The sequence below is a fragment of the Dermacentor variabilis genome, chromosome 10 (assembly GCF_050947875.1).
Source record: "Dermacentor variabilis isolate Ectoservices chromosome 10, ASM5094787v1, whole genome shotgun sequence".
Taxonomy (NCBI): domain Eukaryota; kingdom Metazoa; phylum Arthropoda; class Arachnida; order Ixodida; family Ixodidae; genus Dermacentor; species Dermacentor variabilis.
Window position 1 is genome coordinate 115,323,221 of NC_134577.1, and position 215,458 is coordinate 115,538,678.

The window sequence follows — 215,458 nt, forward strand, 5'->3', positions numbered from 1 at the left end:
ACAAGGTGCCTCGTGTGTCAATGAGCATCCTTTATGAATGCGAATATTTTCGTCATTGCGTCAGCTTTGAAGACTTGACAGAATCTTTAATCTTGGTGCAATAGAAAACACCTTGACACAAAACGAATGCCGGCTTTAAACTTCCACACTGAGAGCTAGGCGAGTTAGTGCAGAGGGCACGGCACCTGGCCAACGAACAAGATGCCTAAGCCACCGCTACTGCTTTTGCAGGTATTGCCGTGGATTTTCACCGCCACAGCAACGAACAACGGACTACTGGCTTTCTTCCGAGTACCTCGTGGCAATGACACCGTGGACTGCACTATCTTTGATCACCGTTCCGCAAGTGTGACGTCATCACTCGACACCGTACTTAAGGAGCCTCGATGCGACATCTGCTTCAGAGGGCACGGCACCTAGCTGACGAACAAAATGCCTAAGCTACCGCTACTGCTTTTGCAGGCAAGTGCTGTGGACAATATAGTTATTTATCGTAGCGACAACCGCTTTTTGATAGTCTTGCCGTGCCCTCGCAAGTGTCGTGACATTTTGTATGACTGCTAGTCAACGTTTCTCTTGCTGCTTACGGCGAGAGATGTTGAGGAGAATCCCGAACCCAAGATAAACGAAATGCTAGAAGAAATTATTCGGAATCAGACTGCATTCGCTCGTAAGGTGGATAACATTAAAAGTGAAATTGTCACACTGAGCGCAAAGACAGACAGGATACAGAGCCTCTTTGATGCAGTTGATACAATGAACAGCAATATTGGTAATTTAGAAAGTATAGTTCAAGAACAGGCTGCAAAGATAGTCGATTACGCGAACAGAAGCCGGCGTAATAATTTGTTAAGTCTTTGGCGTCACTGAAACGGGGACAGACTGTGGTGTAGAAACCGAGTCAAAACTAAAAGAACTTGTTCTGGAGAATATATTTCAAAAAACTATGGGTGTACAGGTTCATACAGTTGAGCGAATTCATCGCCTTGGTGAACCCCAACCAACAAAATATAGACCAGTTATTCTTAAGTTTTACGATATCAGAGAAAAGGAAAGCTTGATGAAAAAAGTTGCAAAACGAAAGTTTGGCGTATTAGCTCTGACTATGCCAAAGAAACATTAGATGGAGTTCGGTGTTCATTGGTGTTCGGAGTTCATTAGAGTTCGGTGCTTCCAATTGGACATGGAAGCACCGAACGAGCACGGATGCTGATCAATTTTTTTCTGATCGCACAGATCGTGTTGTCGAGGACCGGATTCGTTGACGCGGGGTCTGAGCATGCGCTGCATCAGGCCTATCTACTGCTACCTCCGGCTGTCTGCCCTGCTGGCTTCATCGGACAAAACAAGTCGCAGGAAGCTGTACCACGTGCACTGCACTGGGACCACCTGACCAGCACGGTGACGTCGACGGAGACATCGTGGCACCTGGATAAAAGCAGCAGCCTTTTCGACGTTCCCTTCAGTGGATTTGGAAGCACCGAACGAGCACGGATGCTGCTCAATTTTTTTCTGATCGCGCAGATCGTGCTGTCCAGGACCGGATTCGTCGACGCAGGGTCTGAGCATGCGCTGCATCAGGCCTATCTACTGCTGTCTGCCCTGCTGGCTTCATCGGACGAAACAAGTCCCAGGAAGCTGTACAACGTGCGCTGCACTGGGACCACCTGACCAGCACGGTGACGTCGACGGAGACATCGTAGCACCTGGATAAAAGCGGCAGCCTTTTCGACGTTCCCGTCAAGTGACGTATAAGCGCCGAATGAGCACGGATGCTGATCAATTTTTTTCTGATCGCACAGGTTAGTGACAAGCATTTAGTCTCTTCAGTTAGAGACAAACGACGTAACGTTAACGGTGATCCCAAGTCCACAATGCTGTGTTGCTATTTTGCAGGATTGTTTTAATGTTGTCCACTTAATGCTCCTAGCATCCGGGCACGTTGAACAACATCCAGGCCCTGACTCTGATTCAGATGAATGTTCGCAGCGGGAACTAATGAAACGCATTCTAAGAGAACAAAAGGGAACGAACAAAACACTGAAACAACCGTCTTCAAATATCAAGCACGTGGAGACAATAGTTGCAGATTTGCAAGAAAGAATTACAGTTATTGAGAATGAAAGGAGATTATGAAAAGAATGCGAAGACAAGATAGTACACTGCGAGGAATCTTGTAAATCTACCATGACGCAAGTAGAATTTCTGGCATCGAAAGTCGATGATTTAGAAAATAGAGGTAGGCGGAATAACCTAATAATTTATGGATTAAGAGAAAGCTCTGATGTAGATGTTAAAACACTTGAAGAAGTGCGAGACGGTATATTTAAGATCCTAGGAATAGAAATTAGCTCAATACAACGAGTTCACAGAATCGGTACAAAGTAAAGCCAAAGGGCACGCCCCGTTATTATCAGGCTATTCAACTTCGCTGAGAAAAACAAAGTATTATCAAGCTGCTTCCAAGCTGAAAAACACCCAGATTTCAATATCCGAAGATTTCTGAAAGAATGCCATAATGTAGCACGCGACACACGTGCTACATTATGGCGTTCTGCAGTAAGTGACAAGGCGAAAGGGGCAAAGGTATCTCTGGCATTCGATAAACTACAAATAAATGGCAGAACCTTTATATGGAATGTGTGAGGACCGAAGAATTGAACTATCTAAACCGATAAATTCTGCACACGCTGGCCCTGCAGCTCGCGATGGCACGTGACAACAACGTACGAAATGTATCAGAGTGTTATCACTGTGTGCGCGCAGTGTAGTCAATAAGTTCAGCCTACTTGAAAGCATAGTTGCAGCCCATCAACCGCACGTTATAGTCATCACGGAAACCTGGCTTCACGAAAGCGTCCAGGATTCCGAAGTGTTTCCACCTTCTTACCGGCTCATACGTAAAGACGGAGAATCGCGGGGGGGGGGGGGGGGGGGGGAGGTGTAGCTGTCGCAATTAATTCTAACATAAAATTCACAGTTTTAAACAGCATACCTGACCATGAAAGCGTATGGTGTAAACTCACATTTAATGGAAAAAGCATATTTCTGGGTGGCGTATACCGGCTTCCAAATGCGCCCCCTGAATACCTAGACGTCATGCGCGATTACATTGCACAACACACTAATTCACGTTCCAATATTATCATCACAGGTGATTTCAACTTACCAGGAATCAATTGGTCTAATCTTTCGCACAACAGCTCTGACGCAAAAAGTGCTGAATCGCTATTGTTTATGTCATTTACCTTCTCTCTAGACCAGCTAGTTTCCGAACCGACTAGAATAGCTGGTCCGTCATGTTCTGCGCTTGATCTGATGTTCGTAAGCCGTCTATTTCAAAATAACACGTTAAACGTTCAAAATCACATTTCGGACCGTAAAATTATTGTATTCTCCAGCCCAATTTTAGGAATCTGTGAACGCGTTAAGCCATCGATTGCTGTTATCAGGGATTACTCAAGAGCGGATGACAATGCTATCTCAGAATATTTAAACGCCTGCCTTCTGCAGTTTTCATTACTTCATGACGTAAATGAATTATGGTTATGTTTTAAGCATATTGTACACTTTCGTGAAGAAAAGTACATTCCCTCCAGAAAGAAACGAGTGAACAGAGAACATCCTTGGGTATCGCGCGAAATAATACATTTTAAACGAAAAATTAAAAGGAAGCACAGAAAGAAAACCACACGTGACCTTCAAGATCTCGTACGCTTACTACAAGATAAGATCTACATGTCCAAGGAGCGTTTTTTCACTGTTACTCTGCCTTCTTACATGACGAATAAACCACAAAAATTCTGGCGCTACCTATCGAGGGAGCGGCACACCGTATCGCAGATTACTGTTTCCAACGAGACGGTTGTTCAGCCTGACGTCATAGCAAGCAAATTTAATGAATTTTTTTCAATCTGTATTTAACAGAACTACCTTTAACGGTCCCTCTCCACGGTATCAGTTCGAGAATCCAATGCCTGAAATAGATATCGACCAACAAGAAATTTTTCGACTCTTACAAAAACTGGATGTAAGGAAACCCTGGGGCCCTGATCTTATATCAAATGCATTTTTGCAAAAACATACAGTTTGGACGTCAAAATACTTATACGTAATTGACAGGCGATCTTTGCAAACTTCAGTGATACCTGACGACTGGCGAAGGGCCAAAGTAATACCTGTTCACAAATCTGGCTCTAAACTCGACGTAAGTAATTATAGACCTCTTTCATTAACATGTGCATCCAGTAAATTGTTCGAACATATTATTTATAAGGCCATAATATTGCACTTAGAGAATAATAACCTACTATACAGCCGGCAACATGGATTCCGTTCAGGTCTAAGTACTATTACTCAGTTAGCTGAGTTAACCCATAATGTAGCTACTGCAATAAATAACAGAAACGAAATAGATGCCATTTTCTTAGATTTCTCAAAGGCCTTTGATGTTGTTCCTCATCTGGATCTTATTACTGAACTAATTGCCATTGGTGTACACGAGAAAACAGCATCATGGATCAAGAACTATCTCGAAAACAGAAAGCAATGCGTAGCTGTGAATGATATTATGTCTGATTACATCAACGTTTTTTTCTGGTGTTCCACAAGGCTCGGTTCTTGCGCCCCTCCTATTTATGATCTACATCAATGATATTCGTTCATACGTTCAGCCGCCTATTCAAATGCGCCTATTCGCAGATGATTGCGTAGTGTGCACAACAGTGAATACCAGAGAGGATCAGGTAAGACTAAATGATTCGTTAGCTGCTATACAAAATTGAATGCATCATATACAAACTGAATGCATCAAAAACTACCAGTATCTCCTTCACACACCAGAAAAATGCGCTTCAGTTTACATACACAATAAACAATATACCACTAAGAAAATACAAGGAGGTCACATATCTCGGGGTCACTCTTACAACGAAATTAAATTGGGGAAACTCGTATAAATAACATATTTGACAAGGCCCTAGGTAAACTACATTTCTTGAGAAGAAAACTTAGAAACACACCTCCTAGTGTTAAATTAAATGCGTACAGAACCTTCAGTAGAACCGCTTTAAAGTTTGCCGACATTATTTGGGCCCCGCACCAGAAGTATTTAACCGAGAAACTAGAACGCATACAGAACTTGGCATTGAGATTTATATATTCACAATATTCACTATTCATATCAAACGAGCATTACGAACTTGCGCGTCAAGGCTAACGTTCAATCACTGGCTCAACGTAGAATGATTTTCAGATTATCATTTCTATACTTACTTTATCACGGCTCCTATCGAATGCCACAAAGAACATACATTCAAGCGCCATTCAGACATTCTGCCCGAACCAACCATGATAAATCAATACGACACCATCCCAGCCATAATAACGCTCACAAGTACTCTTTATTCCCACACGCCATTTCCCATTGGAACATACTACCCTCTAGAGCCGTAAATTACCCATCTGCGAACGAATTTATTGACAGTATTGAGAATCTGGAATTCGAATGGTGATATTACCTGTATTTCATATGCAGCCTCTGTAGATGCATTCTTATGGTAAACGCTGTTTCTCCTGCTTCCCGGACGGCTCATTTAAACAGAGTGTATATATTTATTGAGTATGTACATTTTTGTGCGTGCTAATACTCTTTGTTTTGGATACACTAGTTTCACTTTATTCTTTTTTTGTACTGTATTCCATGCTGTAACCACTCCTGCATGGGCCCGACGAGGGCCTGCAGTACTGTAAAATAATAAAAATAAAAAATAAAATAATATATATACGCAGAAAACTATGGGAAAGCGCAGCCGCAGACAGGGCCAAGAAAGCAAAGGTCCTGCTCGTTCATGATAAGCTTCGCATAAACAATAATACATACTTTTGGGATCACAACCGCAATGAACGCTGCCTGCTGTCTAAAAGCTTAGGGCGTAGGGCTGATAACAGAACACAGCGCAGGTCAGATCGGCCAAGCGGCACTGATGATCCTGATACCATAGGCAACACCTCGGGCTCATCATCAGATATAGCTATGCATTTTAAAACGCGCGAAGTATTGTAAATAAGACTACGCAGTTAGAATATCTGCTCATTTTACAAAGCCCACATGTTGTGGTAATGACAGAAACGTGGTTGCATAAAAATATATCTCACGACTGTATTGTTCCTCCCGGCTATACAATGTTTAGGAAAGACAGGGACACATGTGGTAGGGGCCTTTGTATCATAGTAAAAAAACTCTGTATCTGCTGTATTGATTGATTGCGATTCTGCTGAAACGGTTTGGTGCAAGATTACATTTCATGGTATTGCCTACATCATTGGAGCAGTGTATCGCGCACCATCTGCCTCGCCTGGGTTGCTGGAAGACCTAAACACTTTCTTACGTGCAAATGTCAAAGCAGACGCGAGATTAATAATGACCGGCGATTTTCATCTTCATCACATAGATTGGCAAAACCCATGTACTGCTGTCTCCGATTCATCTAGAGTAGAGAAGCTGTTGGAACTTATGTTCATATATAATCTAAATCGAATTATACAAGAAGACACACGAGTAACAGCCACATCGCGGTCATTGTTGGATCTGGTGTTTGTGTCAGATAAAATAGGTGCTTATACTGTTCACGTTGCGAATGGTATCTCTGACCACAAGATGATTATTGTTACGATCACAGTGGGAACAAGTGTTTGTTTCAGGCCTTACATCCCTGGGCGCATTAACGATTATGGACGCGCGGATGATGTTTCCATCCTTGACTACCTGGATTCTGACTGGACTACCAGGCGTTTGCTGACTTTGAAATTGATTTCCATACTAAAACAGTAGAAGAGTTGTGGCAGAACTTTAAGGTAATTGTGCAACACTGCGAGGACACCTATATCCCTAAACGCGTAAAGACAAAGCACCGAAGCCCCTGGATAACCAGGAACATAATTCATATGAATATAAAAATACAAAGGCTACGTAAAGCAAAAATAAATCTATTCAGGTTTCGCGACTTCGAGCTGAGTTGAAGCAAGCCCTGCACCATTCTAAAAAAAATTTCTTCAATGACACGCTTAGCAGCTTCCTCATAGCATCACCGCAAAAGTTTTGGCGATACTTCACTGATAGAAAGGAAGAGATTCAGGAAATCAGGGAAGATCAAGTTCTGATCAACAAAAAAGATATTGTAGAACACTTTAATCACTTCTTTCAGTCCGTGTTCACCACGAACGATGATGACGTCGATGTTAGTTCAGAAAGCACAGAGCCTAGCCAAATGGATGACATCATAAATACACAGGAGGGCGTATTTCAGCAGCTATTGAATTTAGATGCAAAAAAGCGTATGGACCAGATGACATAGCGACCCAGTTTCTTCAAAGATATGCTGAATGGGCGTCGCGTTACTTGAAACTTATATTTCAAAAATCATCGCAAACTCATTCTGTACCCCAAGATTGGAATTCTGTACCCAAAGATTGGAATAGTTATTCCGGTGTTTAAAGGCGGCAGTCGAACAATAGTGAATAATTACCGGCCTATATCTCTTACATCCATTTCTTGTAAACTTTTGGAACACATAATAGCTAAGCATATCATTCGCCATTTCGAAAATAATTCTTTACTTTACCCATACCAATATGGATTCAGAACAGGCCTTTCCACTACCACACAACTCGTAGAGACAATTCATGATTTCGCAATGGCGATTGGTGCGAGAGAGCAGATTGACGTAATCGCCATAGATTATGCCAAGGCTTTCCACAAGGTGCCACACAAAAAGCTGATTTACAAACTGGAAATAACCGCCCTCATGCCACTATAATAAAATGGATTAAAGCATAGTTAACGAATCGCAACCAGGTGGTCAGAATGGATGGTTATGTCTCCGGCTCACTGGCAGTACTCTCAGGTGTCCCGCAGGGATCTGTCCTGGGACCGCTTTTGTTTTTGGTGTATATTAATAGCATTTCTGCTCTGATGGAACTAGATGTACATCCTAAACTGTTCGCGGATGACTGTTTATGTTATTCTACAGGACGAAACACGGCAGACCAACTTAAACTTAATAACTGTCTGAAGGCGTTAAGCGGATGGTGCAACAAATGGAGCATGGAAATAAATTATTCTAAATCAACATGTACGCATATTACCACACAAAAAGCGGGCCGTCTTTTGTTTCCATATACTATTGGTGACAAGTGTCTGATGAATACTAGTCAGTTTAAATACCTGGGAATAACGATAACAGAAAGCTTATCGTGGAGCATACACATAAATAATCTTTGTTCAAAAGCATACGGGAGGTTATTTTTCTTGCGAAAAGAATTGGAGGGTGCTACATGCGATGTACGACTCGCCGCTTACAAAACTTTTGTAAGGCCACTCTTGAGTACGCGTCAGAGGCATGGAGCCCTCACCAAAGTTATTTGAAGGAACAACTAGAGAAAATTCAGAGGTACGCGGTGCGCTTTATATGCTCCCGATATCGGACTGATTCAGTCACAGAAATGTTCCGTTTTTCTAAACTGGATCTGCTAGAAACGTGTAGACAAGAAAATCGATTGAAATTATTATTCCAAATACTCCAAGGCCAAATAAATATTAGGAAGGAAACATACACACTGGCACCTGGCAGACGGAGCTCCTGAACCAACCATAATCGATCTATCCAAGCTTATACCACTCACACTAATAAATTCAGGTACTCCTTCTTCCCCAACGTGATTGAAATGTGGAACAATTACCGATGTGTGTAGTGGAACATACTGATCTGTCCCAATTCAAACAAACTCTGGATGACTATCTGTGGGAGTGCGCTGCTTGATTCCGATGTATTCTGTGTTTGTGATTATTGCACATGTTCTTTTCTTTTATATTTTTTCATAACCCTCTCTGTAAGGACCCTCGCAAGGGGGTTGACAGTATTGTTAAATAAATAAATAAATAAATTTTCGAAAGACTAGAAACAGTGCACAAAGTAGGAAGGACAGTGCAAATGCAACAGGTGCACTGACTTGCAACTGAATTTTTTATTCGGGTATGCATACAAGAACAATACGCACACATCAGGCAATGTGAAAAAAACAAGCAAATGAAGCGCAGGTTATTAATCATGAGTGACATTGCTAGAAATGCTAGAAAACACAATCATGAGTGACGTCGTGAGTGAATTCCATAAACTGCGACATGGTGCTAAATCTATGCAAAAGCCATGTTGAAACTCATATTGGCGTTATGTGATTCAATGAAGTCAACCATATGCTCATAAACTATCTATTCTAACATTATACTTGAATAAAGTGCTAAGAAGATAAATCTATATATAGCTACAAATGCCTTAGTTACCAGATTTGAAAAGAGAGAGGACTTTTGTTTGTTTCTAAGATGAGGAAACAATATCTTTTGGGAGAGAATGCTGATAATTAACACCGATACTGAGGAGTCCATTGGGAATAATATAATGTATCAAAATGCATTATGAATTACGTCAGGCTTTAGAACTGATGGTAGCGCTAAAAAGGACGAACAAACGGTGAAAAGACGACACGACGTCGACGTCGTGTCGTCTTTTCACCGTGTGTTCGTCCTTTTTAGCGCTACCATCAGTTTTAAAGAATGCATCACCAACTAGCCCAGCGCCAAGTTTTATTGAATTAGGTCAGGGACTCCATATTTCTTAAATTTGCAGACATACTTCTATATTTTAACAATATTATTAAGGCACACAACCTAAAGAAACGCCACCATCTTAGTATTTCCATAGGAAATGATACCCTAGGGCTGAAAAAAATGTACCAGTAAGGCTCTACCACATGTGTCTGATCCGTGTTGATTGCTTCAAGTCCAGCTAAGTCGCAAGCGCCCACTGGGGCCGAACACGCTTCTTTGAAAGTAAGCTGTTTAGCTCACGGAGCGACACGGATCATTATGAATAGAAGGCGGATGACTCCCAAGTGATAAAATGTCATACTTTAGGCGAAGTTAAGAACCTCAGTGGCTGCTTATTAGAAGGCAGTCATTCTTCGGAAGCACACACACACAAATGATGCTAAAGTGCGGTATTTGGAATGTATTGCGACATCCAATATTTTACGATATTTTTCGAAACCTGTTATTTTCTCTGGCCTTAAAAACAATTGTGGTTATAGGAAGCGGACGGCGCGGTAACTGTCGTTCTCCTTTAGGAGCACACCTCAACAGCGCCGCGGGCGAAGCAGTAGGGAAAGAGAGAAGTGCCGTAGGGAACGGCTTCGGAATAGTTTCGACCACCTGGGGATATTTCACGTTCGTGAAATATGCACAAATATGCAAATGCCCAAATATGCAAATATGCACAAATATTCAAAATGATATGCACAGCCCACAGATGCGTTTTGCCTATATTGAAACGTTGCCGCCGCAGTCGGGTTCGAACCCGGGTACTCCGGTTTTGTACTCGAGCACCTTAGCCACTGAGCCACTGCAGCGGGACGGCGTTGAACAGCATTTTCTTAACCTGTAAAAAAAATTTGCTGGAAGCGCTGCGCTTAAAAACTCCCGATCTAACGAACGATTCCAGCCTATTGAGCTTACTTTGGCGAATAGTTCGCGTCGCGTTAAGTGAATATCTATTTTTCATTACAGCAAACCACTTATGTAGCAATCACTGAAAGAATCCACAAAAAATATGGCGTAGTGATAAAAAGCTTAGCGACAGCACTCCATCAATTTATTACAACAATGTGCGAAAATATGAAAATGCTATAGGAAAATGTTATAAAAATTTTATAATTTTGATAGTGCGCACCACCTCTATGCACACTATCAAAACTGTGATGTCACTGCAAGTTGACTGCAGCACACGTTTTGCTTACGCGGCCGTTGACTTCCTTTTTTTTTCAAGCTGACGCAGGTGAATGCGTAACCTCGTTCGGGCATACGTAGAGATGAGAAGCTTCTGAACAGTTGCATTGTTCACTTGGCCAGCATTCACGTTGAACTTAACCATTTTGCTCAAGTACGTCACAACAGTGTGTAAAGGAGATTGTACAGTAAGAAGGCCTTCGGTCTACTCCGTGATCCCCTTGAATAGTTCCTCGCACGACTTTAGAATACTCATTACTTGAGCACTGGGGTAATGCAGGTTGTCGCCGTTCCGGATGTATTCTTTCAGACTTGTCAAGTAAGAATGCTAACCGTCTGTCGAACATAGCAGAGCAGCTTTGCACTGCTCGCAATTGCTTATTTTTTTTTATTTTTTTGATAATACCTTTCACGAGAAATCCGGCAATATGAAAGAGGGTGCTACATTCTGTAGATGTCAGCTCTTCAATGAAGAGTATCTCAGAGTCATTGATTTCAGATGAGCCTGGTTCAGCTAGCTCACGCTTGCCATGTGTCAGTAGATAAACCAGATACTCCGAATCATCAAAAGCATAGCTGGTTGTCTTCGGCGTGTGCAAAAATTGGCTAATGCACACTAGTTTGAAAGCACATTTCATGTCCAATGCATCTGGAACCGGCTTCTTCAGGCGAACAACAGAGAAAAGGTTTTCCAGGCAATATTGTAGTATTCTGCTAGTGAGAAAGAAAGCGTAACCTTCAGAGCTCAAAAGAATGTCCTGGAATTGAAGTACAGCAGTAGCGGTAATTAGAAGGCCTGCCTGTGATGGCTTCCACTGCGAGGTGCTGTCCATATCCATGCCTTGAAAAGTATTGATAGCCAGCTTGAGAGTACAGACAGCTTCATAATGCTTCTCAATGTCTTGAAGACTAAGAGAAATGGAGGGTCGACGCGATGACATCAGAGTATACAACTTTGATACAAGTTCTAAAAACCATGCTGTGGTTTGGGCTTCTTGCTGCAGTATTTTCTTCTTTCACCAAGTACCGGATTGCAGCGGGGGTCTCTCTGAAAAACTGCACTGCAAGTCCCACTTTCATCTTTATGAAATGTCCCGAGGAAACATGTGCTTCGGAAAGCTTCGGCGCGAGCTTCAGCTCCCTTTCTTTGTCGAACTCTAGGGCAGCACGTACGTACGTGCTCTAGTTTCACATCCTGTGAAGGCAGGTTGTGCTCGCTAACGTTTGCATCAATTAATGTCAACATGATAGAGTTTAGATGCTCACCCTTGATATTCTTGAGCACACGGGCAGCGTCTGCATTGAAAGCTAACTCCATTTCATTGAATGATGGATTTGTTATAGAGCACGCAGTCTTGGAGTTCTGATGGCAGGAAAACCCGAGATCGCGCCACATCGCTCGGTTTGATGCGCCCATATCCGACGTTACTACTCGGACTCTTAGCGAAATATCTGCACACAGGCGGACAATTTCGAGAACGCAGTCGTTGAGAGTACTGCCGTCGACGTGGCTCCCAGTAAAATTGTATGCGATCACCTGTTTCCATCGGCTGTTCAGGCCTCCTACCATGAACGCCAGTGCATGACCAGAGGGATTATCTGGCTTAGGTGGAGGCGTCACACCTACCAACACACTGTCTTCCGCATGGTCAAGCTGAAACCTTTGCGCTATCTCAATTTCGTCAAGGAACAAAACAGTCTCTTTCAATATCTTCCATGCCTTGCGCTTTGATCCTGAGGAGTTCAACAACATCATTCACAATTCCCGGCGAGAATTTCAAACCCTGGAGGCGACGACTAAATGTTCTATCTGTCGGCAGTGGATAGCCAAGCTGTATCAGAGCTCTGTAGCTAAACTTTCCGCCAGCAAATTTCAGTTGCAGCCTCTGTTTAATTGTCTGCGGTGACCACGTAGAACCTTGATTGCCGCTTCTCGAAAGTGCCTGCACTTCATTAGGAATTTTATTCAGTTTTCGAAGGTTTCTATTTTACTTTCTAGTTTTCGCACCTTCTTTTTTAGGGACTGAATAGTCACGTTAGCTAGCCTTCTTGTGAACTTGAAGCTGCATGTAGCGTTGTCTTGCATCGTCTAGTTGTTTTTTTAACTCGGCACAAGAGCTGGAGGAAGAATGTAGATTGCATACTTGCTCTTGTTGTGTTTGCGACTCATTGCAGACTGCCTCCTGATCGCAGTTCGTGCTGTCTTGTGCACTGCCAGAGTGGACTGGCAAAGAACCTATATGAGATGCTGAAGACACCTCAAAAGCTGAAGAAACTTCCGGTTCTCCTTGTGGCTCCACTGTGATGGGTGCAGATGCTAGAACATGTGTGCTTCTTTCCTTCGGCTCCTTTCGGGGGTGAACCAAAGCTGCACAATAAACAGGAAATGAATATTTAGAGCTTAATGGACTCAGTCAAAGGCATCGACAGATGACACTATAATTTCCCAGTTGCGTGAACGGCAAGGCAATTTCAAGTAAAGAATTGTAAGGTAGAGAAGTATGCGCGCTTACAGTCCTCAATTGCGCCAGTATACTAACAGATCAGCAATAGTGATATGTATTGCAAAAGTAATCACTACTGAAAAATATGGCACAACTTACGTCGGAACGAAAAGATGGTTGGCACAGCGTTTCCTTCCAGCAGCTTTTGTCCGTCCGCGCGGTTGTTTTCGAAGCAGCTGTCCACAAAATGGGCCTGCGCACAAAATAAATAGTAATATTAACAGTCGAGTAATCACTGCACAAGGAAATAAATCCGTCCCCTGGCATTACATTTAATTTACACAAGGCCACGTGATACTTGAGGGGTTTTCAAGCGTTTCACTTTTCTGCTGTTCAATTTTTGTCGGCTTTTGGTGGCAAATGTTTTTTCTTTAAATCGGTAAGTAAACACGTACATATGCCCTGAACAATGCCAAGTTCCCTGCCTTCACGCTGCCGCGATAAAGGAATTAGGCGCAGTTCTGCCAAGCCACTGCTTTTGTTGGAGAAGGGTGAAATAAGCCCTGTCAAATTGTTCGCCAAGTGCGAGCAAAGTGGTATGAGGCGTAAAATATTAGAATGCAGAGCTGCACCCAACTTCTAGGCCGGCCCGCCATGGTGAAGGGGCATTTGCTGTGCAGGAAAGTTGGTTTTCGGAATTTTGCAAATGGTGTACGAAACAATCACTGGTCTAGTATTAGAACTACTAAACACCAGAAAGGAAGTAAAAATCAACAGCTCGAGATATTTCGATGTCATTATATGGGTACTCAACAAATGAAATCTTAAACTTCAATAATTTGTCGTGCAGCCTTCGCGCCTTTACTTATTCTTTTCCAGAACTTCGGATAAAAGCTCGGTGTAACGATCTCTGACGCGTTCGCTTTCATCAGTAATCAGTTACATAGAAATTTGAAGCCTTAGGCAAACATATTACGAGCGGCAGAGGGCTAGAGCATAAAGGTCTGGGCACCACTGCAACGCACGCATGTATTGTGTTCTGTTCAGATCAAGGTCCTTTATTCCTTGCAACTTAGCCTCTTTACACTAAATATGCGATTCATGACCACAACTGCGCGTCCTGACGTGCACGATGGCTAAGCATTTTAAACACAATGCATGGTGCCGTGGTATATGCTGGCATAAACCATCGTACCGAGTATCATGCGCGAAATAGAAATGAATTCCTACAATAACTCTAACGCCGTTTTTAGCACACACGTTGGGTATTATTTTAAAGCAGTACACTTTCATGGTAGGGTCCAATCTATGGAGTCTGTGGCGATTATCCGGATTTTCGCAGTGTTTTTATGTCGATTTTCGGATGACACTAGAGAGAAGGCAGTTGGCGTCCGCTCGTGAGAAAGGAATTGCAGGCAGTGACTCTGGTTCTTCGAGTGCTTCGGCATCGGCCAGTTCGTTGCCGTGTATACCACAGTGACTGGGAATCCACTGAAATGTGATGTGGTGTTTGCGCAGTACTTGGCAGCAGAGGCGGCGGGCAGAGCAGTGGCTAAAAATCTACTTACATTCACAGGTTTCGGTGACCCTTGAAGCCATCTGTAGACCGGCAGCCGTGGACTGTGGAACTCGTTCAGGACCCGGACTGTGGCTGGCTGAGTGCATCTGCACCGACTATGCAGCGAAAGACGCACAGCCTACTTTCGGGACCACGTGTGGCTGACGTCAGTTGCTGGACCCGACAAAACAACGCTCCGATCGCCTTTTCGAACACTTGGCAGCAGAGGCGGCGGGCAGAGCAGTGGCTAAAAATCTGCTCACATTCACAGGTTTGGGTGACCCTTGAAGCCATCTGTAGACCGGCAGCCGTGAACTGTGGAACTCGTTCAGGACCCGGACTGTGGCTGGCTGAGTGCATCTGCACCGACTATGCAGCGAAAGACGCACAGCCTACTTTCGGGACCACGTGTGGCTGACGTCAGCTGCTGGACCCGATAAAACAACGCTCCGATCGCCTTTTCGAACACTTGGCAGCAGAGGCGGTGGGCAGAGCAGTGGCTAAAAATCTACTTACATTCACAGGTTTGGGTGACCCTTGAAGCCATCTGTAGACCGGCAGCCGTGAACTGTGGAACTCGTTCAGGACCCGGACTGTAGCTGGCTGAGTGCATCTGCACCGACTATGCAGCGAAAGACGCACAGCCTACTTTCGGGACCACGTGTGGTTGACGTCAGCTGCTGGACCCGATAAAACAACGCTCCAAACGCCTTTTCTAACACTTGGCAGCAGAGGCGGCGGGCAGAGCAGTGGCTGAAAATCTACTTACATTCACAGGTTTGGGTGACCCTTGAAGCCATCTGTAGACCGGCAGCCGTGGACTGTGGAACTCGTTCAGGACCCGGACTGTGGCTGGCTGAGTGCATCTGCACCGACTATGCAGCGAAAGACGCACAGCCTACTTTCGGGACCACGTGTGGCTGACGTCAGCTGCTGGACCCGATAAAACAACGCTCCGATCGCCTTTTCGAACGCTTGGCAGCAGAGGCGGCGGGCAGAGCAGTGGCTAAAAATCTACTTACATTCACAGGTTTGGGTGACCCTTGAAGCCATCTGTAGACCGGCAGCCGTGGACTGTGGAACTCGTTCAGGACCCGGACTGTGGCTGGCTGAGTGCATCTGCACCGACTACTGCAGCGAAAGACGCACAGCCTACTTTCGGGACCACGTGTGGCTGACGTCAGCTGCTGGACCCGATAAAACAACGCTCCGATCGCCTTTTCGAACACTTGGCAGCAGAGGCGGCGGGCAGAGCAGTGGCTAAAAATCTACTTATACTTATATCTACTTATATGATGTGCTTTGTGTATTTCTTCCCATACTTTTACATGACCATTTGAAATCTGTAAATATTTTTTTTCACTCAAATGTATTTTCTGTCTCTTGTTTCTGCCAAGTAATGGGGCAAGCACCCAGTCAAGCTGCAGCTTAGCAGCTTTTTGTGCTTGTCCTAGCATTCTTCTGTTTGTACAAAAGAAATGCTGAAATAAGTTGACTTGACTTGGTGGTCGTTTTCTTGCGCTAAAGTTTAGATCTCGGCAGCTTGAAGAGCCAACGCTCTGTAAGCGCTTTCTTTCAACACCATTCTAAGTAGTTGCGGAGCCGATTTTGCGTGACTGAAGACTGTCCATATTTGAGGAGGCTGTCGCGAAATATATCGAACGCCCTCTCTGATTGCTACTAGTTCCGTAGATGTTGTAGTAGTCTTGTTACCCAGACGAAACCTTCGAATGACTTGATGCGCAGGAACGGCGAAAGCCGCATCAGACCCATAGGACGAGACCGATCCGTCTGTATACACATTCACCGTAGAGTCATATTCTTTCGACATATATTCAAGTGTTGAATGTCTGAGGCCGACGGTAGGCATTCGCGATTTTTTAGAAATTCTGGGAATAGATAGACGTACCCGTAAGGCACGTTCACACCGAAGGCGGAGCGGACAAGCGGATCCGGCCAAGCGGCCGCGGATTTTCCGTTTTGCGGAAATTGGCCGGATCGCGCCGGGACCAATTTTTTCCGCGCGGACAAGTTGGCCGCTTTGGCCGCAGCCAATCAGAGCCCGGCACTGAGGAAGCGCTGGTGAACGAATGTAAACGAATGTGTTTCTCTGGGATTTTCGCTTATGTTCTTGAAAAGCGTCAAAACGGCAAGTTGGGCCAGTTGGTTGGGATTCAGAAGGTTTGTTACAGCGCAACACAAGACAAGGACAAAAGAGGGTATACAACGACAACACGGCGCCGTGTCGTCGCTTTATACCTTTCTTTGTCCTTGTCTTGTGCTGTAACAAATCTTGAAAAGCGACTACACAAGGGGCGAGTAAAATGCCAACGATCTCGTCTTCTTCGTCTCAGCTCATCATTTTGCAGAAGTAGATAGCGGAAGGGAGCGCGCCAACCCACGACGAAAAAAATATCGAAAGTGCGCGCACAAACCCAAAGTGCCGCGAGATGGCGGCACGTCCCCGAAATTGCTAAAGAAATTGCGAGATGCTCCGCCTTCGCTGCGACGCGGGCCGCCAGGCAAGCCGTCCGGTCTGAACAGGCGCGCGCGCTCACCGCCTCGCCGATGCAAGCGATTGAGCGAACGGAGCGAACAGCGGCGCTGCGCTGCGAAGCTTTTCGCGAGGTTTCGTTTCACATGCATTGCCGCCGCGCGTTTTCCGCCGCAGCGAATAGCAGTGCTGCTGGCAAAAAGCACGGGACGGGAAGCCAGTTTCGGTAGTTTGTGACTACCAACATAAGCATTGCTTTGTCCCTGCCTCTCAAATTTTTATTTTATGAATACATATCTTGCGCTTAGCAATTTATTTTTATTTATTTATTTATTTATTGGTACCTCAAATACCCCATTTGGGGTTTTACATGAGGGGTGGGCATATTTACATAATATTTTCAATAAATGCCTTGAACGATGAATGAGTGGAGTGGTGCACCGCTTCAGAAGGTAGATGATTCCAGTCTTTCGCTGTTTGAATGAAGAAAGAGTTAAGATGAGCGGAGGTGCGAGCTGGAGGGGGATAAACAGCCTTTGAATGGCCATGACGGGATGAAGTGCGATGCGCAGGCGTGATGTCGGTCTGATGAAGTAGTGAGTGATAAAATTTGTAAAAGAGGCACAGTCTTGCTGTTTTGCGGCGCTGCTCGAGGGTTGGAAGTTTCAGAGATGATTTAAGTTTAGTAACGCTAGTGTGGTAAGAGTAGTCAGAATGAATGAACCTTGCTGCACGATTCTGTATGGATTCTAGTGCTGTTGCCAGGTTAGATTGGTGTGGGACCCATACTGAGCATGCGTATTCTAGTTTGGGTCGAACGATTGTTAAGTATGCGAGTAGTTTTACTGAGTGCGGGACAAGACGTAGATTACGGCGCAGGTAGCTTAGTACACGATTGGCATCATTGCTAATGTTGCAAATGTGTGAGGACCAACTGAGGTTATTGGACAAGTTAACGCCTAGGTATTTATATGAAGTCACAGCACATATTTCCGAACCGGCGATAGTGTAATTAGCTGACATAAATGATTGGCGACGATGGAAAGTAAGTAGTGATGTTTTTTTGACGTTGAGGGACATTAGCCAATTGTTACACCAAGTTTCAATGACGTTAAGGTCGGACTGGAGGGCGCGAGAATCAGCGTCGTTAGTAATAGGACGATAGATTACACAGTCATCGGCAAATAAACAAATTTTGGAAGAACAGCCTATAGGTAAGTCGTTAATGTATATTAAGAAGAGTAGTGGTCCCAGGACTGTGCCTTGTGGCAGGCCAGAGATAACGGGTGATAAGGTAGACGAGCATTGGTTAGCGTAAACGAACTGTTGACGGTTAGTGAGAAAGTTGCGTATCCATTGGAGAACACGAGGGTTAAGATTAAGACATGATAGTTTTAGAAAGAGCCGTTCATGAGGAACCTTGTCGAAAGCTTTTTGGAAATCTAGAAAGAGGGCGTCTATGGGTATGTTTTGATCAAGATGCGAGCTGATGTCATTAACGAATAGGGCTAGTTGAGTCTCGCAGGACATGCCTTTCTGAAAACCGTGTTGATTTGGATTAAAGAAATTAGCGGATGTTAGGAAGTTTACAATATGAGAATAAATTATATGCTCCATTAGTTTAGAACAAACACTGATGAGGGAAATTGGACGGTAATTGTGGCACGATGATGATGATCCTTTTTTTGGTACTGGAATTATCTTACCTATTTTCCAGTCTTGCGGCACCACTCCAGATGATAATGATTGCTGAAAGATATGACACAAAAATACACTAGAGATGTGCGCGGTGTTCTTAAGCATTTTGGAATTGATGCCGTCGATGCCGGCTGAGGATGTTAATTTGAGGGACTCAATTAGCTTGGTGATACCATGTGCATCGATTGTTATGTCAGGCATCGTTGGGTTGTTGAGGTAAGGACAGTCTGGGAGGTCAGTGTTAGGTTCAGAAGTGAACACGGAAGAGAAGACAGAGTTTAGTACTTCAGATGCTTTATGGTCTGGAACACGGTTATTATCGGTATCATATAATAGTAATGGTTTACGGTTATTTGGGTTAATGTATTTCCAGAATTGTTTGGGATTGTTTTGCAGCATGTTAGGGAGTGTAGTTGAGTAGAAGGTTCGTTTAGCTGTTGCGGCTAAGGAATCAAACTCCTTTTCAGTGACGTAATATTTTTCCCAGGCCGGAGCGGTATTGGAACGCTTGGCTTTACGAAAGAATCTTTTCTTTTTATTCTTTAGTCGTTTTAATGTGTTGTTGAACCATGGGGACGAAGGTCGCTCTGTTAAAATGATGTTTGGTATGTAAGTCGTAGTGAGTTCGATCATTTTATTTTTAAAAAGCGTCCAGTTGGCGTCTACTGTGCGCTTCGGGAAATCTATAATGAACCAGTTGTAAAACTCTGTTAGTGCATTGTTGATGCTGATGTAATCACCTTTATCGTAGAGTGTTATTTTCTTTTTTGATTTTTTGCAATGAGGTAGCTGCCAGGATAATTCTGCATGTAGTACCGAGTGATCACTTAGTTCTGGTAGATGTGTTATAGAAGAAACACTGTCGGGATGGGATGTTAAGATAAGGTCGAGTATGTTAGAGCACTGTTCGTTTTTCCGCGTTGGGGTAGACACTAGCTGCGTCAAACCAAAGGTGAGGCATGTGTTAAGAAAATTACATTCAAGGTTATTTTTAGACAGTGTTATGGCTGGTTCGGACCATGTTATATCAGGAAAGTTAGTCACCTAAGAGGAGTAGTTGCGCATGATTAAATGACTTCGTAACAGTTTGCAGTGCCTCGTGGAAGTGAATAGTGAAGGAAGCATCTGCATCGGGGGGTCGATAGCATACACCGATAATAGTTTGTAGGTATGAAGAACTGCACAATACGAATAAGATTTCTAGAGGTGAAGTGATATTGATAATGGAGCAACAAAGGCTGCGATGGGCAGCTATCAGAACACCTCCTCCGCGTTTGCCTACACGATCCCGCCTAAATATGTCAAAATCAGGAAGGAAAGAATTAAGCTCTGTGTTATCGACGGTAGAATTCAGCCACGTTTCTGTTAGTACAAGAAGCTTACAATCAGCAGAATCGATAAGGCTACAGAGTGCTTCGCGTTTGGGCAATAAGCTTCTACCCACGAAACACAGAACCTCTTAAAAACTTCTTGAAACGGCTACAAACGGCTATAGACGTCTTGGTCTATGATAAGACTGAAAATAGAATTTCTTCTAAACATAACCTCAGCACTTGGAATATGCTAGTATATATTCTATCTGCGGCAAAACCCACTACTGGTGTCACTAGAGTCTGTTTTGGTAAACGTATTCAGAATGTCTAACTCAAGAACTTTTCTAGATCTTTTTGTCTAAAAGTGCATAAAATGCCAAACGACGTGTTAAATGTGCGGTTACCGTCGGCCGTCGGCGTTAGAGAATAAAAGACGCCACAGACAAATCGAACTCGTTGGAAGCAACATAAGTTAATTGGCTTTAATATTAAGTAATTTCACACCAGAACTTCAACAATCAAGGGCGTGTTATTGTTTTCCATACGGGGCGCGCACACGACGCCTGGAAACCATTCTATGCTCGCGCAGCAGGTATTTACAGCAGCAGGAGCGAAACGCCGGTGTTGCACAGCGGTGTCACAGAGCCACCGCGCTGCGATCACTTCGGAGGCACAATCCAAATTTGTCGGACATCTCATTCTGTGCTGGACACACTGGGAGGCAGGAAGTTTGAAAAAACGGCCATTGCCGCCCGCTATGTCTCGGTCGTGGGTTCGTTATCCAGTTGTGCGTCATTCTAAGCCGTTCTGTACATTTCTACTGGATATTAACTGGAGTCATTTAGCTGTGCTGATGCTCTGTGCCGTGTGTTTTGCATCAGTGCTTCGTGACATCGGCTATATTGCGTGTTTTCGCCGACGGCTTACTACCACAATGGCGGGATCTGCGTTCGCCGCCTTCGTGTCTCGGTGCGTCTTTGTACGTCGCACGTTCGGATAACACTTTTTCCGGTAAGTTAAATACATTGCGCTTCGTTTTTTGTCAACAATGTGAATATATTTAGGTGTTACTCGCGACAATTCTTGATATATGGGCTCTTCTGTCCTGCGAGTTTTCGTCATTAGTTTTATACGAGGGTTCTGCTTGTGTTCAGCCGTTCAGCATTACCGCGCTCCACGACTTCCGCAACAACAGTCAGAACTTTGCCCTGCTTGTTAGCCTGTGGTTAACGTAGCACGAGCCAGCCGAAAGGAGTGCATTCGAAGACGACGCGCTGTCTGTAATGCTGAACCAGACTGAACTCGCCCTATTTTGTGTCCTTTTGTTCTTAGGTGTGCGCGCGTGTGTGTCAGTGACTATGCAGTTTGTAGCGTTCCCACTTTAGAGCAAAACAAAAAATATAACTGCAGTGTTTACATCATCTATACAATTCCAAATTAAATCGTCTGCTGATGTACAAATTTCACTTGTGTTTTGTTCTAAATAAGCAGCAAAACCTTTAAACTAGTAGGTGCTTCATCTGGGAGTGAAATCACGACAGCTTGGCATTTATTAATGAATGACTGTGACCGGGTCACCTTATTTCTAATTGCAAATTTGCCTTTCAACTGACTTTATGCTATCTTATTTTGTCCCTTTCACTCTATAGACGGCTGGACATCCTCCTTGTACCTTGGCACTAGCTGGATGACGGGACCTCATCATTATCAGTGTAAGCCAATGTACTGTACGCCCTCTGGTCCTCCCAGTGCTTTTTATATGGGTTAAGGCCAGGGAGCGCTTCGTGGTAAAATAGCTAGTTGGTGTCTCACAAACGGCCATTTTTTTGCACTGGTCCATTATAAGCTGCCACTTTTATAACCAATTTCTCAGTGCGAGTGTGCATGCACAGTTCTACTAATAATTAGTTTCCCTAAGCCTTACAAAATTTACCTGTGGGTAGTCATTGCTATGTAAGAACTCACAAATTAACTCTGCTGTGTCATAGAAGTATTCCATACATGAGTAAAAATTTTCTACAACAGTGTACATTACACCTTGCTTCCCTATGCACATATGTATTCAAGCCAGTATTTGATTAGTTTGGTATTCTAAATGTTTTCTGTGTGATTTAGTTTCTTTACAGGAGCTTACTGTACAGCATCAGCAAGCAGTCTAAATTAAGATTTATGTGTGCTGTAAAAGGTGTGCTTTGCCGCTAGAATTGATAAAACATAGGCCAAGGCTTCCATACAAGGACAAACTTCAATTTCGCTCTACCACCATCAGCACTTGGCTGGCGCTTGCAAAATGAATCACATCAAGTAGCTTGTGCCAGACTGTTTTTAACCTTATTGTGAGGAGATCACAAAGTGATCTGTGGAGGTGCCTGCGTCTGAGATATAGATTGCACTGCAACATATGTGCGTGCAGAACAGGCATGATGCTGAGGGTTCCAGCAGTTTCAGAGGTGCTTTTAAAATTTTGTCATAACTGCAATTTTACCTGTGCTGTTTTTTATCACCTATTTCAATAATATCATTGGAGGTGTTATCAGAATTTATCAATCTATTTGCCCTGGCCCATTAGCCTGCCACATTTGCCTTTTCACTAGGTGGGCAATTATTCTGCATGGACCATTACTTGAATACACCTTTTTGTGTGCAGTGGCTTCTCAGTTGCAAGTCAGCATAGATGCTCAGAATTACCTGAGGCTATAGATACACTGATGAATTTGCCACCTGTACGAATCACTTTGCACTTTCTCACGCAAACAGCATGCTAACACTTCCAAGTCAGTGGGCAATGTTATTGTTTGATCACATCATGAGATACTTTCAACTTTGTATGACGCATCATCCAAGGTGTTGCGTCATTTGTGTGAGGTATTGCCCGAAGCCAATTAGGGTCACATGAAAATATATCAACAAAGTGATTGATCCAGCTAGGAGTGTTGCTTTGGAACACTACTTTATCACCAGTCCTCCTTTGCATGCTACCTGCTTACTCTGTACTGTGTCATGTTTAAGTTTGAAGGAAAGGCAGCAGCTAGGCAGTGCAAAATGCCAAACTTGCTTTTAGTTCAACACTATAAAACGCTATTTAACTTTTTAATTAAGTTAGTACATCATTTACCTGCAGAGTGAATTACTGTTTTAAACTGATTATATTTTGCAGGAAGCTTCTCAGACTTGTTTGACAGGTTGATAAGTGGCTTTTTAGCCACAAAACACCATACAATAAATTAAAGGCTGACTTTGACTCTGCTATGCAACTTAATGACTATATGCCAGGAACAAGGTCTCTGAGTTGTGGTGCTGGCTAACACTCCCAGCGTTCGACTAGGACACATAAATACCCAAGAAAGTGGATGGGAAAACGACGCCGCTGTAGCTCAATTGGTAGAGCATAGCACGCGAAATGCGAAGGTTGTGGGTTCAGTTCCCACCTGCGGCAAGGTGTTTTTTCATCCACTTTAATTTCCATTAATTTATCGTTTCTTTAATTTAATTTATTAAGCACAAGTAATTTCCCCTATGTTGTCCTTGGTGTCAGTGTTTGTTGGCTTCTTATAATAGGAAATATACTAGTCATTTTAAACATCATCGCATACATACCTTACGATACCTGTAATTTAAGAGAAATGAGTGCTTAAATTTATTTTTAATGTGAGCCAAACTTCTTACTTAGCACATATTGCTAATTGAAGTTCCAATTTCAACATTCCCATTTCTTCCCTTGCCCTTTTTTTCCTGTTCTGTGCAGGTATTGCTTTCCTATGTCTACAAGAACCGTCACAGGTGGCCTGTGACAGCAAGCTTTTGTGGGCAGCCAGTTGCTCTCCTACGAAGGCTGGCCTACTCGGGCAGCGGCGGCAATCATCTTCAAGATTTATCCATGATCACCTTTGCTGCTATTTGTCACTCTTGTTAATTACACTTTCTGCATCTTTCCTAATTTATTAGGTAATAAAGTATGAGTATGTGACATGGTGCGAAGTTGATGCCTTGCTGCATTTTCACTTGCAATCACCTTTTATGCATGAAAAGCTCATCATACAGTTTATGAAAAAAAATAACAGCATATTATGATTTATCTTTCAGTTCTTGTAACATGCAACATACAAGGAATTCACTAATGGATGGTATGCTGAAGAACTCGCCATTATTTCTGCGTGATGCTGTGCAAGCATGTGGCGCTATCTTACAAGAGGCACCCAGAAAGTAAGTTACAATTTACTTTTAAATGAAGCATGGACATCAGAAAAAATATATTTATATTGCTAGTTAGAGTGGTTCGCAGAGTGTTTTTCCAGATGTGTACTATCCTTTATTTCTTAACTCATTGCAGCACAGTGTTCTGTTCCGTATACTGGTGTAAGGCTATTGTGCCCCCTGTAGCTGAAACAAGGATGTAATTTTTGCCTGAACTGCAGCGTCACTGACAAAATTTTTCTTTGCTAGAAACTATTTCAATTTGGTGGAGACCCAGCGGGGCGAAGTTTTGTCAATAAAGATGCGTTTCACGCAGAGATGTTCTTGTTTAGGTCAATGAGTCAACATTGGAAGTATATCAGCATACAATACAGATCTTGTTTTATTTGCAAAATAATTCTGACAGGTGGCATTCAATTGATTGGTCTAATTAAAAAGCACAAATTGACCAATGAGGCTGTACTACACTATTCCCATGGTTCACATCTGGAAAAACTACCTCTTCATCACTCTATCCGACAATATAAACTTTTTTTTCTGATGTCTATGCCTCGTTTAAAATAAATTGTAACTGTGGGCAAACGTCGTGTTACTGTAACAGCTGCCGCAAAAATTTGAGGGAATTTCTAATAAAAGTCGTCAGTTGTTCTTGTCAAGCTGTCCATTAGCCAACTTTTAGCGTAACGTTAGCAGGGCTTACTGAAGTACTTCTAGACGTCCATGGCTACAAAATGTCTTGATCAAGACAGCTACTAGGCTTTTGAATAAGCTGTTCAAGACATCTTTTAGACATCAAATAGCTGCTTGCGTGTTTCGTGGGTAATGTTAGTATAAACGAATGATACAGGGATGCTATATGGTTTTGCGATAGTGCGTGATGGTAGCTATGAAGTTGATATAACTCTGTTTGTAGTGAATTAACAATTCGTTGAAAAGCTCTCGGGGCATGTTGCCCGTACCCCGTGTAGCAAGTAAATAAACATCGTCCTATGCGCAGGCTTTCCCGCACTAGTCCTCCACAGGTCACGTGTCGAAGCGGGCCGTTCGGAAGCGGTGCTGCCGCTCTGCCGCTGCGATGAAATTACAACTTGCTCGAACCTCGCCGCTCCCGCCGCTAGTGCCGCCGCCGCCGCTCAAAACAGATTTCTGCGGCGCGGCGGCAGGGTTCGCGAGCATTTTCGCTTGCATGTGAAACAGTTAGACGCTCCGCTTTCGGTGTGAATGTGCCTGTAGTTTGGACATTACCCATGGGGGCATACGTGGAAGGTCAGCATGCAGGGGCAAAGTATGATGGTATGGCAGGTTCTTGGCATTTAGTTGCTCTTGGAAAAGCGGAGTCTGGCCGTATGTCAGGAAGTGTTGATAAGGGGTGGCGTCCATGACGGCACAGCAGGCGCAGGAATACTCGAAGAAGTCCGTATCGCAGACAGACAGGTAAAGCGGTGACGCGAGCCTCCTCAATTGTTCTGGAGGTTGAGGTGCAACGTGGGACACCGAGACATGTTTTCAGCATCTGTACCTGGGAACTTTCCAGCGTACGCAACAGGCTCATACTTGATAAAACTGGCAGGCTATACCGAATGTAACCGACGTAGAGAGCCTGGTACAGCCGGAGTAGCGAATGCTCAGGTGGACCCCACTTCCTACCGGCCAGAAAGCGAAAAACTTGAGCGAGCCCACTTATTTTTTTCTTTAACCTTGCCACATGCTTCGACCTTGAAACACCGCGGTCAATGGCAACGCCGAGGTATCTGTGGCGGGTCACATATGGGATGACATTGCCATTGATCATAATTGGATAATAACACATAAGCTTCCGTGTGAACGCTATCGCAGCGCAATTATGTGGGGCCAGTTGCAGTCCTTGGCACTGCAAGTACTGAGACGTTAAAGAAGCAGGTCGCTGCAATTTTGCGCAAATTTGTGGTCGCGTGACTGCGGACGCCCATATGCATATGTCGTCTGCGTAGGTACTGATGCGTAGTGTATCGGGAATTATTTCCGCAAGGCCAATAAGGGCAACATTGAAAATAGTCGGTATGAGCACTCCTCCTTGAGGCACTCCACGGACTACAATGTGTCTTCTCGTTTTGCCATCATTCGTGGACATGAAGGCTATGCGACCATCTAGGTAATTTTCAATCCACATGTAGAGATTGCCACCGATGCCCAAATTACTGAGAACATCAAGAATGGCTCTGTTCAGTACATTGTCATAGGCTCCTTTTATGTCTAAAAAAACTGCTCCCACGAGTCGGTGTCGCCATTTTTCGTGTTCGATCGTGGATACGAGATCAATGACCCCGTCTATTGCAGACCGTCCACGTCTAAATCCGATCATAATTTCAGGATAAAGCTAATTATTTTCCATTAACCATTCTAATCTAGTGAGCACCATCCGTTCCATCACCTTACCGACACAGCTAGCTAAAGCTGCTGGCCGGTAAGATGACATTTCGTAAGGCGATTTTCCTGGCTTTAGGAGGGCCACCAAACTGCTGGTTTTCCACTGCTTCGGGACTGTACTGGATGACCACGTGGCGTTATAGTACGACAGCAGGACTTTCCGACCTTCCACACCAAGGTGGCACAGGGCAGTATATGAAATACCGTCCGGTCCAGGTACAGAAGGTCGTCTCGAAGCAGCAAATGCAACTTCCAATTCCGGCATCGTGAAAGGAAGGCCAAGACGAGCATCTTTAGAAGGTGGTACGGGTCGATCCAATGTTGGACATGTTGGGGACCACCTCGTCACGACAGCGACTGCTGCGTCTGCTGCAGTGGCGTAGCTAGGTCGTCTGGCACCCGGGGCCCATAGGTCTTCTGTCACCCCCCCCCTTTATGTAGTCGACGAAGGCGAGGATATCGACAATTTCCGGGTTTCAGCACCAGTACAGCCGCCTTGGATACCGTGCACGTTCCCCGGGTCCCCCTCTCCTTCGCTTTCTTTCCCAGAGATCGCGAATGCAGCAAATATACACGCTGTTTTTCCTGCGCCAAATAACACAGGGTGCTGCACTGATAACGTGTGATAAGCCCATGTGCACATCTGTCAGACTGTAAGGCTTGGCAGCCAATACAAATGCGGCATTGTGGAAAATATGACTCACGTCACAAGTAACAAAAAATATCTTTATAATAAATTTTTAATTACCAATTTTAGCGGCAATATTGCATTTGCAAAATTAAAGCCCGACATTCATATCTCGCCCAACAACAACTTCACAAAAATCGTCGTAGGTACTATGGCACGCAGTATTTTGTCTGTGGGCAGCCCTGAACGAAAACAAAAATTAAATTGTCAGTGACGCTGATTTCCCAACCCTATTAGTAAACGCTACCTGCCTCCCCGCTGCGCGGGCGCCAATGCTATAACAATTACGAGTTCTCTTCATTCTGATCAATAAAGCCTCGTTTTCATTTGCTGCTATACGGACAAACGTGATTATCTGAGCTGCGGTACCACCGCAAGATTGGGAACAGAATAGAGCACGCTTCGCGTCGATTCTTGGCGTTACCACAAAAAAAAGAAAAGGCCGCGATGAAGCCCGTGCCAGCGAAAGCTTGCACTACTGTTGGTCTGCACTCGCAGTGGAGAGGATTAAGGGATCAACGTCACTGATCCACTATTTTATATTTCTTTCGCTACTGCCATATACTGGGCGCCGCCTGCAGTGCCAAAATACTGTAGGTTGTAGCACCCAAAACGATTTTGTTTAAGAAGTTTTTGTTGAGTTAATAATATGATTTTGAGTCCTCAATTCTCGAATTGAAGTGCTTCCTCTATAAGAACTAATTACGGGATTTTAAGGATATGATTATTACTTATCTGCCATATTTTTCGCGCTACCGAGTTCCTAGTAATCACAAAAAGACATAACTTCATAGAATCTCGATCGGGAAATATCCTTACAAAATTCACCTTTTTTTTAATAAAATTCTCTACAGCTGATACAGACACTGTACTTGTGACATGACGGCACACAACAACAGTTTTCTGAAACTTTCGAGGGTAAGAAGGAAAGCGTGAAACATAACGGCAGGTTTCGCAGCTACTTCTCGGAGCGAGCGGGAGAGGGGAAGAAAAGCGAGCCGGACATCGCGGCGGGCCCGCGACTACAGCCTGACGAGTCATACGCCGCCAAACTCTTCAGCCGAACCGAGTCTGAAGACGATCCAGAGAATCCCATTGGCGACTTTTAACGGCCCCACTTATGTAAGTCGCTCTCAACGAACGCTTCGCCGTAAACGCGAGCACCCTGGTTGAACGCCCTCTTGCTGCTGTCTTTGTTCGTCTTCGCTGCGCGCTCTGAACGGAAGAGGGACCCAAGAGCCCCAACGCCTCACTGTATGCTTAGCGGCTCCTGCTGCCAGCATGAACGCACAACACGAGCGCACCCCACATGAAACGTTCCGCTAAGGCGAGTAGTTGAGCGACCATTTCGCGAATCAAATTTTTTAGCCCGCACATTCGTGCAATTATTTCGTGGGGTGTTGACAGAGCTGTAGCCGACAATTCTGCGGCGCAACGCATCGGGTGCATGAGCTCGGGCTACGGGATACCGGAGCATTCTTTGCAATTTGCGCCCAGTCAAGCCGGCGGAAAGAGGGGTGTCGTCAGGCGTATATGACACCCCCCCCCCCCCCCACTGGCCCCTTGCACCCGGGGCCCACGGCCCCCCGGCCCCCCCTGTTGCTACGCCACTGGTTAGAGTTACTGTATATGCTACCTGCGGTAGCACATACAGTAACTCTACCACTGGTCTGCTGCGTCTGCCCTCTACTGGCCGAGTTCCAGCATATAAGCAAGCATCGTTGGCGCTGCCTCTCACTTTTGGCAGCAGCGGTTGCGGTCGCGAGCAAGTTGCTAATCTACTTTTACCACAGGTCGGTCTTTTTTTTTTTCCTCCTTTACTTTCCAACCTCATTTTTTCTCTGTGTATACCGCTGCCGCTGCTGCCAAACTGCGTGCTGTATACACAATGCCGAGTTGGCAAAAGAAATGGACGCTTTACGCGCTGAGGTTGCTGTGATGCGTGAAAGCCTTAACATGTTCAATGAACTTTTCGAGACGGTTAAGAAGCAGCATACCGATCTTGCTATTGAAAACAAGGCTCTGAAAGATGAAAATGGCCACCTGGCACGCAGGGTTTCTGAACTGGAACAGTACTCCCGACTCAATAACGTAGAAATAAAAGGTGTCCCTGCAACTAAAGGTGAAAGCTGTATTGCGGTTGTTCAGTCTATGGGTGATGCTATAGGATGCAAAATCGCTCCTGAGGATGTCGATACTGCACATCGTGTACCATCCAAAAAAGAAACAAATATTATTGCCCGCTTTTGCTCCCGAGAAAAAAAGACTGAGTTCGTGAAAAAGGCACGCAAGGCTCGCTTGACCACTGCGACCCTTGGGTTTCCACAAAAGGAACAGAAGCCCTTATATGTCAATGAACATCTCACGCAAGAAAGAAAGCGATTGTTCGCACCAGCTCTCGAACTGAAAAAAGCAAAAGGCTGGAAACACCTCTGGACAGACCACTGCGTAATCAAGGTGCGAAAGACAGATGACAGCCGTGTCTACCGTATCTCTAGTGCGGGTGATCTTGGTGTTTTCACCTAGCTTACTAGTGTTTGCGGCTGCGTATCCTAAACCTGCACAAGAATGTTCTTTTGTCAGGATCTTAAAAAAATATTTCAGTGATGAAACTCCCAAGTTATCGCTGATACATTTTAATGTTCGTAGTCTACGAAAAAACTATGACAGCCTCTTAGCATTTCTTTCTATAATTAATCACAACTTCTCTTTTATCTGCTTATCTGAGACATGGTTATCACTGGACGATAGAAATTTATATGCGCTACCAGATTACAATGCAGAGTACTGCTATCGTGCTATGCCACGTGGCGGCGGATCTGCCATATTTATTAGGTCATCATTGCCATACAAACGCCGCAATGATCTTGCCTTTTCTAAATTACTCTGCGAGTCTATATGGTTAGAATTTGATCAGAGTGTTTTTTCAGTTGATGGCCGGAACACAGTGTTAGCGTGCATTTATCGTTCACCATCATCGTCATACTCTGAGTTTTGTCTGCAGTTTGAAAAGTTGTTGCACACTGTTGCGAACGAAAACAAAAATGTCATTATCTGTGGAGACATCAACATAAACATTATCGACCCTAATATTCCATCATGTTCTGATTATCTCGGGTGCTTTCTTAGCTACGGCCTTGCTTCTTTAATTACTTCTCCAACTAGATGTGACATGACAGGATCTAATACGTTAATTGATCACATATTAACCAACTTTACTGCAGATTATACAGCAGGAGTCATCGAGCACAGCATAACCGACCACTACCCTATATTTTTGACTTCAGGTACAGAAAATTCTAAATCGATTGAAAAGAAAGAGAAAGTACATTTTGACTCTCAAAAATTTATCTCTATGATACAGTCAAATGACTGGACCGCCGTACTCTGTGAATCTTGCGCTGAAGAGGCTTATCAGTTGTTCTTGGCTGAAGTTACACGCTGTATTCATGAATGCACTACTACATCTATCATAACTCGTTTTTTCAGTTCCCCTCGAAAACCTTGGGTCACGAGAGCGCTACTTCGATGTATCTTGAAGAAAAATTGGCTCCACAAAAGGGTAATTTGTGAGCCATTTAACTGTGAACTTAAATCTCGTTTCAAAACATATTCTAACACACTTGCAGCCACACTTAAATGTGCCAAACGAGATTACTTTCAGAAGAAAATTTTGTATAATGGGAATAACACGAGGCGCAACTGGCAGGTCATCAACGAATTCCTAAATAATAAATGTCATGAGAATTTACCAAAAATAAAAACTGAGACACAAACATACTGCCACCCTGGTGATATCGCGAATGCCTTCAGCGAGTATTTTAGTAGTACTTGCGATTCTCTAACAGATCCCCCATTACCGACATTACCTCGTCATCTTCATTGATTCTATTTGCGACCTACGAATGCAAAGGAAGTTCTTCATGCTATATCTTCGCTTAGATCTACAGGACCTGGCCTGGACTCTGTTCATCCATCTCGTATCAAGTTAGTTTCTAATGAACTGTCTCCTATCATAGCAGATATTGTTAACAAAATGTTTAAAGCAGGCACATTTCCCAGTTCTCTGAAAGTTGGTAAAATAACACCTGTTTACAAAAAAGGCAATCGTGAACTTCTGAACAACTACAGGCCTATTTGTATTCTTTCATTTTTCAGTAAAATAATTGAACGACTAGTTCATACACGCTTATCATCCTATCTAGAAAAATTTAATCTACTATCACCTAAACAGTATGGCTTTCGGCAGGGTTACTCAACTGAACTTGCGCTTCTAACTTTCACCGATAAAGTCAAGAAAGCAATCGACAAAGGCTTGCTGGTTGGAAGTGTATGTATAGATTTAACAAAAGCTTTTGACACCATTAATCACAAAATTCTAATACATAAACTCGAATCTTACGGCATAACTGGCCCGCCACTTCAGTTTATTTCTAGCTACTTAACCAATCGTACCCAAGTTGTTCAGATTGACGGCAAACTCTCATCTAAGAACATATGTCAAGGCGTTCCTCAGGGCTCGATCCTTGGTCCGCTGCTGTTTCTACTATTTATTAATGACCTGCCTAATGTTCTGACCACTACCGACTGTATATTATATGCAGACGACACGACTATTTTTACTTACGCTAATAATGTCGACGAGCTTCAGCGAAACATTAACGTTGATCTGCATAACGTAACTTCCTGGTGCAGAAAGAACATGTTGCGCATCAATCCGCTAAAAACGGTTTTTATGGTTTTTCATTCCTTCCCGACACCAATTTCGAAATCTATACCTGTGTGTCTCGACAACAACTTAATACCAATATCTGATAGCGCGAAGTTCCTTGTCGTAGTTTTAGACAAGCATCTAAAATTCACTCTCCATGCGCAGTCACTTGTCCGTAAGATTTCTTTTGGAATACGCGCCATAATCAAAACCCGCTCATATTTTCAGCCGCACATTATCCATTCCCTTTATCATGCACACATTCACAGCCATTTATCTTACTGCGTATCAGCCTGGGGAAACACATACCTCGTTCACCTCAGCCAACTTCAACGCCTGCAGAATCAGGCGCTTCGTCTCATGACTTTCAGCCATTTTCTATCCAATTCTACGCCACTTTATTGCCGTTTAAACATTCATCCCCTTCACCAGCTTTTTCAGTTCAAGTTAACAATCGTGACCTATAAGTTATTTCGCAATATTGCACATATAGATGGCTTTGTTGCTGAAACGTTTGTAAATACTAACACTACTAGGTTCTCTGAACTCGATAATCGTGTTTTACCTAAAGTGCGCACAAACTATGGTAAGTTCACTACCACATTTGCGGGAATAAAACTGTGGAATTCAATTCCACATACCATTAAATCATCCCCCACAGAGCATATATTCAAGAACCAAGTCAAGAAATATTTTATGCAGCAACTCTCTTCATCCTAACAACTGACTTTTGTGATTGTAATAATATTTCACTTGGCTATTGTACTATGTTATATTACTCCTATTTTTATTGCGTTGTAAATTTGCATTACTTGTTCACTACAGAAGTTTTCTTCGCAATTTTTGTCTTACTAAACAGCTTTATATTCTTGTTTTTTCACACTGTTCCTTATTTTTATGAAATTGTTTGTAAAGTCACCGTAACCAATGCTTGATCTGTATCTTGTTTTTTTTTTGTTCATGTATGGGAGTCCCCCTGACAGTTTCTAACTTTGGGACTCCCTGTGTAGTGCTAATTCTGTATACAATTCTTTGTAAAACTCGCATCGCTGATGAATAAACTTGAAACTAAACTTGAAATATCGGTACGGGTGACTCTCTTATAGAAGTCTTCGGCAACCTGCACTTCCGTCAGAGATTGGTGAAGTGCTAGAGCACGGAAAGGATGTTTTTGCTGAGGAGGGGCACGAAGGCTTCGTACTATCTGCCAGATCCTAGAAAGTGTCTTTCGAGGATGCAGAGACGAACAGAAGGTCCTCCACCGCACCGTTGTTTTCCCATTTTCCGAAGGTGACGCCGTATTTTTCGTTGAACTCGTCGACATAAGACAAGGTCTAATGACGATTGAGTTCTCCTAACCTTCTTTTCCAATCCACGATGGATCGCGCGGAGCCGTTCATATTCAATATCAATCGCCGTTCTGGATGTAGGTGCGCTGATAAACTTAGTTGTCTTCTGCACTGACGATACAATAATGTTTTCTATATCAGTTGAAGTGATGTCTCCGCAATACTCTCCGACACATGTAGAGAATTTGGACCAATCAGTGCCGCGTACAGCAGATGTAGTTGATTGCAGAAACCATTTCATCTGCACATATGTTGGCATATGATCGTTCCCATGTGTTTCTATGTACAAGCACCAGCTGACTGAGGGCAGGAGGCTCTGAGATACGATAGTGAGGTCTAGGCAACTTCCGTAGGTAGTGCCGCGGATGTAAGTTGGAGACCCATCGTTGATGACAGTCACACCTTCAGTGTCTGTGAAGTCCATCAAGTTCCTACCCCGACAGTTCATTGCGGCCCTTCCCCAATAAGGATGATGAGGATTGAAGTCTCCAATAACAACATGAGGACCTGGAAAACCTTGTAACACAGTGGATAGGTAGGAGAGGTGAAGTCTTTGTCTAGGAGGTATGTAGGCGCCGATAATCGAAAACACATGTAGCTTATGTTTTAATGTCACACACACATATTCATTGCTGTCATATGGAGTGATCGTGTGCCGAAGAAACGTCATGCCACTGCGTATACACATTAACACTTTGCTCTTGTGTCCATCTTCACGTGACCAGAACGGCCGCATGTCTGACTTTAGGCAACGGGTTTTGAAATATGCGGCGATATATTTTGTAATTTCCGCACAATGTCGATGGAAGTCCGTTGCATCGGATTTGAACACAGATTTGCAGCAAAGATTTTGTGGGAAGCTGCAAAAATGAATTCAGTTAACACGCATATCGTATGTTCCGACGATTTTTCCGGCGGCACATACGATGCCTTTTCCGATTCCCTGCTCCGCGTCACTTATATGGCTAAGCAAACGTTGCCCTTTCACCGCATTGCAGCCATAAAAATAATCGTCAAGCGCACCGATCTCCTTAAAGGCCAATAGAAGCGTGTACATCGTCCTTCGAATAAAACGCCCCCCCCCCCACACACACACAGACACGCACACTCACACACAGGCACACATCGCGCTGCCGATTTTTTAGCATTAAAATAGTTATTGGGTGTTTTGTGTCTATATCTTATTTCGTGTGCGTGAGTATGTTTAGTGTACATTTCGCTTTGAGAATGGTTAGAGTGTCCTTTCGCGCCACGTGCTTCAACACGTACGGCCGGGTGGGACGCTGAGTGTTTGCAGGCTTTAAATGGTAGCTTGTAGGTGGCAAGACTAATAATTGTTAGTGGTTTTACGGTGTGTTTTTGGTCGGAAAGTGAGAGCGTGGCCGCCTGGTTGAGCGGGTGCGAAAGCGTGTCATACCTTGGGTCTCCGCGGGATTGATTGCTTTTAAAACAGTGGTGAGAGTTGCTTTGCGGCATATTGAGGATTTGGATCCTGTGCGTATCGGTTTTTTGCTAAAGGGCACGTGTCTGCATTATTATAGTATTATAATGTTTGCATTAGAAAAAGCCGTGAAATACATGGCAAGAAAGCCGAGAAAGCAGGCAGTGCGCGGGGGGTCCCTCAAGGCAGATGAGGGGACAGATGAGAATGGAAAGGGAACCTAGTCAACCGGCACACACTGTGATGTCGATACTAGGCTGCAGAAAATGGAGGCTTTCCAGGAGGAGCTGGTCAAACAGGTTGAAGAGATCAAAAATGAGCTAAATAGGGACGTGATGCACGGAATGTAGTTGAAAAAAACTTGAAGCAGCTGAGGAAAAGCTGAACAGGACCTCCATGGTGAACGAGAATGGTCGTGACAATGGAACGCCGTCTCCCGACGTGACAGGAGAGGGAGGGCCAGCAAAGTACGCGGAATGCGTGCAACGTGGTAAAGGGTTAGCTGGAAAGAGCGACACCTACATAAGGCCGCCTCGCGAAAAAATCAGGAGCACAGGAGACAATGTCCGTTGTCGAGTTCGAATCACGCGGAAAAGGACAAAGGGAAGCAGGGAGAGGTAGGTGGGAGAGAGTGAAATGGTGATTATCGCCGGGGACTCAAACCTGGATAGGTGCGCAGAAGCAATTGCGGAGGGGGAGAAAGGCGATAAACGAGTTGCGCTAGGGACATTTCCAGGCCGGACACTGGGTTCTGTCATGGAGCGAGCAAAAGAAAAGCTCGCTGAAAATGCCCACGTGCGCAACCTTGTCATGGTAGCAGGTAGGCTAAATGACGTCCTAAACAGGAAAGGGACAGGACTAGCCCAGCGCTTGGCGAAGGGCGTGGACGACTTGCGTGAGCTATCCCCTCAGGTGCAGATCGTGGTGTGCACGGTGCCGGAGGTGCCTGTACGTGACAGTCCCATACAGAGCCGTAGTGGCTGCTAATGAGGCGATATGGAAAATGAGCCTAGAGAAGGGTTGCGAGGTTGTCGAAGTAAACAGGGAAGTGAGAAGGTGTGGTGGTTTTCAACGAGACGGGATCCACTTCAATTACAGGCTGGCACGAGAAGTGGGCTGGCGACTTGGTGGTCGTGCTATTGCTTTTCAGGGGGCCCACGGGCGCTCAGGAGGCCAGAGTAGGTAGTAATGAAGAAGGTCCCCTAGGGGAACCTCAGAATAGCATCGCCGTCAATAACAGAAAAAGGAGGAACGCAATAAAGAGAACTCGCCATGTAATAGGCTACATAAACATACAGGGCGGCAGAAGAAAGGAAAAGTGGGCAAGCAGTTAAATAGAGAACAAATAGGGGGTCTATGCGGTTACTGAAACGCACCTTAGAGACTCGGAAGAGTCGCCAGTGATTGAAAATTATGTTTGGGAAGGTTGCAACAGAACCAAGCCGGAAAGAAAAGGAGGGGGAGTCGGAATGCTCATCCATCAGGGAGCCAAATGGACAAGAGTAAATTCGATATGTAAAGAGCACCTTTGGTTATCAGGTACAATGAGTGGGGAAAAAACTTGGCTGGGCGTTACGTATTTGTGGATCGAAAATAATTGCACGGAGAATAAAGAGTTCGTGTAATGCATAAGTGCTGATATCAAGTATTTCGGGAATGATGCTGAAATTATCCTATTAGGTGACATGAATGCCCACACACAGGATTTAGATGGCTATACCGACAACAACAAGAAGTCAATGCTAGACCTTTGTGAGTAACATAACCTCGTTATCGTGAATACAGGGCCTAAGTGTGAAGGGCAGATCACGTAGGAAGTGGGAAATCTGCAATCAACCATTGATTACTGTCTGATGACAGAAGGAATTCATGATAAGTTGGGAGAAATGGTCATTGATGAGGAAGGGTATAGCAGCATAGGGAGTGACCATAAACGCATCATTTTGATAATGGGATACGTAGTTGGGAAAGAAAGCAAGGAGTGCACAATGGACAGTCCGAATTTGAACGCTGAACAAATAACAAATATAGTCACTAGAGCCGAGAAAGAACTTGGCAAATGGCCAAGTAAAGAGTGGAAATACGGTGAGCTTCTAAGTGTAATAATGACAGAAATAGGGAAAGTGAAACAACTTCGTTGGAAAGGAAAAAAGAAACCGAAACGCTGGTGGAACTGGGAGATACGAGAAGCGATCGCCGAACGACAGAGAGCATTCCGAGAGCACAGGCAAGCAAAGAAGGCGCAGTTGCCGCAGGAGGAAGTAGCCAGTAAATGGGAAATTATACCAGGAGAAAAAGGCTCTGGTTCAAATACAAGTGCAAGCCAAGATAAAAGGTGAGAGTGAACGTTGGTTGGTCAGAAATACCTGAGAAAAAGAAGGCCGCACCTAGAATATTATGTAACCACATAAAATTATTAGGCAGGAAGTCAACAACAATACAACAACATATCCTAGACGAAGATGAAAACAGACTGGAAGGAGAAGCGGCAATAAATTACATCCAAAAAATAACAACCGAATTTTTCCAAGGCAATGACGAAGTTGTATTTGAAAGAAAAAGCATGAAAGAGACCCAGTAGCAAAAGGAGTTGGTACTGACAAATTTCAACTGGAAGAAAGCCGAAGAGAAAATTCCTAAGCGCACAGCCACAGGGCTAGACGAGCTTCTCGTTAGACTGAGTAACGAACTAGGACCAAAAAGTAAGGAAGCTCTGGTGAAAGCAGTGGAAGAAACATTAACAGACAAATGAATACCAGGCAGTTGGCGACAAAGTTGATTGAATTTAATTTATAAAGGTAAGGGGGAGAAAGATAGAATTCTCCCGTATAGACCGTTGACCATTACATCAGTAATATACAGGCTAGCAATGCAGGCAATCAAATTAAAGTTTCAAGCATGGGCAGAGAATCATGGCATTTTGGGAGTGCTTCAGCATGGCTTCAGAATAGGTAGGAGTTTAGATGATAACTTATTTGGTCTTACTCACTGTATTGAAATATCAAAAGTAGAAAGCAGACCATTTTATGTGGCCTTTTTAGACATTACAGGAGCCCATGATAACTCAAAGGGAAGCTCATTACTTTTCGGAGCGAGATCGGGATGCCTTTGGAGACACACCACTAAAGCGAGATATAAGAAGGAAGAAGAAGACTGTGTTTCCTGGGGTAATTATAGCTAGGGAAACGATGGAGCATGTTTTATTAGATTGTGAAGACGTCTTCCCAGCAGTCGATTTAGGCACCACTGCCCTCCTTAAAGCCCTTGGGTTCAGCGAGAGTATTGGAAAAGTAAACATGTCGGCAGTAGAGGTTAGTAAGAGGCGAGTGGAAGATTGGGGGAAGAAAAGTAGGGAAACTACAAAAAACGGAGACGTACGAAAGCAATGTTCGCAATAGGGGATCAGAAAATTTGGTTGTGGGAGTTCATAGTGTTTTTTTTTTTTCTTATTTAACCTAGGTACGACATTAAGCAGTATAGTAGCAAGAGCTTGGTGGCGCAACCCACCGCCCCGTTCCAAAGGGGACGCTCATAACATCCATCCTACCACCGATGAACTGCCATGTTTTGAACGCATGGCTTCCTATGGAATCTTCGCTACCAGGTATATTTACCTTGGCCGTGTATCCATGGCTATTCGCTTGGGAGCGCTTGAGCAGCGGCCCGCGATTGCGTATCTATTTCGTATTTTGGATGCTTAGCGCACTTTGATTGACAGATGCGTGACGTGATCATAATTTGCGGTGCCGGCCCGCTGTCTCTGACAGCCTCTCACGCAAGCAAAATTTTGACCAATCAGATGAGGCCAAGTGAACCAGTTCCCTTCCGAACCGTCATAAGATTCGGCCCTAAGATGAAACCTGAACTTGGCGTGCGGACGTAGAGGGCGTTGTGTTGACGATGATAGTGATCTAAAGAAAGGAAAGACGCTTGAGCGCAACGCGCCAGCCCGTACTAGAGTAAAATTTGAGAAAAATTGAGGAGGAAAGCGCGCGCGCGGAGAAGAGTGCGCTGCTTTCCTAAATATTAACACGTGTACTTATCTTTATCGGGCGACCACGTTTCACCACTTAACAAATGTTATTATACAGCGCGGGACGCGCCTGCATGTATCCGAAGTTTCTGGAAAGTTATCGATGCTTATATCCGCTGTCTGTTGTCGCCAAACCTTGTGTTATCTGATTTCATCGCCTGACGCGAATGGTGTAGATCTTTGTGGAAGGCACGCGGGTTCCAGTGATTAGTCTGGAACTTTCGACGACTGTTGTATAAAAGCCGACGCGCTTGACCCGCTGATCAGATTTTCGACGATCGCCGAGTGTGTTCGCCGCTACCGTTGTTCTTTGAGTGTAGCCTGTTTTTAAGGGCACGAGTTCGCCCAAACGAACGCTCGTTTCGTTAATCACAGTTTTGCTGCCTTCTTAACCCTCACTACCACGTGACAGTGTAGTAGTCGAGCGGGAATGGCTAGGGTGCCTCGATGTAGCGCGCGCCTTTCGGTGCTGTCGGGCATGCGAGTTTACAAAGGGGCATGCAGTAGGCTTCGGTTGTGTCTCTTGCTACAAATTAGCAACCAGTTGACGTTGAGTTGAGGCTCCTTAAAGAAACACTTTATTAGGCTGACTTGCGCCTACTAAGAACTGCACAACTTCGCGGCGGCGATAGCAGCAAACGTGCTCGGCTGTCATCGATGAACAGCACACTAAGAAAAGTTTACACCCTTTGGAGTGTCTATTTGCCACACAACGATAATCGTCATCTGTCTTGCCCGCGTTTCCTTTCTTGAAAACGATGCGCTCTTTACTTTCCTGTCGGGAATGCTACGTCATGCTGATAACGCGCATGCCGTTCGTTACTGGAAGGTACCGGGCTCGCCGCGTTAAAGAAGGGAAATGCGGACAAGACAGATGACGATTATAGTTGTGTGGCAAATATACACCCGAGAGGGTGCAACTGTTTTTAGAGTGAGGATGCCCGCCGCTCTCGGCCGAGCTCAATTTAAAGCCGGTAAAGAAACTTCGAGATAACATGCTAAAGACAACGACAAAATTCTGGAACCCGATGTAGTCGCTCGTGGCTCAGATCAATCGAGATAAATCTGGTCGCATCTCGCGTCACAGAAAAACTGATGATGCGGCGTGCCGGTCGCTTTAAGAATGATCAAAGAAACAAATGCAAACTTCGCGGCATTATTCTAACCACCCAATGCTGGTACCTAAAAGCGTACAGGTGCATACTTTTCTCCATTCCTTATCCCGTGGAAAGCGAAAACAGCGCATGCCTTTCGTTGTCGAGCCGGCACACAGCAGTACACAACACCCTGGCATGCTGGTTTTTGCGACTGAACACAGTTCAATCGCCCAGCATCTGGCGCATAACACAGCAGCTTCGCAAACTCCACAACAACGCTGCTTTATAAATGCTTGAAGGAACGGGCGCAGCAAACGACTCGCCCCAATATGGCGACTGCGGAGCAAAACGGAGGCGCGACGCAGGCCAAAAGGTAGTCACCCGCCTGTACGGCGGCGCGTTACATCGTGGTGCCCTATAGGACTGACGGAAGTGGGGCAGGATCATAACATGGAAGGTAGGGAGTCGACACTCGACAATAGATTATGCCTTAATGTCCCATAGTATGTACGATAGATTAGGAGCCATGATTATAAATGAACAGGGCTCCAGAAGTGTAGGTAGCGACCACAAACGTATCAAGTTGAGTTTTAAGAGGGAAACTAAAGCACGAACGAGGCGTGAGGAACAGCCAGATGGGATTTTTTACTCAGAAGAGCAAGTGGAAATAGCGGCCAAACAAATTGAAGAGGAAATATCAGAGGGTACTGAAATTGATTGGACTTAGCCAAACTTAATGAGACTATTTGAGCATGAGCTAGGTAAGGTGCGAGACAAGGCAAGGGATACGAAAACTCAAGAGCTGGGGGGATGAAGAGGTTAAGAAGGCCATAAAGAAAGTCGGGAAGCCTCCAGGGAACACAGGTATTCCAAAAGTAAGGGAGAACCTGAAGCAGAAGTAGAGAGAAAATGGGTACACTACATAAAATGCAGAAGGGAAGCATCATATTTGATCAACGAGAAAATCAAGACAAAAGGGTCCCAATGGCTGTCAGAAGTAAGCAATAAAAATATAAACAGGCAGCTAGGAAATTCTGGCAACATCTGAACTCCTTGGGTAATAGGACAAGCCTAGAGCAGAGGTATATAGTAACAGCTCAAGGTACTCGGTTAGAAGGAGAGGAGGCAATAGAGCATATAGGAACCATGATGAGGGGAAAATTTACAGAACAGAGAAATGGTACATGCAGTATGTCAGAGAGGGATAGCCCGGTCAATCCACTGCTTTCGCTTGGACAAAGAGAGTGGGAAAGGGCCGAGAAAAAGGTAACAAGTAGCACATCGGCAGGCCCGGATGGTATTCCAATTATGTTAATAAAGAAATTGGGCCCGAAATCTAGGGAAGCATTAAGGGAGGTGGTGAGCAAAATGCTAATGGATGGTAAAGTACCTGCCGAATGCAGGCTAAGTAAGATTAGAATGATATATAAGGGAAAGGGGGACAAAGCTGACATAAATAACTACCGGCCTATATATCAGTGGCGTCAGTGGTTTACAGGGTGGTTATGCAGATTATAAAGGACAGATTGCAGGCATTAGTAGAGGACGAGGGTGTGCTTGGAGAGCTACAGAATTGGTTCCGGAAGCATAGGAGGCTGGAAGACAATTTGTTCTCACTGACACAGTTCATTGAAATAGCTGAAAAGGAACACAGACCCCTATGGCTGGCTTTTCTTTGTATATCAAGGGAACCTATGACATTGTACTTTAAGAGGGCTTCTGGAAAGTTTAGGAGTGCAAAATGGAGTAACCAATTTCTTAAAAGATATCTATAAATGTAAATGGGTGATTATTGGAAAAGCAGGTTTCGGAGCCTGTAATGATTCGGCGGGGGCTTAGGCAAAGGTGTCTATTGCTACCTCTGTTGTTTATGCTGTATCTACAAGGATTAGAAGCCAAAATACAGCAAAGCGGACTCGGCTTCAACCTATCATCTTTCAAACAAGGAAAATTGATTGAACAGGCGCATTACCAGGACTGATGTATGCGGATGATATTGTATTAATGGCTGACAATACAGAAGATCTGCAGGGATTGATGTACATATGTGGTACAGGAGACAGATTAGGCTTGAAGTTTAGCAAAGAAAAATCAGCAGTCATTATTTTTAATGATGACATTTGCGACGAGCATGAGATAAAGGATGCCACGCTTGAGACGAGGTACAAGTATCTTGAGGTGTGGATAAATAATGGAATTGAGTACCTGACGGAGTACGAAAAATATGTAACGACGAAAGGTAACAGAAGTGCAGCGATTATGAAGAGTAGGGCACTGTGGAACTACAACAGGTACGAGGTAGTACGAGGGATATGGAAGGGGGTAATGGTTCCCGGCCTGACTTTTGCCAATGCAGTTCTATGTATGAGAGCACAGACCCGGGCACAGTTGGACACTAGGCAACGTGGTGTGGGTAGGCTCGCTCTGGGAGCACATGGCAATACACCAAATCTTGGGGTGCAGGGGGATCTGGGATGGTCTTCTTTCGAGGGCAGAGAGGCTAGTAGCAAGATAGCATTTGAGGAGCGATTGAGAAAAATGGGGGAAATGCGGTGGGCTAGGAATGTTTTCAGTTACTTATACACGAGGAATGTTGCCACAAGGTTGAGGAAGCAAACTAGAAAATTGTCAAGCAAATACTTGGGAACCAGTGGTGGGACAGGTAAGGAATCATCCGCTAAGAAAAATGTTGAGGAGACTGAGAAGGGTATGTGGAAAACAGAGATGCAAACCAAATCAGCATTAGAGACATACAGGACGTTTAAGCAAGAAATAGCCAAAGAAAATATTTACGGTAACTATAAGGGAAGCTCACTGTTATTTGAGGCCAGGACAGGTGTACTGCACAATAAAACCTACCGAGCCAGATACTAGGAGATATACTTGTTGTGCGGGGCGTGTCGTAAACAGCTTCACCCTGCAGTTGAATGTAACGGGGAACTATTCAAAGCTTTAGGTTTTAAAGACAGTGAAAGTAAAATAGACTTTGAACAGGTAGAAATACCTAAACGAAGGCTATCTGATTGGTGGATAACAACAACGCAAAAGTAAAGGAGTAAATACATAGGTATGCGTGCATATAGTACCATTCAAGGCTAGGTGGCGCGCACCGCCGCCGCCTGATCTCTATAGAGTTTCCTACGAAAATTTTTGTAGGAAACTCTATGCTAGGTAGGACCTAGATCTAGATCTAGGACCCGACCTAGGTAGGACATTAGGCAGTATAATAGCAAGAGCTTGATGGCGCAACCCACCGCCCCGTTCTAAAGGGGACGCTCATAACATCTACCCACATATTCATCCGCTTCAAAGGGTTGAGCCGTATTCATCCATCCACGCATCTATCTAGGTGCTGCCATCTCTGGGAAGTCAGACACACTGACAGAACCGTAGATCCCCGACCTGCAACGGCTGTACTCATCCGTGGGTGTACTGCTCAAAAACGTTGACCGTCTCGGGGGCCTACCACCACACCATAGCCTCCTTATGACCACACACACAACAACGGGTGTATTACATACCACGCGCTCAGTGTGGGCGGTTAGAGAGGCCGAGATGTGTTTGACTCTGTAGTGTTGACGCTCGTGCGAGCAATCCCTGTGCTTAGGGTGCAATCGCATCGTGCTTTTAGAAAGGTCGATCGCTCTCGTTAACTGCAGGATCGTCACCGGAGTACCGGAGCCAGCACTTTGTCATCTGAATGCACAATGGGACCGTAACCTGACTCGACAGCCATCACCTCGCAAAGCCAGGTAACTTGCGATTTCCTGATGCAGAATCGCATTCAAACGTCAGTAGCGCTATTCACGTTGAGGCATTCGATTCTCCGTCTTGTGCCTTGTTCACCGAAATAATCAGATCGTACGTAACTTAGGTGCGGTCTTCGTAAACAACCGTGTTTTTCTTGTTGGCGACAGCGCCATAGAATAAACAGCGCATGCACGGCACGCACTGACGAGATAAGGGAGCGATCATTTTCACGGGTTATGTCAGTTTTCGACTACATTTTAACGTGTATTCAGGACATAAATTGGATATGTAAACTGAGTTTTTTTTTTTTTTTTCGCTTGTGAGCAACCGTTAAAAAACGGGGACCTCGAATCATCGTGAAGTGGCATTTCGTGTTCGTTTACGTTTCCCGTCTACCGGCATCTGTGCGCAGCGATACAGAACCGTAATCACGTCGTAGTCGGGAGCGTTTGTATTTCGGCAGTGCGGACCGGGACAGTGAAATTGCAATCGATGCGCAGAACACAGTGTATACCATTAATCGCGGCTAACCAAATGCTTCTGTGGTGGGCTTTTACTCGCGTCTTTCTTACGGATCGAATTACCATTCCGAAAGTTGCGTTCCGCACTTCGTGAGTCGCCAAGGGCACGACGTATTCTAGACACTACTTACAAGGAACTCGGGGTAGCATGTTCATTCACCTGTGATGCACGCAACTGTGACTGCATCACAGGTGAATGAACATTCCGTGCTTTACGCACGGAATGTAGGCGAGCGCGCCTAGGCCCATTGCTAATTTAGAAGCAATCCAGAGGCTACGCATGACGACGAAGCCTGCGTTTGTCGAAAATTGTCACGCCGGGTCGTGACAATTTCTGTGTCTGAAGCGGGCGTTCTCTCGCGAGTGCAGCAACAAGAGCGGCTGACTGCCAGCTGGCTTATAGACTTCTATGTGACGAATTACATTAATTAATTACCTGTAATCAAATACATTTTGATAATTGTAATTTAATGATTACTTTGTTTACTCGTGCTATGGGAAGTGCGGGCCCAGGACCTCAGACGTGCCAGCGGGGTACAATACACATAAAAAAAAATACTTCATGACAACATACGGAGCACAAGCATACACGTAGACTTACAAATGACACAGGCAAGTGGCCTAAATGTCACAGTCAACGAACAAAGTGACTATTTATTTATTTACAATACTGCCAGTCTCTACTGAGACCATAGCAGGGGGGCACTATATATATGTACAGATACAAAAAATGTGTAACACATATGTAACAAGAAATGTGTAACAACCTGCACTTTGCTCATAGGCCATTTACACTACATAATATATACACCAAATACAAGTACATGCTAATCTTCATGATAGAATAAAATAGCATTTTAAACTTTCTATGCTGCGTACACGACTGTATACACAAGGAGGGCACAGGTACATGCTGGTTTGCATTATCAAATAATACCACTAGCAATTTCTACATGCTAACAGATTTTATCAATTTTTAATTCAAACTCAGACAGTGACTCAGCGTTAGTGGTGAGAGGCGCTAACGTATTCCATTCACGGATGGCAACTGAAAAAAAGGAATGTCTAAACACGTTGTTACATTTAACTCCACTAAAGCATTTGTATGTTTGTGCCTGGTAGGTCGTCTTTGTAAATAAGAAATATAATTTGAATTGAAATAATTATGCAGGAGTTGGTAAAGAAATTTTAAATGTGCCTGTTTCACTCATGCTTCTAACGTAAGGAGCCCAGAAATAGCTAGAAGGTTAGTAGGAGAGTCTTCATGTTTAAATTTATTTTGGATGAATCGAATGGCCTTCCTTTGTACTGTTTCTATTTTCTTTGTGTTGGTCTGGGTATGAGGAAACCATGCAGTTGATTAAGGGAAAATGAAACATCCAACCATTTGTAGCAGTTGCTACACCGGAAGTAAATAAGGTAATGTGACTAACCCGGGAGTCCAGGTTTGAGTCTCGAACCAGGACGAATTTCTCTCCAACTGTGAGACTTTTCATTCGAGGAGGAACCCATATGGGTTTCCGTTGTAGCAATGCTACGAATGGGCGGATGTCTGATTTTCCCATAATCAATTACTTCTCTCCATGTTGCGAGTTTCCGCAGAACTATTACCTCAAACCATACAGTGTTTCGATATTCGAGGATCGGCCTAACGAATGTTTTGTACATTAAGAGTTTTGTTGACAAGAGAGCAAGTTGAAGTGATCTGCGAAGAAAACATAATTTTTGCATAGCAGATGAAGTAACGTGGTCAATATGCCAGTCCCACGTTAGGTCTAACATTACTGTTAAGCCTAGATATTTATGTTTCTGTACTTTAGTCAAAGCTGTGCCATTTATAGTGTAGCAAAAGTCTGAAGGTTCTTTTTTACATTGATTGTCATCTGCCAGTCTGAGCACCAAGTAATAATAGCACGAAAGCACTCTTCACTAATAGCACTAATAGCACTAAGGAATTTGTTAAGGAAGTAGTGATCTTGATCGTTTTTAATTTCTCTATTAATGATACGGTCATCAGTGAATAACTTTATTTTAGTCTATATCAGTAGTTATATTGTCACACGGTAGTGACAGGGAATAAAGCTAAACGGTGAATGTCGAAACTAGTATTTTATTGGGTGAACTTGTGCCCACAAAGGCAAATTACACATAAAGCACAATGATATCGGCGAACACAGTCAGTGATTGTCAGAAATCTTATCAGCAGGTCAAACGTGTCGGCTTTTTATACATGAGTCATTGAATGTTCCAGAGTAATCACTGGGACCCGCGTGTCTTCCACAAAGTTGTATGCCATTCGCGTCACACATACATGAAATCATATTACACAAGGTTTGGCGACAGACAGCGGATGGAACCATTGATAACATTCCAGAAACTTCCGGTACATGTAGGCGCGTACGGTGCTGTGCAATAGCATTTGTTAGGCGCTGAAACATGGTCTTCTGATAAAGGTGAACAAGTACACGTGTCATTACCCCCCTCTGAAAAACATCATCCCAATGCTACAAACATAAAAAAGTGGAACACAGAAGGACACTTATTAAACAAAGCTAACAAAACAACGAAAAGAAACAGTCCAAAAAAAGTCTAAAGGTCAGCTCATTCATTAGCGTTCGTTAGTTCATTAGCGTTCGTAGAACGGCTTGAGTCGCATAACGGGGACTTTTTCAGGTCATGAGCGGCGCCGATGTGATAGCGAAATGCCGTCTGGTATGACCTCATAGTCGAGTGCGCCAATGCGTCGGATGATCTTGTGGGGTCCGAAATAGCAGCATAAAAGCTTCTCGCTAAATCCTCATCGGTGAATTGCGGCCCAAACCCAAACATGGTCGCTGGACTGGTACTCGACGTAGCTTCGTCGAAGGTTGTAGTGTGCGCGGGTGGTTGAGCTGTCGGGCTTCTTCGGCACGCTGGAAATACATGGTGACATCAAGATTCTCTTCGTCGCACCCGTGCAGCAGCATGGCGTCGAGAGTAGCCGTCGCATTCCTGCCATAAACCAGCTTGAACAGCGTGATCTGTGTTGTTTCTTGCACCACCGTGTTGTAAGTGAAGGTTATGTACGCCAGAACGGCATCTTGGGTCTTTTGCTCGACGCCGACGCACATTGGTGGCATGTTGGCGAGGGTCTCATTCTGGCGTTTCGTGAAGCCATTCGTCTGCGGGTGGTAGGCAGTTGTCCTCCTGTGGCTTGTCTGGCTGGGTAAGTCCGGTCATGAACGGTAATTCTTGTGGTGCACATTCCAGTCGGCGTTATTAAGTGTCCTCCAGTGGTCCCTATTTGAGGGTCTTCCTATGCAGTATTAACCTTCAACTGGGCGGTGATGGGTCCACTCATGACCGAGTAGTCAGCTCTTGTGTCCACTAAGGCGGTGACTGTGTGGCCGTCGAGAAGCACGTCGAGATCGGTGGTTCTTTATCTTGTGTTCCAGTTAGGTCTTGGTGTCGGATCGCAGCTATGTCTTGTTGAACTGAAGTTGGAATGTTGCATCGCCAGGTTGTCTCTCTTCGGCGTATTCTTGACTTTCAGGCTTCGTCGGGATGGCGTCGTCTCGTTGATATGTCGTCGAAAAAGTCTTCTCGGCGTCTTTGTCGGCGGCGGAGGATCTTTGTCAGTTCTACGAACAGCAACCGCCATTGGTTGCTGCCTTTAGTTTTCCGGGTATGGGGCTGACAGACCAGCCCCAGGTTGGGCCAGTGTACGGACGGTGCCTGGTGACGGCGAACGGGACGGTTGTCGAGGGCTTCACTGTGTGGCAGCGAGATAGTTGGCGATGTCACATGGGCGTTCACGCTGCCGTGGGCGCGGTGCGTTGATGGCAAATCCTCACAGTCCCATCTCGCGGTAAGAGCATCGACGGTAGATGTGCCCAGCTTCTCCACAGTAATAGCAAAGCGGACGGTGGTCAGGGGCGCGTCAAACATCAGTCTTCCTTTGATTGCTGCGTGGGGCGATACGTTCGCGTGCTGGCGGCAATGGTGGGTGACAGAACTCTGGTGTCACTGGGCCCTGCCGTGGGCGCGGAGGGGGGACGTGACAGCAAGCTACAGCTGCGTACGTGATATCTTGCGGCTGTGGCTTCGGCAATTCAGGGGCTACTTGGAGTTGTTGTTGGAGCTTCTCACGTACGACATTGGCAATCGAAGCCACTTGGGGCTGTGATGAAGGGAACAGCTTCTGTAGCTCCTCCCACATGACCGCTCTTATACTTTCATGCAGGTCGTTGGTGGCAAGTGACTCAACTCCGGCATAGTTTGTTGAGATCGTGCGGGGGTTGAATGGCCGGTTCTGCATTTCCAGTGTCTTCTCTAGGCTGGTGGCCTCACAAAGAAACTCGTCAACGCTGTGGGGAGCACCCGCCTCCATTTCCTCCCGCGTACCCGCGTCGTCCTGTTCGCACGTGGCTGACGGGTCGGGCCGGCGTAGGCAAGGGAGAGAGGCACTACGCGCCCTCCCTTTCTCCGTCGCTCTTGTGACGCGCGAACCCCTCTCCCCCCCACGCGGTTCACGGGAAAAGGAAACGTGTCCGGCGGGCGAGGAGGACTTCCCCTCGCAAAAAGGTAAAAAGGCATAAAAGCGCGCCACCGGGGGAGACGCGCTCTCTTGGGACGCCGACACCTTGGACCGCCTGCACGACAGCAGCTGCCGCTTCCCGTGAGTAACCTCGTGTTTGACCCACCCAGACAACGAGGCAAGCCTATTTACTACTATTACTGAGAGGACGTCCCTCTGCGAGTGTTCGCTGTTGCTAATAGCAATAAACGTTGTTACCGTTGACACCACTGGTTGCCTTATTCGTCCGAACCCGGCGTAGCCGCGATTCCCGCGCTACGGGTTGGGAGTACCACGAAGCGACTGCGTGGAGCTAGATCCGGAGCTCGCCTTCAGCCCTAGCCGCACACAGAGTGGAACTCCCACAACGCTGATTGGTTGGCTTCGTACCATTCCGGCGAGACGTTCCTCCTTCACAGCATGCATCAGTAGGCGCACTTTCTTCTCCTTTGACATTTCCGGGTCGGCGTAGCGGAATAGGTGGCTCATTTCTTCTGTAAAGATGGCAACATTCTCGTTTGGTAGCTGCACTCGGGCTTCCAATAGAACCTCGGCCCTTTCCTTCCAGACAATGCTCATGAAGGTCCGCAGGAAGTTACTTCGTAACAGCTCCCACATTGTAAGGGTTGACTCCCGGTTCTCAAGCCACGTCCTCGTGGCATCTTCCAAGGAGAAGTACATGTGGCACATCTTGTCCTCAGAAGTCCAGTTGTTGAAAACAGAGATCCTTTCGAAAGTCTCCAGTCAGTTTTCTGGATCCTCCAACGAAGCTTCTGAGAAGGTAGACAACTCTCTAGGCTGTTGAAGCACGATGTGGGACGCTGGTGCTGGTATTGTGGTTGTTGACTTGGTAACGATCTTCCTGGTCGTCTCAGACAAACATCCGTGCTCCGGGGTTAGTCCTTTCAGCCTGGGGCTAGCTCGCTGGTCCTTGGCGACGGCGGCGTTGTCTTCGTGGTTCGGACTTGGATCACGGCTTTGCGGGGGCGCTCGGTACATGAACGCACTAGCACCTCCACCAGATGTCACGTGGCAGTGACAGTGAATAAAGCAAAATGCTGAATGGCAAAACTAGTGTCTTATTGGGCGAACTTGTGCTCACAAAGGCGAGTTACACTTAAAGCACAGTGATAGCAGCGAACACAGTCTGTGATTGTCGGAAATCTGATCAGCGGGTCAAACACATCTGCTCTTCAGTTCTATGCCATTCGTTCTACGCCATTCGTGTCATTCGTGTCATTCGCATACATGAAATCAGATTACACAAGGTTCGGCGAAAGACAGCGGATGAAACCATTGATAACATTCCAGAAACTTCCGATACATATAGGCGCGTCCGGTGCTGTGCGATAACATTTGTTAGGCGGTGAAACGTGTTCACTCAATAAAGATGAACAAGTACATGTGTCAATATCATTAATATACACGAGAAACATCAAGGGCCCGAGCATGGAACCCTGGAGCACTCCTGACGTAACTAGTACTGTATCTGATGCAATGTGTTTGAATATAACAAACTGAGACCTATTAAACAAAAACCCACAAACCCAAGCAACAATTTCTCCAGCTGCGATAACATTTTTAGTTTAGTTATTAGCTTGGTGTGACAAACACAGTCAAATGCTTTAGAATAATCAAGTAGGATTATGTCGGTTTGGCTGTGATTGTTAATACTTAATGCAAGATTGTGGATGACTTCGGTTAACTGTGTTACGGTCGATAGACTTCCGCGAAAACCGTGCTGATTTGGGGACATAATGCCCTCATCTAAAAAAAAGGAAGAGTTAAATGTTTTTAAATTATATGTTCAAGTAGTTTGCATGCTGTGCTCGTTAATGATATTGGTCTGAAATTTGATTCCTTGGATTTATCTCCCAATTTGTAGGTCGGAATAATTTGAGTTATTTTCCAATCATTGGGTAGTTTTGATGTCGAGAGGAATTTACAGAAAATAAGGCCAAGGTATCTGCTGCACCACATTTTAAGAAATTGGTTGGGTATATTGTCCGGGCCATATGCTTTTTTAATGTCTAGGACAAGCAGAAGATTAAGAACACCAGCATCTGTGATAACGAGTGGGTTGATGGTAGAAACAGTCTGTGGAGCTATGTCCGGCATGACGCCGTTATCTTTTGTGAAGACCGAACGAAAGAATTGGTTATGTCTATTGTCTTTTTCATTTGACAAGAGCTGAATTGTGAGTGTTTTTTCGGCGAAAGTGGTTCCAGAATCTATGTGGGTTGTTTTTTATGAAGCTGGCGAGCACAGTGTTAAAGTAATGGTATTTTGCTTCTTTGGATCTCTGTTTCATGTTTTTTGCAGCAAGCGCTAACCTAGGGGTGTTAGATGGGTTATTGCCTGTTCCTTTGCTAACTTTTCGTAACCTTTTGAGATGCCATTTTGCGTGTATTACTTCCCAAGTTATCCACGGGCTATTTTTAAATGTTTTTCTTTCTTTTCTTCAATTTAACAGGAATAAAATTTGTTACACAGTATGACACTATGTCTTTAGAACGCAACTAGACAACATTTATATCAGTCAAAAGATCAGAAGTCAGTGCCGAAAACTCTTGGAATTTGTGAGCTGAATAGGTTTGTATGTGGGCGTCGTCTGCTTTGTCGAAATTAATTATAGTTTGGGCTGCAGTTTGTACGGATATTTTGTAGTCTAGAAGTAAGATGCACATCAGAATGTTGTTTTTATTCTCATTCATTTATTGCTCCATTTTGTTATGCTTCTTTATTTCCTGTCATTCTTTTCATCATCCCAGATGAAAACACATTTGATAATGAACACATTGTTGTGCGCCAAAGACACTCTGTGTTTATTTTAGCCGTTTTGCTTAGCACTGTTTCAGATTTTTTATTTTTTTTTCTGGTCTCTCTAAGTATTAGTGAAAAATCTTTCACTATCAAGAGCTCTGAGTTCTTTAGGTTGAAGCCATTTTTCAGTATGGCACTTTTATCTCTTGCGTCTAGTAGCTTAAATATGACTGGCCTCGTCTTGTTTGGTCCTCCTCTTCCTAAGCGATGTACGCGCTCAATGGCCACAGGTTTGCGTTCAAGGATTTTTGTGATTATTCCCTCGTGTACAGCCTCTTCTAATGCTTCGCTTGTTTCTTCTTTTATTTTTGGTAGACCACAACCAATTAGATTTGACCTCCTGCTGCAGTTTTCTGGGTCATCTATTCTTGCTTCAAGACTCTTAATTACCTTTTCATACAAGCTATTTCTGTATGGCATGCGCTGACTTCAGCTTCTAGTTTCCTAATGTCGTCGAGCTTGCTATCTATATCCACTAGTCGCTTTTCTTTGATATCATTAATGTCTGAAGCAATTTCGGTAAGTTGTTTGGCTATTTCCTCGAGTTGAGGACAGGGGTTGCTTTCATTATCTCCACCAATCAACACTACCCTCTTAAAATGTGTCATGCACGACTCACACACAGCTCTCTAATGCCATGGGCACAGCAACACCACCAGGTAACGGTTACTTGAGCAGATGCATTTTCCAAACTGGTTTCTCACCTGCAAAATGTAGATGGACAGGCAATTTGTGAACCGCATGTCAACGGTGCCACCATGCCCAGTGACAGGAGTTTCCTTGTAGAACGCATGTATAGCCGTGGATGGTGCAGACGCTGGGTGGCGCTCTACAGCAGATGGGTAGGCACATGTGCCGGTAAGCTGATGCAGCTGCTAGTGGAAGATCCGTGTTGGCAGCATCGGCACGGGGTCGTTTCTTGCATGCCGGTCCAGTGCAGTCGGAACAGTCCCGGTAGTTCCGAGGTGCACATCTCCTACGCCGAGCAGCAGGCCGAAGAGGAACTGCAAAATGTAGAAGAACGGGCACTTTGTTAACCGTATGTCGATGGTTCCACCATGCCCGGTCAACAGTGCAACATTAAAGATGTCCGTCATCTGAAGTGTTTTCTACACGGCACAACATGGTCCTAGACCTATGTGCAATGCATGCGAAGTTGTCAACCACTCCCTCATGCTGTTGCAATGAACACAGGTGCTGAGCAGTATGTGAGGACTTGCAAGTATGCGCATCGCAGGTGCTTGCAGTGGAAACTTCTTGCAGGGTGCCAACAGAAGTGTGGGACCTTTGCGTCCTCCTTGTGAGCCTGGTGGTGCCCACCCAGCACACGGGGTTCGAAGCCCCAAGTGCGCAATTGAAGATGGTGATAACCACCTGAGCAACTTCTTCCCTTCAGCTCTTCAGTACACATCACTAACCATACCGTAACTGAGTTGTGACTACTCGGTAATGCTCACTATAACTCAATTACTTCTTTCCAGTAAGTGATTACATGTAACCACTTAATTTATTGACAAGACAAGCTGTAACAGGCGATGCAGCTTTGAGAACCTGAATTTGGCATAAACTAAGAGAACGCCTTTGGCCGCCAGGAATCAGGCCGTCATTGGAATCTGAACCTGGCAACGTTTAACGTTAGAACGCTATCTAGTGAGGCGAGTCTAGCAGTGTTATTGGAGGAATTAGAGGGTACTAAATGGGATATAATAGGGCTCAGTGAGGTTAGGAGGACAAAAGAAGCATATACAGTGCCAAAAAGCGGGCATGTACTGTGTTACCGGGGCTTAGCGGAGAGACAAGAACTAGGAGTCGGATTCCTGATTAATAAGGAAATAGCTGGTAACATACAGGAATTCTATAGCATTAACGAGAGGGTGGCAGGTCTTGTTCTGAAACTTAATAAGAGGTACAAATTGAAGGTGGTACAAGTCTATGCCCCTACATGCAGTCATGATGACCAGGAAGTCGAAAGCTTAATGAAGACGTGGAATCGGCGATGGGTAAAGTCAAAACAAAATACACTATACTGATGGGCGACTTCAATGCCAGGGTAGGCAAGAAGCAGGCTGGAGACAAGTCAGTGGGGGAATATGGCATAGGCTCTAGGAATAGCAGAGGAGAATTATTAGTAGAGTTTGCAGAACAGAATAATATGCGGATAATGAACACCTTCTTCCGCAAGCGGGTTAGTCGAAAGTGGACATGGAGGAGCCCGAATGGTGAGACTAGAAATGAAATCGACTTCATACTCTGCGCGAACCCTGGCATCATACAAGATGTAGACGTGCTCGGCAAGGTACGCTGCAGTGACCATAGGATGGTAAGAACTCGAATTAGCCTAGACTTGAGGAGGGAACAGAAGAAACTGGTACACAAGAAGCCAATCAATGAGTTAGCGGTAAGAGGGAAACTAGAGGAATTCCGGATCAAGCTACAGAACAGGTATTCGGCTTTAACTCAGGAAGAGGACCTTAGTGTTGAAGCAATGAACGACTATCTCATGGGCATCATTAAGGAGTGCGCAATAGAAGTCGGTGGTAACGCCGTTAGACAGGAAACCAGTAAGCTATCGCAGGAGACGAAAGATCTGATCAAGAAACGCCAATGTATGAAAGCCTCTAACCCTACAGCTAGAATAGAACTGGCAGAACTTTCTAAGTTAATCAACAAGCGTAAGACAGCGGACATCAGGAACTATAATATGGATAGAATTGAACAGGCTCTCAGGAACGGAGGAAGCCTAAAAACAGTGAAGAAGAAACTAGGAATAGGCAAGAATCAGATGTGTGCGTTAAGAGACAAAGCCGGCAATATTGTTACTAATATGGATGAGATAGTTCAAGTGATGAGATAGTTCAAGTGGCTGAGGAGTTCTATAGAGATTTATACAGTACCAGTGGCACCCACGACGATAGTGGAAGAGAGAATAGCCTAGAGGAATTCGAAATCCCACAGGTAACGCCAGAAGAAGTAAAGAAAGCCTTAGGAGCTATGCAAAGGGGGAAGGCAGCTGGGGAGGATCAGGTAACAGCATATTTGTTGAAGGATGGTGGTCAGATTGTTCTAGAGAAACTGGCAACCCTGTATACGCAATGCCTCATAACCTCGAGCGTACCGGAATCTTGGAAGAACGCTAACATAATCCTAATCCATAAGAAAGGGGACGCCAAAAACTTGAAAAATTATAGACCGATCAGCTTACTGTCCGTTGCCTACAAAGTATTTACTAAGGTAATCGCAAATAGAATCAGGAACACCTTAGACTTCTGTCAACCAAAGGACCAGGCAGGATTCCGTAAAGGCTACTCAACAATAGACCATATTCACACTATCAATCAAGTGATAGAGAAATGTGCAGAATATAACCAACCCTTATATATAGCTTTCATTGATTACGAGAAAGCGTTTGATTCAGTCGAAACCTCAGCAGTCATGGAGGCATTACGGAATCAGGGTATAGATGAGCCATATGTAAAGATACTGGAAGATATCTATAGCGGCTCCACAGCCACCGTAGTCCTCCACAAAGAAAGCAACAAAATCCCTATAAAGAAAGGCGTCAGACAGGGAGATACGATATCTCCAATGCTATTCACAGCATGTTTACAGGAGGTATTCAGAGGCCTGGAGTGGGAAGAATTGGGGATAAAAGTTGATGGAGAATACCTTAGCAACTTACGATTCGCTGATGATATTGCCTTGCTTAGTAACTCAGGAGACCAATTGCAATGCATGCTCACTGACCTGGAGAGGCAAAGCAGAAGGGTGGGTCTGAAAATTAATCTGCAGAAAACTAAAGTATTGTTTAACAGCCTCGGAAGAGAACAGCAGTTTACGATAGGTAGCGAAGCACTGGAAGTGGTAAGGGAATACATCTACTTAGGGCAGGTAGTGACCACGGATCCGGATCATGAGACTGAAATAACCAGAAGAATAAGAATGGGCTGGGGTGCGTTTGGCAGGCATTCTCAAATCATGAACAGCAGGTTGCCACTATCCCTCAAAAGGAAAGTGTATAACAGCTGTGTGTTACCAGTACTCACATATGGGGCAGAAACCTGGAGGCTTAAGAAAAGGGTTCTGCTGAAATTGAGGACGACGCAACGAGCTATGGAAAGAAGAATGATGGGTGTGACGTTAAGGGATAAGAAAAGAGCAGATTGGGTGAGGCAACAAACGCGGGTAACGACATCTTAGTTGAAATCAAGAAAAAGAAATGGGCATGGGCCGGACATGTAATGAGGAGGGAAGATAACCGATGGTCACTAAGGGTTACTGACTGGATTCCAAGGGAAGGGATGCGTAGCAGGGGGCGGCAGAAAGTTAGGTGGGCGGATGACATTAAGACGTTTGCAGGGACAACATGGCCACAATTAGTACATGACCGGGGTAGTTGGAGAAGTATGGGAGAGGCCTTTGCCCTGCAGTGGGCGTAACTAGGCTGATGATGATGATGATGATGATGATGATGATGAAGAGAACGCCTGAGATCGTGCCACACAGCACCCTGGCAACTGCTCATGTTCCAACAGGCAAACCAGGGGGCTCAATATATCTTTCCTCGTTGAACCGGTGCTGGTATTTCTATATAGCAAAGGCCACTTAGAATGTTAATGCCAGGAAATCGCATATGGACAATTGTCAGTTTTTCATTGGCCTTACAAATAGCTTCTTCTCCAAGTCCCAGCAACAATGAAGCGCTGCGCTTCACAGAGGACCGAGAGGCTGAGTAATTGCAATCTTGTGCTCAAGATTCTTATATGTTACAACACTGCCCTACACCCAGTGCACATCACAAGCTAACTGGCTAACCTCCCTATCGTTCCCTCTATTTTCCCTCCTCAAGCGAGTTTTCAATGTCACTGCTGACGTCTTCAGAACTAAAACGTAGTATGATGACCGCCAAAACTTCTTAAAACAAATTGTTAATGTAGATAGTTGACTTTTTTTGTTAACGTTCGAAATGTGCTCATTTTTGGTTTTAACGTTTAATTTGAGGATGCAGTTGTCTTCACGTATACTGTGACACGTAATATTATAACCAGATCACTGGTGTTTTGAATGGATGTAAAGCAGTAATAATTGCTGAGCCACTTTTTGAGAATTTTGATGGGAAACTTCAAGAAACGTTAATGAACGTAATGATTTACTATTTTTTTTTTATTACTTCTGACGACAAAATAAAATCTGAAAAACACAAAATATGCATCTGGCTTCTAGTTCTCAACTTTTGTAAGTCAGATCACCGGAAAAAAAATTATTATGAAGATTTCGTCGGTGTCAATACTAGCCATAGGGATGCCCATGCTATGTGGGAAAGCAGTAGCTTTGCAAATGTGCAAGTAGGTAAATTGCTTTTGTACAGGGAGCATTTCTTTTTACTCATTGCAGCATGCACTTTGTTCATCCTTTTGCTGGATTCTTTAGGCTCGCAACGCAATGACTTTTAGGTCAGATAGCATGCTGAACCTCCCCGTACTTTATTATTGCGTTCAATCAACTTTTCTGTGCAAGCAATGTGGTCTGTATGCGTTCAACTAGTGGTGGAGCCTCCACGTTCTTTGTTTAGTTCCAGTACAGTGTGGTACAATAATGATGTAGTGTACTGTAAAGGAGTGTTGCACAATATTGTACACCAATGAATAAGGGCACTTGCAAAGGCAGTGTTTAAAATGTAGGAGATTAGACTGCTTGTCAAGCTTCGGTTGAAGGTCGGTCTGAAATTGACTGAGTGCTCTTACGCGAGTGAAAACCCACACGACGGGAAGGATTGCTCGTAATAATTTGTGCACACACTGTCGAAACGCTGATGAGTCCAACTCATGATTTGAAAAATAAAATTGCGCCTGATATCAGTCAAACGCAATTATCTAAATAACACGGAACTCATCAGCATCTACTATTTTCTGAGACATTGTTAAACTAGCCTAGGCATGGGATTGAAAAATTGGACAACCTGGGAGAAGCGTCTGTGCCTTCGCAGCTGCTGTCATTCGAAGATTATGTTGCCAAGTCGACCAAAGCACAGATTTTGCGTTGTTATATTGAAGCGCTAAGAGCACTGGAGGCTAGCTTCGACGATATCTCCGTTCAAAGTTTTATTTTTACAGGCTCCCTAATCTGCCGGAAATAGCCAAATCTAACAAATAGTTAAGTTCAGTCGGCACTTCAGGCACTGCATGACACTGCTAGTAGAATTCCAACGAAAATTTTTAACAGCACATAGAAAAAACTTTAGTTAAGATTGGTTGATTTATATAGTCATGGTAACAAAAGAGTCGAGCCACATATGAAGGGCTGCAGAGGATGCACTGAAAGTGCCAGGCCAGCTCTTCTGTTTACTGTATCAATGCAATATTAATAAAAATCTAAAGAAAGGAACTTGGACATAATTGATTATTTTGAGTTATTCCTCAATCGCTTTTGTGGGGCAATAATTGGTAACTGTAATAAATTACATAATTGAATTAAATAATTGTAATTGTTATCAGTTACTTTTTTTCTGTAATGTGTACATCTGCTTATAAGTATGAAACTAAATGCATGAGATTGCTTGTCATCATCACAGAAATGAATGTTACATTGCATTGGCGCAAAAACAAGTTCGATATCGCTAAAGTAGGCCAGCTGCCTAAATGATGTCATCATATTGTTTAAGGCTGTGAACCTGTCACAAAAAGAACTTCCATTTTCTGTATAAGGGCCCCGCGTTTCACAGAAAAAAGCCTTTGCGAGAAGTCCACGGTTCATGCAATCTTGGATGATATACTGAATAAAAATTTCAACTTTGATCTTGCCCCAATAAACCACCTAATCACTAGTGCAGATAAAGCATTTCAACCTAATATTTTATAACATACTAACTGATGACAGTGTTATGCACTTGTTGATAATGTGCCATTCTGCCTCTTTCACGCTTTACGTCATGTCGCAAACCTTTAAGATATGGCAAGATGTTGCATCAAAACAACGGCATAGAAGAAACGAAATGGACACATCTCATGGTTATAAATAAATAGCACACACAAAAAACACAGTCACAAGAAAGTAAAGAAATAAAGTCTAAATATGCATGCATTTATTCAGGCACCTTCATCGCTAATTATGTAGAATACATCAAGAAAACAGACCATGCACGAATCAGGACTATCATTTCAGAGGTTACTGTAAGTGCACAACTGGATAAGCTACCTCACTACTATGCAAGGTGGTAAGTGGATGTTTAAGGATGTGTGATTATTCAAAACTTTCAAATAATGAATTGATTATCCTATTCAATTTTGTCCTCAAATTGAAAAGTCACTATCTGAAAATCAGAATATCTTCTCATAGTTTTCAAACACTTTGCATTGTCGGCTGCATGCATTTGAACATCAAATTCAAGCAAGAACCTAATAAATTTTAATCCAACCGCAGTAGACGTAATGTACTAGAGCACACTGCATCACTCAGACAGATGCGCTTTTCTGGGCACAATCGCTTGCTATAAAATGTTGTTTAAACATGCCATTTGGCAGTGGGTATTGTTTGGTATTATTTATAGATGCAGCACCTGTGTCTTCATATGAGATCAAGCACCAAATATGTTTTATTGCAGCATACTTTAACAATAGTGGCACCATCTGCTATGGCCCTTAGAACTAGAGAAAAAGTGCTTTTTTTTTTCCACTCTGCCATCGTAGCAGACGGCACATATTTATGATTTGGTCATGAAGGTATAGAGCGGTATTAATTGGTCGAGAAGGCTGCCATTCTTAACTTTATATGATAAGCATTTGATTGTGTAAGCCATGTAAAATTAGTTGCAAAACTAGAAGCTACAATCGCGGACGGTCAGATTACTGCATGGATTAAGACCTTCTTATCGCATCGAACACAGCACGTTATTGTAGATAGCACCCCTTCCAGGTCTGTAGCAGTCACCTCCGGTGTTCCCCAAGGGTCAGTACTGGGCCCATTGCTATTTTTGATCTTTATCAACGACATTGCTGCTAACATTGAATGTGACATTAAGATCTTCGCGGATGATTGTATTATTTATAAAGAAATCGTCAGTTACGCAGACCACTTATTATTAAACAGAGCACTCGGTTTGGTGTCCAATTGGTGTAAAGAATGGCAAATGTCAATTAACACCAGTAAATCTGTATGCATGTCCTTTACAACAAAAAAGAAGCCTTCGGAATTTACTTACGCCTTCGGTGGCTCTGCCTGAATGAAGTAAATAACCACAAATACCTAAGTTTGACATTCTCTTTTGACCTTTCATAGAACTTTCATATTGATAATATTACCTCAGTCGCATTACGCAAGCTTTTTTTTCTTAGACGATGTTTACGCCTTGCGCCGAAGCACACCGGACTACTAGCCTACACAACTTTTGTTCACCCTATCTTAGAATACGCTAACATCGTCTGGTTCCCGCACACATCAACTAACATATCAAAACTTGAAAAGGTGCAAAGAAAAGCTGTGAGGTTCATTTTTAACAAATACAGGCCCTATGACTCCCCAACAAATCTCTTAGCTAACACAGGTTTTAATACACTATCTGTTAGGGCCAGAGAAGCCTGCTTAAAATTCATCTACCAACTAATGCATGGCAGTTATAAGATAGACCGAGCTAAGTACATTACTTTGTCTACATCACGTCTATCGCGAAAAAATCATCCATTTACACTAAACCAGTACAGTGTTCGGAACGACACATTCAAGTTTTCACTTTTCCCACGTGCAATCAAAGAATGGAATCTCCTCCACTCAGACATAGTTTCCTCTCCGTCACTTTCATCATTTATCAACCTACTAGACACATTCAACTGAGAAGATGCCACTTAATGCATCCACATATATTAAACTGCAATACTTACTTCTGCACGTGGAATGTCTGCATTTAAAACCCCAAACTGCCCGCTTCTGCGCGGTTATGTTATCTCTATAGCTTCTGCAATCTTACATGGCTCATTTATCGCTAATTTTTATATAAATTCTAGCAATACTGTATTGTTATACCAACTATATTGTTATATTGTTATGGCCATATTGTTGTACCAACCAAAAGTATTGTACTTCCCATCGTCATTGGTGATTTCTACAGTAGTTAAGGAAGCTTTTTCTCTTTCTTTCTTTTACTGTACCATGTATAATCACCTGTTTGTTTCTTTTTGTAAAACTGTGCCCCCCTGCTTTGATCTCGCTGAGACTAGCAGTATTGCAAATAAATAAATAATAAATAATGCATGACCACGAATACCCCAGAAAGCCCCGAGCTTGCAAGCAAACTGCTTATTTAATTGTTCCTTATGGTCCTTTGGTGCTTTTAATAAAGCTTGCCTTATAATGTGCATTGTAATGACAAACATTCTAATGTTTTAATGCAAGAGCTTTAAGGGCCCTGTGTTGCAGAAAATCCCGTGTCAGCATCGCCACCGTTGTCCGTTAGGGAAAAAAAAAACATCTTGAACCATGCAAGCCCTCCTTGTGGCACATAGATGTTACAACCTACGCACAACCTATAGACATGATAGCATCGGATTGTAATTTGAATGTACAAGAAAACATAATCCTGTTACGCAGAAAGTCAAACACAAGCGCCTTTTTCAGTTGCCATTTGAGGTCTGTCCTAGTAGGAACAGTGCACCCTGCTCAGTTCCTTGCAACACCATCCAGATGGTGCTTGCATCTGCGTCAGCCCCGGCCGTAGGAGGGGTAAAAAAAGAACCAGAAAGCTTGCCATCATGCATAGCATTTGCCACCGGCGTTTCCAGGAACACATTACAATTACATAAGAAGCAGTTGCCAGGAAGCGCGAGAAGCAGTCAGGGATCTTTGAATGCTATCGCATTCCAATCCTAAAGGGCCCCTCACCAGGTCTGGCCATTTTGAGCTGACATGTGCAGAGCCTACAATGCGTGATAATGATCGTGTCTGCAAAGTATTACATCCCTATGCGCCATGGAACGATCTGAAATTTGAAACCGAACACCGGTCTCAGCACCGTGCTCCAAGCTGAAGGATGACGTACACGTGTTAGTGCGCATATGTACATGTGTTTGTGCTGTGACGTCACTTGTGACACGTTGCTTCGAGAATTATTCAAGGCAACATCTGTTATTTGTGTAAAATGCTGCTTGAATAGACAAATTAAAGCTTAGAGAAATAACAAAACACGCAAACTGAATGTCTGCGTATTTTTGTTTTACTTCGCACCGCAGCAAGAGAAATGCACTTCTGCTTCGTCTACTTGTTCCCATGCTGTGCAGTCACACGTGCAGACACCGAAACTGTGTCATTTTCTACCATGTTCCAGCGCGGGATCATACTCTGGGATCCGCTTGTGTCTGCCTCAGTATTCGTGTAGCACTGACTTGTGCCGCTAGTCAGTCGTCCTCATGCACAGCGCACAAAATCGTGTGCTCAGCAAAACAAGACAATTGCAACAGCTCATGCACGGCGCCGTCAGCGGAAGTGCGCTGCACCGCAGAAAAGCGAGGAGAAAAAACAAAGATGAAGGCGGGGCCACGACATATGCGTCATGCAATCCTCGAAGTACGGTATGGGAGAATGCAGGGAAGGAATTTCGCTTGCGGAGGCTAGATGGGACAAGTGGAGAAAGTGTCTCGCTTGACAGTGTAGCTCACTTTCTGAAATCATGGGTCTGCGGCACTGAAGTATTTCTATCTCTGCTATTAATAAACGGGTTTGAAAGATTTTTGAGGCAGAGCGCTCTCTAGTGGAGCTGTAACAACTTCCAGCATGTAACCAAAATTTGCTATGGGACCTGGCGAGGGGCCCCTTAAAGGGACTCTAAAAGCAAATAATAGGCCAATGTGGATTGTTTAAATACCATTCCAGAAACGTTGAAACGCTTGCTTCGTGCCAAGAAAATATTTAGTTAATGGGAAAATTTCATCTGAAGGGTCTAATTACCTTTATTGCAATACAAATGGCAGTTGGAAGGGGGAGGGGTGTCATATGTCTCAAGACCCCTCTCTTTCCACTGGCTTGACTGGGCATGAATGATAAAGTATGCTCCGGTAACCAGCAGCGCAAGCTCATGTACCAGATGTGTAATATCGCAGAATTGTCGGCTGTCGCTTTATCAATATGCTACGTAATAATTGAACGAATGTGTGGGCTAAAAAATTGAATTCGCTAAGTGGTGCTTGCCTTAGCAGAATGTTTCATGTGCTCTGCGGTCATGCGTTGCTAAACACACAGTCTATCTAGCGATGTGGCTTTTGGGTCCCTCTTCGGTTCAATAAGTAAGTACATTATTTACAGTAAGCGATTTACAAAGCTCACTGCAGGGGCAAGGGCTAAAGGCAATCAAGCCTGACAAAGGCCCCTGTCCCTCTGCAGTTCGTGATAGTTCACATGCTTTGAATTCAGCACAATCAAAAAAGGATTTTAATGCATTAGTTTCAGGAAAATGGCCAACTAGTAACGTGCAAGAGTACACATACCAAATCACACATAAATAAAATAAGTTCGCATAACATATTTAACACATAACACATAACAGTTTGCATAACAGTGCAGGTCCACAGTGAATTTTGTGATTTCCAACTTGAATAATCTGGTTCTTGCTGATAGTGGCTGAAGTACCACGGGTGGGACGGAACCAATGTGGTATGCTTCCTGCTCTGACATGTTGCCTGTCACTGACGACGGAGTTGTTGACTGGCTCTCGTTGGCTGTCTGACTCCTGAGAGCTCTCTTGATCTTTGTTTTGAGGGAGCAGATCTTCTCGGCATATGCAGCACAAGCTTCTAATTCTGTGTCCAATTCTTGAAGATCTACCTTCTTTTCGATGCACTTGTTAACAGATTTCAACTCATCTGCTTATTCAAGGAGAAGGTCGAGGTGTTCCTCAAGCTCACCAACTTGGATGGTTGGTGATTGCAGTAGGTCGCTGGCCGCTGCGATGATTTTCTCAATTGCTTGTCGCAGGGCGGCCTGCTTCTTCTGTAGTCGTTCCATCACATTTTCGATGTCAACAGGTGAAGTGCTCCCAGGTTTCAGCACCAAAAATGTGAATGAATGCTCGCGCCGCTGGGCTGACTCTAATTGCTGTCACTCTTGGACGACTGCGCTAACTTTTGCTGCGGGTTAACTAAGCTGGACGGCGTCGGCCGTGCACGCAGGAGCCTCGAAGGAAAGAACTTCACTCGTTGGGATCTGTTTCGAGACTGCTTTATTTACAAAAGACAGATTGAAGGGAGGAGAAAGGAAAGAGAGAAGAAACACAAAGTTCTCTGTTGGCTGCACCGACACCTTCGTCCCTGTCAGAGGCGCCGGCGCCTTGCACTCAGCAGGCGGTTCACTGAAAAGCCGGTGGAACGGATCAGGTTGCGGGTAGAGGCGCCGGCCGAGACGCTAGCAGAGGGGCGCCCTCGTCTGTTCACTGGCTCCCCTCTCTCTTGCATCGTCGGGCCCCCAACCACGGGTACAACAATGTATCACAGTCATTTGCGACTTTCAACAACATGAGAGGGTATCATAGCCCACAACAGATGGGACCACTCCCAATTTCGTACTTTTGTCATTTTCTTGCTTACAGAAGTTCTGTTCTCACTACAAATGATGAATTCGTTATACCAGAAGCTTAATCTTTTAATCAAGTTCAGTGTAATACTTTTCTTTAGTGCCTGTTTAAAGACAGCCACCTTACATATACCATCATTTGTTTGCAGCTTTAGAATTTTCGCACAATCGGTTTAAGTTCACCAGCATGCCAGGCGATGAGAAGGTTAGACAGCTTATTGCAGGTCTGAACTGCAGGTTAGCACTCATCCTGAATATGAAACAATCATCGGATAAACAAAAGTGACGTGTACTATTGGTGATCTTCTAAAAACCGTGTAGCGCATTGGAATGAGAGTTTTCCCATCTACCAAGCACAAGCATTCAGTAATCTTTAATGTCTGCACTTGAACTGCCGTATAGACTCATGTATGGGCTACACCCGTGAAGGGCCGCATCCCCAACTTGGCAGCCCAAAATTTGGGGAGAACAGTTTCCATCGGAGAAGCAGTCGCGTTGGGTGTCCCAATGCCACGCGTGTGCATCGTTGAATTTTCCCATGCTGCGCACTTCTCTGTGCCCCTACTAGATAACGAGAGCAGTGCGTTGAACTCTGATGCAATGGTATATTCGGGGATCAGCGGTGCACACTAGATGCCGTCTGCACTGACACCATTTTGACCGAAAGGTTCGGTTCCCTGTAAGAGCCGCACATCGTCAAAATTGCAAAAAATAAGTGTGGCCCTTACACTACTTTATATGGTATGTGCCGCAGAAGCACCGCTCTATTATGTCAAGCTAAAGTGATAGATTAGTGCTTGGGAATCTCTAAGGCGCCGGATATTATCTTGAACAGAGCCTTAGTAATCGAGAAATAGAGATAAATGCAGTGCACGACTCGAGACTCCCCCGGGGCCTTCAAGTACTTGCCCAATGACAAAGGCACTCTTATGAATTCTGCCACCAGTACTTCAACATCCGTTATAAAAACATCATTGCATTGCATTATGGGATGAAAGAAAATGCTACTTGTCCAGTTCTATTTCATTTTAAAAAAATAACTGATTGACATTGTGGGATCCTTACCTCCGTACTCTTGGGACAAAGGAACGACAACACAGTAGTGCAAACAATCACAAGGGCATTTATTGCACCTTTCATAGATCAGTGCCTGCTAGCCGAGTTGCTATCCACAAAACATGCTGATAGGCGCGCAACAAATCTAGAAGTCCGACTCACCGCGACCGGATAGCGAGCGAGTGTGTTCGCCCATGCTGGATCCCAATGCCTGGTCGTTCGCACGTGCGGACACGCGAGCGGTGTCGCGTTCGAAGGAGGCCACGCGAGACGGTCTCGCAGAAGTATGGGTCGGCGCGCGCGCGGGACCTCCGCGGCGTTCGCCGACCCGCAGCCAAAGAGAAACAGCTTTCTCCTCTTCTCGCCCAAGTAACCCCGCTGGTAGGCGGCGTTAGCAGCGCCACACTCGCGCCATCTCTCGTACTGCGCTTCAACCACGCCGACTGCCACGGGCCCCAGGCCACGCGGCGAAGCCGCATTGCAGGAGACAGCAGCTATGCGGGAAAACAACATATCAGGGGACGCGTGAGAGTCGCGCATCCCCACATCCCCCCAACCTTAAATCACTACATATTCCGGCGAAACATGTACCACGGTCTAACATCAACGCGTGCTTCGCGAACACGGTAGTACATGCAACAGTGGCCGCGCTGAGGAAATGTCCACACGCTGTCCATAGCATGCGAGCTGACATTGTCCTTGGGTACACTGCTGGCGTCGGCCGGTCACAGCAGCAGCTTTGCAGACTCGATGGCGCGATTCCAGGCCAGGACTCCGGAAACGACGACGCAGTAGTCGGTATGAGCAAGCGTTGCTTGCGCCGACGTGCCCTTCTGGCAAGAGCCGCCGCAGCTGTTGGTGACCGCCGGCTCTTTTGTCCGCCGCCGAGGGTTGTGAGCTGGATACAGGAGGCCGTCGAAGTCGCTGCGCCGCACCGGCCACAGCATCACCATTGCCCGGGGTGGCTCGATCCTAGTCCGGGGCAGCAGCGCAGACGATGTGCAGGTGACAGCAAACCAGGCGTGGCTCCACTCACGCTGCGTACACTCAACACACTCGGCAAACACTAAAGTAGTGCAAGGGAGAGGAAGTCTGCATGCGCATCGCCCACATGGTAGGATGTTTAACTCGCCTAGCAAAAGATCAGGCAGCTACTCAGATGCTAAGTTCATGTGAGGGAAGCTCGCTTCCTTAAGTCGAACGAGTAATTTCAATTCGTGCAAGACTAAATAGAATGAGGGAAGCAAATTGCAACACCTCAACGCCATGGTCCACCAGGTTGTGTCCCTCCACGTGCGACAGGCAGCTTCGTAAAGCCTTAGGCCTAAAGCGTTGCTACCCTGATAACAACCGGCATCCAAAAACAACAACCAAAATGAGCGCAAAACAGGCAGCCGCGAGGAGACATCAGCTCTATTAGGTGGTCCTACCCGCTCGGTGCACACATCATGCGAGTTGACGGCGCCCACCGTCCCAGACGGTGTCGGAGCGCCCGGTGCCAGGCCGCAATACTAGTCAGCCCGTAGTGGCACCCATGGCCCGCGGCCACCCGGCTCCCAGAGCCGCGACTTCATTAGAGTCAAAGAGATAGAAGAAGCTATTTACATATGAAATTCGGACCGCCCACGAGGCTTCCGTACTCACTCGCTTCAGGCTTGCCAATGCTCCGCGGGCGCTAAGCCTCGCTCTCCCAGGATGCAGACCACGTGGCTCTCGTACCGACGAATGTCATTAAAAAAAACACTTGCGAAAAGGCTTAGCATGTTGACATGTTCAAACACACTACAGGCACTGTCGCCTCGCTCAAGAAAGCATGCGGCCAACGCTAGCGATCAAAATTCACGCTAGCCACACGCTTCGGTTCAAACAAAGGTCTCGAACGAAGCAAAACTGTTAAATCTATCGTCCGATGCCCCAAGAGGTCTACGTTGGGCAGCCAGATGTGGGATCCTCACCCCCGTACTCTTGGGACAAAGGAACGACAACACAGTAGTGCAAACAATCACAAGGGCATTTATTGCACCTTTCATAGATCAGTGCCTGCTAGCCGAGTTGCTATCCACAAAACATGCTGATAGGCGCGCAACAAATCTAGAAGTCCGACTCACCGCGACCGGATAGCGAGCGAGTGTGTTCGCCCATGCTGGATCCCAATGCCTGGTCGTTCGCACGTGCGGACACGCGAGCGGTGTCGCGTTCGAAGGAGGCCACGCGAGACGGTCTCGCAGAAGTATGGGTCGGCGCGCGCGCGGGACCTCCGCGGCGTTCGCCGACCCGCAGCCAAAGAGAAACAGCTTTCTCCTCTTCTCGCCCAAGTAACCCCGCTGGTAGGCGGCGTTAGCAGCGCCACACTCGCGCCATCTCTCGTACTGCGCTTCAACCACGCCGACTGCCACGGGCCCCAGGCCACGCGGCGAAGCCGCATTGCAGGAGACAGCAGCTATGCGGGAAAACAACATATCAGGGGACGCGTGAGAGTCGCGCATCCCCACATCCCCCCAACCTTAAATCACTACATATTCCGGCGAAACATGTACCACGGTCTAACATCAACGCGTGCTTCGCGAACACGGTAGTACATGCAACAGTGGCCGCGCTGAGGAAATGTCCACACGCTGTCCATAGCATGCGAGCTGACATTGTCCTTGGGTACACTGCTGGCGTCGGCCGGTCACAGCAGCAGCTTTGCAGACTCGATGGCGCGATTCCAGGCCAGGACTCCGGAAACGACGACGCAGTAGTCGGTATGAGCAAGCGTTGCTTGCGCCGACGTGCCCTTCTGGCAAGAGCCGCCGCAGCTGTTGGTGACCGCCGGCTCTTTTGTCCGCCGCCGAGGGTTGTGAGCTGGATACAGGAGGCCGTCGAAGTCGCTGCGCCGCACCGGCCACAGCATCACCATTGCCCGGGGTGGCTCGATCCTAGTCCGGGGCAGCAGCGCAGACGATGTGCAGGTGACAGCAAACCAGGCGTGGCTCCACTCACGCTGCGTACACTCAACACACTCGGCAAACACTAAAGTAGTGCAAGGGAGAGGAAGTCTGCATGCGCATCGCCCACATGGTAGGATGTTTAACTCGCCTAGCAAAAGATCAGGCAGCTACTCAGATGCTAAGTTCATGTGAGGGAAGCTCGCTTCCTTAAGTCGAACGAGTAATTTCAATTCGTGCAAGACTAAATAGAATGAGGGAAGCAAATTGCAACACCTCAACGCCATGGTCCACCAGGTTGTGTCCCTCCACGTGCGACAGGCAGCTTCGTAAAGCCTTAGGCCTAAAGCGTTGCTACCCTGATAACAACCGGCATCCAAAAACAACAACCAAAATGAGCGCAAAACAGGCAGCCGCGAGGAGACATCAGCTCTATTAGGTGGTCCTACCCGCTCGGTGCACACATCATGCGAGTTGACGGCGCCCACCGTCCCAGACGGTGTCGGAGCGCCCGGTGCCAGGCCGCAATACTAGTCAGCCCGTAGTGGCACCCATGGCCCGCGGCCACCCGGCTCCCAGAGCCGCGACTTCATTAGAGTCAAAGAGATAGAAGAAGCTATTTACATATGAAATTCGGACCGCCCACGAGGCTTCCGTACTCACTCGCTTCAGGCTTGCCAATGCTCCGCGGGCGCTAAGCCTCGCTCTCCCAGGATGCAGACCACGTGGCTCTCGTACCGACGAATGTCATTAAAAAAAACACTTGCGAAAAGGCTTAGCATGTTGACATGTTCAAACACACTACAGGCACTGTCGCCTCGCTCAAGAAAGCATGCTGCCAACGCTAGCGATCAAAATTCACGCTAGCCACACGCTTCGGTTCAAACAAAGGTCTCGAACGAAGCAAAACTGTTAAATCTATCGTCCGATGCCCCAAGAGGTCTACGTTGGGCAGCCAGATGTGGGATCCTCACCCCCGTACTCTTGGGACAAAGGAACGACAACACAGTAGTGCAAACAATCACAAGGGCATTTATTGCACCTTCCATAGATCAATGCCTGCTAGCCGAGTTGCTATCCACAAAACATGCCGATGGGCGTGCGACAAATTTAGAAGTCCGACTCACCATGACCGGATAACGAGCGAATATGTTCGCCCCATGCTGGATCCCAACGCCTGGTCGTTCACGCGTACGGTCACGCGAACGGTGGCGCGTTCGAAGGCGCCCATATGAGACGGTCTCGCAGAAATATGGATCGGCGCACGCGCGGGACGTCCGCGGCGTTCGCCGACCCGCAGCCAAAGACAAACAGCTTTCTCCTCCTCTCGCCCAAGTAACACCGCCAGTAGGCGACGTTAGCGGCGCCACACTCGCGCCATCTCTCGTACTGCGCTTCAACCACGCCGACTGCCGCGGGCCCCAGGCCACGCGGCGAAGCCGCAATGCGGGTGACGAGAGCTATGCGGGAAAACAACATATCAGGGGACGCGTGAGAGTCGCGCATCCCCACAACGTTGCCCTTGACAACGACACAGACAGTCGAGAGGTTCCGTTTTCGCTCGACTCTGTCATGTGCTGCGCTGATTTTGCTGGCTCGCAAAACTTGATCAAACTGCAAGTAGCAGAGAATTCAACTTCCATGTGATGTCGTAGGATGCCTGAACAGTCCCTACCACTGCAGCAGCGAATCCACCACTCTGTTGTGGCTTGGTTTCTCCATGGCCAGCTGCTTGCATTTTCACTCAGAACACCGTACGTCTGTCTGTCGAGCGCCATTTTACTCACCAGTGTTCGAGAAGCGCAATGATGGCATATGCAACGTCGCCACACCCCGGTTGCGTGGTGGGAGATTTGAATTGCGATAGAAGTATTTGGGCCCTACAGGTGCAATTTTCTTGCAAGCTAAGTCTTTTCTTGGCACGAAACAAGCGTTGTGAGATTTCTGTAATGGTATTTAAACAGTCCACACCGAGTTGGTTTGGCCTTTAACGTATTCGCTGCCAAAGTCGGCAAATCAACGGGCATATGTGCAGTGGCAATGTTGCCGAAGCCAGCGAATCGCTGGGCTGCCGACTTTAGGATTTCCTGAAGCTGTTAATAGACGGCAGCACTTATAACCTTATCTGAAGATGCTTAAATATATTACCGATAGATGGCAGTACTGAGCTGTGTCATTTGAACGCACTTATTTATGTTTTTCTTCCTTCTTCTTTCTTTTCTTTTTTTGTCATGGTGTCTGGCGGCAGAAGGAATGGCGGCGTCTAGTGGGCGGCATGCTCTCTCCGAGCATGACATATTGGATATCCTCTTTGATAGCGACAGCGATGAGCAGCCTCAAGGCAATGCCAGGTGTGTAAGGCTAAAGGAAAAAAAAGTGAAAGCCACTGGGAATGCGAAAAGTGTGGTGCTGCTCTTCACATGCCTAAGTGCTTCAAGATTTTTCACATGGTAAAACGCCTGTGACTTGAAAAAACTTAAGAGAGTTAAGTGTGAATATTTCTCAAATGTCAATGAACGTATCTTGATAAGTGTCCTGCAAATATTTTGCTTAGGCGCTCGTGACGCTTTTGGTGAAAAAATGCACGGTACGGATGGCCTGCATGCGCAGACGGCGGGCGGCTGCGAATGGGTTAATGTCCCTGTAAAGGGTTACTGACATGATATTTTCAACTATTTATTTTTCTGGCACTAAGGGAAAGTCCTTGACCTCTACGCCCTAAAAGAATGCTGGCAGCCTGAAAGCACCCTATTTTCCCAGGAGGTTGCTGTTTCATGACATCACAGTGCAGAATGGGCTCACGTAGGAGCAGGAGACTGCGACGTTTTGACCCTCTCTCTGTATTGCTTGGTCTTCTCCTATGCTGCTACTCATTGACAGCGCTAATGTAGCAGCATAGTAGGCGACCAAGAAAGCCAGTGCGAGTCTCAAAACGTCCCGATGTCCTCCTCTCACGTGACCACCTTCCGCATGACATCACGACACAGTAGAAGTGAAACCGAAACTGGTTGTAGAAAGGCCATTATATTGAATTATTTTGGGCGCTAAGAGGTTCACAAGTGTTTTTTCTGGGGTTTAGAGGTCCTAGACCTTCATGTAATGCAAAAAAAGAATGAGTGCTCAAAATTAACGTGGCAGTACTCCTATGATTGCTGCTCAGCAGACTGGAAGTCGTGCTTTGCCGTGGAAGTGGCTACTGATGATAGTTTTTGTGTGCATCATCACCCTCTCACCTGTATGCCACTTTATCTGTGCCTTTGGTGCTCTAAGTTCAGTTCACAAGAACTGGACCTTTTCCGTGCATTTCAGCTTATGCAGGGTGCCAAATGCATGGCCTTTGTGATTATAGCATAATACGCTGTTTTATCAACTGAGAACCACAAACTCAGCACATTTGGAAGTTTGTTGCAGGTCGAAGAATGTTTAGTAAAGATATAAATGCTTGTTTGTCATGTATTGACTTCTTTTAATAGGGTGGGCAACTATTTATTTATTTACATTGGCAAAAAGTACATACAAATAAAGATACAGACGCAGGAAAAATAAGAGATCGCAAAAGTTGAACGTCAACGGCAGACTTGAAATTTTCTTGTTCCATAATATAGGCAGTGGTGGTGGGCAGGTGGTTCCAGGCATGACATAGTCTCTGGAATAAATGAGTTATACCCCTGTTACACAGAAAGCCTTAACTGTGGTTAAGCTCACTCTGGTTACAGCTGACCACGGTTACTGCTAGCTGCATGTCTGATGTAAATGTAGTTAGTCACATTGCCACAATTACCACAAACTGAGCTTTGCAACCTGTTTCCCTTTGCTAATGGAGAACCAAGCAAGATGGTGGAAGCCATGGCAGTTGTAAGCACAACACCATCATCTGAACTGCTTAGCCAAAAGTGCTTCACTGGCCAAGCTTGATGACATGGGCATTATTAATGCATGTTTGCGAAGATCGCCTCAGCTCATTGCATTACAACACGTGGAATTCTTGACAATTCTTAAAAGAAATTTCAAAGTGGATGCCAAGCTGCCACATGTTGAAGCTCCCCACAACATGAAAACAGCTCAGTTCTGCAGAAACCACACACCACTGAAATTTCACCCTACCCACACAATAACACTTGAATGAAGCAGAGACTGCTCCTACTGGTCCCACCAAGCCAGGTATGAAAGGCTGATTTTGAATTCCACCTTGTGGAGAATACACAGCTTACAACAATTTCATTCTATTATTCGTTGAACAGGTAGCTGATTCTTGCACAAGTTTACAACTTAAGATGTTATTTTGTTATAAGTAGCTAAGTTTGTACAAAATATTTGTTGATATGATTACCACGTCATTATGTTGCTTCCCTTAACTGTGCCCACATAGCAACAGCAAACTGACTGCTGAGCCTGTGGTTAATTTTGCCAACTGCGGCTAAGGCTGTCCATCTGACAGGTGTGTAAGAGCTGGTTAGTTCTGGAATTTGGGAAACATTCATATGGTGATTGACAATGTCAAGTTTGACGGCACATGCCCATCTCGTTAGGAAAAGTAATTTTAGTGTAATCTTTTTTAGTTTTAACTGGCCAAGAAAATAAAATGACTTTTTGTCATCCATATGGGCACCTTGTTTTCACTCTTCCTTGTGAACAAGGAAGGATCACAGATGCCTAACCTCTTATTAAATGTTTTATTATTTTGACCAAAAGTGACCTTGCTTTGCTTTTTAAACTTCACGCTATTGAAAACCTTTCTGAAGCATTTTCAACCAATTTGCTTCATGTTTTAAGTGTAAAAACGCTGCAGCACTGTTGGCTGAAGTCAGTGTCGTCCTTGCTTTTTGAATTGCTTTTTGAATCGTCACTTTCAATAGAAGTAGCAATGAGAAGACTTATCATCAGCCTCTTTGCTCGAAAAACAAAACTCTGGTGCATCGCTTTCACTCTCATTTTCACTGTCAGAGTCAAGAAGTGGCGTTCCTTTGTATGTTAAATTTAGGCCCATGTTAACTCTTTCCCTACCTTGGAAAAAATAGGTGTTTTTTGTAGGTCACGCCAGATTTGTTTAAACTACTGCACTCAATATTTGATGTAATACATAAACAAAAAGCAGAATGAACGCATTTTTCATGCATAAAAATTTTATTAATGAGATGTATGTTATAAAAAGACATAAATTGCCAAAATCAAGATTGTAAGATAAAATTGAACAAAATTTGTAAAGACACGCTTGTATCTACTCAGAAAAATGTCTAACAAAAATTAGGAGATACTCAAAATGTATTACCGTCTCTGAAAAAATTAAAATTTTTTATTGAACTGGTATTCCGCTATAAAAGTTTAACTGCAAGCACTACAGTTGGGTGTGCCGGGCTGCGGCCATGGGTGTTCCGGGCTGGCTTGCATCGTCCTCTCTCTCTCAGACTCAAGGTTCGACGAGTGGGCAGCATCCTGAGATCTATCTATAAAATCACACGCAGATGCAGCGGAATCACAACATCTGCGATCTTTCGAAGAGCGCACTCCACTCCTGGAGGCGACCATTTTTACATTCTACTTTGACAATCGTGAAACTTCAGAGTGCATTAAAAAATTACTGCCTGGCATGAAAAAATCTAACTGTTTAGAAAACAAAAATATAGTTCTCCTCCTTCATGTATAAAGGTGCAGTGTGTCCGTGAGTGGTGCAAAATGTCTCGAAAGCGGCGTTTCTACCTATTGTTAGCGGGCTAATTATGCCCAATGTGTGCGGTGTGGAAAGAATTAACGAAGCCCCTGGTAAAAATTTGTCCAGAGCTCTCCACTAGAGCCTCCCTCATGACCCACTGTACAGCTTCGGGACGGTGAGCCCTGTAATTTAATACCATAGATGTTCTCCTACAATGAGCATTCATAAAGTTCGTAGTACCAGGACCATAAATTTAGAGCACACGTACATGATAAGCACCAAGTAAGCGTACATCTTTAGTTCTAACAGAACATAAGAAATTCTATTTTATGTGCTGCGGAACACTGCTAGGGCATCAAAACACAATGGGCAACGGCCACCGGGAGAGTTAGTTGAAACACGGGCAGCTATCTGCTTTCTGCATTACAAGGAACACAAGTTTGAAAAAATTAATGCCGATCTGGTTGCAGTGCATGGTGGCTGTGTGTGGTGATGGTAACGGTACACCACTACTAGATCGGCCTGAGTCTTTTTGGGCTTGTGTTCCTTGAAATGTGGAAAGCACATTGCTGCCCATGTTTCAATCAACTCTCCCAATGGATGCGGCCCATTTTATTTTGATGCCCTAATGGTATTCTGCGGTACATAATACAATTTTTTTATATTCCACTAAAGCCTGAGAGACATGCGCTTGTTTTGATTCTTATCACGTACGCGTGCTTCAAATTTGTGGTACCAATAGCACAAACTTTGTGAATGCCCCTCGTATGTTTCTGCCTCATCTGAATACTATATTCATTGGCTTCCATTACACTAAGGGAGCCAGCTTTTAGGGTAGAGGGTAATGTGGAGACCACTTTTTGATAGGGTCGCTGAAAATTATTATTTGGGATTTTGTCAAGCTAGTGTAGCACAAATAAAATAGTCTCAAAGAAAACAAGACGAGACACCAGTAGCACTCGTGGTGTCTGGTCTTGTCTTCTTTGTGATTGTTTTATTTCTAATGCAGCGGCTTCACTGAGTATTGGATTTAATTTATTTCTCCTTGCGTATACACATATTAAATACAGAAAGGAGGATCCTTAGCTAAAGACTAGTTATAGATCCAACATAAACCTAAAATGAGAAAACAGTAATTCAGGACACTGCAGTCTGCATTATTAACCCCTTTGCAGTCCGAAACTTTTACCCACTTTCCGACTGTCCTGGTCCGAAACTATTTTACGAGTTCCTGGCGCTGCAAAGAAAATCACTAACTGTGAAAGAAAAACTCATAGGATATTTATTTTTTCTCTTGCATTCTGTAGGCAACTCTTTTACCGATATTTGAGCACCATGTTGTACCGCTCGAAGCATTCTCCTGGGTGCAGGCCAGGGTTGTTACTACAGGTTTTGCAGAAAAGCACAGTTTCACTCCTGCCTCCGTTTGTCTTTCGGTCGCTACAAACAGAACAGGCGTTGCTGCTTCAGCCTGGGAGCTTGTAGATGAAATGGCTCCTCCCACCTAGCCTTTCCTCGCTCTCCTTTCGTGCAGGCGGGCCCCGCTTTTTGGCTCTAGCACTCGTGTCACCCAACCAGCTGTTGGGTGAGGTTGCAGCGGTACTGCAGGTGTTGCTGCTCTTTCTCGCCATGACTCTGCAGCTGTGTGCGCCTCAAAATAAAATTATTAACAACGGAAACCTCTAGAAGCCAGGAAAAAAAAGCTTTCACCACCATTTTGTGCTGTCTCCATCACAGTCATTGTCTTCGTCGCTCGCTTCTGTCGAATCACTGTCATTGCTATCTGATGGAGGCACACAATTCTCTTCCTCACTGAAGTCATCGTTGCTTTCACTAAATGCACCACCGTAAAACGCACGTAGTGACAAAGTGGCCACGCTTCTCAGTGAACTGCACGCATGTGTGGTTCTGCACACAAGTGAGAATGCTCTGTGATCCAGAAACCATGCTGAACATTGTGCTGCACCCTAGTGCAAAAAGAAGTAAACTTCAACAAACAAAGTTCACTTACCCCTGGGGAGATCACGCATCATGTATACAAAGAATGCGTGCGAATCGCACGGAGAAAAACTGCGAAATTTAACCCCCAAGCACCCTTGTCGGGCGGTTCCCGAAAGCGACAGCAGACCGCTACGGCCGTGTTGCGTTGTCGGGCCCTGCCCAACAACGGACCACAAAGGGTTAAAGACAGGAAAAATAAAAGAAAAACAAATAAAATCCAGTCAATGTAACATAAACATTACACACTTTGCAACAGTTTTGAGCTATAGGTAACAAAATGATTCCTATTGACGTATGTAAACAGCACTTATAGAAGGCACACAACACATTGCAAATTTGTAACGATATAGGAACATATAAAGAGCGCATGTGTGATTATAGTAGTATTGTAGAGGTCTAGGATGGACTAGCTCAAGAACAAGTTATTTTGAGATAATGATTTGAGTGTGTGGCTACTGGTCGTAAACGCCGTGCTTTCATTTTGGTACATGATTGGCAACTTCCTCACTCAACTTTGCAGCCGGCATGTAAATAAAAGCCGAAGCTGAGCCGACGACGAGACAGGAGTCCACTAGGGCATTTGCTGGCACGCCCTTTATGCACGCGGCTTCCTCACTGGATTCGGACGGCTTTGAGGGTGTCCAGAGCAGCAGCAGCCGAACACCCCTTCTGCGGACCAGGGCTCTGAGTGATCAGGTGAGGAACATGACTCAGCAGTATGTGACTGCCAGTTGATTAGTTGCCACTATTCTAACATTTAAAGGGGAGGACAGCACATCCCAATCCAAGCAGTGATGGTACAACCAGAAAGCTGATTTGATGCACTGGCAAATGCTTTTGGAGCAGTGCCCATTGTGCAGTTCCATTCAGTATGAGCTGCAACACTGGCGCCCGTGATTGAAGAGGCCCTAAGACTACACAGTGGTTCTTACATAAAAAATATTGATTTTGTAAGTACCACTAATCAGAACTGTGTGTAGTTCTGCAACATTTCATATGTTGGCATCACAGTGCTGTTTTAAAGACGAGACATTCATTTGAGGGATCTCCAGCCGTTTGTGTGCAGTCGCGAGTAAGAGCGAAGCACGAGAGAGAAAATCTGGGGGCTTTTGCTCCTTGAATATATGACTCTACCTAGGCACTACGGAGGAGGGAGGTTTCTTAGCGCGTGTTGTAGGTGTTTGTCTCTAGGCGTGCCAGCATTGCGGAGTGCCGTCGAGTTTGTTTACGCTCGGACACTGGCTGCCGGTGCGGTAAAATAGGTGAAGCAGCGGGCACTGACACCTGATTTGGCGACCGCTGTGACGGACAGACTGTCTTGCACCTGAGGCGCTTGTGCTAAGTCAGTCGTGGCGGATCATACCTTTCTCGCGCCTTACGGCAATGTACCTTGTAAATAACATCACAGATGTTTCTGTGGGAGCAGTAGTGACTGTAGTAAAGCCCGGGCCGCATATATTGCAAATCTGGAAGGCAGAGTGCCTTAGCAATCGCGGTTGAACAGAAGTGGCTGAAAGGCCACCAGTGACGATGACTGACCCAGCACCGGCACCACAGGCGCGAGAAGTCTGTCCTACATACCTTCAGACGCGGAGTACTGACTGTTGCAGAAGTCACGGCGCGGTTGTGCTGGACTTAGCGTCACAAGTTGGTGGCTGGACATAACTATATTTATTCAATCGTGTTTTTTACTAATTGTAGCAACGTGTCATTATTTCACATTATTGGCAATGCCTCCAGGACACCAAAGCTAGAACCCGGACTGGTCCTTGGGTAGGGGCTCGCCGAGGCCTGTGCTTGCCAGGGGTGTATAAGATGCGGACAGCCAATATTTTATGCGAACACCTTCTGGAACGCTTCGGCCTCTGGGGCTTCAACACACGGGCTGCCCTGCTTCCAGCTTTTATCACCCAGCTACCCCTTGGGTGCCCTAAAGATACTATGCCGCCTGCTTTACTATAACCTCAGGTGCTCTCCTGAGGCCTCCGTTTGCCAGTTACACGTGCTCTCCTGGAGCAGTGCTTGTAAAAAATCCAATCGATCGTCGCAATGAAAAAAGCAACCCACGACTTATACAACACCAGTCAGAACCTTGCCCCTTCAAACACAGCAGTCACAAGAGGGGGTGTCTCTGCCCACTGCCGCACCGCGCGGGCGGCCAGCGGCAGAGCGTAAACAAACTCGACCGCACTCCGCAATGCCGGCATGTCTAGGGGACAAATGCATACAACAACCTCCTCCATAGTGCCTAGGCAGAGCCATATATTCATGAAGCAAAAGCCCCCAGATTTTCTTCCTCGCACCTGCTCTTACTTGCGCCTACGCACAAACGATTGGCTATCCCTCAAATGAACGTCTTGTGTTCTAGAGCCCCTTCAACCACGTTCACCAGTGTTGCAGCTCATATAGAATGCAACTGTACATACAGGACATGGCCTCGAAATTAAATAGAATACAGTAAAACCTTGTTAAATTGTACTCGCTTAAACAGTAGTCTCGTTTTAAAAGTAGTACAGCGAAACCTCGTTAAACCGTAGTTGGCCGGAGCTTGGAAAAAATACGTACTAAACAGTAGTACTGTTTAACCGAAATAGCATGAGATCGCCCACTTACTTGTCTAAAACGGAACTCAGAGAGAGTGCGATGAAAGGGGAAAAAGCATGCAGTATTTATTCACTTTGCACGACAAAAATGTTATTTTCGTTTGATGCCACGGCGGCCTAGCACGACAACAGCGGCCTCAAACTTACTGAAGCTGCATGCCAGCTTTTCAGCCAGCACCCTCTTCTTGGCAAACACTTGCATGGCAGATTCCTCGTTGGCGTTACGTATTCTCCGTGCACGTGTGCAGTAGTGCTGCAGAAGTCCCGGGATGCCTTTTTCATTGCCGGGTGCTAGAGTTTGGAATACTTTACGTTTGGAATTGGGTTACGTTATCATGCACCGTTCTCGTCACGACGATTGGATTCATGAGGCTGACGTAACGCGCAGCTTATGCTACTGGCCGGCTTGAATCGCCCGTGCCGTCGCATTTCGTGTTTTCCTCATCACTGTTGCTAGTTGACACATCGGCAACAACAAAGGCAACGATGGTGAAAAGTCGAACCTCGTCGCCGACATGTCTTCACGGTCGTAGCAGCGCTGCCGAGCAACTTCTTTGCATTCCAAATGCCACACACCATAGTCAACAGCAGATCCCTGTCGCGTGCCAGCGCCGTCTTCTTCGCATCACGTTCGATAGCACGGACAATGTCTAATTTTTCTTCTATGCTGAGCACCCGGCATCGTTTTTATCTGAGCTTCGGCATAACAGGAGTCCTCGCTTGCACGATGCCATAACGCTCTCTGGCACGGCGTCGAAATGATGTTGATGTTGATGTGGCTTTATGCGCAAACGCACAGGGCGCTTGGAGGCCGTTGTTCAGATCTCTGAGGCTTGTTGTTCTGCCGGGCTGCCCGATGGAGGTGACGCACCGCCGTGTTTTCGTGACGAAAAATTGAAATGCTACGTTTTAACCGATGCATACGCAATAAGCTGGTACGGTTTATGCGGATACAAAACACATTATGTTCAATGGCCGCTGAGTCGGGGATTTGACCTTACCACTTTTAAAACAAAACTACTGTTTAAGCGGGTACGGTTCAAGGAGGTTTTACTATAAAGTCAGATCTCCAACTCAGCGGCCATTGAACATAATGTGTTTTGTATATGCATAAACCGTACCAGCTTATTGCGTACGTATCGGTTAACACGTAGTGTTTCCACTTTTCGTCGCGCAAACACAGCGATGCATCGTCTCCATCGGGTGACACGGCAGAAGAACACGCCTCAGAGATCAGAACAATCTCCAAGCGTCCTGTGCGTTTGCGCATGAAGCTACATCATCGACATCAACATCGTTTCAGCACGGTGCCAGAGAGCCAGGCGTAGCACACTCTCAAGTTCTACAAATGGCTACAGAGGGTGAAAAAATCGACCACGCCCCGCTGCTAATATAACCAGCACATTAGAAACACTTAGGGATGCCTTCTTTAGTTCCAATATCTCCCGCTAGAGGCACCATAATAAGCACAATTTTATCTTACAAACTTTCTCCTGCAATTATCGAAGCATTTTTATTACTTAAATAAAGAGCACAAAGTTATCATTTCTAATTAGATATTGTACTCTTTATTAGTGAGCTTATTGTTTTTTGTCATTATAAACGTAAATATCGTTCAGCATCATCGATCTTTCACGTGACCTCTGGCCTGGATTTTAAATTTTAAGGTATTTTTGAGTGTGCGGCGGCACGGATTCAGTCATTCGTACACTTAGGCTGGTTGCTTCTTTGTGTCTAAAACTAGTTTATTTTGCTTCGATGTCTCGCATTATTTAACATGGGGTGAAGTGACGTGTTTGCAAGCGGACTTGTAAGCCCAAAAGCTAGGTTTCGGTCTTGAGCCATTCGGAACACGTCTGCATCGAAACAAGAGCTGGATTCTGCTGCGGCTGACAACGGCAATAACGGTGAGTCGTTTAACACTGCTACTTGAATCGTTATATAATACTAGTCTCATTAACTTGCAGGTGGAGACAAGTTAACGAACTAGATTCTGCATTACATATGGGTAATCAGAACTCTCCGTTGCTGTTTCCTAAATAAACCTTCAGTTGCGAGGCCATCGTTATACACACACAATCGGGGGGAAAAAAGAGAGCGATATCGGAACGCGCGTCACATTTTTCATTTTATTGTAGCCGTGGCCATAGGTGACTGGGTAGCCTTATCACTACATCTATAAACTTTTTTCAAGTCCACTGGCAACTTCTTTTGTCCACAAAACCGAATAATGCTTTGGTAAGTGAAGTGAAAGTACAGAATTTAATGTATTAAACAGTACAAGCATGATAACTCAATATTTATTTAACATGCTGCTTGAGCACCCTAGAACAGACAGTGTACATTTGCATGTGTTCTGTAGTCTCAAACCACTACAATGTATATGTCACACGTCTTTACATTTCATATTGCAAAATTGTGCTTTTTCAATTTATGATGCAGTAAAAAATTGTTCCAGACATGCAGTAATGAGGACGGCACCAGTATAAAGCAAACATTCCATGCACTAAATAGAAGCGCTGCCTGCTACAACACGGCCATTTTGTGAACTTTGGCCGCTACTACAAGGTAAACAGCATCTGGTTCAGAAATAGATATGCTTGATATATGCTGTATTGGCTTGCTGGTCTTGAGATACATGTCATTTGTTTACAGCAGATATGAATGTTTGTTCATATTTATGGCTCAGTATAATTGGTTCGAACATAAAAGAAAACACTACATGAGTTTGGCTAATCTCTGCTGTATCTCATGTGTTACTGTTCTGCCCCAACAGAGTCTGTGCCAAGCACATCTTGATCATCACTGGAGCCCCCATCTACACCAACAGGAAGGGGCTGGAGCCGAATTTGCAAGGCTTATACACCACGAACAAAGAAGCACGTGCAGAAGAATCTGAATGAGATATCAAATCTGCAAAGGACTGTGTCAAGACTGAAAAGAGCTTCAGCCACCAATCCACCCGCACGGACATTTGGCCAAGTCATCCAGGTAACTCAAAAAGGACTTTCCAGAAATTCTTCGTCTTCAGAATTTGAAGCTACTTTGTGGGAGACGCCGCTCCCTTAACTGCGGCGATGGATGTGGAGTCACCTGGAGGGGTTCCCGGTCCTTCTACGTCAACAGCGGCCGTACTGAGAAAGCGGTCTAGTCGCCCGAGTGACACCGACAGCGAGGACACTGTGATCTACTCAGGGACCAGTGATGAAACCTTGGATGACAGTGACTTTGTGCCCGTAGCGAAGCACAAAGCAAAGCGAAGACTCATCAGGACACCTCCTTCCACAAGTAAGGCAACTGTGATCCCGATGCAAAAGCCATCAGACCTCACAATTTTATTTGTGCCTGTGGCTGCTAGCGACAATCTAAATCGAATCAACCGCCAAGCCACATCTGTGTCTCCCGAGGCACTTGTTCCAGGTCAGATCAAAGATGTAAGGATCAACGCCCGTAAGAACATCCTTGCTATAGATGTCACAAACCGCAGCGCACTAGACATTCTGAGCAACGTTAAGGTGCTGGATAACATTAACGTACGCTGCTATAAACAAGGCGATCATGACTCTACGGCTGGCATTGTGTATGACGTGGGTAATTCCATAAGTGATACTGACCTGCATATACTCATCAAGCCGGCGACAGAGGGAATTGCCATATTGCAAGCTCGTCGCCTGGGAAACTCGCAGTGTGTCAAGTTACATTCAAAGGAGACAGCCTACCGTCCCACGTCAAGGTCGGTCACTTCCGACACATTGTTTGGCCTTTTGTGCCAAAGCCACTTCAGTGCACGAAGTGTCAAAGGATTGGGCACGTTAGTACGGTTTGCACACTCCGGTGGCTCGAGGCGCAATTCAAATACTGGATGCCCTGAATCTGGTACTGTCCGGTCTTGAGAAGCACCATGGCTGCTCCTCTACATTCGTTCCTTAAAGAGGTCAAGGAAGCATCTGTCTTCTAATGGAATGTCAGAGGCATTAAATGCCGCATTTCGGACTTTCATCCGTTTATTTTTAAGAACAAATTTCCAATAATCGCCATTTGTGAACCAAACTTTGCGAGCGCCATCCGCCTATCAGGATATGAAGCTTTCATGTCTGCCAGCTGTAGCGACTGCAGCAAAGTCATTGTTTATATCAGATGCGATTTCACGTATGTTTTACACCGAGTGGCACCTGATGACGACAATCAGTACGTATGTTTGACTATAAGATGCATGAACGTCGCGCTCGTAGGTGCCTACATTTCACCTTCGAGTCGATTTGACAACGCAAGACTAGGTGCAATTTTAACATCGACACCTGGACCATGGGTTATTACCGGCGACTTCAATGCGCATCATCCGCTATGGGGAAGCTTAAAGATGGACTGTCGAGGAAGACGTGTACTATCCTTCGCGTCAGACCATGAGCTCTGCTGCCTAAATGATGGCAGTCCTACTTTTCTGTGGGGATTGGCATACAGCAGCTGCCTGGACTTAACTTTTGTTTCAAGATGCCTCAGTGCCAGTGGGCCTCTTCGATTTTCGGAGTTCTGGCAGCCCGCTGGCAGCTAGATGGCAGCCAGTTCCGGTTCTGACAGGAAGTCACATGGGCTGGGACCCCAAGACAACCCGAACCTGCCCGAAGTTTGCAAATTCGAACGCCGGTAGAGCTGGCCAAATGTAAACATGCTACCAGCATGGCAGCGCCCATAGAGGCCGGCGCGCGCTCGGCGTAGTCGGCCCATTTATGCGTTGCCAGCTTGAAAATATATTGTTGCATTCAGGGATACGATCACTTTCGCGCGATTTCACGCGACTCGGCGCAGGACGCGTACTCGGCCAATCTCGCTTGCGCAGCGTAACAGATGGCCTCCGACGCGGCGGATGAGAAGATGCGAAATCGTGATTGTATACTCGAAAGCGATAGCTGGAGGATCCCTGCTCGCAGCGATCACGTCGACCACCGGCGACATTTGATGAGTTGGCGTTGTGTCATAACAAGACATGAAAAAGCAGGTTATCGGGTACGTCTAGCTCATACGCATAAAATTTCGCGTCGACCTGCTTGGGCTTCGATTTCGTAAAGTTTGTTGTGGCTGATGGTACTTCTCATTTAAGGAGCTGGGGACGCGGCTGGCGCATGAAAATGCACGTCGCCTGTGACGAGCGAAACGTTTCACACGAAAAACAACATTGGTCGCAATCATGAGAGCAATAAATTAAGCCAATGTACGTGTGTCTAAATGTACCGAGCTAGTGCAATCAGTGTATTCTTAGATCAACGGCCTGCAGTTCGAACACATATCGGTTTCGAGCTGCCACAGCATACGACGGAGAGACGGAGCAAACACGGGCTAGCTGCAAGGCCTTCGCTAACTGCAGAGAAAGGAGATATACATACGCGAGATATGTGAAAAGGAACGCCACCAGAGAAATACGAACCCAAAATGTACCGCAATGTGTGAGTGAGCGTCTACAACTTGCCTGGAACACGATGCAGATAACATGCACGCATGAGAGCGCGGCGCGCTGTTCACCGCCGCGAAGAAGCAATCAGCTGGGGACACGCACACAAAAGCTTCAAACGGTTCACCACGGCTCGTATCACACCGCTTCGCGATGCGGAAAGGTGCGTTAGTACCTAAAAAACGCTAGAAGTAAGGAAATCCGAAGATGACCGTAGGCGGTTGGCTGAGCGAGGTAAATTTAAGTCCTCAAGCACCCGCGTTGCAATCCGTGAAGTCCCCGTAAAGATGGCGGCGAGCGCCCATCGCCTCTTTTAGTCGTCTGCTAGCCAGAGAACTTCCAGAGAGCAGCCAGACCAAAATCGTCCTGGCAGGTTCTGGCAGCCCGCGGGTAGCCAGAACCGTCCAGCGCGAGCAAAACGAACGCCCGGCGGAAGTGCGTAGCGCGGTGGGCGGAGCAACCCGAGAAAAACGAAGACGCTCTGGCTGGCTCTGGCAGCCCGCGGGTAGCCAGAAGTGGAAAATCGAAGAAGCCCAGTGTGAAATGGTTCACGGACAACGAAACTCACGGTAGTGACCACGTTCCAACATATATTAAAATCGACGGCATACGCAAGTCACACTCTACTACAATTCTTCATCACATCGACTGGCCTAAATACACGTTGCTCATGGAGAAGAATTGCCAAGAGATCCAGGACTGTCTACCTGAAAACATCGAGAAGCTAATTAACACCACTGCTCAAGAAGCCACAAGATCTTTTAGGCCTATTCCTAAATTTTCTGAATTCGAAGCAGAATTCGAGCGGCTTTGAGCAATCCACCGTCGCGCAGAACGAAGGTACAGGCGCACCAAGTCCATCTACGACCTAAGGGAGGCGAGACGCATACAGAAGAAGATCCAGCGTCGGATCACAACTCCCTGCACTCTCTAAGATGGAAAACCTTCTGTGCTTCCCTTGATCCACATAAACCCCTGTCACATATATGGAGAACAGTGTGTGGTCTTCGAACATCACCGCAACAACACCACCCCTTCAAATGCCTGGCTCTCTACCAAGGTCGCAGAGAGATCGATGTAGCGGAGGACTTCTGTTCCAAGGTTGCTGGTCTACCGCCATCGTTCGCTACACGGGATCCCCATGTTGTTCCAATCTCTCGGGATTCTCGTGTGGACAATCTGTTTTCCATCGAGGAGTTGCAGGCGGCGTTGGCAGCGTGCAGACGTTCCTCATCGCCTGGGCCTGATGGGGTGACATACGCAGCTCTTGGAAATCTTGGTCAGACAGCCCGGCATGCACTTCTAGACGTGTACAATAATTCAAGTTGGAAGGAGTAGTTCCTGCTGCATTGAAGTTCAGCCGCCTTGTGCCTCTGCTCAAACCAGGTAAATCACCCTTAGACATGGCGTCTTATCATCCCATTGCTCTGGCCAGTTGTCTAGGAAAGGTGATGGAGAGGATGGTGCTGACGCATCTAGAGCGGTATCTAGAACACTACAAGTTATGCCCTGATGCTATGGCAAGCTTTCGACGCAGACGCTCTTCTGTAGACAACGTCATAGATCTTGTCTCGTCTGTTAAGCATGAAAAAAACCTCAGGAGGCTGTCAGCGGTGATGTTCCTGGATGTTAAAGGTGCTTATGACAATGTAACCCGTCAAGCCATCCTGGACGCCTTGGGCGATGTCGGCCTAGGTGGCCTTGTTTTTCGGTGGATATGCAGCTTCTTGAAGGACAGGTCATTCTTTGTGCAAACAGAGGATGGTGCGTCATCACAACACAACACCAACTGTGGCGTACCACACGGCGGAGTCTTGAGCCCCACTCTATTTAACCTCGTGCTCATCGACCTGGTTCATACCCTTCCGCAATCCATCCATGTGTCGATTTATGCAGACAATATATGCATTTGGTCATCAGGAGCGACGCGTCCCCAGGTGCGCGCCAGACTTCAAAAAGCGGCCACACTAACATCAAGTTATCTTCGAGCACGAGGTCTGGAGGTGTCCTCCGAGAAGTGCTCTATAGTCGCTTTCACGCGCAATGCAATGAAACCGTACGTTATCAGAATTAATGGACAGCCAGTTGCCTACGAGAAGACGCACCGCTTTCTAGGAGTGATACATAATAGATCGAGACCTTTCCTGGAGTCCTCATATCTCCTACCTAAAAAGGAAATTAGTCATAACCCACGTGCTCAGATTTCTTGCGGGAAAGTCATGGGGTGTGTCTGTGAGTGTGATGCTCCAACTTTATAACGCACTGTTTCTCGGTCTCCTGTGCTATAGCTTACCTGTACTGGGTGGGACCGGTAAGACCAACCTCCGTACCCTCCAGCCTGTACAAGCTCACGCGCTGCGAATTTGCCTTGGTCTTCCCAGATGTGCATCTACGGCAGCAACAATAACCATCGCGCATGACCACCCCATCAATATGTATCTTCAAGTCGACACTTTAAGGATGCACATCAGGCACTTCGCCCGACTTCCATCGCATCATCTCGCCTCCCTTCCTGGCGTTCGACCTTGTTCAGCGTTTAGCAAGATTACTGCCGCCAACCGTGGAACTTTACCGTCAAACTTCACGCCTGCAGTACGACCATCTCTACTGCTGTGGTGCCTCCATCCACTCCAGGCTCTTCTTGTTATTCCCAGTATCAAAAAGAAAACAGAAATGTCAACTGTTACCCTCAAACAAACCGTGCTTTCAGTGCTACATGACAAACACAGAGGACGCATCCACGTTTGCACGAACTGTTCTGTCTCCTCTAAAAGTTCAGCTGGAGCCGTGGTGATTCCTGCAGAGTCTGTCACCCTCAAGTTCAAGACATCTCACATTACATCATCAACGGCTGCAGAACTCGCAGCTATCCGTGCTGCTCTGGAGCTTATTGTTCTCAAATCATCAGATTCGTGGTCCATCTTATGTGACTCAAAGGCAGCTCTCTAGTGTCTGATGTCCCCTTTCAACCACGGACCAAATGTGCAACTAGTCGCAGACATCCGACTACTCCACCATCATGCAATCAACAAGGGACACAACATCATCTACCAGTGGATACCGGGTCACTGCGGTATTTCAGGATATGACAGTGCAATGGCGCTGCCCGGTCGGCCCACGATGGTGCCCAGATTTACCCATACCGCTGTCAAGAACAGATGCAGCCACAAGTCTTCGCTCCCTCGCCTGCGAGCTTACGCAGAATCTGTGGAACACCAGTGAATTCACGAATGCATGTCTCCACAGATTGGATCCATGTCTGCAACTGCACCTACCACCAGGGTTACCACGAGCGGAAGCAACACTTCTGTGCCGCCTGTGGCTCAGCGTGGCATTCACGAACTCCTATTCATTCCACATTGGAATGGCCGACAGCCCTACTTGTGACACCTGCGACTCTGAGGAGACGATTGATCACCTCCTTTGTGACTGTCCCCGTTACAAAGTGCCAAGAAAAGTGCTCGTGACCGTGCTTGAAAAACTGGACAATCACCCCTTTACAGAGGAGAAAGCTCTAGGACACTGGTCCAGACGGGCTTCGGCACTCAAAACCTTAAGGGCTTTGCTGAAGTTTTTAAGGACATGCAAATTGTGCGACCGCCTTTGAATGTTGTAGCGCATAGTATCGCGTTACTGTGTGATTTTTCTGGTTTCCACTTTTTGTTTTTTCAACTTCTTTCTCCTTTTATTCCCTTTACCCCTTTCCCTAGCACAGGGTAGCCAGCTGGTACTTACACTGGCTAACCTCCCTGTCTTTCCTCCCCTTCGTCTCCTCCTTCTCCTTCCTTCAGATGCACCTGCAACTTCGACCAAGCACAGGCAACGCTGGCCAAAAGAGTTCCGTCAGTTCGCCCGTAATCAGCTTCCTGGCTATGTCAATTCAATTTGTGCCTAATGTAATTTCTTTTTCTAAAAATGCAAGATTTTTCATTGCCCATTCTCGTTGGAGATCATTCATCCTCATCCAAAGATAAAGGTCAGCCGATTCTTTTCTCATGCTTAATACCAGTCACTGTCTAGTAGCGTAACATATCTGTAGCAGGATCTTCTAGTGTATGTTGTCATGCGCAAGCTCTCCCCTGGAATAGCTGATCAGCATCGGCATGTGCCTTGCAATACCCTGCGCACCGTGTGCTATGCACCATTTTACTTTTCTTAATGTTTTTAGCCTTCAATGCTTGCAGAGCAGAGTGGCTTCTTTCTTGAATGCAAGCTTTCTCATTTTTCATATTCCTAGTCTAGCTGATGATTGCTGTTTTTTCCTTGATAGCCTGGGCCTTTGCGCAAGCTACACTGAAGTGACTGATTGCAGAAGTTGGTTTTGCTGCCCCACTTGGTTGTGGTCACTGTGTTACGTTTCTCGGATGTGGGGGCCTGGTCACTTGCGTTGGGAAGCAGTCTCTCGAGGTAAGCATTTGCCCCTGCAGTCCGCATAGTGACATAGGCTCCCAGTATACACGTACCATAACTGGTGCTCCCCGTTCGTTCTTTCCTGCTGCAGCCATGGGCAAATTGTGCTTGTGGCCTACCTTGGCCATGATTTGCTCAGAACGGAGACCAACATATATGCTTACATGGTTCGAAGTGTATGAAGTTGATAGCCACATGTGTGGAAAGGCCTGCAAGAGTGGCTGCCGAAGGTGATGCCCACGGAACCAGTTTGTCCATATTGAGACAAAGTGGGGCACCAAGTATGAGCCACACATTGGTGGCCCCCGAAAGAAAAGAAACATGCAGCTTGGAAAGGAGTTAACGTAAAATACCAGGTATCCATGTCGCTATGTTGGTTGCGGCAGCAGATTCCTGCGTCACCCAATTGCTCCGCAATGCGAGTTGCTCATCTTTAATGGCGACTGTCGCTGCAAACAGCTGGGACACTCTGTCCAATTTGCTTGCGCCGCTGGTTGTCGCTTGTTACCAGACCACCATGTGTGATGACGACGGTGAGCCGTTTACAAGCTCGCGTCAATAAATCCAGCATATCTTGACATGCAAATTTTATTTCTGCTCTTGCATGAGAATGTACACTGCTTCTCTTCTGCCAATAAAGTTGCACATTCTGTTCACTCACATGTGGCTTGTTTGTATGGGCGTCAGTAGAGGCTGTTTGGTCTCCTGGCAATTAGAACGCACCAGCTATGCAGCAGCCAAGGCATTGAAGTATGCCGCATAGCCGACAAGGCAAGCACGGCACGTACCAGCGCACGCTACCGGTATAAAGCGCCCATATTGGATTTTGCTCTAAAAAAAACACACACACGCACACACACTTCCGCTTTCTGATTGAGCAGCGCCATCTGGCGTCCGCCTATGCAAGTACCATGCGCTGCCGCTGCTTATTTTTGTACCACTGCGGAACGTACAGTTTCCCTTCTCTAAAGTTAGTTCTTTATTCTATGATGAAAAAGCGTTGTGGCGTCGTGCAAACAAGAACTCACATCATGCCAAAGCTCGGATAAAAAAAGACACCAGATGCTCAGCATACAAAAAAAAAATAGACATTGTTCGTGCTATCAAACGGGACACAAAGAAGTCAGTGCTGGCACGCAACAGGGATCTACTGTTGACTATGGTGTGAAGCATTTCGAATGCGAATAAGTTGCTCGGCAGCGCTGCTGCGACCGCGAAGAGATGTCAGCTACGAGGTTCGACTTTTCGCCATAATTGCCTCTGTTGTTGCCAAAGGGTCCACTAGCGACAGTGATGAGGACGACACGGAAAGCGACAGCACGGGCGATTCAAGCCCGACAGTGGCAGAAGCTGCATGTTACGTCAGCCTCATGAATGCAATCGTTGCGCGACGAGAACAGCACCTCACGATTAAAAAGGCGCCCCGCGACTTCAGCAGTGCTACCGCTCGCGTGCACGGAGAACATGCAATGCCAAAAAGGAATCTGCCATGTGTGTGTTTGCCGAGAAGAGGGGGCTGGCCGAAAAGCCGGCTCGCAGTTTCAGTAAGTTTGAGGCCGCTGTAGTCGCTGCTAGGTCGCCGCGGCATCAAATTAAAATAACACTTTTGTCGCGCGAAGTGAATAAATACTGCATGTCTTTTTCCCCTTTCATCGCACTCCTTTTGAGTTCCATTGTTGACAGGTAAGTGGGCAATCTCATCCTATTTCGGTTAAGCATTACTACCGTTTAGTACATACTTTTTCCGAGCTCTGGCCAACTAGGATTTAACGAGGTTTCATTGTAGTCAATTAGTATGCTGGTGGCACTGGCTTTATGCACATCAGTGAGAGGCATTTGGAAGAAAGATTAACTAACCATCTTTACTTTTAACAAGTGGGCACCATCTGTTATATTGCACCGGGACGCCCGCCTTGGTGCTGCCTCAGAGCGAACAAAGTTGCCTGCTGTCTGCAGTGAGTGGTGTGTTGGGCGTATCAGTCTGGAGAGTGCAAGGCATGGCTTATTTACGAAGGCAGCACAATGTGGCTACAAAAGAGAGAGGTTCTACTACTAAAGAGAGGTTCTACTACTGGCGCTTTTTAAAGCGAAGCTTTCTTTGTCTGTTCCTTCAACTTTCATGCTGCTGCTGCTGCTGCCTTCGCCACCACCGCGTGACAGCTCTAATTAACCATGACTCCTCTCAGAAGCATTGTAGAAACTGCAGCGCTTCCCTTTCTACTAACATGAGAGACCAGAGGGGACGCAGATAGAACTGGAGAGAGAAGAGGAGGAGAAGAGGCAGTTCCCATACAAGAGAGAGGGGAGGTGACGTGAGAAGGCAAGGAAACCCCAATACTATATGACATCAGTTGCGGAGACAAAGGATAAGCTTAAGTTCAAGTTACGGTACGGTACATTGCTGCTATTTCTTGAAAGTAAACGCCATGCAAATATGTCAAGCGGGCAACTTATGCAGGGTGCGCAGAAGCAGAGCCGCATTAATTAAAACGCACCGCAGAGTTCAAGAGGCATTACAGAAGTGGTCGACCGTCAAAGCAACACTTATATGCCCGCCGCAATAGCTTTCCGGCTATGACATTGCTAGAGGCCGTGGATTTGATCCCAGTCGCCGCAGCCGCATTTCGACGGGGGCGAAATGGAGAACGCACATGCACTTAGATTTTGGGTCACGTTAAAGGACATCACAGTGTCAAAATTAATCCGGAGTCCGCCACTATGTCGTGCCTCATAATCCGAGTGTGGTTTTGGCACGTACAGCCCCATAACCCAATTGAAGTTTAATTCTTCTGCCACAATGTGATGTGCCATGCGAGGCAATGACAACGCTGAACCCTATGAGGTTATAAAGTATGGCGCACAACAACGCCTCAAGCAAACACCTCTCCCTGCGTGTTCTGTGTACTACGCAAACAAACAGCAGTGGTGCACGCAAGGTAACGTTTAACATCAACTCGCCACTCTTCATGTTAGCGTAAACGTTCAAGAAATTAAGCTTTAGCTGTCAGCATCACCACTAATTATCGTCAATCAAAGCATCCGGCATGGAAAGCTTCGCTTACATCAATTCCAACAGTGTGTGGAATCTGCATATTTTTTCCCTTATTTTTCTAACTTTTTTCAGTATTCGCAGCCTATGAGGTGGAGTATTATGTAAGTGGGGTTAGAAAAGGCTAAGCATAATGAAAACGAGCAGGAGTAGTTCGTTGCATAAAATTTAGCATTACGAAATCAAATGTTATACAATAGTTAGCAGTAGAAGTCACAATTTGCTTATACGTTGTTATATTGCAGTAAATCAGCTGTGTCAATGAACCTGCAATGGTTGCAGTGGAGTAGTACATGTCATACATGAACAAATGTATCAAGGAAATTGCGGACCATGGCCTACTCATTTGTATGCATATACCACGATGCGTACAATATGCATACAATACATGAGCATTAGGATAAATACCCGCCGCAGTGGCTTAGCAACTATGGTGTTACGCCGCTAAGCACGAGGTTGTGGGATCTGACCCAGGCCACAATGGCCACATTCTGATGAGGCAAAATGCAAAAAATGCCTGTGTCCCATGCTTTGGGTACACGTTAAAGATCCCCTGGTGGTCAAACTTAATCTGTAGGCCCTCACTATGGCATGCCTCATAATCACATCTTTTTTTTTTTTTTTACTTACGTAAAACCTCACAATCCAATGCATTAGGTTAAATGGACTGCTTGCTTTATGTGCAAAAGTCGCAAGATTAAATCACAATTCGAAATTTACTACACAGTATTCGTACATCCTTACACTAAACTAACTTTCATTTCTCTGTGTGTGCCTTCGTTGAAACTTTACGCTTACGCTTGCTCGAAACACAGCAGTCGGTGCACCAAAAGCAGATTTTTCCTGCTCCAATGGCTGCTCCAAAATGCTGGAGAGCATTCCCACCACCAGGCCCGTAACCGGGAGGAAAGTTAAGGGGTCCTGAAACTCCTTGAAATTATTGCTGCGGCGACATACTGCTCAGTACAGCTTACACATGCTATGTCATTACAGGTACATACATGTAAATATACAGTACTATATGTATTATATGCTATATATATGCTATATATGCTATATATATACAGTACTATATGCTGTCGTATGTCAGCAGTGTGCTTGATTCACATGCAAGAATAAGTGAATAGAAATGTTTGGAGATGGTCACTGTTGCCCCGCAAAACCCTTCCCAAAAATACTGCTGATGCTGTTTGGAATTGTGTTGGAAGATCATCACAATATGCAATAGCTTGTAGCAGGTAGGATGAAACAAAGTGTTTATCTTGCGTGTTTGATTTGGGTTGAGTGAAATAAAGCAGAACTTACCTCGCAGACGACCTGCTTGATGGACACAGGGGAGCTGGACGTTGCAATGCCGGACAAGAAGGCATCCGCGGGGGCACTGCGACGTGTGGACTGGCTGCACTTCGTGCGCACACTGCATCTAGAGCTGTTCTTGTTTGTGTACGCCGTGTCATACTCCATGCGGCTCGTCATGACCCAGGACCTGCTGCTGACCAAAGCCTGTCTGCAGCGGTACAGCATCAATGCCACAGCATGCCGCAACCTCTCCTGGAATAAGACTATCAAGGACGATGTCACACGGTGCGTGTGGCTTCCTTATGGAACATGAAATGATGCTCATAGCTACAGCCCATTTCGCAATTGAAGGCTATACTGCAAAGGTTTTTTTCACTGTTTGAATTCTTGATAAAAAAAGGGTGTGTTACATATAAAAGAAACATATTGATATGCATATGTAATTTAATAGTCACAACCATATGAAGCCAACAGGTAATGATAGCCTAAGACAGCATAACAGAAGTAATTTGCACTTTTAATGGAAGTGTAGAACTGATAAATTGAAGGGGTTAAGAGACAGTAAGAGAATGGTGTAGATCAGAGAGCAAACGGGCATAGCTGATACTCTAATCGGCATTAAGAGAAAGAAATGGAGCTGGGCAGGTCATGTTATGTGTAGGTTAGATAACAACCGTTAGGATCACAGAATGGGTTCCAAGAGAAGGGAAACGCAGTTGAGGATGGCAAAAGACTAGGTGGGGTGATGAGATTAAAAAGTTTTCAGGCGCAAGTTGGAATTGGTTGGTGCAGCACAGCGGTAATTGGAGATCGGGGGGAGAGGCCTTCTTCCTGCAGTGGACTTAAAATAGGCTGATGATGATGATGATAATGATCCACTCATCAGGTTTGGTGAAGAAACACCTTCTGGGGATAGCATGTGCTGCTGTGAACGTCTCAGCCAAATTTTGCAGTTGTTTGCGGCACGTGGAGCTCACAAGCAGAGCATTAAGTTACATATTTCTCAAACACTTGTTTCAAACAAAGCTTTCTCCTCATTGCCTCAAAGCTGCTGGCGGCTTGCTTATGTCATTATATGCAAGATTCCAATAGATGGCTGCCATTGGTTGATAGCTGACATTAGTCAAGACGGGTGTTTCGATCAGTCTGCTCCTTCGTACTGTTACTGTGTATTTATGGGCACAGTTTAATGAGCAGACTAAAGTAAGCGAAAATCTGCTTTCGAATTTCTGTAAGAATTATGTACCTCCAAAAGAAGCCGACTATCACGTCTGTTCACACTCGGTCGCAGCCGCCAGTGTAGGAATTAAACTTTTGCTGCCCTGTTTACTGGTGTTTTAGCCATTGGGTCTTGCTAATTTCAATGAGTTTTAAACACTCAACTAGCCTCAAACTATCCGAAACTTGAGGTCGGACCACACGTACACTTGCCAGCTCATGCACAATCCTGGCTGCTTCTGGCTAAACGTGTTGGCAATAATTGCTTCATATTGAACTATTGACGCTTCAAAATACGTAATTGTATGTGGCTATTGGTATGATCAGTCTAGCTGGTGTAGAACAAAGCCTGTCTGCACTATGGAGCATGGCCGCACTCTGCGAGCACGCACTTCGGCCCTGTTGCGCACAAAGCAGACATTGCGCATACGCACACTAAAGTTGCAGGCAGCTCCGATCTGCTACGTAGCATTGATACCACTGCCACCGTGGGGTGCCACGATAAGTCTGCTTGCTGAGCTCACTGCGGCTCGCTGAGGACAACCGCATTTGGCATGTTGTAGGTGCCAAAATTGGAAATGGGGGCAGCTATGGGAACATTCAAAATCAAATTTGAACCGTGCACCCCTGTGACATTCAGTAGGCAGAGAATTGTGGGCATGGCCTACTCCACCATAGCCTTCGCAGTGCAAGGCATTAAAGAAGGAAGGGGGGCTCCGCGAAGTGGATCACAGGCGATCTTTGACCAGCAATAATTCTGCTTCTGCTAAATGCACTGAAGTACTTCTTACTGCAAAATATTTCTGAAATAGCCTAATTTAACTTCAAATACATTTCTTGACTTTGATAAAAACTGTTTCAGAGCCCCTCTAAAGCGAAATGAAAGTCGACGAAAAAATAACTAGCCGCTGGTAGAAGCCAAACCCACAACCTCTGCATTATGCATATGTTGCACTACCAGTTGTGCTACGGCAATTCCTGTTCCCACATCTACTTTCTTGGGTAATTATATGAGTGCAAGAACTAACTTTAGGAACAGATATGTCTTTTATTTTTTCATAGTGAAAACACTGAATATGGCAAATTAGTCCTGTGGAAGCCCGCAAGGTGGAGGAATGTTCATGAAAGGGAAATATTATCGTCCATCCAACTATAGCATGAAGCTACAAAAGAAGCCCACATGGGATTCTCATAAAGAAGACCTCACAGTTGAAAAAAGTTGACCTGGTACGTGATTCAAACGTGGGACCAATGCCCCTCCGGTGTGGATCTACCATCTGAGCTAACCAGGAGGCTCATAGATTGTTGAGAACGGGGGAATTAATGAATGACTTGAAGCACTGGGACATTGACTATGGCACATCAGTTCTGCAGCAGTCTTGTTTGCATTTCACAATTGCTGGTTCTCATTAGTCAGCTTCTGCGCAGTAGAACCGTGTTATGAAGTGAAGTGTACGCAATATATTGCGGTAGGGCCACTGTCATGGGACACCATACATGTCCTTTAATTATACACACACGCATGGGCCGTTCCTGGTCACACTACGAGTGCTGAGGCATCTAATAACTGCACTGGCAGCCACTCAAACTGTTTCTGACTTTGTGCTGTGGTGATTTGCACCCTTCCTTACGGTTATATTTTCCCGCTGATACATTTTTTTCTCCCACAGTCCCTTTAAAAACGTATCAACGGGGTTCTACTGTAGCTACTGTCGAGAACATCTTTGCCAGGCATAGCATTCCAACCTTAGTGCTTAGGGACAATGGTTCTCGCATGACCTGCACAGCCTTTCAGAACTTCACAAAAGAGTATGGATTCATGGATGCCACCAGCAGCCCCTGCTTTCCGCAGTATAATAACGAACAAGAGTGCATGGTCTGTACATTCAAGGACTTGCTGCGGAAAGCCTCAGACCAGTACCTGGCACTGCTGGCATACTGAAGCACCCCTGGGAAGTCTGGTTACATTCCCGCACAACTTCTCAGGGGTTGCTTACTTCGAACCTGCGTTGCTTTTCCCAAGCCGGTATAAATCCAGATTGGTCGCAAGTTGAAGACTTCAAGGACTCTGACACAGCTAAAAGGCATCGACAGGCGCAGGATTTTTACAGATTCCACTGCTACAGTGAAATGCACTTTTCACTGTAGTAGTGACAGATGGCTCAACTACTCTGTTGCAGAAAAAAAAATCTTTAATTGTGTCATCTTGGCTTTACTGTGAACAAAACAGGCAATTAATGCTCATACACAGGGCGATAAACTGAAATCAAGAGTGTGATGGAATCAATCCCATTGGGTCGAGATGGAACATGATGAAATAAAACACCGACCAGAAAAGATTTAGTAAAGTTAATGTTTCAGCTCTCACACAGGGACCTTGTTCACAGTCTTGTTTTATTCCATCAGGATATTAAACTGAGCCCACAGCTAAACGCTTGCCCTGTGCGAAATTTTAGCGGAGAGCAACCAGCTGTTTAGCTGAATGAGCCGCGTACACCTGGTGCCCGTGTTTATGCAACACTCCTGCTGCATTTTTATGTGCATTGTCATAGTGTGCTTGCAGAAGTGTGTGCAGCAAGTGCAATGCATTATAACTGACAGTGGAGCAAAGGTAGAGCGCAGTACAGCGTGCAACATGAGCCTGAAAGAAAACTGTCAGTGTTTGTCAGTCCCAAAGCAAGTCACATAGTATTTGAATGCTAGGCTTGAAATGCATGGTTGTGGGTTCAATACTGAGTTTACAGGCGCAGACGTTTTTAGAGTGTAGCTCTTAGGCACCCGTTCCTGCATTTCGTGTCAGTGTCCCTCGGCGTCACGGTGAATGAGCAGAGGATGAAAGAGGTGAGCGCAGAGCGCAACAGGAGATAAAAGATGGCAATAGCGAAGAGAATGCGAGGAGGGTGCAGCAGAACCATGAGGCGGAAAGCAGAGGAGGAGGGTATGGCAAAAGCGTGAAAGGAAAAGCATAGTGCCGCACGAGACGGGTTCTGCTGCATCAACCACTATGAGATGGCACCAGAGTAGCATGCCATTCTCTGTTCACCGATGGCTTGCAGCGAGCGCATCCACCGATGCCATATGTATATGGAAACGAAGTGCTGCACGAGTAGCGGTCTGTCTACAACGGCTGCTGTGAATCGCACCCATGCGTGAGCCATGCGCTGCTTCTCGCGATCTCCAAATAAGCGAGGTGGTCGCACCACACTTGACTCCGTTTGCAATGTGCCGAACAACACAGGTTGTCCGCACCAGCCAAGATATCGCAAAATGAAAACATGTATAGAAGTATGAATTCTGCATTAGGGAGTATCGTGGTTTTGTGATTTTTTTTCTTTGTTGCATTGCGTCACAACTGAAACAAAGTGTGACAAATGAACTACTAGAATGTTTGGTACATGTGTGGGCCATGTTCTCAATGTGTTGTCTCTTTTTGATGCCATTAAAGATAAAGTACAAGGTTCATTTAATTTGCCTGCAACACTGTGAACCATTTAGTGGTGGGACACAAGAAGGTAAGAAATTGTGAAGCTTGACCTCAGGAGTGCAGCACAGCATGACATACAAGACGAATGCAGAGGCACATACGCGGTGCAGACATTCGCCTAATATACACTGTCTGTCAGTTTGAGAGGTCCCAAACCGGTATAGTCGGCTTCCAAGGCGTAAAACACACCCTTTGTTGCATAGACACAGCAGACACATGTAAGCAAGGTTTCAACAGCACTTATGTCAGCGTGCTGCATTATCTGCTACTCTGCTGCTTTGCATCTGCATGTCTGCACCAAGTTGGCACTGTCAGTAGGGAGGGTGCGAGAAAATTGTGAACCAACCCTACACTTCTGAATCTTTTGAAATCAATAGCGGGGTTCAGTGGGTGCTTTTGTTACACCACTGAAATTAATGACAGGGTGCAGCACTCTGGTTCAAGTGGTGCAGGCAAATCAAACAGACCCATAGTTTGGCCCCTAACTGCAGTGAAGGTGGTGCCAGCAAACCGTTAGTTGCTTTAGGTCATCCGAGTAGACATTGTCTGAAGCTTTTGAGCTCTTTCTGACCTTTCTTGCAGGTATGCTAACGTGCACAATTTGGCCCTGTTCCTCATTCAATTTGTGCCAGCCGGCCTTCTCTCCATCTTCGTCAGCCCCTGGAGTGACCGTTATGGCCACAAGATACCGCTGCTCATTGCCACGGCCGGTGGCATCCTGCAGGACCTAACCACACTCTTCACTGTGATATCCATCAGCACGCCGCTGTACGCCACTGTCCTCTGTGCGATCCCCAATGGTTTTAGCGGTGGCCTTGTGTCTGTGTGTGCTTCTGTCTACAGCAATGGCACGCGGACAGCCTCAGCTGAACTAAAAACAGTGCGTTTCGCTTGCATCATGACAGCGCTGACGCTGGGTTTTCAGCTGGGATTGTTTGTCGGCGGCCAGGTGTTTCGCGCAGCGGGAGGCAACTACGCGGCAATCTACATGACGTCTGCCATCTTGCTGGCGTTCATGTTTGTGTGGATTGGTTGGACAGTGCCGTTCAGTAGCCAGCTTCACCGGACGAGCAGACGGGAGCTTCTGCGAGACTTGATGCGACTAGACAACTTGCGCGAGGGCAGCCGCGCAGTGTTTCGGCCACGGCCGGGCTTCAACCGGGCCAAGCTGCTCCTGCTCATGATCTCCATCTGGTTCATTCTCTTCAACAGCGAGAGTGAGTGCCTTCAAAGCCTTCATTTGAGTAATCGATTTCATGAGACCCACCACACAACATTTAATATAATGTGCCAATGATAAAAATTGCTACAGTGGACTTCTGTTTACCGTATTTACTCGCATAATGATCGCACTCTCTTGTAAAAAAAATTGACACCAATTCAGGGGTGTGATCATTACGCGGGGTAAATTTTCCACGAAAAGGAACATTTTCTTTTTTCATCCCGCATTTGCTGCGGGATGACAAGCAGGCAGCTGCCGCTCTCAGTGCGGGACACCAAAACAAAAATGGCAGCCGGCAGAGCAAGCCAAACACACCGAACGCGATTATTTTTCTTCTCGTGAGTACATTAAGCGCATTGAAACAGTTTCGTCCCTATCAGTAATGAATAATATTGTTAAAATCGGCAAGTTTGCAACAACAACGTAGCTATATCCACTTTGAGGGGACAGAAACAGAGATGGGTGCGCTTAGCTGCCAGTGACATAGAAACACATGGTGGGCATGCTGTGGAAACTGCGGCATTTGTCTTCACTGCTATCCTAACACGGCACGTTTCTGCTAAAGGTGGGCAAATATCTTAGCTGTGTTACAAGCGTCGGTGGATGAATAGGGTACACTTCCAACGTATCAGTGTAAACGTGGCCACTATCGTTGCCGCTCACGATTTGTTGCGTGCCCACGAGTGCAGACAAGAAGAATCTAGAGGCACCCTTTATGTTGTTATTGTTGCCCAAAACCATTATGAAGCCTACAAATAATAAAGCCGAGGCAAGTTTGGTTGTAGCTTCTTTTTCATGGAAGTGCAAAAAGTGATGAAAGGAATGAAATGGGGCATCTGCTTAAGAATGTTGGGTGCATGCAGACCTCTTGGTATGTCTCCAGTTGTTCGCGTAGCATTCGACAGATGGTAAGCGTGATCATCATTAGTTAGACTTGGCACACAAGATATCACTGCGACAAGTTCAGGGTGTGATCATTACACGAGAAAGAAAGAAAACCGAATTTTGACGACAAAATTCAGGGGTGTGATCATTATGCGAGTAAATACGGTATTCTCGAGCCAGTTCAATTTTTCAGTCAATCTGATCCTGACCAAATTTCCTTGCCACCACATCTGTAGATCTGTACATACATCTGTACAGGCGAAAATTCATTATTTCAATCCTTGAATTGGTACTTGCCATGTAAATTGAACTTGACTTACAGAAACCCATGTGCTTGACCTATATCGTGATTTCATTCGTTATCTGAAAGTGAGAGCGTTTATCTTCCTAATGTTGGGGGGAGAGTAAATGCATGAAAGATGCTACAGTCAAATCTCAATAATTCTAACTCAAAGGAGCCCGAAAATATGTTCGAACTAAAAGAAGGACTTGTTTTAAAAGTATTTGTGCCCCATAGCACGATGCATGAACAGTGCAAGCCATGAAATATCACAACGCTCAAGCACACAGCGAGCGAGGACCATGCCAATGGTTGCTGCCTGATAACAGCAGAAAACAAAAACTTCGAAGAGCTGACTAAGCTGGCGCCAGGCTGGCAGTGCTGGCAGCACCGGCGTGGAGGCGCGCACGCACGGAGACCGTCGAAGATGAGGGAGTTATGAGGGAGCTGAGAGGGAGGGCCAGGGGAGCGTAGGTAGTTGCGAGCAAGGGCGAGAGGAAAGCGGATTGCCACCTATTGCCACTGAAGCAGCAGAGTTGCCAAGGCCAAAACTGGGCCACTGCTATTGCTTCCCTCTGCGTGCTCACATGTTTTTCAAGCGAAGCTTGTATTGGGTCACAAGTTTCAGTGCTGATGTAGTCATGCAAAAAAACCCAGTTGCTCCCAGAGCAGAGCAGCTGCGGGAAAGGACGGTTTCATGAGTTGAGAGCTGTGCTGGTGCCATAGCATGAGTCATTAACGGCATAGGCGCACACTTACACCATGCGTACAACCAATCAGAGCCATTTCGCTTCCGCCAGAGAGGGAAAGGACAGGAAAGGGTATCACATGCACTGTGCCAGCTTCGTTTTCGTTCAGTCTCGGAAAACACATGGGACAGCCACACATTGTGCTTTCCCCCAAGGAACGGGCAGCCTTTGACGAGCAGTGGTGAGAACTCGCCTGTGAAAGTGCTCGCCGTTGTGGGGTTCTCACCCATGCTCTTGGGATAATAGAACGACAACACAGTAGTGCAAACAATCACTACGGCATTTATTGCATCTTTCATAGACTAATGCCTGCTAGCTGAGTTGCTATCCACAAAACATGCCGATGGGCATGTTTGTGGATAGATCGCAGAAGTCCGACTCACCGCGACCGGATAATGAGCGAATATGTTCTCCCCATGCTGGACACCAACGCCTGGTCGTTTGCGCGTATGGTCACGTGAACAGTAGCACATTCGAATGATTGTGTTCGTCTATTCTGGGGTAAGCGTCGTGAGACAGTTTCGCAGAAGCATGGATCGGTGTACGCGCAGAACGATCGCGCTGTTTGCCGACCCCGAGCCAAAGAGGAAGAGCCTTCACCTTTTTGCGCCCAAGTAACCCTGCCGTTAGGTGGTGTTAGCAGAGCAACACTCGCGCCATCTCTTGTACTACCCTGCAAACATACAGACCATCTTAGTAAAGCCACGCAGTGAAGCTGGATTACAGGAGGCGGGAACTATGTGAGAAAACAACATATCAGGGAACATGTGAGAGTCGCGCATCCCCACATTCCCCCAACCTTAAATCACTACATCTTCCGGCGAACCATGTCACACGGTCTAACATCAACACATGATTCGCGAATAAGGTAGTACAAGCAACAGTGGCCACGCCGAGGAAATGTCCACACGCTGTCCATAATATGCGAGCCGACATTGGCCTTGGATACACCGCTAGCAACCGCTAGTCACAGCAGCAGCTCTGCAGACTCGATGGCACGATTCCAGGCCAGGACTCCGTAAACAGCGACGCAGTAGTCGGTACGAGCAAGCATCGCTCGCGCCGACGCGCCCTGCTGGCGAGAGCCGCAGTAGCTGGGCCTCTTCAATTTTCGGAGTTCTGGCAGCCCGCTGGGAGCCAGATGGCAGCCAGCTAGTTCCGGTCCTGATAGGAAGTCACCTGGGCTGGGATCCCAAGACAACCCGAACCTGCCTGATGTTTGTAAAATCGAACGCCGGACAGATGGCCAAATTTAAACATGCTACCAGCACGGCAGCGCCCGGCGAGGCTGGCGCGCGCTCGGCGTAGTCGGCCCATTTATGCGTTGCCAGCTTGAAAATATATAGTTGCATTCAGGGATACGATCACTCTCGCGCGACTCGGCGCAGGACGTGCACTGGGCCAACTTCACCTTTTGCAGCGCAACAGATGGCCTCCGATCGATGCGTCTGATGACAAGACGCGGAATCGTGCATGATTGTATACTCGAAAGTGATAGCCCGAGGATCCTTGCTCGCAGCGATCACGTTGCCCACTGGCGACATTGATGAGTTGGCGTTGTGTCATAACTTCACAAGACATGAAAAAGCAGGATATCGGGTACATCTCATACGCATAAAATTTCGTGCCGACCTGCTTGAGCTAGCTTCGATTTCAGAAAGTTTGTTGTGGCTGGTGGTGCTTCTCATTTTGACTCTAAGGAGCTGGGGACGCGGCTGGCGCATGAAAATGCATGCCGCCTGTGACCAGCGAAACGTTTTACACGAAAAACAACATTGGTCGCGATCATGAGAGCATTAAGCCAATGTGCATGTGTCTAATGTACGTGCGCCTATTACTCAATCAGTGCATTCTTAGATCAAGGCCTGCAGTTCGAACACATATCGGTTTCAAGCTGCCACCCAAGCATACAATGGAGAGAGGGAGCGATCATGGGCTAGCTGCAAAGCCTTCACTAACTGCAGAAAAAGGAGATATCTTCGCATACATATGCGAAATATATGAAAAGGAACGCCACCAGAGAAAGACGAACCCAAAATGTACCGCAATGTGTGAATGAGCATCTAGGACTTGCGTGGAACACGATGCAGATAACATTCACGCATGAGAGCGCGGCACGCTGATCACCGCTGCGAAGAAGCCTTCAGGGGACACGCACACATACACACACAAAAGCCTCAAACGGTTCACCACTGCTCGTATCACACCGCTTCGCAATGCGGAACGGAGCGTTAGCACATAGAAAGATAATGCTAGAAGTAAGGAAATCCGAAGATGACCGTAGACAGTTGGCTGAGCGGGGTAAATTTAAGTCGTGAAGCGCCCGCGTTGCAATCCGTGAAGTTCTTGCAAAGATGGCGGTGAGTGCCCATCGCCTATTCGTCGTCTGCTAGCCAGAGAACTTCCAGAGAGCAGCTAGACCAAAATCGTCCTGGCAGGTTCTAGCAGCCCGCGGGTAGCCAGAACCATCCAGCCCGAGCAAAACGAACGCCCGGTGGAAGTGCGTGGCGCAGTGGGTGAAGCAACCCGAGAAGAATGAAGACACTCTGGCTGGCTCTGGCAAACTGCGGGTAGCCAGTAGTGGGAAATCGAAGAAGCCCGCTGTTGGTGACTGCCGGCTCTTTTCTCTGTCACCGAGGGTTGCGAGCTGGATACAGGCGGCCACTGAAGTTGTTGCGCCGAACTGGCCACAGCATCACCATTGCCCGGGGTGGCTCGATCGTAGTCTGGGGCAGCAGCACAGACGATGTGCTGGTGACAGGAAACCAGGGGTGACTCCACTGACGCTTTTGGCAAACACTAATGTAGTGCAAGGGAGAGGAATTCTGCATGCACATCGCCCACGTGGTACGATGTTCAACTCGGCTAGCAAAAGATTGGGCGGCTACTCAGATGCTAAGTTCACATGAACGAAGCTTGCTTCCTTGAGTTGAACGAGTAATTTCAATTCTTGCAAAGCTAACTAGAATGAGGGAAGCAAAGTGCAACTCCTCAGCGCCACGATCCAGCAGGTTGTCCCCCTTGAGCCGCGAAGAGACGTCAGCTCTGTTAGGTGGTCCTACCCCGCTCTGTGCACACAGCATCTGAGTTGAAGGTGGCCACCGTCCCAGGCTTTGTCGGAGCACCCAGTGCCAGGCCGCAATACCAGTCATTCCGTAGCGGCACCTGTGGCCTGCTGCCACCCGCCTCCCAGAGCCACGACTTCATCAGAGTCAAAGAGATGGAAGAATCCCTCATACTACCCTGCAAGCATATCGACCGCCGCAGTAAAGCCACGCGGTGAAGCCAGATTACAGGAGACAGGAGCTATGCAAGAAAACAACATATCAGGGGACGCTTGAGAGTAGTGCATCCGCACATTGTCAGTGTGCCAATCCAACTGTTAAGGGCTAAATATTGTCCGACATAGCGTGAGTGCGTGCACATGTTACGTCACGTTGGCGAGAACAGCGCCTATAGTTTAACCGATGGTTAGACACACTGGCACAGCTAACATAAACGGACGCTGCCAGCACGCTCCAACGCAGCCGGCATCGAGCAACGCTTGCCTGCGTGCCGATAAACCCCAACTATACACGCACCTTTAGAGCTGCTCGAGCCCAGGCAGTCTGACAGCGACGAGGAAAAGATTCCGAGCTGAGGGAGCAGGCGGCCGAAGTACTGGCACCGTTACCTGTGGGTTACTTAACCGTGACGAAGGTCAGGTGCACACAGGACAAGCTTCGCTTTCCCCCATTTTCCGGTAGGGGAAGGGTTTTTCCTTCGTCTGCTGACTGATCAGCACTGTGTTTACCTTCTTCATCCTGCATTCTTAACACGAGTCATATCTTATCAAAAAGGTGAAGTCCTTGCCGCTAATCGTTATTATGTTGATGGGCTCCCTTCTGTGGTGTTGCCGCATTCAAAAGACAAGGAGAATGAGGTACTGGGTGTCGCCTTCGCGTCCTTGTACTCGGGGTTTGTCGTGTCGTACAAAATCGGATATGACACACTGTCTCCAACAACCTTTTTATTGGGACGTCTCAATTTAGACGCGTCATTTTAAAAAAACAAGCGTAAGCGAGACCAACCAAAACAAGCGCAAGCGAGATCTTACACGAGCAGACGGCAGCATGGAACAAGTGGACTGGCTGAGCCAGACGCGCATATGAACAGAGTGGTCGGGCACGTCCGCATGATACCAGTTTCCCGTGTGTACACCACTGTAGGCGCTACTCTTATTGGTATCCTGTCCTTGTAGCTCGCTTGCCGCCGCCGTGAGCAACCAACAATTGGCCCAGGACCGATCCCTCCCACTGCACGCATTTTGCCGCTAGTGTGGCCAGGGCACTATAGTGCGATGCAGAAATGGCAACCTTGCCATTTAAGAGAGAGTGAAATTTCCCCAACATGTTTTTTTTTCTTTCTTTTTCACATGCGACGTTGAGGTGTTTCCCCTAAGCTCTTCCTATATGGCAGGGTCAAAGCAATGCGGCGCAGAGGCGCCACCACGTAATTTAGCGCGCTGCTGAGAGCTTTGTTGGGGCATGGTATGTTTGAATTAGACGTTGCAAATGCTTGTGCTTTCGAATTACTGGGCGTTTTTGCCCATCAGAATGCATTTAACTTTGACGGGACCACAGCATCAGTTCGAATAAACCCGAAGTTTGAATTAAGCGTCTTCGAATTAGCGGGATTCGAGTGTAGATCTCCCACCGAAAATGCTGGCTGATTTCTGACCTACCTTTGGCACATCATCGAGCGAAAGCACATCACGATGAATGATTACCTATTTACTCACTTGTGATGCCCACCTTTTTCTCAGAAAAAAAGGGTCCGAAGATGGCTGCACATTACATTTGTATACAAAACCAAAGCTACATTTATGGCACTTGCAATAGCCTATCGTTAGATCCAGTGTCATCACCACTGCCATCACACAGCGACAACGGAACAAGTTTTTGTTAAGTTTGAAGTTCGGTGACGAGGAAATGTGCCGCTTTTCTAATGAAAGCTCATTCAAAAAAGAAATTATTTTATGTGAAAAGCTAAACTCCTCCCCCCCCCCCCCCCCCCCGCTTTCCCACGGAACAGAAAGTGTCAGGAGGTTGGCTCCGAAACGACATGGATGAAAGGAAAAGCTTGAAAGTGAAAGCAAGGTGAGGACTAGTGGCCGTCCTAATGGGGACAGTGCAAACGGGGGGGGGGGGGGGGGGGCAGCGTCATGTCACTGCACCTTGAACTTCAATTTATCCAGTTGCCCTGCAACTACTGTCATGTCTATATCAGCAGCATTTCTTTGCCTTCTCACGTCACCTTTCCCAAGTTCTAGTGCAAAGCTTCGTTCCTGTATATTCAAAACTAGAATAATATAGCATGCCCACAATGGCAAAAGCGCAAATGAGCAACTTGCAAAATAGTGCCCACCCTCTCCATACGTAACCTTGGCCGTACCACTCACTAGAAGATGTGGCTGGAAAACATCCGGCATCTCCACTGCTACCTTGGCTGCAACAAGTCTGGCCTGCTAACGAGAAGACACACGATAGTGCGCTGTCTTGTTTTTGTATGGCCCCGTCTTTAGCGCTGTTCATTTTTACAAGTCATGTACCAGTTAGGTCATCGACATATGTTATATAAATGCATCAATTGAATGAAATTTTAGTTGTTCTTTTAATGTCATTATTTTTAAAAATAGCATAAGGATGATAGCATAATTTGAAGCAATATGACTGCAAAACGTACATCCTCGTTAAAGCATCCTTGTCCGGGGAGTGCTGTAAGAGTTTGTCTTTACGTGGCGTACAACCACCATGTGTGTGTGTGTGTGTGTGTGTGTGTGTGTGTGTGTGTGTGTGTGTGTGTGTGTGTGTGTGTGTGTGTGTGTGTGTGTGTGTGTGTGTGTATATGTGTGTGTATATATATATATACACACACACAGTCTAAGCTCGGTATATCGAACAGCGCTGTAATCGCGGAATAGTTCGATATAGCCAGAGTTCAATATATAAGGTCATGTAAAAAATGTGTCAAAAGCTTCTGCAAATCAATTAGTAAACCAAGGGTGCGACCAGAGATCGTTGTTCGGAGTGCGTGTTCGGTTGCGCTGCACGCAGTTAGGCTCAGCGGCGGCGACCTTGTCCGCCGCGCAAAGTCGGCGTAGCCTAGGCCAATCGCACATGGCGCAACCGAACGCACGCTTTGAACAATATTCCTCGATTGTGCCCCAATCATGGTGCAGTAAATACTCACTTGAAGCTCACACAAAGTATTTATTTGGCTGAAAGTACTGCAGCAGTGTAGCCTGCTTCTTATTGGCAGCCGCGTGCTTAAACACGGAAACTTCAACATAGTCTAAACTATCCACAAGCGATAGGCCGGTGCCCTCTATCGTGCCACAGTACGCTTGGGAGGGCCAAAGCAGCTACAGCCCCAGTTGAAGTTGGGAGCGGGGCAACATCAGCGCTTGCGGGATCAACCTCAGCAGCGTCCTTGTTTGGCCGCTACTTCTGATGCGATCTCCATGTCCGTCAATCGAAGCATTTTCAAACACTGTCAATAACAAAGTGGCCTCTGCCAAGGCATCTATGAGTGAGCCCAGTGAGCGCGCTCTGTCACGCGTCTTTGTGGATGCAAACCGCCAGTCCTCGCGAGGCGTGGCAGGCGCAGAGCACTGCACCGAGAAGGAGTCAGTGCAGCAAATGCAATGCATCATTGACGTTGTCAAGCTAGCCCAGCTGCCGTGTGCGCATGCCGCTACATTCAAGTGGCGCCCTCGGCGCTATCGATGTGTGCAGTGCACAGCAGTCGGGAACGCCCATCGCAACACCGCTATCATCGAGGGTGTTGTGTGAAAGCTCACTGCCTGTCCACCGAGCACATGTGGTCTGGGGTGGCGGAGCTTGATATACAGTCGAACCCACATATAACGATATCAGTTTTCACAATATATCGGTTATAACAATGAGAAGCTGCTGCACTGTCGACTTTTCTATGTTTTCCATTGTGAAATAACCCGCCCAGTGCCGCATTATCATCTATAACGATGGAGTCTGGCTGCTGGGCGTCTGAGCTGAAAGGTAGCGAAAGACTACCTTGAAAATTCGAGCTGCTGCATGATGGGCCGCTGCTTCAACAGCCACCACGCGCCCATTTTCCAGCCGTCCCTGCGCGGCTCTCTCCCGTCGCCCTTCAAACCCTCGGAACAAGAATGGGCTGCGCCCATAGCTCTACGTCGCCCTGCCCTCCGAAACACAAATGCACCACGCCAACTATGCCGCTCGCAGATTGATCGCGTGATCGCTGGCTCCTTGGTTTGCACAGCTCTACGAACAGCTTAATCGCTTGCGTTCTTCTTTGTTGGTTGCATCAAAGTCATTCCTGGCCACACGGTTTCTCAGCTTCGCTTGACTCGCCGCTGCAATGGAAGATAGCTGATCCGCCCGCTAATCATCGGCAATGCACGACTTTGCCAGTGAAAAGAAAGCACACAGCTATAGATTTGCAAACCGAGTGCTTCTAACCGATGCGATGATTGTCGTGAATGTGTTTGCATCAGATAGCGACGGCAACGGCGACAGTGATGACACGTGTGGGGTTCTCACACCTGTGCTCTTGGGACAAAAGAACGACAACACAGTAGTGCAAAAAATCACAAGGGCCTTTATTGCACCTTTCATAGATCAGTGCCTGCTAGCCGATTTGCTATCCACAAAACATGCCTATGGGCACGCGACAAATCTAGAAGTCCGACTCACCGCGACCGGATAGCGAGCGAATATGTTCGCCCCATGCTCGATCCAAGCTGGTCGTTCGCGCGTACGGTCGCGCGAACGGTGACGCGTTCCAAGGCGGCCACGCGAGACGGTATCGTAGAAGCATGGATCGGCGCCCGCGCGGGACGTCCGCTGCGCTCGCCGGTCCGCCGGGAAAGAGCAAGCGCCTTGTCTCTCGGTGCCCGCTGTCGGCAGCGTTAGCAGCGCAACACTCGCGCCCTCTCTCGTACTGCGCCTCAACCACTCCGACCGCCGCGGGCGCCAGGCCACGCGGCGAAGCCGGATTACAGGAGACGCGCCGTGCGGGAAAAACATCAGGGGACGCGCGAGAGTCGCGCATCCCCACACACGGTAGGGCAGGCTGCCTCAACGTTGTCCGTACAGGAGGCCCTGCAGATAATCATTTTTTGCGGGGAGGTGTCGACGGCAGCACAGTCACGGTAGGGAGAGTGGTTTGATGGAGCCGCGCCGCCGGGTTTTCCCACCACCGCGAGGGAAAGCCAACTTCTGGGGCCACTTTTCTGTCGCTTGACATTCGATATGTCAGGAGTCGCCGCTATTTTTGTTTGATGCAAGTGTAACTTTTGCTATATATATTTATTGTAACTATACCGTGTTCAGAAATTGTTCGATGTCAGGAATAATTCGATGTAAACGGGTTTGATATAGTTGGGTTAAGGGGGTTCGACTGTATCCATTTTATGTCCGGCCCTGTTCAAAATACAAAATTAAAAATGCATGCAATTTCCAGGTGATATAAAGAGTGTTCGATATATCAAGGTTTGACTCTGTGTGTGTGTGTGTGTGTGTGTGTGTGTGTGTGTGTGTGTGTGTGTGTGTGTGTGTGTGTGTGTGTGTGTGTGTGTGTGTGTGTGTGTGTGTGTGTGTGTGTGCGCTACACATGCTACCTGAAGGCATCAATGCTGCTGGATTGGAGACCCTTGTTATGTAATAAACGAGAAGAAAGGGTATTTTTATTAGTCGTCATAAGAAGCCAACAAACACTGACATCAAGGACAACATAGGGGAGATTACTTGTACCTAGTGATTCAATTTAAGAAATGATAAATTAAGGGAAAATAGAAGTGGATGAAAAAACAACTGGCCAGAGGTGGAATACAAACCCATGTCTTCGCATTATGCATGCGATGTTCTTACCAATTGAGCTACTGTGGCACGCCGTTTTCTCATCCACATTTTAGATGGAACGCTCAGGCTTCTTATGATTAATAAAAATCGGGCCCCTCAGTTCTCTTTGCTCTCGTGTATATGTGTGTGTGTTTGTGTTTGTGTGTGTGTGCTTGCGTGCGTTCATGTGTGTGTGTGTATATAATAGAGAGAGAGTGTGAAGGAGGGGGAGGAGTGGTAGTTGTCGGCTGAGGACCTTCCCGCCTCCGAAAGAAATTTTAGGCCATGCCACTGAAGACCATAGAACCTCTGGTCTTGCCGTGTCCTTTGAGATGCTGCACTTTCAGGCAAGGAAGATTGCACACAAAAAAGGCATCTCTGTTGCAAGATTCAAAGCAAGCAGAGGGTGGGTGACACGCTTCATGAGACACCATCACCTGTCTCTGAGACGAAGGACGACTCTCTGCCAACGTTTGCTCAACGACTACAAAGAAAAAGCGGTTGCTTTTTACTGTTTCGGGATTGGACTGCATAAGGTCAATAACTGTAATGTCTCAGATTGAGGACACTGGTGAAACACCGCTGACATTTCACGTACCACCCAACGCCACTATGTGCAAAAAAGCTGCTTTGTCTGTCTCGGTAAGAACAATGGGCTATGAGGAATGGTGTTACACTGTAATGCTTGCGGTGACTGCTGATGGGCGAAAACATTCACCCTTCGTCATTTTCAAGCAAATGACATTGCCAAAGGTAAATATTCGAGGACAGAGCCACACTGAAAATCGATGGATGAATGAAGCAACTGGGTCGACACTGGGGAAGACGACCAGGCATTCTGCTGCTACTGCCATCGCTCTCGGTGCTTGACATCTTCAAAGAACGTCCCATTGACAGCATGAAAGTAAAGCAGAGGCACATAAAGACAAACTTGGCTGTTATTTTGCACAGCCTATCATCAGTTCTGCCGCCCTTGGATGTGTCGTTGAACAAGACCTTTAAAGACTATATATGCAAACTGTATGTGGAATACATAGTCGACAGAGAACATGGCCTCACTCCCATTGGAAGCATAAAGAGACTTCCTCTGGAGCCAGTATGCAACTGTATAGTGACAGCGTGGGGCATGGTCTTTGCCAACATTGTAATCCAAGGGCTGTCAAATGCACTTGATGGAACTGAGGAATTGCAGTAAGGTTGCAGTAATTGCACTAAGTAATAGACTAATGAAGTATTTGCATTAAGTAATTACTTCAGTAATTACAGTAAGTAGTATACCATTTTGGGATGACGGTAGTGAGAGCGGCAGCGACGATTACAGTTCAGAGTTTGATTCCTCCAACAGCGACTCTGACTAGACAGAGAGTGAGGCATAAAATAAAGACCTTTAATTTTGGGTGTGATACTTACTTTAATCTTTTAGGTATGTACTGTGTTTACCTTACTTACCTGTACTGTACTTACCTACATTATTATTATGACTAGCAAATACCTAAAATTTGTAAGCACATTTTATTGGCACTTGTCGTCACTTGCTGCCACTTTCGATCAGCCTATTTTTCAATTAGAATCAAGTAAACGCGATATTTTGAGTGCCATTACCTTAGTAGATGTTATTTTGACGTGTTAGCAAAACTATTGCACAATTCGCACACACCCTATTTTAAGCCCTAAAATAAGGAAGAAAAGCATGCAAATACGGTAAATGAGCTTTTCAAGTAAAATAAATATTTATTTCGTCTTTTACTATATGAACTGTTATTCCATCTTCTCCTGCCACTTTTCCTCAAGATGTATTACTTATCCTTCCTTTTAATGGCCTTAATTGCACAGGTTTCTTATTAGAGCAGAATGGTCAAGTTGTTTATTGCCTACACAAATTATCAATGTATGTAACATTGTTCTTGCATCCAAGAGGGAGACCTCCGCATTCCTACCTCTCAATTCACATGCCAGGCTTGTTTGCTTGCAACACACACATGTAAATTACTGATTAATATCTTCGTCTGTAAGCTCCTTGAATGCAGTCAGAATTCCTGACAGTGGACCATTGTTATACAGCAAATGTCCAATTTTATTGAAACAACATAGCATCCAAAAAATATTAGTCCATCTTAACTTATACAGTAAAACCTCGTTAAGTCAACCCTTGTTAATTAAGAAAGCCTTATAGTTTGGACTTATCCTCTGGTCCCTGCAGGCGTATGGATTATCTGATGGCATCAGATTCAATTAAGACATGTTTGTCCACACACCAATTAATTTGGACAACCCTCAGATCGCAGCCAGTGCCGCAAATGTGTGATGCCAAATAGCAGAAGCGGTACTAGCAAACATACGAAATGAAGCAGCGCAGTCCTCATCACAATAGTCATCAGCAGAAATTGTGCGGGAACAACAGGACTGACCACTTTGTGCCTGTTCGGGCCTTCACAGTCTTTATTCTTCACAGAGTTTATTTATTACTGTCCCTTTAAGAAACTTGCGTGTGCGGTGGTGCCACATTTCCCGCTACTTGGTATTGTAGGAAACTGCACAATCTGTGCAAACTGGTGGGCGTGTAGCCTTGAGGGCCTGCCATGCCACAGGGCATGTTTTCCCCTTCCCATTTGTCGTCTCCTTGCCTCATGTGCAGCGGCACGCAACATCAATTACTTCTACACGGAGACGCGCTTCGACTGGAGCCCCGTCAAGTTCTCCAACGTGACTGCCTTCTTCGGCCTGGTGCAGCTGTTGGCCACGGCCGTGTGCGTGGTCGTGCTCAGCCGCCTGCTGCAGGTCCGGGACCTGGTGCTTGCTTGCCTGGGAGTGGTGGCCTTCGCCCTGCAGAATGCCGTCAAAGGTGTCTCCACGCAAGAGTGGATGTACTATCTCAGTGAGTGGCCTTTGTTTCTTTTGAGGTGTACAGGATAACTTCTTGGGCTAGTTTGGATGACGCTTGGTGAAGCCAGTGTAGTGTAAATAAAGCAGACCGGACACCATGTGGGCTACACTTACACCACATTTATTATGCTCCCCTGGACCACAAGAAAGCATACAATAATTCACGCGTGTATAGAGGTTCACCATGTCAAAGAAAAAGAATTCAACAACCATGTCTTCCTTCCGATTAGACACACAGCTAATACAATTCCTGCTGCTTTTCTTAATATTGTAGCGTCGCGCGTCTGCACTCTGCTGCGTCGTGATGTGTATGCGCGCGAGTTGACGAGCTTCCTCGGCGTGTTGAGTAAGTTGCTCGGCGTCGGAAGTAAGTGATGCGTCGGTGTCGTGCGGGAGCATTGCGTCTAGCGTGGTCTGGACCTCGCGCCCGTAGACAAGACGGAACGGTGTGAAGCGTGTTGTTTCCTGAATGGCGGTGTTGTACGCGAAGGTAACGTACGGAAGGACTTGATCCCATGTTTTATGGTGGACGTCTACATACATAGACAGCATGTCAGCAATGGTTTTGTTTAGCCGTTCCGTCAGTCCGTTGGTCTGCGGATGATAGGCAGTGGCCTTGCGATGCTGCGTGCAGCTCAGCTCGAATATGTCCTCTATCAGTTGGGCCGTAAAGGCAGTTCCTCAGTCGGTGATGACATGTGATGGGGCACCATGTCTTAGGACTATCTGATCGATAAAGAACTGGGCAACTTCGTAGGCGGTGGCACGTTGTACAGCTTTCGTCTCGGCGTAGCGTGTTAGATAGTCTGTAGCGACTATAATCCACTTGTTTCCGCTGGCTGACAAGGGAAAGGGTCCCAGAAGATCCATACCGATTTGATCAAACGGCGCGCTAGGTGGTGCGATGGGTTGCAGTAACCCCCCGGGCTTCAAAGACGGCGATTTCCTGCGTTGACACTCACGGCAGCTTTGGACGTAACGCTTCACCATGGGAGAAAGTCGGGGCCAGTAGTACGTCTGGCGTACTCTTGCAAGAGTGCGTGAAAATCCCAAGTGTCCAGACGTGGGCTCATCATGGCAGGCTAGGAGAATGTCATCACGGAGGGTGGCAGGTACGACCAATAGATACTTTTTGTCGCTGGCACTCGAGTTTTTCTTGTAGAGGACGCCCTTTCGGAGGCAGAAGGTCGAGAGACTGCGAGAAAGGTATCGTGAAAGTGTAACATTCTTGCCTTCTAGGTGATCGATGAGAGGGCGTATGTCGGCGTCCTCGCGCTGTCGTGTGATCAGGTCAGAAGCGGTGAGGGCCCCAAGGAATGCGCCGTCTTCGTCCATGTCCTTATCGCAAGTTTTGACGGGAGCGCGCGACAACGCGTCAGCATCTTCGTGTTTGCGGCCCGATTTGTATACGATGGTAACATCGAACTCCTGCAGACGGAGACTCCATCGAGCAAGTCGCCCGGACGGGTCTCGTAGGTTGGCTAGCCAACACAAGGAATGGTGGTCTGTCACCACGTCGAAAGGGCGACCGTAGAGATAAGGCCGAAATTTCATGATGGCCCACACAACCGCTAGACACTCTTTCTCGGAAGTGGAGTAGTTAATTTCGGCACGTGAAAGGGTGCGACTGGCGTAAGCGATCACTCGCTCGACGCCTTCCTGGTGTTGAACGAGAACAGCGCCAAGACCGATGTTGCTTGCGTCGGTATGCACCTCGGTGTCAGCGTCCTCGTCAAAGTGAGCGAGAACGGGTGATTCCTGCAGGCGCTGCCGTAACTCGGTGAAAGCTGCGTCCTGCTCATCCGTCCAAACGAAGGGTGTGTCTTCACGCGTGAGGCGTATGAGTGGTTCGGCGATCCGGGAGAAATTTGCGATGAAGCGCCGATAGTACGCACACAGACCGAGAAAGCGGCGTACTGCTTTCTTGTCACGAGGAGTCGGAAAAGCAGCAACAGCAGATGTTTTGTCTGGGTCAGGCTGGACACCGTCGGCGTTCACGACATGACCGAGAAACTTCAACTCTTCGTAACCGAAGTGACACTTTTCTGGCTTTAGTGTGAGATTAGCGGAGTGGAGCGCCTCAAGTACCGCCTCTAAACGCTTCAGATGTTCTTCGAAGGTCGCCGCAAACACGACGACGTCATCTAAGTATACTAAACAACTGTGCCACTTGAGACCCGTAAGAACAGTGTCCATCATTCTCTGGAATGTGGCCGGTGCAGAACACAGGCCGAATGGAAGTACTTTAAATTCATACAGTCCATCCGGGGTAACAAAGGCAGTTTTTTCGCGATCTCGTTCGTCAACTTCGATTTGCCAATATCCACTCTTCAAATCTATTGATGAAAAATACTTGGTTCGCCGCAGCCGATCTAACGAATCATTGATCCGCGGAAGCGGATAAACGTCTTTTTTTGTGACGTTATTCAACTTTCTATAGTCAACACAGAACCTAAGCGTTCCGTCTTTCTTTTTGACAAGGACCACCGGCGACGACCAAGGGCTTTGGGATGGTTGTATGACGTCATCGTCAAGCATTTCTTTCACTTGTGCATTAATCACGTTGCGTTCTTTTGCCGATACGCGATAAGGCAGTTGTCGTATGGGACGAGAATCGTCGTACGTGATTATTCGGTGTCTCGTGATGGGCGTCTGGCGTACCTTAGAAGTAGATGCGAAGCACTCCTTGAACCGAAGTAGTAACTCACGCAGCGCTTCTTGCTTTTCCTCCGAAAGGTCTGAATTGATGTCGATGTTGCTGAGTGTGTGAGCTGGGTTGTCCTTTGTCATAGACGCAAAGCATTCAGCAACGTCTGCTAAGGGCTCAGCAAAAGCGATAGTAGTACGACGAAACAGGTGCCGATGTTCCTGGCTGAAGTTCGTCACGAGGAGCGCAGAATGCCCACTTCGAAGCATAATGAGACTGCGGGCTGCACATACACCATGAGTCAGCATAAAGGAGGAATTGCCCTCTGCAACAGCTTCGCCGTCACGCAGATCGTCGCATACGACCGCTACCAGGACACTTGCGCGTGGTGGTAAAGTTACACTGTCGGCGTAAACCCGAAGCGCGTTACGTCGGCAATTGTCGCGGCTGTTCGCTGCTCTCTCTGTCGAAAAAGTCACTGTGCGTGCCCGGAGGTCTATAACGGCACCATACTCTCGCAGAAAGTCGACGCCCAAGATGAGGTCTCGAGAGCAATCGCGGAGTATAAGGCAGCTGGCTGGAAACGTGGACCCACGAATTTGTACTCTGACCGTGCACATGCCCAACGGTGTTACGATATGCCCGCCAGCAGTACGAATTTGCGTTCCAGACCAAGGCGTGATAACTTTTCTAAGTTCCGTCGCTAGTTTTCCGCACAAGATCGAATAGTCGGCACCCGTATCCAGTAACGCACTAACGTGGCGGCCGTCGAGCACAACAGGTATGTCTAGCGAGAGTCTGTCGCTGAGTTCGGCTGCTGTCGTCGCTGAATCGTGCTGCATAGACCGTGCTTGCGTCGATGGGAGGTCTTCGGAAGGGCGATTATCAGCGGCCTCGCCCCCGAAGGTCGCTGTTCTTAGTTTTCCTGGCGAGGGCTTGGCGATCGTCCCTGCGCTGCCATTGGAGGGCTTCTAGGAGCTGGGGAAGATCGCCTGGGGGACGGCGAGCGCGACTGCCGCCGCGGGAACAGTGGCATACCCTGCTGGTTCAAGTACTCTTCAATCGCCCTAGGCCTTTCGCCATATCTGGGCCTTGGTGAATCCGCGGCGAAACCTTGCAGTCCAAGGCGGCGGTATGGGCATTCGCGGTATACGTGACCGGCCTCTCCACAGTGATAGCACAGAGGCCTTCTGTCCGGGGTACGCCAGACGTCAGATTTCCTTTCGAGCGGGCACCGATCCTCCATACGTTGGATCGGTTGCACTGATGGGAGCGGCGGGACGTATGACGCGGCGTAAGACGTGGCGGGGATGAAATGGGTCGGAGCGCGGACAGGGACTCGCCCCAAAACTTCCGCATACGACGGCCACTGCAACTGTGCTGTCACAGGCAGCGCATTGCTGCTTGGGACGGGACCTTGGATCGCTTGCTGCACTTCACTTCTCACGAGGGCAGAAATGGAACCCAGCGTGGGCTGAGGCGGGCAGCTGAGCCGTTGAAGCTCCTCATGAACCACAGAGCGGATAAGGTCTCCGAGAACGTCCAGGTTTCCAAAGGCAACCGCGTCCGTTAGTGAAGCAGCATTCGCGTGCCTGTCATAGGTAGCTGAGCGCTGGTCCGAAGGTGAAGCAGCGTTCATTTGCCTTTCATAGATGGCTGAGCGATGGTGCAGCATCTTTTCCATCGTGGTGGCTTCGGTTAAGAATTCACCCACGGTCTTCGGCGGGCTTCGAACCAGGCCAGCAAATAGCTGTTCTTTAACTCCCCGCATTAGATGGCGCAGCTTCTTTTCTTCTGACATGGTAGGGTCCACCCGACGGAAGAGGCGCGTCATATCCTCTACGTACGACGTCACGCTCTCATTCGGCAGATGAATGCGGGATTGGAGCGCCCGTTCGGCTCGTTCGCGGCGATCAGCATTGGTGTATGTTTCCAGCAAGGCACAGCGGAACTCGAGCCACGATTTCAGGAGCCCTTCTCGGTTCTCGTACCAAGTGCGAGCACCGTCCTCCAAGCTGAAGTACACGTTTCTCAGCTTCGCCGCGTCGCTCCATTCGTTTATCTCAGCAACGCGCTCAAACTGGGCTAACCAGTCTTCAACATCCTCGAAGACATCCCCGTGGAACACTTTCGGTACTCTGAGATTCTGGAGCAGGTACTGAGTTGCCATTGTGGCCGTACCTTGCATAATGGTCGATGGAGACGTCGATGTTCCTTCCATACTGGTCCGTGGGGGCGTCGATGTTGTTGCGGAGAGGTGATCAAGCTCCGGAGGTAATCCTCGGATTCTCCTGCTGGCCCGGTGAACAGGGGTGTCCACTAGTATAGGGCTGGTACTCCGGCTACCAGGAGGAGTTTGTGGCATCGGATGAACCGTACCCCGCACCTCCACCAGAGAAAATATCATATTGAGAAAAGAGCCACCAATGACATTGCTGTGTGTCTATTTCGAAGCAAGGTTGTTGTTTTTCAATTTTTTTTCTTTGCCATGATGGACGTATGCGCATGCACATTCTATTGTATGTTTTCTTTGGGTCTTCTGGTGGGCTGTAATAAATCAGCCCGGCAAATACATGCATTCTCTCAACCACCATTTATTCGAGTTGGTAGTGCCAGTTTTGTGGAAGTTTCTCAATTTCAAGTGCATTCACAATATCTCCACAGTAAGGCAGCCTTTTTCTTCTTGCATGCTTGAGGAGATTTTTTGCGCAATTTGTGGCATAAAGCACCAACGGGATGGTGACGTTTTCAGTGTGCACATTTTAGGATGAAATTTACGTGAGTTCACTGAATCAGAAGATTATTTTAGTCGCGTGCATGAATATATTCCACCTTCAGATGGTCAGCAAATGTCCTCTGATTGGAGCTCTTTGGAAGAATGCAACAATGAGGACCCCTACAGACCGACTGTGGAAGTCCTTGCGTCCTCCTAAGAGAGTGCTTCAAGCGCTATCACGTTCATCAGTTTTCTGAAATAAACCTCCTACAAGCACTTGTTTACATGAGCGCATTTTTTGCATGGCATCTAAATGCACAAAGTGCTCCTTACTGGAAAGACCATAATTCGGGCAAATGTACATGTACAATGTATGTACAATGGGTTAATAAATTGAGAGTTGTTCATTCTTTGCATTCCAACCATTGACTCATCACCGCAGCAGGTTAATTTGAAGCTGTCTTTCGAAATGTAATAAAAAAAACACGTCTAGAACGGTCAAAACACAAAAAAGACAACCCCCCCCCCCATTCCAAGCAAGCCACCATCATAATCATCACATGGTGATGTTCTTAATGATCGCGTTTTGGGCTGCAATCTTGCAACATAAAAAAAAACAGAAAAGCTACACTGATGCATAGTTTGTAATTCTTACTATTTTTTTTGTAAAAGTGCTTAATTTTTAGACCTTGTTTACAGTTGTAGTAAAAAAAGTGTTAAAGTTAACGGTGTGCTAATACTGAATACAGTCAAAACCATACCAGTTTTAACACTATATCGGTTATAACAATGAGAAGTTGCTGCAACCATCAACTGTTGTATGTTTTCCATGGTGAAATAAACCAGTTACTACAATGTCCCGATGCCGCATTATCGGTTATAATGATGAAGTCTGGCTGCTGGGTGTCCGAACCGAAATGCAGTGAAATGCAAAATCCTTGAAAAGAAGAAAAAGAAAACGAGAAATTCGAGCTGCTGCATGATGGGCCGTTGCTCTAGCGCTCAACTTCCAGCCATCTCCGCAGGCCCTTTTTTCCTTGCCCTTCCACCCCTCCGAACAAGAATGTGCTGCGCCCATCACTCTACGCCACGCCACCCTCCGAAACACGAATGGAATGCGCCAACTGTGCAGCTCACAGATTGCTCGCACGTTGCTCGCCGGCTCCTCATTCAGCACAGTTCTGCAAACCACTTAATTGCTCGTGTTCGTCTTTGTTGGTTATGTCGAAGTCATTCCTGGCCACGTCGTTTCTCAACTTCGCTTCACTAGCTGCCTAATGGAAGATGGCTGATTCGCCCGTTGACCACCAGCAATGCACAATGTTGCCGATGAAAAGAAAGCACACCGCTATAGGTTTGGAGTCTAAATGCTTCTAACCGATGAGGCAAACGTGCTTGCATCAGATAGCAACTGCAATGATGGCAGCAATGATGCGGTAGGGCAGGCTGCCTCAACGTTGTCCTTTTTAAGAGGCCTGGCAGATGATTCAGTCCCCCTGAGGCTTCGTTTTTGCAAGGAACCATCTGCTGCACCATGTGGAGCACCTGGTTGGCTTGGAAAAGGATGTCAGCAAACTTTGCGTAAGGCACGCAAGGATGACGGATGTAGGGTTTTCTCGTGCAAGCCAGTGAGAAATATGTGGCAAGATGTTTGTGGCGATCTTGCCCCAGCATTTCCTCTGGATTCCTCAAGCTGACAGGCTGCCACGGCAGCCTTCTTGCAGTTTTTAAAAGGCCCCTTTTGGGGCCACCAAGGCGATACCTAGGTGATGCTCGCATATCACTTGCCACTTGTGACTCCTCTTTGCAGTTGTTATTAGTGGCAAGAAGTTAGAGTGGCGCCCTCTCACGAGTGATGTCATGGCCAGGATGCCACTCTGGCTCACTCGGCTGCCGCTCCGGCTCACTTGGCTGCCGCATGCGCCCGTTCCCTTCGTGCATGCTTGGGGTATTGGTGGCTCCAGCTGTAATTATTGATGGATATGTCGGCTTCTCCCTGCTGCCATGCCTGAGCTGCAGTTTCTTCTTCAAAAGCTTCTTCAAGCCGCAAAATTTGTGACTTGGATATGGCAAGCTCTGTAGCGTTTAAGGGGTCTACTGGTTTTGCAACGCATATATGCACCGTGTCTGTCCATAAATTTTGCATCAAAAGAATGCCTACAAATTCAACATGCGAAGTTATGTATGACACTCTGCTAAACACTTAACATATTCCCTTAGTACCTAGCTATGAGAGACATTGCATTTTACATGGAAGAAAATTTTCGGTATTTGGTGTCAACATTATAAATCTGTGTTAGAAGGACACTGCGCAGCAAAGCTTTCATCACAATTCTTATTATTCTGGTGAGTTGTTCTAGTGAAACATAGCTACTTTATTAATGCGTAAGAGGAAGAGTTAGGTGCGCATTATGTACGAAAAAGTTTTCGACTACTTTGAAACAAGCCCCCCAAAAAACACATTGCTTATGTCTGTTAACACGACGGCGCATCATGTATAGTACGTACATACTTAATTCACAAATACTGTCACAACAATCACCTGAAAGAAAAGTTTCGTGGTTAAGAATGGAAGCAACGACTGTCATGTTGGTGAGGCGCGCATTGTTCGTAAAACCCTTCAGTTCGCTACAACTTCGATTTGAAACCATGAAGCAGTTTTTTTACAGCGCCAATTACAATGCTTAAAGTATACTCAAGGCACTACAGCACAGCTTAGGTTGCCTAGAAAAGGAAAAGTCAAGTACATTCTGCCTTCCGTTGTCTCAATCCAATGTTGTTTAATTCAAACGGAGAACTATTCGCTTCGTCAGTACATAATACAGAACCTTGCAGATCTTCGTAAGGAGGACACCAAAAGCCTTGCATGAATCCATTTTTGACTTCCACTGGAGAATAATGATATCTCCAATATATCTCATACTACTAATGAATGATGCTCCGACTTCTTTCTGGCTGCAGCCATACAGTTTAAAAAGCATATTTCATTCAAAAAAATTTAGGCCAAGCAGCGTGTGTCAGTTCGCCAAACAGATTCATCATGTCTGTTCCTAAAGCATTGAGCACCAATAAATTGGTCAAGTGAATTGAATTCGTAGTACGGAAAAGGGAATAAATATTGTTACATTCCTTTTCATATGCTGCAAACAGCTGTAAGCCTCAATTAGCTTTGCTTCAAATTACCGCCACTTACAATTAATTGGTAAAGAACCGCCCAATTTTTAGAAGCAGTTAATAAAGCGAACGGCACTAGCAGATTCTGAACTGCAGTGATAGTTAGGTCATCGTGTTACTGCCAAGTGTTTCGGTGGAGAAATGCAAAAATTCAGTATTATATACCATGAACCACTCGTCGTGAGCAAACATGTTTTAGCAGTCTAAAATCAAGGTGAATGTTGCAGAAGTCATATGTAGCCCGCGTTTGTGACATACCTGTACATGCGGTATGTCATACATACCGTATACATACGGCAGGTGTGTCATATTAAGTGGATTCTTATATACTATGTTTTTGCATTTATGCTTCTATTACTCAGGCTGCAAAGTGTATATTTTGTGCATGAAAAACCTACAGTGGGCTGGTCTGAGCTCCTTCGGCCGGCACTGTAGCGTTGCCCTTGAGAAATGTATCATCGTCTAGGAAATGAGCTCTTTGAATCAATTTTTGCAAACAAAGGCGTTGTAAAGATATATTTGAGATGACAGTCATAAGTATACAAGCACAGGGGATGAAAGCGAACAGACGAAAATGCTGCAGAAAGTGCCCGAACACCGCCAGAACTTAAGCAGACGACGTGCACAAGTCTGTGCCCTGACGTCACGCGAGCGGCACTTGCAGTGCCGATGTAGGTCGTTCTCGGGGCTAATAGCAGTGCCATTCTTTAACGCCGACAGCCGCAGCTTCTTAATGCGATCGGAGCTCCCAGGAAGCAGTTAAACAAATGAGCACAATCAGCACTTGGGCGGGGAAAAGTGCTGGGTAGGGGGCACTGGCCTCCCCTACCATTACAGTTTTCTCGCAACAGCTCTGCCATCCCCCTATTTTGATTTTTTTGTACAATCCGGTTATAACAATTATCGGTTACAACAATGAAATTTTCATGGCACTTGAATATTGTTATAAGTAGGTTCGACTGTAGTAGGTTTCAAATTAAATATCGAGTCGAACTAAGAAGAAAAAGCTGAGAGTCAGAAAAGTTTTCATAAAATTTAATGCTTACAAATTCTGGGCAAGAAAATGTGGTGGTGCACATACATGGGAGTCTCCTAGCATTGTATAGCAAGAATGTAGCAAGCTATCAGTAACATGGGTACATAAAAATCGACATATACAGTGTGGTGTGCTTACTTATTTAAACATGAAATTATTATGCTAGCACTGATTACAGCTCAGTTATAGTATATAAGGGTCTGCAAAGTATTCTTTTTTTAAATTGACAAGATTATCTTGAATAGAATGAAGTGAGTTTTTTTCCCTTTGAAACTACTGAATTAGTGACATTCTATTAGTACCAAACACCAATGAGGTTCTTAGTTTAAGAGTGGACCTGTGTTTTGTGTCAGTCTTTTATATATTGCACAGAAAGTACTGCTTTCCAGTTTTTCTCCAAAATACAAAAGTGCTATCCCAACTTTATGGCAGGTACGTTATCATACAGCCAATGTGTGCAGCAGACAAAAGGACCCTGCATCATGTGTCTTGATCACCGCCACACGCGTAGCTGCTGCTGACACTAAATAGCAGGCAGCCCTGTGTGCCGTTTCATTGTCAGGTTTCACATGATTTGCCACCTGTCAGGGATTCTGAAATCAGACGTAGTAGTTCTGTGGAAACTCGCAAGGTGAAGAGAAGTAATTAATAAAGGGAAAGCTTTTCCTTCATTAATTTTGAAATCTGCAGGGTCAAGGGAACTCCACGTGACACCTCAGCCTCCCCACCCCCCCTCCCTCCAGTTTATTCACCATCAACACCAGTGCATGCAACCGAGTCATGACACTTTCACACCTGCCATGTAAATCCAAAGCTAGTCTTGCGATGGGTTGTTCAAGCCATGCACACACACACACAAAAAAAGGACAGATGTGTGTCTACATATGGCGTCAGGAACAAGAGGCCAAGGTGTACGGTGTGATACAAAGATTGCTGCTGTGAACAACTTTGTTGCCATCCTGAGCACTCACTTCCATGCAGCGGTTTGTCGCCTTTCCAAGTGTCACATGGCTGCTGCGAATAGATCTGCATCGATTCATCACCAAACGGTAGCATTAGTCATCAGTGCCCGAAGCAACAGCGGCGATTAGGCCTAATGGCTTAGGCATATGTGGCCATGATGAAAATTGGCCACTGACCGATGTGGTAATGGGCCATAACCCGCGTAAGTAGCGGAATGCTTGCCACTAGTATGTTTATACAAGTGGCTCATCATGTGATCAGTCTCAAGATCACGTGTGCTGGTTAGATTGCTGGCTGTTGAAGCAGCATTAAGTTCGTTGCCCCATATCCAGCACGATCTGCATGCCTATCGGTGGCTAAGTGGCCCAATCTTTGCAGTTTACGTGCTGCTTTTTTCGCCGGTTCCTCTCTCCGATTCACGTTATCATTTCAGTCGGTTGTGTCGACCCGGATAAACCTCGTACCGACAAAGGCAGCCCGAGCCGACGCGGCACCATTCTGTGAATTGCGGTGTTCGGGCGTTGCGTGTGAGACCCCCGCCTCTGGCCAACATCAGGGAGCGCTCGCTGTGACAGATTTTGCTACCATGTTGGCCAGGGCAACCTTTGGGACAATTATTCCTATCGTGTGTACTTTATCACTCACACCAAATGGTTGGCCCATCTGTGGCATGTTCAGCGCTCCCTTTGCACTGAAAACGAAGTTAAATGTTCACTTGGATGGCATTAAGCCTGAAGGGCTCCGCGGCGCATGTTGCATGGGTCTCGGTTGGGGGCGAGGAGTTACGGAGTCGCCATCTGTCGGTAGTGCCTTCCTTGCTTAGTATGAGAAATCACGCGGCACGCTCTTCATAGGTTTCGCTTACGGCGCTCAATAAAAACACCACGCGGCAGCCCTCCTGGACATCTATGTAGGTACTCTCAAAATGAGGGAAGTTTTTGACTGTCGATATAATAATCTTGGGCAAACTGAAAGCACAGAATTGTTTACAGACGCTATCTCTTTGCCGAATACATACAGTGAACACCACTGCGCGCGGTCGCTGCGATGAAGTCTCCCGAACAGGCTTCTTGCATGAAAGGTAGGCAAACGCTGAGAGTAAAGTATGTGAAATGTGTTCTTATAGTGGGCTGTCTGCATAACCAAATGGGGCATAACAGAATGAAGACTCAATGCAGTGATAGCACGGGTTTGCGGCGACTGACTGCGCGTCTGCGTGCATGTCCACGCGTTTGTTTGGCTTTTTTCGTTTTCGCACCGTGCCATGAGCTTTAGGCCGCAGCTTATAAGCATTTTACAGCACACTAGCAACCATTGTTGCATGGACGCTATCAGAACTGTTCTAAAATAATTTCGTTATACAGACTTCGACGTCTACGGCGACTGTGATGTGCCATCGCAATGATTCAATCTTTTTCTGTCTTCTAAATTCTTGGTCATTTCGATATTATTTCTCAAGTTGCGTCGCACTATATGCTTATCGGTCTTCTCAGCCTGCAATTTCCCTCTGCTTGTTTTTCGCAATCCAGTGCATTAATTCATAACACAAACATGACCATATGCCATGCCTTTATTAAATGCGATTCTTACCGCTCCCTTTCCATTCCAGTGAACTTGCCAGAATCTAGTATCAACAAGTTCATAGACCTAATAAAGCATCATGACATTAGCCAAGCATCCGGGCGAGTGTCTCAGCGCGCGTTTTCTGCTACTCACCAAACATCGCAGACTCGGCGCAGTAGCAGAAATCTTCCTCACGTCTGTGTTGCTGCATAACCGAATTGTAACTGATGGCTGTCTGCCAGTTCTAAGTTTCGCCTGCCGAGCTTCACGCAGCTCCTTGCCCTGCGGCTGCATGGGAATAAGGCTGACACCGGGCTCCGTTGCGTACGTCCGGCACTACGGCACCGAGCAGTAGCCTACCATGCCTCCAAAGGCAGCCACTACCTATTATAGCGCTTTCAAATGTTGTCAAGCAGACACCCAAGGTGGTAAAGCCTCACCACTTAATCGGAACCGCGACGCGGGTGAGACTTTCAACTTTCGTTTTCAGCTCGCTTCGGCGCTTCCGAAGCAGCCGACTTGGCCGCCGTGTCCATGTGATCCCTCATGCCACGTCATGCCAACGGTGGCGCCAGTTCTTCCAGTGGTGGAGCTCGCTCCCAATACCGAGTGTATCGAATATTCAAAAAATCTATCTGTACATATTGGATTCACAAATTGAATTATTTGAACGCTCACTGTTCGATTCGATTCAGTGACATTCGATGTTCACACACCCCTACTTAAAATTATTAGTTTGCTTTCAGCTTAAGGTAAATCTAATCTCAAATAGGGCATAAGTTATTTCAGAAAAATACGAATACAGTTGGCAGTAGATTTTCAAAGCATATTTTTTGGACCTGCTTAATCATTTACATCTGCCCACACCAGTAACATCCACTCGTACTGCCAATGTATGATGGCAATTGAAATTTTGGTCAAGATGACTTACATGTTTCATAAATAAGCTTCATGAACCTTTCCATTTGTCTGGTGCATTTGCTGCAACTGTGGAGCATAGTGCCTGTCCACAGTGTGAATCAACAGCCATTACTGGTAGAAGTGCGAAATGACTAGACTTATAATAGAAGCTGAGCAGATTGCCGCACTGGGGGATTCTTGTATCAGCAAACCGTCATTGGCTCTTTCTGTAAAAGAACTGAAATTTTTATGCATGGCTTAGGATATCACTTACAAAAACGTTTCACTTTGAATGTTTATCTGTTCACGTGGCCGTGACTCGTGTTGGCTGAGTATAAGTGCGCCCTGGTTTTCAATAATAAACATTGCTGGAATTTAGCGCTGCGTGTGTCCCTGCATGTCTTCTTTTGTCCTGTCTTTTAGTAATTGCGCTGCCGTACACCTATTCAAGACATGTTACCAAGCCCACATTGTGACCCTCGTGTTAAGAGATTATGCAAACAATTTAAGGCATCCATGATCATGCCGCTTGGACAGACATTGTAGACCTAGTGCAACAAGGTGAGATGAGGGTGAGAAGTTCCAGTCATAACGGCAGTATATGAAACCAATTGCTTTCTTTTGAACTGATTCAAGGGTGATAATGTCAGATACTTTATAAGGATTCCAGATGGGACAACCATATTCGAGAATGGGTTAGATTATATGATAGCAATTTCATTCTACGTGGAGCTTTTCGCAATGTGCGATTTATATAGCCTATTTTCTTTAGCACTTTATTACATGTGTACTCAATATGCTTTGCCCATGACATGTTAGATGTGAAGATAAGGCCAAGGTACTTGTATTCAGACACCTGTTCAAGGGAAGATCCATTAAATGAATAATTCAACAAAGAAACAGAAGTGCACTTACTAAAAGATAAAGTGACTGTTTTTACAAAGTTTATATTAAGGCGAAAGCCTTTCTAGGCTCATGGTGAAGTTTGTCAGAAGGCCTGACCACCGGAGTGTCTGCCAAAGCGTCATCATGCCATATGAAGACAGACTAAAGAATGAAAAATGATTGATAGTGGTAGTTAGTGGTAGTTAGTGAATGATAATGTTATAATAGAGATTGATAGAGTTTAATAATGACATAATGACTACTGGCGACTACGAAACGACCAATATGTCTGACGACGGCTTGTGATGACAATTGATTACAAATTACTACTATAAAATGCTTACTAGTGAGCAGTAATGAATAATAATGACTGAAATGACTAGTAATGACTATGAAATGACCAATATGTCTAACGATGAATTGTAACGACTACAATTGATTAGAAATGACTAAAAATTCTTAGTAATGGCCAGTAATGACTAATAATGACTGAAATGACTTTTAAAGACTACTAATGACTATGATATGACCAACATGTCTAACGACAGCTTGTAATGACCACAATTGATTACAAATGACCAAGAGAAAGAAGAGAAAGAGAAGAGGCAAAGTGAAAAAGGCAAATGATAAGAGGAGGAAGATTATGCTTTCGCCATTCACCTCTTGCGAGACTTTAAGAGGCCCTGTAATTTTTCATTTGCCATTTGTCTCACCACCTGCAAAATTGTGTAAAAGAATCATTAAGTGAAAAGTGGTCAACATGCAAGTTAATTACATTGTACACAGTTGGCAGCATAAAGGTAGATTTTTGCTGACATATGATTCAGCAAATTATTTATATACAACAAGAACAAAAGAGGCCCCAGCACTGAACGCTGGGAAACTTCGGACGTCACATTTACTGCAGACGAGTTTGAGGAATTAAATTAAACATACTCGGAACAGTTGTGTAAAAAGCTAGCGATCTAGTCAACTGAGGAAGAGTTGTTAAGTATTGCGTGAAGATTACGTGGAATTTTTGAGTGCATAACAGTGTCGAATGCCTTGGAAAAATGGATGAAAACGGCATCTATTTGATTTCCAGTGTCAAGAGCGTGTGAAATGTCAGGCTAGAATTCTGCGAGATGAGCTATTGTAGTAAACCTGCGACAAAAACCATGCTGGGCATAATTCAAAACGTTATTATAATATGCTTAAGATGATATGTTCAAGAAGTTTACACGATTGAGACCTTAATGAAATCGGACGATAGTTTAATGGTGACTACTTGTTGCTGGATCTATACAAAGGAAGAATTTTTGCCGATTTCTAAACTAAAGGAACTGTCGAGGTATATAAAGATGTGTGAAAAATTACAGCCAAATATCGACTGCTTCAAACACAACATCTAATGAGAAAAGCATTGTTAATGCCATCCGGGCCACTGGGTTTTTTATTTTCTAAGTGCTAAATTAGATTCAGAACACCTTTGAGAGACACCGTAATATTGCCAATTGAATAATGTGAGTCGTGAATGAAGGTAGGTAAGTAGAAGTTATCAGTTATGAATATGGATTGAAAATATTTGTTTAATGCGGTGGCGATAATTAATGTATCATTTGAAGGGACATTATTTATAACACCTATATTTGGGGAGGCTAGCTGGGTAAGATTGGAGCCCAAAATCTTCTAGGGTTACTTTTCATTATATCTTTTCATTAGATGGTAGAGCGGCTGCCTGGAAAGGCGGTGGTCCCGGGTTCGAGTCCCGGACCAGGACGAATTTTTTTTTAACTGTGAGGCTTTTCTTTCGAGGAACCCATATGGGTTTCCTTGGTAGCAGTTGCTACGAATGGGCGGATGTCTGACTTTCTCTTTATTAATTAGAACTTGTAATGTAACCCTGAAGTACAAGTCCTTTGATTAACTAATTTTGAGGCGAAGTTCCGCCTTTGCTATGTTAAATTTGGCCATTTTAAGGGGGTCACCGTTTCACCTTAAATGCCTTAACCTAGTAATGCGACGCACCAGATGACGTATGTCACACGAAATCCAGGGAAAATTGGGATTTTTCTTTTTTGTTTTCAGAGGGACCAAGCGCTGGATGCAGCTTGCCGCAATCATTTCCAAAAAAAGCCACCAAGAAATTCACATCATTAGATTTGCTGAGACAGTCGAAATCATCAAAAGAATCAGATAAAAGATCAATAATAGTCGCGTCGTCGGCGTGTGAAAAATCAGGCAAAGTAGAATAAGCAAAAGATTGCTGCGAACTGAAATGGAAATAGATACGAGAATGGCCTTGTGGTCTCAAATACCATCTGTAACTTCACATTCGAAACCATTTTCTTAAAGGCGGGGACTGATGGATCTGCTTCCTTGGGGTGGAAACATTTTACTATTATTTTAGCAAACGTTTTACCAACATCTGTAGTAGCAAGCCAGGCATGCCAGTAGGCAATTCTCTCAAGGATACATTAAAAACCTAATGAGCTTTGTAACAGGATGGGCCTTAAAAAGGCCCTGAAACGATTTTTGTTGCACCCAATATTGCCACCTAAACATTAATTCCTTGAGGCGCTGTGAGCACAATTGTGCATGTCAAGTTAGTGCATCCAAAGCAAAAGCACTGGTGAAAATTGGGACTGTTAAAATGCATTTCATACATCTCGAACACCTCTGATAGGACTTGTGCTCCAAGTTTAATTAATTATGTGTAAAATGTTTTAGTAAGACAAGCTGCAATTCAGACAGTGTTTGCTCACGTGAGCATTTCATCATCTAAGGGGTTCTCATCTTTTATTGTTTTTCGCAATTTTTTGTGCAAGGAATATCTTTAAAGTGGCTGGATCGGTGCATTTCAAACACGCTAGACATGAAACAGCAGATGCTCTAGTATCTGATGGCTCTGGAGAGGTTTTTAGCATGGAGTCCACATTCTTAAGACTTGAGCAAAACTCGCTGACTGACACTCTCGTTCTGGTTTGAAGCTCTACTCTTTTCATAATTCTAAAGGTGCATAAAATGTGGTCAAACCGTATTTTCAATGGGTATGATTAATTGGTGCCTGAAGGGGTTGCGATTATCTCTCACAGAATGCATTTTCACAATAATTTTGTGCAAACAGTGGCCGGTGATAGAACTTACGACGTCATGCTCATCGGCAGAATGCCACTGTGCCCATCACCATTCTTTGTCTGGGAGGAGGGAGCTGCTTTGAGCTACACTTGCATACTTCATGTGCTACACATTGTAGCTTGGCTCAGGTGTCCGTGGCTCTGTGCAGACCTTACAACTGTTAGGTGCAAAACAAGTGCTTTATGCATGTTGTTTCTAAACTCTGGTACCTGCGTCAGCATGAAGTGCTCGTCTTATAATAAGACCCTGTGCCACTGAATAATACAAATCAGCTGTGTCGGTACTCGAAATGCTGGCAGCTGTGCAGCTGATGAGGGTTGGTCATTAAAGGGACACTAAAGGCAAATATTAAGCGAAGCTGAAGTGATAGATTAGTGTTCGAGGAACTCCAAGGCGTGAATATTATCGCAATCAGAGATATTAACCGTTGAGAAACAGGTAAATGCACGACATGATTAGAGGCTCCCCCAGGACGCTCAAGTGCTTGTCCACTGGCGAAAGCACTTTTCAGTTAAATTCTGTTGCTAGTACTCAGCCACTAATTGCAAAAAAAGAACATCATTGTATGGTATTATTGAAAGCACTCCTCAGTTAAATTCTGTTACTAGTATTCAACCACTCATTACAAGAAACATCATTGTATTGTAAGACAAAATAAAATGTTACTTGTCCAGTTCTATTTCATATTTAGAAAAAAGAACTAATTGAAATTACCTTTGACAACAACGCGAACAGTCGAAAGGCTTCATTTTCACACGCCTCTGCATCACCCATCCTTTCGCGTTTAAACAGTTTCGTTGTCACGTAGTGCTGTGCTGGTTTTGCTGGCTCACGAAACTCGCACAAACTGCAAGTAGCAGAGAATTCAACTTTCATGTTATGTCACGGGATGCCCGAACGGTCTACACCACTTGACCAAAAGGCAACTGCAACAGCGAATCCACCGCCCTGTCTTGGCTCTGTGCCGTCGTCTATCAGGTGCCATTTTACTCACCGACAGCAGCAAAGGGTGTAGATGCTGAATGCAACGTCACCACTCCCCTGGTTGGGTCCCAGGAGATTTACATTTCGAAAAAAGCATTCGGACCCTTCAGATGCAATTTTATTGTAAAATAAGACCTTCCTTGGCACGAAACAAGCGTTGCGAGATTTCTGGAATATTATTTAAACAGTCCACGTCGACTTATGATTTGCCTTTGGTGTCCCTTTAACAGTTTTGATATCTGTACTGTACTTAGTGAATACTTGTTCACCAAGCTAAACAGTGGTAAAGGCACCTTTAATGTGCTTTTTTGATCATCTTGGGGCCAAAGTTTGGGACAGTTGTTCCTATTGTGTGTATTTCATCGCTCACACCAAATGGTTGACCCATCAACCCTTTTAGTGTCACTGACCTACCAGTATGTTTCCACATTTCTATCCCACTATATCACTGACATACTCATAAGTTCTCCACTCTGTAGTGAGGACCTCACTAAGAGTGCATTTCCCACTATCTATGTTGTAACGGGGGTGTTCACCTAGCAGCACTAGTTATAAGTTGTAGCGGTTGTAGCATTTTTTCGCTTCCAAATAACGGAATATAAACGGTTGTGTTTGTTTTATAATATCTGAGAAAAGAACCTAAGCACTGGGCTTGCATCCCCTTCGAAAAAATGCAACGCTGAAAGGGCTAAAGTTGTTGCGTGACAATGTGTGTACCTGTGCGGCAATGATGAAATGTCACCTGGCCATCGGTCTCGTAGATGAGGCAAAAAGCAGTGTGAGGTATGAACAATGGTTTCTCTGTTTATGCCTGCAGGTTACGTCCTAGGTGCGCCCGGTGGAGCAGCTGGCATCGGGATTTCGTCCTACGCCTCCAAGCTGATTAGCCCCCACGAAGCCAGTGAGTGCCAAAATAATGATTCCCTTATAAGTGTCCTATGCCTGTTCTACACAACAGCTATTTGTGCCCGAAAGTGGTGCAGCAGCCATCACGGGAGCAGCAAAACCGGTTCTTTAGTGGTATCGCAATCAGGACACCTGAAAGAAAAAAAAGCTTTGCAGAAATTATCGACAATGATTGTCAATGTAAGCGAATAGCCGAACACTTCAAGAAAGATATAAAAGGAATTTTGATGACATATGTTTCTTGTAGTGAGGGTATTTTAGCAGCATTCCTGTGTTTCATTGTGTATTACCATAAAGAACAAAGCCTTTGTTGTGTTGGCAGCGACAGGCAAGTGGGGGCCCGGCGTCCGGAGAGCGCGCGGCGAGCGCCCGACGCAGAGAGGGAGACGCGGAGCCAACTGCTCCTGTTGAAAACCGGACAAAGGACAGCCGGCTAGCGGCCATTTATTACACGAAGACTCAACACGCCAGAAGGCACCTCCTGATTGGTCCAAGCTCGTCACATGACCGAAGGGGGGTGCGCCATCTAGCTAGACTACTACGAAACATAAATGTATGATAACACGGAGATCTCGCAGGGGGAGACACTACACCACATCATCCCCCCCTGGAAACAAAGTAAGCATACAGTGAAACGCGCGCACTTAAGTCCAAGGACAAATTCAGTTCGTTCCCCCCACATTCAGACACACGCGCACCAGTCGCACACAAGGCATGCACTTAAGTCCACGAACAAATTCAGTCCGTCCACGCCCAAGTTCACACACACGCGCACCAGTCTTAGGGCACCAAAACACAGGCAGTCACTCAAAACAAAATCCGACAAGGAACACGGGCACAAGACTCATTGCACCGCAACAAGAAACACATTTTATACCTGTGTTAACGAAACATGTGAACTGTCTCCTTAATGTCACAGCGAGGCCCCTAGCTGTGGCATTTCGAAGACTGCAATACGCTCTACACTCAAGAAACAAAATCATCGAGCCACGGAGGCCGTTTTCTGTCACGATGAGGACGTGTGCATACCTCAGAAGAACTTAGGGGGTTGCGACGCGTATCGGTCGATTTCGAAAACCCAGTCGTCCCACTATTATTTCCCTCCCCCTGGCTGGACAATTGAATGTGGGTGTCGCTCAAAGCTGGAGAGGGTTGCCCAGGAAGCTCCTCTTGACGTCCCAACAAGTCCTGGGAGGCTACCGATTCCTCCACGGAATCAGAAACGACTGCTGACTGTGTAGACTCGGAAGTGATACAGTCAGACGAACTACTTAACTGATGCTTATGACTATGAAAAGACGATGTCACGACAGACGAATGACTATCCAGGTTTGAATATGAGTACAAAAAATCTATCACTAGTGGACAATGTACTATGTTTTGAATTATCTGCTACTATGGTTAACTTAGACGCATTCCACGTCTTCCCATCACTCAGTACAAAAGTAGATGGTCCTATGTTTTGAATTATCTGCTACTATGGTTAACTTAGACGCATTCCACGTCTTCCCATCACTCAGTACAAAAGTAGATGGTCCTGTCTAGGCCTTCACTGTACGAGGTTTACTGTACTTGAAAAATCCTTTCTTGGCAAGTTTTACTTTGACAGTGTCTCCCACCTTGGTACGAGTTGCCTGAGCACCTCTACGTTTGTCTACATACTGTTTAGTTTGCCACTGTCTCTGCGAGACTCTCTCGCGAACTTGAGAAAGAAAACTGTCCTGAACCGCTATGTGCTTATGCAACCTAAAGTTGGTAATATCTATCTTTGAACGAGGTTGACGACCATGAAGTAGGAAAGCTGGGGAGAGACCCGTTGTAGCATGTGCCGTAATCCTATAGGAACCCAACAGGGTGTCTACCAACCGGGAAAACCGGGAATTCTCAGGGATTTTTAGTAGTCTGGAAAAACTTAGGGAAAACTCAGGGAATTTGTGCCTCTATCATGGAAAATTAGCTGTAATTTTATTGAAAGGGTCGAAAGTCGCGGAAATGCTGGCTCGAGTAACAGAGCGGGATCGTAACGAGTCGTCTTTGACGCCCTGTCGTCGGCTGGAGGAGTTGCCAGTGTAGAGTCAACGACCGACTTTCCGGATTTTCGATCATTTGGATGGCTTCGCGGCACCACCACGTACCCCATAGAGTCAATGTATCAGAACGTCTGAATTTTCGGACGCAAGAACTCTTTGCCGTCCGATTTTCCGGACGTTCCGCATAACCGCAGGTCCGAAACGGCATTAATCAAAGCCACGCCGCTGCCATTTTGATTACCTCGCCGCCTCGATCGAACCGGCGCTATCGCACGCAGATCCGCTAGCAGCCGTAGCCACCACTGCGGCAACGCTACGCCTAGCTGCTTCGACGTTCGCTATTAAGCTTCATTCCGTTCGGTGCCGTGTTTGTTCATTTCTCCGCTGTCGGCAATAATTTTGGCTTCGAAGCTCAGAAAGCACGACGTATTCCATAATGCTGGTTCCTGAAAGTTAGTTTCGCCTCAGTACAGTCGTGTGACGCGGTGAAGCATTAGCAAAAGTATTGCGGTGAAGCTTAACAAGCGTAGGAAGGGGCAATTGTCACGGGACACAGTATGTATTCCTTAATTTTACACGCGCGCACCCGCGCTCTACTGTCGCAGTAGGAGCACCGCTATGCCTAATAAGTGTACTGACAAGCATTCAGAGCTTTTCCAGACGTGCCTGCGTCGATTTGAGCCCTTAAGAGCAGTAAAAGACATGCATTTTTTTCGGACTGCCTGATTTTTCGGAAGCTTTCGCGGCCCCTAGGGGGTCCGAAAAATTGGACGTTTTACTGTAAACTGACCACGAGTATGCTTCAAATGGTCCGTAGTGCGAGCGCACGACAAAAGGAGCACGAGAACAGAAAGGACCAACGCATTGAGGAATGAAGTATGCGGGCGCTTCTTTGAAGGAGCCTGAGCTCAAAAAACACTCTTGGCTGACACCGAGATGCAGGTGCCCCTCATACAGAACAAAATAAACTCTTTAAAGCAGTGAAACACAACACTGAGGCATCGTGCGCGGGCTGAGAGTATATGTCAGGACAGTTAAGGTTGACTTACGAGCTGTTGAGAGAAACTCTTAATTGTGACAAAATTCGGGCCTCATACCACTGAGCTTGCAATCAATTAGTATAAATAGCTCAGACTCGAAAATATTTGCTTCTGTACGTATCTATTTTTTATTTGTATGTGAGAATGTCTGACTCGATTTGCAATTTCTTTCAAAGACATCTTATTTGCTGTGCATTTTACTAACCTCTCCCTTCTATTCTTTTTTTGAATAACATAAACACTACTCCTTAGTATTCAAATTAGATTAAGTCGGTTCTTTTAAAAAAAAATTTCATATGCTTACTAAAGAGTGACAGCATCGGGCGATATGGTTGCAGCCCGTCTTGACATAAAACATAGTTCTGCATCACTCAGGGGATTTCGCAAAGGCACTCAGGGAAAACCTGGAAAACTCAGGGAATTTGGAAATGTCCACTTGGTAGACACCCTGACCCAAGAATTCTGAAATGCTTTTTGAAGCATCTCGACCTTCAAGCCTAGCTACCTGCAGATGTTCCTTAATGACTTGGTTGAACCTTTCTATTTGACCATTTCCCTGAGGATAATAGTTGGAGGAGAAAAAATGAGCGATTCCCTTTTCCTTTAGGTAATCTTGGAATTGTTTTGAGACAAACTGCGGACCATTGTCCGTAACTATAGAGTCTGGCAACCCTTCACGGCTGAAAGCCCAGTCAAGAAGCTTAATGACATCATCTGTGGAGATGGAATTAGTACCAAGTACTTCTGGCCACTTTGAGTAGTAATCAACTAGAGTGACTAGATACTTAGGGTAGGACGTGTTTAATGGGCCAATGATGTCCATTCCCAATTTCTGCCAAGGCCCGCTCGGCCATTCGACTGGCTGCAATGGAGCTACATGAGGCTTTGCAAACTTGTCTGCCAGCTTACATACATGACAATGCTTTACATACTGTTCGACAGTACTATCCATCTGGGGCCACCAATAGCGTTCATGAAGAAGCTGCTTGGTACGTACTATGCCCTGATGATTTTCATGTGCCAGCTGTAGAAATGTAGGTATTAGAACACTGGGTATTACCACACAATCACCACGCATGAGTAATCCATCTACAAAAGATAATTCTTCATTTACATGGAAGTAAGCTATTAAAGCATTGTCTATGTTTTTCTTAGAAGGCCAACCCTCTGCCAGGCATTTACTGACCTTCTGAAGAGTTTCATCTGTACTCGTTGCAAGTTGCACTGTTTCCTTGTCAACGACCGATGTAACTAACGATACTATTTCTTCTTCTTAAATTGCATTCTGAGAATCCTTTACTGGAAGTCTAGACAAGGCATCAGCTACTAAATTTTCTGATCCTTTGCAATATTCAATCTGAAAGTTGTAATACAGGAGCCTGGCTGACCATCTCGAAATGCGAAGAGGTCGACGACCTGAGTCGCCAGCGGACAGTAATGCAACTATTGTTTGATGGTCAGTTCGAAGAGTGAACCGTCTACCCCAGAGGTAAACATGCCATTTTTCACACGTGAACAGACATGCTAGCGGTTCACGCTCTCCTACAGAATACTTTCGTTCAGCAACCGACAAAGTTCTAGATGCAAATGCTACAGTTTCTAGCTTAGAACCATACGGTTGTTGTAACACAGCACCAACACCAACATCAGATGCATCAGTCGTGACTACTACAGGCAATTCAGGGTTGAAAATCTTAATGATGGGGGAACATGTAAGACAAGCTTTCAGCTGATTGAAGCTACGTTGTGCATCATCAGACCAAGCAAAATTTTGCCCTTGCCTGAACATGAGGCGAAGCGGTTCTACAAGTTCTGCATAATGATCAATGAACTTGGCATAGTAACCAGCTAATCCTAAGAAGGATTGCAATGACTTAATATCTGTAGGAGCAGGTGCATTCAGGATTGCTTTTACCTTGCTCTACGTAGGCGAAATGCCTTCAGCTGAAATTTTATGGCCCAGAAAAGTCAGTTCTCTCACAGAGACGACACATTTTTCATTCAGTTTCATACCACTGTTCGAAATGCAAAGCAAGACTTCTTTTAAGTTCGCATCATGCTCAGGTTTTGTCTGACCCCATACCAAAATGTCATTAAGGTAACAGACAACATTCTTAAAACTCTGCAAGATTTGTGACATCATTTTCTGAAACACGGCTGGCGCGGATGCCAAGCCAAAACAGACACGCTTGAACTTAAATAAGCCTTCATGAGTTATGAATGTAGTGAGATCTCTACTATCTTCTTCCAGTAACAGCTGATGATAAGCAGATGCTAGATCCAGCTTAGAAAAATATGTGGCACCATGAAACATTTGTAATAACTCTTCTATGTGCGGCAAAGGGTACCCATCAATGACAATTGCCTTATTTGGTTCCCGTAGGTCTACACAGAGCCGGATGGCTCCATCCTTTTTGCACACCACAACGAGTGGAGACACTCACTCAGAAGCCTCGACGCGCTCGATGACGTCGCAGTCCTCGAGACGTCGCAGTTAATTTGTAACCTGGTCACGGAGAGCCAGGGGTAGTCTGCGCAACTTTGAAGATACTGGTTTCATACCTTGCCGCCGATGTATTTGGTGCACAAAGTTTTTGACGAGGCCCAACTCGCCACTGGAGAGGTGATCAAAACTGGAGACACACCTGTGGGGCTCTGTACTGAAGGAAGCGATGCTAGACGACATGTCAGCAACGTACCATCGATCTGTATACCCAAGCGTTGGATGGCGTCTAAACCCAGCAGTGATGTTCCTGTAGTCCTTACGTGGAACGTGACGGAGCATGACCTTTGGAAAAACTGGACAGTGGCTTGAAACAGGCGTTGAATGTCGATGCGTTGCTTGGAGAAATTTCTCAAGTCCACTGTTGTTTGTGACAGCCTGTGCTGTCGACCAAAGTGATTTCTAAAATTTTCGCCCGTCATGAATGACACAGATGCTCCCGTCTCCACCAGCAGTCGCATGGCGACGCCGCTAACTACGACCGGGACTTGCAAATCCTTTTTAGTTTCCAAAGTGCTTACTGTCAAGACAGACGCGGATGGATGCCCTGCAGAAGTTGACGAAGACAGCGTCTCTGCGGAAGAGACGTGTTGCACAGTTGTTCGGGTCTTTTGGCATACTGAAGCGAAATGGCCCAACCTGTGGCAGGCGTTGCACCGTCGATTTCTTGCTGGACAATTCCTGTACGTTGTAATATGTTTCGTGCTGCCACTCCGATCGCATGAACTACGGTCGACATTAGGGTCTTTCTTCGCATCCTGTGCATCATTTCGGGTCCCGGAGGAGCCTCGTGGAAAATGTCGATCATCTTGGCGGCTCCATGGAAGAAGTCGGCCATCGTCATGGCCTCCCGGACTACGTCGGCCATCTTGGCGGCTCCCCGGAAGAAGTCGGCCATCTTGGCTCGTCGACGGAACGCCAAGTTGAGCTGCCTCGATCCTTTGTATTTTTTTTCGGAGTCGAACGCGCGGTTCGCTCGATGCAGGGCTTCTAAAGAGCGTCCAATTTCTTCTGCCTTGTCCAGAGACAGGTTTTCGCCATGAGCTAATAGCTTTTCGCGAACGCTGGCGTTCGCTACCCCTTGTATTATTTGGTCTCGGATGCGTTCATTGTAGGTTGTGCCGAAGTTGCACTGTACCGCCTTCTCCTTCAGTGTGGTCACGAATTCCAGGAACCCTTCTCCCTCGAACTGCCTTCGACTGGTGAATTCGTGCCTCTCCACCAGAACATTTGTTGACGCGGCGAACAGCCGGTCAAGCTGCTTCAAGAGTTTCTGCAACTCTAACGCTGGCGGGACCGTATCACTTGACGTTGACGCTGTGCCGGTCAACTGCCTTGCCGCTTCGCTTGACGCTGACGCTGCGCCAGTTAACTGCCTTGCTGCTTCCTGCTCCTCGTCTGCAAAGTACTTTCGTTGTCCCTCACGCCCGAGAGCGCTGACGAGCGCGGATGCTCGTCGCGTGTCCGTCCTGTCGCCACCGCCGGCTGCTTCAAGGTGGGCCTGAAAAATTTTTCACCATCTAAACCATGGAATTGACGGTGGCCCGGGCACTTGAAGAAAAACGGGAAGGTCCGCCGTAAAGGAAGCCATGCCAGGTAGCGTGCAGGAGACAGTGCAGAAGACAAGCCGGAGCTCACAGCAGGAATGGGGCAAGGAAGAACAAAGGGGTTGAAAAGGCCTAGGCTCGGAAGCCTCACGTCGCCAAGTGCGTCGGCGGCGTTTGCATGCCGTGCAGACACAGGAAGGGACGCTTCACTTACGAAGCTCGTTGGTTTCCCGGGGCTTCGGTCGGAACCGCAGCGGGAATACCATCCTCGTCGCCATAAGATGTTGTGTTGGCAGCGGCAGGCAAGCAGGGGCCCGGCTTCCGGAGAGCGCGCGGCGAGCGCCCGACGCAGAGAGGGAGACGCAGAGCCAACTGCTCCTGTTGAAAACCGGACAAAGGACTGAGCCGGCTAGTGGCCGTTAATTACACGAAGACTCAACACGCCAGAAGGCACCTCCTGATTGGTCCAAGCTCGTCACATGACCGAAGGGGGGTGCGCCATCTAGCTAGACTACTACGAAACATAAATGTATGATAACATGGAGATCTCGCAGGGGGAGACACTATACCACACCTTTAACCAGCAGAACTTGAGTGGTAGTATTGGTGGACATCATGTACATCTCATCAAGCGCACGCACCCTTTCCGTTGGTGCTTTTGTTGTGACCTCCGACAACCAACCGCCAACATCCGACTGCCAACTACCGACCACAAAAAGAGGTGAAAGCGCCAAAGAGGTGCATCTCACCAATGGTAAAGCGTTGGCACGCAGTGACACACAGAGCATGTGACAGGCACAGTGCCAAGGAGCTTGCACGCTCTAGCAAAACTTTCTAGCAAGCAACACTCCTATCGACTGCCTGTTTGCACTGACATGTCTTGCACGGTCTTCATTGAGCTGCTTATTGCTGAAGCTTGTGGAGATCTCACTCGTACTTTCGGACAAAGGAAAGACAACACAGTATTGCGAACAATCGCAAGCGCATTTATTGTGCCTTTTATACACTAATGCTTGCTAGCCAACTTGCAACACACAGAACATGCCGATGGGCACGCAACAAATCTAGAAGGTCCGACTCACCGCGACCGGGTAGCGAGTGAATATGTTTGCCCCATGCTGGACAGCAATGTCTGGTCGTTCGTGTAAATGGTCACGTGAATGGTGGTGCGTTTGAACGATCGTGTTCGTCCATTCCAGCGTAGGCCTCGCGAGATAGTCTCGCAGAAGCATGGAGTAGTGCACGTGCGGAATGTTGCTTGCCTACCCGGAGCCCAAAGAGGAACAGCCCTGTCATGCCCGACCAACCCCACTGCTAGGCAGCGTCACCAGTGCATCACTCACTTTGGAGATACTCAAATTATTTTTATTCCACTTAACTAGATAATTAGCTTTAATTGATTAATCAACTTCTCAAATATTATGCTTATTAAAAGTGTAAATGAGAAAATTGTAGAGCAACATGAAAAACTCCTGATGCAGCTTTCTGTCACTCAATACATGCTACATAAAAGTGTCTTTCCAAGCGTGAAAGAAGCCCACAAATGCACGCAAAATTGCCGCACGACTGGCCGCTTGAGGCACTTTGCGTGCATTTACAGGGTGGCAGCGACGAGATTTGCTGGGGGTTACCTGCCCAGAGACTCTGCATACTCTCAGCTTCCACAGTTGTTGATAACGTACCATAATGATGAGCATTGTTTTCCGACATGGAAGAAGCACTATAACAAGGGCCACTCTCAGCAAAGGTTCTGTAGGCCTTACCTTGTTGACGCTGCTACAGCCAAACAGTGCTGCCTCATAGTAATGAGTGCTTGTGTATTGCACAACATGTGCAACGAAGAGAGGGATTACTTTATTGCGATTCAAGAAATTCCACAGCTCGAAGATGTTGGAAACAATGATGAAAATGACATTACTGACAGAAGTTTGGCTGCTTACCACGAAAATTTGAGGCAGGCCATTGCAAAAAAGCAGTGTCAGTGTCCCATTTCATTAATAGAGCATCATCTTCATGTGTCAGGTAATGTCAAGCATTCATCCATGCTCAAAACTTATTTATTGGCAGCACGTGCCTCTACCGCATCAACAAGGTACACCAGAAGCGCCTTTTTTTTTTTCTCAAATCACACATCGCGCCCCTGCTTTGCAGCCTTGTGCTCTTCTACAAGAGCCTTTACAAAGGTAGTGGATTTTCTTATTTCTTGCTGAGGCTCGTCTGGTCTAGTGACGTGGCCCTGGCTTCTGGAAAGGCTCAATCTCTGTGGCGTCACCACTGTCCACATCTGTTCCCTCTCTGAAGCATAAAAAATCAGGCCTAGAAACAACTACATTTCAAGTAGGGCCATTGTACCATTGTATGTTCAATTGTCTCCCTTGGCACCAGGAGGACTGTCGGCGTGATATGATGTTCTCACTCCAACACTTCAGCCAATTCCCCATTCCCTAGGAATAATAAAATAGGAGGTAGTAGCTTTATGAATAAATGGCAATAATGGTTTGCACTCACTCCTCGTACTCTCAGGGGACGAGGGAGTGGCCAGGTGAAGAGTTCTTTGATTTGCTATGCTTATATACCCTCTCTAAACTTTTCCATTTGTTCTGCGTTTGTACCTCACTTACAGTGCACTCAAACTCTGTGGTGCCAAAATTTTGTGAACCAGCCCTGCACTTTTCTGGCACATTTTGAAATGAATGCCAGAGTGCAGAGGGTGCTAGGCTGCACCACTGAAACGAACAGTAGAGTGCAGCACCTTGTGAACGGGTTCCGAAGGTGCAGGCGAATCGAATGGACTTTCTGTTGATATCGTACACCTCCCAATCTTGGAGGCTACAAAGCAGGCTACTGGAAGCCAAGCCAGCAAAATATCCAACATGGTGGCCTCCAAGATTATTAGCGTAGCTCAGAATGAGTGACTTAGTCCGGAGAGTTGAACTCTGCGGTTTAAATTTGTCCGAAAATTCAGTCACGCAAATGCATTGGCTCTATGGGAACACTGTCGGTGCATTTATTAAGTCCAGAATATACATCAAGTCCAAAGTTTTGGAGTTCAAAAAATTCATTGATGACTGTAATTAAAATTATTGCCTATATCGAACAGTTGCAAGATCCCCTTGAAAATCCTATGCAAAAGTACAGCAATGCACTCTGTGTACATCAAAGTGCCGTTCACCCCAGTGGTTTATATATTTATTCAAAAGAACCTTACAGGCCCTATGGAAGGGCATAAAGTAAGGGGGGCACATTGAACAGTAAGAGGTATAAAAAGTACAAATTTCTAATAGGAACAGTGCTATAAAAAGATTACCATGTTACACAATATTGAAGGCACTAGGAATACAAAGCAATATCTGAAGGCACACGAACACTTGTTACTGTTAACAGAATAGAATTGAATTGAATAGAATGCTGCGCTGCACCTCTGCAAATGCGCTTCGTCTGAAATATGTAATGCTGACAAATTTGAAACGACACAATTTTGGCAGATGCTGTTGAAACTAGATCAAATCTGAAGGGTAGTGCATTATGCCATGTAAAAAAAATGAGCAGCGTGCCCTCAGTTTTGCTCACAGTGCCTGTGGATGGCTGGTGCAAACTGTGGTCGTTTGTTATTGGCCGTTCGTTATGCCCCCGCCCCCTCCTCCCGTCCAATGCTTGCAGCCAGGGAGACTTTCGCTCCTGCTGTATAAATCCAAAGCTATTTTCGTGGTGGATTGCTCGAAGTGAAAAAAAAAACATGCAGGTGTGTATTAAGCCTACCTTACGCTAAAAGGTCTGACGACCCATACTTAATGCTGTTTCCGGGCCCACAAGTGTTTAGTGATATAATATGTGATAGCCCTTCTATAATTTTATTGCTTTTACAATGCGGTGGTGTTGAAACTAATCCTGGCCCTGACATACATTCAGAGAACTTTACTGATATTGAAAGTTTATCACAAAATCTCGCAGGACAGATCAAAGTCCTGTTTCAATTAGTAAAAGATGTACATGCTTGTTCCCTCCAAAGTTCGAAAGCACAAAATGAGCTAGCTGCTGATGTGAAGGTTATTAGAAGTGAGCAAAAGAACATAGAAGCAAAGATCTCTGCTATACAAAAAAGACTATTGGAACTTGAAGAAAAACCGCACAACTTCGATCATCTCGGCAAAGAATTAACAGATATCCACAACGTATTTGGCAGTTTAACAAACCGCAGTAATTCTTTCCAAGCATGCCTTGATGAATTTTAAGATAGGTCTAGGCATGACAAGTTAAGCTTTCATGGTCTTGCCGACGCTAAAGAAACCTGAAGCAAAACAAAACAAAAATGTTAACCACGATAAAAAAAGTTTTCAAACCCTTCAGCACAGACTTGATTGATCACACGCACCGCCTCAGCACGTTTTCACGAACCAAATGCCGACCCATTATAGCCAAATTTGCGAGCTTTAAGGCCAAACAAGTCATGCTTTCACTCTGCAGCCAGCTGAAACAAGAGAACATTTCACTTGGCGAGGACTTCTCCCCTAGCGCCCGTATTTCTCAAAAGAAAACTAGTCAATTTCGCTAGGAGCCGACCAGCTTCCCCTCAGTTCAGATTGCGCTATAACAGATTGTTCATGCATAACAAGTGCTTTATCTACAGCCCGATCTCGACCTCGTTCAAGAGGTGAATATACGTGGCTTTGAAGCAAGTCATCATGACACTGCTGTGCCACGTATTACACCTTAGGAAAGGCAGAGGTGCAGTGGCATATCATAACAATCACATTCATCCGAAGTATTGGTACTCTACTCTTTACTAATGCCAGAAGTGTTCTTAATAGACGTAACACTCTCTCATCCATCCACGATAGATACATGTGGTGCAAATATAATCGCCTAACTGAAACCTGGTTGCCCACGCATGCGCTTGACTCGTAGATAATCCATGATGCGCGCCAGTTTAATGTTTATGGCTGCGACTGTGCCGAGCGTAGAGGAGGAGGCGTGCTTCTTGCGGTTTCAAAAGACATACCATCATCACCTATCCAAGTTCACAGCGCTCTAGAAATAACATAGGTTATATTAACCCTAGGTAACTCTAAATTGATTCTTGGCACGTGTTATCACCACTTTCTTCACCACCACATTTATTAATGAACTGCATGACACTATCGACATAGTATATTCTCGTTTTCCTTCTCACCCTTTGTTTTTGCTAGGAGATTCCTAACATAATGCGGAATACTCTGCCATTAATTATTTCCCCATTCTCGCAAGGTTGATGACTTTCTTAATTTATGCTCAGTTTTTTTCCCCTCACGCAATTAGTTACTCAGGCCACCAGTATTTCAAGTGATGTAGCTAATGCCCTTGACTTGGTACTTATGACACATGCTGACCTTGCATCTCATATCACCTACTTACCAGGAATTAGTGACCACCTCTCGTTCAATTTCATAATTAATGTTCCTTTCCCTAAAAAGTCTAAACACCGAAAAACCATACGCGACTATCGGAAAGCTAACTTTATAGCAATAAACAATGAGCTCTCTCATTTCTATGATGACTTTGTCAAAAACTTTGATGATCGTTCAGTCCAATCTAAATGGGATTTCTTCGCATGTGCAGTTCACAGATTAACTGCGAAATACATCCCTAATCGCGCAATCACTTCAAATGCGCAAGCACCATGGCACTCGGTCATCCAAACGCTTATCCAGCAAGGAAAAAAAAAATGCGTCCACCACTTAGCGACATCATCCCCTACTGACGCGCACTGGGCAACTTATAAGTCCGCCTCAGATATCTATATAGCAGCTCTAAAAACAGCTAAAGACAACTACTTATCTAGCACACTACCTGAAGTACTAAAAACAAATCTTACAAAGTTTTGGCAAATAGTAAACCCAACAACTAACAATGCTGTTTTATAAGAAGATTTACCTGGAAATGCTGTTCTCGAGAACATATGCATGACCATTCTTAATGAATCATTTACTAGTCAGTTTTCGAAAACTGTCAATGTTGAATTTCCTGTCGCATACCAACACGAGTGCTTACCAATGCATCCCATCCTGTAATTGTTGAGGTACGCCGAATTAACAAGTTAATAGATAGTTTGCCATATCATTCATCACCTGGCTATGACTGTATTAACAGTAAATTCCTTAAAAGCACTAGCCTCTTTAGTTCCATGATACTGACAAAAATTTTCCGACAATCCCTTAACTCATTTGAGCTTCCAAGCTTTCATTTGAGCTTTCGTTAGTTAGTTACTTTGTTACTCACTTTGTTTTGTACTTTGTTAGTTTCTATTCCGCTTTTGCAAATTTCAGTGCTTAAACTATGTTATTTACTGATGTATTCTTTTGATGTTGCTGAACATGTTTCCATTGTGACCACCTGTATTTTAACCCCCCTACGATAATGCCGTACAGGCGATGTAGGTATACCGAATAAATAAATAAAATAAATAAATAAATTATTAGAGCATGTAGTTTTCATGAATCGGGCTAGCTTTCTAGGATCCAACTCGTGTTTTGCTTCTGCACAACATGGTTTTTGAAAATCATATTCCTGCGAAGCACAACTAGTATCATCCACTCATGAACTGCATCGCATCCTGGATAGCTCATCGTGCGCTGACTGTGTCTTCTTGGATTTTAGTAAAGCATTTGATAAAGCAACTACTTTTTAAACTATTCTTGCTAAATATCGGCCATAACCCTCCAAAATCGATAGATCATTTTCTTACTAACCCCTTCCAATTTGTTACTGCTAACGGTCATAACTCTCCATTTACTGAACTTCAGTTGGGTGTGCCACAAGGGTCTGTGCTTGGGCTGCTATTATTTCTTATGTATATTAATGATCTAACCACTGTATATCTTCTAACATACATCTGTTTGCAGATGATTGTGTTATCTTCCGGGAAATAAAAGCACTGATACTAAAACACTCCAGGCTGATCTGGTTAATATATATCACTCATGTGGGAAGTGGCTAATGGAATTAAATATTAACAAATGCAAAATAATGTGCGTATCCAGATCTAATTGTGCTCCTAGCACCTACCATCTGAACAACATTCCCTTAGGTTTCGTTTCATAATGTCATATAAATATCTTGGTATACACATTACAAATAACTTCAATTGGACCATTCATATACAGTATGTCATTAACAACGCTAATCGCATGCTTGCGTACTTACGGCGCAACTTTTTTAAAGCACCAACTACTTTAAAGTCACAGCTTTAAAGGACTCTAATACGCCCAAAACTTGAATGTGCATCTGCAATATGGGATCCCAGTCACGTTAATGTCATTATGTCACTTAAACTAGTTCAAAATAACTCCACCCATTTCATTCTTTCTAATTATAACCATGCTGCAAGTATAACCTTAATGAAAACTAACCTAGCACTTATTCCACTCGCTAACCGCCACAAAATTTCCTGTCTTTCGCTATTTCATAAAATTTTTAATCACACCACGCTTCACGACAATTTCATCCTGCGGCCTCGGTACATTTCAAACCACGTTGATCATCGCAGTCAGGTAGGGATTGATTCATGTCGCAAAAAGTCTTTCATCCCCCGTACATCTCAGGAATGGGACCACCTTCCCTCAAGTAATGTAGCGATCACCGATAACAAACTTTTCCGTGACGCAATATCTAACATTGTAAAATCAGGAGAATCACTGTATTAAAAGAACTGACTGCACTTGTTTGTTTGCTTTACACTACTACTCTGTAACCACTCCCCGCTTTAATGCCATATGGCCCTGACAGTATTCTAAGTAAATAAATAAAAGAAAAACAAAAAACAGCTGATGCGCATCTATGAACGGCATTGGCAACGACAGACCGCTGTTCAGTGTTTCGCAAAGATGACGGCTAGGAACTGCTTTGTTGCCATCCCGCACACTCGCTTCCATTTGCGAGGTGGTTTGTCGGCTTTCCAAGTGTTGTGCGGCTGCTGCGAATAGATCTGCTTCGAACAGCACCAAACCGTAACTGTAGTTACCGACGCCTGGTGAGGCAGTGCCGATTAGGCATAATGGCTTAGGCAGTGTGGCCATGACGAGCATTCGCCGCTGGCCAATGTGGTAACGGGCAGGAAGCCACCACGGAGTGCTTGCCACTAGTATGTTTATTCAAATGGCTCTTTGTGGGATCAGTCTGGAGGTCATGCGTGCGGGTTAGATTGATGGCTGTTGAACCACCATGCAGTTCATTGCAGCATAGCCAACCAATGCGATCTGCGTGCCTATTGGCAGCTAATCGGCCCGATCTTCGCATTTTACTAAATGTGTGAAACTCATGTTGCCCTTCTGCGAATTGCACAGTTTGGGCACTATGTGTGCCATCCCCGCATCGAGCCAACGTTGGGGAGTGCTCGCAGTGACAAAGTGCACTGTTGAGCCCGCTTATAGCGAACCTGAGCATCACACGGTGTTCCTTCGTTACCGTATAGACTTGTGTAAGGGCCGCACTTTTTTTTTTTCAATTTTGATGAGGCGTGGCCCTTACACAGCGCCGAACCTTTTGGGGAAAATGGGGCCGCTGCAGCCGGCAACTTGTGCACAACCCAAATTCATTACATCAGAGGCCGATGCGGAAGAATGTAGCACAAGAGCACAAGAAAATTTTCCAAGGCACATGTGGTATCCAAGCACCAAACGCGATGGCTTCATCGGTGGAATTTTTTCCCCCAAATTATGGGCTGCCAAGTTGGGGGCGTGGCCCTTACATGGGTTCGGCCCTTACACGAGTCTATACGATACATTCTGACATTCGTAGCAAATGGAACACACCTAAAAAAAATGTTGCTAGTCAAAACACAAAATTTAGGTCTTTGCAGAAAAGTCCAGGATGCTCGTCTGTTTCTGCAGTGCAGATCTGATGGCGGTGGTGTCCACTTTATTTAAAGCAAAAGCGCGCTCTTTGCCGAGGCCCCTGGCATACATAAGTTGCCTGACGCCCCCTATGCAGCCCATTGCTACAGGCGCACTTAAGGTTGCTGGCTTTGTTGTCATCCGTTTCCTCTGCATCACTCTCGGCCTGCACTTCGCAAGCGATGCCGTCATCCATGCACGGTCCTTCAGTGTCAGCATCTTCATCAGCAGAACTAAAACAATCCCAGCCAATGTTGTGGTGTCCCATGTCAGAATCGACGATGCGCTGCCACAAATCGCCACCAGACTGATCTTCTTTGGAAGCATGAGGCTTGACATCGGGTACTACTTCGACAAAACTGGCCTTGCAGAAACATTCTGCACACAAGTGGCCGTCAGCTCTGCCCAGGCCAACAGCGATGAGCAAACGCTTCACAATGTGACACCTATATGATGCCTTATTTGCACAGGTTATGCCTAAATGAGTTGGCTGATCAGTTGGCTGCACTTTTGAAGTGATATTGGGTGGCAGGAAGAGGTAGTCACTGCCATCAGTGAAGTTTGCAGGTGGCGTGCTGAGCAGTTGTCGAGCACTAGCAGCATGTGCCTGTCTCAGTCACCTCTGCATGTCATGGTCAAAATTTCCCAGCCACTCTGCGAATAAACTGCACATCATCCACACCTTAGCATTGTGCCTGTATATCGCATGGGCACATAGCACAAAAATCAAAGCGACTTCTTTGATTTTCTGTTTAAAAAGGGCATGCACCGGTTGCGGCCATCCGTATTGGTGCACAGAAGTGCTGTAATGCACAGTTTACTGTGTTTGCCGCCAGTGCAGGAGTCGCATTTCATGGCGTGCATTTTGTCCGGCAGCATTTGATAAAATAATACCGTTTCATCGGTGTTATACACGTCCTGCACCGCATAGCTTGCTATAATGGCCTGGTTTGTTACAGCCAAGTGGCAACGTCTTGGTCACTTGCCAAAGCCCCTCGCTGACTATCAGTTTAAAAACAATCTCATGCCACACTTTAAATCGATGCCTGTGCAGAAGTTGGGAAGATTTAGTAGGAATGCGATGTTTTTGATTTTGCCCGGCATCATTGACCCACATATTGAAATGTTGCGAGCCCGTGTGTCAACGAATCACATGAGTAGGGTCTCCTCTAAGTCTGCCTAGGTGCCCTTCTGCAGGCGCATTCTGTCAGTCAAGTTGGTGTCGGAGCTGGCGATCTCTTCCTTGTTCATTAGACCCATTGAGATGGTTGATTTCGACACATTGTACTTCACCAACTGGCAGCTTTTAGCACCTTGAGACAGTTCCGTCAAATTTGCTCACGCCGTTGCCATGTCCAGCACTTTTCGTTACGTGACTGCTGCAGGCATGGCAGGCTTCCTTTCCACCATCCAGAATACAACACAGATACAACTACAACTAAGCATTCGCACCACACACGGACATGGAGAACAAAGCACCACAATCGATGGAGCAGACATGCACATGCGACGATCAAGCAAGGAAGCGTGGAAACTAGGGTAGAGCAGTGATGTTCCATACCTTGCAGAAGAATCCCATTCTTATACACGAAAATTCCCTATTTGCAACAATTTTCCCTGCATTAATCTAAACTTCCCCATAAATTTCCCTGCACACAAACACACGCACACATATATAGGCAGTCAAACCTGCTTATAACGATCCCAGGTATAACGATATATCGGTTGTAACGGCCACATTTCAGTGCATTTACAATTTTTCGACCCTCCCTATGGAAGCTGCTTTCAGATATAATGAAAGTTTTTTTAAGTCACCTTGCTGCTACAACGAACGCATCGAACCTGGCCAAGGTTAAAAGAGGGCACACGCAAAGCGCCAAAGCATGGAAGCGCGACAAAACTTGGCACACGGCAAAGCACGCCCCACTCTACTCTAGCTGGGGCGATGAAACAGCCTTCGGGATAAGTGAGCAACTGCCTCGCATGCATTTTGGAAGCCACGAAGAAGGTCACGCTTGAGTTTTTAGGGCGCCTGTACACGTTCTCAAGGCGCACCGCCAAGGCAGAGGCATGCAGCGTACAGCATACATCTAAACAGCATGGCGCAAGACTTGCGTTGGTGTGAAATCAGATGCCACAATGGTGTCACTCTCATTCTTGTGCAATTTTCCGTGCACACCATGTGCACGGACACATCATGTGCCTGTTTCAGCGATTTGGAATGACCGTCTATGTCTTTCCAGCATGAGAACAACGGTCGCTCAGGCGTTCCTGTTGATTTCACCCGAGTCAACGAGAATGCTGCACTACATGCTGCGGCCAGGCAATATTGTAAAAGGTCGGCGGTTACTACGCTGTGATCAAGAGGTCACAGTTCGACGGTACTTTGTTTACACATTGTCGATTGTTGATAGTGCTCTGCAGTGAGTTTTTACCTTTCGATCATCGAATTTTTTTTTTGCCCGAAGCGACGTAGATAACGTAATTTTACGACTCTTGTGTTGCTGACGCACGTTTGTAATGCCAAGACCATGTCGTCCGAGACCCTTCACAGAATAGCGGCATGCCGCAGTAATTTCTGAAGTTTATGCTTCCGGCCAACTAGAATGCTTCGCTCTCTTGTGCAGAATATAGTCATGTCCCACTGGTAGTAAGATATATCACAAGCTCTCAAAAAAAAAAAATGCCGGCTGTGCTTGCAGTTTCGAAATAACCTGGGGTCGGCACTAGGCACCATTTTGAAAGAGCCGCAAGACGCCACATTTCGTTCTTTAGATAGACGTTTATGGCGGAAGTTTGCAGCTAGGTGCAGGAATGCGCCGGGAACAAAAATGTCACTGAAGATCTGGTTTTCGGACCAAAGTACTGTCAAAGTGTAACTGCTGGCGCCAGCTTCATTGCAGTATTTTTTTTTAGTGTTCTTAAGGGCGAGTTTGTATATAACGAACTACTGATATAACGACCACTTTTCACTGAAATATCCAGTTCGTAATAGACGGGTTCAACTGTAGATCTGTGTGTGTGTGTTCAAAAACATTACAATTTTTCTCGACATCTCAGCCGAACAGCAATGTGAGAACTCAATTTCTAATGTGGCACTTTCCAATGTTGGTTTTTTCTTTTTTTTTATATACCTCACAGGCTCCAGAAGGAGTATTGCATGAGGGGGGCGGTACAGATAACAATTGTGGAGCAAAAACATAGTTTTTGTTACATAAATATGAACAAAACGAGAATCAAATAATAAACAAAGAATGCAAAGTAAACAAAGATAAAAAGCAAGGAAGGTAAACGAACAGGAGTTAGTTTTCCAGTATACAGTAAAGCTAACAACCTTAGAACAAATGCTTACATAAATAAATAACAATGAAGTTAAAAGTAACAAAACTAAATAGATACTTGTTTTTAGCTAAGTACTAGCCAAATATGCAGTGATTTTTTGTCTGGAGGTTAATGGGTCGTTAATGTCAGCGATATTATCAGGAAGACCATTCCACAGTGCAATCGCACGTGGCAAAGCTGAGCAGTTCAGTGCATTGGTGTGACCGAAGATGCGTTGGAAACTGAGATGATTATGCAGGCATCTAGATGTGCGGGAGAGACGAACGAGTAGCAAAGTAGATGGGCGTACATTATGCATGATTTTGTGCAGAAGACAAAGTAATGCTATATATATTCCTGCGCGATTCCAAAGATGAAAGTGACATTGACAACTTGATGTTAGTTACGCTCGAAAATGGGCTATAATCTCTGGCAATGAAACGTGCAGCACGGTTTTGGATCGACTCGAGAAGATAGATTAGATATGCCTGATGAGGTGACCATATAGAAGCTGTGAATTCGAGCTGCGGTTGCGCAGATGTTTGGTAGGCTATCTTTCTAGTGAGGGAAGGAGTGCTGCGAAGGTTACGTTTTAAATATCCGAGAGTGCGCGATGCTTTAGCCATTATTTTCACAATGTGGGATGACCATGAAAGGCTAGGTGTTAAAATAATTCCAAGGTACTTGTATGAAGATGTGCGAGCAACGATACTATTGCCAAGTGAGTAACTGAAAATGGAGTAGGACTTTTTGCGAGTAAATGTCATCAGATTGCATTTGTTAGTGTTTAGGGTCATTTGCCAATCCAAACGCCAGTTAGTGACACATTGAAGGTCATGTTGAAGAGCAATATGATTAGCGGGGGAGCAGATTTGACAGTAGATAACGCAGTCATCTGCGAATAGTCGAACACTGGATGTAATGTTAAATGGCAAGTCATTGGTGAAAATCAGGAAGAGTAAGGGTCCAAGGACACTTCCCTGAGGTACGCCTGATTCTATGTTACTGAAAGGGGAAGAGTACTGGTCAATGACAGTGAACTGCTTTTGAAAAGACAAAAGGTTTCTTATCCAAGAAATTGTTAGTTCGTCAAGGTTTAAGCATGAGAGTTTGGAAATGAGGCGACAGTGAGCCACGCGATCAAATGCTTTAGAGAAGTTGCTGAATATTGAGTCAGTCTGAGCATTGTCGTCCATATTTTGAAAAAGATCCGTAGTGAATTCAATTAGTTGTGTCTCGCATGAAAGGCCTTTTCTGAATCCATGCTGATGTTTAAAAAAGAAGTTATTACATTCTGAGTGATGAACAACATTAGTAAAAATGATGTGTTCGAGTAACTTGCAGGGAACGCTAGTTAGTGATATGAAACGGTAATTACTCACGTCGCTCTTGTCACCTGACTTGAAAATAGGTATGATTTTGCCGACTTTCCAATCATTCCACAGCTCACCTGTTGACAGTGACTGCTGAAATATTTGACTAAGGATTGTACTGGAAGGGACTACTGTATGCTTTAGGATTTTCATGTTGATGCCATCAAATCCGGAACTACTCGATAATTTGAGATTGTTAATCAAAGTAGCGATTTCAGCGGCTGTTACGGTAATAGGAGTCATATATTGGTAATCAGAGTCTGCCATCTTTGGCATATTGGAATGGTCTTCCTCTGTGAACGTGGAAAGAAAGTAGTTGTTAAATACAGATGGCGCAGTGCTCTCGCGGTATGGGAAGACCAGTGCTATCCACGAGTGTGGGAGTGTCAGTGCTGTTTGAAGGAGATATTGTTTTCCAGAATTTCTTAGGATTATTTTTTATCAGTGACTGAAGGTCATCGGAAAAGAATTTATGCTTTGCACGACGAAGGGAACTGCAGTAGGCTTTTTTGCAGGCTTTATGTTTATTCCACGAACCTAACATGTTGACACTTTTGGCTGCCCTGTATAAACGTTTCTTTTTGTTTTTTAACGCATTCAAAGTTTTATTAAACCATGGTTTGGAGCAGTTGGTGCGAAATGAGATCTGAGGTATGTATTTATTTGCTAGGCCTAGTAGTTGTTCTTTAAAAAGGCACCAATTTTTGTTGACTGATCGTTGAGAAAATGTTACGATAAATCTAGATGAAAAGCTCTGTAAATCTCGGTTAATGGCATTATAGTCTGCTCTTCTATAGTCAAATATTTGTTTTGTTGTTATGCGAACTGTAAATTCCAATAACGAGTGGTTACTGAACCCATCAGTGATTGAAATGGTGCTAACTCTATTAGGTGCTGTTGTTAGAACAAGGTCTAAGACGTTAGTAGTGTGCATTGGTTGGAGGACTAGTTGCTCAAAAGAAAAATCAAGGATGAGCTGGACAAAGTCATTAGATGCACCCGAATTGCCTCTTAAGTTAGGCCAATCTATGTCCGGGAAATTAAAATCTCCAAGAATGAATATATCAGCTTTAGGGAATTTAGAACGAACAGCAGTAAAGTTCTCACGCATGTTAGAAACGAAGTTATCAGTGCTGTCAGGAGGCCTGTAACACACTCCGTAAGGTGACTTTGATAGTGTCGACGTTATACAAACCCACACTATCTCAATAGCGGAGGGTATCGGTACTATATAAACGAAGTGATGTGTTTCTTTATTGCCAGCAAGACACCACCTCCCCTTCGATTATGTCTGTATCGGCGATAAATGACATGGTCCCCCGTATCAGGAAAAACTTCGCTGTCATTCACGCCGCCACAGAGCCAAGTTTCCGTTAGTGCCAAAATATCATAGTTACTATTTTCTGTCGTGTCCGCTGCCGGAGCGGTGATGCAAGCAAAAGACTGACGCCACTCCGATGTAGCCACGAACCCAAAAATCCCCGTGTTTATTAGACAGCCGCTTTTTATCCCTTTTGCTCCATGACGTCACAGCCTGCGCACATGAGTGCTGAGTCAGATCAGAGAACCGATAACACTACATCTCCCTTTTTTTTTTACACAACACATAGAAAACAAATGAATCACAAAACAACCAAACAGTATGAAAAATACAAGTAGGATGAGTATACAGCACTCAAGTGTAGCCATATCGCTGTGGCGGCCTTATTTCTCGACCGTACCGTGTCATATAACCACCGGGTCTCCCGTCCTCATATGAGGCAGCAGCCGGCGTTGAATTAAGCGCAGAAGGCTCTGCCGAGGCCTTCTTTTCCTCGGATTGGCCTGCAGCATCCGCAGTCGCAGGAAAGTCCTAGGATGGGTCATGCACGCCGGTTCACTCGCTTTACCGGACCAGCGCGCGTCTGTTTCTCTCTAGTTCAACCCCGTCGTCTGTCCGCACCCGATAAGACCGAGGCCGCATGGCTCGACTCAACACTTTTGCTGGAATTTTGCTGTCTTTTATCCATACCTGGTTTCCCGGGGCGAGCAGCGGTGCTGCGTTACCGCATGGCGACGGTCATAGTCGAATTTTTGCTTAATCCGCGCTTTCTTGTCTTTGTATCGGAGGCTCCTGAGACAACTTGTCATTGACGGTACTAGCTTTTTCGGGTGCACGGGAAGCGTAGAGCATAACCGTCAGCCCATCAATAGCTGGGCTGGGCTTGTACCCAAAGGACCTGGGGAGTCCCTATAAGCTAGGAGGGCCAGGTATGGGTCAGCCGCTTTTTCCAACATCCGTTTTACCGTCTGCACTGTACGTTTGGCAGCTCCATTTGACTGCGGGTACCTGGGGCTGGACGTGACGTGATGGAAGCCATAACTAGTCGCAAACAATGCAAATTCTGCGGAGGCGAATTGAGGACCGTTGTCTGTTACGACAAGTTCTGGAATCCCGTACCTATCAAATATACTCTTGATTTGCTCAATGACCGCCACCGAGCTCGTGGAAGATAAAAGGGCAAGCTCTGGATAGCGCGAAAAATAGTCTACGACCACGAGATATGATCTACCATGCAAATGGAAAAGGTCAGCTCCTACCTTCAGCCAAGGCAAGCTGGGGGACTCTGATGGCATCATAGGCTCGGCTTTCTGAACGCGCAGTCTCGCGCACTCTCGACAACTGTTTACCAGAGCTCCTAGGTCAGCGCTGAGACCAGGCCACCACACAGATTCGCTGGCCCTTGCGCGACATTTCACAATGCCCTGGTGACCAACATGCAATGAACAAAGTATTTCACTTCTTAGGTTCCGAGGCACCACAAGACGAGACCCATGCAGAAGCACACCGTCACATATTGTAAGGTTTGCTCTCTCCGACCATTAAAGGCTTAGCCAACTGATTACTTTAGCGAGACGTGGCCAGCCCTGCTTACAATACAACCGAAGTTGTTAGCAGGTTGAGTCTTTTTCCTGCGCGAACTTTATTTTGTTCCAATGGGCTGAAAATTTCAGTTCGCTGATGCAGCCTTGTGCATAGCTTAATACTGCACCGCAATCCAGCTCCCCTATCTCTACATCCGCTTCCGTGCAAGGTGCCCGAGAAAGGGCTTCGGCGGTGCCTATCTGTTTTCCTGGGACATAGGAGACTGAAAAGCGATATCGCATGAGCCTCAATCGGAATCTTTGTATTCTAGGGGGAAGCACATCAAGGGGTGACTGACCGAGTAGCGATACGAGCGGTTTGTGATCTGTCTCAAATTGAAATTCCAGCCCTATCAAAAACCCTTTCAGCCTTTCTGCCGCCCACGTCAGCGCAAGTGCTTCCTTTTCTATCTGCGCGTACCGTTGTTCTGTTGGCGTTAATGAACGAGAGTGGTACGCAACCGGCCGCCTTTCCCCATCTGATTGCACTTGCATGAGCACACAGCCAAGACCGAATGACGATGCGTCGGCGGACACAATAGTGCGCAACTTAGGGTCGAATTTTGCGACGCATTGCGCCGAGGTGATCAATTCTTTCAGAGTCTCGAAGGATTTTTGCTGAGGCAGGCCCCAGTGCCACTCATGGCCTTTCAAGAGAAGACTACAGAGCGGTGCTGCCATGTCGTCAAGGTTGTTCACAAACCTTGCCAGATAGTTTATCATGCCCAAAAACCTGCGGATATCAGCAACATTTGATGGCGTAGCCATTTCGTTTATGGCTTGAACTTTTTTGGGATCCGGCGTGATTCCCGCCGCATCGACCACGTAGCCTAAAAACGCGACTCTGCTGACACAAAATGAACATTTTGCCCGATTGAGTGTTACCCCCGCTGCAACCAACCTTTTGAGCACTGCGTGCAGCCGTTCATCATGTCCACGCTTAGTAGCTCCGTAAACCAGAACGTCATCCATCAGGTTCACTACTCCTTGAAGGCCATCTAAGATTTCCGCCATTCGCTTTTGAAAGTATTCCGTGGCCGAGGTGATACCGAACGGCAGTCGCTGGAAGCAGTACCTACCAAAGGGGGTGATAAATGTTGTTAGTTCTTGACTTTCTTTCGCCAATTTAACCTGGTGAAATCCTAAATTGGCATCTAATTTCGAAAAGTATGTGGCTCCCGCCAATTGCCCCAGTGCGTCGTCTACGGTCGGCAAGACAAACCGTTCACGTAGGACACTCTTGTTCAGCTGGGTTAGATCCACACAGATTCGAACTTCCCCACTTGGTTTGACTACTGGAACCATTCCTGCACACCATGTAGTTGGGCCATCTACCTTACGAATGACATTGCTTTTGACCATTTTGGCCAACTCTAGTTTGATGGGGTTCTTTAACGGGATGGGTACCCGCCGCGGCACAAAAATTGCAAAGGGGACGGCGCCCTCTTTCATGCGAATGGTGTATTCGCCTGACACCATGCCCAGTCCAGAGAAGAGCTGCGGATACATGTGCTCGTACTGTTTATCGTCAACCACATCAAGAAATTTGACTACACCAAGTGCTTCAATGGCTGGGAGCCCTAATAGGACACACTGCAGCGGCTCTACAACATACAGTGTTTGTCGCGTTGTTTTGCCTTTGCAAACAATATCTGCTGAAAAACAACCATTCACTTCGAGGCGCTGATTCGCAGCGCTTCTCAACACCGCTTGTGACCTGTCTATACGAGGCGGTACACCGGGGAAATCGGCCGGAACAACAGTGACTTCGGCTCCTGAATCAATTTTTGCACTTACGCGTGCACCATTGATAGACACTTCCGCGTATCTGGCATTTGAGCTGTTGAGTGTCCCGACAAAAAAGTTTTGTCCATCGCCTTCTAGCATAGACACGCCCACCTGGTCGTTTTCTGTTCTCTAAAAGAGAACAGAAAAGATACGATTCTATACTATACGATACGATTTTGGTGCGTTTAGAAATTATACTATGAATGTTAGTAAATTATAAAGCTAGGTACGAAGGGTCGATGTGTGTATGTTGCGCAGCAAAGGGGTTGTCAGACGCGCATGTTATCGGGTTAAGTTCTAGCTATCGCGAAATTGGTACCACGGTATCGGACAGCGAGTCACACCTGTAAGTAGTGTTATCTACTCGCAGTTTGTCGAGGGTTAACTTCAACTGTACGCCCTTGGTTTTTGCGAAGGCAATGAGCTTGCGTCGGGCGATACACGTTTGGAGGGAAAAATCTTCGCGAACAGCGAATTCCGTGCCTTTGAATTTATAGCCATTTTGTATTATGCTTTGTTTATCTTTAAAAAACGTAAATTTAGCAATTATTGGCCTGTTCTTCTCTCTGTTGAGCTGGCCAAGGCGGTGTGCGCGTTCTATTTTGGTGGGTTCGATGGCGATGCCAAGGTGTTCTCTGCACAAGTTGGTAAGTTTTGATTCAGATGATGACCATGATTCGTTTCGATCATCAGGGATGCCAAAGAAGAGTAAATTACACCGCCGAAGTCTGTTTTCGGCATCCTCGCAACGCATCTCTATTGTTTTAAGCTGCCTCGAAATAGCATGGCATTCTTCAGGAGACTCGGGTGATGACCTATTGCCAAAACTTTTAATCGATTCGAGATCGCCCTCAACAGTCTGAAGCCTAACGGATAACTGTTTCAGTTGACCACCGACAGATGCCTGCCAATTTTTAAAGGCTCGCAGGTCATTTCGAATTTCATCTTGACCGGTTTCGATACGTCGCAATGATTCCAAAATGGCAGCTAGGTCAATGGGACCAGGATTTCATTCGACATCTCCAGAAAGAAGCAAGCGTACCCGACATATGAACAAGCACAATAAGTTCTTACAGCGTTTGATAGCAAGTGGCAGCTCGCTGGCATATCCCAACATATCTTCCCCGTAGAGAGAGCTCTACCATGAACTGCCACTGGTGGCTTGCAGCTTTTGGCAATTCTGAGTAGATAGCCTTATCTAATATCGACACAAAAACTGTAGTTCACGTTTTGTACCAAAATAGCACACCAGCTTTTTAACATCAAAGGTTATCAGAACCTCAAGCTGGCCGATTCCAAGTTTTCCCATTCGTCTAAAATTGTGTCCAAAAACTCCCTGAAAAGAGGAAAATTCCCTGCATGGAACATCACTGGTGTAACGATAAACACCCAGTAATGGCCATGAAATAGAACTTCTGGACTTCAAGATGGAACCGTAGCACGCCCACAGAGACAGGCGAATGCAAGGGAGTCGTGAGAAAGAGTGAGGAAAGGGGAGTGGAGCTGAGTTGTGAGAATGGGCGAGGGGGCGATTTTGGAAGCTAGAACGACAGAAAGCTGAGCTAGTTGGTAAGGATTCATAATGCAAAAAAGGGGATGAGGCATGCTGACATGGACACAAGAGAAGAGAAGTGTACGGTAGTCAGCATTCATGTTGTCCACTTCCCTTCTCTTGTGTTCGTGTCTGCACGCCTTACTCCCTTTTTTGCTTGGAAGCTACACGCCGGTGCTGATGGGCAGCATGTGGAGAGGGTAGAGGGTAGCTCTTGAGAGGGGCACGAAACAGGGAGTTTGCCTGCGAGGAGGCTCGAGAAAACAGCCAACGCACGCAAAGGGGTCGGAGTCCGTCATTATCTCGACTTGCATTGCGACGCCAGGTTTACACCACCTGTTTACTGTAATCAATCCGCAGGGCTCAAAAATGTTTGTTGCACGTGCGATTTTGCACCATTGAAATAATGTATATTTTGATGGTCGTGCAGGTTTCGTTTGTTTTAAGCGAAAGTTCATCTTAAGTGGGGATGTTGTATGTGGGTTCGACTTACTATGCCAGCCAGGGCGGTACGTTCGAGGCACGCTCGGCAGTCTTTTTGTGGCAGACACAGAGCGAAACGCTTGCTCGGGTGGCACTGAGTGCGAGGGGTCCCGCGGCACACGTGACCTGTGGCACTGCATGGCTCTCCACCGAATATATTGAATGTTAAAAAAAATCAATGAGTAGATATTTGATTCCTGAATTAAATTATTCAAATGTTCTCTATTCGATTCATTAACTTATATTCGCGCACCCCTAACTACTAAAGTATGTTGTTGCACAAATCTCGTGCTGCAAAAATTCATCAGATCGTCGAACCTTTAAGGGGAGTTATCCCACCAATATCCTGCTTTCTGTCTTTTTGTGGCAGTCATGGCAGCCACGGTAGACTACGCTACACAATAAGCCACTGCCATCTCAGAGGCCACCTGCAGCAGATGCAGCTACGTGCGGTGCAATGATGAAGTTATTTTTGTGTCTTTTTTACATGGCAGACATATATTTTTTACTTATTGAACACAAAATTAGTAACGATATATTACCGAGAATGTACTTGTGATCACGAAATCAGCCAGTAGCATTGGTTGGCCTACTGCTTGCGATGACCACATTGCACGTGCAAGAGGAAGCGACTGCTGACTGCTCTTGACGTGAGATTGTAAAGTCCCTGCTGGATGCAGTGCAATAATATTTGGCTCACAAGCTCAAGGAGCCTTGGCAAGAGATCGGCAATGTTTTTTTACTACGTTCAAAAAGTGTTAAGGTTAGAAATTTTTACACCTCAATTTACTTCTTTCACGTGACCATTGTTCACATGAACTAAAACATGCTACTAGAATGACAAGGAAGGTGCAGGAAAAAAGAAAACGTACATAAATAGAGACAAGGTGTGCCTTATCCCTATTTATGTATGGCCTTTCCTGCTTGTTTCTCATTAGATATGGCTCGGCCCATGTTCTGACTCTGGGCTTCCTTCTTCCCCTTGCAGCCAAGGTGTTCTCATTCTGGACGACATGCGAATCGCTGGTGCCTGCATTTGGAGACATCTTCTCTTCACTGGTGTTCAATGCTGCTCTGAGCTACCAGCCTGGGCTGCCATTTCTGATCGGTGCCGTCCTGCAGCTCTTCCCATTAGCTGCACTAATGTGAGTATGGCTGCTTGCCCTTGGAGGCAACTGAAGCCACTAGAAGGTCGAATCTTAATGCAAGGGTTACATTGGCCATATGAGGCTTTCTGGAAGCTGAAAACAAACATGATCTGACGCTGGTAACTTCTGTTGCTGTTACTTTTAAAAAAATCATAAAAGAAAAGAAATGGCAAGATACAGCAGGGACGTCCAGGCATCGTCTAACTGCAATGAAACTTCTCTTTGACTAAATTGGTTACAAATTGGTAGTACATACTACAGCGAAATCTTGATATAACGAACTTCAGGGGACCACAGTAAATTGCTTGTTGTTCTAAAAGGTCGTTATATTCAACTTCACTAGGGTCGAGTATTGGGCGAGTTGGTATTGCATTCTAAAATGCTGACACCAACTGACAACAGGTTACGATTTTTAGACCTTGATTTACTTCTTTCACGTGACCATGTATGCTGGATGTATGAACCAAGAAGTGGGAATCCTCTCTCATCATTTGACTCAGCCAATTCTAAGCTGGTTAAGTGAATCATCACCGATCTTTGTCTTACTAATGCCCTCAGGAAATCCTGCCATCGTGCCATGCAGCGCAGTTTTGGAGGTCAGGTTGATCTGACTTTTGTGTGCCAGATACCCGGCTACACTACTGAAATAATAGCTGAAAAGCTATTAAAGCAGATAAAGAAGGACAGTAATGCAGAAGCCCAACAAAGAAAAAATGAACAATAGAGGCCGGTAGTCATACCATATTTGCATAACGTCTCTCACAGATTAAAAAAGATTGGGCGCAAGGGTAGCGTGGAAATAGTGTTTTCCGTGATTGATACGCTACGCAGGCTCTGTACGGCCGTGAATCCACTCCATCCGTGCACCACTGTCTGTTCGACCATGCACAAGAAGCGTTTTGGGTCTTGCGTTGTTGGGCTTCTTTATTCAATTCCACTATTATGTGGGAAGAGATATATAGGCCAAACTGGTTGCTGCCTTAATGAAAGGCTAAAAGAACATGATTACAATGTGGACCGAGCTATACAGGGACACTTAGGAACTCACTGTCGCGACTGTAGATGTAAACCGAATTTTCATTGGTGGGAAGTGCTAAAAAGCACCGATCACAACTTATGCGGGAGTTTATTGAAGCTGATCTTATAGCCAGGGCTGGCGGCACGTATGTTAGTGTGCTATCTTTGTGCCTATCCACAGGAAGTAAAGATTTCTTGATCAGTTTAACCGTGCATGACAGAATTGCGTGTTCTGTGACTCATGACAGTTTAGTCTTCTGTCGGTGTGATCTTTTGCGAAGTGTTGTGACGACATTGCTTGATGCTTTCTTGTAGCTATATATTTGGTGCAACCTGCCAGTAAACCGGTTGGAAGGCAGTGCTCTGTTCTTTCATCTGGCCGGCTCGGCTTGTTTCTTCCTTTCTGTATTGCGCTGTACCAGATTTAGAAGGTCATAATGAAAGCCCCCAAATTAGCCATTCCACCTATCAACCCATCAGTTCATCAGTTATCGCCATATTAGCTATACACAAAAACGTCGCTGTTGGCTCTCTGCTCGCATTGTTGCTATTTTCCATAGATACCGCCACCACACACCACCGAAGCGCCTTATAGCAAGAGTGGTGTGAGCAAAAGAGATGCTGACACCGAGAAAACCACTGACAATGAAGAAGCTCCATGTCGCCTCTAATGCGCAATGTTTATTTTTGTTTGTTTTTCACATTCCTTGCCATGGAAAATCTCTTCCATACACCGCTTTTTGAACAAACCCAAGCCAAAGGCGAATGTTTGATGCATCGCTAGGTACCGTAACATTGCATCTCATAAAAATGATGAGGAAAGACATGCAGGAAGCAGAGACCAAACCAGAGCAACCAGAACAGTGTATGCCCTCCTCTCCCATCAGGCTTAAGAAAAGCAGGAAGGAGCCCCCAGTGCACACTTGATCACATTACCACTCACCTACAACCCTCCCCCCCCCCCCCCCCCTCCAAGCTCACCTGCACCACTGTGAAGTGTTCGTAGCTTGGGCAGACATGATTTTATTGACAATGTTTGCGTAAAGCAAAGCAGCGTGTGTGAAGAATTGCTTGTTTTGTACTTCTCAACTGGGATATGAAGTCTTCCAGGCAAACAAGCCATGACACTCGATTTGGGTGGAGCTTACGCACTACTCGCTCTTTCGGATGGGCATTCCGTACGTCCTTAATCGTCGTATAGCTAATTCCAGAGCATGCAGCATCCCACATCAGACCAGCCATGGAAGCGCCCTGCTGATGTGTGGTTGCCGTTCTCCAATGCATATTTGACAGCTTTAAGCTTGAAGCTAACACTATAGCTCCCATATCCGCGATAAACGCAGGCAGTTCAATCACTATAAACACGTGCGAATGTCGCAAACAGGCCGATTGAACTGACAAAGAAAATGTGGAGGCATCGAGGCAAGGCAACATATGCATGGAGGCATTCTGGTTTTCTGCTGGTGGCACTAGGTAGCACTAGGAACCATTAAAAAATGACCTCTAAGATTGGCAGTGCTTGAAATGTCTGTGGCCATGCGTGCCATGCACAGTGCAGGTTGCATAGCCCTTTATGTACGGCACTCGGTAGCCAGACCGAGTAGACAACCCTCACAGCAGCAAGATCGAGGTGCCATCATTATGCGAGGAAAGGAGAAAAAAAGCACGCTTCTTGATTGGAAAAGTGGTTGAAATGCCGTATGTGCGATTGGAAAAGTGGGGACGCGCGTTCATTACATGAGTGCTTTCCTTGTGCAAGTAAATAGGGTAGCTTACATGCGCTGAATGATATGAGTTTGTTATACAGTTGAACCCGCTTATAACTATACCGGTTTTAACAATATATCGGTTATAACAGTGTGAAGCTGCTGCACCATTGACTTTTGTATGTTTTCCATGGTAAAATAACCCGCTTACTACAATGTCCCGACGCTGCATTATCGATTATAACGATGAAGTCTGACTGCTGGGTGTCCAAGCCGAAAGGTAGTGAAATGCGAAATCCTTGAGAAGAAAAAAAGAAAACAAGAAATTCGAGCCGCTGCACAATGGGCCGCTGCACCAACAGCTGCCGCATGCTCATTTTCCAGCCATCTCCAAGCGGCTCTCTCCTGTCGCCCTTCCACCTCTTCGAACACGAATGAACTGCGCCCATAGCTCTATGCTGCCCTGCCCTCTGAAACACAAATGCACTGCACCAAGTGTGCCGCAAGCAGACTGCGCTGAGCCGTGCACACGCACGAGACATTCATTTGAGGGATCGCCAGCCATTTGTGCGCAGGCACGAGTAAGAGCGGGTGCGAGAGAGAAAATCTCGGGGCCTTTGCTCCTTGAATATGTGACTCTGCCTAGGGACTATGGAGGAGGTTTCTTAGCGCGTGTTGTATGTGTTTGTCCCCTAGACATGCCGGCATTGCAGAGTGCGGTCGCATTTGTTTACGCTCCACCGCTGGCTGCCCGCGCGGTGAGGCAGTGGACACGGATGCCCCCATTTGGTGATCGCTGTGTCTTAAGGGGCAAGGTTCTGACTGGTGTTGTATAAGTCGTGGGTTGCTTTTTTCGTTGCGACGATAGATTGGATTTTTTGCAAGCACTGCTCCAGGAGGGCACATGTAACCTGCAAATGGAGGCCTCAGGAGTATTGCTCATTTTCGCTCATTAATATTTGTTTTTCCAATTGGCTGATATTGCTGAAAATTTTGTATCCTCTTCTGTGTAAGAAAAATTTATCGGCACCTGTACTGATTTGCATAAAAGGTGGAATTTCAATATAAAGAATGTTTGATATAATGAAGCAAATTGCCAGTTTTACCGACGTTGTTATATCGACGTTAAACTGCTGTATGAGAATAATGTACGGCCTTCTCATGAACAAGTTTCACATCCTGGTATTCACAACAAGATTAGTTATTAGATTATTCTCAAACTCTGGGTTCTTCAGAGCATACATGTAGTCATGTGTAATATAAAGTTAGCATTGTGGGCAAATTAATATGTCTATACAGTCGACGCTTAATTTTTTGAACTCCCTAAGGTCCGCAGAAACATTAGAAAAATCAGGCAGCCCAAAAAAGTGAATGTGTGCCTCTTTCAGCCCCGAGGGCTCAAATCGCCATGGGCACATCTAAAATAGCTCTGAAGGCCTTCCAGTACACTCATCAGGCGTATCAGTGCTTGTACTGTGTCAGGCGACACCAGGTGCACACGTGTATAATGACATAGTAGACATCATGTCCCATGACAGTGGCCCCTTTCTGCTATTGGTATGCTTTGCTGCAATACACTGTGTATGCCTGAACGGTTAATGACGTATTGCAGCGAAGCTGACTTTTGGGAACCAGCATCATAAATAACATACAAAGCTGACTTTCGGGAACCAGCATTATGCAATGCTTTATCCTTACCATACAAAGCTGACTTTCCGGAACCAGCATTTATCATCATCATCAGCCTGTTTTATGTCCACTGCAGGACGAAGGCGATCTCCCTGCGATCTCCAGTTACCCCTGACCTGCGCCAACCAATTCCAACTAGCGCCCGCAAATTTCCTAATTTTATCACTCCACCTTGTCTTCTGCCATCCTTGACTGCGTTTCCCTTCTCTCGGTGCCCATTCTGTAACCCAAATGGTCCAGCGGGTATCTAACTGGCACATTACATGACCTGCCCAGCTCCATTTTTTTCTCTCAATGTCAATTAGAATATCGGCTATACCCATTCTCTCTCTGATCCAAACCGCTCTCTTTCTGTCTCTTAATGTTATGCCTAGCAATCTTCGTTCCATCGCTCTTTGTGTGGTCCTTAACTTGTCAAGCTTCTTTGTCAGTGTCCAAGTCTCTGCCCCATATGTCAGCACCGATAAAATGCACTGATTGTACACCTTCCTTTTCAATTATAATGGCAAGCTTCCTGTCATAAGCTGACAATGCCTGCCCTGTGCACTCCAACCCACTTTTATTCCTCTGTAAACTTCCTTCTCATGATCAGAACAACTTAAGTAAGTGACCTAAACATACTCTTTAACAGACTCTAGAGGCTGACTGGCAATCTTGAGCTCTTGTTCCCTTGCTAGGCTACTGATCATTATCTTTGTCTTCTGCATATTAATCTTCAACCCCACTCTCATACTTTCTTTGTTAAGGTCCTCAATCATTTGTTGTAATTCGTCTGCATTGTTGCTGAATAGAACACTGTCATCTGCAAACCGAAGGTCGCTGAGATATTTGCCGTCGATCCTTACTCCTAAGCCTTCCCAGTTTAATAGCTTGAATACTTCTTCCAAGCACACAGTGGATAGCATTGGAGAGATTGGGTATCCCTGTCTGAGCCCTTTCTTTATAGGTACCTTCCTGCTTTTCTTGTGTAGAACTAAGGTAGCTGTGGAACCTCTGTAGATATTTTTCAAGGTATTTACGTAAGCTGTCTGTACTCCTTGATTACGTAATGCCTCTATGACTGCTGGTATCTCTACTGAATCAAATGCATTTTCGTAATCTATGAAATCCATATAGAGAGGCTTAACATACTCTGCGGATTTCTCGATAACCTGATTAATGACATGGATGTGATCCATTGTAGAGCATCTCTTCCTGAAGCCAGCCTGTTCCCTTGGTTGACTAAAGTCCAGTGTTGCCCTTATTCTATTGGAGATTATCTTGGTAAATATTTCATATAATACCGGGAGTAAGCTAATGGGCCTATAATTTTTCAATTCTTTAACGTCTCCCTTTTTGTGGATTAGTATAATGATTGCATTCTTCCAGTTTTCTGGGACCCTTGCACTCGATAGACACTTTGTATAAAAATCTACCCATTTTCAAAGCATTATGTCTCCTCCATCTTTGATTAAATCGACTGTTATTCCATCTTCTCCTGCTGCTCTTCCTCGTTCCATGTCTTGCAAGGCCCTTCTGACCTCATCGCTAGTTATAGGAGGAGTTTCTGTATCCTGTTCATTGCTATTTCTAATTGAGGTATCCTGACTCCTCTGGGTACTGTACAGGTCGGTGTAGAATTCTTTCGCTGCTTTTACTATATCTTCGAGATTGCTGATGATATTACCCTGCTTATCTTTCAGTGCCTACATCTTAGTTTGTCCTATGCCAAGTTTTCTTCTTAATGATTTCAGGCTGTGGCCATTTTTTATGGCTTTTTCAGTCTTTCTGGCATTATAGTTTAGAATACCACTTATTTTCGCTTTGTTGACCAGTTTTGACAGTTCCGCGAATTCTATCTTACCTCTTGAGTTGGACACTTTCATTCTTTGTGCACTATGCATTATGCATGGAGCATTATACAATGCTTTATCCTTGCCATACAAAGCTGACTTTCGGGAACCAGCATTATGCAATGCTTTATCCTTACTGTACAATGCTGACTTTCGGGAACCAGCATTACGCAATGCTTTATCCTTACCATACAAAGCTGCCAGTGAGGATTGCAAAGGCAGAGTAGGCGGCGTTGCTGACACTGGCGAATTATTTGAGTGAAAAACGCGGCACTGAACAGCAGGAAGCTGGGTAGCAAACGTCAAAGCAGCTCGTCCTAGCATTGATGCGATGGCTAAGGCTGCTAGCAAATCGGTGCACGCTGGTTTGATTCTGCGAGATAATCAAAATGGCGGTGGTGGTGGCTTCGATTATTGCCATTTTGGAGCTGTGGTCACAGCAACAAGTCTGCAAAATCAGATGGCAAAGAGCCTTAGCGTCCAAAATTACATTCTTATACATTGGCTCTATGGGTGGCTCTATAAATGGCTCTCACATTGGTCTCATTAAATGCCATGCAGCCATACTGCAAAGGTGTCCAAATTATCAGGCAGGTCTGAATAATTGGTAGTTGACAGTATCATCACAACCAAAGCACAGATGCATGGCATCCGCGCTGATGGCACAATGTAGAAAACCACATTTTCTCTAGTTCAAATAGTCCTGGCAGGTGGTGCCACTCTTTTATATAGTATGTGGCAGTGAAAGGTATTCTTATTTTATTCGATCAGAAGGCACAGGTGCTGTATTTCTATAAAGTATCAAACAGTACCAACTGCCAAATGCTGTGTCTAGATAACATTTTATTGGGAGTCATCATGTTTAGCTGGAAAAGTCGGCCAGTCTGAGCAATGCAACATGCTCTGGTATGTTACATGTGTATTGTGAATGCAACGGAAGTTATGGCATTCTTGCTTCAATTTTATGCTTGATCTTGACAGGTCACGACATGAAGTAGTAAAAGATATTTGAAAAATGTTTGTATTGTTGAGTTGGTAGTCAAAAATATTTGAAAGATGTTTGTATTTTTGAGTTGGGACTATTAGATTCAGTCATCGAATTTGATTTGTTATTCTAAAGTTTACAATCTTCACTCCCCCCCCTCCCCACCCTATTTGCAAATGTGCTTCCGATTGGCACGCTTATTGAAGTTCACACCGTAACATTTCAGTGCTACTAAGCAATCATTAATAAATCTGAGTGTTGCAATTACTTCAATTACAGTTGAATTATCCACTTTGCACACCAACTTTCTACCACAATGTATAAGGACCAGCTCACTTAAAATAAAGGTTGTTACTCCAGATTTGTTACTTGTCAAAAGGAAAAGGACATCAGTTAAAAAGTGTGGTTAATAAGTACTGGACGTTTTGGCCTCCACATTCACAAAACAAACTGTTCAAAGTGGTGAGCTTAATTATGTTTTTGTACTGGATAGACATCTTGTGCATTCAGGCAGAAGGTTGTCATTGTTGAAATTCAGCATTTTTCTCGTAGTCTGGATAGCTAGAGACTTAAGATACTCCCATGAAATCTAGTTTCCATGAAGTTCTGACCCCATTTTCTCTGGATGGTATTTAGCACCACAGCCAAAGCAATGCAAACAGTGCATAATATTTGTGACAACATAGTATTGCCATGCATGCATTTTTGTAATTTTTTTTTTGTACAGATTACTATGACAGATATCACTGCTACAGTCGAACCCACTTATAACAATATTCAAGTGTCACGAAGATTCCATCGTTATAACCGATAATTGTTATAACCGGGTTGCATGAAAAAAAAAATCAAAATAGGGGGATGGCAGAGGTGATATGAGAAAACTATAAAGGCAGGGAGGCCTGTGCACCTCCCCACCACCTTCCTCCGCCCGGCTGCTGATTGTGTTCACTCGTTTAACTGCTTCTTGGGCGCTCCGATCACGTGTAACAAGCCGCGGCTGTCGGCGTTAAAGAATGGCACTGCTAAGAGGTGTCACGGGCGGCAAGCGATATGCGAGCACCGCCGAGGCGTCACTTTGGTGGCCCCAAAAGGGGCCCTTTAAAGATTGCGAGAAGGCTGCCCCAGCAGCCTGTCAGCTTGAGAAATCCAGAAGAAATGCTGAGGAGAGATCGCCACAAGCATCTCGCCATGTACTTCTCACTGGTTTGCACGAGAAAAGCCTATGTCCATCAGCCATGCATACTTTATGCGAAGCTTGCTGACATCCTTCTCCAAGGCATCCAAGCACTCTACGTAGTGCAGCGGAAGGTTCCTCGCGAAAATGAAGCCCCAGAGGGACCTAATCATGCCGGGCCTCCTTTGAGGACGATGTTGAGGCAGCCTGCCCTACCGCATCATCGCTGCCGTCGTCGCTATCCAGTGCAAGCACGTTCATGGCGATCGTCTCATTGGTTAGGAGCACTTAGTTTCCAAATCTATAGCCGTGTGCATTCTTTTCACCGGTAACGTCGTGCATTTGCTTATGATCAACCGTTTCGGGGGTGAGTCAAGCGAAGTTGAGAAACCACGTGGCCATGAAGAACTTTGACACAAGCAACAAAAACTAACGCGAGCAATTAAGCTGTTTGCAGAACTACGCTGAATGAGGAGCCAGCGAGCAACGTGCAAGCAACGTGCGAGCAACGTGCGAGCAATGTGCGAGCAATGTGCGAGCAGCACAGTTGGTGCGGTCCATTCGTGTTTCGGAGGGTGGCGTGGCACAGAGCTATGGGCGCAGTCCATTCGTGTTCGAAGAGGTGGAAGGGCGACGGGAGAGAGCCATGCAAAGATGGCTGGAAAATGAGCATGCGGCGGCTGTTCGAGCAGCAGCCCATCGTGCAGCTGCTCGAATTTCTCGTTTTCTTTTTTTCTTTTCAAGGATTTCGCATTTCACTACCTTTTAACTTGGACACCCAGCAGCCAGACTTCATCGTTATAACCGATAATGCGGCATCGGGGCATTGTAGTAACTGGGTTATTTCACCATGAAAAACATACAAAAGTCGACGGTGCAGCAGCTTCTCATTGTTATAACGAATATATTGTTAAAACCGGCATCGTTATAAGTCGGTTCGAGTGTATCACGTTAACACTCTCGCATTAGTAACATTAGCTGTATCGGTAACTCCTTGAAAGTAGTTGCCAAGCTTATAGTGACACAGGCATGTCTGACCAGATAACAGCAGAATCATGGGAGCAGTGGGATGAATTTGAAACTACAGGCAACCATGCTGGCCTCTATCATTATCACCTCTAAGTGTTAATTGACTTTCTGGCTCTTGAAAGTGCTTTGTAGAGCTCTGAAGTTTCTGGAAAGCCTTGAATTTTTTTTTGTGCTAGAACAGCTATGAACATTTGAATGTTTGCGCACTCTTGATAGCCGTCAAGCAACAGTTTACTCTTGCATGTTTTCAGACTCTGCTTGCAGATGCCTCATGCCGACCCCGAAGACGAGGACGAGACCATCCTCGAGCCCGACCGGGACGGTTCCACAAACCAGCTGCCGCACTCACTTTGATGGATGTGACCAGGAACGCCTCTTCGCCGCTCTCTACATCAGGGATGGGCTACCCTGCCCAGTTCTCGCAAGCCCATACTGTTACAGGGCATCTCTCCTGAATGCTGAGTGCTTGGCACCCAAAATGCTGCCTGGGATTCTAGAATCACAGAGCACCGGTACCAGGGAACTAGTCCAACCATCAGTGCCAAGCAGCAGGTGGAGGTCACCTACTCATTGCTCTCTGTGGATGTGGTCTTGTTGGCAGGCTCTAAACGTGCAATCCGGTGAGCTCACTCCAGAGCAGGGCATCATGTTTTGCGCTACACCCTTAGAAAAGTTTGCATGCTTTAGGACCTCTCTTGTCCCCAAAGCATAATCGTCACCCATCTTGCATGCCTTTCTTTAATGCTGCGTGCCTGGTAAATTATCCTGGCCCCGAACGGCATGTGCATTATTGGCGTGACGCAGCATCCCCGTACAGGAAAGTAGCGAGCACAGAATTTTCAAGAAAGGAAATGCAAGCAAGACGCATGATGATTATTGTTTGGAAACAAGTATGCCCCAAAGAGTCCAAACTTCTTTTTTGTTTGGGGTGTTTCGTCCAGGGCAGAACTGTTGCAGATTTGACACCGGGTGTGGAAAACCCCTGCAGTATCCATCCGCAGTATCAACTCAGGCATTCTGCAGCTCGAGCACAAGGTCGCGGGTTGGAATCCCAGTTGTGGCAGTCGCATTCTGAAGTGTGCGGAATGCAAGAACACTCTGGCACTTTTCTTTGCGTGCAAATGTTAAAAGAAATCCAGGCAGTCTAAATTGTTCTGGAGCTTGTTCGTCAAATGAATGTGGAGCCTATTGCAGCCTGTCGTTTTCCTTTGGGACAAACCCTGTAATTTAATTTATTTTTTTTTTATTGTGGAATTGCAGAATACTGTAAGAGTGATCTGGAAATATTAACCAGCCATCACGTTGCCCAGCTACAGTATGAAACTTCCTGTGCTATATGGCGCTTCCTAAAAAGTGCATGAAATGGCAAGGTACCTCAGCTATTCAAACAATACAGGTGAAGAGGGAGTTGGAAGTGGCCAGAAATGTGGCATTCCAGCCAGAAATGTTGTTTTCATTCTAAACCTTTCTTTTTTTAATCATTACTGTACCAGTTTCAGCAGTACTGTTAGGCACATGGCACTTGCTTTCTTTTGTGTGTCCTTGGTACTCCCATTGTTTTAACCACAGGTGACATTTAAAGCTTTCAAGCTACCGTACCTGGCTAGGTCTTTTGCTGGGCCATAAGGTGGTCTCTCTGTAGAACTTTTATCACGCCTGAGGCACTGAAAGGGACTTCACAGGCTTCTCACAAACAGCGCCCAGCGAGGGAACTTGTCACTTGTGCAGTTTGAAATTTATTTATGAAGACTGTATGTGTGCAGACAGTTTTGGCTGCCATCTAGAAAGCATTGTTGAAAAGGCTGAAGGCCCTGTCAATTTGTATTCATTTCAGCAGGTCAAAATTGGAGAAACGATGCATGCAAAGGAAGAACTGAAACAGACAAAACGAGCGCTAGGCCAGTGCTTGTCCCATCAGTTTTGTTCTTTGCTTTCTCTACGTGTTGCCTTCAGCTTTGCAATGTGCTAAACGGTAGCAACCAACTAACCCACCTTGACAATTTTTTTTATGAGTGGCATGACCAGAGGATGCAAAAAATTCAGCTTTTGCAATGATAATTCATTACGATATTCAATGTGACAATAACGTGGTGGGTATTGGTGGCATCATGCATGCCCCCTAGCGTGCACAACATATATAAAAAAAAAAAAGTTGCATTGCTGGAATTGTGCATGCGCTCTAGGGCACTGAATACCAAGCGTGTAGATTTACAAAGAGGATTGTCGACATGCTATCCTCGCTGCTTATATGAAACCTCCGGTGCCAAGGTTTCCCTAGTCTGTCCTCAACCATTTCTATACATTTGATCCTTCACACTCACCCATACAGATAGCCTCGATGCATGGTTTCACTAGATACCACCATTCACTCCTCAGGTGTGCAAAGGACAGATACAATAAAGGAATAAAGTGACCTTTTAAGTGCCTGCAAAAAATAAAATGTTCAGGAAAGGACTTTTTCTTTATTGCACATCAGGATAGAAGAATTATTTGCAGATTCAAAAATTATGTGGGCAGTAAATTCGAAACTAGTGTCTAAAAATACCAAATAACAAGAGCGGTGTACTAGACCTTTTAGAATGGCGGTTCACTTCTGTCGCAAATCCTTGATACTACACATACATTCTAGAGCTTTAAACATGCACTGGAAACACTGCCATCACTGTCAATGTTTTGATGTAGAAGCAAGCCTTCCAAGCTTGATGACTCAATGAATTTATATCCACATTTTTGTAGTGAGCATGGCAATATGCTACTGGAAGCTGCCATTTCCCCTTTTGGCGGATGAATGGACTTGCTAGACCCTCTAGGCAGCCAAAGAGAGAGATTTCTTAAATGTTAAAATGGAGTGGACAAGCCCATCTTGTTACCGGCACTTTGAACAAGCCCCAAATGCTTGAACAAGTCAGACTCGTCCTTGGCATCTTTTGATAAAAAAATAATTGTAACCAAGAAAGACTCATACACGGCATTGAAAGGATTAAGAATGCAAAGAAATATATGGGCAAATCAAGGAACTGTACGGGGTCTTTCCTTCTTTAATAACTGGTGTATTTCAGGAAGACGTAAATGAACAGTTCATGGTCTGCACATGCGTGGAAAACTAATGTCACCAAAGCACCTTTCATTGCACTGTTTTAATTTTACTCTGTATAACAAACCAACTCACCCAACTAAACAGCTCTTTTTAAGATATGATGCATAACTCCTGAAATCATAGACAGCCTTGTACACTTGAATTCATTGAAGACAAACGAGTAGCACGAAACCTACACAAAAAGATCCCCTGGCCTTTCCCTCATGGGCGTGTAAGTCGTTACTCTCGTCATAGTAAGAGCAAGCTCCTGCTTATGAAGCTATTAGACGAGGGGCTCAAATTAAGATACATCCCGTCCTAATTTGCGCCCCTCGTCTAATAGCTAGCTGTCCACCAACTAGCCCATCACGAAGTGCCACTGCTTATGAAGCTTTCTGATTGTGTAGTCTATGAGCTTAGTGTTCCTCAACTTCATTGACAATTCTAGTTTTGCACTACCCTCCCTTGCTGTCGTCAGCGCAGATGGTTGTTTGTTTACATATTTCATGTTTGATGCAACAGCTTGATATTCGGCGGTTTTTACGTGTAAATCAAGGACAAGAATATGTGAAGTGGCAGACTATTTGTGAACGAAAACCCATCGGCATTGATTACATTTAGCAACATTCCTAAACAGGTGCCCTATTTGATGTCTTTGTTTTTTGTTCTTATGCATCCATTATGGAAAAAGTAGCGTAAAAACACAGAAATGAGTCATGGACATAGTGCAGGCTGTCACTCTCAACTGTCTGATTTAGTACTACATTGGTTGCAGCATAAATGTGGTGAAAGAACAACAAAATGGATGACATGCAAAAGTCAAGGAGTACCAACTGCAAAAGCAGGGAGGAAACATCAGACAAAGGATGGCCACTGTCAATTCTAGATGTATAGGAAATGTCGCTTTCATGCACTACCGCGTGAGCGCGCCTTGTATGTTTCTCAGTTCCATGCCCCATTTTTATTGTTTTCTTTTTATTCTCAATTATTTTTATTCTGTTTTTAATTATGGTCACCTACTAACTAGCTTGCCTTTGAATACGCTCTACTTATGTGTTTTGCATTAGACACACTAGAGGGCAGCACAATATCGGCAAGCGAGAACCACATCATCTTGGCTAAAGGGAAGAACCTGTAACGGCTGTTGCTGTTATAGATTACAGTACTTTAACTTTCTAGCGGTTGCTCTGAGTAAACCATAAAATGCACAGGACTGGTAAATAGTGCTTTTTTTTTTCTTTCCATCGCCACTTCCTCGGAACTTGTGATTCATATTTCTGAGCTGGTACTATGCGCACTTTCTGTCTTGAGGTTTCCTGACAATGCCCTCTTGCCTCTCTGCATCCTAACCGATCAGAAAAAGAGTACACAAAAAAATTAATGCATGGAGCGTGGCATGACCACCATGCGTAGCACCGTATTTTCCGGTCTATAAGTTGCAACTGCCTCAGAACGGCAGTCTCTCAAAAAAAAAAAAAATGTGTGTAAGTTGCACCGGTGTACAAGACACACCTGTTCATTTGGTATGCAATTTTAAAAAGATACAGTGATGTTTTACTTTGCGAACGCGGGTCATGCGCAAGCAATGATCTGGACACTCCAGGCGCATTTCCGCCATCGTGGTTGCCGTGATGTTTCGCTTAAAGGCCAAGGGCGAGAAAATCATCCCCACGCGCCGTGTGCTGTATGTGCGAGTGAAAGTGTGCAACGGTGAACCGAATCCCGCACATGGGAGGAAAGTGGGAAGGCAGTACGAGAGGGAGGGGGGTGCGGCTTGTACTCCGGCAGCAACTGCGTAGTTTGCGCAGCGGCACGTGCCGTATCTTGAAAACGACCTGCAGATGGGATGACTTTGGGGTCGGTCGACTTGTGGCCGGCCTGCCGCCGCTTGCATTGCTGCTCCGTCCTAACATGGTGCTTCGCAGCTCCATCACAAGAAGAACCCGGTACCTCCATAGTGCGCAGACAACCCGTAGCAACTGCCAGAACAGGTCAATTCAGCGTGCTTTATGTGGCCATAGCATCCAATCCAATTTTGATAGCAGTTCTTTCTGAAAGAAAAGAAAGAAAACGTATATAAGTCGCACAGTTCTATAAGACTCACCGTCAAAAAGTGAAGAAAAAACATGTGACATATACACAAATTCAGAAAAAAATTTTGCATATACAACGGAAAATACAGTACTAACGTGCGCATTTGTGGCGTCACATTTTGTGATGTTCACAGTGTAACAGTGGCAGCCTTTGAAGCAACGTTAACGTCTAGCACATTATGGCTAGAGCACTGCTTGCTTGCATGCTTTGAGAAATAACGATGTAGCAGGATACTGTTTCCTGTGGTCTCGCCAACAAATACCAGATAACCTTTGCTGCTTTTGAGATTGCATCTTGATGTTTGGGTGCTCCTAAAGCTAACAGGAAAGCAAAGACTGCCACCTTTTGATTCACCTTTTTCTGTCATGGACAGCTGTCAACATGAAGTGCAAGCCAGCTGACCTGATGGCTTTGTGAATGTGTGTGCTTATGTCAGAAAGTACCTGTTTCAGCATAGTGGCCAAAATAAGTTCCACACGGGGAGTCCTTTTGAGACAGCAGCCTGATTGTGTTGCCTTTTGTGCGTAGCAGTCATGAGTTTTGATTCTGTGCTGTGGTCAGTGGAGCACCACGAATGTGTTTATTTGTTGTCAGCAAGCTGCCAAGGGCAGATCTGTTGGGCATGCCTTGTGGGTGAGCTTGTAGTGACTCTCATACAATGGGCTTAGGCTGAAACAAGTCTCTCTGTGAGAACGGTAGTGTAGCAGAATCGAAAGCTAGATGAGTTGATGTGGTTGCATGACGCCACGTGGCGCAGGAAACAATGGACAGAAGATTACACGATGTGTTGCTCAGACAGGGAACAGCAGAAGACGGAAGACATGGAATCTTCTCCGTCATATTGCGTGCCCCATATGCACTCCACATTACATAATGCAATATCAATTAAGCCCATTGGTCTGTTCTTTTGAACAGATGAGAAAATGGGACCAATAAATGTGCACTACCAAGTAAAGCTTATTGAAGAACGCAAGATGCAGAGGAAAACAACAGCCAAAGTGCACATGTGGAATTAGTCAAATAAGGGCACTTTGGTGGTGGGGTGAAGAGTGGTGTGATGCGTGACACAATGTGGCTATATTAAACACAGCACGCACTGGTCAAGGCCTCTCCTAGACTTTACATACCCAAGAGCAACTGGCAGTACTCTTTGGTACAGTCAAACCTCGTTATAATGAAGTTGCATTAGGTGAGAAAGTTATTGGTCTGATATTTCTTATGAGCACATACTGCTTATATTCTGATAACGATGAGAAACACATTTAATTTACTTTGTTATAACTGATAATTCATTATATCGGTGTTCGTTTTATTGAGCTCTGGCTGTACGTGCTTACTAAAGCTTGCCAAGACTAGTGAGTGGTTCTTTTTCGTAAGCTTTGAACTCGTACACAGACAATCAAATGTCCTGCATGCTTGCGACTATGGCATGTGCCGAGAGCTCGGCTTCAGAAGGCTTGCATTACTTGGCCAACTGTGTTTGTCTTGTGACTACATTTTGTTGGCTGTTTGTTTGTTCTGTTTGTCTGTTTGTGAGTGACCTCCTCCTGCATGCTGTGATTTTAAGTGCATTCACTCACTGGAGTGTTTCTTAGTTTATGTTTTAATCCAGACATATCAGGTATCCACTTTTGTTCCTTGTTATTAGAGAGTTGTAGCTTGTCCGCAAACTTTTTACCATTTGCAGATTACCCAATTACTGATGATGCAAACATGAGAAGCCGGGTTGGTGGCACCACCTGGTGGCACAGATCTCGGCCGGAGAAACATAGCCATTTTTGCAGTAACCAAGTGTGATCTACTTCGCTGCTGGTGTAAATTTATGGCAGTGGTGTAATCGTGACTTTTCTTTTTTTTCTACGAGAACACTCGTGAAGCACAAAAATGTAAAGATGGCTTTGTGGTTAGATGAAGGATCATAAGATGTTGCTACCAGTGCTGTTGCTACCGTATAACTCTCTAGTAAGCCAGTGAATCGCAAAAGGTAAGAAGTTCTTGGGCAGGCTAAAACACTCTATTGTTAAGGAGTTTAAGTGTTGCCGTGATTTGGTTACTGACTCTGCATAGGTGCAGGCGCCATGCAGCAGCAGCTGCAGTATTACTCAAAGTTTAGGTCACCTTATTTATGGCAAGCCATTCAAGTGTATGCGCTGGTTGTGCATTGTTACTTGCTCCTTATTAGTCCTTTCTTTTAGGTTTTTCTGTGTCAATTAAAAAAAAATTTTGAGATATCTGTATTTTTGTTTTTTAGAAAAAGATTTTGCTTGCTTTTGTATAATTTCACCAAGTACCATAGGCACTTTTTTTTTATTCTGGAAGTGAACTCTTCTTCTGCACCCCTAAATAAGCCTCTCATGCTTGCTTTTCAAATGACTACTGCTGGGTCACTGTCTTGCATTCAGCCTTTACATGGTGGCACTGCTGTTCAAACACTCCTTAAGAAGCACGATGAGAAATAATATGGATGCTCATAGCCAAACAGCGTAAGGCCACATACTAAACCATTAAACAGCACCTGCAAGCACACATTTGCAGGCCTTTACTGCTAGCCTTTCTTGCATAAGCACCGATCCCGAACTGTTGTCTCGACACAGTATGAAGACAAACACAGACTACAAAAGATTTAGTAATTGATGTTAATGTTTGGGCTCCTACATGTGAACATTGATCACAATGAGATCGTTGTGTTTGCTTGCTGATGCATTGTGTTTCATCAGGCCATAATATCGACAGGTAACAGGAACGTGTGATTGCAAACGAAAAGAATACAGTAAACTTCTGTTCATTCAAACTCGATTAATTTGATCCCGACCTAAGGTCTCGGCCAGCACCCATGCATTCCTATGACCCCCAATTTCAGTACTACTCAACACACGTAAGCCTAACCCCTATAGTGACCCCTATAGTGACCCCAACAGCGACCCCTTTAGTGGCAATGTCATCCCGGCGGAGCTTAGGGGACAGTGAATGCATTAAACAAATCATCTCTCATCCATTTTTGGCCCGTCCTAGAAAGATGTTCAAGCAATAACTGTAGCTCACAGCGTTTGATTATGAAATTTGCCTGATTCTTAGGCATGCCTTTCTTTTTTTAAAGAAAATTGGGCCGAAAATTGCCTGCACAGTGCAATCGAGCATAAGGTCAAAACTGCCTTAGCAACGGTCGCATGCTTTACCGCATAACGTGGGTGTATCGCGGCGGAGCTGATGTTTAAATAAAACGTGTGTCAAAGCTGATTTTAGAAAACTGGCTGTCTTTGTGCAACGATCTTTCTTCCAAGAAAATCTGGTGCATGTTAGATTTGTTATTCCTACATTACTTAACTATTTTAATTCCTAGAAAGTGCATGCATGTCTGATTCGGGGGCGTGGTAGAATGGGGCAAATACTGCCACATAAACCAGCGGTGCTTTTTTTTTTTTTTTTATTTCACCCGTCGGATAATTCAATCAGTTTTGTTGGTTGCGTCAGGGTCAAATTAATGGAAGTCAACTGTATAATCATGCATCTTTATGTAGAGCCTGCTACACATTTAAACTGTGACGGGAATTCTCAACGGAAATTATGGTAATTTACCACCCATATATGCTAAGCATCTCGGCCAAATTATGTGGCATACTTAATCTATTTTTTTGTTTCTTTAATTATGTTGTGAACAATGCTCCCGTGTGGAAGCCATAACATTAAGCTCACTAAATCTTTTGTTGTCAGCGTTTGTAATCATCTCTCATCATGTTCTTTCCCAACCTGATGGGGTTCCATCATACGATTGATTTCAAGATGTTGCGTCTGGGGGTGCACACTCAGCAGATTTATTAATGAGCTGGCGCATTTTCATTTGCTCCAGAGCACTTCCGATCATTGGCATCACAGGCCTAATGAAACCTTCTCTGGAACATCCTTTTCCAAAGCAGTCCCTGCACCTGTGCCTTCTCTATCTACATCAGTGAGCTTAGTAAGCCCATCAGTCCATCTTATTTGAGAGAAAGCACAGGAGGGATGACAGGCATGGTAAGATATCGTTCTCGATCGTCAAGTTAGTTGTATCCACTGATAAAATTGCTGACTCAGTAAACATATCTCATCTCGCCGCACTTGGCACGACTGAATATTCATCAAAGAAAGCATTTATGCAATGTTTTGGGCACCACAAGACAATTTATTACAGAGCGGTCTACACAAGAGAATGCTGGAGATCTGAACAATGTTATCTATTTGTGATAGGTGTGACACCAAAAAAATTGGCAACAGTTCCCTATTGCAACAACTGCCTTTGACAAAAGACTGGTTGGAAGAAAAGACAAGCTTTATTTATTTATCATTTTACACTGCAGTCGACTTGCAATAACTTGGACCCTGGTGCTTACAAATGTCACGGATTTGATCAGGGTTTTATATCCTTAATCCACTTTGAAGCCACTTTGTACTGACAATTAAGGCGTTCAATTCAAGCATCTAGAGCCAGAGTGACACAATTCAGTGTAATTGATGAGATAACATTTATAAGGGACGTAGTAAACTCTACATGGCACAGCTTTACAGAAATGTAATTTTAGAGAAGTGGACCAGAAGAAAGCAGCTTAAGGTCAAACGGAAGGTGTGGAGTTTGGCACATCTCCCATTTGACTGCCAAATTAATTTTTTTAAAAAAGCATTCTCAAAATACAGATTTTTTTAATGCTTGATGAATCGGCTCATAAATAAATGCCAGAAACATATTCAGAATTATATATTTATTTAGAGAACACAGATCAAAAATATTTTTAATGCTAAATAAAGTTGACGTCATTGCACAGCTTGAAGCTTCCTTTTTTAGCACCAATAAAGTAAAAAAAAAAAATGGAACATCCCAAACACGACTTCTATGCCCTGTGAGAGTTCATTGCCATGTGGGATCACATTTAGTCTTGTAGGAAGGCCTCACTTAATGTGGCCTCGGTTAATGTGGCCTCACCCAGTGTGTCCCCAAATGACAACAGCGACGCCTTTTTTTCTTTCGCAAACTTTAAAAAGGCCCCTGTTGAGATTTCATATTGTCACGTGTGTCTTCAAAGAGGACTCGCGACGTTTAATGCAGACAGCTGGCTCCCGAAATACACGGCGGTGGGACCTGGTTATCGAGCGGGCGGGGGTAGCATGCGCACTTCTTCCTTCTCGTTCTTCTTGCCTCTTCTCTTGCACTGTGCCCACTACTGCAGGTGGCAATATGTTTTTCAGAGCTGTCTACGACAGAAAAACAGAACTGGGTGTGTGGACGCACCAAGATTGTCCTTGCTGTGATAAATTGATACTTTTTGTTGTGGACTCGCCCAGCTCATCTATAGGAAGTTAAAGGTTAAGAAAAGATAACTGGCCAAGGACAGCAGACTTTTAGGTGGTGTGGCACACAGAGTTACCTACAAAAATTACTAGCTTGAACTGTGCTGCTAGTGTTTGCAGTAGCCGCAAAGCACGGTGTTTTAGCCAGCATGGGTTCTATGGGGATTTGCTTAAACAACCTCCTCCTGGCTTCAAACAGCTTTATCACTTTGCAGGTCGATCACTTTCAACAAAATATATTACATTATAAATGCAACAATTCACAATGATTATGTGTGTGTGCAAATATTAATTGGCTTTGTGCGTTTCGGAAGATACGGTTGCTTGGGAATTTGGAAAGATATGGTGGAATCAATATTTCAACAAGAACATCTGGATCCATAAGCTCAAAGATTAGACAAATCCATGCACTGCCGTGACAGCTGGGCCAGCACCAGAGTCCCCCAGTGATTTTTGTAGGAAATTCAATGGTGAGGTGAGATTAGAAAATCTGCAGTCATACGACTCGCTTGACTGATGAAACATGAGGAGTCTTTCATTTTGCAGTGGACATGAATTAAGCCAGTGATGATGAATTGCGAAGCATTATTCTGGAACAGATGTGTGCCTTCGCTGCTCTTGACTGCAGTATTAATTTTAAGGATTGCACGGAGCTCTCGCTGTTTGTTGTGCTGTGTTGTCTGCTTGCTGTTCTACTTGGTCTTTCGTTATCTGTATTGTTGTGCTGCATGTAACAACCGTGATGACCAGCTCATGAAGCGTCGGATGTATTGAGGAACCGAACAACACGTGAGCTGATTGCAAAGGCCGGTGTGTTGGAAAGGGAAACGACTTTTCTTTCGAGTTTTTCCTCCGAGAGAAATATTGATGCCAGAAGGGCGAATGGTCTTTCCTTAAACTACTTTTTGCTCTTTTTTTTTAGGCCAGGCTTGCCAAATCAGTCTTGCCCTTGTGTGAAATTTTGTGATTCTCTTTTGTTTAGTGTTATTTTATAAAATGGGTGACTCATGCAGCTCTAAGCCCATCTAGAAATGCCTATTTTGGTAGTTTTGATCTAGTCCTTGCTTTTCTTAAATATACACTTGCGCATTTTTTTTATTATTATTATTTCTTTGTTATCCTTTGGGCTGATGCACTGTGGCACATTTTAATCATTTTTACCTGCTTCTGCCTTCAATTGAGAAGGTTGTTGATTGAATAGCTAGCAATTTGGTGCTGGTCTAAATGAAGCCTTAAGTATAACCACTGTTGCAAAATGTAGCTGTGAATAAATGTACACGGAGTTATGTTTTATAACAGAGTGCTGCTTGTGAGCCACAACTGTTGACTGTGAGTTTGCCTTCTTGCCTGTACTCAAGTAACAGCCTGTACTATTGGTTGTTGAAGACGCTTTTATTTTTGGCTCTGTAATAAAGGGTAATCTCTGCAGTGGAGCTCCCTTCTCTCCTTTGTGTGTCAATTTAACTAAACTTCTCTTCTACCTTAATTGAAGTTGCATTAGGCTAAACGGTGGCCATATTGGTTCACAATTGCTAAGACATTTTCTAGGCTTGCTTCCCCAAGTCCACAATGTACAGTCAACCGCGAAAGCTTGTGGACCACAGGATCAGAGAAAATTTTATATTTCTATGCAGTTTCTGAGCGAAGCCAAGAACAAACCCATAAACAACACTATGTTGTTTGTGTATAGTTACTACTGGTATGAACTGGAAGTTCTAATACCAGGGGACATTCAGAGGCCTCAAAGATATTCAGAACCTGTGGTCTTTAAACTTTTTCAGTTGACTGCACCTTGTTGTACACGAGGTTACACAACATACCTTTTCTTTTCTAGCCTCTATATTACAACAAAGAAAGGCATACAGTACCTAATCATGTGCAACAAAAACATGGTAGACTTGCAAAAAAAAAAAAAGCGCTATTATTGCAGCTTCTCCATCCCTGAAAGTACCTTTTCCTGCAGGTTGCGTGGAAGTACAGTGTTGTACACATGGCTAAGCTGTAGGTGGGGCACTTTTTTAATGTGAAGGCATCTGGAGGCATGTGCAACAACAGAAATTAATAGTTGAAGCTTTTTTCTGGACCAGTTCAGCTCTTCTTGCGTACAAGGAAAGTAAAAAAATGGCTCATGGTCTCGAGCCCTGTGAATTCTGCAATAGTACTGCACGTGCAGCTGTATGTGTGCGTGAGAGGACTTCAGAATATCCCAGGGGGTATTGAATATGTTTAACTCCTGTGTTTCCTGAATATCAAAATGGCGAGATCACACCACCTTAAAACGGCACATATCTTGCACAGAAACTCCTTTCCTTGCAATTAGGGAATTGCAGTGCACATGTTAAACATATGCCATTACAAAGCATAGCCTTGGCTCTCAGCTTCATTTCTTCCTTCACTTTGACATGTTATCTCTCTCATCAACTGCGCGCCAAACGAGAGTTCCTGTACCATCCTGATAAAATAATACGATTTTGGACCAAAGTGCACCAAAATTAGCGACTGCTCGATGGTGACTGCTTAAATGACCGAATAATCGTGAGTTCAACATATCCAAAATCACCAGAAAACAAGTGGCTTTATTCCACGAGTGGCTAAAAAAAGTGTGTCGTATTCTTCTATGACCATTTTCGGAAATATGTTCGCTTTCGTGGGATTTTGTGTCACCAGCGTCAGACGCATCTGCATCTGCGAGTGACGGCGAGATACAGGCTGACCAGTGGACGTATTCTGTGCGGTGTGACCAGGTCCAAAAAGGGAAAAGTAGCCAGGAAATCGCGAAAAATAGTCATAAAAGTAGCCAGCTCATTACAGGTGCTTAAAAAGTAGTAAAAAATGTCGCCATGATGCCACCATGGCGAACAACTTAAGGGGAAAACATTGCAGTAGCCGATTATTAACTGCTCCTTTTGGATCTGTTATGTTTAGTGTGCTTCGACTTACTTAAAATGCGACTTCAGAGGTCGAGTTAGAACTGGTAACACTGTATAAGTATTCAGAAATTGTTATCCCTGTATAAATGATTAAGGTAAACATAAGTGGTTCTCACTGAGCTCTATTACCAGCAAATATGTTGCGTGTACAATTCTCGCTGTTTAGTCATTTGTCAATATTGTCACGTGGTGGTGACATTGAAGAACACAGTAGCAATACTGTGAAAAACCAAACTAACTTTTATTGAGCGAACCTGTGTCCACAAAAACAGGCTACACTTATAGCACAACGATAGCGGTGAACACGATCGGCGATCGGCGAAAATCTGATCAGCGGGTCCAGCGCGTCGGCTTTTATACAGCAGTCATCGAATGTTCCAGACTAATCATTGGGACCCGCGTGCCTTCTACAAAGTTCTACACCATTCGCGTCACGCGATGAAATCAGATAACACATGGTTCGGCGACAACAGACAGCAGGTAGAAGCATAGATAACTTTCCAGAAACTTTAGATACATGCAGGCGCGTCCCGCGCTGTGCGATAACATTTGTTAGGCTGCGAAATGTGGTCGCCCGATAAATATAAATACACAAGTCAATATATCCCTGTGCCATATCTCAACTTTGCAAGGGGATATCATATACTAGTCGGGATTTCTTATGACTTAAGAAAAGTGTTTCGTTGGTAATTTTATAGCTGTACATTGATATGTTCTCACATGCCTTTACTCAATTTCATCATGGAACCTTAATAAAGCTTCTGTTCCCACCTTATAATTTTGTGAGGAATCGCCTATAAGAGGAGACTTTCCATGGAACGGAGCCACAAGGTGTTCTTGTTGAGTGAATTTTGTCAGTTGCAATGTGGAGGTTGCATCCTCCCTTCCAAATAGACATAGTGAGGATGGTCGTTCCACTTTGTGTGTGGCATAAGAGGCATAGTACAGCGAATTGTACCATTTATTTGTTATATTTTATCTGGTTTGTTTGTAGTTCTTGTAGAAGAATGTTGCTTTTAAATGTAGCCAGGAAGTAGCCAAGTAGCCAACCATGAAAATTTTCCTGCCACAAGCCTTCAAAAATAGCCAGTTTGGCGTGCAGCAGCCAAACGTGGCAACCCTGATTCTGCAACAATCACGTTTGGTGACTGTGTTACTTCCGCAATAGCATTGCCATCAGGCACACGCTGATTGGCTGGTTGTGCAAAATCGGAGGAGGTAGTGCTCAACCAGCCAAGCAGCTCGTCTGTTTTGCTAAAACAGCCAATCAGCACGCGCCAATGGTGAAGGCGTGGCCAAGGCGACAGTATTGCCAAAAGTCATGGTCGCAGAATACATCCCCAGATCGTAGATAAGCGTACGTGCATGCAGCAATGCATTGACAAATGTCGGCTTTATTTTTTGGACGATCGCTTGCGTGACATTTCGTCTGATTGGCACGAGACATTGACGGACGATAGCCTTCCTGGCACAGTGCCTTGTCATGCAGTTGCCCCAGATAGTTGAAAATGCAGTCAGTGCATGCATCGAATGCACTTTGTAGCAATGCCTTTTCCGGTGCCACTCCTTTTTGTGCTTTGTCATTGGTAAGAGTGGCGCTCTGCCTCCATTTTCAATGGTACAGCCGGCCGTGAATGGTAGATGATAAGGGCGTCATATAGAATTGAGCCATGCAGTGCTACAAAATTGCAGCCCAGAGGTCGACCGCGCTATCATTGCCGAATGACAGCCGCTTTATTTTTAGCAACAGTCATTGTCCTCGTCGGTGCAGGTGTCGGAGGCACCTCCGAAGTACCAGGGGTTAAACAACTTGGAAGTCACTAGTACCATACCACTATTTAACGCATGAATGAACAAACGCTAGACACATGGAACCAGCACTGCGGGACTCACGAATGGCTTGCTGGGATTCACTTATCTTACGGTTTGGGTGCAGTCTGTGCTTGATTAATTAGGCTTTGCTAGTTTCGGTTTCGAGGGGGTATCAGCAACATGGTCGAATACCTTGCCGTGGCGATACCAGCTGCGTATCAAAGCCAAAATATCACTATTTACGCTCAACTCGATAGTCAAATTAGCATGCAATCATGCAGGCGGAGTGCAAATTATTGAACCGCATTCCTTAAAGGGCCCCTCACCAGGCCCCATAGTAAATTTTGGTCACACACTGCACGTTGTTACATGTCCTCTCGGGAGCATTCAGTCGAAAAATATTTTCAAATCGGCTCATTAATAGCTGAGATAGAAATATATCAGTGCCATGAACACATGATTTCAGCAGGCGGGCTCTACTGCCAAGCAAGACGCTCTCGCCACTCGCCCTGTCTAGCCTCCGCAAGCGAAATTCCTTCTCTGCGTTCTCCCATACCGGACCTCGAGGATCGCGTGACGCATATGTCACAGGCCCCGCCTTCTCGATTTTTTTTTTTTTTTGGCGCTACGCACTTCCGGTGACAGCATTGCGCGCGAGCGGTTGTGATGTCTCGTTTTGCGCAGCACATGGTTTTGCGTGCTGTGCACAGGGACACATGACTAGTGGTATAATTCAATGCTACACGAATACTGAGGCAGGCACAAGCAGACCGCCGAGCATGATCGTGCTCTGGAACGTGGTAGAAAATGGCATAGCTTCGATACCTGCACACGTGACTGCACAGCCGTAGGAACAAGCAGACTAAGCAGAAGCGCATCTCTCTTGCTTCGGTCCGAAGTAAAACAAAAAACAGACAGACATTCCGTTTGTGTGTTCTATTATTTCTCTAAACCTCAGTTTGTCAATTCAAGCAACAGATCACACAAATAACAGATCGTGCCTTGAATAATTCTCAAACTTATGTGTCGCCACGAGCGACGTCACACTGCGGACCCAAGTACATAGGCGCTGGGACACGAGTACGTCACTGTCTGGCTTGGAGCGCACTGGCCACGAGGAGAAAGATCTTTCCGCGGCGCGTAACAATGTAATTTCTTGCAAATACGATCGTTGCCGCGCATTGTATGCTCTGCGCTTGTCAGCTCAAACTGGCCAGACTTGGTAATGGGCCCTCTAAGGTGTCCGAAATTTTGGCGGTACTTATGGGCCAGTGAAGGTGCCCCAAAGTAATCGGAATAATCAAGCTTGCCTGAATTGCTGGTGTCCGAATAATCGGTCGGCGCCAGTTGGGAATCAGCCAGTTGCTGAGCAGAGGTTTCAGCTTTACGAGGAAAAGCAGACCATTGAAAAGTGCATGGTTTCCAAAGCAATACTTGAGCGTTACCAGGAGCTCATCAAGGCCAGCCTGGCTCAGAAGAGGTTGACATTGAGTCTGTCCCGGTGTTTCTTGCTGATGCTAGCTCTAGCCTTGCTGAACATATGGCTAAGCTGGCAGCTCTCAATAAAAAATTCATATGATGCAAAAGGCAACATCGGAGCAGCTTCGCATAATTTGAAATAAACTAATTACAGCACGCCGTGTGAACAAGTTTGTTGTCTTTACTTAAATTAAAGGGATACCGAAATTTCAGTTTCTAATTTATTGTATTTAGAGGCAGATAAACATTGTTTTACAGCGAGCAAATAATTTCTTGAATAACGCTTGTCAAGTTTAAGTCTTTGAAATAGCCTGTCTAGCAGTTGGCATTCATTTGCGACAAAGTGCACCAAAATCTTTATTTGGGGGCTCCAAACTGCTTAAAAATTAACATTTTGTTGCTCCGAAAATTGCTCCAAATATCAGTTTGTCAGTGGCACCACTGAGCACCTATGCCAAAATTATTGCATACTTGAATTGAAGCAAGAGTACCTTGATTTGGGCGAGTTGGTTCATCTTGACCGTGTTCTTGAATCAGTACTGAGGACTAAAAGTACACACGCAACAGGACAGGTGTTGAATGTGAAACAGTTGAAGCATATTATATGAGCAAAGCAGTTGATAACTGTGTCGGCTTTGCACATTTGGTGCTGCATGAAAAAGAGGTGTCATTTCTTTCCAGGTATATCTGTAGACATGTGAATTCATTGAATGTGTACTCTTTCGGATGATGCATGCCTGATGCACCAATGTGTATAAAATGACCGGTCGTTTGAAATAAACTCTAGTTGGAAGTCAAGCGCACCATCCTTTTGTATGTGTACTTTTCATCCTCGTCCTTAAGCTGTTTTAAGAACACTGCTAAGTTGAAGTTGACATTCACTCCTCAAACATTAAAGCTCTCTGTGGTGTTTCTTCGACGGGGCGGCTGGACGCGGTACCTATGGCGTGAGGCCTAATGGTTGGGGCGCAAAACACCGCAGAAGAAGAGACGAACTGCTCACCACCAACGCCTGTGTTGCCCTGGTTCATTGGCGATTTGCCTGCTCTACAGCTTTGCGTGGCAACGTCTCCACCAAGACCTACGCTTCTGCAAACGATCGAGCCTTGTTTCGGAGTTGCTTGAAGAGCCAAGTCTTTTCTTCAATGCACACAGCATTTGTTTGACCTCTTCAAATGGCATAGTTGAACATAGCTGAGCATAGCCGAAACATTCAGAATCAGAATCAGTTTTATTGTGATGATTAGAAAGATCACACTATGCTAATATACAGAAAGAGTTCCCAAAGTCAAAAACTGCAATGAGACCTCCTGATGTGGGACCATTTCCATTTAGTGCTGTGTGTCTGCTACTTGCCTGGTGACAATGGTAAGCGACGCTAAGACTAGCCCAGTGTTCCAACACACAGCTGCATAGAAATCAAATGCGCACAAGATTCACAATGTTTTTGTTAAGAATTCTATGCGTCAAAATGCACAAGTGTACACAAAATGATAGTCGTCACTGTTGTCCATCAAAATTACACCATAAATGGGTGCAAAAATTTTTAAGAAGCGCCTTTCAATTAGGTGGATCAAATATCTATTGTGAGATTCATGTTCCATGGTAAAGCGAGGAGGGAGGGGGGATGCTCTTTCCATCATGCTCTTACCATGAGCATGTGAATCAATGTTCCATACCCATGTATTAGTGAAATATTTTCTGTGCTGTCTGGCATGATAGAGATAGCCTGTGCACTGCAGTCTAAAAATGAGGATAACCAGACTAACTGAGAGCACCTATGTTTGTTTAGTAGGAACTATGTGAATCCAACCGACCATAAAGCAAAAAAAAAAAGATACTGAAAGATAAAATGAGACATTGTCGTGAAAAGAAAAAAGTAAACGAATATTTCATGTTTTCATTGATTGCATTTTCTACTGGCTTTGTATAATCGACAAGAAAAGCATGACAAAAGCTTGTGCCCCAAAGTGTACTTTGATCCATGGCTGCTTTTTCCCTAAGGAATAAAATAAAGCTCATTACTCCAGCAGGCATCTTGAGCACCTAAGTTCTTTGTGTGCTTTCAGTTACCCTGAAAATTTCTAATTGCAAAATTTGTTTGAAAGAAATTAGAGCTGCAAAATAAAAGACTTGCAGGAGGTAGCTTCTCCGGATACAGGCATACAGCACACTGCAAGATCAGGATCTGTAGAAGAAGACTCTGACAAAAAAGGGTGTCGCAGATTTTGCAGGAGGGTTTTAAGATGGGTTAATTGCTTTACATTCAACATGTCAAATGAAGTGAACAAAGTGTCCTGTTCGTTCACTGTTTGCCATGTTGAAGATATTGCAGCATTGATCAGAATGAAGTGCAAGGGAAACAACAGCATTTGGCATTCCAGCTAGGTCTCCTAAATCTTAGCAGGATGACAAATTGTTGGGCTTGTATCACATGACACAGTGTCCTGCTCGCCAAAAGAACAACATTAGGCCAGACGGGCACATGTATATTGGCCTAGGACCAAGAGACCATCACAACCTATTAAACACTGCAGTATACTTAGTTTCCCACTTAGCTTCACACAGCAGCAATAGCCTGTTTGCACAGCTGTTTTTGTGATGACAGTTCCATGATTTTGGAGCACAAAGATTGGCATGCATGGTAACATATTGAGGATGACCACATGAACAAAACATTAAGCTAACAAACTAGAGAGAAGTAAGGCATCGCAGAAATTAAGCTCTCTCTTCGTTTTTTTACTATGCTGCACAAATAAAAATGAATGATGTTTCGACAGTCTGCAATACCCTTAAGTTTTTGAAAAGGAGAAAGAACTAAATTTTTCCCACTGCAGTGGAAACCAAAGCCAGAGTGTGCACATGTAATGTACACCACAATGACAGCCTTCTCTTAGTCCACTTTCTCAGGTATCTGTGCGCACATATTTGGACTTCTGCTAGGGTTTCAGCCAGTGGCACACACGTTACTAGGGTTTTAGCCAGTGTCGCATGCATTCATGGCATCACAAGGTACATGATCTTTGGAGCAGGCAAATAAACACAGTATGCTACTTCAAGATATTGTAAGGCTGTCGGAGTCAAGACCCTCTCAATGTCATGAGCGAAAGGAATCGGAGACACTGAGGGGTCAATTCCTTTAAAAAATTGCATCAGTGCATTACAGTCCTCAGCTGCTCAAGATACTTAGTTTATGTTACCAGCACAAAATTCAATTCAAGCCGTTAGATATAGAAGTATGTTATCTGTTTCTCAAAATACAAGTGATTTCATTCATTCATTCATTTTCGTTTAACATTCAAATACAGTAAATGATTTAGAACAGCACAACATAAGACATGTGACAGAAGAGGACACACACAATACTGACTTCCATCAGTTCAAAGATAAGCTGAATGAGCATGAAGGTGACCTTAGAAGAAACGACAGTACTAGATTTGGAAGTGGATCATTGCCAGCAGTGGAGCTGTGGCCCGGATTTTAAGTGTTCTAGGATTCTGCACGGGTGCTGCATCAGAATTGATAGAGAAATCGTCCAAGAAGCAAGATTAGTTGGTTGAGAGCATTGAGCGTTAGCATAACGTAATTGGCACAGTACAACAAAAAGTTGTGGTAGCTGGGCATTAATGGAAGTTGAAACAAGGCATCATTGCATATCGGCTTCATTTTTTTTTCGCCCTTTTTATTTTGGTATGTTTACATTCTTATGTGGAATCACAGTAGGTGGGAAACTATTTACAGGATACATTTACAAGGCTAGTAAGCACTCGCCACGAAGTCCACCAACATAAAGCAGACCATGTTGTCATCTTCAGATCACGCAGTGACCACTTATGGGTTAAATCCAAGGGCCTACATCATCTTCGAGTAGCACTTAGCAATACATGTGTGTGTGTGTGTGTGTGTGTGTGTGTGTGTGTGTGTGTGTGTGTGTGTGTGTGTGTGTGTGTGTGTGTGTGTGTGTGTGTGTGTGTGTGTGTGTGTGTGTGTGTGTGTGTGTGTGTGTGTGTGTGTGTGTGTGTGTGTGTGTGTGTGTGTGTGTGTGTGTGTGTGTGTGTGTGTGTGTGTGTGTGTGTGTGTGTGTGTGTGTGTGTGTGTGTGTGTGTGTGTGTGTGTGTGTGTGTGTGTGTGTGTGTGTGTGTGTGTGTGTGTGTGTGTGTGTGTGTGTGTGTGTGTGTGTGTGTGTGTGTGTGTGTGTGTGTGTGTGTGTGTGTGTGTGTGTGTGTGTGTGTGTGTGTGTGTGTGTGTGTGTGTGTGTGTGTGTGTGTGTGTGTGTGTGTGTGTGTGTGTGTGTGTGTGTGTGTGTGTGTGTGTGTGTGTGTGTGTGTGTGTGTGTGTGTGTGTGTGTGTGTGTGTGTGTGTGTGTGTGTGTGTGTGTGTGTGTGTGTGTGTGTGTGTGTGTGTGTGTGTGTGTGTGTGTGTGTGTGTGTGTGTGTGTGTGTGTGTGTGTGTGTGTGTGTGTGTGTGTGTCCACTCTTTCTGAATAAAGAAGTGTAAATGTCAGCGCATTCTAAATTGTAAATTTAGTTCTAAAGTTCAATATGACCAACCAAGAAACCCAAATGCTGATATTCAGAGTAAAGGAACTATCAAGACACTTAAGGGGAGGGCTCCAAGATCATTTCAAGCACTTGGACATTCCAACACCATCGGAATGCAGCTGTACTGGTAGCTGAAAACCAAACTCGGCAGCAGGATGCTTCAACCACCAAGTCGCCGAAATGGTTGTATGCATCCCCACCACCATGCCCACCACGCCATTCTTTTCCTTGTTAATGGACTGCTCAAACACAATCTTTCCCTGAATTACGTGACAATGAACACTCACTCGCAAGTGCTTTCAATGCAATGCCTCTTACCATGTGCTTTCTGGTACATGGGTAGGTAGGTGCCTGTCTCACCTCATTCGGTACCTCGTCAGTGCAAAAAAGCTATGCATTCGCTGGTGGGATTGAAGCCAGGGCACTCCACCTCCCCAGCCTAACTATCAGGTCATGCATACATGAAACATGGAGCAGTTTGTACATAATAGGGTCGAATCAGTTTGTTTGACAAAGTACTCAACATTCACATGGATATAAAAACAGACATCAAGACAACAAAGCACTTGCATGCCATGTGGACAGTGTGCAGTCCCTCTGTTCTCGACTGTTTTTCCCACACTTCTACATCTAAAAAAAAAAAAATATCGATGATTATGATACTCTCTAATGCAAATTTTGAGTACAGCTGTTTAGGTGTTCTGGATTTGCGATATATTGTGGCAAAGAATTTTATTTTGAGCGACAGGGTCCTCCCGGTGGCGGCACTAAGCCTCTGCTTGGGCAGCTCTATTGGCAGCAGCGGCATACAAAGCGTTTCCACCAGTTGCGGCGCTCATTGTTCAGAATGAAAGCGTGGCTCGTGCGGAGCGCATTCTCTAGCGGCAACAACGCAGGTGGAGTAGCTCATGTGCAGTGGGTCCGAAGACCACGCCAGTGCTTTGTTTCCATAGCGCTCACCGCATGCCTGGTCACTGCCGCTGAGCAAGTGGCACTCTGCTTTCCTCCTCACCCTGCTGCCATACTCTCCTACTCCGCTTTCTTCCTCACTCTCGCCATCTTTCATCTCCTGCCGTGCTCCGCGTTCACTCTTTCATCTTTTGCTGCGCTTGTTCACTCGGTTATGAAAGACGCCGATGCTCAACACAGGAACGGGGGCCTGAGGACTGCACTCTAAAAAAAAGTCTTCAGTGAATGATGACAGTACTGTTTTAAAGTTCAGAACCAGCTCGAAAGTTTGGTGTCCAGGCTGATGTCGGCATGCTTCGGTCAGAATGCCGCTAACTCTGAACTGGATATTGCTGAATCTAAGACAAGGCTGGTGATTTAGAAGGTAAGAGGAGGTCCTACCTTACATTCTATGGTGTACTTGACAGCAAATCAGAAAAGTGGGAAACCTATGAGCAACTCGTGACCGAGTTCTGTAAACATAAGCTTGACCTAAACATTGTGTCTGCTGCGAGGGCCCACCATCTGAGCTGGTACTTGTCTGCTACACTACAATGAGAAAGAAGTGGAATCAGTTTTGAGCTCTAATATCAAACTAATGGGCACCACTTTGAGTTTAGCCTGTGATTACTTTGAGACTGCTCAAGAAAAGAGATGAAAAGTGCTACAGTTTTCCAGGACGATAAAAAAATATATTGACCATATTTGCCTCAGTTTTAACTAATTGTTTGTAAACAGTGCAGCCAATATTCCAGTCACAAGTACTAATAGTGTAATCAAACTTCCACACTCAAACATGCAATGATGTTCCAACTGCAACCTTCATGTTTTGTCTTTCACCTCGCATAAGTAGTGAATCTTGCCCAGATGACATGTAGTTTATTCTACTAGAAAATAAGTGTACTCTTGGAAAGCGTTGTGTTATTGTTCATAATTGACTCTTCATGCACATTGATAATTACAGTAACAGAAACATGGCTCAATCATACTATTCCTGATAGCAATATCAGGAATAGAGATGGCTGCATCTTTCTATTAGTAACAAAAACTGTTCCTAGCTGCAACCATCGCTATGGCTTGCAAATGACACAAATGTGCCTTTCTAGATGCACATTTGTGTCACTGCAACAACTGCACCTTGGCTCAACAACCAAAAGGAGCGCCTTTTTAGGTAGGCAGACAAAAACCAAATCACAGATTTGATTGTGGCATTGGCACAATCACTGCGACAAAAAATGCCAATCATTCCTTAAGTCTTGTTGCTGTCACTTTTACAAATAATTTGTCTCACGTTTCTGTCGCTTAATTAATCCAAGTGACCATTCTGACGTCATTCTTATTGATACTACTGGTGAAGTAATTCCGCAATCACAGTGTTCTCAACCTCTGAATGATGGTTTTCCATCTGTCTTTACACATGAGGATACCATCTCGTGCCTTAACCCAAGAATGCTTGCAGAAAGAAACCAACATGTTGTAGCTACTCTGAAACACAAAAGTACAGTACATTTTAGTTTGAACAGTTGAGTTCAGGCATTCCAAAGCTGGCAAGAGCCATTGTCCGAGTTAGGGGGATCAGGCTCTGACATGGGTATTGCAGGTTTTTGTGGTGCACCATTTTCTTTTTTTCATGTTGCAGAGCTGATGTTAAAAGGTAATTTTTTTAGGCTAATTTCATTTTTTTTTTTAGACAGGCAATATTGTTGACTCTTCATTTTCGAAAGCCCCCTTACTCAATGCTTAAGGCTGGGCCTGCGGAGTTAATTACATAACTAAGGTACCGTTCAAAGTAAATCTTTATTTTTCACGACATCAGCATCTAATGGAAGCTTGCAGTAGCATCTCCACAAAGAAACTTGGATACAAGAGAGTCCTCAGAGGCAATTTATGCAAAGTCATCTCCATAGCTGTGAACACAGCCATTGAGGTACAAGAACAGTGATGAAAGAAAACAAATATGTTTCATGGTGCAATATGTTTTAAGGTTTGTAGCAAGTCCTGAACACAAACACAACTGTTAAAAAAAAAAAAAATTCGCCTACATAGAGGGGCACCAGGTTGACCTTATTTAAAGCAGTGTTGTGAAAGTGCCAAGGAATGCTCTTGACCGGGGAGGTCAGTTGACGCTGATGGCAAGGAATTGCTCTTGTCATCCACAAACCTTGAATGATGCATTTGATTGAAACTATACACATCACATGATTCGCTCTGTACACCTTGCCTGTTCAGCAACACAGCGCAGGCTTCTTTCCTTGTCACCTGCTGAATACTTGCAATTAAAATTTCTACTTCGACTCAAGCAGGCAAATGTTTTGAAAGTTTGCGAGAAAACTGCTGCTTCTTTCACTCGGACGACTCTGAGCACTAACCTACTTTTGATTCGCTTACCTCACAACATACAAGCACTTGGCGCTAAGAAATTTGCATACATAGCTCTTGTGCAACCCCTGTCATTGGTGTCCACAGCACTCATTGGTCAAACGCACCTTTCACAATGACAAAAAGTTACATCATTAGCACAATGGAAAAAGCCAAGAGGATGCAGGCAAGAGCTGCGACACAGTTACATATGAACATAAATGCAGAGTCAACGCTAAGCTATACTCCAAACACACACATTAAATCAGAACATGCTGACGGATGCATGTCAAGACGGCCAAGCACACTACAAAACACTGTTGACTGCAGTGAAGACTGCATGTTGAAAATGTTTAAACTGAAAAGCACGCAGGCTGCGCACTATATAAACAAAGGAAGGGTAATGTAAGGTATCCGCATGGGAGGCCAGTTATACATGCAGCTTCCACAAAAATATTACAGCTGAATATACAAAGCAAGATGTGTTCTTAGCCAATATGGCCACTAGGAAAACAGGGTTATGACTTGAGAGTTGCTCTCCTTAAAAACTACTGAGTTCTCTGCACAAGCTGCTCAACTTGCAGTGACTGTGGACCACAGAAGTGAAAGCAACATTACTGCGTAACACACTTTTTACACATGGAAGCACACATGCACACATTTAAGAGCCAAATTAATGTGTGTTTTGATCCAAGATGATGACAAGCATCAACCACAAAAGATATAGTAGAGCAATTTTTTGGCTTCCTCATGGAGCCTTGTTCACATGAGATAAAAAAGGCGATGAAACAGTCACTTAGGCATGTTGCAGTAATGTGACCGATTCAGACAATGTACTTAGGCAACTGTTTTGCTGCTTTTTAATTTTATGGTGACCCAGGCTCCCATGCTGAAGCCTTCAATGTTCATCACATTTCGTCATACTCTCAATTCCAATCTGCGTGCTGATAACAGTTCATCAGTTTCAACGTGACCTTCACTGTGCCCCTGCTGCTACAAAGGATGTCAGCAGTTGTAGTCATTAGTGGGTAAAGTGGCAACTAGGGCGAGATCAGGACACAGGGAGGTAATAAAAGATCCTACAATACAAGCGGGCTCCAAAATTCACTGGAAAAACCCACATTCCCCTTGGCCTTCCCCTCAAGGTATTCCTCAAACCCAAGTGCATTGTTAATGGCACCAGCAAGGCATGTGCGCATGTGCTTCGAAGGCGATGAGATCGGTTCCCTACTTTCAGCAGCCAGCGAAATATTTCAGAGCCTTAACAAGAAAGCGTCCACGCGCAGCTTTGACACAACGCCCCTGTTTTACTAACCTCATTGTTCAATCGCACAAGTTAATTCTCACCGGTTAGCTCACCAACAAAATGAAAAGTGTTAGTGACGAAGCAGTGTAGTGGCCATGAGCACGGCTGAAAAAGTCCTTTCGGTGGGCTTCAATTTCTTTTCCTTTTTTTCTGAACGGTGCCAGCAATCAGTGCAGACAAACCTTGTCACAAGCTGATAAACAACTTAAAGGTACATCAAAGGCACACTAAATAAGCTTATATTGATAAAGTATTTTTCGAAAACTGCTTTCGTTAATTTCATTAATTCGTTCATTTACCAGAAGAGAAGGTGAAGAACCAACTCCCACATTTTTTTTTTTTTATTTGATGGTGAAACCTCAGTGCAACATCACGAACGGGCAATAAAGTTAGAGGTTGCTACTGATGGTGACTAACAAAAAATCGTACCCGTAGGATAGACTCGAGGTTCTCGCTAACTGCATTTTGTATCCCTAGGATAGATTTAAGGTTCTTGCTAAGTGCATTTTCTCGTTTCAGCTACTGTGGTTCTGCAGAAGTTCTCAACAGTTTATATGTTCAGTCTTTGGCTCCTTTAGGACACAATGTAGTCCATTTTTACCAATGAAAAGGTTAACTAGGTCCACTGAGCTACAACATAGTGGTCAGTTCGTGCAGAAACTTCAAGGCACTGTTGCCGCCAATTTTTTATCTTCAAATTTTTTCTGGGTTACCAAGCCTTCTCTCACGGTAAATGTAGATTTTTTTTTTAATTATAGAAGCATAATTTACTAATACAGCTGAACCTATTTTTAGCTTTAGCATCCCTTTAATGTACCTATAGCGGAAGTTTACTTAGGGCAATGACAATCCTACTGCTTTTACATTACCCGATTTGTGAATTAAATGTGGAAAAGAGGAGTGACAGCACAACAAATTTTTGGACAGAGACTGCACAATGAAAAGTTGCTGCTCGCAACACAACAAATATACGAGGATAAGTCCCGTGGGCTTCACAAAGCCATTACTGGCTTTCAAAACAGAAAAAGCTGCAACTCACGAGTTCAAGACTGAATTAATGCGTCGCGTCTACTCCCATTCTTATGTCCTCTTTGCACTTTGTCAGTGATCAGAGTGGCGCTCTGCTAATGTTACCACCACGATCGGCCATTTGTAAGCGATATACGATAGAAAATACAATCGAGCAAAAGGAATTGCATTACATCAACCCCGCATTGTCGCTTGTGATTCAATGGAATTGCACTCTCAATAAGCGCACAGTGCTACATGCTAGCAACAAGAAGTGGCACTGAACAATGCTGACATGCAGGACTTGCACACACCTTTCATCAGACCAGCAATGAACAATAGACAAACAACAAATTAAGAAAAAGCATTCTCACCCTCAACTCTTTGGGTAGCAGCATAAAAGAATGTACAAAGTGGGCATCGCCTTCCATGTTGTTTTCACCTGTTTTCACTGAGCTGAAAATTCATTTTACATTTCTTTTTTACACACAGTGCCACAATGAAGAGAGATGCGACAGCTTCATTTTGTACAACCGGTCTTGTTCCTAGTGCATTCCAATTCTTATTCCAAAGCCTGCAGTCAGGAATGCTCTACATGTGTCAGTACACCTTAGCTACCTCATGTTAGCGTTCGTTGACAAGGCGCTGGACCACCGTCCCAAATAAGGTCACTTTTTATGCACGAAGTACGTTTCCTCATTGAAAAATATGGTGATGCACAAAACACAGAAACCAAATCTGCCTTCCTTACACCTGACAGCCTTAAGAGTGCCAACATGTCATTTTTCACTTGTCATTTCTTTTGTGCTAACCTTCTTCATACCGCCAAAAATAATTAAAAAAAAAAAACATTTTACCTACTTTTTAGTGCATTTCAGCAGTCAAAAATAAAGAAAAAGGCTACAAACAGGCAATCTAGTGTCAAAAAACTGCAGCTAGAACAAAGCCACAGATTTACTCATAATTCTTTCCATTACTTTCTCTTGCATTCCATGTTTTATATATTATGCACAAAGTGTGTGAGTCTCTGCAGCTTTATGCAACCAAGGGGGTTGAGTGTCCCTCAAACCACGTCTGTGCAGCTTTTTTTTTTTTTTCTCTACCTGCTCCATTTATTGTGCGCAAATAGAAATCAGTAAAGAACCAACATATGTGCACACTGCAAGGTACTTTTTCTCAGGATGACTATACTTTTAATCGGTCCAGAAAGGGTTAACTAAAGGTCCGTAAGTATTACAGCGAGAAATTGGGCTAGTTGGTGTTTGTTCACCTTGCAATGAGCCATGTACAGCCAACAGCCACACCAGACAGGAATGGCAGGGCCCAGAGCACTCAGTCGTCCGGTACATCCTATTGTTGTGGCTGTTGCTCCCCGGCCATTACAATATCAAGGGCCAAACCATCTAAACCATATCAAAAGTACAGGGAAGTGTCACAGTGCCTTAAATAACTTACTGTAATGCTTGTTCCTTTTATTCTTTTATAACCTAGGTTATGTTTGGTGTTTCTTGTATAACTGTTACCAAATCTGAAGAATACACGAGAAAAACCCTGGCACTTTCAATCTCTCTAAAAACGCTAACTTTAATGGTTTTGATGCCAATTCACAAGTTTTTTTCTTTTCTCCCCAAGAGAAGAAAATTCTGGTCATCCCCCGAGTGGCATAATATTTCAATCAAAGCTGTGGCTAAAAGAATCATACAGTCTGCCTGGTGTACCTATATATGTCAATCAACTTCACCACCACTTTTCAACTTCACCATGTTAGGTCAGGTTTAGATTGTGACATTGTGGACACATGCTGCCAAATTAAACCAAGGAGTTGCACATTGACAATGCTGCTGTATTAAGGCTGTTTTGTGCATGCCAAAGTATTTTGTTAAGACTAATAAGGGCCAATAATCATTGTCGCCAAATGTGGGGCGAACTAAATCAGCGAAGGAATACACCTATATAAGCACTACAGTTTGCTTAAATATATCCAAGTACAGATGATATACTTATTTATGCAAGATCTAGGTCATGCCAATAAGGGGCTCACTGTGCTAATAAAATAGTCATGTTTAGAATAAATCTCAATACACGCAAACCTCAATGAACAGTAGTTGCAGGGCAATTTGAGAAAAAGCAAGTTCAATTGCAAATTATCTATTTTTACCAAATCATCCAACAGTTGTTGCAAGAACAGCACAGCAAACTGTAAGAATACTGCACTTGGAAATTATATTCGCCACTCAAACTGCTAGCCAGCCCACAACAAAGCTCACAATGAAGTGGGAGCTCCACTCCCCCAAATCACGATTAAACTGTGTTTTCTTTTTTTGCAAAAGTTCAGTGCAAGACAAAATTGGAATCATGGAAACTGCACAACACACGAGGAAGAAGCACTCTCCTTCATTGTCTGTGACACTGTCGCAAACTCGCCTACGTTTTGCTATGAAATATTTCGAGTCTACGCTTTCTCGGTTGCATGCAACATATTATGTACACATGGTGCCAATGCACATGCCATCACACGAGCAGAGAATAACAGTCAACGGTTGGAGATCAGAAGCAACTGGTGTACTGGCAATCAAGAATATGGTTAATGCCCAACTGCAACGAAATTTTGGAGTGCATAAAAAAGCCTAGCTTCAGATAGTGTAGATATATCAAGCAGCATTTGTGCAAAATATTATGCTTAAAGTACAACTGGATGATACACGAAAAGCTTGAGTTCATATTATAACTGAGAAAAGTGCTGACATCCCCTCATGCTGGAAAGAACCAAAAGTGTCGAAAACTAGCTTGGCTTCTTCAAAATTACGTTGAGGATTTTCCACCTCGCAGCACGCAGAAATTCTTAGAGGTGATATGCTAAGCTTTCCATCACATCCACTAACAACTAGGTGCATGTTTGGCCTGCATAAAGGTTAACGAAAAAAAAAACAGTTATCAGCCTACAGTCGGATACAAGTTTGCAGCGAAGCCCCGCCCATGCGCTCATAACCACCAGCCACTGTCCCTCCACGAAGCTGCAAATAGTTCGTACTAACTTTCCCTGTTACCCAAATAAGGCAGTAACTATAAAAATAAAACTATAAGCACGTAATTTTGTACGTTTTCACTTGTATAATATAGCAGAACGGTGAAAGCCCAATTGTTATCGAACTGAAATAAAATGCTTGCTTTGCTGCAACTATTGTCAAGTTTCACTTCAGTTGGCAGTGAAGTTTCATGAGTAAAACGGGGTCAGCAGTGGATTAACTGTATCACGGACTTTTGAAGAGTGAGATGCTCAGACTCCATACGCTTTGTCCATGTCTGTTGTACACCTCATCGCTTCCGTCAATGAAGACTCTTCAAGAACAGCAGACGCTCCGGAGGTATCAAGTACGACACCATTTTGAAATTATTGTATGACGACGATTTTTTCTGCTTCTGTGATTGGCTGGCGGAGTAACAACCTGGCGTGGTCTATGTGCCTTCGTTGCCAACTGCTATTTTTTTAAGTTGTATCCTACTATAGCAGCCTTGCCAAGGTTGCTTTGCAATAGCATATACTACCTATATATAACCAAATTTCACAAAGGGAAGTTTCGTCGCAGTTGGCCTTCAAGTGGTAATGTAAAGTTACAGCAAGAAATACAAACTTCTAAATTGCAACATCACCGTTACTTTTTCAGGCAAGCTGCTGCTCTAGGAACCTGGCCCATTACGCCCTTATATAGCAGCGTCACACCCAACATGCGAGCAGGCTTACACAGTGACCAGCACTGAAGAAATTAAGTGAAGAGGTTGTGGCCATACTGGTAATTGTTCATGCGCTACAAACCTGAAGACCAAACACTGAAGCTGTGCTACTGCAGCCAAATGAGCAGCAGCTGTGCACATGGAACTCCTCAGTCAAAGAGCAATCAGTATGCAAGAAAAGAACAGCTCTGTACCATCCGCCCAAGCTCGTGACATTTTCCGACAGTACAGTAAAAATGTGGATGCAAAGGTCACTGCAGGGAAGTAGGTACATGCGTGCACTTAAGCTGTTTCACACAGAGTTTTGGGAGTCTGATAAAGACCCACATGTTTACATTAGAAAGTAAAAAAAAGTGTAATGAAATCTACAGGGAATAGCTGCTACTTGTGAATTTGTGTTATACAACAGACAGATCTCTGCCATAGGCCCTCTACATGTGATGCATATATCAAGTGCAAACCCTGCATGACATTTAAATGAATGAGCATTCTTAAACCACACGCACTCAATACAGAAGCCACATGATGCACACAGGCTTTTAGAATGGTGACAGCAACAACTCACGGACACAGAATGGTATTCACCGATGTTGATGATGTGATGTTTGTTGGCATTAAAATGTGCTGTCTCTACACGCAGTGAGGAAGAAAGTGAATGCGATCGTCTGCTAGCTGCCAACATCCTGCACGACGGTTCAGGTTGCGGTGGGTCGCCCAGTCATGTCGTGCGTGAATGCCTGCGGCTGCTGATGCTGCTGGTGTTGCTGCTGCTGGTGGTGTTGTTGCTGCTGCTGCTGCTGCTGGTGCTGCTGCTGCTGCTGCTGGGCACAGTGCACGGCCGCGTTCACCATGTCCTGCGACTCGTCGTAGTGCCGTACGTCGACGATGCGTAGAAAGCCGTCGCCCGGCCTCGCCTGCGTCGCGGCACGGTTCACCAGCGCGTTCCTTGCCGTGTAGTCCCTGACGTCGGCGCGCGGCGGCATCGCGAAGCTGCAGCTGTTGGCATCCGCTGTGTTCACCACCCTCATGTCGGGCCTCATGATGGGCGAGTTCCTCGCGGCGTAATCCCGGTGGTCGACGCGGCCGGGAGCGATCACCATGCCGTTGCTCGCGTCGGTCGGAGGTCGCACGTCCGACGGTTGCTGCTGCTGCTGCCGCATCACCGGCGAGTGCCGCGCGAAGTCCGCGGGCGGCGACGCGTAGCCGCAGCTGGGCCGGCCACCGTCCGGCCGCATCACGGGCGAGTGTCGAGCCCCGAAGTCGTCGGCGGCCACCGTGGGCCGGGGCGACGCGTAGCTGCAGCTGCCCACGCCGTTGTCGCCGACGGCGGTGCGCACGTCCACTTGCGGCCGGATCATGGGCGCGATCCGGGCCGCGTACTCCCGGGCGTCGAAGCACGGCGTCGGGAAGCCGTACGCGCCCATCGCGTTGTTGGCCGCGGCCGCCATGCGCACGTCCGTCGGCGGGCGCATCATCGCCGCCGGCACACTTCTGGCCGCAGCCGCGGCCGCTGCTACGGCCGCCGGGTCCTTGTTGGCGTTCTTGCGCGGGGAGCCGGTGCCCGGCGGGCGCTTGACGCGCTTCGGGGCGGCCGGCGCGCCGTCGGCCGACTCCGGAGGGGCGTTCGGGTCGCGCTTCTTTTTGGGAGACTGCTTGCGCTTCTTCTTGGGCGGCGCGGACGGGTCGCCGCCTTCTGCGACGATGGCGAGCGCCTTGGCCCGCTCGTACTCCTCGGGTGTGACGAGGATGCCGTCGGCGTTCCTCCGCTTGCGCTTCTTGCCCTTGCCGCCGCGCAGCTTGGTCTGCGGCGTCAGGACGTGTCCGTTCCTCTCGTGCTCGGCGACCCACTTGAAGAGGGCCCGGATGCTGACGCCCGTGAGCACCGCGGCGCGCTCGTAGATGCTCGTCGTGCTCCCTTTCTTGGTCTCGGTTATCAGCGCGCCGAGAACGTTGAGCGCCACTTGCTTCGCTTGCAGCGGGTAGAACGACGGTTTGGTACGGTAGCGGTAATCCGCAGGATTGATCAGCGGCTCCGGCTCGGGCTCCGGTGTCTTCTCACGCTTCTTCTTGACAGGCTTCTCGGGCTTCTTGCTGGACTTGTCCGCCTTCTTGCTCTTGTCGGACCTCTTCGGTCTCTCCGGCTTGTCTGCCGCGCTCTCGGCTGACTTATCGGACTCGGCGGAGGACGCCTTCTTGTCTGCCTTCTTACGCTTCTCCGGCTTCTTCGGCTTGATGGGTTTCTTGGGCTTTATTACCACCACCTTCTTCGGCTTTTCCGGCTTCCTGGTCCTCCCGGGCTTCCTCGCTTTTTCTGAAGACCTCTTGGCCTTCTCCGATTTCTTGGACTCATCCGATTTGGCTGGCGGCTCCTGCGCGTCTGGTTCCTCCGATAGCACGGACTCCACCAGATTTCCGGGCAGCACAGTGTTCTCGGCATCCTCCGAATTCTCCGCCTGGTTGTCGAGCTCGGCCGAATTATCAGACTCTGCCGAGGTTTTTTTGGGCTCCTCCAACCCTTCCGACGGCGACACCGAAGCGGCAGCCATCTTCCCTGTGTTTTCAAATGGGCGCAGCACCTCTCGCGTTTTCGCTCACTCCGCGCGCCATGTGATTTATGTCAACTGGTTAGCATGGCGGCCACTCGAACCGAAACACGCGCGATATATGCGCTCAACTGACGTTGGATCACCACCGACTGCAGTGCGTTCGTTGCGGTTCCAGTGCAACTCGTGTCTCGCCGCTTGTTTACACGGACTACTACATAGCGGCATGTATTCTGCGGCGATCGCGTATCCCTGCGCGCCTGTGGCGCTAAACGGTGAAAGGAGTTTTGCGAAAATCGCGAGTAATTTGACTGCCGTGCATTGTTGCAGCAGTACTAATATGCTTTACTTCTGCCAGTTTTAGACAGCTTCGAGCGTGTTGCTCCGAGAAACCTTTTAGCCATGTAGTAGCCAAGTGCGTACGGCGATGCGGCTCACAAACTTAATGGCGACGTCGTCTGCTTTTCGTAAGTTTGTTTACGCTTGGTAGCACCTGCGAGCAGCGCGCCGATGGCGCGCGCGAGCTCACAGTCCGCAGGCATGACACCTCAGACACAGTGTCTTAAACGAAACATTTATTGCACTCACTCGACAATAATAAATAAACATGACAATGTCACACAAGTTCCATGCGTGATAAACGAAATATGAACAGGAACATATATATAATACAGGCGTTAATTCAGCCCCGGAATGTGGAGAAACCGCGGTAACTATTCAAGTTGACTTCTGGCTGTCGCCACTGGCTTTGCCTTCGTGATGAACTTTGATAGGGGTGAGGTTGGCATGCTTGTCTTTTTTCTTGCGAGGCGCCTCAATGGCCAGGACGCCGCCGGGAGTAAGGTGCGACTTGATGGTCTGCGGGTCGACGTCTTCGGGAAGCACATAGCGGCGTGTGAACTCCCGGGAAACGTAGCAGCCACGGTCGTCGGACTTTTCTTCGTGCTTGCCGTGAATCACGAGGCAGTTGTCGACAGTCTTCACAGTGAGCTCTTCGGGCGCAAAGTTGCGCGCGTCAAGCCGAACGGCAAACTTATCCTCGTTAGTGCACATGGTTGACGCAGAACCTCCCCTCATTGGGCACACCTGGCGGTTTTGGTTCTGCTGATTCTGCAGCGGCTGGATGTAGAACCGCTGGTGATAAAATGGAGGATCGAAGAGCTCACCATCGAGGTAGCTGCCGCCCCCAAGAAGACGGGCTAGGTCCGACGTTTCGTTCAGAAGCGGAAACAGCGACATGATGATCAGTACGTGCACAAAGCACAGGCTGCAGGCTTACGGTCTGCCAAGCATCGGTGGGAGCACGTTCTTTTATACCCCCTGCGCTGGTTTCGAGCGCTTTCTGGAATATTCGGGCAGCGCGACTATCGAATGCGGATTGGTCAATGCCAATCACGTGCACGTGACGCTAAGGTCCTCGCCGTGGTCGTTTCCTGAAGGTTTTCCCGAATTCTTTTCGGGATTCCATAGCTTTGCAGTGCGACAGGCTGACCACATGCAACAGTGAGAACTTTTATTTGTAGCATTTTTATATCCATTGTCATATTATGCTACGAATCCTAAACTTTACCTACTTTACTGCACTTCAGTCTGCTTCGGCTCGGAAGCAGACGCCAAGCGCTGCCGCGCTGACGTCGAGGGCACTGCCCTCCCAGACAGCCAATGAAAGTGTTCGCACTGCTCTCGAAGGTTCTCGTTTCCCTTAGCAAACGGGTGTTTATACGAAGAAACACCCGTGTCGTCTGCTAAGCGTTCAGGCCCAGTTTGGCGTAGTTGTGCACTGAGATCACCGTAGTTTGCTACAAGATGGTCCAGCGCTCTGGTTGGCTTTCTGTCAACGGCGTGCTCGTCATCAAGGCTTCGAAGGCGCTGCCTCCCAGCAAGATGGCCAGGACGATTCCCATATCTGACGAGCGGGCAGTCGACCACTCGATCTGCTGCCTTGACTGAAAAACAAGAAGCCGTGAAGCGGCGCGTCGAGCACGTGATATGTTTTCCTTGTAACTGTGTATGTAATAGTACGTCACTGACGTTCGCTTCTTTCATTTCAGCTGTATTTATCTTTCGCTCATCGATCGCACTGGCAGTAGCGTCAGTAAACGTACATTAAATATTTTAAAGCAAGCGTACGTGTCTTCCTTTCCAGGAAGCACGCAACGCTATAGCTAGTAGAAATCTGCCTTCCAGCTTGATATAGCTGAGGCCACAGCTAATAGCCGTATTTCGTAATGTACTCTAGACCTAGACCTCTACAAGCCAGCTGGTAACTCAGCCAATGCTCCCTCCACTTAGGCAATTTTTGCATGTATACGAATGTAAAACCCGGTAATCGTATTGTATTATCAGGAGATTTTAATTTGCTTAATGTGGACTGGGCAACGCTCTCACTTAAAAACATGACCCTCTAGGGGAAGCTATGCTGAACATTGTGTTTGCCTTTAATTGACTTAAGCTTATTGCAAATTGTGCATGGAACAATTAAAGCACACGAATTCAAGGCATTTTTCAGTCAATGCTTGAGCTTTTTTTTTTTTTGTCACTGGATCAATTAGTGCCAGAACTAATTGCGAGATAGTACCAGCTGGCATATCGGATCACGAGGCTCTACTACTCACCGTTGCAGACACCGTGTTAAATAAAAAATCTGAGTTCATATTTTACCAAAAGTTCTCTTGAGCCGATGATATGTATCGATTATTGATATACTTTCGCTTAATTTTGACAACTTTTGAAGTACCACGGAAGTCATAGTGTCTCTGTGGTGCAGGTTTAAAAAAATAAAGTGGATTGATCACTTTGTCCCATTGTCGATTAAAAAGAAAAATTGCAATAATCCCTGAATCTCCCGCGAGACATTGCTGCTCCAAAGGAAACTGAAATGTGTAAAGAAACAATAAAAAATCGAAAATGTGCAGTCGGTAAAACAAAAGATCGACGACGTTTCCTCTCAGCTTAAAAGTGCATGCTGATAAATAGCGCTACTATATGGCAAATTGCTACCAAGTTTCATAGCCACGGACCCAGAGAAATTTTGGCATTCTATTTCTCCAACATCCAAGGAATGTGTTGTATTTCATGTTGATGGTAAGGCAGTTCACGAAAGCAAAGAAATAGCAAATGTGTTTAACAAACACTTTGATGATGATAATACAAATGATAATGATGTAATGCCATGTTTCGAAATGTCTATGCCGCCTATACCCAATGTTCAAATAAGCGAACCAGGTATACTAAACATGCTTTTACAAATGAACAGTAAAAAATCTTCTGGCCCAGACTACGTTCTAAACACATTTTTAAAAAGGTATGCAGAATGGACATCAAAGTACTTGCACATTCAGTTCACAAGGTCATTGTGCGAGGAACAAGTACTGAGTGACTGGAGGACAGCCAGAGTGAAGCCACTACATAAAACAGGAAAAAAGCACTGCATTCAAAACTACCATCCAATTTCTTTAACATCTACGGTATGTAAACTTTTGGAACACATAATCCATAATCATATCTCAAAATACTTGGAAAACAATAATATACTAACAAAGCATCAACATGGATTCAGGAACGGCTACTCTACCCATTTAGTTTTAACAGTGCACGACTTTGCGAAAGCAATTAATAATGGGAAACAAATAGATGCTATTTTCATGGACTTTTCAAAGGCTTTCGACAGGGTCTCTCACAAGAAACTACTTTACAAAGTGAGCAAGATACTGAAAAACTCCTAATTAATTGGCTCACTGCATACCTTGATAGCAGAGAACAATTTGTTGTTTTTAATAATCATTCTTCTCAACGACTTCCGGTAGAATCTGGTGCTCCCCAGGGCTCAGTCCTTGGGCCTCTCATTCCTTTTATTCATTAATGATGTGCTGCATGGTATTCCAGTTATGGTTAAGCTTTATGCTGATGACTGTGTATTTTACTCAGAGATAGACAATATTACTGACCAGGAGTTGCTGAACGATGCTTTTTGACAAATTGTCGACTGGTTCGATGCCTGGAAAATGTCAATTCATTTCGAGAAAACAGTTTTTATGTCCATTTCACATAAGAAGCATAAACTAACGTTTCCATATGGTATTAGTAACATAATTATTTCCGAAGTAACACATAAGTATCTCGGACTCTGGATCACAAATGACCTAACTTGGGCTAAGCACCTTGAATATGTAGTAGCTAATGCGAACCGTGAGCTTTATTTTTTAAGGAGGGCTTCAATTGAAACTTTCGACTCCCACTGTACGCCTACTCGCATATAAAGCTGTAATTCTGCCGATGCTAGACTATGCATGTGTAATTTGGGACCATTTTACTAAAACTGGCACCAAAGAGATAGAAATGGTGCAAAGAAAAGCAGCTCGTTTCATTTACAACCGCTTCGGACGCACTTCAGTGACAGACCTCTTAACAATAAAGCAAACCTGCCATCATTATTGCAAAGAAACCGTGTATCATGACTAAAATTCCTTTTTCAACTTATCAACGGTCATTATAAGACAGATCTCACGGGAATAATTACTTTTTCATCTGGTTATGCTACTAGGCAGCGACATAGTTGAACAATAACCCCATTTAGTATGCGTAACAATTGTTTTAAGTATTCCTTCTTTCCACAAACAGTGGTTTAATAGAATCATCTAACCAATGACCAAGTTTCAAAATTATCACTTTCGGCATTTGTTTCAAGTATTGAGTAAAAATGTTTTATCTTGCTGTGCCACTGCTATGTTAAAGTTCTGTTGACCTGATTTGTATTGTGTTCATTGCCTATGCTATATTGTTTTGTACATATGTATTGTTTCCCACCCTGCTAAAATCCCCAGTGTGGATTGCAGTATTGATAAATAAATAAATAAATAAATAAATAAATAAATAAATCTTACAGCTATGGTAGCCACCTTGGAAAGCACTGCTGTAGCTGCAGTGTAGACATTCAATTTCCAGGCTCGTTTCAGCTTCGCAAGTGCTGTGGTTAGCTCCACTTACCATGTTTACAATTTTGTAAGGTTGAATTCTCATTTTACATGTCGCTACAGAACTGCAAGAAAGGCAACGACTACAGTAAAATCTTCTTTGTGTGTCTTTCTTGTGCCATATGTCCCAACAAGATGAGCTGTTGTCAAGCCCTTGATTTCATACCACTGTAATGTTGCACAAATACCAAACTGATAATCATTTAAAGAAGTTATAAATACAGTGCAACAAAATACTTTTTTCAGTACATATATAACACCAGTACTGATATAGTTACCTCAACATTCACAAAGAAATGCATTTGTGCTCTATGTATTGTTCTCCAACTCTTTGTAAACTGCTTCTTGTAAACTGCAAGACAGCAATTTTCACCTAAGCTCGAGCAAATATAAGTCTTTTTAGTGATTGAATGGTGTCAGCACTGATCAACTTTAATGTGTACCAAAGTTGGCTGTGAAACATTATTGGAGGTTTTTACACAAAGTACGACATCTGTCGCTGCTCATGTGCAGCAGAAAAAGTGGCCTTTCTTTGTGCCCCTTTATTTTTAAGAAATTAAGGTACAGATTAAAGAAGTGTAGCAGCTCAGCCTAAGTGCACACTGAGTGCACATAATGCATTGCACTCCACTAATTTTGTTCAGCCATTTTCAATGTTCGAGCACCATCCTGTAAATAGTTCTACCTTTTCATTATTCAGAGTCAGAAGTAAAGGACCATTGTTTTGTACCCGTAATTAGTTCTACCTCTTCATTTTTCAGAGTCAGAATTAAAGGACCATTGTTTTGTGATAGTAATGGTAGTATGGTGGTTGCAATAGTAGTATTAGAATATCATACCATGCATGCCGGCTATAGTAGTGCACTTAATAAGCATGTCTGCCTGAAATAGTGCAACAAATGTACAATTCTATTTCCCTTGTCCCTAAGGCCATTAGTAGGGGCCAGTAGGTGCCAATTTTATGTGCCAGTAGACTTGCACTGGTATGGAAATGCATGGATCCATATGAAAAAGCCACATATACCATTTCCACAACCGAATGCAGCCAGTAAATACCACTATCATGTTAGGTAAACTGCACTCTAAACGTTTGCATGCACTACTAATAGCACAAGAACAGTGTGCAAGTGTGTGGAGAGTGCATTTTAAGGAAGATAAAACAGCATTCAGAAAGGCTGTTTCCCGTCTCTACACACACACATACACACACAACCTTGCATATATAATGACTCATAGATGTTTAAGGAAGGGGTAAAAAATGCAGTTTATTTCATAAATACAAATGTGATTCAGTATGGTTACTACGAATATGACTAATAGAGCGGGTCCTTAGTAAATGCAACTTCTTTATACAGAATATAGAAATTTTAACTATCAATGAAACAAAAACTAAAATTGTATAGTTAAAAAAATTCAAAGGTTTAAAATGTGGGTACAGGGACTAATTAGCCTTTTTTGAGAGCATCACTAAATGTTGTCGACTTTATTTTCAAATAAAGTAAACAGTTCAGAGAAAGTGCAGGCTAAGGCTTAGACGGAATTGTAAGTCTAAAAGGCAGCGAAGGCGCATTCGCAATGCTCTCCTGAATGTATCTTTCCAGTAATCAATGTTCTAAAAGACTTACTTTGCCTAAAGCATGGCTGCAAAAACTATACCAGTGTCGCAACACACCAACAAACAAAACTGATTTGTGGTGCTTTCAAAAGTTACCAATTGGAATCGCAACTGAACTGCGGCTGGCCTACCACAAAGAGCTCATTCTGGGCCCTACAGTCATGTTTTGATTAGGAGGCCCACCATTCCTGCTAACCGGAAAGCCTTCATTTTCACCCTGGAATACTTTTTTGTAATCTTCTACGGACAAATGGGACAAAAAAGATGATCAATGAGATCACAGCTACAGAGCTTCCTTGGAAAGGTGTACCAGCTTACACAAGGATTGGCAGGCTCAATGGTTTCTATAGGATTCTGCACGAGTTAAAGGAAGACATCAACAGTGTAAAATAAATTACGCATCAAAATTATTACTTTCTTTTAAAATCAATTAATGCACCTAGGAAAAATTCATTAAGGGAGTACTGGCACAAAAATTTCATGCCCACTTTTGTGCTTTTCTAGGTAGTTGCCGATCCCACACTTATGACATGGAGCCTTAATTCCTTGAGCAGCACAAATAATTATTACATCACATTTTACGCAGCTAGTTTGAAATGTACTCCAAGTGCAGCACTATTTTACACGTGAGACGGGGGACTATTCACAACACCAAAACCATAGTTGGAATTCATATGTGGTGTCATAAACAACTCAAGCACAAGACAGTTGGCTCAGTGCAGAAGTTGATGGTGATATGATGACCTTGTGAGTGAAAGCCATCAAACTGACCCTTTGATGTGTGCTTCTTTTTGAAATGTAGGACTCTCTCCCCTGTTATCCTGCGAGTGTTGAATGATCTCTGTTTTCGCAGCATGGTCATAGTGTATGTGTATATGTCAGTTGTGCCTGGTACATATGAGACCACCACATTGGGTACTTGTGACATGAATAGACTGCTGTTTCACGTCCAAAGCGACACTACACTTTGCACATGTTTTGAGCTGTAACACTAAAAGTAATGTATTAATAATATTTCTGTATCATTACACAAGTAATTGAGGCTCGACAGCATAATGACTACATTGGCAGCTATCCACTAGAGACAAAAATTTTGTGGTACACTCATAGAAAAGCTAATTGCTCTCTTGTCGGCACAAACAAACAACCTTATGATCGTTGTTCTGATGTCAAAGTCACATTGGATATTGTAAATTTCAAAAGGGGAAGGCCATTTTCCTTACTGACATAAATCTCCCTTTCCTGTTTAAATGCTGACAGCATTTAAACATTACAATTTGGCAAGCAGACTTATATTTATAACTAAATTAAGAAGCTAGAGGTTGCCCACTAATATATGCAAGCACAGCTTACTTTCATATATGCCAAAAATACAGTAAGAATTCTATGTAATTAAGGTTAGAAAATGCATCACATTTACATTTGAGGTGCAGATGATGTGAAACAGCCTCAAGCAGCAGTTTTGTCAGCCGGTCTGCCACTGTTCTGATAGAGTGTGACAGCATATTAGCTCACTAGAATAGCAGCTTGGGCTTGTTGGTTTTCCATCCAGCGCAAAACGTAGACGGGACACGAGACAATACAACGACATCACAAGCGCTTGTGGAACACCAGGATATTAGCTTATGTTGGGTCGTTCCTAGCCACGCCTGAAATTCAGAAAACATTGATCAGATGATGCAGGTAGCACATACGACTACTTAAATTAGGATAGCAAAATAATAGCACACTGGCTATTAACAGCCTTAAGCTGCACTGTAAAGGAAGCAGTTTAAATGTGATAGCTCACTACTCAACAAACGAAATGGACCTTGTTTTAGCCTCGGTTTTTGTCTCAAATTTACTATCATTGCTTTCTCTCTGTAGCAAATTTAACCGCACATTACTTCAAGGTCACATTCTATGACAGCTATGAACTGCTTCATCCACGGTTTTCCTCTTGCAGTGAGAAAGGCAGGATGCCGTATGAACAGGGACAGTTTGCACAGAATTTCAAATGCGACCTCCGAGTGAAGACAGGTGCTCCGAAAGAAAAGATTCATATGCTCAGAACAACAAAAATGGAACAATGTGCATACTATATTGACCACACGCCACTCTGTGACAACACTGAAAAAAAAATTAAATTATGGGGTTTTACATGCCAAAACCACTTTCTGATTATGAGGCACGCCGTAGTGGGGGACTCTCGAAATTTTGACCACCTGGGTTTTGACCACCTGGGTAACGTGCACCTAAATCTAAGTACATGGGTGTTTTCACCCCCATCGAAATGTGGCTACCATGGCTGGGATTCGATCCCGCGACCTCGTGCTCAGCAGCCCAACACCATATAGCCACTGAGCAACCACGGTGGGTGACAACACTGCAAGTGAGACAGCTGTCTTGACAGTCACATGGGATAGCGCAATGCAGAGACCATTCAGTAAAAACAGAACAAAGGCCAACTGACGGTTAAGGTATCTTGAATAAACAAAATTTAAAAAAAATTATATGCATTCAACCAAAACAATATACACGCAAAAGTAATTTAAAGTTTACCATAATTTGTGGATAGGATCTCACACAGGAACATTTTATATATATATATATATATATATATATATATATATATATATATATATATATATATATATATATATATATATATATATATATATATATATATATATATGTTGCACATGGCACACAGTGCCGGTCAAATTTTTGATCCACCTTAAAAGTTTAATTTTCATGAAATGTTGCATATGTATGCTTGTGAGCTGCTGATGGTTTTGCTCTGCTCCCTTGTGGCTTCCCTTGAAACAGCATCCTAAACTACTGCCCTTCACTGTCATCATTGTACAAGAGAGGCTTCAGCTGCAGGCAGCCATTACCTTCGGTGACCGCACTTGTTTGCTACCTGCCGTTGGTATTGTTTGCATTGCCCTCATGCTTAATAGTGGAGTGGACACACTTCTGTGAGCTAAATGTGGAGTCATCAGCAGTTTTTTTTCCTGATTTGGGAGGTCAACAAATGGTGTTGAGGCGACTTTCACATTATATTTTTGTGGTTTCGCTTATTTTTCGTCTGTAGTCGTAGCCCGCTCAAGTGTTATTTACACGATCGTGTTTTAATACGGTGCATGCATAGTGATGAATATAATATCGCAACTGCATATAGAGCCAGGAACGGAATTACACAGCTCCCGTCGTAGCCTCAAAGCCAGTACCATAATCACGTTGCAAAGAGGCAAATGAAAAAGAATGCTGCTAACAAACTAAAAAAACACCTTGCAATCTGGAACAGCCTCCATCAATGACTGCGTGAACATGACAATCCGAAATATTAACTGACGTTCATGCTGTTGAAATCGTACAACACGATTTCTAGCAAAGTAGGAACCCTTCATCATAATCATCATCAGCCTATTTTTATATGTCCATTGCAGGACGAAGGCCCCACCCTGCGATCTCCAAATATCCCTGTTCTGCGCCAACTGATTCCAACTTGTGCCTGTGAATTTCCTAATTTTATCATCTCAGCTAGTTATCTGCCACCCTCAACTGTGCTTTCCTTCTCTTGGAACCCATTCTGTAACTCTAATGGTCCACCGTTATCTGTCCTATGCATTACATCTGCGCAGCTCCATTTTCTTTATCTTAATGTCAATTAGAATATCGGCTATTCCCATTTGCTCTCTGATCCACACCGCTCTCTTCCTGTATTTTAATGTTACACATGACATTCTTTGTTTCGTCGCCCTTTGCTTGGTCCTTAACTTGTTCTCGAGCTTCTTTGTCAACCACCAAGTTCCTGCCCCATATGTTAGCACTGAAAGAATGAATTGATTGTACACCTTTCCTTGCATGATAGTGGTAAGCTGGCGATGTCTGCCGTATGCACACCATCTCATTTTTATTCTTCGGTAAATTTCCTTCTCGTGATCAGGGTCCCCTGTGAGTAATTGACCTAGGTAAATGTACACCTTCACAGTCTCTAAAGGCTGACTGGCGATCTTGAACTCTAGTTCCCTTGCTAGGCTATTGAGCATTATTTTTGTCTTCTGCATACTAATCTTCAACCCCACTCTTACACTTTTCTCTGTTAAGGTCCTCAATCTTTTGTTGCAGTTTTTCCCCAGTGTTGCTCAACAGGACAATGTCATCTGCAAACCGAAGGTTGCTGAAATATTTGCCATATGATCCAGTTTAATAGCTTGAATACTTCCAAGCATGCAGTGATTAGCATTGGGGAGATATTGTCTCCTTGCCTGACTCCTTTCTTCACAAGTATCTGTCTGCTTTTCTTGCAGAGAATCAAGGGAGCTGTGGAATCTTTGTAGATACTTTCCAAGATATTCACGTACGCGATCCTGTACTCCTTGATTACGTAATGCCTCTATGACTGCTGGTATTTCTACTGAATCAAATGCCTTTCCATAATACAGTCGAACCCACTTATAACAATATTCAAGTGCCACGAAAAATCAATCGTTATAACCGATAATTGTTATAAACGGGTTGCATGAAAAAAAAAATCAAAAGAGGGGGATGGCAGAGGTGATATGAGAAAACTATAAAGGCAGGGAGGCCTGTGCACCTCCCCACCACCTTCCTCCGCCCGGCTGCTGATTGTGTTCACTCGTTTAACTGCTTCCTGGGCGCTCCAATCGAGTGTAACAAGCCGCAGCTGTCGGCGTTAAAGAATGGCACTGCTATAACAACAACTGCAAAGAGGTGTCACGGGCGGCAAGCGATATGCGAGCACCGCCGAGGCGTCACTTTGGTGGCCCCAAAAGGGGCCCTTTAAAGACTGCGAGAAGGCTGCCGCAGCAGCCTGTCAGCTTGAGAAATTCAGAAGAAATGCTGAGGAGAGATCGCCACAAGCATCTCGCCACATACTTCGATCATGGCTTGCACGAGAAAAGCCTATGTCCCTCAGCCATGCATGCTTTACGCGAAGCTTGCCGACATCCTTCTCGAGGGCATCCAAGTGCTCCACGAAGTGCAGCGGAAGGTTCCTCGCGAAAACGAAGCCCCAGAGGGACTGAACCATCTGCCAGGTCTCCTGTAAGGACAACGTTGAGGCAGCCTGCCCTACCACGTCATCGCTGCCGTCGTCGCCATCCGATGCAAGCACGTTTGCGACGATCGTCTCATCGGTGAAAAGCACTTAAGCTGTGCGGTTTCTTTTGCACCGGCAACGGCGTACGTGCCTTGCCAATGATCAGCAGACGGATCAGCCATCTTCCGTTTCGACGGCGAGTCAAGCGAAGTTTAGAAACGGGGGGCAGGAACAACTTCGACACTACCAACAAAAACGAACGCGAGCGATTAAGCTGTTCGCAGAGCTGCGCTGAATGAGGAGCCAGCGAGCAACATGCGCGCAATCTGCTTGCGGCGCAGTTGACGCGGCCCATTTGTGTTTCCGAGGGTGGGGCGGTGTATGGGCATACTTGCGAGGGGTCGAAGGGCTACGGGAGAGAGCCGCATTAAGACGGCTGGAAAATGAGCACGCGGCGGCTGTTGGAGCAGCGGCCCATCGTGCAGTGGCGCGAATTTCTCGTTTTCTTTTCAAGGATTTCGCCTTTCGCTACACTCTAAAAACAGTTGCACCCTTTGGGTTGTATATTTGCCACACAACGATAATCATCATCTGTCTTGTCCGTATTTCCTTTCTTTAACGCGGCGAGCAAAAAGCCAGACTTCATAGTTATAACCGATAATGCGGCGTCAGGGCATTGTAGTAGATGGGTTATTTCACAATGGGAAAACATACAAAACGTCGACAGTACAGCAGCTTCCCATTGTTATAACCAATATATTGTTAAAATCGGTATCATAAGTGGGTTCGACTGTATACGAAAGCCATATAGAGAGGTTGATCAGAGTACAGATTGCCATTCAATCATATATTAAAATCACCGAACCAAAATAAATCGGTGTTGTTGCTGCCGTTCTTGCAAACACAACCCCGAAGTTGTCCACTCGAAAAGTCTTACCACTTTAAGCAATTTAACAGCACAAACTAACTGCCGCCACCGCTGCCGAAAGTTTCAAAATCAGCAAAAAGAGCATGAAGTGGCACCGTGGGCACCGTTGCATGTGGCGCCACCTTCACCACCCATGCTTCACTTGTATAAAGTTTAGTTTTTCCTCATGCTTACGTATTTTAACTTTAAAACAACTTTATTGCACAGCTATGTTTTTTGAACAAGATATATTTCATTTTTTTACTCGCTCTTTATGTTCGTTTTAAATTGCACACCTCCTTTGTGGGCTGCAAGTTGCAGCACACCATTAATGTGGCATCAGATTTGAAGTGGCAAAGATGAGCGCTTCTACACATGCGTAGGAAATC

The 215,458-nt window shown here is 45.3% G+C and overlaps 2 protein-coding genes, 1 long non-coding RNA gene and 1 pseudogene across 4 annotated transcripts; 3 read left to right on the forward strand and 1 right to left on the reverse strand.

The window, feature by feature from the left end:
• Window positions 1-40,713: 40,713 nt before the first annotated feature.
• Window positions 40,714-43,314, forward strand: LOC142559386 (uncharacterized; annotated as a pseudogene).
• A 359-nt stretch (window positions 43,315-43,673) lies between these two features.
• LOC142560888 (proton-coupled folate transporter-like) lies at window positions 43,674-181,303 on the forward strand. 2 transcript variants are annotated; one of them, XM_075673299.1, is made up of 8 exons: window positions 43,674-44,015; window positions 76,613-76,788; window positions 92,913-93,184; window positions 98,184-98,818; window positions 112,255-112,494; window positions 131,305-131,388; window positions 159,790-159,946; window positions 169,633-181,303. In XM_075673299.1, exons 2-8 carry the CDS (start codon window positions 76,690-76,692, stop codon window positions 169,733-169,735), a joined length of 1,590 nt encoding a protein of 529 aa, XP_075529414.1. In that variant the 5' UTR covers window positions 43,674-44,015; window positions 76,613-76,689; the 3' UTR covers window positions 169,736-181,303. The 2 variants fall into 2 exon arrangements, with proteins under 2 accessions (XP_075529414.1, XP_075529415.1); XM_075673300.1 differs by lacking the exon at window positions 43,674-44,015 and adding an exon at window positions 70,721-70,792.
• Window positions 81,378-89,190, forward strand: LOC142560887 (uncharacterized). Its single transcript, XR_012823466.1, has 3 exons — window positions 81,378-81,686; window positions 88,412-88,548; window positions 88,643-89,190. It is a non-coding gene; the product is annotated as an uncharacterized LOC142560887 (long non-coding RNA).
• Window positions 181,304-203,085: 21,782 nt separating the features above from the next.
• Window positions 203,086-203,888, reverse strand: LOC142560889 (alpha-crystallin B chain-like). The gene has a single exon (XM_075673301.1). The coding sequence runs from the start codon at window positions 203,764-203,766 to the stop codon at window positions 203,245-203,247; it is 522 nt and encodes a 173-aa protein (XP_075529416.1). The 5' UTR covers window positions 203,767-203,888; the 3' UTR covers window positions 203,086-203,244.
• Between the last annotated feature and the right edge of the window lie 11,570 nt (window positions 203,889-215,458).

Coding starts and splice junctions, on each gene's coding strand:
- LOC142560888 (XM_075673299.1), top strand. CDS start 76,690: ATGCACGCGGCTTCCTCACTGGATTCGGACGGCTTTGAGGGTGTCCAG. Junction 76,789..92,912: donor CCAGGGCTCTGAGTGATCAG/GTGAGGAACATG, acceptor CTTACCTCGCAG/ACGACCTGCTTGATGGACAC. Junction 93,185..98,183: donor ATCAAGGACGATGTCACACG/GTGCGTGTGGCT, acceptor CCTTTCTTGCAG/GTATGCTAACGTGCACAATT.
- LOC142560889 (XM_075673301.1), bottom strand. CDS start 203,766: ATGTCGCTGTTTCCGCTTCTGAACGAAACGTCGGACCTAGCCCGTCTT.